The sequence below is a fragment of the Ceratotherium simum genome, chromosome 17 (assembly GCF_057802395.1).
Source record: "Ceratotherium simum simum isolate JZ-2026a chromosome 17, ASM5780239v1, whole genome shotgun sequence".
Classification (NCBI taxonomy): domain Eukaryota; kingdom Metazoa; phylum Chordata; class Mammalia; order Perissodactyla; family Rhinocerotidae; genus Ceratotherium; species Ceratotherium simum.
In genome coordinates this window covers 11,091,155-11,372,221 of record NC_141916.1, presented here as the reverse complement: position 1 = coordinate 11,372,221, position 281,067 = coordinate 11,091,155, and the positions used below count along the sequence as shown (strand labels likewise).

The 281,067-nt window shown below is 47.1% G+C and overlaps 12 protein-coding genes and 2 long non-coding RNA genes across 27 annotated transcripts; 7 read left to right on the top strand and 7 right to left on the bottom strand.

The window, feature by feature from the left end:
* The first annotated feature begins 12,763 nt into the window (after positions 1–12,763).
* On the top strand, positions 12,764–44,413 carry OS9 (OS9 endoplasmic reticulum lectin). 4 transcript variants are annotated; one of them, XM_004429332.3, is made up of 15 exons: positions 12,764–12,958; positions 13,379–13,555; positions 14,418–14,481; positions 14,612–14,688; positions 14,875–14,973; positions 39,266–39,476; positions 39,596–39,697; positions 39,907–40,007; positions 40,190–40,241; positions 40,918–41,006; positions 41,232–41,510; positions 41,792–41,981; positions 42,901–43,065; positions 43,240–43,352; positions 43,688–44,413. In XM_004429332.3, exons 1-15 carry the CDS (start codon positions 12,797–12,799, stop codon positions 43,811–43,813), a joined length of 2,007 nt encoding a protein of 668 aa, XP_004429389.1. In that variant the 5' UTR covers positions 12,764–12,796; the 3' UTR covers positions 43,814–44,413. The 4 variants fall into 4 exon arrangements, with proteins under 4 accessions (XP_004429389.1, XP_014642166.1, XP_004429391.1 ...); XM_014786680.2 differs by having other exon boundaries at positions 39,593–39,697; XM_004429334.3 differs by lacking the exon at positions 42,901–43,065.
* Positions 44,414–47,464: 3,051 nt separating this feature from the next.
* AGAP2 (ArfGAP with GTPase domain, ankyrin repeat and PH domain 2) lies at positions 47,465–64,150 on the bottom strand. Of its 2 annotated transcripts, none has more exons than XM_004429340.3 (18): positions 63,935–64,150; positions 57,388–57,446; positions 56,686–56,773; positions 56,404–56,489; positions 56,109–56,256; positions 54,963–55,097; positions 54,522–54,631; positions 53,930–54,088; positions 53,682–53,768; positions 53,243–53,347; positions 52,645–52,807; positions 52,341–52,460; positions 51,473–51,601; positions 50,141–50,289; positions 49,948–50,038; positions 49,605–49,827; positions 49,227–49,482; positions 47,465–49,076 (listed from the first exon to the last, which is right to left on the bottom strand). In XM_004429340.3, the coding sequence occupies exons 1-18, from the start codon at positions 64,092–64,094 to the stop codon at positions 48,816–48,818; spliced, it is 2,529 nt and encodes an 842-aa protein (XP_004429397.2). In that variant the 5' UTR covers positions 64,095–64,150; the 3' UTR covers positions 47,465–48,815. The 2 variants fall into 2 exon arrangements, with proteins under 2 accessions (XP_004429397.2, XP_014642164.2); XM_014786678.2 differs by lacking the exon at positions 63,935–64,150 and adding an exon at positions 59,136–60,977.
* Positions 64,151–66,777: 2,627 nt separating this feature from the next.
* Positions 66,778–69,520, top strand: TSPAN31 (tetraspanin 31). Of its 3 annotated transcripts, XM_004429341.3 has the most exons (6): positions 66,781–66,966; positions 67,483–67,650; positions 67,918–67,998; positions 68,347–68,478; positions 68,787–68,900; positions 69,004–69,520. In XM_004429341.3, exons 1-6 carry the CDS (start codon positions 66,904–66,906, stop codon positions 69,076–69,078), a joined length of 633 nt encoding a protein of 210 aa, XP_004429398.1. In that variant the 5' UTR covers positions 66,781–66,903; the 3' UTR covers positions 69,079–69,520. The 3 variants fall into 3 exon arrangements, with proteins under 3 accessions (XP_087298237.1, XP_087298238.1, XP_004429398.1); XM_087442111.1 differs by lacking the exon at positions 67,483–67,650 and having other exon boundaries at positions 66,778–66,966; XM_087442112.1 differs by lacking the exons at positions 67,483–67,650; positions 67,918–67,998 and having other exon boundaries at positions 66,778–66,966.
* Positions 69,521–69,692: 172 nt separating this feature from the next.
* Positions 69,693–72,812, bottom strand: CDK4 (cyclin dependent kinase 4). Of its 2 annotated transcripts, none has more exons than XM_087442106.1 (8): positions 72,651–72,812; positions 71,967–72,262; positions 71,670–71,805; positions 71,386–71,553; positions 71,146–71,255; positions 70,844–70,894; positions 70,353–70,488; positions 69,693–70,116 (listed from the first exon to the last, which is right to left on the bottom strand). In XM_087442106.1, the coding sequence occupies exons 1-8, from the start codon at positions 72,765–72,767 to the stop codon at positions 70,024–70,026; spliced, it is 1,107 nt and encodes a 368-aa protein (XP_087298232.1). In that variant the 5' UTR covers positions 72,768–72,812; the 3' UTR covers positions 69,693–70,023. The 2 variants fall into 2 exon arrangements, with proteins under 2 accessions (XP_087298232.1, XP_004429400.1); XM_004429343.3 differs by having other exon boundaries at positions 71,967–72,203; positions 72,651–72,811.
* Positions 72,813–75,467: 2,655 nt separating this feature from the next.
* On the top strand, positions 75,468–80,467 carry MARCHF9 (membrane associated ring-CH-type finger 9). Its single transcript, XM_004429489.2, has 4 exons — positions 75,468–76,336; positions 77,344–77,499; positions 78,192–78,384; positions 78,646–80,467. The coding sequence occupies exons 1-4, from the start codon at positions 75,980–75,982 to the stop codon at positions 78,978–78,980; spliced, it is 1,041 nt and encodes a 346-aa protein (XP_004429546.2). The 5' UTR covers positions 75,468–75,979; the 3' UTR covers positions 78,981–80,467.
* Positions 80,468–82,693: 2,226 nt separating this feature from the next.
* Positions 82,694–87,516, bottom strand: CYP27B1 (cytochrome P450 family 27 subfamily B member 1). Its single transcript, XM_004429344.3, has 9 exons — positions 87,176–87,516; positions 86,321–86,511; positions 85,623–85,825; positions 85,343–85,543; positions 85,085–85,257; positions 84,707–84,879; positions 84,423–84,501; positions 83,941–84,138; positions 82,694–83,610 (listed from the first exon to the last, which is right to left on the bottom strand). Exons 1-9 carry the CDS (start codon positions 87,368–87,370, stop codon positions 83,497–83,499), a joined length of 1,527 nt encoding a protein of 508 aa, XP_004429401.1. The 5' UTR covers positions 87,371–87,516; the 3' UTR covers positions 82,694–83,496.
* Positions 87,517–88,359: 843 nt separating this feature from the next.
* METTL1 (methyltransferase 1, tRNA methylguanosine) lies at positions 88,360–92,235 on the bottom strand. 4 transcript variants are annotated; one of them, XM_087442110.1, is made up of 7 exons: positions 92,030–92,235; positions 91,653–91,802; positions 90,769–90,932; positions 89,671–89,855; positions 89,466–89,579; positions 89,205–89,306; positions 88,360–89,041 (listed from the first exon to the last, which is right to left on the bottom strand). In XM_087442110.1, exons 1-7 carry the CDS (start codon positions 92,218–92,220, stop codon positions 88,886–88,888), a joined length of 1,062 nt encoding a protein of 353 aa, XP_087298236.1. In that variant the 5' UTR covers positions 92,221–92,235; the 3' UTR covers positions 88,360–88,885. The 4 variants fall into 4 exon arrangements, with proteins under 4 accessions (XP_087298236.1, XP_087298234.1, XP_087298235.1 ...); XM_087442108.1 differs by lacking the exon at positions 92,030–92,235 and adding an exon at positions 91,157–91,283 and having other exon boundaries at positions 91,653–91,756; XM_087442109.1 differs by lacking the exon at positions 92,030–92,235 and adding an exon at positions 91,157–91,283 and having other exon boundaries at positions 89,466–89,537; positions 91,653–91,756.
* On the top strand, positions 92,119–99,848 carry EEF1AKMT3 (EEF1A lysine methyltransferase 3). Its single transcript, XM_004429346.3, has 3 exons — positions 92,119–92,540; positions 92,656–92,767; positions 97,860–99,848. The coding sequence occupies exons 1-3, from the start codon at positions 92,364–92,366 to the stop codon at positions 98,249–98,251; spliced, it is 681 nt and encodes a 226-aa protein (XP_004429403.1). The 5' UTR covers positions 92,119–92,363; the 3' UTR covers positions 98,252–99,848.
* A 141-nt stretch (positions 99,849–99,989) lies between these two features.
* TSFM (Ts translation elongation factor, mitochondrial) lies at positions 99,990–109,202 on the top strand. The gene is made up of 6 exons (XM_087442107.1): positions 99,990–100,120; positions 100,334–100,507; positions 101,127–101,255; positions 102,526–102,648; positions 106,451–106,538; positions 108,607–109,202. The coding sequence occupies exons 1-6, from the start codon at positions 100,022–100,024 to the stop codon at positions 109,011–109,013; spliced, it is 1,020 nt and encodes a 339-aa protein (XP_087298233.1). The 5' UTR covers positions 99,990–100,021; the 3' UTR covers positions 109,014–109,202.
* A 658-nt stretch (positions 109,203–109,860) lies between these two features.
* Positions 109,861–127,690, bottom strand: AVIL (advillin). Of its 4 annotated transcripts, none has more exons than XM_087442102.1 (20): positions 127,562–127,690; positions 125,271–125,355; positions 123,843–123,917; positions 122,945–123,141; positions 121,373–121,481; positions 121,170–121,280; positions 120,674–120,858; positions 120,132–120,210; positions 119,909–120,007; positions 119,122–119,275; positions 118,920–119,020; positions 118,325–118,462; positions 118,065–118,223; positions 117,136–117,315; positions 115,544–115,689; positions 115,292–115,436; positions 113,921–114,109; positions 113,212–113,280; positions 112,204–112,320; positions 109,861–110,465 (listed from the first exon to the last, which is right to left on the bottom strand). In XM_087442102.1, exons 2-20 carry the CDS (start codon positions 125,334–125,336, stop codon positions 110,352–110,354), a joined length of 2,433 nt encoding a protein of 810 aa, XP_087298228.1. In that variant the 5' UTR covers positions 125,337–125,355; positions 127,562–127,690; the 3' UTR covers positions 109,861–110,351. The 4 variants fall into 4 exon arrangements, with proteins under 4 accessions (XP_087298228.1, XP_004429406.2, XP_087298229.1 ...); XM_004429349.3 differs by having other exon boundaries at positions 120,674–120,876; positions 127,562–127,689; XM_087442103.1 differs by lacking the exon at positions 113,212–113,280 and having other exon boundaries at positions 120,674–120,876; positions 127,562–127,689.
* An 876-nt stretch (positions 127,691–128,566) lies between these two features.
* CTDSP2 (CTD small phosphatase 2) lies at positions 128,567–151,873 on the bottom strand. The gene is made up of 8 exons (XM_004429350.3): positions 151,462–151,873; positions 137,935–138,083; positions 136,058–136,096; positions 135,527–135,628; positions 134,878–134,934; positions 132,764–132,856; positions 132,447–132,632; positions 128,567–132,244 (listed from the first exon to the last, which is right to left on the bottom strand). The coding sequence occupies exons 1-8, from the start codon at positions 151,523–151,525 to the stop codon at positions 132,119–132,121; spliced, it is 816 nt and encodes a 271-aa protein (XP_004429407.1). The 5' UTR covers positions 151,526–151,873; the 3' UTR covers positions 128,567–132,118.
* A 6,095-nt stretch (positions 151,874–157,968) lies between these two features.
* Positions 157,969–198,156, top strand: LOC147914690 (uncharacterized). Its single transcript, XR_015554921.1, has 3 exons — positions 157,969–158,226; positions 191,111–191,171; positions 194,343–198,156. It is a non-coding gene; the product is annotated as an uncharacterized LOC147914690 (long non-coding RNA).
* A 24,976-nt stretch (positions 198,157–223,132) lies between these two features.
* Positions 223,133–229,818, bottom strand: LOC106801637 (uncharacterized). The gene is made up of 3 exons (XR_001390969.2): positions 229,554–229,818; positions 229,157–229,240; positions 223,133–223,460 (listed from the first exon to the last, which is right to left on the bottom strand). It is a non-coding gene; the product is annotated as an uncharacterized LOC106801637 (long non-coding RNA).
* A 3,173-nt stretch (positions 229,819–232,991) lies between these two features.
* Positions 232,992–245,849, top strand: ATP23 (ATP23 metallopeptidase and ATP synthase assembly factor homolog). Its single transcript, XM_004429351.3, has 6 exons — positions 232,992–233,211; positions 236,030–236,075; positions 236,758–236,839; positions 240,771–240,908; positions 242,825–242,908; positions 245,394–245,849. Exons 1-6 carry the CDS (start codon positions 233,022–233,024, stop codon positions 245,595–245,597), a joined length of 744 nt encoding a protein of 247 aa, XP_004429408.1. The 5' UTR covers positions 232,992–233,021; the 3' UTR covers positions 245,598–245,849.
* The last annotated feature ends 35,218 nt before the right edge of the window (positions 245,850–281,067 follow it).

Genomic DNA, 281,067 nt, shown 5'->3' with positions numbered 1-281,067 from the left:
GTCCCTGTCCTTATAATGTCTTGGTAACAAGGTTGTGCTAGCCTCAAAAAATAAGTTCAAAAATGTTCTCACTTTTTCTATACTCTGAAGAGTGTGTAAGACTGCAATTTTTTGTTCCTTGAATGTTTGCTAGAGTTCACTTGTAAAATCATCTAGGCCTAAGTTTTCTTTGTGGGAAAATTTTAAACTGTGATCCACTTTCTTTAGTAGTTTTAGGAATACTCAAAGTTTTCTATTTCTAGTAGGATCAGTATTAGTAAATTATATTGTTTTAGGAATTTTTATATTTCATCTGATTTTCAGATTTATTGTCATAAAGTTGTTCATGATATCCTTCTATTATCTGTTTAATCTCTGGAGCATTTGTAATTAGGTTCCTGTTTTCATTCCTCGTCGGTTATTTTTGCCTCACTCTTTTATTGTTGGTCAGTCTCAGCAGAGGTTGGTCGGTTTTATCAGTCTTTTCAAAGAACCAACTTTTGGCTCTGTTGAGCTTCTCTATTGTATTTGTTTTCTATTTCACTAATTTTCACTCTATTCTTTATTTTCCTTCCTTCTACTTTTTTGGAGGGGTTTAATTTGTTGTTCTCTCTCAACTTTTTTTAATTGAGATATAATTGACATATTATATTAGTTTCAAGTGTACAACATAATGATTTGATATTCATATATATTTCAAAATGATCACAATAAGTCTAGTTAACATCCATCACCATACATAGTTAAAAAAATTTTTTGTGATGAGAACATTTAGATCTCCTCTCTTAGCAACTTTCAAATGTGCAATACAGTATTACTAACTATCTTTACCATGCTGTACATTACATCCCCAGGATTTATTTATTTTATAACTGGAATCAACCTGGCCTAATGAATGCTTAGGTCATTCATTTTCAGCTTATTTTTTTTTTATAGTACATCTCTTATAAATTTCTCATCAAGTAGTACTTTAGAGATCTCTCACAAGTTTTTATGGCTACTTTAAATTCCTTATGTAATTTTTAAATGGATAATATTTTACCATAATTCAAAACCCAGAAAGTATAAAAAGGTGTACAATGAAAATTCGCCCTCCAAGCTTATCTCCCATCTGCTCAGTTCCCATGGGTGCCCCCCTCCCCCACTCCACAGGTAACCTTGTTCTTCGTTATTCATGTGTCCTTCTAGCCTTTCTTTGTGCGTTTACAGGCAATTAGGACTAGAGATTCTTATTTCAAATTCCTTTTACTCACACCCAAATATAGGATATTAAATGCACTGTTCTGCATCTTGTTTTTACGCCCCTTAGAGAGTTTTCAATGGCACTACATAGAACGCTTCCTCCTTTGTTTTTATGGTTGCATATTATTTCATTTAGAAACGTTCCATCATTTTGTCACCATTACAGTCAAGATTAAAATTGTTTCCCCCAATCTTTTGTTATTACAAAAGATTATTACAGTATGCATATGTACATGTGTAAATATATCCACAAAAGTACAATTGCTGGGAAAAGGTATGTGTTTTAAAAAAAGTTTTATTTTGGAAAACTTAAAACATATATAAAATTAGAAATATTATAATGACTGCTGTGTATCACCTAGCTTCAACAATTATGGCCAGACCCGTTTCATTTCTCCCCTGCCCTCTTCCCTGCACTACCACCCAGTACTCACAGATTATTGTGAAGCAAATCCCAAATGCCAGGTCACTTCATCCATATGTCAACTGAAATAAAGAGTCTAGGTAAAGGTTAAATGAAGCAGTTTATTTGATAATCAAAGTGAGGAACTCGAGTCCCAGGAAAAAGTCCAACAGAGTATTCTGAGGAACTGCTCCAAGGTCTACAGATCTGAATGCAGTTTATATAGTTTTTAACAAAGCAGTGTCCATGCAGCAAAGGGCTTACACATCTAATAGTCATATACTTCAAAGATAACATAAACAAGAGCTTATTGGTTATACATCAAACAAGGCTTGGAGTGTTGGTATTATCTATGTGTGGAGGGAGGCAAGGACCAGGGTCGTGACTTTTCCTGTTGATCTCTAAGAAATGTGGCTGGGAAATGTGAGAGCGAGGTACCCTTTTTTTGTGTGTGCGTGAGGAAGATTAGCCCTGAGCTAACATCTGTCACCAATCCTCCTCTTTTTGCTGAGGAAGATTGGCCCTGAGCTGAAATCTGTGCCCATCTTCCTTATTTTATGTGGATGTCTGCCACAGCATGGTTTGATATGTGGTGCGTTAGTCTGCACTGGGGATCCGAACCCGAAAACCTTGGGCTGCCAAAGCGGAGTGCATGAACCCAACCACTATGCCCCCAGCTGGCTTCTGCGAGGTAGCCTTTATCTTTTTCTGTTGTGGATCTGTCCAGCTGGCATCTTCAGTCATGAGGTGTGGGGTTGCAAGGTCATTCTCACACAGGCTTAAGTTGGCCTGCATGGCTGCTTCACAGTACAGCTTGGATTTTTGTACTGACTTGAAGCCTATGCAGCTCGCTTGCTAGATTTTCCTGTTAGACCAGGGAACGGAGTCCCAAAAGTTTGTTCACACGTATGTGAAGTATAGCTCCCTGTTTATCTCTAAAAGATAAAGCCTCTTTTAAAAAAATAACCACATACCATATCACACTAAAAAAATTAACAATAATTCTTTAATATAATCAAATATTCAGCATTTTCAAATTTTCCTGATTATCTCATAATTTTTCAATGAGAAAATTATGGTTGGCTTGTTTGAATCACAATCCAAATAAGGCCCATATACTCCATTAGATTGTCCTGGCTCTTTATTTTTATTTTTATTTTTTTGTGAGGAGATCAGCCCTGTGTTAACATCCGCCAATCCTCCTCTTTTTTGGCTGAGGAAGACGGCCCTGGGCTAACATCCGTGCCCATCTTCCTCCACTTTATATGGGACGCCGCCACAGCATGGCTTGCCAAGCAGTGCGTCGGTGCGCGCCCGGGATCCGAACCAGCGAACCCCGGGCCGCCGCAGCGGAGCGCGCGCACCCAACCGCTTGCGCCACCAGTCCTGGCTCTTTAAACCTCCTTCAATCTGTGGATAGTCCCACCATCATTTTTTGTTTCCTTGCAGTTTATCTGTTGAAGAAACTCAACGTTTGCCCCCTTGTTTTCCATAGTCTGCCTTTGCTGGTTGCATCCCCAGGGTGTCTTTTTTTGTGTGTGTGTGTGTGAGGAAGATCGGCCCTGAGCTAACATCTGCCAATTCTCCTCTTTTTGCTGAGGAAGACTGGCTCTGGGCTAACATCCCTGCCCATCTTCCTCTACTTTATACGGGACGCCGCCACAGCATGGCTTGACAAGCGGTGCGTCGGTGAGCGCCTGGGAACCGAACCGGTGAACCCCGGGCCGCGGCAGCAGAGTGCACGCACTTAACCGCTTGCACCACCCGGCCGGGCCCCCCCAGGGTGTCTTTTAATGTGTTCCTCAGTCTCCCTGTGTTTTCTGTAAATGAGTAGTTAGATCTAGATCAGATTCTGATTTCTTTTCTTTTGTTGATCCCACAGGTTTTGCTATAACAATATTTTCGTTATCAATCAATTATAACTGTTTTCTAATTACATTATGATTTCTGCTTTGAACCATGGGGTTCACAAACAAATGACAGAGAGAACATGGATGATCACACAGGATATTATAGAATCAGGCCTGAGAGTGGTGTATATCACTTCACCCACACGTGGACAAAACTCAGTCACACAGTCCCATCTAACCCCAGCAGAGACTAGGAATGCAGTTGAGCTGTCTGATGTGGAGGAGAATGAGATGAGTTTGGTGAACACATGATATGGCCTCTACCAGTGTCTACCCTTTCAGTCACCAAATCTCTGTTTTGTTTCTACTCGCATATGTATAACACACTCTAGTCCTTGCATCAAGTTCAAGCCAAAATCTCAGAGTGGTTTGAAGTCCTCCTCCTCAGTTCCAGATGTGGCTCCTCTCTGCCTCCCCCTCCCCCCACACCCAATACATGGTAGAGCAGGTGCGGAATGGCTGCAGTGAACGCCCACACTCAGGAAAGGAAAGAATGGAAGACCAACTGCAGTCAATGGCTCTTAGTGACACTGGCATCCTGCAGGACAGGCGTAGTGAAGTTTCCTGCTGTGCCGTGGAGAATTTCTCTGATTAGACCCTGGTTCTGCTATCTGAATAAACATCGTTGTCTATTTTCTCCATGACCCATGGATCCACCTTAGGCGTAGGTGTGGGCTTGCTTATTTCCCATCCTCCATGATCACATCTCAAGTGGGCTTTGGAGAATATTTCCTCCTTGGGGCTGCACAAGTTTTGGAGCCCATTTCCTATATGTAGAAATTTGGAAGCCTTATGGTGGTTTTACACTTCAGCTGTCAAACACAGACTGTGGTTTCTTTGCAAGACGATGCTTCAAAAACTTGGAGGAAATTTTGGGAGTGATGGATCTGTTTATGCCCTTGATTGTGGTGGTGGTTACATAAGTGTATACACATGTTATACAACTCAAATGGTAAACATTAAATACGTGCAGTTTGTTGTGAGTCAATTATACCTACAAAAGATTGTAAAAACATGCATGCATACACACACACGTCCACACACAAAACAAAGAAAACCTAGCTTCCGGCCTATATACTTTGAGTCAGTTCCATTTTACTGCTACTAACCATATTCAGAGTTCTTCCCTGGTAGTAGACCTTAAGTCTGCTTTATTTCTGTGCTTCCCCATTCTCTCTCTTAATTTAAGAGAGGACACATTCTTAATCTGTTTTTTTGGTCACAACACTGGATATTAGTGAGCCTTTTTGGTCAAGGCCTTCTCAGTTTTATTTCCCACTATTTTGAGTCTTAAAATAATAGAGTTTTCTAACGCTTCAAGGCTTCATGTTTCTGGACATGTGTTCCTTTTCATATTTGCTTGCAAAAAAAAAGACCAATTCTCCCCTGAGCCCATCTCTTTTTTTGTAATGCAGCCCAAATGTTCCCGTGCATGCTGCCCATTTGATCCTTTCCAACCCCTTCCCCTGGAGCTCAGTAGCATATAGTATGATTCCCAATTATTACAGACATCATTTTACCAAGTATTTTGTCATTGCATAACATGATTCCTCACAGAGGCTTTGGTCTCTCAGCTTCACACTTACCCTTTTAGAACATCTTCTCAAATGTCAAGAAGGAATCCTTTAATTACATTTCTCAGACTTCCTAACCATCTGGGTTCGTGTTAGGTTTTGACAATGGTGGAGGGAGCGGCAGTGGGGACAGTGGTAGCGGTGGGATCCTGGGTTCCTATTCAGGCAGTTCGGTTTCAGCAGCAGCAGCAGTGGCCCAGCAACGGTGGACTCTGGGTGACACCACTTCCCCTTTTACTCCACTGGCCTTAGAGTTAGACTTCCTGCATTTACTAATCGTTGTTTACTATCTTGCCTTTCTTGCTACTCCGTCCTTTGTGACACTATTGTAAATGATTATCTGCATTAAACTTCCTCTATTTGAAATACCCAGAATTGTTTCTATTTTCTTAACAGAATAACGTTTACTGTCTTGTTTACTATTAGCACCCTCAAAAATGAAACATTTAGGTATAAATCTAACAAAATGTGACTAATATCTTCATGAGGGAAACTATAAAACTCTGATGATAGAAATCAATGAAAAATTAAATAAATGGAGAGATATTCCATGTTCATGGATAAGAAGACTCAATATTGTCAAAATGTCAGTTCTTTCCAACTTGACCTATAGATTCAACACAATCTCAATCAAAATACCGGCAAGTTTTTTTGTGGATATTGACAAAGTGATTCTAAAGTTTATATGGAGAAGCAAAAGATCCAGAATAGCCAACACAATATTAGAGGAGAACAAAATTGAAGGATTGACACTACTCGACTTCAAGACTTCCTATAGGGCCGGCCCCGTGGCTTAGCGGTTAAGTGCGCGCGCTCCATTGCTGGCGGCCTGGGTTTGGATCCTGGGCGCGCACGGACGCACCGCTTCTCCGGCCATGCTGAGGCCGTGTCCCACATACAGCAACTAGAAGGATGTGCAGCTATGACATACAACTATCTACTGGGGCTTTGGGGGAAAAATAAATAAATAAATAAAATTTAAAAAAAAAAGAAAAGAAAGAAAATGAAGGCCTATCTTTAAAAAAAAAAAAGACTTCCTATAAAGCTACAGTAATCAAAAAGTAATGTATTGGTGAAAGAATAGACAAATAGATCAATGGAATAGAACAGAAAGCCCAGAAATAGACCCCCACACCAATATAGTCAACTGACCTTTGACAAAAGAGCTAAGGCAATGCAGTGGAGAAAATATAGTCTTTTCAACAAATAGTTCTGGAACAACTGGACATCCATATGCAAAAAAAAAGAATCTAGACACAGACCTTATACCCTTCACAAACCTTGATACAAAATGGATCATAGACCCATGTGTAAAATGTAAAACTATAAAACTTAAAAAAAATAACACAGGAGAAAATCTAGATGACCTTGGATATGGCAATAATTTTTTAGATACATCAAAGACATCATCCATGACAGAAATAATTGATAAGCTGGACTTTGTTAAAATTAAAAACTTCTCCTCTGTGAAAGACTCTGTCAAGAGAATGAGAAGACATGCCACGGACCGGGAGAAAAATTTGCAAAAGACATACCTGATAAAGGAATGTTATCCAAAATATACAAGGAACTCTTAAAACTCAACAATAAGAAAAGAAACAGTCCAATTAAAAATTGGGGAAAAGACCTGAACAGACACCTCACCAAAGAAGCTATGCAGATGGTAAATGAGCATATGAAAATATTCTCCACATTATATGCCATCAGGGAGTTGCAAATTAAAACAACAGTGAGATATCACTGCACACTTATTAGAATGGCCAAAATCCAGAAAACTGACAATACCAAATGCCAACGTGGAACAACAGAAACTCTTATTCATTGCTGTTGGGAATGCAAAACGTACAGCCACTTTGGAAGACAGTTTGGCAGATTCTTACAGAACTAAACATACTCTTACCATACAATCCAGCAATCGCATTTCTTGGTATTTACTCAAGTGAATTGAAAACTTGTATGCATAGAAAAACCTGTCCATTGATGTTTATAGCAGTTTTATTCATAATTGCCAAAACCTGGAAGTAACAAAAATGTCCTTCAATAGGTGAATGGATAAATACACTGTGGTACATCCAGACAATGGGATATTATCGTGTGGTAAAAAGAAATGAGCTATCAAGCCATGAAAAGACATGTAGGAATGTCAAAAGTGCATATTACTAAGTGAAAGAAGCCAATCTGAAAAGGCTACATACTGTATGATTCCACCTATATGACACTGTGGAAAAGGCAAAACTATGGAAATAATGAAAAGATCAGTGTTTGCCAGGGGTTGGGGGGAGAAAGGGATGAATAGACAAATCACAGAGCATGTTTAGGGCAGCGAATCTGTTCTGTATGATACTATTAACGGTAAACACATGTCATTATACATTAACCAAAACTCATAGAATGTACAACACTAAGAGTGAACCCTAGTCTAAACTGTGGACTTTGGGTGATTATGATGTGTCAGTGTAGGTTCATTGATTGTAACAAATGTACCACTCTGGTGTGGGATGTTGACAGTAGAGGAGACTGTGCACGTGTGAGGACAGGGGTTATATGGGAACTCTCTGTATTTTATACTCAATTTTTCTGTGAACCTAAAACTGTTGTAAAAATTACAGTCTATTTAAAAGGAAAAAAATGAAATGTGGTTTTCAGAACACCAGCTCCAGCATCACAGTGGTATATAGAAGGGTGGGTTTGAATCTGAAAGATAGTTTGACAATCAGCACACTCTCCTTGCACACAATACAAGAAACTAGAACAATTCAACTTTATTCATCAACTTCCCGATGTGTATGTTATTATTTTGGTGTGTTTTAATTTCTATCTTAATAGTTAAACTCCAGAAGACATTAGTATCATTGTTGTTTTTTACTGTCAATAATCATGTAGGATTTTTACCTATTCTCCACTTCATTCCTTCTTACATCTCAGACCTTCCATCAAGGATCCCTGTCCTTTCATCTGAGGTACATCTTTTAGAATTTTCCTTAGTGAGAGTCTGCTGGTTGCAAACCCTCCTGGGCTCTTTTTTTTGGTCTGAAAATATTTATATTTTGCCCTTCTTACTGAAAGCTATTTTCAATGGCCATAAAATTCCCATTGGAAGTTATTGATTTCATCACATTGAGGAAATCATTTATTGTCTTCTGGCTTCCATTGCTGCCATTGAGAAGTCCGTTCTCAGTCTAACTGTGCTCCTTTGAAGGTAATCTGTTTCTCTGGCTGCTTTTAATTTAATTTTTATTGTGGTAAAATTTACATGCAGTGAAATGCACAGGTCTGGTATGTTAGAGGTCAATGAGTTATGACAAATGCATACACCATATGACCCATACTCTGGATACTTTTAAGACCTGCTGTTTTTCTTTAGTGTAACTCAGTTTCACTGTGATATGTCTATGTGTAGACTTCTTTTCATCTATTCTGCTTGAAATTTGTTGGGCCTCTTGAATCTGTGGATTTGTATCTTTCATTAGTTCTGAACAATATTGAACCATTATCTTTGCTTCATTCTCTCTTTCTCTTTCTAGAACTCCAATGATTTAGATTTCTCACTTTACTCTCCATATGTCTATTTTTTCTTTCTGAGTCCTCTCTTTGTTGCTATGTTTCATTCTGGGTAATTTCTTCCAATCTATTTTCTAGTTCATTAATCCTATCTTCAGCTAAATCTAAACTGCTCTTTGAGTTTTTAAAAGAAAATTGAAATGGAAAATTTCAAATATAATCAAAAGTAAAGTAAAATTAATCTCCATGTATTTATCATCCTGCTTCCACTATTATAAAATATGGTCAATTTTGTTTCATCTATACCCCCACCACTTCTCCCAGACTCCCACAGAGGTAGTTAAAAGCAAACGCCAGACATTATACTGTTTTGTTGGTAAATACACGAGTATGTATCTCTAAGAGATAAGGACTTATTTTTTTTTAACACAACTGTAATACCATTATTACATCCAGCAAAATTAACAATGATATCTTAATATCATATAATATCCAGTCAGTGTCCAAATTTCCCTCATTGACTCATAAAAGTCGTTTTATAGGTAGTTTAATTCAGGGTCCAAACGAGATCTGTACATTGCATTTGGCTGATATGCTCCTTAGACCTTTTCAAAGCTATAACAGTTCTCCTACCCCCATTTTTTCTTGCAATATATTTGTTGAAGAAACTGGAGCATTGGTCCTGTTTTATTTCTGATTATATTTTGATGGTATTATTTAAAATACTTCCTATTTTTCATATTTCCTGTAAACTGGTAGTTATATTTAGAGTCTTGTTTTTTTTGGCAAGAATCTTTCATTGAAAGTGCTCCATACGTTTTACCATATCCCACTGAGAAGCACATAATGTCCGGTTGTTCCTCTTTTCATGATGTTAAGTTTTATCAGGATATGCACATGGTGTCAGCTTGATTCACCTATGAGCTTCTTACGTAATGTTCTGACAGCCATTTGTGACTATTATGTAGATCAACTATTTCATTAGGGTTGTAAAATGATGACAGTATAACATTACTTCTGCACTTATTAGCTGGAATTCTTCTATGAAGAATAATTGCTTCTTAAACTATTTAGTTACTTTACCCATTCAGTTTTTAATTTAAAACTTCATATTTTTCATTTTTAGAACATCTATTTTAAAGATGTTAGATCATTTTTATATATCCCTGTTTTCTGATATACTTTCAAGTTTCTCTGTTATTTCTTTAAATGTAGCAAGCATAATTATTTTATAATCTGTGTCAGATAATTACAATATCTGAAGTCTTTTGGGCTCAGCTTCTGCTGTTGTTTTTTCTAGTTCTTATTCATGGTGTCCTATCTCCCTTGTGTTTAGTTACTTTTCATTATAAGCTGCTAACCTTCCTTGGAAAATGATTTGTGGGAGCTTTTTGGTGCCTAGGATGAAGGGACATTTTTCCAGCGTGGATTTGCATTTGCTTCTGCCAAGTGCTTGGGGCATTACACTCTCCTCCTCAGAACCACTTAAATCTAAATTTACATCTTGAATTTTTTTGTAAAGCTCCCAAATGTTGTGAAATTGGACCACAAATTTCTTAAAGGGCCTACTTATGATCACAAAGTCCCTTGCTCTGTTTGGCAATGAGGCAACCTTCCTTGCAGGTCCCTGGAGCTGTAGAGCTGGGGGCAGGTTCACTACTGGAAGATCTTCTCTCAGACTCTCCACCTCGAGTGAGCCTTCTGTTCCTTCCTTTGGAAAAGAAAAAAAAAAAAAAAAAGACAACAACAAAGCTCAATTCTGCAAGTTGGGCAAATCCCCTCCGAGCAAATGTGACTGCAGTGTTTGGAATACCTCTTTAGGTTTCTGACTTCATTTAGATTTTGGCTTGTTAATTCTTTACTGTCTTGTTGGCTTTTAAAAAGGAAGATATGTACATTTTACCCAGCATTTTCAGTTGTTTTTAGTGTGGGGATAACCAACCATATTGAAGAAAACAGAAGTCTGTTTAGCTTTCCAGCAAAACTTTTTATTTTCATTGGAATTAATGTCTCTTTTTCCCCTTAACTTTCTACGTACTTATCATCAATATACTCCTAAACTCTTCTGGTTATACAAATTTCTTCTCAATAAGTCCAAATGTATTAGAAATTCTATAAATTAGATATTCTATAAAGTGATTTCTTGAAGAAATCACTCCTAAATCCTCTGAACTGCTCTAATCTTGATGAATTGATCTCTAGTACTGCCTAACAACTGGGGAATTGCCCTCACCATTGCCCTGGGAACTTCTTTTGTTTGTCTTTTGTGCTGGATCCCTGTTTCTTGGATTCCATACCTTTCTCTTTTTTGACTTACTGATTTGTCTTGGTGTAATAAATCCTTTCCTATCTTTTTGAAAAACAATGCATGGAGTATCAATATTTTGAGAACTTGCATATCTGAAATTGTCTTTATTCTGGACTTACAATTAAATCAGTTTGGCTAAGTGTAGAATTCTAGGTTTGAAATAATTTCCTTCTAAATTTTGAAGGCATTTCTTTATAGTCTTCTACCTTACAGTGTTAATGAATTGATTAGCCTAATGCTGTTCTGCTTTTTGATCCTTGTGTGCAACTTGTTCTTTCTCTCTGGAAGCTTTTGGAATTATTTCCCTGTGTCCAGTGTTCTGATATTCTATAATGATGTGTCTTGGTGTGGGCCTGATTTGTCCTGCCGGATACTTAGAGTGCCCTTTCAATTTAGAGACTCAGTTCTTCATTTCAGGTTTTAAATAATTTCTTTCTTTTTCTTTTTTTTTTTTTTTTGGCTGGGAAAGATTCACCCTGAGCTAACATCTGTTGCCAATCTTCCTCTCTCCCCAGTGCATAGTTGTATATCCTAGTTTTAGGTCCTTCTAGTTCTTCTGTGTGAGCTGCTGCCACAGGATGGCTACTGACAGACGAGTGGTGTGGTTCTGTGACTGGAAACCAAACCCGGCTCACCAAAGTGGTGAGAGTACCGAGCTTTTAACCACTAGGCCATCAGGGCTGGCTCTTAAAGAATTTCTTTGATTATTTCTTCCTTTCTGATTCTCTCCTCTCTTTCTGGAGGTCTCATTATTCAGATGTTTGACCTTCTGGACTGAGTCTCTAATTTTTATTAATTTTCTCCTAAAGTAGAGGAATTTTGGTCTTCAAATTTATCCTTCAGTCTTTCTATTGAATTTTTATTCCTCCTATCATGGTTTAGAAATGTCTAATGATCCTTGGCTGTCTGTTTTTATTTGAGTGAGGACATTAAAAAGCTGATTGGAAAGACTGTGTGAGGGCTGGGGCATGTAGGCCAAAGGCTTAAATGTAGGATTCCTTCATCTATTTCCTTAAGACAACCCTGATGAGAGTATCTTTGGGATTCCTCTTGGGCTGATCCGATTCCCCAGAGAAGTTTTTCCAAAGGTGTAATCATGCTCTTGTATACCTTTAAGAATCAACTTCTCAGGTTTGCTAAACCAGTTACCATTCCTCCACTTGCTTTCTAGCTTCTAAAACGTTGCTGCTGTTGTCTCCTTTCCCTTTCTCTTCGTTATTACACAGCCTGAAGGATAATACGTGCGTTCGTCCGCACCCCACCCCCCACCCCCACACCAGTCTTTAACTAGAAGTCCCCATTATTTCTTTAGAATAATTTTATTGGAGGACAACTGCAGGATCCTGTAGAAAGGTTTTGACACAAATTACCAGATTGCCCTAAAGTTGTATATGTGAAAAGAGGTAATGCTTTACATAATAATTGTTTGCTTTGCAGCAAGTATTAAGTGACGTTCAGGGGTATTGCATGCCCCCACCCATCAGCCTCAATCTTCTGCTTGGCCAGGGCCGGATACAATGCAGAAAACGACTAAAAAAGTGACAGGAGATGCGCTTGACAGCTGGGCAAAGACAGAAAAACTGCTGAAAACGGCCCAGCACGTAGACCGCGCCTCTCTGGGACTGGGAGTGGGTGGGAGGGGGCCTGATCTCGTTGGTGATTGGTTCCTCTCTGGCCAATCACGCGCAGGGAGTTATTTTGCTAATAGTCATGCTCCACCTCCCCGTGGGCTATGGAGCTACGTTTACAAATAGGAATAGGGTACGTGAGAGGGACAGGACATCTAGCCAATGAGCCCTTGGGGCCTTGATGGGCGGGGTGAGGCCTCTGCCAGGTTTAGGGCGGAAGGAGTCGTCCTGGATAAGAAGGGGCACGAAAGATGGCGGCGGAAACGCTGCTGTCCAGTCTGTTGGGGCTGCTGCTCGTGGGGCTCCTGTTACCCGCAAGTCTGACGGGCGGTGTGGGGAGCCTGAACCTGGAGGAGCTGAGCGAGATGCGTTATGGGATCGAGATCCTGCCGTTGCCTGTCATGGGAGGGCAGGTGAGGAGGGTAGAGGGCCGAGGGTCTGGGACGGAAGGGGAAGGGGAAAGGGTAGAGGATGAAAGACAGCAGTGGAGTCTGCGGCGGGAGCCCCAGGAGAATCGGGAAGAGTAGGTAGGGGTTTTACGACGACTCCTGAGAATCGCAGACTGAGACCTATTCCCTTGGGGCCAGGGACTGGAGGGGTGGGGCTTCCCGCTGTCAGCTTCAGTTCCCAGTTCCTGATCGAAACACCCAGACTCCGCCCCCGTGGAGAAGTGGGAGTGCCCTGTCCCTTCACCCGCCAAAACAGCTGGAGGGCCTGTGGCTCATTCTGTCTTGACTGGGCTCTTCCCCAGGATCTGAAGAGGGATCTCGTTGTTCTCCCTGATCCCAGCCTCTCTTTGCCTCCCTGGCCCCTGACCCTCCCTTCTTTCCCAGAGCCAAGCTTCGGACGTGGTGATTGTCTCCTCTAAGTACAAACAGCGCTATGAGTGTCGCCTGCCAGCTGGAGCTATTCACTTCCAGCGTGAAAGGGAGGAGGAGGCACCTGCTTACCAAGGGCCTGGGATCCCTGAGTTGTTGAGCCCAATGAAAGACGCTCCCTGCTTGCTGAAGGTGAAAGACACTGGGGTGGATGGAATGAGGGCTTGGGAACTATCTATCTGTGTGAGAATCAGAGTGCCTGTGAATGAGGAGGCATTGGGAGCACCTGTAGGAGTTGAGAAGGCCATTGGAGGAGTAGACTTATTGTCCAGACAGGAAAGAAGCAAAGAATCCTGCAACCACTGATGACACTTTTCTGAATGTAGAGGAGGGTTAAGATAGATCTCAGAATAAGGGTTAAACCAAGTTTGAGGTGCCTAAAGAGGGTCAGTGTGGGATAGGAGGGGCACTCCCCTAGGGAAGCCTTCCTGTAAAGTCACCCCCTGCCCCATCACTCTCTGTTCAGTATCCTGTTTTATTTTCATCATGGCACTTTTTGTGATCTGAAATCATCTTATTAACTGAATCATCAGTTGATTTGTTTTTGGTCTGAGTCCCAGCACTAGCATGTAAGTCCATGAGGTCAGAGAATTTATCTTGTTCACAGCTGTGTCCCCAGTGGCTAGAACAGCACAAAGAATGTTGTAGAAGTTCAATTAATATTTGAATATTCTGTGTTTCCCTGGTCTGAGTGCTTCAAGGATACCATGATTTCTTATCTTTATGGAGGGCAAAGAAGGATTTTTTTAAAAACCTTAGAAAAGGGAGGAATAGAAAGACCACAGGTAGAAAATAGTTAGACTTTAAAGGCATCTCTCCGAGTCACAGAAGGAAAACAGCCCTTCCTCCTCACTAGATTCTAGAGAATTGAACGTGGAAGTAGAGGGAGATGAGAAGTAGATGAGAGGTTCGTGTCTTGGAGCCAGGAGAGATTCTGGTTCCAAGAAGAGACATCTGAACTCCATCCTCTGACTGTTCCTTTTTTTATCATCAGACCAAGGACTGGTGGACGTATGAATTCTGTTATGGACGCCATATCCAGCAGTACCACATGGAAGGTGACTCACGCCTACATTTTCCCTAAGCCCTCAGCAGCATGTCATGGAAGGTGACCTGCCTCCCCCATCTCCTTCCCTCCTAGTCCTCTTTGAAGGGAGTAACCCTGCTTCACTGTGGTTTCTCTTGCAGATTCAGAGATCAAAGGTGAAGTCCTCTATCTCGGCTACTACCAATCCGCCTTCGACTGGGATGATGAAACAGCAAAGGTGGCCGGAGTGGGGGATTGGGAGAGAAAGGGGTGCTGGCTGCAGGCCAAGATCCCTGACAGGAAGGGGAGGGTCAGGAGTAGCTGACATGTTTTGTGGGGCTTGATGGCCATTGGGATGAAGTGCCATTCTGCCACCTTGCTGTCTTTCTCACGCCCTGTCCCTCCTGCCTGATGTCCTCCCCAGGCCTCCAAGCAGCATCGCCTGAAACGCTACCACAGCCAGACCTATGGCAACGGGTCCAGGTGTGACCTCAATGGGAGGCCCCGGGAGGCCGAGGTTCGGGTGAGTCTTGAGAGGGGGACGTTGATGCTCCCTCAGTGACAATTCAGATTCTAAGGGAAGAAAGAGATTGGTTCTTATAGTTAAGAGCATCTCTCTCAGACCCTAAGCCCTAAATTTAAGACTCATGTTTCCAGCTGCCAGGTGGACGTCACTGCCTGGATATTCAGAGGCACTTCAAGTCAGCATTTCTCAAATCCTCCCCTCGGAACCCCCAACCATACTTACTCTTTTCTCCCTGTTTCTCCTTTCTGTCACCTAAGCTAGAAACCTGCGTGTCATTACCGATTCTTCACCTTGTCCTCCTTTCTTCATTTAATGATGCTTCAGCGAGGTGGTGCCGGTGTACGTAGTGGGCTCCGCTCCGGGGATACAGTGGTGGGCAGACATGCAGCCTCTGCCCTCATGGAATGCACAGTCTAGAGAGGAGGAGTCACAGAGATGAGTCTGGGATTACAAAATGAGGGCTGATATGAAGGAAAGGAATCTGGTTCTCTCAGAGTAAATAACAGCCTGTACTTTCTACTTTTAGATTTCTTTCACAATTTCCCTCTTCTTTCCCTTGCTTGGTACCTTCATCTCTCACCTGCATCACTGCCAGCAGCATCTTAACCATGTTCCTGATCTAGTGGTCCTTAACTGAGTTCAAGCAGGCAGATGCATGGTGGAAAAAGTTCCTCAGGTGATTCTAATGTGTATTCACAAACATACACACCTGCAGAGAACCACATGACACAAGAGTTATCCTCCTGTAATGCAGATTTGCACATGCAATTGTGTGCTGATAAATGTTGAACACCCAGATCACCAGGGTAGGGTGCGGGGGTGGAGGGGGGAGCCCTGGTTTGTACTGTATGCTGGTATCGTTGCTATAAATATCCCACCATGGCTGAATTCATGCCATCACCATGATTTCAACTGTCTTGCAACATTCCTGAAAATTTCCCAGGTGCCTCTTGTGAACTGGTGTGAGCTGGCTCTGATACCCTACTCTAAGCGCTTGTCACTTCTCTGCCCAGTCCTGAAAAACTTTTGATGATTCTGTCTTGCACAAATGATAAGATCCAGATGCTTCAGCCCAGACTAGGGTGGTAGCAGTGGAGGTGGTGGAAAGCAGTTGGATTCAGGATATATTCTGAAGGTAGAGCCAATGCAATTTGTCGATGGATTGGAGGTGGGGTGGAGTCACATATGGCTCCAAGGTTTTTAGCTTGAGCAACTGGAAGAAGGGAATTGTCATTGACTGAAGTAGGAAGGAATGGGTTTGTAGGAGGATAGTAGGTTGGTGTTGGGCATATGAAGGCCAGGATGCCTATTAGACATCCCAGTGGTGACGTCCAGTGGTAGCTGGCTCTGTGATTCTGGAGTTCAGGGATGGAGATATAAACACTCGTTGTGTTTCTGCCCCACTGGACTTTCTATCCTTTGAACCAGTGGTTCTCATTGTTCCCTCTGCCTAGAGCTGACTTCCCATAGATTTTTGAATGGCTGGCTCCATCCCCTCATTCGGATTATATATCCCTGTGACACCTCCACAGGGAGACCTAACATAGGCACGCACGCGCGCACACACACACACGCATGCACCCTTCTGCCCCATCCTGCTAAACACCTACAGTGTTTTATATTCTTCAAAGCATGTATCATTTCCTGAAATTATCTTATTTGTTAAGTTTCTCTCTCTCTGTCTCGCCCACTATAATAAGCTCCAGGAAGGCAGGGACAATGTCTGTTTTATTTTCTGCTGTATCCTCAGTGCCTGGAACAGTGCCTGGCACCCAAGTAGGTGCCCAGAAATTATTCATTGAATGAATGGAATGAATGATAAGCCAGTTCAGATGTCACTGATTTTATGTGAACTTTCTCGGCTACCCCAGAAAGTTGGTTGTGTTCTTTCAGCATTTCATATACTTACATCCACGTCCACATGTATCCGTGTCTTAGTCCGTTTGGGCTGTATAACAAAATACCACAGACCTGGTAGCTGATAAACAACAGAAATTTTTTTATACAGTTCTGGAAGCTGGAAGTTTGGGATCAGGGGGCCAGTGTGGTGGCGTTAGGGCCCCTTTCCAGGTCACAGACTTCTTGTTGTATCCTCATGTGGTGGAAGGGGCGAGGGAGGTCTGTGGTGTCTCTTTTATAAGAGCATTAATCCCATTCATGAGGGCTGTATCCTCCCGACCTAATCACCTCCCAAAGGCCCCACCTCCTAATACCATCACCTTGGGTGTTAGGATTTCAACATAACGAATTTTAGGGGGACCCAAACATTGAGACCATAGCAACCTACAAGCATCCACACACATATATAAACTATTAGAGCACTTACTTCATCGTTCGAATTATTTCTTTACTTGTTTGTACCTTCAGTAGGCCAAGAACTGAGGGCAAAGACTGCATTTTCCTCATATCCTTCGATGTATGCCCTGTGCCGAGCACTATAAGAGAAACTAGGGGTAAAACGGTGACTGAGAGACCCAGTCCTGCTCTCAGGAGAGAGACATTAAATAAACAGCCACAACATGCAGGACAAATACTCTGACGGGTAAAGTACATGTCACAGGGGAGCACACGATAAAGGAACTAACCAGGTCTAGGTAAGGGGAGGCCTGTGGAGAAAGTGACCTTTGAACTGGCCATTGAAGGAGGAAGAGTCAGTCCAGCAGCTATAGAGGAGTGGGAGAGGGAAGAGGAGGGCGTTCCAGGTGGAAGATACAGTAACTGCAAAAGGCCTGGACGCAGAGGGAATGGCCAACCCCAGGAACTGGTTGCTGTTCGCAGTGACTGGAGGGAATTGTGGGAAGGGAGTGGGAGGCAAGGCCGGACAGTTGTTAGGGGACGAGTTACAGGTCATGAAGCTCTGTCGCTATGTTGAGGAGTTTGGACTATCTGAGAAACAAGGGGGAACCAATGGTGTATTTTAAGCAGAATGATGACATATTCAATTTTGATTTTGAAGGTTCACTCTGGCTGGAGGACAGCAAATGATTGGGGGAACGGTTAGGAGGCGGCTGCAGTAATCCAGGGGAGAAAACAAGGTGGCCCAGGGATGAAGAAAAGTGAATTTTTGGAGAGATTTAGGGGGCAACATCAATACAGTAAGATTCCCAGTTTTCTGGCTTGAGCAACTGGATAGGTGGTGGTTCCCGTTACTGAGAGAGGTATAGTGGGAAGAAGAGTAGGTTTGGTGAAGGAAATGATCTTGGTTTTGAATATGATGATTTTAGTGGCTGCAGGCATCCAAGTAGAGACATCTGAGGAGGCTGTTGGATCTGTGGGTCTGGAGCTCAGGAGAGAGATCTGAACTGAACCCAGAGTGCTGGGCGTCATCAACATATTGGTTATAGTTGAAGCCACAGTATGGACGAAATCCCCCCCAAAGAAACAGTATATAGGGAGAAAAGTGAAACAGAACTTTGAGGAAGCCATCTCTGGAAGCATGGGCAGAAGGGGGCTTTGCCAAAAAGAAGGGGCCAGAAAGGAGACTAGGGTGACATGGAACCCAGGAAGGATATGTCCCAAGGAGGGACTGGTCCATGGTGTTGGCTGCATCTGAACCTTCAGGGAAGAAGAGAATTAAAAACTACTTGTGGGTGATCATGGGAATTATTATTTTAAGCAAAGCAAAGCATGCACATGGAAATAAAAATTCAGATGGTGGGCAGGGGAACCAGAGGAAAATCTGTAAGTCCTCTCCTGCCAGTCACCCGTGATCTGTCCTTTGGTCGGACTTAATGACAGAGGCCATTGGCAATCTTTGCTAGAGCAGTTTCAGCGAGGTGGTGAAGATGAGGTGGTGAGGAACGTGGTGAAGAGGCAGAAATCTTGGAAGAAGTCTGGAGATAAAGGGGAGAGAAAAGGCGAGCACGAGTGAGAGGGGCTGTGGGGTTGGGGGGTGGTACCTTGTTGTTGTTGTTTTGTGATTTAAGATGGGAGCGTGTTTAATGCTGTTGGGTGGACCTAGGAGAAAGGAGAGGTTGAGGGACAGGAGAAGGAACGAGAAGAAGCGTGGGCAGGGCTGGAGGGGGAACACAGGGAGGGCAGTTATCCCGAAGAGGGGGGCTCTCAGGTTGTAACTAGAATGGAAGCAGGTGTATTTGCTGGGGAGTCTGGAGGTTTGAGTGACAGGAAGTTGAGGGCGTACTATCTAGCTGCTTCTCATTTTTATATCCTGTTGGACCACTGAAGTTCGTTGTCCGCGTGAGTGAGTCAACCCCGCTCCAGGGCAGGCCTGGTGAAGTTCTGTCAGCCTGATGGCTCCATGGTAGCAGCAGTGTCCATAGTGTTGGATAACAGTGCAGTTTCTATGTGGTTTGGGAACAATTGATTAGCCATCTGGAATTAAATGAATTTGGATCCCTATCTCAATTCTTAGTTAAGATTTCAGAGAGATTTAAGGTCTTTTCCTTTATTTTTATTTTTTTAAAGATTTCATCTATTTATTTTTTCCCCCCAAAGCCCCAGTAGATAGTTGTATGTCATAGCTGCACATTCTTCTAGCTGCTGTACGTGGGACGCGGCCTCAGCATGGCCAGAGAAGCGGTGTGTTGGTGCGCGCCCGGGATCCGAACCCGGGCCGCCAGCAGCAGAGCGCACGCACTTAACTGCTAAGCCACGGGGCCGGCCCAAGGTCTTTTCCTTTAAATGTATAATTATGAAACATTTCAAACGTACAGAAAATAAGGTCACAGAGACCCACAAATTCACTGCCAAGTTAAACAGATATTAACATTTTGCCATATTTGCTTCAGATCTGTTTTTTTAAATAAAAGGAATAAAATGCTAATGATACAGTTAAAGCCCACCCTCTCATTTCTTCCCTCCCCTTCCTCTCCAGCAACAACCACAACCATCTCCATGCTTGCTTTGTACTTTTATTAACTGATACACATATCATAGACAATATACATTGTTTTGTGTTTTAAAAGTATACATCATTGGTATCAACTTGCTTTTTCACTAATCAGTGTTTTTGCTGTTTCTGTGGTATGACATGGAGATCTAGTTCAATGATTTTAATGGCTGCATGGTGTTCATTGTTTACTTACCCATTCCTCTATAGAGAAACAGTTGGGTTTCAACTCTAATGCTCTTTTGGTAACTGAGGTATAGTTGACATGTAACGTTATGTGAGTTTTGGGTGTACAACCTAATGATTCTGTATTTATATATATTGTGAAATGATCACCACAATAAGTCTAGTTAACATCTGTCACCATACATAGTTACAAAAAGTTTTTTTTCTTGTAATGAGGATTTTTAAGATCTACTCTCTTAGCAACTTTCAATACACAATACAGTATTATTATTATTTTTTTTTTTTTGAGGAAGATTGACCCTGAGCTAACATCTGTTGCCAATCTTCCTCTTTTTCTTTTTTTCTCCCCAAAGCCCCAGTACATAGTTGTATATCCTAGTTGTAGGTCCCTTTAGTTCTTCTATGTGGGATGCTGCCTGAGCATGGCTTGCTGAGCGGTGAGTAGGTCCGCACCAAGGATCCGAACTGGTGAGCCCCGGTTGAAGTGGAACGCAGGAACCCAACTGCTCTGCCACCAGGCCGGCCCCTGCACTACAGTATTATTAACTGTAGTCGCCATGTTGTACTCTGGACTCTAATGCTCTTACACACGCTGCTGCAATAAGGTCTCATTGTGAACGTGCACAGTTTCTCCGGGAAAATACTTGGAAGTGGAATCACTGGGTTACAAGGAATGTATGTTTTATTGGTGAATTTGGTGCACTGCCCATTTTTTCACTTTTTTTTTTTACATATAGGCATTCTTCACTTATTTTTATTATTTTTAAGTTATGGTATAATATACATAACATGAAAGTTACTATTTTAACAATTTTTTTTTACCTTTTTTTTTTGTGAGGAAGATCAGCCCTGAGCTAACATCTGCCAGTCCTTTCCCTTTTTGCTGAGGAAGACTGGCCCTGGGCTAACATCCTCGCCCATCTTCCTCCACTTTATATGAGAGGCCACCAAAGCATGGCTTGACAAGCGGTGCGTCAGTGCACACCCGGGATCCAAACGAGCGAACCCTGGGCCGCCGTGGAGCACGGGCACTTAACCACCTGTGCCACCGGGCCGGCCCCTATTTTAACAATTTTTAAGTGTGCAATTCAGGCATTAAGTACCTTAACGATGTTATATAACCATTACTACTATCTATTTCCAGAACGTTTTCATCATCCCAAGCAGAAATTCTGTACCCATTACGCAATAACTCCCCATTTCCCCCCTCCCTCCAAGCCTCTGCTGTACTTCGTGTCTCTACGAATTTGACTGTTCTAGGTACCTCATATAAGTGGAATCATACAATATTTGTCCTTTTGAGTCTAGCTTATTTCACTTAGCGTAATGTTTTCAAGGTTGATCCATGTTGTAGCATATATCAGAATTTTATTCCTTTTTATGGCATATTTCTTTTATGGAATATTTAATAATATTAAATATTATTAAACAGAGACTCTGTTTGAGTCCCTGTTTTCAGTTCTTTTGGGTATATACCTAGGAGTGGAATGTACCTTATGGTAATTCTATGTTTAGCTTTTTGAGGAACTGCCAAACTATTCTCCACAGCAGCTGCACTATTTTACATTCCCCCTAGCAATGCACAAGGATTCCAATTTCTCCACACCCTCTGCAACACTTGTTATTTTGCTTTTTCATTTTTTTAAATAATAACCATCCTAATGAGTCTGAAGTGGTATCTCATGGTGGTTTTGATTTGCATTTCCCTAGTGACTAATGATGTTGAGCACCTTTTCGTGTGCTTATTGGCCACTTGTATATCTTCTTTGGAAAAATGTCTATTCAAATCCTTTGCCCAGTTTCGAATTGGGTAATTTGTTTTTTGTTGTTGAGTTGTAGGAGTTCTTTATATATTCTGGATATTAATTGCTTATCAAATGTATGATTTGCAAATATTTTCCTCCCAATCTGTGGTTTGCTTTTTTACTCTCTTAATAGTGTTTCTGATGCACAAAAGTTTTTAATTCTGTTGAAGTCTTATTTATCTATATTTTCTTTTATTGCCTGTGCTTTTGGTGTCATACTTAAGAAATGATTGCCTATTCCAAGGTTGTGAAGATTTTCACCTATGTTTTCTTCTAAGAGTTTTGTAGTTTTAGCTCTTAAATTTAGGTCTTTGATACATTTTGAATTGATTTTTATATATGATGTAAGGTAACAACTCCATTCTTTTGCATGTAAATATCCAGTTTTTCTAGCACCACTTGTTGAAAATACTATTCTTTTCCCTTCCAATGGTCTTGGTACCCTTGTTGAAAATCAGCTGATAAATACGTGAGGGTTTATTTCTGAGCTCTCTTTTCTATTCCATTGGTCTATATATGTCTATCTTTATGCCAGTACCACATAGTTTTGATTACTGTAGCTTTGTAGCAAGTGTTGAAATTAGGAAGTGTGAGTCCTCCAACTTTGTTCTTTTTTTTAAGATTGTTCTAGCTATTTGAGGTCCCTTGAGATTCCATATGAATTTTAATATGAATTTTTCTATATCTATAAAAAGATGCCATTGGGATTTTAATAGGGATTGCATTGAGTATGCAGATCACTTTGTGTAATATTGCTGTTTTAGCAATATTAAGTTTTCCTGTCCTTGAACATGAGATATCTTTCCATTTATTTGTGTCTTCTATAATTTCTTTCAGTAATGTTTTCTCGTTTTCTGTGTATAAGTCTTTCACCTCCTTGGATAAATTTATCCTAAGTATTTACTTTTTGATGCTATTGTAAATGAAATTTTTAAAAGGTTTCCTTTTTGGATTGTTCGTTGCAAGTGTATAGAAATACAATTGATATTTGCATGTTGATTTTATATCTTGCAACTTTGCTGAATTCATTTATTAGCTCTAACAATTTTTTTGTGTGGGTTCTTTTGTATTTTCCGTGTGTAATACCATGTCATCTGTGAACAGAGAAAATTTTACTTCTTCCTTTCCAATTTCCTTTATTTCTTTTTCTTGGCTAATTGCTCTGATGAGAACTTCCAGTACTATGTTAAATAGAAGTGACAAAAGCGGGCATGCTTATCTTGTTCCTAGTATTAGGGGACAAGCTTTCAGTCTTTCACCATCGAGTATGATGTTAGCTGTGGGTTTTCATATATGGCGTTATCATGTTGAAGATATTCTCTTCTATTCCTAGTTCATCAACTGATTTTATCTTGAAAGAGCATTGAATTTTGTCAAATGCTTTTTCTACATCAACTGAGATGATCATGTGGCTTTTTTCTTTATTCTATTAATGTGGTATATCACATTGATTGATTTTTTGTATGTTGAGCCATCCTTATATTCCCAGAATAAGTCTCACATAAATCGTGATGTATATGCTTTTAATATGCTTCTGAATTTGGTTCGCTAGTATTTTGTTGAGAAATTTTGCATCTGTATTCACAAAGGATATTGGTCTGTAGTTTTCTTTTCTTGTAATATCTTTGTCTGGCTTTGGTATCAGGGTAAAGCTTGCCTTATAGAATGAGTTAGGAAGGCATTCTTTATATATTCCAGAGTTAATTCCTTTTTTTTTTTTTGTGAGGAAGATCAGCCCTGAGCTGACATCCATGCTAATCCTCCTCCTTTTGCTGAGGAAGACTGGCTCTGAGCTAACATCTATTGCCAATCCTCCTCCTTTTACCCCCAAAGCCCCAGTAGGTAGTTGTATGTCATAGTCGCACATCCTTCTAGTTGCTGTATGTGGGACGCAGCCTCAGCATGGCTGGAGAAGTGGTGCGTAGGTGCGCACCCGGGATCAGAACCTGCACCACCAGTAGCAGAGCGCGCGCACTTAACCGCTAAGCCACGGGGCTGGCCCCCGGAGTTAATTCCTTAGTCACCTACATTCTCTCTGTCAGCCCTTTTCTTTTGTTTATAGTGTCTTAAATGTACTTTTAATTAAAAGAATTTTTTAATTCCAATATGATTAAAATTTTCAATCTTTTTCTTTATAGTTTGTGCTTTTTGTATCTTTTATTAAATCATTTCTTATTCACCTATATTTTTCAAGTTTTAGAAGTTTTCTTCTCATATTTCAGGCTTTAATTCAATAAAAATTTAGTTTAATGTATGGTGTAAGCTTGGGACCTAGAAAAGCCTATTTCCATCTGGGTAACCAGTTGTCCCCACATCATTTGTTGTGTGGTCCATACTTTCCTCCCTAATTTGTAGTGCCACCTCAGTCATTTATCAAGTTCCCTACTACATGTGCATCTCTTCTTGGCTTCCCTTTTGTTTTAATAATCTGTCTGTTCCTGTGCCAATACCACATTGTTTTAATTACTATAGCTTTTTAGTAAGTCTTGGTATCTGATAGGATGCGTTTTACTTTGTTCTTCAAAACTGGGCTATTGGACAAATTCTTTGAAAAACTTTTTTGGAGATTTTAATTGGAATTACATTGAATTTTAGATTAATTTGGAAAGAATTGATATTTTATGATATTGAATTTTCATCCGCTATGAACATATTTACTTCTATTTACTTATTATCTTATATTTTAGTAAGATTTTAATGTTCTCAATGAAGCGCTTGTACATCTCACGTGAAATTAGTCCTGGATACCTTGTAGCTTTTGTTTGTATCTCGTGTGTGTATGCAAATGTTTCAAGTATAAAGGTACCTTATATTTTTTGATGCTATTGGAAATGGCATCTTTTAAAAATTAAATTTTCTGATAAGTTGTTGCTGGTGTATGGTCACATTATTGATTTTATATATTGATCTTGTATTCAGCAACTTTGCTGAACTCTCTCAATTTGTAATAGTTTGCAGATTCTCATGGATCTTCTATGTGAATAATCTTATCTGCAAAAGGGACTCTTTTGGTTTCTTCCTTTCTAATCCTTTACATTTCATTTTTCTTATATCTCCAGTGCAATAGAAGTGGTGATGGTAGACATCCTTGACTTGTTCCTGACTTTAGAGGGAGTGCTCCTGAAGTTACACTATTAACATGATGTTTTCCTGTAGTATTTTTGCAGACACCCTTTATCAGGTGAATACAGATCCATTCTACTCCTAGTTTGATCAATATTTTCATCATGGTTAGGTGTGGAATTTTAACACATGCTTATTCTATAGTGATTGAGATGGTCGTATGGTTTTTCATCTCTGTTTTTTAATATGGTGAATTAAATTAATCCATTTTCTAAGGTTTTTTACCATTGCATGTCTGGGATAATCCATGGTCATGAAGTATTCTTAATACATTGATATGTTCAGTCTGCTAATATTTTAATTGATTTTTACAGCTATTTTCATAAGTGTATTGGTCTATAATTTTGTTGTCTTGTTTTGTTGCTATCTTGTCTTGGTATCAAGTTATATTAGCTTGTAAAATGCCAGGAGAAGCATCCCTCTTTTTCTGTTCTCTGGAACCATTTGCTAAGATAGGAGTTAATCTATTCTTTAAAGGTTTGGGAGAACTCTGTAAAACTGCCTCATACCCACAATACACCATAGTAGTGGTGTATTGTGGGGATGGTTTTTACTACTGATTTAATTTATTTAATGATTATAAGATTTTTTAGGTTTACTATGTCATGAAGCATTAAAAAATTATAATTTCATAGGCCATCATTTAGTTGTCTAAATTTTTCAAATGTATTAGCATAAAATTATTGTGTTTTCTTACTTTTTCATAATGTGTTTTTGTAGATATATCCTCTTTGTAATTCCTAATACTAACTTTGCCTTTTCTCTTTTTGCTGATCTGTCTTGCCAGAGATTTGTCTATTTCGTTAATGCAAGAGCCACCTTTTGACTTTGTTTATCCTCTCTGTTGTCTCTTTACTATTTCATTAACCTCTTCATTATCTTATCTTTATTATTTCCTTCCTTCTCCTTTCTTTGTATTTATTCTGTTCTCTTTCTAACTTCTTGGATTTTTTTTCACACTTAAAAAATTCTATATTTAATTTTTTGAATAGGTATTACAGTCTCATAGCTCAAATATAAAAACGCTTAAAAAAGTATACAGAGAAAAGTCTTATTAAACATCTTTCCACTCATCAGCCTGTTCCCATACCCATAAGAAAGGTAACCATTGTTAGTTTCCTTTTATACACTCACAGATGTTTTTTAATATAGAGATTTTTTATGTGTGTGTGAGGAAGATCAGCCCTGAGCTAACATCCATGCTAATCCTCCCCTTTTTTCTTTTGCTGAGGAAGACCGGCTCTGAGCTAACATCTATTGCCAATCCTCCTCCTTTTTTTTTTCCCCAAAGCCCCAGTAGATGGTTGTACGTCATAGTTGCACATCCTTCTAGTTGCTGTATGTGGGACACCGCCTCAGCATGGCCGGACAAGCAGTGCATCGGTGCGTGCCCGGGATCCGAACCCGGACCGCCAGTAGTGGAGCACGCGCACTTAACTGCTAAGCCATGGGGCTGGCCCCCCAATACGGAGATTTTTTTAATGCAGATACAAGTGTATATCTTTGAGCTCTTCCCAAATCAGTATATAAAAAGCTTTCTCATTCTTTTTTATAGGTGCTCTTATTCTCTTATACACCTATACCATCATCTGCCTAAATAGTTCCCTGTTGATGGACATTTAGTTTATTTTTTTAAACAATAAAAAAGTGCTGCGCTCAGTAATCTTGTACCTGCAGAGTATATATAGATTAAATTCCTGGAAGTAGACTTGTGTAATTTTTATATGTCCTGCCAAGTTACCCTGTTTAGGTAAATTACTCTCCTTCCAGCAATGTCTGAGCATGCCACTTTCCCTACGGCTGTGCCAACCCAGTGTATTTTTAAACTTTTGGATTTTGCCCAATCATCAGATAGGCATCAGATAAAGAATGATTTCTCAATATGGTTTTAACTTGCATTTCTCTTAGGAAAAGATCTGTAATCTTACTCATAGTTAAGAGCCATTTTTTTTCCTTTACTCTTTTCTTTCAACCATCCAAATTCTTTGCTCATTTTCCTAATGGGTTGTTGATCTTTTTCTTCTCAATTTATAAGAGCTCTTCGTGTATTAGATTATCCCTTTGTCTGTGATAAGAGTGGTAACTATTCTTCTAAGTTCCTGTGCAGGATGATTCCCTCACTTTCTCCTTCCTGATCCATTCACCCTGAGGACTATGTTGATTGCATCCCTCAAGTGTTGATATGTGGTGTTTCCATTTTCATTATGATTTGTTCTTTGATTTAGAACTTACTTAGAATTATGCTTATTATATTTGTAAACAAATGTGTTTTATTTTCATTGTTTTTATATGATTGCTATTGATTTCTGATTTTATGCCATTTTGTGTCAATAATTCTTTTGGTGATCGTTGAGACTTTCTTTGTGGTGAACTTTAAAAAATGGTCTGATTATGCTTGAAAGCATTTGTTTTCTCTATTCAGTTCAAGACTCTAATTATGTCGGTCAAATTTTCTACTAATTTTTTGTTCAGGTGACCAAACACTTATTGAAAGGGGTGTGTTAAAATTTTCACTGTGGGGCCGGCCCCGTGGCTCAGTGGTTGGGTGCGTGCGCTCTGCTGCTGGCGGCCCGGGTTCAGATCCCGGGCGTGCACTGGCGAACCGCTTCTCCAGCCATGCTGGGGCCGTGTCCCACATACAGCAGCTGGAAGGATGTGCGGCTGTGACATACAACTATCTACTGGGCAAAAGATAGTTGGGGGAAAAAATAAATAAATAAAATTATAAAAAAAAATTTTTCACTGTGATGGTGGATTTTGCCATTTTGTTAATTTTTCCTTTCTATATTTTGAGGCTATGTTAGGTGCATATAAATCAGAATCGTGATATCTTTTTAAATTGTGTGTGTGTGTGTGTGTGTGAGGAAGATTAGCCCTGAGCTAACATCTGTTGCCAATCCTCCTCTTTTTGCTGAGGAAGATTGGCCCTGAGCTAGCATCTGTCCCCATTTTCCCCTATTTTATATGTGGGACACCTGCCATAGCATGGCTTGATAAGTGGTGTGTACGTCCGTGCCTGGGATCTGAAACTGTGAACCCAGGCCACCAAAGCAGAGCACACGAACTTAACCACTACGCCACCAGGCTGGCCTCCAGAATTGTGATATCTGTATGATAAATTATTCCTCTTATATTCCTCTTATGCCTTAATGTTATGACCATTTTTTCCTAATCACACTTAAAAAATTATTGTGAAACATATCACAATACATGAAACTGTATAAAACATACTTGTATCGTGTAAGGAATAATTTATTATTCCTTTAGGAAATACCAGTCTAATCATCTCAGGTTATGGCAGAACACTGACAGTACCTTAAAAGCTCCTCCGTGGCCCTGTACACCACATCCCTCTTATCCCTCTCTTTCCATTTACCACTGAGGCAACTACTCTCCTGACTTTATGAGGATAATTCCTTTGCTTTTCTGTAGAGCTTTACCATCTGTGTATGCATCTCATTTAATTTAGCCTTTTTCTGAACTTTATACAAATGGCATCATATTGTATGAAAACATCTCGAGTACAGGGGCTAGCAGGGTGGCGCAAGCGGTTAAGTGCGCACGCTCCGCTGCGGTGGCCCGGGGTTCGCTCGTTCGGATCCCGGGCGCGAACGAACACACCGCTCAGCAAGCCATCCTGTGGCAGCATCCCATATAAAGTGGCAGAAGATGGGCATGGATGTTAGCCCAGGGCCAGTCTTCCTCAGCAAAAAGAGGAAGGATTGGCAGATGTTAGCTCAGGGCCGATCTTCCTCACACACACACACAAAAAAACGAAAACATCTCAAGTACATACATGGAAGTCTTCTGGGACTTGTTTCTCTTGGTCAGTGTTATGTTTGTGAGAGTCATCCATGTTGCTGGCTGTGGCTGCAGTGGCTCACTTACTTGCCTCCATAGTTAGTATTCCTTTTCCTTTGTGTAGTTCATCATCCTCTGCCCATCCAAATTACCTTTCATGGACATTTGGATTGTTTCCAGTTTCTATTACCAAAAACTGCTGCTGTGAACAACATTCTGTTATGTACCTCCTAATATAATGTGCAAGAATTTCTTTAGGGAGAATTTCACCTGGGAGTACAATTGCTGGGTCATAGAATATGAAGGTGAACCCATGTCTACTTTATTTGGCAATGCAGAATATTTTCCAAAGTTTTTGTTGCCATTTACATTCTTACTGCGATGTATGAGTTCCCAACGTTCCATATACTGACCAGTATTTGATATTATCAGACTTTTAAATTTTTACTAGTTTATTGGGTGTGTAATGGTATCCCATGTTTAATTTTATTTGCATTTCACTGATTCCTAATGATTGATCATCTTTTAAAGTATTTATTGATTAATATGAAACTGAGTTAAATGAATATACTTAATTGATATCCTAATATTAAGCCAAACTTTCATTTGAAATGAAATGATTTATTGATTTGCTAATGTTCAACCAACTTTACATTCCTGAGATGAACCCGATTTTGTCATATGTACTATCCTTGACTATCCCTTTTATATCTTGCTGGATTTGGTTTGCTACTTTTTTAAAGGACCCTTGTATATATCTCCTGAGAGATAGTGACCTGTAATTTTTCCTTCTAGTATAGTCCTTATCATGTCTTGGTAACAAGGTTATGCTAGCCTCGAAAAATAAGTTCAAAAATATTCTCACTTTTTCTATACTCTGAAGAGTGTATAAGATTGCAATTTTTTATTTCTTGAACGTTTGCTAGAATTTACCTGTAAAATCCTCTTAGTCTAGGTTTTCTTTGTGGGAAGATTTTAAACTACTGATTCATTATCTTTAGTAATTTTAGGAATATTCAAAGTTTTCTATTTCTAGTTGGGTCAGTTTTAGTAAGTTATATTTTTTAGGAATTTGTCTAGTTCATGTGATTTTTTCAGATCGTCAAGTTCTTCATGATATCCTTCTATTATCTTTTTAATCTCTGAAGCATCTGTAATTAAGTTCTGTTTTCATTCCTCGTGGGTTATTTTTGTCTCACTCTTTTATTGTTGGTCAATCTCACCAGACGTTGGTCGGTTTTACTAGTCTTTTCAAAGAACCAACTTTTGGCCCTGTTGAGCTTCTCTATTGTATTTGTTTTCTATTTTATTAATTTTCACCCTAGTCTTTATTTTCCTCCCTTCTACATTTTGGGGTTTATTTTGCTGTCCTTTTTGCAACTTCTTGAAACGAATGCATAGCTCATTCTTTGTTAGCTTTTCCTCATTTATAATACTATATATATATAGTATTATATATATATAATATATAATAATAATATAAATAAATTTATCTCCATGTACTACTTTAGATATTTCTCACAAGTTTTTTATGGCTATTTTAAATTTTTTAATCTAATTTTTAAATGGATACTTTCCCATGATTTAAAACCCAGAAAGTACAGAAAGGTGTACAACAAAAATTCTCTCTCCCAAACTTATCGCCCATCTGCTCAGTTCCCATCGTGCCCTCCCCTTCCCAACCCCACAGGTAACCTTGCACTTAGTTTTACATGTGTCCTTCCAACCTTTCTTTGTGCGTTTACAAGCAATTAGGACCAGACTTTTTTTTTTTTTTTGAGTGAAGAAGATTGGCCCGGAACTAATAACTGTTGCTAATCTTCCTCTTTTTGCTTGAAGAAGATTGTCACTGAGCTAACATCTGTGCCAGTCTTCCTCTATTTTTATATGTGGGATGCCTCCACAGCATGGTTTGATGAGCAGTGTGTAGGTCCACACCCAGGATCCAAACCCACAAACCCCGGGCTGCTGAAGCGGAGCATGCGAGCTTAACCACTATGACACCGGGCTGGCCCCAGGACTAGAGATTCTTATTTCCTGTTCCCTTTTTTTTACACACCATATACAGTTTATTACACATATGTTCTGTACCTTGTTTTTATAGATCTAGACAATAATTCTTAGAGATGTTTTGATGGCGGTACATCTAGAGTTTTATTCTTTATTCTTATATCTGCAGAATATTCCATTGTACAAATGTTCCATCATTTTGTCATCATTGTTGTACTGATTAAAATAGTTTTCCCCCCCAATTTTTTGTTATTACAAAAGATTATTACATTATACATATGTACATGTGTAAATATATCTTAAAAGTATAACTGTTGGATGCAGCTTATGTATATTTAAAGATTGTCTTTTAAAAATTTTTATTATGGAAAATTAAAACATATGACATCAGAGATAATTGTCCTATGACCCCCTGTGTATCATCTGGCTTTAACAGATATGGCCAGTCTCATGTCATCTGTCCCCTGCCCATGTCCCTGCACTGCCCCCTCCACTCCCAAATTATTTGGAAGCAAATTACAGACATCATATCATTTCATCCATAAATATTTCTATATTTATCCCTGAAAGATTAGAGCTCTTTTTATTTTTATATATTTATTTTTTTGTGAGGAAGATCAACCCTGAGCTAACATCCATGCTAATCCTCCTCTTTTTGCTGAGGAAGACCCGCTCTAAGCTAACATCTATTGCCAATCCTCCTCCTTTTTTTTTTTCCCCAAAGCCCCAGTAGATAGTTTTATGTCATAGTTGCACATCCTTCTAGTTGCTGTATGTGGGACGCGGCCTCAGCGTGGCTGGAGAAGTGGTGCCTCGGTGCGCGCCTGGGATCCGAACCCAGGCCGCCAGTAGCAGAGCGCGCGCACTTAACTGCTAAGCCACAGGGCCGGCCCTAGAGCTCTTTTTAAAACATAACCACACCACAATACCATATCACACTAAAAAATTAACAGTAGTTCCTTATTATCCCCAAATATTCAATATTTTCAAGTTGCCCTGATTATCTTTTATATCTCATAATTATACAGGTTGTTTTATGGTTGTACCATTTAATTTGAGTCCTTTTAAATTTGTTGAGACTTGTTGTGTGGTCCAGCATATGCTGATTTCTGTGAATGTTTCTTTGTGCTGGAAAAGAACATGTACTCTGTGGTTAGGGACAGTGTTTCTGTATGTCTTTTAGGTCATGATTGTTCATTGTGCTGTTCAAACTTTTTGTGTTCTTACTGATTTGTCTCCTGCTATAATTATGGATTTGTCTGTTATTCCTTATTATTCTTTCAATTTATTCATTATTATTCTGTGTTGTTGCTTTATGTATCTTGGGGCTATGTATTAATTTATTCAACAAATGTTTATTAAGTGCTTCTATGTGCCAGGCATTGTTCTAGTTGCTAGAGATATTTCAGTGAGCAAAACAGACAAAAATTCCTGCTCCACTTGGGAGACAGACAATAGGAAGATAAAAAATGACATACAATTTAAATTGTTATCTTTCTCATAAATTGAACTTTTTAACATTATGAATTGACCTTTATCTTAGTAATTTTTTTACTTAAAGTCTCTTGCTTTCATTGAATTGTTTACTGTGTTTTTCCATTCTTTTACTTTTATCCTTCCTATAGTCTTATGTTTTAAATGTGTTCTCCAAACAGTATATAGTTGTATTTTTAAAAATTTTAACCCTTTATTCTATATGTAGAGCTTTGGATTTATGTCTAACATTTTATTTTATGCTTTCTTTTGTTCCACCTGTTCTGTTTCTTTTTCTCTCCTTTCTTGCTTTTATGTTGTTTCATTTTGTCTTAATCATGCCACCTTTTCTCTCATCTGAGTAGGAAGTTATGCACTTTGTTTCTTTCTTTTATTATTTTTTTTAAATAACAGCTTTATCAAGATATAATTCACATGCCATACAGTTCAGTGTGCAACTCAGTGGTTTTTAGTATATTGACAGAGTTGTACAACCATCGTCACAATCAATTTTAGAACATTGCCATCACCCTAGAAGAAATCCCTACCCTTTAGCAGTTACTCCGCATTCGACTCCCTGACCCCACTCTCTGCTCTAGACAACCTCTAATCTTTCTGTCCCTATAGAGTTGCCTATTCTAGACATTTCCTATAAATGGAATCATGCAGTGTGTGACCTTGTCTGGCTTCCTTCACTTTCCGTGTTTGCAAGGATCATCCATGTGTGGCATGTACCAGTACTTCATTACATTTTATTGCCAAATAATATTCCACATTCCATTGATCCATTCATCAGTTGGTGAACATTTGGGTTTTTTGCACTTTGGGGCTGTTATGAACAATGCTGCTTGTAACATTTGTGAGTACGTTTTTGTGTGGACATATGTTTTCATTTCTCTTGGTATATACCAAGGAGTAGAATTGCTGGATCATATGGTAATTCTCTGGTTAGCCTTTTTTTTTTTTTTTAACTATTTATTTATTTATTTGCTGAGGAAGATTCGCCCTGAGCTAACATCTGTTGCCAATCTTCCTCTTTTTTTTTTGCTTGAGGAAGATTTGCCCTGAGCTAACATCCATGCCAATCTTCCTCTATTTTTTTGTATGTGGGTCACCGCCACAGCATGGCCACCAACAAGTGGTGTTGGTCCACGCCTGGGAACTGAACCCCGGGCCGCTGAAGTGGAGCACGCTGAACTTAACCAATAGGCCACAGGGCTGGCCCCCTATGTTTAACCTTTTGAGGAACTACCAGACTTTTCCCAAAGCAGTAGCACCATCTTACATTACCACCAGTAGTATATCAGAGTTTCAATTTCTCCACATCCTTATCAACACTTGTTTTTATCTTTTTGACTATAGCCTTCCTAGTGAGTGTGAAGTGGCATCTCATTGTGGTGGTTTTTTTTTTTTTTGTGAGGAAGATCAGCTCTGAGCTAACATCCCTGCCAATCCTCCTCTTTTTGCTGAGGAAGACTGGCCCCAGGCTAACATCTGTGCCTATCTTCCTCCACTTTATATGGGACACTGCCACAGCATGGCCTGACAAGTGGTGCCTCGGTGCACGCCCGGGATCCGAACCCAGGCCACCAACAGCGGAGTGCGCGCACTTAATCACTACGCCACGGGGCAGGCTCCCTCGTTGTAGTTTTGATTTGCATTTCCCTGATGGTTAATGATGTGGAGCATATTTTCATGTGCTTATTAGCAATTTGTCTATCTTCTTTGGAAAAATGTCTATTCAGACCTTTTGCCCATTTTTGAATTGTGTTATTTGTCTTTTTATTATTGAATTGTAAACTTTATATGTTCAGGATACAAGTCCTTTATCAGATATATGATTGGCAAATATTTTCTCCCATTCTGTGGGTTGTCATTTCATGTTCTTGAGGGTGTCCTTTGCAGTACAAACGCTTTTGATTTTGATGAATTCCAATTTATCTATTTTTTCTTTTGTTACTTGTGCTTTTGATGTCATATCTAATAAACCATTGCCTCATCTAAGGCCGTGAAGACTTATACCTATGTTTCCTTCTCAGAGTTTTATAGTTTTACATTTAGGTCTTTGATCCATTTCAAGTTAACTTTTGTATATGGTAGGAAGTAGAAGTCCAACTTCATTCTTTTGCATGTAGATATCCAGTTGACCTAACATTATTTGTTGAAAAGACTATTCCCATTGAATTCTCTTGGTAACCTTGTTGAAAATCAAATGATGATAAAAATGAAGGTTAATTTCTAGACTCTCAGTGCTATTTCATTGGTCTATATATCTGTCCTCATGTGAGCATCACACTGTCTTGATTATTGTAGCTTTGTAGCAAGTTTTGAAGTATGAAAGTGCGAGAACTCCAATTTGTTCTTCTTTTTCAAGATTGTTTTGTCTTTTTGGAGTCCCTTGAATTTTCCTATGAATTTTAGGATCAGTTTGTTAATTTCTGCAAAGAAGGCAGCTGGAATTTTGATGGAGATTGCATTGAATCCCTAAAGATCAATTTGGGGAGTATTGCTGTCTTAACAATATTAAGTCTTGTAATCTATGAACTTGCATATCTTTCCATTTATTTAAGTCTTTAATTTCTTCCTTTTTTTTTTTTTTGTGAGGAAGACCAGCCCTGAGCTAACATCCAGTGCCAATCCTCCTCTTTTTGCTGAGGAAGATTGGCCCTGGGCTAACATCTGTGCCCATCTTCCTCTACTTTATATGGGACGCCGCCACAGCATGGCTTGACAAGCGGTGCCTTGGTGTGTGCCCGGGATCTGGACCTGCAAACCCCGGGCTGCCAAAGCAGAGTGTGAGCACTTAACTGCTGTGCCACCAGACCAGCCCTAAGTCTTTAATTTCTTTCAGCAATGTTTTGTAGTTTTCTATGTTTTATACTTATTTTGCTACATTATTTTATTCTTTTTGATGCTATTGCAAATGGAATTATTTTCTTAATTTTATTTTCGGATTGTTCATTACAGGCATGTAGAAATATTGATTCCTATATCCTGCAATCTTATTGAACTCATTTATTTACTTCTAATAGTTTTTTTTAGTGGATTCCTTAGGATTTTCTATATATAAGATCAGGTCATCTTGTAAATAAAGATAGTTTTACTTTTTCCAATCTAGATGTCTTTTATTTCATTTTCTTGCCTAATTGCCCTAGTCAGAACCTCCAGTACAATTTTGAATAGAAGTGGCACAAGGGCCGGCCCCGTGGCTTAGCGGTTAAGTGCTCGCACTCTGATGCTGGCGGCCCGGGTGCGCACCGACGCAACACTTCTCCGGCCATGCTGAGGCTGCGTCCCACATACAGCAACTAGAAGGATGTGCAACTATGACACACAACTATCTACTGGGGCTTTGGGGGGAAAATGAATAAATAAATAAAATTAAAAGAAGTGGCACAAGCAGACAGACATCCTTGTCTTGTTCCTGATCTTAAGGGGAAACCATGCAATTTTTCACCATTAAGTATGATGTTAACTGTGGATTTTCATAGATGCCTTTTATTAGATTGATGAAGTTACCCTCGATTCCTAGTTTGATGAATGTTTTGATCATGAAGAGATGTTGAATTTTGTCAAATGCTTTTTCTGTATCCATTGAGATGATCATGTGTCTTTTGTCCTTTATTCTATTGATAGGCTGTATTAATTACACGAATTGATTTTTTTATGTTAACTCAACCTGTACTCCTGGAATAAATCCCACTTGGTCATGGTGTGTAGTTCTTTCTATATGTTTCTGAATTCAGTTAACTAGTATTATTTGAAGATTTGGGGGTCTATATTTATAAGAGATTTTGGCCTGTGGTTTCCTTTTCTTGTGATGTCTTTGTCTGGATTTGGTATAAGAGTAATGCTGGCCTCATAGAATTGTTTGAAAGTATTCCTTGAGAAGGATTGGTATTTATTATTTTTTAAATGTATGGTAGAATTCACCAGTAGACTCTTATGGCCCAGGCTTTCCTATGTGGGTAGTTTTTTGATTACTAATTCAATCTCTTTACTTGTTATAGGTCTATTCAGATTGTCTGTTTCTTCTTGAGTCAGTTTTGGTAGTTTGCGTCTTTCTAGAAATTTGTCCATTTCATCTGTTATCTGATTTGTTGGCATATATGTGTTCATAGTATTCCTTTATGATCCTTTTTATTCCTGTAAGGTTGGTAGTAATGTCCCCTCTTTCATTCCCAATTGTACTAATTTGAGTCTTCTTTTTTTCTTGGTCAGTCTGGCTAAAGTTTTGTCACTTTTATTGATCTTTTCAAAAATCAACCTTTAGTTTCATTGGTTTTCTCTATTGCTTTTCTATTCTCTATTTCATTTGTTTCTGTTCTAATCTGTATCATTTACTTCCCTCTGCTTGCTTTAGGTTTAGTTTGCTTTTCTTTTTCTAGTTTCTTAAAATGGAAGTTTAGGATATTGATTTGAGATCTTTCTTCTTTTTTAATATTGTCTTTCCAGGTAAAAATTTTCCTCTAAGCACTGCTTTAGCTGCATCCCATAAGGTTTGATATGTTGTGTCTTTATTGTCATTCATTTCAAAGTATTTTCTAATTTTCTTGTGATTTCTTCTTTGACCTATTGGTTACTTAGGAGTGTATTGTTTAATTTCCACATATTTGTGAATTTCCCAAATGTCTTTATATTATTCATTTCTAATATCCTTCCATTGTGGTCAGAGAACATACTTTGTATGATTAAATTGTTAGTTCTTTGAACATATTTATAATGACTACTTTAAAATGTTTTTCTATGAAATCTGATATCTGTGCCATCTCACAGGCATTTTCTGTTACTTGCCTTTTTTTCCTGTGTGTGGGTCACACTTAACTGTTTCTTTGCATAACTCATGACTTTTGTTGAAAACTGAACATTTCAGGTAATATATTTTAGCAACTCTGGATACTGAATCCTGCCCTCCACCACAAGACTTGTCTTTGTTGTTTGCTTGTTTATTTCTTTAGTGACTTGTCTGGACTATTTTAGTGAAGCCTATTTCCCCTGCAGTATGAAACCTTTGATGTCACTCCTCTGAGGGCGCAGTCTTAGGCATGCACACACTCACCCTAGATGACAGTGGTTTCAGCCGGGCTCTCTTTGACTGTCTCATTTGCTCATCTGTTAAGCTGTCTGCCGCTGCTGGTATCACACCCAGCTGTTAGGCTCCGCTAATTGCTGGCTGATTGCTCTATAGTTTTTGACGTGTGGGGCATAAGTTGCTCTGTAGTCAGATCTAATTAAATTTGGGCCCCTTTACAGAGGTTGTTTTTTTTTTTTTTTTTGAAAGATTTTATTTATTTATTTTTCCCCCAAAGCCCCAGCAGATAGTTGTCTGTCACAGCTGCACATCCTTCTAGTTGCCTTATGTGGGACACGGCCCCAGCATGGCCAGAGGAGCGGTGCGTCTGTGCGCACCCGGGATCCGAACCCGGGCCGCCGGCAGCACAGCATGCGCACTTAACCGCCAAGCCACAGGGCCGGCCCTACAGAGGTTGTTTTTGATGCAAATATTTTAGGTTTGTTCTGACCTCAGGAGAGTTCTTAATTGCTGTCTCTTTCCTTGGTTCTCTCTGTTAAACTGGCTGGCCTGTGGTTTAGCTTGTTGCTCTAATGGAGCTACCAGCCTCTTCTTAACTGCTTAATCTCCATTTTTTTTAGAGTGCCCTTAGGCTTGAACTTCCCCATACTCTGTTTCATATAAAGTCAATTCTTTTAGAGAGAGCTTTGAAGAGTGCCCTTAGGCTTGAACTTCCCCATACTCTGTTTCACATCAAGTCTCTGTTCTTATGGACTGCCTCTCCCCCTGGGCAAAATCTCTAAGCCCCTGCTCTGGAGCTGGTGTCAGGGATAGTGATCCAGTTCTCTCAGAGTGACACTCTTATTTAATGAGCAGGGACCTGGGCAGGGGTGATAGCCTCTGGTCCTCTCAGTTTGCATCTCTGTTATGAAACCTCTACTCTGTTAGTGATGTGGGGTGAGGGTGATCAGGGCCCCAGTATTCTCATCCTGCTACACCTGAGGTACAGCCTCTGCCCTGTGAGTGGGGCTGGGTGGAGGAAGGGAGTCCTCAATCTCTTGACCACATTCACCAGGCATTTAGTCTCTGCAGCTTGGAACTGGGGATGGTTGAGAAATATTTGTGGCCTGCCCCTCCTGGTGAAATACTATATCCCTTGACTGGATGCTGAGGGGACAGGAAGCCCCATTTTTTTGACCACACTCACCTGGAGTGGAGCATCTGTCTAACTGAGCTGTGGGGTGGGAGTTGGGGGCATAAAGGGTGGGAACAGCTCATGGCCCAAGTGCCATCAACTTTCACTGTTCAAGATTTAGTCGATTTTCTTGAATAGATGTTTCTTAATTTGCTGTATGTCCTTAGGAAAATTTCCAGAGATTTTAAATGTTAGTGTTTTTAAAAAATTTTCTCTATGGAATTTCACTAGGGAGTGTCTGCAGAGCTCCTCTTGCTGCCATTCCAGAAGTGGGGCCTCTCTCTCTTTTACTTTTAATAGCTACTTTAGAAATTGCAGTGGTGCATACTTAATTTATCAAAGGCAAACATTAATTGATATCTTCACTCTCTCTCTGAATAATACAAGGACCTTAGAACTATTTGAAGTTTTTTTTATTGTATGCACACATACAAAGAATATATATATATATATTTCAAATACATATAAGTATATATATATATCAAATATGTCTAAGTCTCTACATCCTGTATTTATGTAAAGCAAGAATGTGGAACAGAAATCAACTGGTTACTTACAGTTGAGCTGCCTGAGCTCAATTCCTGTTTTTACCACTTACTAGCTGGTCACCCTGAGCAAATCCCTTAATTGCATCAAACCAGAGAGTTGAGATACTAATACTCTCCTCACTGGGTGTTCGTGATAATTGAATGAGCTACTGTATGTAAAGTGCCATCTACTCAATGTGTGCACAGTGTCTGACACACAATGAGTGCTTAATAAAACGCAGCTGCTGTAAGAACTAAAGGTAATTATTGGTGGTAATTACTATTTATTCACCCTCTTTGTCCTGGCAGTTCCTCTGTGATGAGGGTGCTGGCATTTCTGGGGACTACATTGATCGTGTGGATGAGCCCTTGTCCTGCTCTTACGTGCTGACCGTTCGGACTCCTCGGATCTGCCCCCACCCCCTCCTCCGGCCCCCCCCCAGTGCTGCCCCCCAGGCCATTCTCTGCCACCCTGCCCTGCAGCCTGAGGAATACATGGCCTACCTTCAGAGGCAAGCTGGTGAGTAATTAAAAGCACGAGGAGAGGAAGGAGAGACATGGGGAGGGACAGCAGAAGATAGAGCATGAAGAGCCCAGAGGAAGTTGTCCCTCTCCTGCCTGCATGCTGTTTTTCAGTAGACTCAAAGCAGTATGGAGATAAAATCCTGGAGGAGCTGCAAGACCCGGACCCTCAAATGTGGAGGGAGAGAAAGCCAGGGATGGTGCCCGCAAAGAGAGCAGGTAGGAGCTTGTTTCACCTGTTCCATGAAGCTCGTCTCCACTTCTTCCCTTCCCCTGTCTGTTGTCCTGTGCCGACTGTTGGGGGTGGGGTGGAAAAGTACTATGGGCCCCAACCCCTTAGTAAGAGAGGAGGGAAAGGTACCCCATTCTATTTGCTCCCATCTGTTTCTTCCCTCCTTTCAGATTCCTCCCTGTTCTCTGTATCCCAGGTGCAAGCCCAACCAAGGATGACACTAAGGAATCAGATTTCTGGAAGATGCTTCAGGAGTCAGAGGACCAGGCCCCAGGAGGGGAGGAGGCACAGGCTGAGGTGAGAGCCAGCTTCCTAGCCTGAACCTGGGCTTTGGGATGGAGGGCCACTTGAGCTGAAGTCATTGTGAGATGACCTACATCCAACTAGGGATGCAAGGAGATACCCAGAACCATTGCCTTAACAGTCTGGCAGGCATAAACAAGCTTGTGGACTTGACTCTGCCCTTTTCTCCTCATCAGGAGCAGGAACCAAACCTTGAGGCAGCAGATCCAGCTCCAGGCTCTCCCGATGGTGAGTGAACCCTCCACGGCTCCTTTACTGAAGGAATGTATTTTCAGGTTGGCAGGATGGGGTTGAGCTAAACACTGGGAGGCCAGCAGCAAACTCATTTTTACAGGAGTTAGTCCTCTTTGTAGACAGCAGTTCTATTCTGGGGAGGTAGCAGAACACAGTGGTTCCACTACTTGCTGACTTGGTAATCTTGGACGATTTCACTTAACATCCATTTACTCACCTATAACATGTGGGTAATAACCCCTACCTTGGAGAGTTGTCATGTTATTAAGTGAGAATGAATCAGTAGTTCACAGCAGAATGCCTGGAACTGGGTAGAGACCATTAATGGTTTCTGTTTGTGGAAGCAGGAGGACAGGATCCAGGGAAGAGGAGCCCTTGGCCCCAAAATCTCTTCTGTAGTCCTAAAAACTGGGGTGATTGCCAGAAGGGCTCAGTAGTGTGTGAAGAGCAGGGGACTTAGCAGCATGTGAGCATCCTTCTCTCTCTCACCTGTGGGTCTGCCTTAGGACAGTGCTCTCTGGAGGGGGATGCTGGCCCCTCTCCTTCCTGTCAGACAGGTGGCTCCTGGAAGCAGGAGCCATGTCCTTCCTTGGTCTCCTCAACTCCTCTCCTTAGGAAGTCAAAATAGAATTTAGGAGACAATGGGTCCATTCCTATTCTTTCATTTCAGATTTTCAGAACAACGTGCAGGTCAAAGTCATTCGGAGTCCTGCGGACTTGATTCGATTGATAGAAGAGCTGAAAGGTGGAACAAAAAAGGTATGGGCTCTGCTCAAGGGAGGGCTGGAACCTGCCTCCCTGCAGGGAGCATGTGGAGAACCACCCCCGACCTGGGCCTGGACTGGGCTCGATAGAGCTGACTCCCTTCCTTACTCCTCCTGAGTACCCCCTACCACACACAGCCACTGTTTGTCTGCCCCCCACCATGTGTCTCTACTGACACCCTAACTGTCTACCTCTTTCTCCTGGTCCCCATCCACCCAGGGGAAGCCAAGTGCCAGCCAAGAGCAACCTGCAGATGCTGCTGCAGAAGTCCCTCAAAGGGAGCCAGAGGTGAAGGAAAGGGGTGACCCAGAACATCAGAATGAGGTGGAAGAAGAGGAGGAGGACGATGAGGATGAAGATGAAGACGAGGATGAACGGCAGTTGCTGGGAGAATTTGAGAAGGAACTGGAAGGGATCCTGCTCCCGGCGGACCGAGAGCGGCTCCGTTCCGAGGTGAAGGCTGGCGTGGAGCGGGAGCTGGAGAGCATCATCCAGGAGGTGAGCACAGCGCTCAGCCCTGGCGTTTCTGCAGCAGCCTGCTCCTGGGGCGCGGGACAGGCCAAGGGGCTGCACGAGGGCGAAGGGCAGCACCTGGCACAGCTGGGGCACAGAACAGGGCACTCTGAAGCGGTAGCTGTTGACGGAGTTAAAAGGGGGGCCTGTGGGGGAGGGGGATCAGAGAGAGAGGAGTGACATTTAGCTATAAGTCTCCTGCAGAGTATGGACCACTGGCCTTCCCTCCCCAGACCCTTGACTCTCTACCCCCTTGGGCATTCCAGACAGAGAAGGAGCTGGACCCTGACGGGCTGAAGAAGGAGTCGGAGCGCGATCGGGCAATGCTGGCCCTGATGTCCACTCTCAACAAACTCATCAAGAGGCTGGAGGAAAAACAGAGTCCAGAGCTGGCAAAGAGGCACAGGAAAAGGCGGGTTGTCCCGAAAAAGCCTCCTCCCACACCCCAACCAGCAGGTGAGAGTGTCACACAGACAGGACAGATTGGCCACGGCCCTTGTCTTCATCCCTCAGCTGGCGTATCATGTTCTTTCCCTTCTGAGAGCGCTTACTTTCTTCCCTCTTTCTGGAACACTGTTTTCTCTCTCCTGCCTTCTTCCCACTGCCTCCATCCCTTTGCCTGGTTACCTCCTATTTATCCTTTTGGGAAGCAGCTTTCAAAGCATGTCTGTCTTGTGTTCTGGCTTGCCTCTGGACGTCCAGCATGTAGTGGGTGGTCAGTAGCTATTAACCAATGACTGTGAGCCTGTGCGCCGAAGACCGCACATCTGTGGAGGACGCAGCCTGTGAACCGTTAGGACTCGCGCCGGCAGAGGCCCCAGCTGGCAGAGTGTGAATAGGCAGCCCAGCTGCTCATAAGCCAATTGCGGGGACAGACTTGAAGTTACCCCTTCTCCTTGCACCTCCCTGTGTCCCTTCCACAGGGTCCTGTGGGAGCAGAAATCAGACACTCCAAAGGGAAGGTGCCAGTTTCAAACCTTCTATCCCACTATCTCTATACACATTGGAATATCTTTCAAGTATCAACCTGTGGAGTGCCAAACCACAGTTTTCCAATCTGCTTCTTAAAACGAACTTCTCTGTAGGCCCAGGTGGCCTGATGTTTGCTTTGAAGAACACAGTTGTTTTCCTGTAGGTGATGGGCCGAATTATTGGGTCGAGAGGGAAGAAGGGAGACTACAGTCAGTGGAGGGAGTGTTATCGGCTGGAATCGGGAGGGGGGCGCTAGTTTATTGTGAGCCCTGGCTCAGATATGTGTTTGAGATGGAATAACTGCCAAAGCCAGCTGATGGCTTAGGGAGAGGTGACCATCGCTGCCCCTAACCCTGGAGTCACGGCTCTGCTTTGTGTCTCCCTGTGTGTCTCCCCCTCTAAGAGGAGGATCCTGAGCACAGAGTCCGGGTCCGGGTCACCAAGCTCCGTCACAGAGGCCCCAATCAGGATCTGACTGTCCTCGAGATGAAACGGGAAAACCCACAGCTGAAACAAATCGAGGGGCTGGTGAAAGAGCTGCTGGAGAGGGAGGGACTCACGGCCGAAGGTGGGCCCTGGAGGGCGGGGCTGGCTTAAGAGCTGTTGGAAGGGCTTGCTGCCTGAAGTGGAGGGGCTGGGTCAAGGTGGACTGGACACCTCAGCTGGGGACCTGGGGGGCAGAGGACCTGCACGGAAGCTCCCACCCTCCTCTCCTCTCACTGCCCATCTCACTCCTTTCCAGGGAAAATTGAGATCAAGATTGTCCGACCAGGGACTGAAGGGACTGAGGAGGATGCGCACTGGCTGACTGATGAGGACACGAAAAACCTCAAGGAGATTTTCTTCAATATCTTGGTGAGAGGCATCCTACCACCAAGTCCTGGACCTCCAGCCCCCCACCCCCACCCCAGCACACTGTGGTGTTGAGAGCGGGGTTTAGAGTCCCACAGGCACGTCCCGGCCTTGCCACTGTCTGAGCTTGTTTCCTCATCTGTGAGAGGAGGCTGGTGGTCTTGGCTGCTGGGTGTCTGGGCACCCAGCAGGAGCCCCCGAGGAAGTGTGTGTGCCCAACCCCTGCCCTCCCCACGACCCCTGTCCTCCCCACAACCCCTGCCCTCCCCACAACCGCTGCCCTCCCCATGCTTGCCAGTGCCTGGATCCTCCCGCACTCACCCCCATCCTCCAACCAGGTGCAGGGAGCAGAAGAGGCACAGAAGGAGCGGCAACGGCAGAAAGAGCTGGAGAGCAATTACCGCCGGGTGTGGGGCTCTCGAGGCGAGGAGGGCACTGGGGACCTGGACGAGTTTGACTTCTGAGACCACTGCACCATCTGCTCGCCAAGGAGTCCAGAGTTTCCTAGACGGCCCTGCCTCCTCCCCGCCCCCTACCCCCGGGGCCCTGAAGGCAAACAGCAGAGTGGAGCCAGCTGCAGACTTCGGAGCCTCACCTTGGGGTGTGAGGGGCCTGGGGGGAGTATGCTGCTGTGACTGCTGAGAGCCGCCCTCACGGCCTCCCCTGGCCTGGGAGCTCTGCTTGCCCAGGCTTCTCCCCACCTCCCCCTCCTTTCCCTCTGGCTTCCCCTGTTACCGGTTCCTCTCCTCGCCCTCCCTGGAGAGTTGGTGACATCTTTTGAGTAGAGTAGAGCAGGGAGGGCAAGAATAGGGGCAGTTCTGCAGGCCCCCCACACCTGCCCTACTGCTGTCTCCAGTCACCTTACCCCTCCCTTGGCCTGGCCTCGGATTCCCTGCTCCTCTCCCTTCCCACACTGTTCCCTACAGTCCGCCTCCGAGTTGCCGAGGAAATGGGAGAAAGCTGCCCACCACCTCTGACACAATCCCAGTGAAAAGGGTGGCCTACAGACCCACCCACCAGGTTTCTGAACAATCAGGTTTCTAAATAAAGAACTGGACCATCAATCTTTTTTTTTCTTTTGGGTGGTAGGTGGGGTGGAGTCTCAAGTAGGGGTGAGGCTTGGTGTTCTGTTCCGGGTGGAGGGCACACTCTGATCCCGTTCTGTGCTCTCCACCTCCCAGGTGGTCTCATGGGGGCTGGTGTACAGGAAGAGCCCAGGGCAGATAAACGAGCCCACGGGCCTGGCCAGGACGGAGACACTGCAGTACTGTCGTCCCTCCTTTTCCTCCTCTGTCCAGTCTCTTCCTTCTCTTCTCCCTCTTTACATCCTGAAAGCTGAAGTGCACACCGCGGAGTTACCCCACCATGGGGATCCTCCTGCTGACCTCCGACCTCCCTCCCTGCAGCATGCCACGCATCCCACTTGCCACACACACCCCCTCCCCACCTGGCCATGCCATGTGAACATTTCCCAGAAAAGACCTCTACCTGTGGCCATGCTCAGAGAGGGCTGCCGCCCACACATGCCAGCTTCCTGGTATGCCAGCGGTGGATGAGCCTGGGTGGATGCCTCCAGCTCTTCCTCACTGCCAACTGCAGATGTGGGTCCCCTCACTTCCCCCCTTTCTCCTCTTGCTCCCCATCTCTGAGGTGTACAGCGTTCCTGCTGAAGACTCCCCACTGTCTCACAACATAGGACAGAGGGCACTGACTCACACGTCTTCAAGAGTGGAAAGTGAGGGATTCAGTTGTTGAAGGAAGTTCTATGAGACACCCTCTTCCTGCCTACTGTGGACTAGTGCTTAGTGTGCGTGTTATGCTTAGATTGTTTGATTCAGAAATATGAATGGGTAGCCATGTAAAACCCTGCTTGCCCAGATCATTTGTGTATCTTAAGAGGATGGAGGCTTCACCTGTGCAAGATCTGAGACACTGCCTCAAATGCAGCTGTAGTCAGAGTGCTGTGTTCAAATCCTCGCCCCTCCATTTACTATCAGTGGCGCCTCGAACAAGTCATTTCACTTTTCACGTGCTGTTTTCTCAGGGGTAGATTGTGGATAATTGTACTGGCCTCGTAGGGTGGGTGTTGAAGGAGATATGTGTGTGTCATGCTCTTAGCATGGTCCCTGGCCTACCTTAAGTGCTCAATAATTGTAATAAACCAGCTCCTGAGTTCTGAAGAGACTAGTCCGTACCTGGAGGCAAGAGTCTTGGAAGGAATCTCCAAAGCTGATCAGAAGCTATGGTGGAATCTAAGCAACAGTAGAATCTGTTAGAATGGGAGGGTGGGGAGAGAAGCTGGGGCAGGAGGGGTAGCTGTGATTTGATGGGGTGGAGTCCTAACATCATCAGAAAACAGTTCTGGAAACCTCGCTAGATTTAATCATTTTGTACTTTCAATAATAAGTTCCTTTTTATTTCCCTTTGGCTTTTGGTAAAACTCCCATGGAGAGGGTTGGTCTGCCCAGCTGTGCTAAGGCAAACAAGAGGAGGAGAGCAGGGTGTGTGGCAGATGGCAACCAGGAAGGGGTGGGGAGGCGGATGGCGGATGGCAGCGGGAATCCATGTGAGGACACCCCAGGTGAGCTGGGAAGTTGGCATGGATGTGAAGGGGCAGCAGCTCCCCTTCATCCCCCCAGGGGGTCCCCTTCCAGAGTCCCATTCTGCCGCAACCTGGAGGGCTTCATGTTGTGTCACTCCATCTCCCACAGGGCCAAAGACAATCCAGCAGGCTACTCAGTGTAGACATTTGCTGTGGGGCTGGTGGTTCCCTGTGGTCGTCATTCTCTCTAGGGTCCTTGTTCCCTCCTCATACTCTCTCACACTCTCGAGCTTCTGAGAAAGGGACTAAGCTTTTGCCACCAAGAAGGAAAGTGGAGATGGAGTGGAGAGTCCAGGGTCTTGGAGCTGAAAGGGGGAATGGCCAGGTCTTCCAATTGAATCTCTGCTATGTCCCCCTCTTCCTCTCACTTTGCCTTCCCAGACCACACACCTGCATCTACACCTTGCACTGCCCTGGCACCCCTGAATCCACCTTTCCCGGGTCCAGCTGCTGTGCTGGGTGGTCACCCAGCCTAGGACCCTTCAGAACCAGGGCCTCCATGTGAATGCGACCTGGGGCCATTGCTGCAACCACACCTTGTTAGCTCAATGGCATACCTGCAGCTGAATATCTGTTGTGAGGCTGAGGGCCAAAACCAACTCTATCGGAAGACGCTGGGCCATTGACTGGTTTGTCAAGGTGGCTGACAACATGTGGATGGCTGTGCCCAGCCTGCACTGGCTGCTGGCCCAACACCATCCCACCTGGCCCCTGTACCAGGTCAAATGCTTTTGGCTGCACACGAGGACTGGCAGGACCGGCTACATGCTAAGTCACAAGGCGCTGCAGCTCGTGGAGGCAGCGCTGGCCTCAGCGACCCTGCAGATGACAGGGAGGTGGGCAAATGTCTGCATCAGCTGGCCATGGAGTTTGTGGACACCAGCGACCTCTGTGGCCAGGAGATCTTCCATCTCTTCCCTCCCAGCCAGGAGAGGGACCCCTACTATAAGCTCTACTTCTGGCACCAGGTGCTCAAGGTGAGCAGGCTGGCCTGGGGCAGTCCTTCACAGCCACAGCTGGAGCCCTTTCCAGGTGCCCTCTGAACAGACATTGTTCACATTACAAATAAACAGAGGCCATGGAGGTCACCTGCCCAAGGCCACTTAGCTAAGAAGTGGAGGGCCTGGTTTCAAAATGAGATCTGACTCCAAAGTTTGTGCTCTTAACCAAAGCTACCCCATCTTCTCACCCCTCCAAGCGGCCCCCTCCCCTGTCCTCTAAGCTCCATACCCCACCTCCTTCCCAGAACAGGAGGCATTGTGGGAGTCAGTGACCTCTGCTCCCTGGGTCCCCACTGTTGCTCTGACCTGCCTGTCTCCTTCCACTGCACGAACCCAGAACTGCCGTACAGGATGGAGTATCTGACCTACCCCCTCCGTGCCCTTGGATACAGCCCTGCCACCAGCCCAGCAGGAGGCACCCTCTGCTTGCCGTCTTCCGCTTCCAGTTCCCCACCTTGACCAAGGCCTTTCCCTGACCCGCCTCTTCAAGAACAGACCAGCAGCTCACCCCCTAGACAAAATCACTTCCTCTTTAATTGCTGTTGAAGAGTCACACCATCTGCCTCGGAGGAGATGAGGGGGATATTCCCCCTTGCCTCCACCCCTCTCCCCTCCTCAGTTACCTGGTCCTTTGCAAAATATTTTAGCTGGAAAAAAAAAAAAGAGACCGGAAACCACTGACACAGATGGCCCAAGGGCTGGATTGATGAAGGGGGGCAGGGCTGGGCGAGGAAGTCCACCCCACCACCCCCTTTCTGGGGATGGAGCAGGGGGCCTGGAAACCCTCCCAGCCACCTCACATCCTCTTAGCTCTGGCTGGGAGGAATCGCGGGGTTGAGGGATGGGTCTGAAGCTGCTCCAGTGGGAGGGAGGGGCTGGACAGGAAGAATAGTGGGGGAGGGGTCCCATTGTAGGGGTGCCCCCTACCCCAGATCACCACGGGCGCTGCACAGTCACAGGTACGCAGTCACGGTCACAGACACTCACAACCCGAGAGCACCCCCACCCCACCCCACCCTCTGCCCACCCTTGGCTTCCCCTACCCTGAAAAGCCCTCCCCAAGCCCTGCCCGCCCCCACCCCCTTGTTGGGGAACAAAGCAATAAATTACAAGGCCCCTCCCCAGTCCCCTTAGGCTGCTGCTGCTCCATCACTTCTCCCTCCCAAGATAGTAGTGAGGAGGGACTCAGGCTCTTGGTTCCCCCGGCCCTTTAGCTTCCATCCATGGGTGGCTGTGGGGGGACGTCCTGATTTCCACTCCTCATGGTCCCTTTCACGGAAAGGGTTGGGGACCCCCTACCCCCATGGGCAGCAGGGGTCCTGCCCCTCGCTGCCCTTCCCCCTTCACTGGGCAGTGAGATTAGCATGGAAGGGGTAGGTCCCCCGTATTGGCCCCAAGTCCCAGGGCTAGCCCTCCCACGTACTAACCCCCACCCCCTCTGGCGTGGCGTCTCCCCAGGAGCCAGCCTGGGTATATGCTCCCGCCGTGAGATTGTCAAACACAGGCAGGACTGAGTCTTTCCCCCGCCCCTAGGGGGCGCGAGCGGGCACATCCAAGCGCCCAGGAGCAGGTACCGCGGCGGGGCGTCCCTTTCGCAAACGCCGAGCGGGTAGATCCAGAGCAATCCGAGTGTGGAAACAGCGGAGAGGGGGCGTGTTGAACTGGGGTCTCCGTGCCTCGTTGGGGAGAGGGAGGTGTGTTTGTGTCTTCCGGGAGGCGTGGGGGCTGTGCCCTCGTGGGGGTAAGAAGTGCTCCCGTGCGGTGGGGTGCAGATGGAGGGGTGAGTGGGTGCATCTGTCCAGCGGTTCACCCGGTGTGTCGTGCCCGGCCCGTGTGGGAGTGGGGTTGTCTCCCGCTGCGCAACTATACCAGCGCGACGGGGGCGTCGGCGCGGCCCACGCTGGCGGCGCTGCTCCGGCGGCGGGGGCTGGGCGTGGCGGTGATGCTGGGGGTGGTGGCCGCGCTGGGGGTGGTGGCCGCGCTGGGGGTGGTGGCCGTGCTGCCGCCCTCACCGGGGCAGCCGTGCTGAAGGAGGATGTCGGCGCACAGCTGGCTTCCAGCCTGGCGGGCGTAGAAGAGCGCGGTGCGGCCCTGCGCGTCGCGGGCGGACACGTCGGCGCCGTACTGGAGGGTGGAAACGCCGCGTTACCGCGCGCCCCGTGCCCGCCGGCCCCCCGGACGTCCAGGCCCGCTTTGGGGATGTCAGGCTCCCCCGCACCTGGCCGTTCTGAGACGGAGCCCTCCAAGACCCCTTTACCATGCCCGCTCACGTACCCACAAGAGCAGTTGCGTGATGACCACGTGGGCGAGCTCAGCTGCCAGGTGGAGTGGGGAGCGGAGCTGCGGATCCTCCACGCTGGCGTCGAGCTGCCCGTGCCGCGCATGGGCGAGAAGCAGGAGAACGGAGGCCACGTCCTGGGCCTGCACCGCGGCCCACAGCTGGCGGCCCAGCGGCTCCTCGGGAGCGCCCAGCGGCGCCAGGAACAGCAGCTGCTCGTACTTGGCGCGGATCCATGATTCACGCTCCTCCCTGCAAGACCAGGGATCAACGGGAAGGGCTCCAGGAACCCCCTACCCAGGACTTCTACCCCCTACCCAGGGGACCCTCTCCACAGCCGCACACCCTAAGTCCCCCCCTTCCCTCACACGTACCGCGAGGAGTCCCGCGTGGGTTTGGCGCGGCCCCGCGTGTCGCTCTCCCACACGCGGTTGGCCATGTCGTTGCCAATGGCCGTCAGCACCAGGGTCAGCTCCCGCGGCCAGTCGTCCAAGTCGAGCGAGCGAACGCGGGACAGGTGTGTGCCCAGGTTCCGGTGAATGCCAGAACACTCGATGCAGATGAGTGCACCCAGGTTCAAGCTGGCCCACGTGGGGTCTGGGGACGGAATGCAGAGGTCGGCTCCCCGCCGGCCGAGCAGCACGGGCACCCCAGCATTCGCCAACTCCAGCCAACCACGCTCCCTCCCATGCCCCTCCACTGCCCCCTTGCGCTCACTGGGGGCCCCGCAGTCCACGCAGACGGAGTTCCCCTTGGCATTCCGGATCGCCTGGATGGCCACGGCTTCGCTTTGGCTGTCTGTGCGTAGCTGCAAAAAGTGTGGGGGTTAGTAATGACTCTCCCTGTGAGCTCCTCTCTGGACTCCTCAAACACCCACCTCTGCTCTCCCCCTGACCCTCCGACCGATTACCTTGACCTTGCTGCTCTCACAGCATTGCAGACTGGCTAGGATCTGACTCTCGATGGCCTGGACCCAGGCGTCCCGCTCCTCAAAACTGGCTGCCTCAAAGTGCCACGTCTGACCAGTGCTGGACACGATCAGGAACTCGAAGTTTTCCTCTGGGTGCGGGATGGGATGGGATGGGGTCTTGAGGGACAGAGTTCCAACAGGGGCCACCTTCCCCAAACCCTTCCTCCCTGATGTCCATCCCAAGCCCCTGGGAGTGGGGCAGAGGGGTTGGGGAAGCAGAGGGTAGGGGAGAGCAGGAAGCCCAAGCACATGCAGGGGAAGGCAGGGGCACCCCCACCCTTCTGCACCCCAGCTGAGCGCCCCTTCCGGCTCCCCGCTTGTTACCTGCTTTATAAATATTTCTTAAACTACCAAAGGATTTTAGTTTCCACATTTTGCGCTTGGCTGGTTTCCCGAAGCGAAGGAGATAGAGATAGAAATGGAGAGCAGAACAGAGAAAGAGACCAAAAAAGAAGGAGAAAAAGAGGCAGATGGAGAGATGGAGAGAGGTAGTGACAGAGAGTGCCAGAGACAAAGCAGGACAGACAGGTGGGGAGAGAAAGCAGAACTAAAGTCAGTGGCCCCGGAGCAGAGTAGAGCAGAAGCCAAGAGCCATGAGAGTAGGCAGATCCGGAACCTGGGTCCGAACACCAGGCAGAGAGCAGGGGCACTGGGGACAGGTTATCATGACCAGTGAGGAGCTGGGTCTCTGGGAGGGGAAGGGATGGTCAGGATCTGAGCGAACATGGAGAAGGGGACAGGAGCTGGGTCACAGGCCCCGGAGGAGGGGACCCTGGAGTTCAGGAGGTGTCTTAGGGGCCTGAGGGGTCACTGGGAGCAGGAATGGGGGTCACTGTGGTCAAGGGCTGTGGGAGAGCTTGGCAATCAGGAAGTTCTTGGGAACAGAGGCTGGGTGGTCAGAGTCCAAGAGCGGAGGAGTCAATGGGGGGCACTGAGGTCAGGGGCCGAGTCACTGGGGGCCATGGGGGCTTCTGGGTGTGGGAGCTGGGATAGTAAGAGGAGTCGAAGGTGAGAACAGGAAGCTACAGACTTATGGGGGTCATTGAGAATGGGAGCTGGGGACCACCTGGGTAAAAGGCATCCACTGGGGAACAGGAGGAAGGACAGGGCTGAGGGGTCTCCATCCATTTCTTCTCTAGGTTATGTGCAAAGTGGTAATGACAGTCAAGGACTCAGCCAGGCACTCTCCCTCCTCCTGCAGGAGCTAGGCCAGGGCTCTGGAGTGGGGGTGAGGGTCCAGGGTGGGAGTGGAACTGCCCATCGGGGCCTCACCTTCAGCCTGCCCAGCCGAGCCTTCAGTCTTAGACGGTGTTGTCAATTTTTTCCTCCTCTGCTTCTTCACCATGGGAGAAGGAGGAGGTTCCCGACTCAGGGGGCTCAGGTCTCCAGATGGGGCACAGTCTTAGGGAGGGGGACATAGCTGCCTCAGCTGTCCCTCCACAGATTTCCTAACTTCTCCATAGCCTGTCTCCTCCCCTGAACTAGCTTTGGCATTTTAGGGTCCCCCTCCTCAGCTGTCCCTCTCCAGGAGGTCCCCCTTGGTCATTCCTGGAGAGGAGGGCAGATGAATGCTTTAGAGTCAGACCTGCACCTAAATACTGACTTTGCCACTTACTGGCCTTGAGACCTTGAGCAAGTCACTTAACCTTCTGAGCCGCAGTTTCTTCATCCCTACAATGGGGATAATAATCTTGACGTGACAAGGTTTTTATGAGGATCACTTGTTACAATGTTACTTGCTACCTTTAAAAAATATATGTATTTCCAAACATTCCAGACACTGATGGCTGACTGTGTGCTAGACAATGCTCTCAGTTTGTTTAAGTCTCAAAGCAACCCTCTGAGGTAGAAACTATTATGTCCACTTTACAGACGAGGAAACTGAGGCATGGAGAGGTCAAGTCACTTGCCTAAGTGGTAAGCCAGGATTCCGGTGCAGGCAATTCAGCTCTAGAACCCACTTGTCTTAACCATTATGATAAACCTGGTATGACGGAGCTTGGTGCCTGCTACCCAGTGGATGCTCACTGTGTCCACTCACACATTGATTCCAGCCTCCAAGCTTCACCCCAATTTTATTTCCCACCCGCATCCCATGTGGATCTGGAGCCCAGTGGATGCAGGGTGGGCCCTCACTGACCAGTGCTGAGGGCTCGGGCCAAATTCCGGTCTGGCTTCAGCAGGTGCTTGGATGTCTGGTCTGGTGGTGGCTGCAGGGAACTGGGGCTGGGGCTGGGGCTTGGGGTGGGAGTGGTGGCTTCTGTCAGAAGGGGAAGAAGAGAAAACCTCAGTGAGCCACTCAGTCTCTAAGCCCCATTCCTATGTGGTCCCTCTTCATCACCCACCTTGCCACTTATCCAGTCCCAGCCCCCACTTCCCTACTACCCCTCCTCTTCCCCCAGCCCTGGCCCCCGTCCTGCACCTTTGTCATGAGCCCCACTCACCAGGGCCTTCACTCATCTGGACAGTGCTCATGTCCTTGACCAGCCCATTGATGCTGGCTGAGGGGCCAAAAGCAGAGATGGCCCGCGGGGGCCGCTTGCCGGGGACTTTGACTGTTGTTCGTAGCAAGTCCATCTCCTTGCCATGGGTACTGTGGATGTAATCCTGGAGGGGTACAGGGGTTGAGAGTGTAGGGAAGGTTGGGGTCCTTGGTGGTGCTGGGAAGCAGCCAATAGTATGGGCTAGAGAGGGCTAGGGGGGCACTCTGGGAGCCAACTGGGTGGGAGGAGTTTCTAGGGGATGAGCCCGACAGATTGGCCCCGCACTGTCTCCTCCAGAAAGCATTCCCTGAATGGCAGGCCAGGCAGAGGTCCTTCTTCCATGCTCTCCCACTAGCCTGCAAGTTCCTGGGGAGGTGTATTTGCCTTTCCATCCCTGGCATGGGCACATGGGAGGTGCCTAGCACATGCGTGCTAAACTTAAGAGAACAGGACTGGAGCTTCCAAGAAATGATGTTGGTGTCTGTCAGAGACACAGACTGGTGGAGCTGGAGGGGCAGCCAAGGCCGGCCAGCGTGACCAGCCAGTCTCTGCCACTCACGTTAATGCTGGGATGGTAAAGTAGGAAGCCGTTACTGGACAAGGTCACATATTTCTTCTTCCATTCTTTGTTCAAGGAGTTGCCACTTCGCTTTAGTAGGAAGCTCTGGAGTATGGAAGGAGACATTTGGGAGAAAAGCCAGTTAAGACCAGCTACTGGCCAGCCCCAGTGGCCTAGTGGTTAAGTTCAGCACGCTCCACTTCAATGGCCTGGGTTCAGTTCCCGGACGCAGACCTACACCACTTGTCAGAGGCCATGCTGTGGTGGTGGCTCACATACAAAACAGGGAGAGATTGGCACAGATGTTAGCTCAGGGCGAATCTTCCTCAGCAAAAAAGAGGAAGATTGGCAACAGATGTTAGCTCAGGGCGAACCTTCCTCAGCTTAAAAAAAAAAAGACCAGCTACCCACAGCCTGCCCCAGCCCCTGGACCACCCACCTGTTTGATTGGGATGGCTCGCCCACTCCCTGTTGTCTCTCCCCGACTGTCCAAGCTCCGCTTCTCAGAGTCACTGCCCCGACGATTCTGGAATGGTTATTGGCATCAGTTAGAGGATGGATAGAGGGATACAGTGATGGAAGGACAGGGAGGACAGATGAAGAAGGGCCCAAGAGAGGGGTCTAGGGCCTAGGGAAGATGGGCAGGCAACAGGGGACAAGAGGATGGGGGGTCAGCACGTCCAATACCGCAAAAAGGCTAGTCCTGCGCTTGGCTGCCCGGTGCAGGGAACCTGGGGTGCTCAATCCAGTCACTGCAGCTGCCTCAGCTCGGAGCTCCCGGTGACCAACATTGGGTGAGGACGGGAGGGAAGAAGAGTAGTCACTAGTGTGGCCGCCGTTACTAGCCTGGAGGCAGATGGAGGAGTCAGCAGAACAGCCAAGATGCCCCACCCCACTAAGCTAGAGTCACATCTAGTTACGAGGAGTTCGAGACATTCCTTGATCTCGTCACCATTTATTTGTCTTATCATTAATAATAAAACTCCTCACTAGCATTGTCATAGTGCTTTCAATTTTGCAAAGGTTGACTTCACAAGTATTATGCCATACAATTTTCCTGACAACCTTGGGAGCTTTAGGTGACTTGCTCAAGGACATTGCAAATGGTGTTTCAAACCTGGTTGATTTCCAGTCCACTGCACTTTCTACAAACGGTGTCATGGCCTTTTCCATCTGCGCCCCGTGGAACCTCCTTGAGTACTCTGTACCTGTCCTTGGATCACCAGCCCCTCCTCTCATTCTCACCAGCCCCCCTGTGGACCCTGAGACCCCAACTCACCTGCCCAGCTACCGGAGTGGAAGCAGCTGAGTGGCTTGGGGAGCTGGGCAGGGACTTGCAGGCAGCCAGAAGCTGCTGCTGTTTGCGCAAGGTCACCACCTTCTGGGCCACTGAGGGGAGGGGAGGGGAAGGAGGCATGAGCTGGCAGACACCCAAGACCACCTTTGGGTGCCCAGCTTTGAGAAATTCCCAGGCGATAACACAGGCCCCAACTTCCTTGTCTCTGTGGCCACTGCACAACCTGTAGCCTTGCCAGCTCCTCCTGCCCCGAAAGACCTTGTGGCTATTCAGCAAACCTTCTCTGACCCCCCCATCCCTCCTCCCTCCCACATGGGCTGATTTCCTGTCACTCACAGAGAGAGGCCTGGATGTGCGACCCCTAAGAATATCCCAGGCCTCTAGCTCCCTGCTTCCCACGTACGCCTGCATCTCCCCACTCACCCTCCTGGAAGACCCGGTCCACGTTGAGCCCATAGGTGGCACAAGTCTCGTAGTAGCTGCAGCGCTTCATCTCGGTGCATAGAGCCCTGGCTCGAGCATCGCCCACGACCCGAGGGGAGGACGCACTGATCCTGTCTGAGGGGACAGGGAAGAGCCAGACTGGATGAGGGCCCTCCTCCACTTTCCCTGCTTTCCTTTCCCTTGGGCCAGTCCCAGTCCCTGCCCCCACTAGGGACAGGGGATGAGAGAACACTCCTCCTGTGACCAGGGACTGGGAGTGGATAAGCCTTTTTTGAGTACTGGGCCCAGTTCACGTGCCCAGCTGCAGTATGAGTAGGCTGGGTGAGCTCTGTGTGTGTCTTCAACGAATACTCCAGGGGGGAGCAGAGCTTCCTGACAAGGTCTGAAATGGCTGAGACCCATGAGGGCCAGTCACCCAGCCCTGCAAACTCGATGAACCCTGAACTGAGAGGGAGGACACGTGGCATTTGAACTAGAAAAAGGTTGAGTGTCCACGGGTAGCAGGTGGACTGCTCCTTGCAACGAGAAATGAGGAGGCAAGCGACAGGCGGAAGGAGGCACCCGCAGGACAGGAGTCCAGACAGAAAGTCCTGCCAGCCCAACACAGCTGCGCCTGTGGAAGCTTCTCCTAGCTGAGAAGTCTGAGAGCCTCTGAATCACTGCTTTGAGAACTAAAACGTTTTCTGTCCTCTAGTCTCTCCACCATCCCCTTTGTGTTTTCTCTTACCTTTAAAAGGTGTCAGCCTGACCCGGCTGTGGCAAGGGGAAGATGGAAAAGGCTTTCTCTTCACCCTAGGATCTGACATTTTCTGCATGTCCCATAGTGGTGGCATCGGGAAATGGCAGTGTGAGAATACCAGGTAGGTGACATCTCAGGAGAGGGATGGAGACTGCTACTATACCTGTCCCTTCCTCCCTAGCGAGTCCCCTTCTCTCTGCTCAGGTCTGTGGAAGTTTGTGTTTGGTTTAATGAGTCCCTTATTTGGAGACCGGGCTCCTCCCAGAGGGTTTCTGTAATCCAAGGGGCCTTTTCCACACCTCACCAAGCTCTCACCTATGTTGGGGAACACCCCGACGGTGTCTCAGGGACCCCCTGAAAGCAGTGCTTCCTCAGCTCCTCCTTACCTTGTGTCCCCACGAGTGCCAGCGCCAGGCCTCCTCGTCCCTCCCCCCGAAGGGAGCTCAGCTGCCCATGGAGACGGCTCACGGCCTGGAAACTGTTCTCATCCTCCAGGCTGAAGACCAAGATCACAGCATCTGCCCAGCCTGAGAACTTGCGGGGGGTGAGGGAGCAAGTGGAGGGTCAGACAAGTCCACTCCTCCGGATGCCACCCAGAGGGAGACCTGGGAAACCGGAGCTCTCTCCCTCGGCCAGTGCTGACCCCAGCCAGCCTGCCCACCCTATCACCACACCCCTCACCTTGGCATCAGGTGCCCCAGCTTCCTCTCGGATCAACACTAGATGAGTCTGTCCATCCACCAACATCTCTTTCTTGTGCTGTTCACCTGTCCAGAAGAGTTCAAGTGGTAGGTCAGAGGTCACAGGTCACCAAACCTCCCCATGCTTCCTGTACTTCAGCTATCGTGGCCTCTTCCTTCCCTCTGGTCTCCAGACCTGACTAGTCACTTGTCACACTGCCTAGTCATTGATCCTGGATCCCTGGCCTCAATCCTTAGCTTACTAGGGCTCCCGGGAACTCACTCTCTGTCTTCTCCAGCACCTGGTATGAACCGGTCAGGAATCGGTGGATGAGCGATGACTTCCCACTCCTGGCATCACCCAGCACACCCTGAGGACAAAATTGTGGAGCAGAGATTGTGAGAATTAAAAGGAGGCAGGATGCCTGGGTCTGGACACTCCAGAGAACTCAAAGGGACTGGCAGTGTTAAATCATCCAAGGACGGTCCTACAGGGCCAGGATGACAGTCAGTCAGGAGAGCGCATTCGAGGGGTCAGGCCGTGAGTGTGGTAAGAAATGATCCCAAGCTCGAAGTGGACCACAAGCTCAAGAATGTCAGCAACTCTATACCAGTTTTTTTGTGTGTGTTGTTTAGGAAACATACTAGATGGGGGGAGAGGGCATGTCACAGCCCCAGGCACTAGTTGGAAAGTTTTACCCAGTTCTAGGCAATAGAACATGAAGGGCCAAAGGGGAGATGCCATAATGAGGAGAAGCCTGGAAGAGGACCATGGACAAACAGGAAAAAGGAGACTAGAGAAGAAAAAGTTGTGAGGACATATCAAGCCCCAGGTCGGTGCTATGAAGGTAGAAGTTCAGGAGAACTGGAAAACTATTCCCCGTTCTCACAGAGTCGGGGAAAGGAAGAGGGGAAGGGGGGAGAGTTGAGAGTACAGTGGGTGGGAAGTCAGCCTTGGTACAGACAAGCAGACTGGTTTACCTACCAGGCGCAGTTCAGGAATGGAGCGGCTCAAAGTCCATTCCTGGCTATTGACCACAGCCTCTGTAATGGAGAAACAACCATAAGAGGGGATGCTCCAGGCTCAGGAGGACTCCCAACCCGCAGCCACCCCTCCATCTTTTGCAGCTTCTCTTAACCCCTAGGACCCTGCCTGGGCTGGAGAGTGGAGTGGAAAGGCTAGGTTTGAGAGTGGTCCCCAGTCCTCCCATCCTAGTCCTCTCCCCACAGCTGTTGCTGCCGCTCAGTGGTTGCTTAGCAACGGAGCCAGCAAGACAAAAATACTTCAGTTGGCATCTCCCTTAAAGCACATCCCAAAACGTAGGTTCCTGCCCCAGACCCGGGCACCAGGGCTCTGACAGCAGCAGGTTCTTCCCTCTGGAAGGAGAATAGAAGAGGGTGTCCTCTCCACCCGCCCAACTGATTCCCATGGCAAATCCTGGGAGAAGGGGCTGGGACATAGAAGGGAGTGGATTTTCCTCAACTCCATTTCACAAGAGAGAAACTGAGGTGAGGGATATCCCTCCCCTTTTTCAAGGTCAACGGCATGATGGCCCTGACCCCTCTCCACAGCCCAAGGAATGGAGCTTGCATTTTCCTATGCCTCCCTCTCCCTTACCCTCCCCACAAGTACCCTCCAAAAGAACTGTGGGGAAGGCCTCCATTCCCAGGCCGAGAGAAGCCACAGGCCGGGGGTGGGGGTGGGGGTACGGATGCTCCTTCCGCCAGGCCCGCCGGGTCCAGCCCCCGCGCCTGACACTGGCCGGACGTTCCCGGGGCGCCGCAGCTGCGGCGGGAACTCTGGGATCCGGAGCCATCTGCTCCCACCCGCTCCAGAGCCAAACCCCGGGGGCCGCCCCCGCTCCCAGACCCGCCTCCCCTCCGGGGAGTGTGAGCCGAACCAAGAGTCCCTCGCTTCTCTGTTCCAGAAAAAAATAAGATAAAGACACCCCCAGAAAAAGAACACTACCTTCTCCTTACCCCCTCCCAAGTCTCCGGGGGTAAGAATTGCCTTTGCTGCAGTTCCGCCCCCCTGAGTCATTCCTGGTCAGCCCCCTGGGAGTTTCGACGCTGCTCTGGGGCCAGGGTGGGCGGTGGGGGAAGTGAGGCTTCCTACCCGCCCCCTCTCACTTCGCATTCAGGTACTCAGCACGTTCCAGCCCCCACGCACTCCTGCACTGCCCAATCCGCCTTCACCGCGTGGAAAGAAACGGAGTCCCTCCCTGCTGCCCCACTGGCCTGCTCTCAGCCCGGGGGAAGACCTGTGCCTGGCGAGGAGCTGCCCGCAAGGTCACTTTCACACCACCTGCCCCAAGTACTCGGGAGAAACTGAGGCTTCCTCATCCCCTTCACCTTCAGTGTCCCTCCGGGCGGGGCAAAGCCCTGTTTCCACGCTCCCCGAGTCCAGCTGAGGCTGGAGTGGGGTCTGGGGCTTCTCTGGGTGCGATTTCCTACAGTCACTCTGACCAAGGGCATCCTTTTCCCAGACAGCTCTGAGGCTTTCTGAGTCCCTCTGAAATCAAGTCGCCTCTCATGTCGCACAACGTAGCTCCTCACCCCCCTTCAGGACCTCTAATTCTTTGCCCCAGTCCTTAGCAGAGGAGTGAGCCTGGGTCTTCCCGCCCACCCAAGAGAGAAGCTCTCCTAGTTCAGTCCTGCGGCCCGCTCGCCAACCCCACGCCGAGTACTACAGGTGCCCTTCCCTCCCTGTCTTCAGGGCCTGGTCCTACTCACTAGGGGAGGCGCGGAGCTCTGCGCCCAGCAGCTCCCTGGACCCGCTGCCAGAAGACAGGCCCGGGGGTCCGGGAGGGGGCCCGGAGCCAGGAGGCCCCCCCGTGCTCTTGGTAAAGATGCCGCTGATAAACTTGAGCATCTTGCGATCTCGAGTGGATGCTCGGCCCCCCTCCCGGCCCCGTTTTAGCCCCGGAGCTGGAGGCTCCAGAGTGATTGGAGGTGCAGCCCCAGTGGGCTGCGCGGAGGTGGCGGTGACCGCAGCGGCTGGAGCCGGGGTTGCTGGGACGGTTAGCGGAGGAGGAGAGCCGGCAGACGGTCCCGGGTGCAAGTCACTGTTGTCCAAGGTCTTACTCTTGCCTTTCCGAGGGGACAGCTTCCCTCGGGCTCCAGGCGCAGCCCCGACCCCACCAGAGGTCGTGGCTGCCGCTCCCCCTCCTCCGGCGGCGGCGGCGGCGGCGACAGAAGCTCCAGTCCCGGCGCTGCTCTTTGACCCCTTGACCCTGGGCTTGCCCTCGCTTTCGGGCCATGACAGACGGCTCCCCGCGCCCTTGCCCCCGCCGGCTTTGGCGCCACTCGTGGTCACGGTCTTGCAAGGCTTGGGAGCCGGCGGAGGAGGCGCCACCTTGAGCCTCCGGCTGCCGGTGCCGGGGTGCGGGGAGGACGAGCCGGGGACGCCGCAGCCCGCCCGGCCTTCGGGTTCCGGGCCCCCCCAGCTCGGGCTGCTGAGCAGGGGGCGCCGGGAGGAGGTGGGGGCGCCCCCGGGCTTGGGGTCGGGGCTCAGCCCCCCGGAGAGCGGGGGCCCCGGAGGGGCGGCCCAGAGGGAGAGGCGGCGGCCGGGAGCGGGGGAGACGGGGCGGGCCGGACTGGCCGGAGCCGGGGACAGGGCGGGGGGCTCGGCGCCCCCCGCGCCCGCGCTGCTGGTGCTGATCCACAGCGCATCCTGCCGGTGGAAGAGACGCTCGTGCCGCTTCTTGCCCGGCTCCTCCGCGCCTCGGGGGCTGCCAGGATCCCCGGTCTCGGCACCTCTGGTCCCGAGGGCGCCGGCTGCGGCCGCAGACGGAGAAGGCGGCGGCGGAGGCACCGACTCGAGCTTGACCAGGGTCAGTGAGATGAGGTAGGTCGTTGTCCGGCGCTGAAGCGCGCCCGCGCCCCGGCTCATGGGGCCCCGAGACCCCCGAGCTGGGGAGGGGAGGGGACTCCCCCGGACTGCCTCAGGGGGGCCCGGCCATGGGGCCGCCCTGCTCGCTGCCCGCAGCCCCCGGACCCCGCTGAGCTCCCGGCCCGGCTCCGCTGTCGCCGCCGCCTCCGCCGCCTCCGCTTGCGCCCCCCTCCCATCACACGGGGCGCCCCCTCCCCATGCTCCCCGCCCTGCGCCCCCACCCCGTTGGAGCCCCGGGACCTTGGTGCTGCTCCAGGGAGGCGCGCCGGACCGTGCACCCCGGCCTGGGTGGGGGCGCTGAGATGGGCGGGGGAGGGCGGGGAGGACAGGAGTGGGGGCAAATACAGGAGAGGGAGGAAAAGGGGGCAAAAAAGAGGGACCCGAGGCTGGGGAGAAGAAGAACCGGTGCGGGGGAGGCAGGGGCGGGGAATGGGGACTCAAAGGACAGGGGCCGCGAATGGGGGTCGGAGAGGGGGTCTTTAGGAGGGTGGGAAGCTAATGGGGCTGGTCGTGCGGGGGATTCTCTGGGGCGCGGGGAGGATGCTGGGGATGGAGATACAGGCGCCGGCGGGGGAGGAAGGAGGGAAGCCGGAGAGGGTGGGAACCCTCGGGTCTGGGGTCTGGGAGGGGAGGGGCGTGAGATCCGGGTGAAGGGTCCGGGGGGCTCGCCGGGGCTCGGCTGGGTCCGGATGCGCGCTGTGTCCGGGCGCTCCCCTCACATTGAGGAGGAGGCGGCCCCCCGCCCCCCCCCACCCTATCTCCCCCCCCACCTTCTCTCCACCAGCAAGGCTGTCTGCGAAGGCGGTGCAAAATCCAGGACTGGATTTCCCTTCCAAATCCTGGGCTGGATTTCCTGGAACTTGGACTCACCTACTCCACCAACCTAGCCCCCTCCCTTAGCAAAAGACGGGGAAGGCAACTGTTGGGTGTGGCATTTAAGCACAAGGGTAAAAATAAGTCTATGGGTGGACAGTCCGCGGCGAAAAGGGAGCAAATTCGGGGTCACTGCCAATTCTGGGGAAGCTGAAGTGGGAAAGTGGGGAGCTCTGAAATCCCAGTCCCAAGACCCGTTGTCGCCCCCAGGTACTTGCACGCATTCCTTTCTCTGTGATCCAGCCCCCTCGCCCACCCCCACACACAATTACACTGACGGGGCCACGACTTGAACCCAACTGTCCCAAAGTGAACTTGGAAAGTGTTCTCTGGGGATTCGGACAAACGCGGAACTTAGCAGGGTACAAGGAAGGGGGGCCTCCGTAGGGGAGAGATCTGGAGGCTGGAGGAGCCCAGGCCGAAAAGTGAGTCAAAGGCTCCAGCTCAAGGTGGAAGGAGAAGGAATATGTCTACAGATTGACACCCCCCCACCATCAAAATGCATCCGGTCTCCATAGCAACCGTAGCTCCAAGCGTGCCTCAGAAACAGCGGGGATAAGCAGAGAGGAGGGATCGGTGTGTATGGTGGGTGGGGGGACCCGCCAGGGGATTTGGGTTAATGGAGGCACCACTCTCACGTCTGGTTACCCACATGTGGGGTATCTGGCGCTCACGAATATAAGGAGCCCCTCAGTTGGGGCAGCGGGACCTGGCCTCTTTTTGGGTTCCCATTCAGTCTCCTGAGGTTTTTGGGATGGGGCTCTTTTAGAAGGGTGAAGAAGAGACAGAATGGAAAACTTCTGCTCTGTACCCCCCACCCCTCTAGGGACCCTGGAGTTCAAGGCTCACTGTCCTCCAGCCCAGGGAGAAGGATGAAGGGGTTAGGCCAATGGGGAACAGAGGCTGAGACCGGCGGGGGTGGGGCGGGAGTGGGGCGAGGACTGCCCGCAGCCTTGGAGACCCTCCCCGGGACTCGGGGAGTCTCAGCGTTCCCCTAATTTGGCGTCCCACCCTCCTGACGCAGCCGAGACTATAATAAGTGCTGTCGTGGGCGGCTCTTGGAGGTAGGAGCCGGCGGCGTGCTCGGCCTGGTAGGGGGTGAGGGTGGGGGGCGGTGGCAGGCTGCTGGGTGTCCTTTGTTCTCCCGAGACCTGTACCCAATCCCTCCGCGGTGCTGTCCCGAGGTCAGCAGCTTCGCCCTCCCCTGTCCCCTCCCTGCTGCGCCAGGATGACCCCATCCCCAGGACAGAAGACCCTTCAGTAGTCTTTTCTGAAAGAGGGTGAAGGAGATTTGTTGAGTCTGGCTTAATTTCCCTTCCCTCCTTTGGTGCCCTCAGTTTTTCTTTATGTTCAATGGGAACAGAATCCTGACTCTTAGGGAAAGAGTGGAACAAGTCGCTTATGAAGAGTGGAGTCTTGTCAGAGATTTCAGCCTCCACCTCCTCCCCCTCCCTCCTTCTCCAGAGCTAAGGGAGCTCCTCTACCAGGCCTAAACCTTTTTCCTCCCCACCCCTCCTTTTTTTTCCTACAGGGGCGGAGCTTGGAGTTCCTCCTTAGGAGGCCCCAGGGGCCACTCCCCCTAGGTCTGCCTTTCCAGCCACTAAGGCTGTAGGGAAGGTGTCAGCCGTACTTCTTGGCAAAGGGTGGGGGACAGAGGAGAGGGGCACTAGCCTTGGACGGGCAGTGGGGAGGGGATCAGACTGTCCCCTTAGGAACCTGAACCTAACTGTTCCTTCCCCACGTCCTGCTCTGGTGGCCTCTGCCATCAGAAAGGTCTGGCATTCTTGATGGAAAGAATGGTCTCTTGACCTCCCCCCACCCCAGGTAGGCAGTTAAGGACGGAGAGGCTGGCAGAGAGCAGGATATATGATGGAGGATGTACTTCTCCCAGACACCTTTCATGAGCAAAGAAGCCCACTTTTGTTAGCTCCTTGCCACCTCAGAGGTGAATGAGATGAGAGCAGACTGCAGATGACCTCCAGTTCCACTAGTTCTTGACTGGTGGGGCCTTGTGGACGGAGAGAAGCTGTTCCTGCCAGGGCCCCACCACAGGACTGAAGGCAGGGGTGGGCAGGAGGATGTGGCGGATGGTGTTGCCATGGCAGCACTTCCTCCCTGTGTTGTCATCACTTGCTCTAATGGCACTAAGGAGGTAGAGCGGAAGGTGTGTGGGGGGAAGACAGGAACAGGAGCACGGGGAAGAGAGGGGACGGAGAAGAGTCTTGGGGACTTCTCTGCACTTCGGCTGTGCAGAGCATGCTGTGTGAGGGTTAGTGTGTGCCTGGGAGCCTGAGATTCTCCACATGGTGGATTTCCATGTGTGTGTATGTGTTTCTCTCTACAGCTGGAGAAAAAGAGGTCACCGATCCTTCGTGGGTCCTGGGAATCAACACATTATCCAGTCCCAGAGCCTCCTCTCCCAGACTGCTTCCTGCCGAGGACTCCCCAGGCAGGGTCCAAGATGACCATATGTCTGTTACGGCCTGTCTTCCCCACGCTCCCCCACTTCTCTATTGCCAAGAAGGTCACCTCAGCAGCGACCTGTATTTTGATCCCTTGGGAGAAGGATCAGAATTGGGGAAAGAGGAGGAATGACACCTCCTATGTCTCTTTCCATCCTTTCCAAATGTATTCTTCCCCCCGAGTGCCAGCTCCATCCTGGGGACTAGGAAGTGGCTGATTGGGAAGTGATGTATGACCCGGCAAACCCATCTATACCCCTGCTGGTCCCCGAGACACCCAAGTTGGGAGCTAACCCTTCTCTTACCTCGTACGCTGTCCAGTGAGGCCTGGATGCTGTCCCGAAGGTCGGGGTCACTCACCCTCTCTGCCAGCTTCCTGAGGCGGCTAAGAGCCTGCTTGGCCACCTCATGTCGTCTGACTTCTGCTCTCACTGCAGCTACAGCCAGCTGCCTCTGGGCATGCATGTTGCCCAGACCTGTCTTGCCAGGCTAATAGCAACCTCTGGCCCTGAAGGCCATGACCCTGCAGCCCCCAAGCCCCAGAAGGCCCCCTCTGCTGTGCCCCAGAACTCCCCGCCCCTGCCCGCCCTTCCGTCTGTCGGCCTCACTTCCTGACTGGTGAGTTTCAAACCCACAGCCTGGGACAGCACTACCTCCTCACCTCCCACCCCCTCTAGCGTTGGCCCATCAGCTCTGCCAGCCAGCCCCTGCGACGACGATTCCACAGCCAGGTGGATGGAGAGACCTTAACAAGCCTCCTAGGGCTTCCTGTGGGAGGTGGCTAATTAAGATGAGTTGGTGCAGGCAGAATGTGGCAAGCCAGGTCCCAGGTGTGATCCCAAATTCTTGGTAACATACAGATTTGTGTTCAGTCTCAGACTCTCACAGGAGTCCATATACACTTGGTCTGTCACTCTTACGGCCCTGCTGGATTCCAGCTTACAGTTGTACTCACCCCCTACTCTACACGTCCACAAGTCTTGCATGCTTACATCTTGCAGTGTAACCCTCCTCAGTCAGCTACCCCACTGGAGCCACCTCCTGCTTAAAAGGGCCGAGTACAGGCCGGCCCCGTGGCTTAGCAGTTAAGCGCGTGCACTCCGCTACTGGCGGCCCGGGTTCGGATCCCGGGCGCGCGCCGAGGCACCGCTTGTCTGGCCATGCTGAGGCCACGTCCCACATAGATGTGCATAGAAAGATGTGCAACTATGACATACAACTATCTACTGGGGGGCTTTGGGGAGAAAAAGGGAAAAAAAGGAGGAGGATTGGCAATAGATGTTAGCTCAGGGCTGATCTTCCTCCAAAAAAAAAAAAAAAAGGGCCAAGTAGTTATGGGAAGAACGGGTCATGGAGGAGGACAGTAACCTATAACCAGACAAAACCACCATGCCATGTTCAATTACTTTCATAAAATAATGAACTTGTTTATAACACTTTTAATAGTTTGCAACACTTTCATATATATCATCTTTATGACAGGCCTGAGGGGTAGGATTATTACCCCTATTCTGCAGAAAAGAAAACTGAAGCCAGAGACGCCAGTAAGAGGTGAAACAAAGATATGGATCTAGGTCTTCTGATTATACTTCTGATGCCCTTTTCACTACATCACCCAACCAAGATGCCTGCCAACCAGTTAACCTTACCCCTAATACCACTGTCTTGCCTTTGATTTAGGACCTGAAAGAGAAGAGGGTGGATGAGGCACTGAAGGGCAGAATGAAAATGCAGGGGGATAAGGGGGGAAGGTGGGCAGTTTGATCTAATGGCTTTGTTTCAGGACTCAAGCCTTTCTGGCCCTGACAAATGTCTTTCTCCTGCATGTCTTCTTGATATTAATTTACAAAGGATAGGGGATTATAACTGTGTGAATATTTGTGTAGTTGGAGACAAGGGAACAGAGGTTGGGATTATCCACAGGACGCTGTAAAACAGCCTGAATGATAATCACTAACAGAGTGTTTACTCTGTGCCAGGGACTGTTCCAAGCATCCTGCAATATTAACTCATTCAATTCTCACAACCACCCAAGATGTAGGTGTATGGTTATTTATCCCCATTGTATAGATGAGGAAATAGGCCCGGAGAGCTTCAGTAACTGGCCAAAGGTTACATAGTTGGTGAGTGGCAAAGTTGAAAGCCCTAACTCTAGCAGTAAGACCATACTGCTTATGCAGTCACAGGATCTAAGCACACACAAATTTCAATCATTCTGTGGAGCTGGAGGGAGGTTTTTCATTTGTGTTCCTACCAGACTGCTTCCTTCTCTTGGGGGGAAGGAGAGATTATGCCTTTTCCCATCCCCATGAAAAGGGCGGTGTGTCAAAGCACTGATTCAATAATAAGTAAATATTGATCCACCACTGTGCCCACCCCCAGAGTGAAAATGTGGAGACTCCACCTCCTCTCATATTTATTCATATTCCAGATCCCGCCTTTTGTCATTTTTTGCAAGCCCTGGATCAGGCACGTGCTCTGAAGATGCTGAGCACACCCATGTCTGTACCTGTGGCTTTGTCACATACAGGAATGTGGCAGCCTGAGGCTGCTGTTTTTCACACTGAATTTCTAGCATATTCACACCCCATTAGGAGGAAATACTGCACAGGATACGAGTACTAGTGGACACACTTGCAAACATGTGAGGATTTGCTAGGTGTTGCTAGGTGATCCGGCGCCTCTGTGGTCAGGCTAAATGGCTCAATATTTTGCTCCTCTGGGTGTTCCGGAGTGTGACGCAATAACAACAAACAATGGCGTCATCGTGAGGTCACTGCAGGACAAGGGGAAGGGGCGGGGAAGGGCCCTCCCTCAAGGGGAGGAGCCCTTCTCCCTGCTCTCGAAGCCGCCCCTTCTGGCCCTTCACCGGAGTTTCTGCAGAGCGTCCTCCACCAGACCAGCCCTCTTCCAGCTCAAGCCACAGAAAGCTCCGCTTTCAATCCGGGGTTTTGAAGTTGAGGCTCTGGTCCCTATGAGAATCTCTAGAAGCCCTGCCCCCAGTTTTAAGTTTTATCCAATAAAGAACCTAAAGGAGGGGCCGGCAGGCGGGTCAGTGACGCAATGCAGATTGATTGGTACTCAGGGCCTCGACGTCCTGGATTAGCCTCGAGTTTCGCCAATCCAGAGGCAGGGGTGGGGCGGTGCAGGCGCAGAGGACTGGGTTTGGCTGGACTCGATTTAAAGAGACAGAAGCCGTCAGAGTCCAAGAAGACGGTCCCCAAGACCCTCCCCCCAAGACCTTGGGACCACTTGGGTCCCCAAAGCTGGGGAGATGGTTTGCGGTGGCTTTGCCTGCTCCAAGAATGCGCTCTGCGCGCTCAACGTGGTCTACATGGTAAGGTTTTGGAGGTAGGGGAAGGTCGGGGCGGAAAGGCGAGTGGGGAGAATCTCTAGGGGACTTCCGGTGGGGAGAGGGGTGTACTGGGGGTTCCGGGAAGATTCCCGGGAACTTCCGGCGACGAGGGAATTCCTGGGGACTTCCGTGGGAAGAGGGGAGACTTCCGGTGACCACAGGGTTTGTCTGGGGGTGGGGGGAATGAAATGAAGGCTGTGGGCATAAAGTCCCGTGCCTCCCTCCTGTGAGCTTCAGTTTCTCCCCAAATAGGAGTGTTAGTTGAAGCTAAGGGTTCCGTTTTTATATTCATAGACTACTATCCCTGCTACCCCTCACCCCCATCCCAGCCATTCTGACCTACGATGGGAGGAGTGACCAGGGATGCTTCTGGTCCTGACAGGACCTCGTCACACACAACTCAAGTTCTCCTGTTTTATCCAAGCCCCCCTGTATGGCCATTGGCTGTGCTGCATGCTGGAATTCTTTGAGACGTATCCTGCTCTCTGTTTCCTGTAGCTGGTAGGCTTGTTGCTCATTGGAGTGGCTGCTTGGGGTAAGGGCCTGGGTCTGGTGTCCAGCATCCACATCATCGGAGGAGTTATTGCTGTGGGAGTCTTCCTTCTCCTCATCGCGGTGGCTGGACTGGTGGGTGCTGTCAACCACCACCAAGTACTGCTATTCTTTGTATCCTGACCTGAAGTGATGGGGGCACCGGGGCTCTTGGGAGGGCTGAGACCACTAGGAAGAAGTTAGAAGGGTAACAACCTCAGGGATCTTGGGGACATGTCTCCTTGCCCTGCCCTATACCATACTCTATGAAACAAGAGCTGATGATTTTGTTTTCACCTGACATGGTTGGGTAAGTTCTATGAATAGATTAGATCAGATGGTTATCATAGGTGGAACATAAAGGAATCTAGGACTTTTTTTTCCCATAACTCTTCCGCTTAGTACATGATCATCCTTGGTCTGGTCTTCGTCTTCCAGTTTGGAATCTCTTGCTCATGCCTGGCTATTAACCGAAGCAAACAGGTAAGGGAATGCCCTTTCAAGTACTTGCTTTGTTCTGTTTCTCTCTTTAACCTCTTAACTCCCTCCTCTCAGTCTGGCCCCAGAGATCATTCTTAGGTCCACTACTTCCAGACTTTTGAGCCATTTGCTTCCTCTGGGATGTCTGGCTAATTTTCCATGGTGATGATCTAGGAGAACCTTAAGTGGATACTTATTATCGTGTCTGTATAACTGTGACACACCTTGCTTCTCAGGAACGTTTCCCTTTGCTGGAACAGGGAAATTAAGGCACTTGAACTGAGATCAGGATGTAGGGGGGTTCTTAAGGTTAGCAGCATCAAATAATTTCCCTCTGCCTATATCCTCCAGACAGATGTCATCAATGCTTCTTGGTGGGTCCTGAGCAACAAGACCCGGGATGAACTGGAAAGAAGTTTTGATTGTTGTGGCTTGTTCAACCTTACAACCCTGTATCAACAAGATTATGCTTTCTGCACTGCAGTGAGTTGGCGAGGGAGCAGGGGGATCGGTGGGTAGGAAAACTGGGGAAGGACAATGCCCAAATTGGCAGATTTAAACATTTGAATGTGACTGCCTCTCTCTAGTAGCTCTCTTGTACTGGGACTGTGTGCTGGAGGGGGGAGGGAGGATGAATACAGAGGCTAAAGAATTAGCTAAGTGGGATTTGTCTGTAGGATACCGACCCTGAACTAGTAAATGATTTCTAGAGCCATTCACCGTGGTATTGGGATGGAGCAGCTTAGCAACTCTGCAACCTCCACACACACACACACACGTTTCATCCTCAGATCTGCAAGAGCCGGAGCTCCACGTGCCAGATGTGTGGAGAAAAGTTTCTTAAGCATTCAGATGAAGCCCTGAAAATCCTGGGGGGTGTTGGACTCTTCTTTAGCTTTACAGAGGTAACATTCTCCAGTTCCTTCATATACACCCTTTCAGTATGTCTGTAAGTCTTAGCCCCAGATTCAGAATTGGTTGCTTATCTCTCTCCTTTTGTTTCTACAGATCCTGGGTGTTTGGCTAGCGATGAGATTTCGGAATCAGAAGGATCCTCGAGCCAACCCCAGTGCCTTTCTATGAGACTGTGGAGCCTTCTGATTTCTCTCCTGCTCTCTGTTCTCCCTAAGCTTTTTCTCCCTCCCTTAGGGAAAACCTAGGGTCTATAGCCCTTTTTGTTTGAGAAAGAGGAAAGGCCCTTTGCCACATCGCCTAAAGACGACTTAATAGCTGGGCTTTACGCCTTCACATGTTTTAGTGGGAGCAAGATTATAAAGAATAAAGAACTTCTCCCCTCTCTCCCCAAGTGGACAGGGGAGCCTCCTGGGAGTGCATGAGATGGGATGGGGTTGGAGTCACTCCTGGCTCTGTTGCCCCTCTTCTCCCTTCCACATCCTGGCCTGGCTCCAAGGGTGAATCGGGGACAGAGCCCGGGAGAAAGCCACCAAGAACTCCTGCTTGTAATAAGCAGGAGCCAGTTTGGGGGAGTTCAGTGAATATAAAAATAAAAGCCATTTAAACTCTATATTCAAAGAAGCAGCTTAAGTGCCTTTTCTTGTCTGCTGCCAGTCGAGGGGCTCCCCGACCATGGAGGCCCTGTGACCTGAGGAGAGGCCTTACAATTCTGCAAGGAAGTTCCATTTTCCCAGTGGTTTTCCCACATCCACAAATGGCAAAGCCAATCAGAGAAGGAAACATTCAAAAAAAAAAAAAGACCATATTTGTTTTGTTTTGTTTTTCCTGTATAAAAAAGGGTCCTGATATCAGGGTAGGGAAGGGAAGAACAAGGGACAGACCCCTCGGTATAAGAAGATAGGGGCAGGAGGAGAAGAAGCCTCAGAGGAGAGGTGGGAGGGGAATGTCATTAAGGCAGCAAAATATTCTCTGTAAAAAGTTGGGGAGACGTCTCCACAGCCTCAAAGGTGAAGGCAGAAGGGGCCTTCTCCGCGGGGGGCTCTCCACTCAAGTGTTCAGAGAAGGGCAATGACAGCTTCTCCTCTCTTGGTTCTGTTGCAGCCCCTCCACTGCTCACTCTGGGTTACCTTCTGCCTTCTGTAAATAAGAGTGCTGCAGGGCTCGGAAGGCAGAGACTCGCTTGTGTGGGTTAAAAGTCAGCATTTCCTGAAAGGGGAGGCAAAGGTCAGAAAGCCATGAGGGAAAAAGACTTCTGCTCACCCACAACAGTACCCAGGCTATTTTCTATATCCCTCTTTGTGGACGGCCATTCACAGCCAACAATGAAAATGAACCCATCCACCAACCAAGTCTCAGTAACCACTATCTATGGTTTGGGTCCCTTTTATACTGCTCCGTTTTTCACCCCAATCTCACTGGGTGCCCATGCCCAAGCCCAGTACCAGAAGCAGCTGTGCTCCAGACTCCTCCATCTCAGGCACCACTGACTGCACTGGGCGGGGCCCTCTGGGGGAAAAGGCTCCACGGGGTAGAGACACATCTCGGGGCCAGTCATCCTCTGGGGGTAGGCCGATCAGGCTATGGAGAAACAGGAGAATTCTGGTCAGGAGGGTCCTTCTCCAGCCCCCATCTCCAGGGGCACAGCCAGTTGCCATCCAGGGCTCAGCAGAAAGAGAAGGACTTGGGGGCCAGCCAGGTAGCGTAGTGGTTAAGTTCACGCACTCCACTTCGGCGGCTGGGGTTTGTGGGTTCAGATCACAGGTGCAGACCTACACACTGCTGATCAAGCCACGCTTTGGCGGGCATCCCACATACAAAAGAGCAGAAGATTGGTACAGATGTTAGCTCAGGGACAATCTTCCTCACCAAAAAAATTTAAAAAAAGAGAAGGACTAAGAATGGAAAATTCTTTTCCCCCTTGCTGGTCACTTACTCAAAGATTTTGCCTAACTGGTCAGCTTCAGAGTTTCCACAGAAGAGAGGCCTAAGGTGAGAAGAGACACAGGGTAGCAGTTATTTTTAAAGATATGGTAGTGGAATGATTAATGCTTAGTGGCTCAAAACAGATGGTATGGAGAATAAAGGCACATCAAGTTCCTAATTCAAGGACATTCAGAGCTTCTGGTTGTGGACAAGGTGGTCAGTAGCACTCAAGTGAGAGAACGGACAGGGTATGGAAGTACTTGATGAATAAGAGATTTGGGAAATTCAAGATAGGATACTCGGGTCCCATACTTTCGACGAAACATCTCTGCAAAAATACAGCCAACACTCCACATGTCCACGGGTGTTGCATACGTAGACTGCAGAAGAACTTCCGGAGCACGGTACCAGAGTGTAACAACCTAAGCGGAATAAGAAGAGCGGATGAGGGCCCTATGGGTTACCACGACGCACATGCCTTCTCAACTGCTATGGGCAATCACTTTCCTACCCCCAACCTGAACCCATTTTGGCTGCCATCTTTCTACTGACCACAGGTGTCAGTGCCATCTGGTAGCTGTAGATTCTGGCCAGGCCAAAGTCAGCCAGCTTGACTGTCCCGCCACTTGTCACAAGAATGTTCTCTGGCTTCAGGTCTCGGTGAACGATGCAGTTGGCATGAAGGAAATCTAGGCCTCTTAGGAACTGGCGCATCAGATCCTGGTTTGGAAGGGGGAGGTACAGAGGAATTGGAAACTGGCACCATACCTGAAATCACAACAGGCTCTACTACAAAGGTCCCAATCTACCTCTCAGTGTCTGCCCACCCCTCTCACCTTGATGGTCTCCACTGGCAAGCCTGGTGGGGGTGCCTTGTCCAGATACGTCCTTAGGTCTTGGTCCACATGCTCAAACACCAGGGTCACTTTGGTCTCCCGATCAGTTCGGGAGGTGGCACAGACATCCATCAGCCTGGCCAGAACAAATCGTCACTCACTGATCAATCCCCCTTGACCCAACATGGCCTCCCCTATTGCCTCAGGGTCTCCACTTCTCCGCTGACCGCCACTCCCTGCCTAAGGCTGTCTTTCCCCCTTTACCACCCACTCCCCACCCTCTACCTTCTTTCTCACCGGACAACATTGGGATGCTCAAAAGCCTCCAGCCGTCTGAGTAAGGCCACCTCACGAACTGTGCTGATGGGAAGGCCCCCTCCAGCGCCTCCTCCATTGGGGACTCTCACGCTCTTGAGGGCCACAAAGTGGCCACTGTGGGGATCACGGGCCTTGTACACCGTCCCATAGGCACCAACACCAATCTCAGCCACTGGCTCGTATCGAGGGGTAGCCATTCTCAGATCAGAGGAGACCCTAGAATCACAGAAACTGCTACCACCGAAATTCCCTTCCAGAGTTCGCATGGAATGAGCCTGCAACAACAAAGTGACTCACGCAAAAGACATCACGAAGACAGCACCGCCAGCATCCCGTCCCTTCCCCAGTCTTCCCTGAGGCCAGCCCCTCAGGTAACACAATGACTCTAACCCCAACCCCTCCTGCCACGTGAGGCCCTAGAAGAAAAAATGCCTTTTCCTTTGGGACCATCGCGTCCCGCACAGGGGATACCCCACACGACACACCCCCAGCATCAAAGATCCTACACCCCAGTCCCTAAAATTACACCTCCCTACGATCACAAAGGACCACATCACCCCCTGCCCCACTTCCCGCCCTCGAGCGACCCTTCCATAACCAGTCCGCGCAGGAAGCCGAGGAGGGCAAGAATGGTCTCCATTCCTGGGAAGCGGCCGCACTCACCTCACCCCGTGCCGGGAGCTGCGGGGGCGGCCCGTTATCGGGGCCCCGGAGCCGGTTCTTGTGGCGCCATACACTCGAGCTCGGTCCGGGGCAGCTGGACGCTACGGGCCCGACCATAGACACAGGCCGCGGGCTAGAGCGGCCCCCCGGCCCCCACCCTCACCATGTGACCAGCTGCCAAAGAGGCGCGCGGAAACTGGGGAGGCGGGGCGACTGCCGGACGTTCGGGGCACGTGACCAGCCGCTCATGCGCAAAGGGGCAGCCGGGAGCGGCTCAGACCGGGAAGGGGGCGGGAAGGGGAAGGGGGCGGAGGGGCAATGGCGGCCACGTGATCTGTTGCTATCACACGTGACCGCTTGACATTGCTCTGAGGAGCAGAGGTGTGGTTACGCGGCAGGACGTGTGACTGGCTGCCATAACCCTGGCGGGGAGTCGGGGGGAGACGAGAGAAGGTGGAGTCCAAGGCAGTGCCATGGCAACCCGGGCCACCCAGATCCCAACTCTGGGCTGCGGGCCGAGCCTGAGTGCAGCTCTAGTCTCGCTACATGTCTGTCTCTCTGCATGGCAGGGTGGGCGCGGTCGGGGGACGAGAGGTGGTGCTGTCGCCTTTCTGCTCCACCGCCATCGGAAAACATATTCTCATTTGTGTCTTTGTTTCACTCTTTCATTCAACAAATTTTTACAGAGTGCCTGCTTCCTGTGTGTATGTGGGGTTTTTGTTTGTGGGTTTTTTTGGTGTTTCGGTCACTAGCCCTTTAAAGTAATGATAAGGCTATCTGTAAAGATGTAGCCAACAGTGTGGTCCTATAAAATAGAGAGTAGACAATGCCCATCTGAGGGCAAAACTAGAATTAACGGATTGATGGAAGGCAGATTAATACAGTGATCCGACAGGAAGAGTGGCAGTCAGTGCCCTCCCGTCTTCCCAACTTCCACCCCTCCCTGGGAGTGTTAAGGCAGAGACCAGATGCCTTCTGGCAGAGAAATTATTGAAGAGCGGGAGACAGGAATACTTGAACTTTAAGGTTCTTTCCAGCACTAATATGCTATGATATATGTGTGTATGTGTGTATATATATGTGTATGATATTATATACCTCGTATATAGACGGATACATAAAGGAGCCAGCATGTGCAAGGAAGTTACCACCACTACCACCCCAGACCACTGTATTGCATGAGAATGACTTGTGCCCTTCTGGAAACCTTGTGACTCCTTTTTTGGGGTCATCGTGCTTCCCTCTTTTCCTCCACTGTAAGCTTTCTTAGCCCTTGCCCCTGCCCAGAACACGGACTTTTCTCAAATGACCTCTGCTCAGACATCCAGGTAGACAACAGGCAGGTTTCTCTGGCTTCCCTTGTCTTACTGGCTCCAACTTCTCTATCTCCCAGCCCTCTGGGGGATGGGAGTAAGGGAGGGAAGGGATCAGTGTCTCATTTGTGAGAAATTGTCTGAAACCGGAAACCATTTTCTTACTCTATTTGCCACTCCTTTCACCTTGACTTCTATTCTTTTTAAGCATATCACCAAGAATGTAAAAGTTCAGGCTTGAGACTAATATAAACCATGCTCCAAGGCAAAATGGAAGACACGTCAGTACAAATTCCCCCTCTTTGCATTCTGATAGTTGTAGCTCTGGGCCCTTGCTGACAAGGGCAGCCAGGACACTAGTAAGAAAAACCTCAAGGTCTGACCTGGCTAAGGGGTTTGTGAGGTGAGTTTCACTGGCTCTGTTGCTAGGACCGGTTGGTTTGTAAACGTTCTGGAAGGATAAGTGCCTCTGAGTATGTCAAACTTCCTTCCTGCACCAGCAGGGTCCACTTCAGCCTCACTTTCCACATAAGCCCACTACTGCTCACTATCTTTAGAATAGAAGTTATCCTCTATGTCTGGTTGGGTTCCAGCCCCTTTTTCGGATTCATTCATTCATCCATCCAAAACATTTGAATGCTTCATAAGAGCATTACTCACCTTATTCACTTTCTATTGAGAATCCTTAGTATGGGAGTCTGTCCCTGGTTCTATACCCTCCCTTCTCCTGTTAATTACTCTTTAACTAATTAATTTTTTCCCAATGTGTTTAACCCAGTGGGCTCCCCTGGAATCCCTTTTCCCTGAGGGTTGGAAAGGGGAGGAGAGGGAGGACGCAAGTGTAAGGGAGGAATAATGTGATGAGGGGGTAGAACTGGATCTCAGGGTCAAGGCCCTCATAAAAGCAAAGAGCTAAGTGTGTGTGTGTGTGTCTGTGTGTGTGTGTGTTCAGTGTAGTGTGGTGGGGCAGGAGAGTACCAGGAAAGACACTCTCATCCCTTTAGCCCTCTTGTCTCTCTTGCTCACTTACCTTCTTCACCACACTACAATTACACACTTCTGTTTCTCATACAATCCGATTCCATCCCTTACACACTCATCTCTTTTCCATGGTCCCTCACCGTGCACACTTTTCGCTCTTTTGTGTAAAAGTGTTTATTGAGTCCATCTCTGGCTCACTCACCTCCCTCACACTTCCTACCCTTGTGTAGCTCTTTCTTTGCACACTCCCGTTTTGCACAAGCCTCTCCCTCCCAGGTGCACCTGCGTCTTTGACCACGCACCTTCCATCCTCACCCTCTCACCCCCCCCATTCACACACCTATTCTCCTACCCGTGTGCACACTCCCCTTCCTCGGCCACTCCCCTCGCTCCACCCTCCCCCGGGCTCGCACATTTGCCCCCGCCCCTGGGGACACCTGCTCGTGCGGGGCAGGGCGGGGATGCGCAGCCGCGGCCACTTCTCCTCCTCTCCCCCTCCCCGCCCCTCCCTCCATCCCTCACCGGCTCCCCGGCGCCCGCCCCGCCTGCCCCGCCCGCCCGCCGCTCCGGGGGGGTCTCCGCCGCCGCCGCCGCCGCCGGAAGGAGCCGCCATTTGCCACCGCCGAGCGCACGGGCCGAGCCGAGCTGGAGCCGGAGTCGGGAGCCGGAGCGGGGCTGGGGCCAGACGGACGGCGATGGGGGGCGGCCCCGCCGCAGGAGCACCCGGGCGCGTAACCTCGGGGGCACGGCCCGCTCCGGACCCGGACCCGCGGGGCGCGGCCCCCTGAGCCCCCCTCCCCGCCCCCTGCCCCGGCCATGGCTGCCCGCCCCGCCGCCCCCGGGCCGCCAGCCCTCTCGGCCCCGCCAGCCCTGGAGCCCCGGCGGCGGCAGCAGTGAACGCGCCCGCAGGCCCGGAAGACCCCGGCCGGCTCGGCTTCCCGGCGCGCGCCCCCTTCCCGGCCTTGTCCTCTCCCTTCCCCCCGCCGCCCGACAGCCCCCCTTGCACGCCGCCCCCCGCCCCCCGGCGCCCGGACGATGCTCAAGTCTCGGCTCCGCATGTTCCTGAACGAGCTGAAGCTGCTGGTGCTGACGGGCGGGGGGCGGCCCCGGGCCGAGCCGCAGCCCCGGGGGGTCGGGGGAGGCGGCTGCGGCTGGGCGCCCTTCGCCGGCTGCTCGACCCGGGACGGCGACGGCGACGAAGAGGAGTACTACGGGTCGGAGCCGCGGGCCCGGGGCCTGGCCGGCGACAAGGAGCCGCGGGCCGGACCCCCGCCGCCGCCCGCGCCGCCGCCGCCGCCCCCGGGCGCGCTGGACGCCCTGTCGCTCAGCAGCAGCCTGGACAGCGGGCTCCGAACCCCCCAGTGCCGAATCTGCTTCCAAGGCCCGGAGCAGGTGAGGCCCGGACCCGCCGCCGGGCGGGGAGGGGTGGGGGCGCGCACCTGGGGCGCCCGGGGAGACCGCGGACAGGGGGCGGGGCCTGAGAAGGCTGGGCGGGACCCAGGACCCGGAGTGGGGATGGAATGAGGTTGGGGGGCTGGCTGGAGACTCCTAGAGCGCATGTTTGGGGTGGAGGGGGGTCAGGGGTCCTCAGGAAGGGGTGGGGCTTCCTCCTGGGAGGGCTCAAAATCCCTCTCACCGAGCAACGAGGACAGCCTTTCTCCCCCACTTGTCTGACCCCAGGGTCTCCGTAGGCTGAGGGGCCTATTGTGTCGGAGGTGGGCAGAGAGGACAGCGCTTCTGTTCGCACCTTGAAGGGCGGGGCCCAGCCGGCGCCCTTGCCTCTCTCAGTATTTCTCTCCTTCGGGCACTTAGCTTCACTTCCCATTGCGCAACTTTCATCTCCTTCCAAAGAGTATTCTTTGTTTAAATGTTATGGACGAAGTTGTCCCGGGATAGTGCCGGGCGCGGGGTGGGGGTGTCTCTGTGTCACGAGAAATTCTTCGTTAATTAAAGGGGAACACCCTCCACTCCCATTCCTAGGATTTCTCCCTCTTTTTGATACTTGGAAACTGAGGACGGTGACCCACCCCAGTCGACACCTCATCTGTGAAGTACTTTACAGTGATGGGGTTGGGGAGGAAGGCGTGGCTCCCATCCCTCCAAATCCTAAGAGGTAGACTTCCATTTGGGAAGCCTTGAAGAGCACCCTCCCCAAATTCTAGGGAAAGAGAAGAGCCCCGTCCCCCATCCCTTTCTGTTCCTCATCTCTTTGGTCAGGGAAGTTTACCTTGAGCTCCAGCTTTTTTCCGTTTTGCAGCATCCTTAGCCTCTTGCCCTGTTCTGGGTGAAAGGCCTGAGTTTTTTTTAAGGTGGAAGAATCACTCACCTGGAGAGGAGGTTTCCCTCTGTGGGGTCGGCATGGTGATAGCTGAGAGAGACCCTCCTCACTCTTCCTCCAGGGGGAGCTCCTGAGCCCCTGCCGCTGCGACGGCTCAGTGCGCTGCACGCACCAGCCCTGCCTCATTCGCTGGATCAGCGAGAGGGGCTCCTGGAGCTGTGAGCTCTGCTACTTCAAGTACCAGGTCCTGGCGATCAGCACCAAGAACCCACTGCAGGTGAGGTGCAAGGAGAGGGCTCTCAGACTGGGGCAAGGGCCTTTCAGCAGTCAGAATCAGGGACCCTCCAGGGAGCCTATTGTTCATCCATTTACTGTTTCCTCAAAGTCACCCCTCCCCACCATTACCACAGTCGCCTGTCTGTAAATCCTCCCTTTATTCACAGAGACATTTATTGGGTGCCGCTTGTATTCCAGGCACTGTTCTAGGCACTGGGACGACGAAAAAGGAGATGATGATGATGATGATGATGGTGATAGCAAACATGTAGTGTCTTCTATATGTCAAACTCTTAGTGTGTATTCACTCTTTTAATCTTCATAATAATCTTGTTATGTACCATTTATTAGCCCCATTTTAAAGATGAGGACATTGATGCACAAAGAGATTTAAAAACTTGCCCAAAGTTACTCGTCCAGTAGGTGATGGAGTTAGGATTTGGAATTCACACCTAGATGGTCTGGCTTCAGAGCACTTGCCTGACCCTGCCTCTCTAAAATGAGACAGACAAATGGTCTCAAGCAACATGAGAAGTGCCACATACTAGCTTTCATCAGGGCACAGAGGAGACAGATGTTAATCCTGCCTGAAGGGTTTCAAGAAGGCTCCTGGGGCTTCCTCCTCTTAGGGCCACCCATCACCCAGACCTCCATCTCTTTCTGTGACTTTTTGAAGCCCTTTCTCCCACACAGTGGCAGGCCATCTCCCTGACGGTCATCGAGAAGGTCCAGATTGCTGCCATAGTGCTAGGCTCTCTCTTCCTCGTCGCCAGCATCTCCTGGCTCATCTGGTCGTCACTCAGCCCTTCAGCCAAGTGGCAACGGCAGGATCTGCTCTTTCAGATCTGCTACGGCATGTACGGCTTCATGGATGTTGTCTGCATAGGTGAGGGCACCTCTCTCCCCCTTACCTGCTCAGCGTCTTCCTCCAACTCACGTACTTAACTTTCCCTGCCCATTCCCTTAGCTTCATGTCCACATTTTCTACCATTGGGAGCCTTTAGGACTATCTTGGGCCCCCTCCCTTCCCTTCTTCTCCAGGCCCTTTGCAACCCTGTCTCCTCACTCTGGAGGAATGCTTACTTAAGTGCCTCTGGCCTAGGTCTGGGCAGCAGTTGACCCTGGATTTCTTATTCCTCTTGCTCAGGCCTCATCGTCCACGAAGGCTCCTCTGTCTACCGTATCTTCAAGCGCTGGCAGGCAGTGAACCAGCAGTGGAAGGTCCTGAATTATGACAAAACCAAGGACATAGGAGGAGATGCAGGGGGAGGGACGGCAGGGAAGCCGGGCCCCAGGACCTCACGGACGGGCCCCCCCTCTGGGGCCACCAACCGCCCCCTGGCTGCCCAGCGCATGCGGACGCTCTTGCCTCAGCGCTGTGGTTATACAATCCTGCACCTCCTTGGACAGCTGCGGCCACCAGATGCCCGTTCCAGTTCCCATTCTGGCCGTGAAGTTGTGATGAGGGTCACCACAGTCTGAACTGGACTCCAGGAGCAGGGATCTTGAGTCAATGCATCGGCCAGAGATGAGCTGTCATGGCTGCTGGAGGTACCACCTGGACAAGGTGTTTGGGGCACACTGCCCCTACCACTGAGGATCTCTGTGGGCAGCCTCGAGCTGGAGACATTGTCTGGCCTCTACTGCTTGCTGGGTAGAGACACCTGGATGACCTTCCAGCCCCCACTGACAGCTCCTCACACTCATCCTGGGGCAGCCAGTGGGCAGGTGGGGAGAACAGCTCTTCTTCCCTAGAGAACCGTCCTTACCTCAGCTCCTAGGGCCTCCAGCCCCCCAGCTCCACCATGGTGACTTGGTGAAGGGGGACCAATGCCAGAAGAAAGGGGCTGTAGACCCCCCATTCCCCACCCCCATGGCCACAGGGCAGCTGGCAATAAGACTAGTATACATTGACCTCCCGTTCCCTGCATGAGGGCGGGGGGGGACTTCCCCCTGCTCCGCCCCCCATTGCATGGGGGGAGGGCATAAAGAATCATTTATATGCACGTGGAGACTCCTTTCTCATCTGGGGATTTTCTGGAGGGTTGGGAGGTGTGGGGAGGTTTGTCTGCAGAAGTTGCAAATCCCAAACGCAGCAGTGGGTTCTGAGTTGGAGGTGAACTCCTCCTCGCTGGTGAATAATTCACACTGGCTGCTAGGTGGCAGTGCTCAGAGGTATCTAAGGGGTGGACCTGCCACCTGCAAGTTGTGTGATTTTAAAAAAACCTCTCCACCGTGGTTTTCCTGCCTACCTCATAGGGTTGGAATAAGGATAAATGAGGGACAGGTTGAATGCCATTGCAAAGAAAATTAGTGATGGCATAAAAAGACTTCTAGATTAGTTGATGGTCCATTTATTTCAAATAGTAGCTGGTTAACAAATTCTAAAATGTGTTTTTCATCTGGAGTTGCACAAAGCCTTGGAAATTCGTGTTGAGTGTCATAATAGATATGGAAATTTGGAGGGAAATGCAGATGTGAAGGATGGTGGTTATCTGCAAGAATGAGAGCTCTTCCAACCCCCTGAACACTAGGGGCTAGGGGAAGCTGGAGCTATCCTTCTCGCTCTGGGGATTGTGTGGGTGCTATTAGTCCTTCCCAGGTAATGTGCTCACCCAGAGAAGTGGTGTGAAGTGAACTTGGACTCGTTTGGAGTGAAATGGACAGAATCCGCCAATGTTATGAGTCTCCAACCCCAGTTTAAACCACTCCTATGGCAGTTCAGGGCCACAGCTCTGATCCTGCTGTGCCCCAGCTGATGGCATCAACTGGAAGGTGTTGTCCTTGGAGGCAGCAGTGTAGTTATTTAGAGGAAAGGTTTGGGAAGGACTGGTTAAAATGTGGGTCAGCCTGAAGCCTGGTCCCTTTCTCCTGAGGCCTTGGGGCTGTGTATTATATGAATGATGGTGTCTTTTAAGTGAACTGTTCATCAGCAATTAAAATAATTACTTCATACATTGCTAAAGTCAGATCCAGAAGACTTTCCTATTATTGGTCCTTCTCTCAGGGAAGGTTCTGCTCTGCCTCTTCCCTGGGGAAGTTTTGGGGAAAATGCTTCTCTACTAAAGGTCACATATCCTTGCCCAGGAAATGGTCATCCCCTACCCTCTCCAAAAGGGGTCTTGGCTGCTGTCCATGGTGCTGGCACCAGACTTGCCTGGGAGAGGAGGAACCAAAGCTGGACTCAGGTTTGAGTCACCTGGAAGTGTGGAAGTGTATCACTTCCAACCTCTGAGGAGATCAAAGTGGAGAGGGGACTGAGCCTGAGCCTGCCTTTTTCAGGTGGGAAATTGTTTTGCCAGAGATAACCCTCCACATTCCCCACCTGGAAAGACAGAAGCGCCAGACTTTACTGATTTGCTATTCACAGAATAGCTTGTGGGGACCAGAAAGGAGACAGCAAATCAAAGTGACGACTAGTACCTATCCTGGCAGATAGTGTTCAGGTAGGTATGACAGAGGTGGGGTTTCCTGTGCCAAGCCTGGGCTGTCCCCCGCAATGGCCCCACATGGAAGCTTAGACATACCCAAGAACATACACACACAAACACACTATCTCCATTTCTATTCTGGGTCCTCACTCAGGCCAAGTGAGACAATACATACCTCTCCCTTTCAGCACCATTGGAGGTCTTGGTAAGGGGGTTGGGACAAGCAATCAGCGTGGTCCTCTCTCCTTCCCTTTTTCCAACTTAAAGAGATTCTTGTCCAGGAAAGGGGTCATAGGAACTGCTGCCCTCCTCAGTCCTACTTGCCCCTTGAGGAGTGTGGGTGTGCAGATTCCTCATCACTGATTCTAGGGGAAAGGGTCTGAAAGGAAGCTGGGCTTTATTCTCCCTGAAAGCTCAAATCTAAAAGTCAGGTCACAGGTTCAAGTTGAGCTTAGTGATAAGGGAGTCGGGGTGGAGACTGAGAGTACAATGGAGAAGGAGTGAGAGGTAGGGCAGGAAAGACACACAAATCTTGGTGTCTGCACAGGACCTCAGGTTATCCTGCCCCTCTGTAGATCTTACATAAATAGATCCCCCCAGAAGGCTGGTGGCTAATGGAATTTCTGTGCTCAGGGAGCCATGTCTAGGGCAGGGGGCTGAGGTGGTGGGGCGGAGGGGGAAGTGTGAAGTGAAATCTCCATCTCCATCCAGCTCATCGGGATGGAGGGGAGCAGTTCCTGAGGAAGGGGGGCAAGTCCCGACATGGGAGGGCAATCTAGGCTACAGAGGGAGCTATGGGGAGTGTGCTGAGAGATTTATTTGTATGGAAAATTAGTTAATCTGTATACACCACAAGGGGAGAACTGAGCCCAGCCTCTGGGGGGCCAGAGAGGGCTGACTCAGGGAAACGGGCTCCCTCTGCCCACCCCCCTCTTCTTGCCTTGGTGCCCCAGGGCTCTGGCCACCCCCACACTTGGCTTGCAGCCTGTGTGTCTGACTTCACTTCTCTGCCTGTATCCCTTTCTCTGAAGGAAGTTACCTTTGAGCAACTTTTTCAGAGAGGGCAGAGTGGCCATTCTAGGACACCCTTCGGTCCCTGCAGTCCAGGTTCCAAAAGCTCTTCCACTAAAGAGTCAGCCGCCTCTGGCCATCTCTGCAAATCCCCAGCTCCCCCCCCCCATTTTTATAGCCTCACCCTTGCAGTTGCTTTTCACCACCACCCCCTTAATCTCTTCCAGGGAGCCAGACTTGGCTGTTCCCACTACAGACAGAAACGTGTCTGGGTTTGTTTTATTTATTTATTTTTTTTGTGAGGAAGATCAGCCCTGAGCTAACATCCATGCTAATCCTCCTCTTTTTGCTGAGGAAGACCGGCTCTGAGCTAACATCTATTGCCAATCCTCCTCCTCTTTTTTCCCCCAAAGCCTCAGTAGATAGCTGTACGTCATAGTTGCACATCCTTCTAGTTGCTGTATGTGGGATGCGGCCTCAGCATGGCCGGAGAAGCGGTGCCTTGGTGCGCGCCCGGGATCCGAACCTGGGCCGCCAGCAGCGGAGCACGGGCACCTAACCGCCAAGCCACGGGGCCGGCCCACGTGTCTGGGTTTGTGATGCAAACCGCTCTCCCAGGTGTCTAGACCTCCCATTGTTCTGGGAGTCACTCTCAGGACCTGAGAAACCTCGGTGGGGAGTTTGAGTGAGGGTCTTGCCTCCAGGACTTGTAGGAAGGGGGAGTGGGAGAGAAGTTAAGTCAAAAGTCAAGGATGGAACATTCGATTCTTTTATTTCAAAACTATGAATATTAAAAAATTTCAATATATAAAAGGAAGGCTTGGGCAGGAACAGGCCCAAAGATGTCTCTGCCTGGGAAATAAGTGGTGGGGCAAGCCAACCTAATAGTGACCAGAGAGCCAAGGAGAGTTAAAAAAATCATAAACCAGGCAAGGGCAGACTCACCTTCCTAGGGGCAAGATGAGAAAGGAAGAGGACAGACAGAGCGTGGTAAGCTGCTCATCCCTTCTGCCACCTGGTCCAGATTCAATCTGAGAATCTGTATGGTGTCACCTAGTCAGAGATAGGCCCTGGCAGGGGATATAAAGACCAAATAAGGCCTCATCCTTCTTCTCAAAGAGCTCACATGCAAGGAGAGAGGACCAACCAGGTGCAGACCAGATGCTCGATTACTTAGCTCATGCCGTGACAAATGCTGCTTAGCCAGCAGCATCAGTGAACACTGTAGAACCCCCAAAAGGGCAGTGGTTGAATCCTTCCTCAGACCACCCAGCATTATTAGTTAAAATCTGAGTTGGCCCTGGGAGGATGCATATGATATGAAAGGAAAAGAGCTGAGCAGGCAGAGGGACCATGGTTTTCTGGGGGCCTGCTGGGTCAGGCCACGCGCATACTTCACACCTTGGTCAGGCCTGCCTCAAGCAGTTTGCTATGGTCATTCGAACCAGTTTGGTCAGACAGACAGGCCTCAGGGGGAATGCGCATCTCTTGGTCTTGTGTCTAATAAACCCCTATGATGAGAGGAAGAGCAATGATGACAGCCTCCTTCCACGGGACTATCTGTCCACAAACTGTAGGTTGATGCTCCTCTCAGGTACCAGGACAGTCCGGGTCATGGGTCTGATTGGGGCAGCACCTGGCTCAGGCTGCACCTCAAAGTGGGTCAAGATCTGGAAAGGCAGGAAGAAGGCTCTCACTGTGGAGGGGTCTACAACGGTGGGCTTGATTGGTAAAGGGCGTTATGAGTGTTGGGGGGGTCAAGGTTGGAATTGCACCTGTAGTGGGTAGAGGACTTCTTGGTTAATGAGGGGGAGGGATTATGGTCAGGAAAGAGATAGTCCAAAAACCCTCGCTCACCCTCCAGGCCTGTAATGGGGTTGCCATATTTCAGAGAATTAGGTCTACCAAGTCTCATATGTTTTCCTATGCTGTCAGAAGAGCTCACGGCTTTGAGGGTTAGGGTCTCTCCCGTTTGGGGACAGTATGTCCAGATTACTCACCTGGGCCAAAGCCATTTGCAGCTCAAGCTCTGCCAGGCGTCTCCCCATGCAGCTGCGCTTGCCAAAGCCAAAGGGAAGAGATGCAAATGCGTGTGGGGCTGGACTCTCCCCCAGCCAGCGAGCTGGACGAAAAGAATTTGGCTCTGGGAACTGGGCTGGGTCCCTTGAAGTGGCATAATGACACAGTGTGACCAGCGTCTGGTGGAGGAGGAACACAAACTTGTCAATTTGGGCCCACGAAAGCACAGAGAGCCATGGGAAGAGGATATACAGACCAGGGCAAAGGCAGGCTCTGGTTGGTGATGGGGAAGTTTTCTGGGGCTGCTTTTGGAATGATTCCCCCACTGCCTCATTACATCCTGGAGAGAGGCATTCAGGCCAAAGGGAGGGTTTGAAGGGCCTATGGGGAGTGTTTGAGAACAGGACCAGGCCCAAGATAGTGAGGGATGGCTTAGCAAAGGGGGCCCATAGGCTCTACTCACATTTTTTGGGATAATATAGTCACCCACACGAACATCTTTGTCTGGGACACGGGAATTTCCAGGTACCACGGGGTACAGTCTGGGTTGCAGGGCACAAGAGAGAAACTGCAAGGTGAGGCTGGGGGCTATAGCCTCTCTCTCATCCCCCTTCAACTTCCAAACCCATTCTTGGCCAGGAGGGGAGTACCATTTTCCTCTGCTCCCTCTCCCTGCCCCCGTCCACTATCAGCTTCCCCAGCCCTTCCCCAGCATTTTCTCCAGCTCCTCCTCTCCTGCCCCCTCACCTCAGCACTTCCTTGACGACGGCCTTCAGCAGGGGCAGCCGAGACAGAGCAGTGGCTGAGTGGTGGCCATTGGAGCCAGGACCCAGGGCAGCTGTGATCTCAGAGTGCAGGGCCACCTGGACTTCGGGGTGCCGAGAGAGTTCATATAGAGCCCAGGAGAGCGTGTTGGACACCTGAGGGGACAGGTGAGAGCATCAGAGGTGTTGAGAGTGAGGACCCAGTATAGGGGGCAGAATCTGAGGCAGTCTGGAGCCCAGAAGGTGCTAAGCCAAGCTGGCGTAGAAGGCCATCATGGATCCCCTGCAGCAGCAAAATGGCCCCTGAGACGGGAGGCTAAGGTCTGGAAGTGGGGCTCGCAACTTGAAGGGAGACCCTCACCGTGTCCACCCCGGCCAGTAGCAGCTCCGTCACGTTCCCCAGGATGGACGAGGCAGGCAGCTCTTCCCGGAGCAGGAAGTAGGTTAGGTGCGCCCCAGATCCCATGTCCTCCTCAGGCTTTTCCTGGCTCCTCACAGCTATCTCGGCCTCGCGCTGCTCCACGTGCTGCTGGGCTGCACCGGGAGAAGGTAGAGGGATGCCTCACTCCTCCAGAACAGCTTTACGTTTCCCCCGTCTCCACCTATTTCTGTGCCTTACCAAATGCAAACATCTGGTCCCAGTCCCGGCAGAGGCGGCCCCAGGGTCCGGGCACGAGGCGGTGCAGCCAGTGGGGCATCGCCATGGTCAGCAGCGTGGACACAAACACCGATCCCACCGCGTGGATGAAGGTCTCTGTGTCTGGGGGCACTTCGGCCTCCAGGCAGCCCAGGCGCGAACCCAGCAGCACGGCGGCTATGCCTGGCCGGGAGGGGGCGCTGTCAGGGGAGACCCGGGCCGGGTGCATCCTACGCCTGCCCCTAACCGTCTTGGGACTCACCTTCTAGTCCAAACTTGTAAAACTCTCCTGCCACGTCCCGAACCAGCGCGGGCGGCCCAGCGCCCCGTCCCCGCTGGCGCCGCAGTCGTCGCACAAGGTCACGGACCACGTCGTCCAGGGTCCCGGCGTAGCGGGCGGCCGCTTGAGGCCGGAGGAGGAGCGGGGCCAGGAGGCTGCGGAGCCTCTGCCATTCTTCGCCTTCCCTGCGGGGGTGCGAAGAGGGGGTGCCTCAGTGCAGATGGGGGTGCGCGGCGGCGGCCCGACCGGGCTGTCCTCGGTGGAGAGGATTGTGTCCGGCTGGGGTGGCCAGGAGAGGGATTGCGTCTGCTCCCTCCGGCTTCAGAAACCGGCCCCTGCCTGCGCCCGCTTTCCATTCCCCTTCCTCTTTACTCATTTCCTGCCCCGGAGGGGCCTGGGTTCCTGGGTAACCTGAGTCACAGAATCTTAACGTTCCATCTGGATTCTGGTACCAGAGCCCCTACCGCCGGTTCCCAGGATTCTGGCCTCAGAAGCTAAGGAGGCGGGCGGGGGGCGAGTGTGGGGCTCTACCTGAACTTGAGCGCAACAGACTAGAGTGGGAATCAGAAGGTTGGGGGAAATGGCTAACTTCCCCCTACACCTCCACACAGACTCTCCGTGCCGGCCACAGGAGAGGGACACAGCGGGACGTCTGGGCTTTGGAGCCAGAGAGGACTCACGCGGTGAGTAGTCCACAAGCTCGCTGGCGGCGGCGGCGGTGCTCGGCCCAGGGTGAGAAGCTGCAGCGCTCGGGCTGGGGCCCCTCCTGTCGTAGGAGCTGCTCGATGAGTGTAGGGGCCGCCAGGTACACCGTGCGCACCGTCCCGAAGTTGGCCAACCACACCGGCCCGAAGCGTGCAGCGCCGTGCACCTGGGGAAACCGGCGCAGCAGACACTCGGAGACCCGGGCCGGGGACTCCCAGATTGTGCCTTGTGCCAGCACCAAGGGCGTTGGCTGGGTTTTGGAAGGGGGAGCATCTACTCCTTCGCCAGCTCCCAAGCTAGTGTATGGCCTGATGCTGCAAATCTCTCCTCCTTCTCTTTCCCCCACTTCCCATTCCTAGGAAGTTTGAGTGTGATGGGCAAAACGGAGGAACGTTGCACAAAGCAGACATTTCTGACCTCTCTTTGGTCACTTGGGCCGAGCCGAGGTGGAGAAATCCCTAAAGGTTCCTCACGTGGTCTGTCCAGGGCGAGCCCCCGCCGAATGAATAGGAGCGCGTGCAGCTTTAAGCCAAACGCGCAGGGAAGGTACTGTGCGTTTTCGCCTCCCGCGCACTTGTCCTGGACCTACCCGGCCTCCAGACTTCAGCACAGCGAGAAAGCGCTTTTTGAGCGCACTCCTCTGCTGGGTGTCGGGATGGACTCCATGCCAGTAGAGCCACCGCCCCCAGTCCCAACTTGTCATTTCCATAATTCATGGGCATCCCTTCTCACCACCCCTCCCTGCTACGTTCTGCACTAGCTTGTCCTTTCTGGCGTTGTCAAAGCCAGTTTCCCCAGCATGCAGTCCCGGGAACAGCGTCCCCCTCTACCTGCAGCTCGTGTAGCCGCGACAGCCCGCCCTTGCAGAAAAGTTCGGCAAGGAAGCCGGGCGTAGAGGGGCCTGGGATGTCCGCCAAGCTCCGGGGCGCTGAGTAGGAGCCTCTGGAGCCCAGCGAGGTGCCCAGCTCGGGAGCACAGCCCATGCGATGCAACACTCTAGAGGCGAGCTTGAGGGTCTGGGTCATGGTGTGGCTCAGGGAACCCGTGCCAGAGAGCTCTTCTCCTGAGCATCTTGCCCGCTTGCCTGAGCCCCTATTTAACCCTTGGGGGAGGTAGTGGCAACGCCCCCCTCCAAACTCCTCAGCCAATCTCCTCTCCTGAGTGGTCCGTGCAGGGGATTAGCACCCAGAAACAGTAGGCGGGGCTGGGGCTGCCTTCACGGCTCCCTTGGGGCTCATGTTGCAATTACCCTCTTGGGAGGGGAGGCCTGAAGCAATTTCTCCTCCCAGGCTGATGCCCTAGTCCAGCAGCCTAAAGATCTCTTGCTGGGGAAGGCTATTTAGTGAGGCTTAGGTGACCAAGATACAGCCAGTCCCTGGTATTCCCACCACTTCCCCAGGGATCCAGGTCCCCTGGGCCCATCCTCAGGAATTCCCCATCTCAACTCCTACGGGAAAAGGCACAGCTGTAGCTGTCCCCAAGTTCTTGGCTGCACCTTCTCTGTATGTGACCACAATGTTCCTGGGCTGCCACATCTCCCCTCCCCCTGTACCGGACCCTAGGCAGATAGCGGTGGGTTAATGGGTTAAAATAGCTCTAGAAACCTTTGTTCCTTGAGGAGGGGAGGGGTCCTTTAGGTCAACAAGCCCTGTCCTTCCAGCCATGGAATTCTGGGCTTGAGGAGCAGAGATGAAGGAACCTTTTGCAAATTGAAAAAGTTCAGAGTTCTCTGGGCTCCTGGATGGACCAAGGTCTGAGTGTTCTGAATCTCCAGCTGACTCAGTCCCCTTTGGGGGGCTTCCTAGTTGGCAGCCCCTTTCTACTTTTAGCCTCGGAATCCTCCACAGTTTAGCTCTCTGCTCCTCACTCCCCCACTCCCCACCCCACCCCCATCAGGCTCTATGCCAGCCAGTCAGCTCTGAAGTTCTGGAACCGAAGGTCAACACGAAAAAGGAGAGGGTCTCCACCCCCACACCCTCCCAGGGACTCTCCAGAGACAGCCACAAAAAAGGGAGCAGATTCCCCAGGTCAGGTCTTGGCAGGGAGAGGATGGGAGGATGGGAGAAGGCACATGATACACACATCCTGAGAAAACAGCACGGGCACGTGCACTCGCATCCATCTATCCCCAGCACTGCAAAGGAAACACAAGTGGACAGGTGATTTGAGCCTAGCAGGCAGTTTAGAAGGACAGTGGAGAATGGGATTCCTCACTCCAGCTGAGGAGGAGAGATCCCAGAAGGAGAAGGGAATGCTATGGGAGGGCAAGACTCTGTACCCTTCCAAACATCCCTCCTGGTCCAAGGTCTTTTGACCTTCTCAACCAGCTTCTTTCGTTTTCCGGTGGCAGTGGGGGGCATGAAGGTGAGAGGAGTCGAGGGTAGTTGTGAACACCAGAGTTCTGCTCTGGGCAGTTCCCCAACTTCTTTGAGAGGGTCTGCTGCCTCTCAGCCCCAGTAGTCTCAGCTGGGAAAGTCCAGGGGTCCTGATCTTCTTTCTAGTCCCTGGAAGATGTGGTCCAGCTAAGGCACAGTAAGCAGTCAGTGACCAGGAGGGGTGGGACTGGGGGTCACTGCCTGGAGGGTGGGATCCTGTATTCTTCGGAAGATGGCTGGGAAATTCTTTCCTCCATTGCGTAGAACTTTCTTTCCTTCCTCGGTTGAGGTGCCCAGATGTCCCACAATGGGGTCTTCACTCTGGGAAAAAGAAAGGTCTAATCAGTCCTTGCCCACCTTTCAGACTGCCTCTGGCCCAGAGACTCCCATCCCATCCTCCTGGCACCGAGCTGCAGTCAAAGAATACAGAACCACTCTGGACAGGGCCTGCATCTTCGTCATTTCCCTCAGGCCCCCTACTTACCAGCTCCTCCAGAGGCACTCGCTCAAACAGGGGGTGTCCTTCAAAATGGGTGCACATCCAGTCGTGTAGTTCCAGCACATCTGTTATGGTGTATACCAGCCCCTGCACATGCAAAATAACCCTAGACAGGGGGCTACGTGCAACTGAGCCTCGAGATGATGGGAGGGATGGTATGAGTCCTAAATGCACCCCCACTAAATTCTTAGTGGAAGGTCCCTGAATAGGCCACTCACCCCACCCTCCCTCCCACTCCCGACTCACCCCAACTCGCAGCACGTAGGCATATTCTGCCAGCAGTGTGGGACTGATGATTCGCCACTTGTGCTTCGTCCGCTTGAAATGTGGGTCAGGGAAGAGGAAGAACATCTTTGTCAGCTGTGAGACAGACACGCACCGACAGGGTGGTGAGAGCCCGGCCTCCACGCCCCGCCTGTCTACCAGCCTACCCACCAGGGCCCCTCCCCACCTGGCCCTTGCGGAAGAAGTTAGGAAGGTGTTTCATGGCATTGCTACGGAGACAGGCGATGTTCTGGAAGCCACCTCCAGGAGCTGCTCGTAGGGCCCGAATCCGGTCTTGTACATAGTCTGAGACTTTCACCCGGATCTCCAGACCCAGAATCAGCGTGTCTGGGAACAGCGGTGACAGTTCCACTGGACACAGAAATAGGAATGGAATCATCAACTTCATAATTGCAGGACATGCAAAGGGGTCAACACAGGAAAGGAAGCCTCAGTCTGCAACTACCACAATCAGGAATGGCAAGTGTAGACAGAGAGATTCCCAAATGGACCATTCCATCCTGGAGAAGGGGGCTGGGGGAGATCCAAAAATTGTCACCAGGACTGGAAGAGGGAGGGCTTGGGAATATATGTGTATTTGCAAGTGCTTTAGAGTTTTCACACGTTGTCTCATTTAATCCTCATAACACTTTGTGTAAATTGTGAAGATGAGGAAACTGAGGGTCAGAAATGCTCAAGGTCACAGAGCTAAGAAGAGGGAGAACTGGAACTTGAACCAAGGTTTTCTGCCACCAAGCACCATGCTTCTCCTCTCTGTCCCGCTGTTACCTCCAGGGGAAGGTAACCTGAAAACAGAGAAGTGGCCTGGCATGCACGGCTGGGATGGTACAGACAATACAAGAGGAACTCGCAAAGGCGAGTGGAGCAATGAGTGCTGGTGAGGAAGGGGGGAGAGGCGTGGTGGAATCCTGAGAAAGACAGTTCAGGATCACTAGCTACAGTGACTAATCTCTGATGCTTGTGCTGACCAGCTCACTGACCCGGCACCTGGCAGGTGAAATGGCTCACGCAGGGACTGGGGCCAGGGGTGGGGCCTGACAGGACAACCCAAGTTCTAAGAGGCATTGGAGGCAGCCCCCTCCCTTCTCCAGGGCAAAGGCTACCGACTGAGAGTAGAAGGAAGGTGGAGGTTCTTCACATGATGTCACAGCACCAGTGTCTGGTCCGAAGGCGAAAGGCCAACTATGGCCCCCACCAAACCTGCTGAGGTGGCAGAACCTAGGTGTTGCCTCTCCTTGCCCCAGAGAAAGAGCCCGAGTGTTACCTAACAGGCCACCATAGCCACAGCCTATGTCTGCAAACTCCACTTGAGCCTGAGCTCTCTTTTCTTTCTTATCCTTTGGGTCATCGTGGCTCTGATTTTGAGTCAGTGGGGCGAAGAACTCTGGGTATAGCTCAGACCAGTCCATTTCCTCTGGCTTCACAGGGCTATTGGAGAGAAGATGTGAGAAGTGTGAGAAGGTTGGTCATACTGTTGCAGAAGTGGTACTAAGTGTGGGTGGGTGGATGGGTATGGGTGGGAGGTAGATGGGAGGAAGGTTTCTCGAAAATTCGGTAACCGTGGGCCCTGTGGCCTCTCGGAGACACAATGGAAACCACCGTTAACCCCCAGTGTGAATCATAGGCCCATCATGAGGCCCATGATTGCTGACCTGCCCATCTCCATTTCTAGGGGTTGATATGACTCCGGCCAGGCAGCTCTCCTTTCTGGGGCACAAGTTCCCCTTTCCCCACAGACTGGCTGCCTAAGGCCCTGGGACCTTACTTTGTCTGTGTTCTCTGTGGGAAGAGGATGGAGTAAGGCGTGGGCGGGATTGTGTATACGTTCGTACTTTTGTTAAATCCAACAAACGAAACTGAGAAATGGCAACGACATTCTGCCTCCATCACTCTAGTCTCAGTAAAAATTTCTTTCTCTTCCCAGACTTCCACCGCTACCCAGACTTCGGCCTGACCGCCACGCCCCCTCCCAACCCGCCAACTCCGCCCTCCGCTAAATCCCCGACCCCCCCCCCAGCTGACGTCACTCCGCTGATCTTCCCGGGTCTACCCCAAACCCTTCCCACCGGGCCAGCGCAATCGCTCTCCCGGGCTGCTCCGGGCTGTTCTGAGAATTCCGCCCTTCCTTTTCTCCCCCTGCTCACTCACTAGCGCAGCGTATGGTCCGCCATGGGGTTGGAGTGAGCACGTTGCCGATAGTAGCGCTTCTGGGGCTGTGGGGCCTCGGCTCCGGCCCCATCCCCAGCCTCGGCTCCCGCCATGATCCCCAATCCGGAGTTTCTCCACCGAGCCCACGTCCGAGGCCCGGGGCGCACGACGATGACGCAGTGAGTCACGTTGAGAGCAGACCCCGCCCCTTAAAGAGCCAAGGGCGAGTTGGGCAGGGCAGGGCAGGGCGGCGAGGACCGGGAGGACGGGAGGGGCCCGGCGCAGGGGGGCGCCTCCACCCCGCTAGTCTTTAACCGGGCCGGCAAGGCCAGACCCGGCGCCCAGCCTCTTTCCTTAGCTTGCTCTGCCTAGTCTGGGTTACCTTCCTGGCTGCAGGCACCTGTGCACCCCGCAGGTGAGAGGGGTCTGGGACCCCGCTTCCTACGGTAGAATTAATCATCCCCCTCTCCCCGGTCTCGGACCGGTCCGCCGGGGCTGACCCGCGTGGTCCGGCGTGAGTCCCGTCTGGTGTGCGCTGGGCACCGGAGCGGGAGGGGCAGCTCCTCATTCCACCTCCGGGAAGTCAAACTGGAGGAAGGAGGGCAAACTCGGGGAGGCGGGGCTCGGTGCCGCTGGGAGGCCGAGACGGCCGCGGCCCCCGCCCCCCACCCCGCTACAGATCCGGATCCGAGCGCTGGCCGCGGCGTCCACATGGCGGACCCGCGCCCAGATCCTGAATCGGAGCCCGAATCCGTGTTCCCGCGGGAGGTTGGGCTCTTCGCCGACTCTTATTCGGAGAAGAGCCGGTTCTGTTTCTGTGGACACGTCCTGAACATCACACAGAACTTCGGGTCCCGCCTGGGGGTGGCAGCGCGCGTGTGGGACGCGGTGAGGAGTGGGCGGCGCTGGGCGAGGGTCTGCGGGAGGTCCGGAACCCGGACTCTCCCTCTCCCATATGGAGCCATCCCCGCGACAGTCTCTTTTTCTCTCTTTTCTCTCATAGGCTCTGAGCCTGTGCAACTATTTCGAAAGTCAAAATGTGGATTTCCGAGGCAAAAAAGTGATCGAACTGGGCGCAGGGACGGGCATCGTGGGGATCTTGGCAGCGCTGCAGGGTGCGTGAGCTATGCGGCGGGAAGGGGTTGGGGGTACGGGGATGTGGAGAAATTGTCACTTTCTGGGTTCTTGGGAGAGGGGAATGGTTAGAGAGCAGCCCAGTCTCTTCTTTTTAAACAAGCATTCTTTGTGTGTGTGTCTGCCTGCCTTTGTGTGCCAGACAGCGCTGATTGGCTGTTAAGCACCCAAGGTGGTAGATTTGGGGGCAGGAAATAAAAATTGGGCAGCCTTTGGTAGGAATTTTTTTCTACATTTTTGCTCTTTGTGATTTATTTCATGGACAACGCTGTCACTTAAAATCTCCTTTGCCTTGGACGTGGACTTCTGTCAAAATGCATATATAGGGGCACCCTGTAGGGGGAGCAGCCTGCGGGTATGAAAACTCTTGAGTGCTTTATGACTTTATTATGAATATATTTTAGATTTTGATTGCGTGGGAAAAACAAGCTTATGAGTTTCTGAGAGTTGGGTGTGTTTTGTGGGAAGTGGAGTAGGAATTAGGCCCCGCAGACTTGGGGAAGGAAAAGATAAGGAAAATTTTGCTTCATTTTTGTCAAGAACCAAAAACTACAAACGAAACAGTTCTTAATTTATAATCTAACGGGCAGGCAAAACCTCACACCGAAAACACTCATTTAAAAACACCTGTGACGGGGGCTGGCCCGGTGGCATAGCGGTTAAGTGCCCACACTCTGCTGCTGGGGGCCTGGGTTCGGATCCCGGGTGCGCACCAATGCACCACTTTTCAGGCCATGCTGTGGCAGTGTCCCATATAATAGTGGAGGAAGACTGGCACAGATGTTAGCCCAGGGCCAGTCTTCCTCAACAACAACAACAACAAAAAGGATTTGCATGGACGTTAGCTCAGGGCTGATCTTCCTCACCAAAAAACAAAAACAAAACCCACTTATGATGTCATCTCCTTAGAAATGCAAATGAACATGTCCTTGTTCATAGGGACACAACTAGGTCACACTCAGGGAAGTCTTCCCAGAGGCAGGTGTTCATTCTTCTGTTCATTCAACCGACATGTATTTGGAGTCCTCAGTGTGCCAAGAATCATGCCAGGTACTGGGATACGACAATGAGTGAGGCAGATTTCCTCTCCCTGGGGAGATTATGGTCTAGTGGGGAAGAGAGGGAAGACATTCCAGCCAGAGAACTGTGGCAGGATATGTGCAGAGCCAGTGGACATGCTCTGGCCATGGTCCCCTTGACCCCCGGAATCCATCAAGGAGAGGCTCTGTCTGAGGAGGAGGTGAACAGTGTGAACACAGCGGCCTCAGAAAGAACCGAGGGAGAGTCAACAGCAGTTTTCCATGAAGGATGGTGGATGAGAGGTGGGCACTTATGCTAAAATGGGAGAAAAGGCATGTAATATGGACGGGAACACCTACTTTCACTGGCTTCCAGACTGGCTCCTCCTCCTTTGCTCCCTATTCAGCTGCCAAGCCAGAAATCTGGGTGTCATCTTGTCCCTTGCCCTCTCCAGTGATAATGAGCCAATCTTGTGGGTCATAGGTCCTTAATACTTACCCAATTGTCTCCTCTCCCCACCGTCTCTAGTTCAGGCCGTCTCTTCCCGGGATTTTCACAAATGTCTTCAAGCTTTCCTATGGGGAAGTTTGGTGTGCCCAAACTAGATCTTGTGATCTTTCCTCACCAAACCTTTTCTCCCTCAGGCTTCCCCATCTCAGTGAATCAGACCACCATCCAGCAGGTGGGGAACCTAGATATCACCTTTGACCTGTCCCTTTTTCTCACCCCTATGTCCATGATTCAAGTCCTATTGATTTTATCTCCTAGAAATCTCTTAAATCTTTTCACGTTTTTCCATCGACACTGATGGCTCCACAGTCCACGCGCCACCATCACTTGCCTGGACTACTACGTTTGCTCAAACTTGTCTTTGTGCTTCGACTCCTTGCCCAATGGCTTCTTGTTACTTTCAGAATAGAACCAACACCTTTAGTGTGGCCTCCAAGGTCCTGCCTCCCTCTCTAGCCTTCCTCTGTGCCTCCCCCATCCCTCCTACCCTCCTTATGCTACCTATTGCCCTACTGCCCTTCTGTCCATTCCTCCAGCCTATCTGGATGTTCCCTGCCTTGGAGCCATACACGGCCGGCCGTACTCTCATGTCTGAAATCCTTGTGCCCCCCAGTTAATGCATATGCATCCTGCAGTGCTCGGCCCCTGGAAGGCCTCCCTGACACTCCCACTCCCAGGCTAGCTTAGGCCCTCCTAGTATATACACAACCATGTTGACTGGTTTCATTTTAAATTTGTGTCACTACCTCAGGTGTGCCCTTAAGCGCGCTGCCTAGCAAGCCTATTACCCTCCCCTCCTCCACTCATTCTTCCGCCCTCCTAAACGTGTGTCTTACCCTCTTGCCCTTCAAACCTCCAGCTGCCAGCCCACCTATCTTCACCCTCAGCTGATGACTTTGTTTCCTGTCTCTTTCTGTCTCTTCTCTTTTCTCACAGAAAATGTCCACATGTTCCCATCACAGCGTCTGCTCACCTAACTGTCTGTATGAGCTGCCTTCTCTCCTGTTACCATGGGTGAACATGCCATGTTCTAGCTAAGGTCAAGCCCTCCACTTGTCACGAGACCCCGAACCTTCTCACCTCTTAGAGATGTTGTTCCAGCAAACGACCCCCCCAAGTCTCTCCTGTGTTATCAGTTTTTTCTTTTCTCTGGATCATTCCACATATATATGTATGTGTGTATATATAATATATATGTATAAATAAGTGTATAATTATGCTATAATTTCTCCTGTCTCAGAAGAAACTCTTGATCTACATATTCCTCCAGTTACCACCCCATTTCTCTGCTCTGCTTTACAACAAAACTCAAAAGAGTTAATACTCACTGTCTGTAGTTCCTCTCTTCCTATTCTTTCCTCAATCCATTCCAGACCCCCACCTCCACCGCCTGCTGTGGCCCCTCCACGCCATTGCTCTAGTCAAGGTTGTGAGCCTCGTCTCCAGCTCCATGTTAAGTTCAGGGGTCAGTTATGAGCCCACCTAAATTGACTTGGCAGCATGTGACACTCCCTCCTCCTCGAAACACTTCCTTTGGTTTCCAGGGCACCACTTCTGCTTTCTGCCCAGCTCATTGGCTCTCTTTTCCATTCTCCTTTGTAAGTTCCTTTTCATCTTCACAACTGAGAATCTGAGTGCCCCAGGGCTCTTCCCTTTTCTGTCTACACTCACTCCCAAGCAGTCCATCACCTCCTGGCTTTAAATGCCCTTTAAGTGCATAGGCTGATGACTCGGTAGCTCTCCCATTTCTCTCTCCAGACTTGTTTGGGTAGCCTCTTGCCTACTCCATATCTTCACGCGATTGTCCGATGAACATCTCACAGTTAAAGTGTCCAGAAACGAACTCATGATCTTCCTGTTCAATCCTGCTCCTGCAGCCTTCTTCATCTAAATGAATGGCAATCCGGTCTTCCAGGTGGTCAGGCCAAACATCTTGGAGCCATCCTCGACTTCTTTCTCTTTTTAATAGTTTATATCCCATCTGTCAGCAAATCACATTGACTCTGCCTTCAAAATTAATCAAGATCCGAACACTTCTTAGACATTGCTTCTGCCCTGGTTCAGACCACCATCATCTCTCGCCTGGGTCACTGCAGCCGCCTCCTAACTGGTCTCCTTGCTTCTGACCTTGCCCTTCTGCAGTCTTTTCTCGTCACAGCAGCCAGAGTGATCCTTTTAGAGCATAAGTCAGTTTATGCCATTCTTCCATTTAAAATTCTCCAATAGCTTCCTATCCCAGACTAAAAGCTGGTTTTCTCACAGTCTCCTTACAAGGCCCTGGTTAGGATCTGGCCCCTACTTTATCCCCCTCACTTCCTCTGCTGCAGCCATTGGCCTTCCTGCTGTTCCTCAGACCTGCCAGGCACACTCCTGCCTCAGGATCTTTGCACTTGCTAGTCCCTCATTTGGTACATTTTAGCCTGAGAGATCCACGTGGTTTGCTCCATCACTTCCTTCAGGTCTTTGTCCAAACATCATCTGCTCAGTGAGGTTTTCCCTAACCGCCCAGTTTAAAATTACATTCCTTGCCCCGCCCTTCAGGCACTTCTTATCCTTCCCTGCTTAACCGTTCACCATAGCACTTATTACCATCTGATGTACAGTGTATTTTATTTGTTTTGGGTTTTTTGTCCATTTCTTGCCACTAGACTGTAAGCCCCATGAGTAGAGGGATTCATGTCTGTCTGGTTCACTGCCATATTCTCCGCACCTGGCATATAGGCACATAACAAATATGAATGAATGAATGAATTCTTAGTACTTCCTGTGTCTATGATGGTCGTCGTGACTATGATTAAATCGTTTTGCAGTACCTAGTGTGTCTCTACCTCTATAATAAAACTCAAGGAAGGCCGAGGCTTTGTCTTGCTCACCACTGTACTCCTAGAACTTGGTAGGTGCTCAATACATATATTTATTGCATGAATGAAGCTTTCTAAGTGCTCATCTGATCATCTTCACCCTCTGCTTCTACCCTTAAAACCTATTGCCCTCACGATCAAGCCTGAATCTCCTTAGCATGTCATAATGATCTTCCTCTTTACTCTCATGTCGTGACACTTTTCTCCTCCCTTCCACATCCTCTAAGATCCAGCCTTCCTCAAATACACCATGCTCTCACCACCAGGCCTTTGTACTCTGTTCTCTATTTGGAAAGCTCCACTTGACTAACTTGTACTTGTCCTTAAGGCTGAGCCGAGGTCATGTCTCCTGGGAAGCTTTCCAGACCCGTGAAGGCTGGTCTGTGTCAGTAGGGGGTGGGGGCACAGCCCACCTCCAGCTCAGTCCTGCCCAGGCTTCTGCTGACATATGATTGTTGTGTGTTGGGCTGAGAGGTTGAAGATTAGCTCAGAGAGAATGTTGATGTTGTAGAATGTAGAGTAATGAGAACGGTGGTCGGGGAGATGGAGGTTAGGGTGACTAAAAGCCAGACTGTGGGCTTCGGGCTGTCAAGACATTGTCCTCTAGGCCCTGAGGTCTCTGGAGCCGAGACCCTGTGGCTGGTCCCTCTGACTTGCATTTTTCCTCCTTCCTCTCTCTCAGGGGGGGATGTTACCATCACTGACCTGCCCCTGGTCCTAGAGCAGATCCAGGCCAACGTCCAGGCCAATGTGCCGACTGGAGGCCGGGCCCAGGTCCGCGCCTTGTCCTGGGGGATTGACCAGCATGTCTTCCCTGGAGACTATGACCTGGTGCTGGGGGCTGATATCGTGTACCTGGAGCCCACCTTCCCACTGCTGCTGGGCACCCTCCAACACCTGTGTGGGCCCCAGGGCACCATCTATCTGGCCTCCAAGATGAGAGAGGAGCACAGGACGGAGAGCTTCTTTCAGCACCTCCTGCCCCAGCATTTCCACCTGGAGCTGGCCCAGCGGGATGAGGATGAGAATGTCAACATCTATAGGGCCAGACACAGGGAACCAAGACCTGCTTGACGTCACCCTTCTGCTCCTCTGAGCCCCTGTCCTAAGGAAGGAACTGCCATATCTTCAAAGCCATAAACAGGATCAAAAGTATGGATTTCCCTTGCCTCTCTCTTTCCTCCTTCCCTCTCTGTTTCCCCAGATATTCTTAGGGAGGCGCCTGCTTGCTAGGAATCCTAGAGCCCTCACAGCACTGGGGTAGAGCACAAAGGAAGTTCCCAGCTCCTGTTCTCAGAGGAGGAAGACAGGAGGGTATCCAGGATTTTTAGGGGTAGGGGAGGTAAATGGATGTGAGAGCAGTGGCTGCAGAGACTGTCAGTGATCCCTTCCAGTCCTGCTGTTGTCTTTTTATACAGAATGGATTTTTTTTTTACCAGATTCTAATGGAATTTTTTTAAAGGGAAAGAAATGAGCATTAAAGATCTTTCCTGCATCCAAAGAACTCAGACTTTTGCTGCGGGCCTGGGAAGAAGAAACCTCAGACCACCCACTTCTTGCTTCTTGAGATAGAGTCTGCTGGGACCATGGCTTTAACTGGGTCACGTCCTCCCAGCCCTGAACTGGGGATCGGCAGCAGAGCTCTCCTTTGGACTGTAGCTTCTCCACTCTTTTCAGAGTTGGAGCCCTAATCACTAAGTACTGGGTTCTCCTCTTCTTTGATTTTTCTTTAGGTTTCCAAGCCCTGTCAGTCCTTCCTTCTTAGTGTTTTTTGCCCTCCCCTCTTTTCCCTTCCCACTGTGGTTCCTGTGGTTGGGGCTGTCTTTACTTACTCCTTGGGCCACATATCACCTTCCTCTGGCCTCCTGGCCTCCATTCTCTCCCTTCAAGCCACACTGCAAACTCTTGTGATCTTCCAGAATCAGCTGTGATTAGGTTCTGCTGCCTATAGAAGAAAGACGCTCCTCTGGTTGGTCTCAGTCTCTCCCATGTGACCCAGATTACCCTTGACTTCATTGCCTGCTGGTGTCTACATGTGTTGCAACCTCTGGCCAAATTACAGAAGGTCTACTCTCTGTTCCCTAATCTGTACCAAGATCCTCTGACTTCTTCCTTCCTTCTTGTTGATGATTCCCTGCCTGGAAGGGCTATTTCTCCCTGTCAGAATCTTCATTACTCTCAGCCTCTTTCCTGGAAAGAGCTTTTCCTGAGCCTCCTGTTTGGATGTGATTTCCTTCTCCCTTGAGACCTTTTAACTATTTGTTCATCTTATGGGACTTACCTCGTCTTGTGTGTCATTTGTTGGCTCCCTATTTTCTCACCATTAGATTACCCTGGAGGGTAGGGCTGTGGTTTACTCCTCCCTGAGCCCCTGAAGGCTAGTACAGTTCCTGGCACGCAGTTGACGGGCAACAAATATTTTGCTCATTCAGCAAATATTTACTGGGTTTGTGGAAGGGACTCCACCCCTACCTCCTCAGGCCTCCTTGGCCAAATTTCTGAACCGCCCCCCTCCCACCTCACAAGTTTGTCATGAGTCATAAATGGATGATGAATATGAAAGGGCATTGGAAATAAAGAAACATAAAATGTTACCACATGTCTTGGACTGTTATTTTGTGACAACTTTGTCGCATGGTTGGCGTTATTTTACCTATGGGGGTAATTCCTTGTGACACTTAGTCTCAATAAGCCAAGTAGGGGAGGTGAGTGTGCCCTTCCGGCCAGCAGGTGGCGCCACGCTCGTCTGGCGCGTCCGGGGAAGAGGTTTGGCCCCGTCGCCACGCCGTCGGCCTGTGACGTCACCGGGGCGCCGGCCGACTGCGGTGTACAGCGGCCAGGGAGATGTCGCTGCTGCGAGCGCTGAGCGTCTGCCTGGTCGCGCGGCCCCGGCGCTGGCCGGGGAGGGGTCTTCGCCCCGGCACCGACCTGCCTTTCTTGCAGGTCTCCTGGGCCCCCGGGACGCACGCTTCCCTTCCTCCAACCCCCGTTCGACTCCATCCCTCCCTTGCCCCGACTTCATTGCCTCTGCGCGGTCCAGCCCCCATTCCTTGAGCTCCTGGCTCTCCTAAGGTCGCCCACCTGCCCGCGTGCTCTCCACCCCTGGGGCTTTTCGCAGCTGCCTGCTTCTCATCCCTGTCTTCTTACCCCCTCCAGGCGGAGCCCCTTTTGCTTCGGTCGCCCCAGCCATGGCACTCATTTCACGCCGGGTCCTGGCTGTCATCCTCGGCCTCCAGCAAGGAGCTGCTCATGAAGCTGCGGCGAAAAACGGGCTACTCCTTTGTAAACTGCAAGAAAGCTCTGGAGACTTGTGACGGAGATCTCAAACAGGTTGGGGTGGTGGGGAGCAGGGCCGGTACGAGGGCCCGACCTCAGTCTCTTAGGGAGGTAGCTGGGGAGCATAGAAGTCAGACCTGCTGCCGAATGACCCATAACGGCAGAGCCCTAGATAGGATTCGGACATAAGTGACAACCTCACCCTTTGAGTCTGTCTTATTTGGAAGCAGTTGACTCAGGTTCCCAGGATTCATAAACCCTATTTCATGCAAGACTGCTGGGCTGTTTCCTGGTGCTTGGAGCTGAAAGGGCTTGTATTAGTTTTGGAGTCAGATGCATCAGGACTCAAATCATGGTGCCCTCACACTAACCCTATGACCTTGGACAACATTACTTAATCTTTCCGAGTTGCGTTGTTCTTGTCTATATGATGAAAATACTACTATCTGCCCCGTAGAGTTGTTGTGAAGATGAAGCTTATCCAAAGCAGCAGGCGCAGTGTCCGGTGTTTGGCTTTAGTGGTAGGCTGCCAGTAAATGATAGATTACTTTAGTTTCTGTTATAGGATTGAGGGGAAGCAGAAAGAATTAGGGAATCTGAACATATTTTAGAGCCCCATTCAGTTTTAAATTCTGTGACTTTGTCATCTGCCGTTTTTCTTTTCAATTTCTAGGCAGAGAGCTGGCTCCATAAGCAGGCCCAGAAGGAGGGCTGGAGCAAAGCTGCCAAGCTCCATGGGAGAAAGACTAAAGAAGGGCTGATTGGGCTGCTGCAGGAAGGAAACACGTCGGTGTTAGTAGAGGTGAGTTGTCAGAATTCCTGATACCAAGAGCAGCTGTCCCTTGGGTGCAAGGCTTTGTGGTAGAGCCTTTGCATTCTTAAGAGGTGTTTGAGAACCATAAAAGGCAGTTGGGGGGCCGGCCCGGTTGCGCAGTGGTTAAGTGAACGTGCTCCCCTTCGGCGGCCCAGGGTTCGCAGGTTCGGATCCTGGGTGCACACCGATGCACCGCTTGTCAAGCCATGCTGTGGCAGCATCCCATATAAAGTAGAGGAAGATGGGCACGGATGTTAGCCCAGGGCCAATCTTTCTCAGCAAAAAGAGGAGGATTGGCATCGAATGTTAGCTCAGAGCTAGTTTTCCTCACCAAAAAAAAAAAAAAAAAAAAAAGGCAGTTGGAATGAAACCCATGTGACCACAGTTATTAGCTGTGGATTCATTTAGGTATAGAAATGCACAGGTGTGTTGATGAGAAAAGGTCTAGCAGTCTAGAATATTACTCTTAAATGTGAGTCTAGTGTAGCCATACACCTTATCATTGATTGTTTCCTGGAACAGTCAGTTTTTTTTTTTTTTTTTTTTTTTGTAAGGAGGACTAGCCCTGAGCTAACATCTGATGCCAGTCTTCCCCCTTTTTTTTTCTTGAGGAAGGTTGGCCCTGAGCGAACACCCGTGCCCATCTTCCTCTACTTTATATGGGACGCCGCCACAACATGGCTTGACAAGCGGTGCATCAGTGTGTGCCCAGGATCCGAACCTGCGAATCCTGGGCCACTGAAGCGGAGCGCGTGCACTTAACCGCTTGCGCCACCAGGCTGGCCCCGGAACAGTCAGATTTTAAAGCTAGGAATTATATTAATTAGTTGATAGATAGCTAGTAGCTGTTTTAGAGGGGGTTTAGGGACCACAATTGGTAACGACTCAGATGTGGATTTGTTTAGAGTGAGAGAAGGAGATAAGCTGACAGCAAAAGTGGTTTGGGGTTGGAGGTGATTTTGGCGTGCAGCTGCAGGCAAGTGGTGAACCGATAGTGAGTCCCTTGGAGACGTTGTGGAACCACCTTCTGAATGTGCGGGTCATTGCCAACTCACTGGCAGAGCAGGAATCACTTCACTCAGTTTCTGGCCTCAAGCTGCAAGAGGAACTGCAGCTAAAAAATTCTAGAGTCAATTATTTCTGTTTTGTTGAGTCTGTAGCTTGTTCTATCAATACCTTGGTTTATTCTCCAACTTGAAGGCACTTTTGGAAACTATCAGTAAACAGCTTATACAGCAACATCAATTTGTTCCCACAGGTAAACTGTGAGACAGATTTTGTTTCCAGAAATTTAAGATTTCAGCAGTTGGTGCAGCAAGTAGCCCTTGGAACCATGTTGCATTGTCAGAGCCTAAAGGATCAACTCTCTACGTACAGTAAAGTGAGTTTTGGGGTTGTCTCCAGCATGCTGGATTTGTCATCCCATCCATGGTCATCGTGTGTCCCGTCCTGTCCCCTCCCCACCCCCCAGCTTTTCCCTTTTTCAGACGTTCTTATGTCTCCCTCCCTTACTTCATGTCTCTACTTAAATGTGATCTCTTTGGAGAGGGATACCTTTCCTCCTGTTGCTCTATCCTCTTATTTTGTTTCATTTAAAAATTTTTTTTATAATGCTTATGTGTTACATTTTTATGTATTTATATATTATCTGTTTTCCCCAATAGAATATAAGCTTCATGAGGCAGGAAATTTGTCTTTTCACTACTGTGTCTCTGGTGAAAGAGAAGTAGGCCCAGCACTTGGTTGGGACTCATTAAGTCTGTGTTGAATGAATGAATGAATGCCATTGGGGTAGAGTCCACCCAGTCGGGCAAAGCTTTGTATTCGGTAATCTAGAATGGCCTGAGAAAAGGATTTTTAAATACACATACTGGAGAAGGCCCAATTTAGGAGAATAAGCATATTCTTGTCCATAAAAGGATCAAGGAAGGAATTACGTCAGTCTGCCTTTGATTCATCCTTATTGTCAAGGCAGAAATGAACCAGCTACTCACAACAATTTTTTGTGTGTTTTTCTCCTCCTATTTATCCTTCTCTTGAGATCTCGTGGTAAATGTTAACTATTACTAGCATTGAATAGTCATATCATACGGAAAACCGTGTGGAGATTATTTTTTAGAATTGTATTGAGTAGATGAGCTGCTTGAACTAGAAATTCTAATCTTGATTTTGCCAGTAACTCTATGTGTAGCCCTCAGCTCTTCACTTTACTTTGCTTTGCCTCTGTTTCATTATCTGTAACAAGGGACTTTGGTCCCTTTTACCTTTATTTTTTTTTTTCCTTTTTGGTCTTTAGTTTAATTTTTTTTAACTTTCATTTTGAAAAAAACTCAAACTAAACAAAAAAACAAAAATAAACTACAGTGTACTTCTATCTAGATTCACCAGTTGTTAACATTTTGCCCCATTTGCTTTATCACTTTCTCTATATGTATTATTATCATCACTATTGGTTTTTTATCCTTTTGCGAGTACGTTGCAGACATCAGGACCCTTTATCCTTCAGCATGTGTCTCCTAAAAACAAGGACATTCTCCTTTACAGTCACAGTACAGTAATCACATTCAGGAATTTTAACATCGATACAATATTTTTATTTATATAATATACAATATATATTCATATTTTGTCAACTAGCAATTTTCTTTTGATCCAGAATCCGATCCAGTATCATATGTTGCAATTAGTTGTCAGGTCTATTTAGTTTCCTTTGTTTGTTCCTCAGCCTTTCTTTGTCTTTTGTTACTTTGACATTTTTGAAGAGTACAGGACAGTTTTTTAGAATGTCCTTCAATTTGGATTTGTCTGCTGTTTCTTCAAAATTAAACTCAGAATATGGATTTTTGTAGGAATATTAAGTAAATTATCCTGTATTTTTCTCGGAACATCACTTCAGGCGGCACATGTTGGTCCCGTTATTGATGATGTTAATTTTGTTGTCTTGGTAAAGGTAGTCTCTGGCAGGTTTCTCCACTGTAAAATAACCATGTTCCTCTTCATAATTAATAAGTAATCTGTATGGGAGATTCTTTGAGACTGTGTAAACATCTAGTTCCCCAAAAAACTTTTGCCTAAAGGTTTTAGCATCCATTGATGACTTTAGTAAGGAGCAGGTATTACTATGATAGTTGCATAATGGTTATTTTTCGAACTCCTATAATTTCTTTTACATGTATTGGTTTTATTAGTTGGCATTCTACTGTAAGAAAGACACTTCTCTTCTTCTCCCTTTATTTAATGATTTACTTAGTACCAACATTGACCTGTGGGTTCTTATTTTATACACAAGGTTACAATTCATCATATAATCCGTTATTCTTTTTTTTTTTTTTGTGAGGAAGACCAGCCCTGAGCTAACATCCGATGCCAATCCTCCTCTTTTTTGCTGAGGAAGACTGGCCCTGGGCCAACATCCATGCCCATCTTTCTCCACTTTATATGGGACGCCCCCACAGCATGGCTAACAAGCAGTGTGCCAGTGCACGCCCGGGATCCATACCGGTGAACCCCAGGCCGCTGCAGCAGAGTGCGTGCACCCAACCACTTGCGCCACTGGGCCGGCCACCCGTTATTCATTTTGATGCTCAAATTAGCCCTGGATTTGGCCAGTGCAGGCTGAGCCTGTGCAGGCTGGCTCCATTGTCCTTTTGATATATCCTCATTATTTTCTGAATATTTCCTTACTTTTTGGTGTAACAAGATATTCTGGGCTTATATCATACTGTCCTTGACCCAGCCATGGAATTGGCCACTTCTCTAAGGAGTCCTGACCCTTTTTAGTGGGGGAATAGTTTTTGGAAACCAAGATCTGGGCATTAGCTATGCTTATTTCTTCTATGTCATTGCTGCTCTCCTCTTTCTGCAGACAGAGCAAGGAAGAGCGTGTGCGTGTGTGTGTTCTAATCCTGCACCACAGGGTTCTTCCTTTCCTTCCTCCATTTGGTATTTGTATCTTCCTTCTCTCATGGTGGGCACTCTGCCTCCTAGAAACTTATGTTTACTTATTTGCTCCATGTTACAATACACACTATATTGTGTCAGAGTTACTATATCTGACCACTGCAAATAACAGACCTACTAAAGTGTTCAAGATTTCTTTGATGTTCTTTTTGTCTCTACATTGAAGTTATGTGGTCAAAGGACTGTATTGCAAGTTACTTGGATTAGTTTTTTTTCCCATCTGTGAGGTTTTGTTATTCATTTCAAATACAGTTAGAGTCTTATGTTTCTATTTAGTCAATTTTTGATTTTACCCCAAATCCTTGTTAATTTATTTTTGGTATGTAAAACATTAACAAGGTTCTGAAAGTTAAACTATAATACACACACACACACACACACACACACACACTCAGGGAAGTCTTACTCCCTCTTCTCTCCTTTCTACCCCGTTCTTATCTACTCCTACAGGTAAACTTCATTGGTTTCTGGTTATCCTTTATGTCTTTTTGCAATAATAAGCATATTTATCCAAATACTTTTTTCTTACACAAATGGTGGGATAATATGTATATACTCTTTTAATTTGCTTTTATTCTCTTAATAATATATCCTGGAAATACTCCAAAGCAGCTCATAGAGATCTTTTTTTTTCTTTTTTCCAGCTTTGTGGTACTCCCTTGTGTGGCTGTGCCACAGTCTCTTCCTATGTTTGGACATCTAGGCTGTTTGCAGTATTTTACAGCTAGAAATAATTGCTCAATTAATAACTTTGTGCATGTGTGCTTTCATATTGTTGGAAGTGTATTGTTAGGGTAAATTCTAGAAATAGGATTGCAGGGTCAAACAATAAAAGTATATGTAGTTTTCTTAGCTATTGTCCAGTTCTCCTCCATTGGATTTGCACCATTTTGTATTCCTACCAACAATCTGCAGACCTTTTACCTTTAACATTTTATGATTATTTGAAAATATTGTTCCTGATTTCTAGGAAACTACATTCTAAGAAGTTAAGCCAGAGGATGGGATTGGGATGGAATTGGGGGTGGTGTGGTGATAGAATAAAATATTTATAAAAATGGAACTGTTAATCAATTTTTAACATCTTTGGCTTAATGAAAACATCATCTATTTATACGTAGTTGTCTTAAATAATTTTCTGAGAAATAGGCTGTTTTTGCCTAGTCTCTTGATAATTTGGGTAGTACAGAACTGGTTCATGTTCATTTTCTTTGTGTGCTTAGGGTTTCTTGAATTCCTCTGAGCTCTCTGAGCTTCCAGCTGGGCCTGAGACAGAAGGCTTTCTCAAGGATCAGCTGGCCTTAGCAATTGGTGAGTATTTGTAAGGATTCTGGGAACTGGAAATTAAGAACTGGGTCTCCTGGTATCTTTGGTGTTCCTCCAAATCTAGATCAAGAATTGCCACCCCATGTGCCTACAAGGGTCAGATAATGTGAATGTGAGAAGTGAGTTAGATATTGGTGAGTGGTAGGCACCCTGAAGAGCTCACAGTCTGCTGAAGGAAACCAGTACCAAGCTCTGGCCAATTGTTACCTTGGGGGAAATGGGGTCCCAGTGTCATTAGAATTTTTAAATTCCTTTAAAAGAATTTAGATTTTTATGCAAAAAAAACTCGATTTTTTTTTTTTTTTCCTGAGGAAGATTGATCTTGAGCTAATAACATCTGTCGCCATTCTTCCTCAATTCATATGTGGGTCGCTGCCACAACATGGCCGCTGACAAGTGGTGTAGGTCTGTGCCCAGGAACTAAACCTGGGTCGCCGAAGCAGAGTGTGCCAAACTTAACCACTAGGCCACAGCCAGCCTCCAAAATCTCAGTTTTTAGCTATTTCCAACTGATTAAAATTATTTTCAACACACTGCAGACATAACTGTGCTGACCAAACAAAGCATGTCTTTAGGCAGAGGTGGCCTTTTGACTTCCACTTGACTATGTTGCTATACACCATGGGGGAAATAGTACATCACCCTCTTTGTAAAGTGATCCAGGAATATTTCAGGACATCATGTTTAGGAAATTGAACTCTCTTTTTAAAAAATCTGATCCTGAATTGGTGGAGGTACATTCTTTCAGAACCCACTGGCTACAGGAATCATATCCAGATCATTATGGGGGGACTAGTTATGGGGGGTTTTGCCTTCTTCCTGCGTGTCCTTAATGGAGGAAGGGAAGTAGGGCTAGGGTTGGAGCTTGCTGGGAATTTACTGCTCATCTAATATTTCCAGTCAAAGCATCAATTCTGCTTTTATCAGGTCATCTTGAAGTATGTATTATGTTTCAGTGAGTCATGGATGAGAAACCAGGCAGACAGCCGTGTATGGGACTTATTAAGAAATTCTGGAAGAACTGGGTGTTTCAGCATTGTCAGTTTCTGGGAATTAACTATTGGGTAGATGCTTTGAGCTGTTAAACCCTTTGGTTTTTGGAGACCCCCTCTTATGATTAGCTAGAGCTGTGCCTGTTGCAGGAGTATTCACCCAGACTCCTTTGTTTATTCTCCCACCCTGCCTACCTTGTGGCCTTTTTGGACTTCTCTTAGAGGGGATAGCTTCCTCAGAGAAAGGGGAAAACTGGAATCCATTTTTGGTTCTTATAAACAATCTGAAAATGTTATCTTTTTATTTTTGATGGGAGGAAGTTGAAACTGTCAAATGACATGGTGTTTGGGATTTTTTGGGGCTTTTGGTTTTGGACTTTCTCCAGCAGTGATCAGGAGTTGTCTGTGTTGGTTTTGGTGGAATTCGGGAGGGATGGTAACTTGATGGGAAAAAAGTAGTTAATTGCTTTGGAGTCAGATTGGAGTTTGAATTGCAGCTCTGCCGTGTGTTAGCTCTGTAGCCTTGGGCGAGTTGCTTCAGCTCTCTGAGCCTCTGCACTACAGCTAATGCAGTAATGAGAGCCAGGATTTGAGTGTTCACCACGTGCCAGCTACGATAAGTGCTTTTACATATATCATCTTCTTTTTTTTCTCCCAATAACCCTGCTTTCAGGTTAAGTGGTATCATCTCCATTTTACAGATGCGGAAACCAAGGCTTGATAAATTAGTAAATGGGGTTATGTCATTAAGTCACTTGCCTAAGGTCATATGTAGCCGATAAGAGGCAGAACTGGGACCTGAGTCCAGTGTGATACCATAGCCTATGTTTTTAAATAGGCTACGTGTGGCACGTTGTTGGTGCTCCATAAAGGTATTCTCCATCCCCTGCCCCCCACACACACCTTTTCCTCTTTAAACTGAAAATGGTCTCTCTCCATCTTACAGCATATCCACAAGTGCAGAGGACTGTCTCCCAGACTTGGCCACCTCTGTGCATATTTTGGTACTACCACAGGCATCATATTCTGGAAGTGTGTTTTTTGTTTTTGCTTTTTTGTAGGGAAACTGGGAGAAAACATGAGTCTTAAACGAGCTGCATGGGTGAAGGTGCCAGCTGGGTTCTATGTTGGCTCTTACGTCCATGGAGCGATGCACAGTCCCTCGCTCCACAACCTGGTGCTGGGGAAGTATGGGGCCCTGGTCATCTGTGAGATGTCTGAGCGGAGAGCAAACCTTGAAGACCTTGGCCGCCGCCTTGGGCAGCATGTGGTAGGCATGGCCCCTCTCTCTGTTGGCTCCCTGGACGATGAGCCTGGGGGAGAGGCAGAAACCAAGATGCTGTCCCAGCCATACTTGCTGGATCCTTCCATCACATTGGGACAGTATGTGGAGCCCCAGGGGGTGTCCGTAGTAGACTTTGTACGGTTTGAATGTGGAGAAGGCGGAGAGGCAGCAGAGGCTGAATAGCTTCCAGAGACTTTTGGCCCAGGAGGAAATGTTAATTCTTGGTTGTGGACATTATTACAACAAGAAGTTATTTCCTAAGCCTCTTCAAACCCGGAATTTGTTTTTCATTTGAGTTTATAATGAAATGATAAACTTAATGGGTAAAGTTATTAAATAAAATTGTTATATAATAAAGAGAGTTGAATCTTTTCCTTGTTTGTGTAATGCTGAGTTTAGCTCTTTTGTGTCTTGCTTGTGACAAGTTTTAGAAAACAGGTGGGCCTAACAGAGGTGACTGACGGTGTCCAGGAGAACAGGCACCAGCCAGAGCTGCTGCACCCTTCAGCGTGGGTGTACCCTCGTGTCCCTCCAATTTCTAACGCATTCCAGCTTACTCCTATGACACAGAACTCTCTTGTTCTGCTTCTGCTTTGTTATGCTTTCAACTATGGCTTCTATCCTACAACTTCCCCAGTTACGTTACTTCTGCCACATGGATTCCTTTGGAATTGACTCAAACTTCAAGTTGTCTGGAAGATGTGGTTCATGTGTTGATGTCTAGCATGCTTTGAAGGCTCTCTGCAGTGGAATACACGCTGGTTCTGGCCTCATTACTGACTAACAACACATGGCCCTGTTTCTCTTTTGGATAATAGGGTGTGGATGGGTGGGGGCTGAGGTTTCCTGGACAGCTGTAGGGCATATTTTGGCATTCTTGTGCCAGAAACAGGAATTACAGTGGTCCACTTATGCAGAGAGCTCACTCAGTAGTGCCTGTTTACTTCCCCAGTGCTGACACGTTCCTCCCAGTGTAACACAGAATAGTTGCCATAACGCAAGCCCAAAATGCCGAAGAGGACTCTTCCCGTTTGCTCATGCAGGTATCTTTATTGGAAAAGTTAAAAACCTGGCACATACAGATCTGGGCATTTGGACTTTGACTTTAGGGTATATATGTGAATAACTTCAATGATTTGTGGGTTGAATAGGTTTTAGGAATACCAATCTTAAAATTTAAGACAAACTTAGGTCCTTGCCCCAATATTAAACACTTTAAACTTGGTTTTTTTGTTCTCTTAGTTTTGACTTCTCAAGATTCATGCAGTTTTAGTGCTTTTTGCTGAAGCTTTTAGCCAGAAAGCCTCAAAGATCAAAAAGTGGGTGGTTAACATTCTAGGTGTATAACAACTAAGGAATGCAGGGATGAGAAAAATGGAGAACATGCTGTGATTTGCAGATCCTATTGTATCTAAATTAAGTAGGTAGATGTTAGGCAAAAATTGGTAGATAAATTCTTTCCTGATATTGGCACTATCTGCTCTCTTCCATGGTCTTGCAATAGGCATATGCCTTCTTGTGTTAGAAAAGCCCCTTTTCTTTCTTCATTTGGAGCTGTTTCCAGCCAGGCAGAGCAGCAAATTGCCCTCTTGTGATGCCAAACACGGAAATGAAGTCCTCTTCGGAGAGGTAAGTCTACAAGATAAAACAAAGTTTCTAGTTAGAAGGAAGCCATGGCACTTGTCAATGCCAACAGAGGCGGGGAGAGTGGACCCAAGAGAGAGTCCTAGGTAGGGCCTTGAAGGGAAAGTAGAATGAATTTTTCAAAGTCTGTAATAGACTTAAATTATTCATTGGAGAGTTCTTCAGGTTGTGGAGTCCCATCTTGGCCTGTGGAAGAACTGACTGGATTCACTTCTCTCATGGTCCCACCTGGCACCAGTTTCTTACCAGAAGGACAATAAATGGATTATATATTATGAATGAATTCTAGACATCAGGTTTTGGCTGATTGGAGAGCTAAATCGAGTGATGGTTTTCCTTGCTTTATGCCCTTATCTGCCATTTTTATCCAGACATTTTCAAATGCAAGATCAAGTGGCTCTTGTTGAGAGCATAAAATTCTCCTAACATTTATGTGTTGATGTTTAATGAATATTTTCTATCCAAGTAAAATTATTGTGACGTGGCCTCTGTTTTCAAGCAAGTTGTACTCCAGATACTTAAGAGTTGGTTAGATAAAACACTGGAAAATCCAGAGACCCTTCCCAAATCAAATCCTTCAAGGGGAAAATTAATTAATTCAACAAGAATATGTTAATTCATTCAGCCATAACTTAAGGAGTGCCTACAATCTGCCAGGCACTGTTTTAGGTGTTGAAAAGCTGAGAATATGATGGTGAACAAGACAAGACAGACAAGGCCCTTGCCCGTAAGGATATTACTAGAGAGAGAGACAACGAATGGTATCAAGGGTCTGGAGGGGCTGAGGGAGGCAGTGTTAGGCCTTCCTGGGGAGGAGACACTGGAGCTGAGACCTAAATAAGAAGAAGGAGCTGGCTCTGTGATGACCTGGGAGGAGAGTGATTTTTCAGGCAGGAGAAATAGCAAATGTAAGGCTCAAAGGCTGAAATGAGCATGTTCGAGGAACAGAAGAGCAGCCACTGGCTGCAGGGTGGTAAGTGAAGAGGGTAGTGGTATGTGAGACGGAATCAGAGAGGTGGGCAAGGGCCAGATTGTGGAGGGCCTTGGAGGCCCTGGAGAGGACTTTGGATTCCTTCTACGTGCAGTGGAAAGCCAGTCGAGCTGTTTTAGATAGAACAGTGTCCTTTGTTTTATTTTATTTATTTATTTTTATTTGTTTATATTTATTTTTTTGTGAGGAAGATCAGCCCTGAGCTAACATCCATGCCAATCCTCTTTTTTTTTTTTTTTTTTTTTTGCTGAGGGAGACTGGCCCTGGGCTAACATCTGTGCCCATCTTCCTCCACTTTATACGGGACGCCACCACAGCATGGCCTGACAAGCGGTGCATCGTGCGGGCCCGGGATCCGAACCCGGGCCACCAGCAGCGGAGTGCACGCACTTAACCGCTACACCCCGGGGCCGGCCCAGTGTCCTTTGTTTTAAAAGCCCTTTGGCTGTTATGTGGGGAACAGATTGTAGGGACAGGGGTATAGTCCATGATGGCTGGACCAGACTGGCAGCAGAGAGATGGAGAGGAGTGGACAGAGGCTAGCAGATGGAGCGGTGTGGGAGATGAGAAAAAAGAATCGAGAGGGAGACCTGGGTTTCTGACTTGAGCTACTGGGTGACTCAGATGTCTATGGAGTGCCTGCGATGAGCCAGAACTGTCCTAGGCCATCTACTGAGACGGATGCTTTACTCAAGGAGGGCTCCGCTCACATCAGACACAGTTCCTTCAGCCACTCACCTCCTTTTTGGCAGGGTTCACATCCTCAGGCAGCTCCTGATTCTGATTTCTCAACAGAACTTCTATAGGGTAATATTTTAGCTCAGAATTCAGGGAGAGGGTTGCGTTCCTCATGTCCTGGGTAAGATAAGAATGTAGACACAGGGTAAAGGACCGTTCACGGTCTGCGCATTCGAAGTTCCGTGTATATGATATTTAACATTTTGGTTTATACCACTTTACCCTTTGCAATCGTCTTTTAGAACAGTGGTCCCCAAACCTGGCTGCGTGTTGGAATCATCTGGGAATCTAAAATATTCAGATTTTGGGGTCTGTCTTGGGAAAGCTGATTCAGTAAGTCTAAGGTAAATCCTATATAGTCAGTTTGGCATAAATGCTGTGCTTAAATCTCATTTAAATATTGTCAGCACATCCCTTCTCTGGGCACTTAGGATCTACATTTCCAGCCTTTAAATGACTTCAAATTGAAGTCATACTTTTGTTAAATACAGTTTAGAGATGCTACATCGCCATTAGCTTTGGAATCTTGAGTTTGTAGAGCACGAGAACAAAGCCGCCGCACGGTGCCATGCACTCATTCTGATGTCAAAGAGCTGTGGGACTCGCTTAGCCATTAAAATCAGAGTATTTCCTGAGTTTCTGTGGACTCCACTGTCAGAAACTGAGAAACATATCATTTGGGTTAGAAGCTTGTTATTTCTAAAAAATACGGCCAGTCAATTTAATCTGCCCTGAATGAGCGAGTTGCATAATTAAAACTAGTTTTTGTTTTTGTTATTTTTTTAAACAGCAAATCTCTTCTAAACTCTGGAAGGCAGTAAAATAAGAAACTTGGCTCTGACCTGCTTTTCTATTGATTAAAGCAATCTTTATATCAAAATAGACCCCTAGAGGGATACGAGAGGGACATGAGGGAGTTTCCCCCATGTGGCGCCTGTAGCATTTGCCATTTCTCTCTGACTCTGGCTGCCCACGTGACTTGCTTCTCCAAGAGCAAAGCGAGCTCACAGCAGTGATTCTCGTGATGGCAGCAGCGTCTCCCAGCTCTTCCTTTAACTGTTCATATGATTTCCCTGCCTGGAAAGAAGAGATGGAAAACACAGGATGAGGTGCTACTTATAGGGGAGGGACACCTCAGGCATTGTCTGTACTTTCGGGAAAAGTGAAAAAGCCAGGGAATCAGAAGACATTTCAGGGATAAGCAACAATGAAAGTTCCTCCCTTCTGGGTCCATGCAGGGTTGGAAGGGTTCAACATGATCTGCATTCTTTGCTGGCGCCCCTTCAATCCTTCATACAAGATAGAAGACAGAGCAGTTGACAAGGAGTCAGAAATCCTGGCTTCTTCCTACTGGTTAATTGTCACTTTGGACAAATAACTTCTCCTCTAAGCTTCCTCATCTGTAACGTGGGAAAGAGTGTTTGCCCTAGCTATCAGGATGGTTGTGCAGCTCAAAAGATAACGTGTAGATATACTTTATACGTTTTATTACTTCCACACACTGCTTATTCCCGGGACAAACTGTGAATTCTCTAGCTGGACTTAGTGCTGTGGTGGGTGGGAAAGAGAAGAAAAGTAAACAGCAGGGAGAGGAGGGGGAGTCAGGGGATGCGGTCCTGGGGATGCACTCAGCCCGAGAGTACTCCACCTTCCCACTGTGCTATTAATGCTGAGCCCCCTGGCAGGACAAATGTCTCCCCACTCTCCCTGTTCTTACGCTCCACATGTGAGAGTCCCAGGCCAAGAACCAGCCTGTGAAGATGGGAGGCTCGAACCCCTGTTTAATGATCAGGATTGGCGTGTCAGCGTCTCGGCCACTGGGGTGAGTGTGCAGGTACTCCTGGGCTGTGGCAAGGGCTCTCTCCTTCTCTGTGGCATTGGCCTCGGCCCCAATCCACAAGAACACCTGTTGTGGTAGGGATTGCGTATTTGTTAATGTGCCCACGCCAAGGACTAAGTGCCGGATCATGTGCACTGCCCTCAACAATTCACAGCCTCAGCAGAGAAAGGATTTCCCAGAATCAGCTTGACTTGTGATTTCAATTGCCACATGTATCTCCCAAATCTGCATCTCCGGTCCTGAGCTCTCTCTCTGAACTTCAGCTTCCTGAATCCAACTTCTTGCAAAACACCTCCTCTCGGCTGTCTGCAAGCACCTCACATGTAACACCCCCAAAAGTAGCTCTTCTTTTCTAAACTGCCATGTGTGTCTCCATTCTTGGTGAACGGCATCCACCCAGTCACCTAAGGCAGTAAGCTGGGAGTCATCCTAGATGCCCGCATATCCAGTGAGTCACCAAGGCTGGCCACCTTACCTCCTACGCATTGTCAAATCTGTCACCAGCCCTCCAGCCCTCCTCTGAGAGCAGGGCCCTTCACCTTGGTGACGCCACACCTAGTACAGTGACTAGCACAGAGGGGGTCCTGAGTGTGTTTGCTGAGCTGAACTGCAGACAATGGGATGTGGAGGAGGGGTTGCCTTGAAGATATCCCTTTCACACCCCTTTGTTCTCTAAAAGGCCCTTGTCTCTGGGTGTGGAGCCTGCCTGATCCTGAGAGAAAGAAGTGTATGTTGATAGGATGGCCTGATTTTCCCAAAGCAAGGTGGGAAAATTCCCAGGATGCTGTTTTTTGTTTTTTTTTTTTTGGTGAGATCACCCTTGTGCTAACATCTGCCAATCCTCCTCTTTTTTTTTTTGCTGAGGAAGACTGGCCCTGGGCTAACATCCGTGCCCATCTTCCTCCACTTTATATGGGATGCCGCCACAGCATGGCTTGACAAGCATGCATCAGTGCCCACCCGGGATCTGAACCTGTGAACCCCAGGCTGCCGCAGTGAAGCGTGCTCACTTAACCACTTGCGCCACCGGGCCGGCCCCCAGGATGCTGAGTTTTAAACAACATTTTTTCTCTCCATTCCTGGCGAAAAGCAGCCTCTTCCTTTGGTCACCACTGATGAATGTTTGATTGACTAGAGGTGGTCCAGGGCTATCCTGGGTTTATTCGGCGGTGGAGGTACTACACAAAAAATAGCCTAAACTGTGGGGATCTTTGTCATTTGTTCCAAGCTCTCTTGGCTATGTCTTACCTGGTCCCAGGTATCAAGGAGCATCACGTCACCTGGGTTCAGGTCATCCTGGGTGAAGTCTGTGATCTCAGTGACAATGAACCGGCCAGTCTTATTGGAGCATTCGAAGAGACGGGACTGGACATCCAGGATTTCCTGCTGTAGTCTGTAATACAGTCCATTTAGAGGAACTCAGCTGCTTAGAAATCCTGTGCAGTTCACAGGCATGGCAGGCAGGGGGCGCCAGGAGGAGGGGATGCTGTGATCCCGTACCTTTTATCATTGGCATACGGAGTTTTCCCTCCCAGCAGGTCCCAGAACTCAGGCGGCTCCTGGCCCTCGGCCACAGTGTTCTCGGTGCCGTCGCAGAGATGCCCGGCCAGCTCCTTCGCCATTGCCCGCTCATCCCCACTAGACCCCTGAGAGTGGGGTGAGGAGAGCACAGGTGTTAGTCACACACGGGCACATTGATGTAGGGGAAAAAAGCTTCTGAGATTAATAGCTCATTGTAGCCAGGATCAGCTACCAAGCCACAGTACCTCAGGACGGGGGGATGGATAGGTTTGTTCTAGTGCTGGGAACGTTGTGGGGGACACTGTGGTGGCAAAGAACAGGACTAGACTGAAACCTACGGTGGATGCTCACAAGAGTCACCTTTGTTTTGGCTTCAGTTGGAATTTTAGCGCCTACTTTTGATTCTATTTTTTTTGAGAGAAAAATTTAAATTTATTTTTAAAATTATATACAGGAAATTCATTCTTTTTGTCACACAGTTCTAGGAGTCTTGACGTACGTATAGAATCATGTCACCACCACCAAAGATACAAAGATACAGAACAGTTGCCTCATCCCAGCAAAAAATTCCCTCGGGCTGCCCCTTTGTAGTCAAGCCCTCCCCGAATCCTTAATCTTTGGCAACCACTAATCTGTTCTCCATCACCATGGTTTTGCCCTTTCCAGAATGTCCTAAGTGGAATCAGACACTGTGTAGCCTTTAAGTCTGGCTTCTTTCACTTAGCATAATGCATTTGAGATTCACCCTTGTTGCTGTGGGTGTCAACAGCTTGTTCCTTTGTGTTGCTGCATAGTATTCCATTGTGTGGATGTACCACTCTTTGTTTCTCCTTTCTCCAGTTGAGTTGCTTCCAGCTTTTGGTGATTACGAATAAAGGTGCTATAAACATTCGTGGACAGGTTTTTGTGTCAAGACAGTTTTTTTATTTAACATGGGTAAGTACCCAGGAGTAGGGTTGCTGGATCGTATGGTAAGCATATGTTTTATAAGAAACTGTCAAATTGCTTTCCAAAGGTTGTATTTGCATTCCCACCAGCAATGTGTGAGTGTTCCTGTTGTTTTGCATCCTTGTCTGCACTTGATATTGTCAATTATTTTTAGCCATTCTAATAAGTGTGTAGTGGTGCCTCATTGTGGTTTTCATTTGCATTTCCCTAATGACTGATGATGTTGAGCATCTTTTCCTGTTCCATTCTCTTTTGTAAAACAATTTTAGTGCTTTTTAATGAAGATGCAATCTGAATTGACAAAAATAATATTTTTAGTATTTTAGTTTTAGTTCAATTACAATCCACCAAACTGGTATGGAAACCTTGATTTACCCAGCCTCCATCCGTGTAGAAGTTTATGGACTGTCACCTGGGTATGAGTAGTACTGTCGGTGAATTTCTAAGTGGAGGCCTAATTGTGGGGAACGTTGGCAGTCCCTTTGAAGAGCCTTTAGGAAAAAGGCTCCTCTTTTTGAGGACTGTTCCAGCCTGCTCTTCAGTTCCTTTGCCCTTGCTGATGGGGGGCAGGCACAGGGCTGGCTCCCTGGCACTGGTGTGACTGCTGGGCCCAGCTATCCTACCTTGCCAAACCACAGGTAGTGCTCTGCCTGGGCCCGCAGCAGAAAGACATCATTGGAGTTTAGGGAGGAGGCGAAGGCTGGAACCTCCACTGCCTTGGTGTTTGATTTGTCATTTCCTTGAATCTGGAAGAGCCTTACTGGAGGATCAGGCTCGGCATTTCGCTTCCTGGAAGTCCCACCCTAGAGGGAAGGAGAAAAGCAAAGTCTGGTTCTAAGGAGCACCATGTGAGCAGAGCACTAGTCTAGCCGTTGTGGAGAACACTGATGTATTTGATACTGTCTTTGCCCCTGAGGAGCTTCTAGGCTATAGCGCTGGGAGAGGTTGGGGTGAGCTGGGGTTATGGTACCAATAATATTCACTTTCATTCTGAGACCTTTATTATATGCCGCTCTGTGGCTGGTGGTTTACCTACATCATTTCACTGATGCTCATAATAACTCTGTGAAGCAGGTATTATCCCACGGTAAAGATGGGGAAACTGAGGCTTAGAAACTTGGCTAATAAATGACAAGATTAGGACTTGACCACAGGCTTGTGTCATATCAAGCATGTGACATTATACATTCCTGGTAGTGCTTCAGCCAGGGCTTCACGGAAGACGTGGGGCTTGAATTTGAAGCGGCACATTTGTGGGGAGGGGCCTGATAAGGCGCATGTGAGGTCTAGTGAGGAGAGCCACCTGACTGAGTGGAGTGTGTAGGTTAGGGAGCTGGCGGGGTGGGGTGGGTAAGGCACCTGCACAGGTGATATGGGTTAGATGAGGAAAGACCCTGAACATTAATTAGGCAGTGGGATTCACTTGAGTGTCAGAGAGATTAACCCCCTTCTTGTCTGTATCCGCCCCTCCTCCCCTCCACTGTAGCCCCCTCCTGGCTTGTTAGTTCTGAGCACTCCTGCTCATGGTGTAATTTTTTCTGAGGGTTCTCACCTCAAAGATAACCAGCTTCCCTTTGAAGATGGCCATGAAGTGGCGTGGCTCCTTCCCCATGGTCACCCGAACCTGCACAGGGGCCCCGTCACGCTGCCGGTCCACCTCCACTGCCTGGTATGCCGAGGCTGCCAGCTCACCCCGTGAGGCGTGGCGGCCCTGCAGTGGGGAGAGGGGAGCGACTGGCCTCTACTACCCCGCCCCCTCAGTGGCCAGAGGAAGCACCAGGACCCAAGGCCGAGAGCCTGCCCCAGGCCTACCTGCCAGATGTACAGGATGTAATTCGGCCTCCCGCTCACCTCGTACGTGTAGAGAACCAGATAGCAGTCTCCCCCATAAAAGTAGCCATACCACTGCTGCTCCACGGGGACCAGCTCCAGGTTTTCAATTCTCCAGACCTGGGCATAGAAAGAGACACAAGTTCCCAGAGATGGGGGTCCTGTTTGAAGAGACAGGTACCTGAAGGGAACTGGGCCACGCTTAACAGCGAATCCAGACAGATAAGGCACTACCATCCACTCAGAGTGCCCCTCCCCACTGGTGGCGAGGGCTTAGCACATTTGCATGATTTGAATCCCGAGAAGAACTGGACTCTCCCTAGTCAGGTGCATCCCCATCATGGCCCAGAGATGATTTGAATGTATCTGCCAGGGGAGTTATTGATAGTACACAGGGTATCCGCCTTTCACTTCCCTGAGGAATTGTGGGAAGCCTCTGCAGACTCGACACCTCTGAGAATACTCCTGAGGTGCCAGAGGTGACAAAGGAGAGCACCTGCCCCTCCTCTCCAGCAGAACAGCCGGGAGAGCCAGTGCTGCTGCCTGCCTGCCCGGGGGTCTGAGGCACTGGGCTTACCTCAACTTTTCCGTTGCCGTCGTCGACCATTCTTTCCTGGGCAGCTACCTCTGGTTTGGCGTGCAGCAGAGTCACGTCAAATTTATCCTGGAAAACTTTAGCTGCAGAGAATGGGTTGGGAGAAGCCAAGTGAGTGAAGAGCATCCGTGCCTGCCTTTCTAGAGAGCCCCAGCAGTGAGAAGACAATCGGGTGCAATCTTACCGATTCTACCAATGCTGAATGTTTTCCCCAGGCCCACAGTCTGTTCCTTCACTGACCACTTCTGGAACAGCTGCTTGAACATGGCCGACTCAGCACCATCGTTGACGGTCTCCACATTGGTGCTGCTGGGGTAGCCCTTCATCTTGATGAAGCTCTGCAGACACCCCCACCCCCAAAAGGCAGGTCAGTCAGGGAATGCACTGGGTCCTTTGCTTGGCTGATGATTCACCCCTTTGAAGCCAGTTGGTAGGATTGCTCCCTTCTGAGACTCAGAGTCAAATTCTAACTCACTTCTGTCTAGGGACCAAGTTACCTGCCTCAAGGAAGGGACTGAGTGGAACATTTTGTCATCCAAGATCCTCTGTACTGTATTCTGTCAGCACTCAAGTACTCTGGTGACTGTAGCACATTCATTTGCCCATTTATTGCTTTGTAAGTGCGTCCTGCTTGGTTCACCCACATGGGTCTGCACGATATCATAAGCTCCCTGAGGACATGGCCATTAACCTTTATATGTGATGTCCCCTTCAATAGTAACGGCCACCTTTTATTACACAGGTGTGTGTGCCAGGTACTGTTCTGAGTGCTTAACAAATACTATTTAATCCTCACAAGAGCCCCAGGAGATGCTATTACACCTGGACTTGAATCCCAGTTTGTCTGTCTGACTTTGAAGTCCGTGTATATAACTGCGATGTTAGATGCTCAGGTGCCTACTGTGGCTCTCAGAGCACATCAGAAGTGTTACAGAACTTTCTGGACAATATTGCACAGGTGTAGCTCCTACCAGGGCTTTGGACATGGCCGTCTGTTTCTCAACCTTTGTTGCTCCTCTTCCTTTCCACACATAGATCTTGGTTCCACTTTGGTCCAGGATGTAGCAGTCCTGAAGCAGTCAGGGGTAAAAGTGGTCACTGCTGCTCAAGACCGTAGGGAAGGCCTTTCCCCAGGGTCTGCCTCTGAAGCCAGGCCTGCCTACCCCAAGCTAGGCCCACCTGAGCTCTACTTACGTCATGGTTCAGTAAGTCCTGGACCAGAGGCCTCGTTGCTACCTCTGTGACTGCCAGCTGCCCCGCTGAGTCTGAGACACTGGAGAAGGGGAGACGTTAGCCTGTGTCTGCTCTTCTACAAGCGTGTTGTAGTCAATTTGATACTGTCCTGGCTTTGTTTAGTGTGGAGTTTCTGGATAGAGGGGACTTCTTATGACAGGTGTGGCTTGCACGCAAACAGGAACGTGAGGGACTCTGTTCTCTAGATGAGACTTGGTGTCTCTCTCCTGACCATTATCCTGCCCACATCCCTGGGCAGGTATAGGCCCAAGTAAAGGAAGGGGCTCCCCAAGAGACCAGGAAGAGTTGCCACAAGAAAAGACAGTAGCTGCCTCCTTGAGTGGGGAACACTGAGTTCCTTCTAGAAGCAGCATTTGAAAAAGACTAAAAGAAAGCCACATGCCTGTACCCCCAAATGAGGAGCCAAGCAAAATGCTTGCTTTTCTAGGGGACATCCATTCCCTACGCCAGCTTCCAACCAGCAGCCAGGTTTAGCTACTCACTGGTACAGCATGATATTGGATTTCTGCTGCTGATCTATGATCTCGTCAGGGACCGCAGGCTTGATAATGGAGCGTCGGCCGAGGGTGTCCTGAAGGACCTTCATCAGCTCCGGGCTTGCCGCCTCCTTGTCTCCCTCGATCACTCCTATTTCAGCACGGCCCCCTCGCTCCCTGTCGCGGATATCCTTCGCCAGAAGCATAGCCTGTCAAAGAAGGACTCAGAAACTCTGGGCCCCCGTTCTGCCTGATGGCTTCAGCAGAAGCAGCCTGGATCCCAGACACAGGAGTTATTCTGATGCTGAGGAGCCAGGGCCAAGTCACAGACTCACATGCGTGGCCTATCTCCAAAGCAGATTCTACTCAAAGGCAGGGGTCCAGCTTGAATCTCAGGGAACAGCCAGTGAGGAAGGAAGAAGGAAAGGCCCCTGAGAGAGTGCGGGCCCCGTGACCAGGCCTGGGGCACAGGGGAGAGCACGGGGACTGGAAAGAGCCATACCTTCAGGCGCTCCCCACCATTGCTCTCTGGGCCATTCCACTGGATGATGACCTGCCCAAGGTCCAGCAAGAAGACATCACCTCGGTTAAAACTGTCCCAGCTCATTTCCACCTGCAGAAGAGAGCTGGACATTGTTCAGGAGGAATTCTTAGGTGCCAGGTGGAGAGGCCCTGGGCCCAGGACAGACAGTGGGCAGGACTTACCTCAGTGGCCCTGATGTTTCTCTTCCCCTTCACGTGGAGCAGCCGCTTCATGTCATAGGTGTTGGTCTCCACATGCTTCATCCCAGAGGCCACACCCCCCTTCTTGTAGCTGAGGGAACATCCACTCAGTTATTATTGAGCACCTGCTGTGTGCTAGGTTCCAGGGGGACAGCTGTGAATTACACAGATGCAGCCTCTGCCCAGGGAGGTGACCACAGTAAATAAGCCAGGTGAATATAGATGGCGTGTAACTGCTGTCACAGAGGTAGACTCAGTGATGGACTTTTTGACAGAGCAGTGAGGGCCAGCTTCTCCAAAGGAGTGATATTTGAGCTGAGATATTAAGAGGAATAGTAATCGACAACCAGAGGACTGGTGCTCCAGATGGAGGGGACATCAGGGATAAGTCCCCGCAGCACGGAAGAGCTGCTTGTGCTCCAGGAACTGTCTGGATATGAGTGTGACGTGGAAAGGGGCACAGTCGGGCAGCAGCAGAGGCATTAATGACACCACGGCCTTAAGACCAACCTACTCCAGGAATCAGCTCTCCTGCCCCTGGCACTCACCCCAACCCAGCCTCCATCCCAAGCGCCCCAAAGACAGCCACCCTGGAGCAGAGGGAGGGGCTTTGTCTTTGGGTTCCCTGGTGACTGCGTGTGGTGCCCTGTGCCCAGCACATCCTCAGTCAGTGGGGACTGCCGACCTGCAAGAAGCTGGCCTTGGACCAGCCTCAGAATTCTCGAGCTCGTTGGAATTCCTCATTTTGTTTTCAATCTCAAATGCAAAGTTTTGAGTTAATTAAATTCCTCGGTTCATGGAACATTATCACCATTGGCCTTTACAAGACCCCTCTCTTGTTTTAAGTATTTACGTATTCCTTGTTCTCTGCATACCCTACTCCCATTCCTCTCCCCGCCAGGCATCCATTCCAACAGTTTAACATCCATCTTTTTATCTCCATTCTGGTAAAATGTGCCCTGCTGTTTTGTGTGCATGTGTTTTTTTAAAACAGAAATTGGCATTCTGTTATGTATTTCAAGTCTATTTCCTACTGTGTTCACCAGCACCGTGTTTTAAGATCTGTCCACATGTTAGGTGTGCATCTAATCCATTGCTTCCAGCTGTGGCATAGTACTCCTTGGAGTCGTGGAGTATTTTTCCTGTCCAGTCTCCCAGTGATGGGCACTCTACATTGCCTGCAGCTTCCCAGCCCACTAATGATGCTGCTGTGAACATTCTGGTTCATGTGCCCTCATGCACTGGGGTACTTACGTGAGAAGTCCCCTGAATTATACACCCAGGAGTGGGATTTGCTGCAGTGGCCACAGACTTCTCTCTGCCATGCCAGTCCTCCCCGCCACCAGTAGGACACAAGGCTCCTGTTCCCCACAGCCTCGCCAACACCTGGCACCACTTACTCTGGAGTCTGTGCCATTCTGATAGGCAAAGTGAGAGCTCGGCTTTGATTTGCATTTCTCTTATTACTTTCTTCACGTACTTATTGGCCCTTCGGGTTTCCTCCTTGGTAAACTGCCTACCGTTTATGTCCTTGCCTGGCGCATAACTACTCACATGATGCCCTGCTTAAAGTAGCCACGGAAGGTGTCGGACTCATGGTACTGGACCTCTCGGTGCTGCACGGGGCCGCCCCCCAGGTAGTCATCCAGCTGCGTAGTGTAGATGGCCGCGCAGCTCTGCTCATCCTGGGAGGAGTCCTTCCCGATCCAGAAGTGGATGTCCTGGGAGAGGAGACTGCCCACCCTCCGGGTCTGGGAGGCAGCCGGAGAGATCAGGTCAGGGGCCAGCTCACCCACTTTGCTGCCAGCTCCTCTGGCGTGGGGAGAAGGCAGCATACAGCTGCTTGTGTCCTGTCCTTGGAGGCTCAGGGCCTCCCCACCCCCTGCAGGGCCCTGTACACACCTGCTGTGTGGCTCAAGCTGTGGCAGCCCAAATTCCTCCCCAGATTTGGGGCAAGTTGACAACTTATTGTTCTCAGAATAACTGGGGACCAGCGGGGATCTGTCCACGTCTGACTGCAGCCTCACCCTGCCGCTCCTTTGCTCCCCTGCACTGCCACAGCTGGCACAGTGCCGACCCGTCCATCTGCACCGTTCCTGTGGGATACTGTTTCCTCAACTAGAATGAGCACTTTGAGGCCAGAGATGGCCTCGTATTTATCCAGCCTTCCTCCACACCACGTTAATCCGGAGTCTGGGCCAGGGAGGGAGAATGCTGCTTGTCAGTTCAGCCTGAGGGCCCCACCCCCACCCGCTGATGCAAAATTAAAAACCCGGCCTAAGAACGGCCTTTGATAGTCAAACTGGAGGCCTGTTCTGTCTCACACTGAGGAAGAATCAAGATGGTGCCAGGGCCTGATGAGCATCATCAGCAGATCTCTCAATGGAGTCTAAGAGCTGGCTCTCAGAGAAGAAGCTCATGGGAACGGGATGGGGGTGGGGCTGGTGCTCACCGAGAGGATGACGTAGCAGTCCCCCTCGTAGAAGTTGCCATGGGCACTCAGGGGCACCAGTGCCAGCTCCATTTTCTGGAAGGACAAGGGGTGTGTATAGGCTGCATTCCCTCCTCTCCGCCCCCGTACCCCCTCCCCCCGCAACAAGCCTCCTTCTCTCTCCATCATTTGGCACAGGCGGCAGGGGAGATGTCCCCACTGATCTCACAGGGCGTGGCAGCCAGTCACAGGATCAGCGAGGCCACTCCTCTGGCTTCTGCTGAGCTCTGCCTGCATGGCCCTGGGTCTGAATCTGGGTGCCTGTTCTCGCCCCATCCTCCTCCCCACAGCCTGCTCTGCTCATCTTGCTGCACCGTGAGGAGCCTTGTGAGCCCCCTCCAGCCCTTTGCAGGGAAGAGTTGGATATAAGCTATCAGGTAAAACCCCGCCTCTGCCTCTGAGCAGCTGCACCGGCGCCCCCAACACCATTCCCCACTCTGACCACCCAGTACTGGCCCAGGTCTGAGAGCAGAACGCCAGGATTCTGTGAGGCTGTGGGGGGTGAGAGCCGGTGGTGTGCAGCGCTCCGTGACGAGTATCCCATATTTGGAGTCTGGGCCAGGGCCCTGATCTGTCACCTGCATGTGTGGCTTGTCCCAGGAGAGCCATTCACATGGCCTCAGATGTGGATTTTCATCAGTGCCTCCAAGTGAGGGAAACCTGCTCTCATACTTGCATGTATTCTATGTAAAATTTGTGTCAAATGTAAAAATGTTAACTATACCGTGGTTTTTCTAACTCTTTTAGTACCTATTAGTTTTTAGATTAACTGGGAGCCTTAAGGGCTCTGGGTTTGATGCAGCAGCCACCTAGTGGGCTCAGGACAGGGAGGTAGGTTGAGGGGAGAGGTCCTCACTCTGGCAGGTGGAGCTCCCAGGCCAGGGTGGGTCCCAGCTACAGATTGCTGGAGCTGTGAGTCAGCCAGAGGGGCTCAAGCCCTGGCAGAAGGGATGAGCCGTGCCCGGATCTGTGCAGTACCCACCCAAACCTCCCCTACCACTTTGCAAGAGCCAGCGTGTCCTGAGGAAGACAGCTTCCATTCTTCCGACAGAAGCAACCAGGAGTCTCGGGGCTCCTGGGTGGGCCTGGGCCCCACCCATCCCTTCAGGGCACTTACTGGAAGTGTGGACTGAGCAGATGGCTGGATAAAGGGCAGGCTTATTTTTGTGTGGAGGCCTGCTCTCCAGGGCTAGGAGCATTTCCTCCACCTGCTTTGAGCTCCCGGGAGGGGTCAAGGATAGGAGAACGTGCACTTTGACGCTGCCCCTCACTGTTCGCGAACCCCAGGCTGGAGACTAAGGCTAGCAGGAGGGCTGTCACCTAGCAGACTCTGCCAGACCCCGCCCCCAGGTCTGGTGGTGAGGAGGGTGTGCCTCCAGCCAAGCTCACCTCTATTCTCCAGGTGATGATCCCAGGGTCATTGCCCACAGCCCTGAAGGCGCTGCTCAGAGACATGGTGCTGGTCTTCCCGGGACTGAAACATCACAGAGCAGGCTGAGGGGATGATGCGCTCACAGTGGGCACCGTCCAGCTTTTCTCCTAAGTCACTTCCCAACCTCTCGTCAGCTGTCCCGCCGCGGCCTTGTGGTGCATCCCTGCACTATCTCAGCCATGGGGGAAATGACTTGTCCAAGTTCACATCTTGAGCCTGGTTGGCGGAGGACCCCCATGGGAGTTCTGCTTCCCACTTGCCACTTCCCTTGTTAAGAGCTCTGGCAATAGCCACGATTATTTACTGAAGGCGTAGTAAATACGCTAGGTCCTCTGTTGATTCACTTTCTGTTATCTCAGTTAATTCTCATAAGCTGAGTATATTTTCTTCATCTGATGTTGCAGGAAAACCGAGCTTCAGAGAGCTTAAATAATTTGCCCAAGGTCACGCACTAGAATGAAATCTGTATCTGACCCTAAAGCCTGTGCTTCTAATCACTCTGATGGACCACTACCCTTCCTAAACTCATCTCAATTCAGTGGCATGTAGGGAGAAAAGCTTATGTCGGAATAAATTTCCAAACTGAGTCGGAAACTTCTCCCACTCTCATTCCCTCTGACTCTTTCCAGGTCGCCTGCTTGCCAGGTCCTTTCCACAGGCAACTCTTGGACCTTCTCTCTGGGCTTTTACTTTCCAGACTTATTAAAGTAAACTATCCTAAAACTCAAATAACCCGTCTTGCTTTTGTCACATGACTAATACATTCCCTGCGCCTCACAGAAGGGAAAATAAATGGCAGGGCTGGGCTGGGACAGCTCAGGTGCCAGCAGGGAAAGGCGGCGTGGCCTGGTCTGTCTGTGGGCAGAAGCCCTCCTCGTCCCCCCACTCCCAGACCCCAAGGAGCCAGTGGTGCTGTGGCGCCCACAAGGGAGAGGGAGGAAGGAAGCGATGAAGAGAAGTCCCTGTGGATCTCTAGTCGAGGCGTGTCTAGGGTTATCAAGCACCTACACACATCCATGGCCACATGGGACTTTATGGAATTAAAATGCCTGCCCAGTTCTTGCTCTCAAGGAGCTTGCAATCTGATGATGATATGCATAACTGATGAATGCTCCTAAGAGGCACAGGAAAAAGGACGGGCTTGACGGATTTACACAGGATAAACCACCCCCAGGAAGGACTGTATGGAGATGTGCTATTTGGAGGCAGTGTGCTTGTTTGGAGGAACATGTCTGGTCCCTTCCCTTGAGCCTTGCTGGATGAAGCCAGGTTCTGAGAATATAGGCCATTCTGTAGTATGGACTTTGGCAAAAACACAAAAACCAAGCTCCCTTTGTCTCCCACTGTAGCAGGACTAAGGCAGAGCGATGACGCGGAGCAGCCAGTGTTTGAGGACTTAATTTGATCACTTGCGCTGCCCCACCCTGTGCTGCCAGGAATTGCCAGGAAATATTCGCTCAGGTTTTCTTCAGACCCTAGACTTCAGTCATTAAAGGCAAATGCCGTGACCCAAATAGGGGAAGGGGACAAGGGCAAATGAATTCATTCCTTGGAGACAGAGCAGTGTCCACCTGGTAAAAGCCAAACCAACTGGCATTAATTAGGACTGTGAGTCTCAGAGGCCAAAAGCAAGCCCATTTCCCAGCAGGGACTCCCCAGTCGGGAAGAAGCTCACTGGGCCAGGGTCCCCCAAATGCAGGAGAGGAAATGCTTGAAGAAGAGATTTCCTGCCACACTGGAACACCCAGAAAATGTGATTCCATCTGTGACATCAAAGTCCCCAAAGCTCGGTGTCTCCCTCCCTCCACCCCAAGTCCTATTATTAATTCAGCACCCTTTCAAGTGACTGCAGATACCCCTGGAGTGGGGTGCAGTTTTGAAACCCCAGGTTAAAAGCCAGTGGTCCTTAATTCTTACCGAGATACCCCTATGAATGGACCCCAAGCAGAGGAAGCTGGTTTGAACCTCTGTCTTGCCCCGTACTGTCTCTCTGCGATAGGTGAAAGGGGTCTTCTCCATCTTTCCTGGCTTTTGAAAATGTGCCCTTATCTGTTCAGTGGTCTCTAAAAAGGGCCTTGACTTCTCAGCAGGAAGTTTGCAAAACTGGTCACAATTCCTAGTTTAACCGTTTAAAAGCCTCATCCAAGAAGACAAAGCCAGGGGAATTTCAGTCTCCTCCTCCTTCCCTTTCTTCCTTGTTCAGTAGGATGGCTCTACTGACACGCACCCATACACCAATGGACCTTACCTCGTCTTCTCTCCCAGCGGTCTTCCCGGTTTTCTGGCGAGGAAGCAGCGGCAGTATTGGAGAACCACCTCAAAGCGAGAGGCTCCAGGTCCTGCTGCCTTAGCTTAGCAATGGCCGCACAGACGCTGGGTTCTATTTGCTTGTGTTTGCGTCTTAACCACACTTTCCTCATCCTGGCCAATCACGGCCGACCCAGCCCTGGGCTTGACTTATTCAAACCAGAGGGAAAGCTTTATCTGTTCCTATTCAAAACAGCAAAACAAGAGGAGCAGACTTTTAAAGGCTTCTTTTCTCTTTCAACTCCAGCTCCACACCCTGATCTAATTGATTTTTAAAAAGTGCATAGCCCATCAATAATGCAGGGAAGAGGGGTGGAGGATATGAAATTTGCCGTATTGTAGATATGGGTGCATTATGCTGAGGACAGGAAAGGAAGCAGGGGCTGGCGCTACCCACTGAGCACCTGGGATGTCCAGGCTGGCAAGCCCTCCCTGAGAAGCTTCTGGGTACTTCTCAGAGGGGAAGTCTAGCAGAGATGTCAGGAGCATGTCATTAGGTCATTCTGTTTTGCTCCCTGGGGTCATACATCAGTCCAGTCAATATTTGAGGGCCTACTATGTGTCAGGAACCATGCTGGGCTCTGCACTCAGGGCTCCTGGTTTGGGAGAATCAGGACAGGGCACAGCATAAAGACTCCAAGTCCCTTGGGGGTTCGGGTTCATCTCCAGAAGTCAATAGGACACCAACCATAAGTTTATTAAGCACCTGGATGGCAATGGAGTTGGGTCCAAACGGGGGCCAGGGAAGAGCTAATGTAGCCCGACTTCTATGACCTTGAGCAGAAGCCTGTGTGCTGAGTCTACAGCTGGTCTCCCAGCCGGAGGCAACGGCCTGCGCAGCCTGGGTGCTCAGGCTTCGTCAGGACAGGGGTTGTGAGGGATGAAGGGTGTGCCCAGTAAGTGCCCGAATGAACAGCAGGGTCAGAAGGCAGCTCCCATTCCTGGATCAGGTTTTTTAAACCCATTTTTATTAGTTAATTGTAAGTAATACAAATATTCCAAAAATATAAACAGACACGTAATGGCGTCCTACATTTCAAGTTTTTGAATACAACAAATTTATCAAACCATGAATCTGTAAGCAAGGTAGTCAGAATCCCATAGCCCAGTCACAGTGGGAAGCAGATCCCCACCCTCCAAATGGTATTGTGAAGGGGAAAGTGGCACGACGTGAACGCGTCCACCTGGGGATAACTCCAGCAAAGCGGCTCCTGGGCCCAGAGGAGGGTCTGCTCCAGGGGCAGGCCAGGCCAGACCTCTGCCTTCCCTCCTCTGCTTAATGCAAAGATTTACCAGCGTTTAAAAAAAAAAAAGACAAAACTAAACCCCCATTTTACAAAAAGTGACCGAGGGACAACAGTGGTAAATAACCAACTGAAGACCTGAAGGGGAAGAGGCTTACCTTGCACAGACACGCAGCCTGGCTGGGCACGGGAGGCAGGACAGCCTTGCCAGGGGGCGGCCCTACTGAACGAGGCCTCGGGAACAGGGTGGGGCAGCAGAATAAAATGGGATCCATTTCCCAGGGAATGACTGCCTTTAAACTTCTCATGCTTTTAGCACAAAGAAGCTTCTGGGCCACTACTAAGAGAGGTGAGTTTATAGACTTACAAAATGGTCAAAATCTTTGGGAGGCAGGAGGGAACTCAATAGAAGGTTCCAGATTAACTGAAGGCCAATTCACTCAACCTCTCTATTGTACGGGACCCGTGGGCCTGCCGAGCGTCCCCTCTACAATGTGCAGAGCAGAAACTCTTACCCGGCCCTTTCCACACTGGTCCTGTGTCCACAGCTCCCCCTATGAGAGGGACACGAACATCAGGCTTTTGATTTAGAAGCCCAATCAGAGAGACACACTGTGTCCCTGAAGAGGCACCTTAAAGAACTGAACCTGGCAGGTGGGCAGATTCCTGGCATGGCTTGAACTGGGGCTGACCAGGCCTGGTGGTCTGTTGCCTCCGGAAGACCAGTCTTAAACGGTAAAGACTGGTGGGAAGCCCTAGAACAGATCCTGGGATGAACTGGCTCTCTCCCAATCTTGCCTTCCTCCAAAATTGAGTCTGGCCTGATTCCTCCAGGGAGCGAGTTTTGCAATCATCCCTTGCTCCTAACACACTGTGAAACTCGAAACCACCAGCAAATAATGACTTCAACTGGCTCTGGTCCACATGGACGGACTCCGTGTTTAGATTTATTTGGCCGAGTTGCTTCTCTGGGGAAGGGAGGAGAGGGGAAGTGGGAATATGGCATTTCTGTTGAGGAACTGCAGGTGGGCAGGGTAGGGTTCTGCCGGGAACGAGGCCTGTGGTGCAGGGCTTCACGCAGAAGCAGCAGGGACACGGTCACCAAGCTATCTGAGCTCTGGTCACGAATCACGCTCGGAGCATTTAGACAAGCCTGATAGAAAAGGGGGTGGCACAGGCTCTTCCTTCACCTGGAAAAACATGACCCAAAGGAAGAGAGAAAGGGTCCTAGGAACTGGATCAGCTTCGAGCCTTATTGCTTAGTCAGTCAGAAAAGCTTGGCTGGGCCTAGACGGCAGAAGATTTGGCCCAGGGGCTAAGCCCTAGGGTCGGGCTTGGGAGAGAGGCCCCTCCGGAAATAGGAGGAAAGAGGCCTAGGGCAGCTCCCACTTTCCTTCAGGAGACGGTGTTCTTGGCTGGCACTGAGCCCTCCTCCCCTACCTGCAGCAGGACCCTGTGGGCACCAAGGAATGACGCTGTGGGAAATGACCACATGGGCCCTGGGGACTCTGTTCCACTTCTGTGACACCAAAGGGAAAGACCAGGCCTTCCAACCTTGGGACAAGGAGGGGAGGTGGCATCATAATGCTAGAGAAAGTGCTCGTCAGCCAGCTGCCACTCAGAACACCGAGCTGCTGCTCCCCCCTGGTTTTCTCAAAACTGGGGACGCTGAAAGATAATGGGGATGAGTCCTGAGTCCTCGCACCTGAAGCAATTTACAAATGATTTGTGACACCTGCCCCCAAGGAAAACAGAGATGGGGACAGGAAGTCCCTCCCTCCAGAGGGGCAGGGTAGAGAGGAGAAAACCCCATGCAGCCCCAGGGAGGCCAAGGCTAAGGCAGTGATGCTGAGGTGGGGCTCCCTTTCGGGGGGCCCTTTGTGCTCCCAATTACAGCAGCACTTCCCCTTTTGTTTTCCATCCTGGGGAAACTTCTGTTTTGTGACTATTTTTTAAAGCATCACTATTGAGAAACTCGGACAGCAGGAGCCACGCAGAGCGCAGGTGTGGAGGGCTCACTCCACCTGTGAGCAGGGGCGGGAGGAATGTGCGTTAGGCTGGCAAACTGATGACGAGAACACCCATTCCCCTCAGCCCAGAAGAAGCAGGAGCGCCTCTGAGGCCCTGGAGAGGAAAAGTGACAGGCAGGCAGGATGAGGGCTGGAGCAGACAGTGCTCTGCACAGGCCAGGCCCTGGGGGAAGACACGAAGCAGGCCCTGCCCAAGAAACAGGAGGGGTGGCACGGAGCGCCCTTCCCGGGCTGTGGACCAAACGTCCTGGCACCAGCACCAGCAGAGAATCCCTGAAGAGCAGACTTAGGGACACGGTCCTGAGCTCAGCTGATCTACAAGCCAAGGGGACACAGACATTTGGGGCTTTCCTCTTCCCTGTACCCCCAGAGCCTCCCACATTCATCTCAGGCCCAGGACGGCAGCTTTGTCAGAAACAAAACAGGCCCAACACTCCCAGTTTAGAAAGAGAATTTTAAAACAGAGTCAAAAGAACGGAAATCAGTTTCTCTTCCAGGGCAGGGAGAAGACCTCCTTCCCCACAGGTTCAAGACTATGGCTAGGTGGTGAGGAAGGCAGGCCGAGCGTCCAAGCCTTGGGGAGACATAGAAGGAGCTCATGCCAGGCACTCTGCTGGAGGCAAGAGCAGCCCTTGGGCCACAGAACTTGATGGCCACTGGGGCTGCCGGTTCTGGAAACAAGCTTTCATCTTCCAGAAATGTCGTCTTTCTGTCTGCAGCAGGTGGCTGGAAAAAGGTTTCAGAAAGGTGTGTGCCTGAGGCACCCAAAGGTAGCCTCTGACCCTTCCTTTCTCCTTGGCATAAGCCTCACAACACTGAGGGAAGGCCATGGGTTTGGCAACGGAGCCTTCAACAGTCTTAATCCCAAAGAGCTCAGGGGCTTTCAGGGTGACTGGAGAGGAAACAGACTAACTTGGGGAGAGTCTCGATCTTTCAGTTTCTCCCCTGTCCTGAAACACTTATATCCCAGGGCCACAGTTCAAGGCAGGACACACACACACACGCAATCTTGGGAACCCAACTCAAGGAGCAGGCCGCTCTGGGTATCATTGGTCTGGTATTGGCCACTCGGCATCTAACCTGTCCTAAAGCTCTTTCCAGTCACTTCTATTTCCAGGCCCCACTGAGTGAGATGCTCCAGCTTCCACTCCGTCAGGCTGATCGTGAAGGCACAGTGTAGGAAAGTCCCCGACTGGGATGGCTGTTGCTTGGGAGCAGGGGAGGCTAAGGGGCCCGCAGCTGCCCGAGGCTGGTGTAGACATCCTCTGCTCCGCTCAACTCCTCAAAGATTGGGATCAGGTTCAGCAACTCAGTGTCTGCCATGTCATCAAACCAAGACTGCACGGGCACCTGGGGCAGGGAAAAGGTGGCATAAATCTCCCGACCGCCAGTTCTTCCCCCCAGGGAAGGCCCAGAGCCTCCTTGTCCCAGAGCCCCCGGAGGCTGGCTGGCTCCACCTCTGGTAACGCCCACGGTTCCACCGCCCACTCCCTCGCCCTCGAGGGGTGGGGACTCCCATGCCCTGCAGTGTGGGCATGTCGGGACCACTCACTGCATTCTCCGGGTGGAAGATGTAGGAAGCAGGCGAGTTGTCCAGAATGAGGGTTTTCCTCAGGTCCCTTCCCAGGCGGCTGAGGTCCTTCACGTAGCAGCCCTGGTGGAACACACAGGACTCACGGAACAGGCGGGCCCGGAACACCCCACACCTGTCCAACAGATCCGTCACGGGGTCGGCATACTGGGAGAAGAGAAGGAGCTTTTGTTTGGAGGCAGTCCTGGCATCCTGTGGACCAGCAAGGAGTTGCTGGACCACCCCTGTGGCAGCCATACCTGCTCCCAGTTCTTTGCTCCCCTCCTGTCCCCAGGTACCTTGGCCAGGCTGGCAGTGAAGAGAACACATTCAAAGAGTTCCCCCATTCGTCGCAGGAACTCATCCACGTAAGGCCTCTTGAGCACATACACCTGAGGGAAAGCAGAAAGGCTTGTCGAAGGCATCCTTGGGAGAGTGAAGCATCGCAGCACTGGTCACGGTCACCACGTACACAGAGCAGCAAGTACATTCAGACCTTACTCTGTCCAGACGCCCGCACCTGAGCCTCTGGGACCACCTGGCTGGAAGCCTTCTCCCACAGACCAGGGCACTAGCATCCCCTTCTCATGAGGCTTCTGCTGGCTCAGTGGTCCCAACCTCGACCCAGCTCAGGAAGAAACGCATACACTCATGTCCCAGGAGCCATCTGCTTTGGGCGGTGAACCATCAGCTGCCTCCAGAAACAAGTAATCAAGAATAGGCCTCACAGATGGAAACAGCCTATCCTGGATTACTTGAATCCAGCCACAGCCTCTATGGGAGTGTCCTGTCCTTGGCTCTGGCAGGACAGTTTGTCCAGGTCACCATCAGGCAAGGTCGTGCCCTCACACAGCCTCTCTGAAATGCACCAAGGAGAAGTGACTCCTTTCCCCCTAGAGGACAGCAGTTGAGACATGCTACAGTGTCTTGCTCCAGAACCCCCACCCATCGTGTCCTCATCCCTGCCTGCTGCCCCTAACCCTCATGTCCACCTTTCACGATCTTGCATGTTTTGGCCTACAAGGTTCATTGGCTGCATGTCCCTCACGGGTCTGTCTTCTATTACTTCCCTGCCTCCAGGCTCTTTCTCTCTTGTCCAGCCTACACAGGTGCTACTGGAACCATTCCTTCAAAGCTCTTTTTATCCATGTCACTCCCTGCTAAACAAGCACATGCCTGCCAAGACTCTCCCCCCCGGAGGTGGCCTGAACTGGCCACCAGTCACAAACCCCTCCTGGCTCTGCTCTAGGCAGCCACAATTCGGCTCCCTTTCAGTTTGCCATTTCTTCAACCTGCAACAAGTTCCTGGGTATTCATCAAGCTTGGCATCTCCTCACCACTCTTTGCTGGAAACTCACCTTCTGTAGGTAGCCCCCCATCTGAGTCTCATCCCTTTGTCATTATTCACGCCTCTTCTGGTTAACCAGGAGTTTACACTGTGTATTTGCCTGTTCAGAAACATGCCTTCGTCTTTCCCTGTGGGTTTTGTACATCTCTATACCCTCAACCAGACTGTACAGTGCTGTTGGGCAGAGGCCAGGCAGTCCAAGGGCCAAGCCTGGTTCCCAGCAGGGGCTGGCACTGGGCCTGGCAGGGCCCCTCAGTTGGGAGGGGGTGGTGTCGGTGAAGAAAGCTTCAACGGACAAGGGATAGCGACGACCGCCTGTGGAAGCCTCAAACCCCTTCCCTGCAAGGAACTCTTCCATTTGACCAGGCCACGCAAACAAGCCATCTGGGCTACCAGGGCATTGTTCCTGACGGTCCTGGACTCCTGGGCCAGCTGGAGGCCTGCTGGCCAAATGTTTTGAGTAAATGGATTTTCACTATCAACACCACACGCCCTTGAACCCTGGACTGAGCAGGTTATGCAGGGCCACAGCCTGATCTTACTGAGAGTCAAGTGCCCTTTGACAGATATGCACCGAGCATTTACTGGGGCAGAATGCAGTGCAGGGACCCCAAGGGAGGGGAGCTGGAGAAAGCCTCCCAGAGGAGATGCCTGGGCTGAAGAGAAAGAAATTCCCTAGCTAGACGGAGTTGGGGGCACAGGGAGGAGAGAAAACAGCTAGTACTGGTTTCCTTGCCTACAAAAGGAAGAGACACCAACTATTCAGAATTAAAGAAAGTGTAACAAATCATGTAACAGCGCTGACCACATGGGGGGGTGATCAGGCAATGACAGCTGTTAGTAAGTAATACTATTTAATTTAAACAGCTTGGCTGCACAGAGATAAAAGGTGGCAGCTAGAAGCGAGACAGAAGCCAAATGTTTTTTTTAAGATGAGAAAGCCTTGACTGTGAAAGGTGCCAATGAAAGAAGAGAGACTGGAGGTACAGGAAGGGATCACTGACGGAACACCAGCCCTGAGGGGGCGGAGGGCCCGGGCTGGGTGCGGCCTGGCAGGTGGCTCACCTGGTGGGTGGTCCCCTCGATCTCCACAGGCACTATGAAGTCGGCGTTGTTGATGGGCTGGAAGGCAGGAAAGGTAACAAGGTCACCTTGGTGGGAAGGAGACAAGAAGCCCCACTGCACCCCAGTCCCTGCCACAGCCACTGCCAAGGCCCCTGGGCGGGATCTCAGCGACTCCAGGAAGCTCCTCCTACCATCCCACTAAGCGGTTCTCACCACAGTGCCTTGAGTGTGACATCTCCTACTGCTGTTCCCTACGCACCCCCCCCCCCCCCGATTCTACCTGAGCTGAGCGAGTTCCAGGGCCTTCTGGAGTCAACAAACATCCTGATAAAGAGGAGAGGAACAGGCTGCAGGGCTGACTCAACCCCGTTAGGCCCGCCCAGGGCACAGTCCCGGCGGCTCTCTGTGCCACAGGACTGCAGGCAGATGCAGCCTGCTGGCAGTGACTGGGGGAGCAGGGGGTCCTACTCAACCTTCTTCAGGGCGGCCTCCGGATATTGTGACGCCAGTGTGGCCAAAACGCTGGAGGCTCTCCTTCTCCTTCTGATCACTCTCCTATCATCAGCTTGAGGCCACCTCATAGCACCTGTCGTCAGGCTCACAAGACAGCCAGAGACAGGTGGGGGAAAGCCTCCTGATGTCAGGTTACCTTAAAGGAGCTATGCACAAGGGTCTCATCCAGGTCAATGACCACGCAGATCCTTCCTTGATCCTCCTCTGTCACCTCTGGGAGCAGGCAGGTCCCCGGGATCTAAAACCAGAGCCAGGCTGCTGAGATCTGCCACCAAGAAAGCCCCAACACTCCCCCAGCAGAACTCCGGGAAGAGCTGGGCTCCTCAGGGAGACAGAAGACCCCCAAGTGCAACCCAGGAGAGGCGCCGCTTGAAGGCTGAGAGAGAGAAAGAAGAGACTGAGTTGGCTCCTTGGCCTCAGCCTCCCTCTGGGCCTACGAAGTGATATGGACATGGAGATGGAGGCCAGGGCTGCTGTGGGAGGGACATCAGCTGTCCCCCCAGAATCGAATGCCCTGCACATAGCGGGCCCTCAGCAAATATGTGGAACAAATGGCTTCTCAGGGCAGGGAGATGGCCAGCCAGGAAAGGGGGGCATCACCCCACAGGGTTAGCAGGGATCACAGGGTCTTGGGCTTCTGAGCACGTACCCCGTCAGATAAACATACCTGATAAAACTGGTACTGGAGACACTGGAGCAGATCCGACTGTGGAAGAGGAGGAGATAGTGAGCCGACCCGCCGCACCTTCCCCAACCCAACCTATCTAGAGGCCACTGCTCCGCCTCAGGCCTGGAGGGTAATTTTCTCCCTAAGACCCCAGCCCCCTGGAGGGTCCTGACATGACAAAAGTGACTTAAGGGCCAGGCAGGAAAGGGGAAAGGCCAGAGCTTCCTTTCCACATTAGGCTGATGATGGATGGAGAAGACAGTGCCCCTGCTCTCGCTGCCACTGCCTCTCAGCTGGACACCGAGGACCAGGAACTCAAGCAGCGGATGCAGGGACGTAGAGGCAGAACCACAATCAAACTCCTCACCACGTGGTGTACCTCTTAGTCCTGGAACTTGGGCTTCTCCTTGAGAACGGGTGTTTTCTTTGCCCTCCTTGGGGGGATACGTGGGGGCCCTGAGCCCCTACAAAACATTAGATGAGCCAACGTGCACCCACACTGTGGGGCCTGAAACGTGAGGGCAGGTGGAGTGCAGAGATCAGAAAGGCTTCCCCTGCCTTTTGCTAATAATAAAAATATTATGGCTGTGAAAAGTAGTTAAGTGTTCTTAACGGAAACCCTGAAGAAAAATTAAAATCCTAGCACTTAGAAAAAAATGTTTTTGCTTTTTTTGTGAGGTAGATCAGCCCTGAGCTAACATCCGTTACCAATCCTCCTCTTTTTGCTGAGGAAGATTGGCCCTGGGCTAACATCCGTGCCCATCTTCCTCTACTTTACATGGGACGCCACCACAGCATGGCCTGACAGGCAGTGCGTTGGTCTGCGTCCAGGATCTGAACCCGCAAACCCTGGGCCACTGAAGCAGAACTTAACCACTACGCCACCAGGCTGGCCCCTGTTTTTGCATTTTTAAATTTAAAAAAAGAAAATGCATTTTAGTGTATTTCCTTCAAGTTTGTTTTAGCAGTCTTTTTTTCCATTATATATAATTTCGCACTCTGCTTTCTGATTTAATGTTGCAATTCAATACTTTTCCATGTTATTGTGAACTCGTTGTAAAAATGAATCGCTCAGTAACACCATCATGTTGTACTTTATTCCCCTATTGGATGCTGAAATGGTTTTTCATTGATGGACATGTCTTTGGCCTGGTTTTCAGAGAGGAAGGACAGCCAGACCTTGGTGTTTCGGAAAGAAGTACCAATGGCATTGGGGGGCAGGAGGATTTTTGGGCTGGGCTGTCCCCACCCTTGAAACACCATACAAGTCTTCTGGTCACTGTGAGGATCAAAGACACCCACACGTTTCCAAACACCTCTCACAGGCACAGGTGAGTGCTGGAAGAGGTTATCAGCAGTCTGGTAGAATTTCAGTTCCCTGGTTCCCCAAAAGTCATGTAGCTTGGAAGGTAGCTTTGCATAGTAAACAACAACAAACACAGGGTTTACAGCCAGAAAGACCTGAGCTGGAACTCTGACACCACCACTTATTAACCATTGCTCTTCAGGGGCTATGTAAACTTTCTGGGTCTCGGTTTCCACGGCTGTAACTGGGAATCCTGGGAATCTCCTCGCAGGGCTGCTATGTGGATCACATGAGACAATATATGCAAAGTGCCTTACACACTTCCTGGAACCTGGAAGGATCTGGACTGCAGGGGCCCCCAGAAACCACAGGGACATCTGGATGGCCCACCTCGCAAATGGGAAGCAAAAGAAAGAAGACGGCCCACCATGGGAAGCACAGAGGAAGGGCCTCCGCTGAGCCAGAGATCTCTGCGACCTCAGGCAAAGCATCCTTGCCCACTTGCCATGGTTGCGGGGCCCCCAGCAGCAGTCCGCTCCTTGCAGGCATCACGCCACCCTAACCCAGCTACCTTGGCAATGGTATTGGCTTCCTCCTTGTACGCAGAGAGCTCAGTGGAGGAGCTTGACTGGCCAACATGCTGGGCACGAAAACAGCAGAAAAGGGCCTTGAAGATGTTCCGTCCACGAGGCTTCTTAGGAGAGGACTTGGAGACCAGGCCTAGAGCGGAGGGAGTGACGAGGTGTTAGCTCCAGGGCGTCTCTGGGCACACGTCCCCCAGGGCCGGTATCCTTCTAGTCTGGAAGCTCCACCAGGGCACCTAGCACGCACTTGGCGAACAACCAAATACAGTCAACAGTGAAGCGTCCATGTTTATTCCAACGCCTTCTCTCTAAAGCAGACACAGCAGCAGGAATCCCCACTGTCTGTGTAGGAAATGAGCTGCAGGGGATCTGCTCTTCATCCATGGCGGAGAAGGGGCACTCAAAGATGGACGAGGTACAGAAGGCAGGTGTCCTGCCACTCAGGGAGCAGCACACACTGAAGGGACCCTCAAAATTAACTCACAAAAACAAAAATCCTCCCTGACACCAGTTCCCAGAAGATGGCCCATCCTAGACAAGAGCCACCTGCGCCTTCAAGGGGGGGGGCGGGGGGGGGGGCGGCGGCGGCACTGCAGCTCTGCTCAGGGCCAGCCTGCCTGGATGCTGGGTCAGTGGCGGCAGAACTGAGCCCAGAGGAGAAAACAGAATAGCCGCGGCCCCGGGGAAGACGTTGTGCTCTTGCTTTGCACCCTTGTCTCCTTCCCACACTCCAAGCACTTTCCTTAACACTCCCTCCCCTCAAAGATGGGAGGCCTGGCCCGATGGATCGTAAACCACATGCAGAGTAACCCCGCGAGACACACATCCAGCATGGGTGCTAGGCAGATGACCCTGCTTCTAGAGCACAGCTGCTTAGTCCGGCCTTGACGACTCAGGCTTCAGAGACACCAAGGCCTGGCCAGGCTGCCCCAGGAAGGCCACGCTGATACAGAAAGCTACGAGCATCATAGGGTCGACCAGAAACAGACTTCAGAATCTCTTCCTCAAGTTCCTTTTGCTTTTAGATGAACTGTTCTGGCAAATGTTGAGCAAGAGGAAGAAGACCAGATGGGAACTGTGGCCAGGAGGTGGCGCCGCACAACCACTGCCAGAATGGTCCTCAGCCACAGGTCTCCTCCCCGAGGCCTGGGGGGAGATGGGCCCTGGATTAAACCCACCCATTCCACTTTAATAAACACTGCAAGTGCCTCTGTCTGTGGGGAAAAAAGGCAAACAGAACGTGGCTCTAGGACAAGTTTCACGGTGCTGTTCCCTTTCGGGAGGGAAGGGGCAGGCAATGTGCTGGGGGCCACCCAGTCTCAGTCCTCAGAGCACCACCCACCGTAGTGGCCCTTTCAGAAGTGGTGATGGGAGAGCCATTTAACATCCAGTTACTGGGCTGCCCGTGCCCTGGAGAGGAGGAGAGAAAACCAAACTATCCCCCAGGACCAAGGGTGAGGAGATGGCCGCTGAGGAGCAGTCAAGTTGCCGTCAGCACGGCCCCAGGACAACCAGCTCTAACTCCCAGAGAGGCCGAGGGCTGCCTGCAGGTGCAGCGGGCGCCCCGGTTGGTGGGGCCAGAGCTCTCTCTCCCTTCCCTCCCTGAGTTAGGCTAGATCTCTTGACACTGCTAGGCCATTAGGAACCTTTTAGAAAATGACCAGGTCTCCCCAGCGATTAGCCTAAAAACCTGGATTTCACTCTCCAGCTCTTGGCCCCGGTGGAAGGACCAAGATTTCCAGGCACTAGGGATTTTGTTGTGAAGAAAGAGGCTGCGCTGGGGACCTCCCCCAAGGCCCCTGCATCAAGGAGACAAAGTTTCGAGCAGAGCCGAGCACCTACAGACAGTGGGATGAGAGGCTCCTTGGACTTGTTCCTACTCTTAAAAATCCAGGCAGAAATTGGACGGGAAGGACGGCTTCTCCACCTGCCTGTATGGCTCACATTCAACTCCAAGCCCAGGGACTCAAGCAGTCGCTGACACAAAGCCCAAGACCAAAGCTGAACCACCGCTTTTCCTTGGTTTATGGTTTCTTCACGCAGAACCACAATCAGAGGCTTAACCCGGGCACCGAGCCTTTCTTAAAAGGCCACACAGCCCGAGCCTTTCCTGAAGAGAGGCCGTCAAGAACGCACTCAGCATCTTAGTGACAGACGCTGTGAAGGCTGAGTAATCCTGAGAGGCAGGGAGGTGAAAGGGGCAGCTGGCTGGGGCCACGGAGAGGCCTCGCTGGGGCCACCACGGGAGGCCCAATAAGCAGAAGCACTTCAGCCTCAGACCGGGGCGGGAGGGGCCTCCTCAGCTTGGTTTGGACTCTGCAGGGGATGAGGGTCTTCTCAAAAACACAATGTGACCAGGCAGCCCCTGGGCCTCAGAGACCACAAACGCCCTGACCTTGGGGGCAGGCGCTCAAAGCAGAGCACAGAGCAGCGGTGCCTGGGGAGCGTACCCCAGACCCACAACAGCAAGGTCAATACTGCAGATGTCCCTCACGACCCCCTCCCCTGCTGGGGCCCCACTTCTCTCAATCCTTCTCCTGGCTGTCTGTCCTTATCTTTACAAACACTGCCCCTGAGAATCTATCAGGGCCTCTTCAGCCTCCCCTCAACATGGCTGCCTCCTGACGGGGCCTCAGCCAGGGACATTCATCAGCCTCCAGCCTTCTGCAGAGCAGCTGCTCAGGAACCTTGGCTGGCTGAGCGAATGACTCTGGGGGCATCCACAGCCTCTATCACTTCTAGAGCCAAGACCTGTGAAGGCTTCACTGGTTTACAACAGCCCAGAAGAGACAGAAACAGAAAGGACTCCTTTATGTGAGGAGGAGGTGGGCTCTGAAGGAGCTGTGCACCTGAGGCAAGCCACTTAGTCCTTCTGGGCCTCAGTGGCGTTGACTGAGCACCAATGATGTGCCAGGCCTGTGTTAAGACTTGACATCACTTCATTTAATTCTCACTACAAACCCGTTTGTAGGCACTAATACCCCATTTTACAGAAGGGAAACTGAAGCACAGAGAGATTAACTAACCAGCTGGAGATTACACAGGTAGTATCACAGCAGAGCCAGGATCTGAACCCAGATCTGCCTGAACCCACAGCCAGGGCTCTTAACCACTGCCCCCTGGGGGCCCCAAGAGCTCAGGGGCATCGTGTGCGTCCCCTCCTACAACAACTGGGAGGTTGTGGGCACTCTCTAGGTCTCTTAGAACGTCTGCTCTACTCCTGTCTAGGCTGGGCTGGTCAAGGATCAGTTTGGGGTCTGGCCTCTCTTCTTTGCTGTCCTCTTGCACAGCCCATGAAAGGTGCAAGGGGCAAAACAGTACGAGGCCCTGGAACTCCACTCCAGGACTCGCTGTACTCCCACCCCAGCCCTGAACCTGCTCTGACCAGCAGCTACCTCTGGAAGATCAAGAGGACAATGGGAGACGGGGAGAAGCTGGAGCCAGGAGCTTTGGTCCAAGACCCGCTTTGTTCAGTGGGTTTAAGGGTGAGGGAGAACACACACCAGAGTGGGATCTGAAACTGGTGTCAAAGAGCCTTTCAAAGGGTTCCTTTCAGCCAGCGCTCAGCATTGTGTCCCTGACAGCCAGGTGCAGGCACCCCTCCCCCCCACCCCTGTGTGTGATGGGTAAGGGCACTGGCCCCCTCCCCAGGAGAGGAACACCGGGCACAGGAGGATTTGCAGGCCTGTGGGCATTTCATGGCAAAGTTTCCCCATGAGGGAGGGCAGGATTCCAGTGGGCGCCATGAAGCCCATAACTGGTCACTCGCACTCCTTCCTCCTCCATGGGCTACCTGCTTTGTGGCCCCCAGCCTTCCCCTCCTGCCCAGCTGCTGACGTACATCTGCTCTCCCTGCTCTAAACATCTGGTTTGGGGCTGGACGTCAAGATGACCAGTGCAGACCTAACGGGGGAGCTTGGGCTTAAAAAGGCAGTGTGCAGCTGGTCGAGAGCAAGGAAGCCAGGCAACCCCGCCCCCAGCTCCCCGCTTCCTCCTGAGGCAGGGTACAAAGGGGAGGATACGGGAGGTGTTTCCCATCTCTGAGGCTCACCTGGGCTGGGGCACGGCTCTGCCAGTTACTGACTCAGCTACACAGCCTCCTTGAGCCTTAGTTTCCTCATCCATTAACTGGGAGAACAGCAAGACCTCACTCCTGACTGAAAGGATCAACAAACATACTGTTCGCACAGAGATGCACTGTGCAAACGAAAGCTGAATGCTGCGCTTGTTTTAGTTAATTATCTAAGGGGAGATGACCACTACTTGGCAACACTGTGGGCCTTATTCCAGGAGGCCAGCAACAGGAGGTCAGGAGCCTCACCTCCAGCATGTGGCTGAAGCTCAAGAAAAGATGAGAGAAAGGCGCCAGAGGAACTCTGATCATGAACAGGTTCCAAAAAGTCAAGACATCCCCTACACCTTCTCCCAAATCCACTACAGAAGTTGTTTTCCAGTTTGCAAACTCCCCATCTGGTATTCTGCAAATAACAGGAGAGCAGGTGAGGCTGTTCCACTCGAGATCAACAATGCCCTCTCCCTGTGTCCACCACCACTGCCCCCTCGAAGCACCAGATGGGGACACTATTCGTCTCTGCCTCTTAAGAAGCTTGTGCATGTACAGGCATCTGTACACAGACACACATAGACGAAGACTGGCTTTGCCAGGACAACACTATTTTTAACCTTCTTCTGAAGGTCAGATTCAGATATTAGCGTTGCCAACAACACAGCTTCGTGTCCCAGCAAAGGAACCCCTCGTACACCCGCCTGGGGTTTGGCAGAAGGCAAGCTCTCAGGCTATTGGATTTTAACAAGCCGTAGAAGGATGCTTTCTTGGTTTATCCCTCAAAAGTACTTCCTTCTACACCATCTCCCATCCCCCCCCAGCAAAGGATTTAGTCCAGCTATCACTATAAAATGGCCTCTCTGAGGGGCCTCCCTCCCCTTAGCTATTGGAGGAAGGAGAGTATTTGGAGCATTTCCGGCCCTTGCTGGCCAGCTGCCTGGGCCCTGCAGCCAAGACACATCTGATTGGGGCTCCCCATGGAGAGGAGTCCTCCCAGGGCCTCAGGAAGGGGCATCTGTGCCTTGGCTAAGGACTGGCCCTAAAGTGCCAGGTGGACGGAAGGGCTCTTGGACCAGCAGGTGAGTTGGCAGGGGGACAAGAGGGTGAGAGATGCCTAAACATCCCCCACACAGAAAAGACAAGAAACAACGTGGATGGTATACCAGTTTCCACAATGCCCAACTGCCGACACCGTTCTCTTTGGGTGACAAGGTGGGCAGGGCCTCACCCAGCTCAGCGCTACCTCCCAAGTACCAAAGAGCAGCTGTGAACCTGCTGGCATGGACTTTTTAAAAGTAGTTTTAGCCACACTTTGGCTCACACAGCATGTTCTACACCGGTGCTCTGCCTGTGGCCAGCACCCGGGCCATCCTACCTACACACGTGTCTCCATTAGTTCCCCCTCTCTGGGCAGGAGGGCTCCCTACATCACTCTCTCTCTTCTTTCTAAGAAAGGAGGACTTCTTTCAGTCCTGGCTCCTTAATGCCACCTGTGGGGTGGGGATCACAGGTCACTTACTACCTTGCCTCCTGCCTTTTCCCTGCCCCCTTCCGCAATCTGGTCACTGATCTCAACATAGGACCTTGACTTCAGGGACTTTCCCTTAAGAAGGACTCGGCTTTGGGAGCAGGGGATTCCTGGCAACTTCTAAAATAGGATCAAGATACTCTATCAATTTCAGAATCAGCCTTTAAAAGAGATATTGTCAAAACCCCCTCCTGGGCAGCTCTAACATACTTTATTTATTTTTTCTCCCCCAAAGCCCCAGGAGATAGCTGTATGTCATAGCTGTACATCCTTCTAGTTGCTGTATGTGGGACGCGGCCTCAGCATGGCGGAGAAGCGGTGCGTAGGTGCGCGCCCAGGATCCGAACCCGGGCCACCAGTAGCGGAGTGCGCGCACTTAACCGCTAAGCCAAGGGGCCGGCCCCTAACATACTTTAGAAACACGCTGGGGTGGGGGTGGGGTTCCCAGAAGAAGTGTCAGCAGCAGACTCAGCCTCAGCCCCAGGCCCCCAGGCCAGAGGGCTCCTGGTGGATGTCAGGAAGTGGTCTGACAGCCCAGAGCGGCAGCAGGGACAGACCTGAGACACCACCCTCATCAGGAGCCTGGCCCCACGCAGCCCCAGCTAGGGCAGAGACGGCATTGTGGGGACCAGAAACCACACTTGCCCACCTTAAGCCTCCCTCTCCCCTGAGGAGGTGCTGAGCAGCCCCCGGTGGGAGGCTAGCAGGCTGAGAGAAACCTGCCAAGCAGGACACCAACACCCTCTTTGTGGCTGCTTTAGCCCCTGCGTCGGCTCTCGCCTCGATTCCTGGAATGCTTAGATTTGGTGGAAGACCATGGAGAATCCAGCGCCTCTTCCCCCTGAGCTATGGAAGCCCGCGTTAGGTGACACACGAGAGTGAGATGGAGTAAGAGGAGCGAGGGCACAGGCCAAGGCCAGGGACCCTCAACTGTCTCTCCTCTGACCAGAGAACAGAGTGGTCATACAAGAGGCCACGGACTTGAGTTTGAACCCTGCTCTGCCACACATCAAGCGTGTGGCCTTGGGCCTCAGTTTCTGCACCTGTAAAATGGGAAGGCTAACGTTACCTATTTCATAGAGCTATGAGAACTACAAGGCGCTCAGGGTGTGTCCTGGCCCTAGTGAACGCTGAGCCAGTGTCAGCTGCTGGTATTTACGGACAAGGCGCTCTCATCCTTTATCTCAGTCTCCATCTCACGGCTCACACTGAAGGAGACCACAGAGGTTTCATCCAGAGGTCACACAGAGGGAGTAGCAGGGCCAGGCCTGGGAAATGGCTTTTTCCGGGACGCCACAAAAACCAATCACAGTCTCACACATACATACACACTCACGCTCATTAAGGTTGGCCAACCAGTTCCTTCCTTCCTTCCTCTCATGGCTGGCCTCTGCAGAAGGTCTGGAAGGAGTCTGCCAGGGAAGGACTGCCAAGAAGCCTGTCCTACCTCCCGGGACACCTCACCTGCTCCTCCACACCCCTCGGCTTCACCTGGGACAGCCAACCAGCCCGGGTGTGTCCACCTGTGAGAGCACTGAGCCAGAAGTCGGGAAAGCTGGCTCTTCCCCACGTCAGCCTCTCAAAAGCTTTGTGGTCTTGACTAAAGTACAACTTCTCTGGGGGTCAGTTTCCTCGCAGGTCAATCGAGACAGGTCCGTGGCCCCTACACTCCATGGCCCCTTACAAGGTGGCTTCCGATCACCTGAAGCTTGAACTCAAAGGCACTCTCAAGAGCGGGATGCACAGTGCAAACGCGAGGCGGTGTGGGTCACGGTGAAGGCTTGACTCCGAGCCCACGCTCCCCCGGACAAGGTGCTTTGAGTCCCTCAGCAGAGGTCTCCTTACCTGCCAGGTGGGGACAATTCCTACCTCACCAGGTCAGTGTGAGGATTAAGTGAGACACTAGATACACAATGCTAGGAACAGTGCCTGGCCCACGGTCAGTGCTCTATAAATACTGTCTGTGATCGCCACTGTCCGTTCACACTCAGCAAACTTCAGGACTCCCCTTTAGGAGTCAGAGGACCTTTAATAAACAGCAACACTGGATCCCTCCAGGGCACTCTTCCTGCTCGGGGCTAAACAGGCAGTTGGGGCCACTGCTGTGCTTACCTGGCTCTTCTCCAGGGACACCTGTCAGAATCACAGGGGGCATTTGGAACACACGCGTGCCCGGCCCACCTGCTCATGCTCAGGTTCAGAAGGACTCAGGTGGGGTCTGTATTTTTAGTAAGCATCCCAGGAGATTCTGATTTGTGCCCCTGGCTGAGGGCCAACGTCTAAAGGTTGCCAGTGGTCCTTGACTAACCCTTCCGGGACCTGAGGCTGATTCATCCGGAGTCCCCTGGGCCCCTCCCCCACCACATCTCACTGGCTCAGTGTCTGCAGGTCTCAGTAGACTTGGGCCCCAGGGTCTGCTTCTCCTTTCAAGGGCACTTACTCTATCCTATCATCCAGTCAAAAGACCCAAGCCTGCTGTCTCTTCCTGCGGGTCTCTTTCCTCTGAAGGAGAGGCCCTAGCCCCTTTCTGCTATGGAAATAGAAGGGCTGGGATCCACCAGCCTCCAGCCTGGGCGTTTTCACAGGCCTGTGTTATGCGATTTGAGCCTTCCCACGAGTCTGCCTGGCTCTCACTGGGGTTGAGGCCACGTTTGTTCCCTGAGAACAGTGCGGGTGGGACAGAGCAAATTCTACAGAATGCAAAAGCCATTCATACGTCAAGAGATAAAAGAAGGTATACAATAAAAAGAGAATAACAGCCAAGCCTGATTTGTGGGGAGGACTAGGAGTACTTGGAAGGGAAAGCAATGTCAGGAGGTCCACTCAGAGATCAGGTTCAAGGCTAACCCCTAGAATAGCTGACAAATAAAACAGGACATGCGCACCTCCTGCCTAGAGGGAGGCTGCGTGCTGGCTGGAAGACCCTCTGCAATAATAGCGCTGGTACAGGCCCTCAGACCCGAAGACTGGACACTTGGCCGGACAAAGAAACGCTGTTCTTGGTGGCCTCTGGTCCAGAGGCTTCCAGTTCTAAGGCAACTTCTCCACTTTGATTTCTACTAGTTCCTTCATAGATTTGCACGTTAATGAGATCATCTGCATCGCAGCTGAATTATTCCTCCATTTCAGGAGAGGGCGGGAATCCTGTTAGGGCCACACCCAATCCCACGTCCCCAAGACAAGTGAGTAACTTCTGTGCTTCCCAAGCTGGCCGGCCTGAGGCAGGATGAAAAGCAGTAGAGCGCTGCTTTTGTGCTTTCTCAGTGTTGTAGCCCAAAACCACAGCAGCAGGTACATGGCTTAAGAACATCTATTTCTCTTCAAAACCCCAGTGTCTTTTTTCTCTCCTTGTTACTAGAAGTCCCTAAAAGAAATCTGAATCTCACTGGGTTCATTAACTCTCAAAGCAAACGCAGACGGTAAGAGACTGCAGCACGCGGTTGTCTCAAGCCTTCGTTATATCCCTTTCTGAGAGGCCGAGCAACTGCTCCGAAGGTTTAGACTTCAGAGACTCTTCGGAGGAGGTGCATGGTGCCCTGGCCTCCTCCCCCTCCAGATGCCCAGGCGCCAGGCAGGACGGCAAAAGCCCCAAGGCACGTGCTACTTGAATTAGTGCAGCTAAAACCCAAGCCCAAGTCACACACAAAGAAGGCTGTGCAGCAAGGCGGTGCGTGAGCCTCGGAGGCTGATCCTTCCAGAAGGCCCAAGCCCCCACATCAGAGTCCCCTCTGACCCCCGGCCACCTGTCTAACAATAAAACCCACATGATTGTGTGCTGTTCGCACTGTGTCGTTGGGGGAGTGGAGGAGGAACAGAGTGGTCTGGCCATGTGAAAAGCAAGGCCATTAACATTCATCAATTACCTACTTGCACCAGGCAGCAGAGAAGTGTAGATATCAACATTCCCATTTTACAGATAAGTCACTCAGAACACTAAGGTGATCTGTCAGGTCTCTTTGGGAATAGGGAAAGCAGGGATTTGTACCCAGGCCTGAAGCAACCAATTCTGCTCCTGGAACAATCCCTTGAAGTAACAATGAACACTTTAACTGCTGCCCCTGCCTCCCCACCCCCACCCCAAGAACTAAACTTCCCAAGATGGGCATAAAAGACAATACTCCAAATTACCCAAAACAGAGCAGCAAGAAAGTTGAGGGAGAGGAAGGAATATATATTTGTATATAAATATGCATATATTTACATATCATCTTTCTCTCCCATACTGAGTCACGAACACCGCTATTAATTAATTCTCCATAGAGAGACTGGGAGCATCATTCACCTCAGCTAGAGATATGACTTCTACAGTAGTTACCATTTTAACAATGTCCATTATGATAAAGGATTGGGAAGGTCCCACAGAGAGGATGAAATGGGACCTCTCAACCACCCAATTTCTTTAAGACCCCCATAGCTGAGAAGGGAGACAGGAGACAGGAACACCACCACCTCTGCCATCTCCAGAGTTTTTCAAGGCAATTCCTAAGTTCTGCTCAGTTGAAAACTGCAAGTCCAACTCAGCAGCAGAACTGCAAACTCCCAGCCTCAGGAGGTCAGGCCTTTACAAACTTTGTTGCTGAGTTAGCAGCAATCCCTTGGCGTCCTTGGGGAGGGAGCAAACACAAGCCTAAGTCACCACACAGGCTCCTACCCCACTCCTAGATGGGGGAAACTCCAGAGGGGACACAGGGGTGAGCCTCGCAGCCACAGAGGCCACAACGCAGACTGGGCCAGGAGGGGAGAGGAGCCCGTGGGGCAGGAGGAGTCGGCTATAAACACGCCCCCCGGGACATACACAGCGCAAGCTAAGGAAGAAAGCACCGACAAGACTCCTGCTAAGCTGTTCAAGTCAAGGGCCTAGCTACAACCATAGTGAAAGGTGTGTGGGCTTTTTCATGAGAGAATGAAGCAGAATTTCTCCCTTACAGGGAGAAAGCAAGAGCCAGAAAAACTTGCCACCATCCTAATTCTTATTAGGGATGGTCAGCTACCAGAACGTGCTCAGTTCCACATGGGAGATGACAACCCAAAGCTTCCTCCTCTCCCTGGAAGGAAGGGGCATCAAGTCTCCCAGCAATCAAAAAAGGCCTTGATTTCCCCAAAGGGCCCTTAGGTGGCTGGGAGCTCTGGAAGAGGCTGCCTCCTCTCTCATTTCACGCTGGGAGCTTCAGGGTGGACCTGTTTCCTGGGCTCTCCCCCATCCAACCCCAAAGCCCAAGGCACCACCTCCCACAACAGGGCAACACCCTCAGATGGCGCTGCAAGAACTGGCCATTCTCTGGCCAGACTGGTGTTAACTTTTCTTTTTACTCTTGATATTACACACAACCCCGTCCTTGCTGTACCAGGAAGCCATCTCACCCATCTGTCTGGGAAGATGATCCAATTTGGGTCCCTTTATCATCAATGCTTTCAGCAACTTTGTTCTACTTCCCTACTCTAATTACTTTTGAGTCACCAACACAACCAGCCAGTCTTAAAGCTCCGAGAACAGAATGCTAAAGGAGAAAAAAACTTGCAATGGTAAACAACTTCACTCAAAAACCACCAGAACTAGGACCAATTTGTTTCTTTCTAGAAATTTACTTATTAATAAACTGCCTCACACTCCTTCCCCTTTTCCAAAAGGAGGCAGGACCTAGAGACAGGACACTGCGGAGAGGGGAGAGGGCAAGGAACTCCTAAAGGAGCTAATTAAAACATCTGCTCCTCACCCCCCACTTTTTTTTTTTAAGATGCAGCATTTGTTTAAAGATGCAGGAAAGTTAGCTTGCTGGTTGCTGGATGCCCAGGCAGTGCAGGAAGAAAGTATGTCGTCGCTGGAATGCAATCAAATTACATGGGGGAGAGACAGACCCATGGCTGCTGGCTTGAAAATGCAGATCCTTCAGGAATAAGTTTAAAGGACAAACCACACAAAAAAAGAAAACGAAAACCGAAACTCCAAGAAGATCCAACCAACATCAGCAACGGAACACTGTTAGGAAGCCAGCTGCTTTGCTCTCTGCTGTCATCTATTTTGTTCCGCGCCATGCACCCTGGTGGATGCAACTTCCAGCTCTGATTTGTAAGATGCCCCTTAAGCAGACCAGCTTTCCTTCCCTCCTGGGGTGGTCCCTTCACCCAGAAGGCACCCTCCTGAGCCCCTACAGGAGGAGAGGACCCGAGTGGGGAAGCACAGGGTTGTTCTCCTTTCTCACCAACACTGCCCCCTCTGGAATCCTCCCATACAAATTTCTTCACCTCCTGCTAGTTCTCGGTCCTTTCTTGGGATGAGGATGGGACCAGAGCGTTTAGCGTCAGGAGTGAAGTTATCAACACAGAAAGCCTCCCCCTTCAGCCCTTGGCACAGCTGAGCAGCCGGGGTGACGGTGCAGCCTAGGTCACCACCTGGTTAGTGATGCAGTCAGGAGAGCGGAGAATCAGGTTTTTGAAGGAGTTGGGATCTGGGCAGGCAAGGCTGTACCCCTCCTTAGAGCAGGCTTACTGAATGAAGGGCCAGACACGCTTAAAGCACACACTGCCCCCAGCCCAATTTCTTTGCCCCTAGGGAAGTGGGGGGAGCTCCTTGGGACCGTGAACCCCAAGAATAAGTGATCTGCTGACTAACATTGCCAAACAGGGGGATGTGGGACGACACCAAGGCCCCGCAGCTAGGCCCGCACCAGGCTCTAGGTTTCAGTAAGTTCAACAGCAGCACTGGCCCTTCATGCCCGGTTCTGGGGGGTCGGGGGAAGGGCCGGAACGCTCTGAATCTGGTCCCAAGAGCGTGCTCTCCCCAGCTCAGAGCCCGGTGGCCCCAGTCCGGGAAGTTCTTTAGAAAAATCGACGCTGGTCCTCACTCCCCGCGGAAATTCTTTCCGCTATTTTAGACTCATTCCTCATTCCTCAAGGCCCGAAAGGGAATGTGGGGGAGGGGGAGAGTTTCGGGGCCTCCACCGGGACCAAACTCCGCGAGCGCCCCCCGCGGGCCCCGCCTCGGCCTCCCCCGCGCGTCCCCAAACCCACCCCGGAGAGGGCCCGCGATCCCCTCGGTGTCCACCTGACCCTCGGCAGGCAGGGGCCCCGAGCCGCTGCCCACGGAGAACTCGCACTTTTCCGCTGCGCGATTCAGGAACACGCCGGGTCTGCTGCCATCCGGCGAATTATGTAACCAGGGACACGGCTCCCGGGCCAAACAAACGCGCTGTGTGCGCGCGGGGCCGCGGGGGCCGCGCCGGGAGGGGGCTCCAGCCCGCCGGGGGTCGCGCCGGTGTGCTCGGCGACAGCGGCGGGGGCGGCTTTCCCGGCGGGAGCCCCGCGCCGCCGAGGTCCGGTCCCGGCCCAGCGCAGGGCCGCGGGCCGCCAGCTCCGGCGGCCAGGGCTCGGCCCCTCCCCCACCGCGGCCGCCCCCGCCTCCGGGCGGTGAACTTGGTCCCAAGTCCCGCTGGACGCCGTCACTGCCCGCCGCCTGAGCGACCGCGGGCCCGGGGGGCCCTGGGAAGTGCTGGACACCAGTCCCGGCTCCATTCCAGCTCGAGACCCCTCTGTCCCCCTCCCCGCGGTCCTGGGGCAGCCGCGCGCCGCGGTGCGGGAAAGTGACGACCCCACCCCCCAACTCGGGAAGGGACGGACGCGGGTGGACTCGCGCTTCGAGCGCCACCCCTCCGTCTCTCTGTCCGGGGGGAAGGGGTGCAGGATGGGCTGACAGCTGCGCGATGACGCCCCTCCCCCTCGCGCGCCCGGAGCAAGGGCCCCGCGCAGCCCCCACGGGGGTCTGAGCGCGGAACGGGACGCGGGGGCGGAGGGACTAGGGGGTCCGGTCGGCATCGTCCGCTCTGAGCCCCGGGAGGTCAAGGAGCCGGGACTCGGGTTCAGGGCTCTGCTAGCCCCCTCCCCGCTCGGGGGCGACGCAAAGTTTTGGGAAGTTGCCGCCCCTACCTTGCTTGGTGAGCACCAGGGCGTCTTCCCTCCGCGCCTGGGTGATGATGGAGCCGTGTTCCATCTAACAATCCCGCGGGCCCGGGCTGGCTGGGCGGGAGGACCGGCGGGCGCGCAGGCTGGGCTGGGCTGGGCTAGGGGGCCTGGGCGGGGGCCCGCTCCGGCTCCCGAGACTCCGACTCCCACAGCCGTTCACATCCCTGCTCTCGTTCCCTCCCTGGGCCGGTAAGGGAGGCGCCCTGTACGGAGCGCGGGCGGCCCGGGCAGCGGCTCCCCCGGGTGCCCCCGGCCCCGATCCCCCGGCGGCAGCTCCGGGCTCCTCAGTTTGGGTCCAACATGGAGAATCCGGAGCGAAAACAAGAGGAGGAAATGGGACACGGGGCGGTTTCCAGGCTCCCCCCTCCCCTCCGTACTCCAGATAAACAACCCGCGGCTGCAGCGCCCACCCCCGCGCGCCTCGCGGCTCTAGACCCGGCCTCTCCACGGCCTGCCGGCGCCTCCCGCTCCGGCGCACCGTCCTAGGCCCCGGGACCCTCCACCTGTGAGCGCCCGGGGCTGCGGAACATCCGGAGCTTTGCTATTTTGTTACAGAGAAAGCGAATCCCCGAGGGGGGTGGGGTGGCGGGCGGGCAGGCTGGCGGGGGAGACTTGAAACCGCTCCGGCGCTCCGATTGGCCCGCTCGGAAAAAGGGGGCGTGGCCCCTTCTTACTATGCGGTGCGAGGACCCAACAACATTCCAGTCGCTGCGGCCACGCCCCCGGGCCACTCCCCCTAGCCCGGCTGCGGCCTCCCAGTCTCCTCGGCCACACCCCCTTCCCAACTACTTAAAAGGACACTCCAAAGCTCACGTTTCCCTACTCGGTGCTGGGGTTCCTGTCTCTGAGACTCTACTCGGGTAAGGTGGACTGGTTCCGCCCTTCGGGTAACCAGGGCAAGCCGCGAAGCCTAACCCAGGTCGGGCCAGGATGGGAGGGTGCAGGGCAGTTTTCTTCCTGCTTGGGCTTCCAATCGTAGACCCAGTGTTTCATATAGAACAGTACAACCATCGAATCTCGACAGGGATGTGTGTGTAGGTGGTCTCAGAACTCGAGAGAATCGAAGCTGGAACTGACCTTCGGACGATCTGACCCCCATCCTTCAAATGAGACATGAAGCGCAGGACTTTGCTCAAAGCCAATCACTTATTCCCATTCAGGGCTTCCCCCTTCTTCCCTTCCTTCCACCCTAACCCTGCCCACTTCGTTACCCCCATAGTCCCAGCTCAGTTTAGATGGATAGAGGTCTCTAAGGGAAGAGCTTCAGCTCTGTGGACTGTTGCTGCTCCCTCCTTGCTCTTGGGCCCCAGGCACCCTCCCCTGGCTCCTGGACTCTCATGAGCCTCCTGCTCAAGGCTGTAGGTGAAGGATGTACGTTTGTTCCCAAGAAGTGGGAGCTCCAGAAAGGCAAATTTCAGCTCAATTTCAGGTCTTTTCCAGCTACATCTGTCCACAAGTGAGTGGCTGCCTTGGGAGGAAGGGAGCTGTTCAAGGCCGGCAAGAGTGATGCAGAGTGCAATTGCACTGGGTGACTTCTGAGCTACTTCCAACCCTCACCGTCTATGATTCAATGGAACTCACCCGGCCCAGGAAGGGGCTTCCAGAAAGGTGAAGACTTCTCTGGTCCCTAGTGGGTGGAGGCAGCTAATGGCATTCTTGCTGCAGTTCCCAATGACCAACATGCACCAGGTCTCACGGGGGGTCAGGGGATAGGTAGGTCACATCTGAACTGGCCAGGTAGTATCCAACACCTGCTCCCCATGGTCCCTCCCCATGAGGACAGGTGAGGTGATGTGCGTGCCTGTGTGCCTTAACAGTGCTCATGCTTGCCTGCTCCTTCTGTTCCTACACATACAGACACAAAACCTTTTTATATAACACCATTTTAATGGAAATGCTGTTTTTCCAAAATGAAAGTAAGTGTTACAGAAGATCTGAATGATGCTTACATAACTTGAAACACTGAGTTGGTGTAGATCCTAATTCATTAACAGAAGGGCAAAGGGAGGAGTTCTCACATATTTACCTCCTGTTATTATCAGAGGATCATTAAAACAATAGGATTCTTAAGGTAAATCTTCAGTAGGTTTCCAAGGGGCTTTTTGGGGCCCTGCCCCTGCTCTCTTGCAAGGTAGTTCAGTTGCAGTGGGAGGAGGAGGGGTGCAGGCAGAGCTGAGGACTGAGGATGGAAGGGGAGCTGCTGCTGGCAGCTCTGTGGCACTGGGCAGGACACGTCACCTCTCCACGCTTCCATTTCCTCATCTATGGAGACATCCCTCCTCTGTTATGGTTTACAAAGTACTTTCACATAGATTATCTGTCTCATTTGATCTCTTACTTCTTTGAAGCTGACATAGCAGATGTGCCCGTTTTGTTGATGACGAAACAGGGTCTAGAAAGGCTAACTGACTCACCTAAAGTCTCACAGCTTGTTAAGCAGAGGAGGTAGGACTAGAAGTTGTCTTTAGACTTCAAGACTGGAACTCTTGACACTTTCCCATAGTTCCTTTCCTATCTATAGGATGGAGGAGATACTAGAAGCTAGTCACTGTCTTTTCTTGCTCAGAATTCTGACTGCATCACCTCCTCTGGAAAGTCCTCCCAGATACCCACTGTCACATGAGGACTTTATAGTCTCCTGCATACTCTCTCAGAGTGCTTAACATCATGTCTTGCAACTGTTAGTTTGCTTATTGACCTGCCAACCAGAGGATGGATTGAGACTAGGGACTGTGTTATTCATATTGGGTCTCTGTGCCCAGCACAGTGCCTGACACAGAGCAGGCAGCCTTTATATGTTTGCTGTAGGAGTCTTGACTCTATGTCTTAACCAGTGTTCTTTTGTCTGGGGGTTCAGTGACCCACAGCCAGAAACACATTTTATATTGTGAGATAACAAAAGTTTCATGGGACAATACTTATCCTTGCTCTGTGCACACACTCTGATATTTCTATTGTATTTATTGTATTCTATTTCATATTTTTAAGTGCTGGCCATGACCCTTTAAATTGATTTCACAACCCACCACTGGGTTGTGACCTATAGTTGGAACAACACTGCTTTTATCTCTTGTGGATGCCTTCTGTATGTGGGGCTCTAGCTGTCCCTGGAAGATGCAGAGGAGATGGCCCTCAAGTACCTCGTGCTCTGAGGTCCAAGAAAGGTTTATGTATAAGAAAACAGAGAGAAACTCTTCCAAGACCAGAGGCACAAGGGCACGAAGAGAGCCCAGGGCAGAGAGGTTGGGTGACGGAGGGTCTCCGAGAGGCCTGGTGAGGACCTCTGTGCCTCCAGAGACTACAAAGGCAGTGGTAGCTTTACTGGAACTGGAACCCCCGAAACAGATAGGCAGGGCCCAGACTGCATGCCAAGGGCTTCTCACAGCTCTGTCCCTAGATTACACGTCTCCACCCAGAAAGCTCTCTGGGGTCATGGTGGGCCTCTTTTCTGCAGTTAAGGGGGTAGGGGAGGCAAGTGGACATTCTAACTTCTGCATAAAACAGCCTCGTAAATAACCTCCTGCCTCCAGGCCCTGGGCCAGTTGCTGGCTGTGTGACTTTGGGTAGGCCCATTAATTAGGTTCAAGGGTGACAGCTGAAGCCAGGGCTCTCTAGGCCCAACAACTCTCCCAAGAGAAAGCTGAGGCACTCGTTCAGGTCAGCTACCTGCTCCATCCCTTTACTTCACCCGGAAGGTGGAAAGTCAGTGAGAGGCAAGTGCAAGCAGTGGGGGAGTGAGAGTGGGGCTCAAAGGAGTGGCTGTCGTCTGTCTCCCATGACTACTAGAATTGGACAGCGTATGCCTGAGCCGAGGTTTGGGGAAGGGAAACAGAGCTGGAGGAGCTTCCTCCGTGGGAGGTGCACACTTGCTCCAGAACCCTGCCCCTTTCCCCACAGAAAATAAACACAGGGTTGGGCCAAGGAGAACTTTCATGACCCTCTGATGTCACCGAACTGTTCCATTTAAAAACATTTTTTATTTTTATGACAAACAGAACACATCCATTATCTTGGTTTCTCTGATTGTTCCTGCAACATCTCAGTTCCGTTCTGTATGGTCACTGGGAAGGTGGGGTCTCGGCACCAGGGTTCTGGAGCCCTGTGTTGTCCTGTCACATGGCTCGTGTGTCCTGTCCTGGCTGCTCAGGGCAAAGTCCTGGGGGTGAGGCGCGGTGGGTTGAAGGAGGCAGTGACAGTGACTGAACAGCTGTGGGGGTGCCAGATGCTGGGGGCTGGACAGGGAGGAGGAGCGGGAGGTAGTGGAATAGCGGCTCTAGGACGCCTGGGAAACCTCGCTGGGCTTCAGATGTGGGATGCCGCGTTCTGCAAGGTGCAGGCGTGCTCGTTATCCCAGCCCTGCCACTTAGTTACTTAACCTCTTGATTTAGTTTTCTTATTAAAATGGGGATAACAGGAGTACCTACTTTATAGGGTATCGTGAGGATTAAATGAGATAGGTGAAGTGTGTAGTGCCTGACACACTGGAAGTGCATAATAAATATTACTGTCATCACCATCAGCCTTTCCTCCAAATCTGTTCCTTCTGCATCCATCATCTGCCCATTTCCGCAAGCCAGAAACCTGAGGTCACCCAAGACTCACCCTGCCCACTCATACCCACCCCCACTGCACCCTGAAGACCTGTAGCTCTTCCCCTCACAAGTCTTTCTCCGGCCTTTTCATGCTTTCCAGTCCCACTGCTGCTATCTCAGGGGAGGCTGGCAACAGGCTCCTTCCCAAAACCTCTTTCCTTCTCTAGGTCCCAAACCAAATCCATCCCCAGCTCTCCTCGAAGATGCAAATCTCATCCTGTCGATATGGAATGATTCAGCAGTTCCCCAAGACCTTCAGGAGGAGCTCAGATGCCCGGCTCCGGTTCCTGTGGGCTGACTGGCCCCATCTCCTACCCCTTCCCCACACTCACCCACGCTTCTGTCCAGAGGAACTAAGCACCTGTGATTTCTTTCTTTCTTTTTTTTGTGAGGAAGATCAGCCCTGAGCTAACATCCGTGCCAGTCCTCTTTTTGCTGAGGAAGACCGGCTCTGAGCTAACATCTATTGCCAATCCTCCTTTTTCCTCCCCAAAGCCCCAGTAGGTAGTTGTGTGTCATAGTTGCACATCCTTCTAGTTGCTGTATGTGGGACGTGGCCTCAGCATGGCTGGAGAAGTGGTGCATCGGTGCGCGCCCGGGGTCCGAACCCAGGCCACCGGTATCGAAGTGCAAGCACTTAACCGCTAAGCCACAGGGCCAGCCCAGCACCTGTGATTTCTTGACACCTGTGCCTCCATACCTTTGCACAGGCAGTTCTCTCTGCCTGGATGCCCTTTCCCTTTCTCCCTGTGGTGACTCTTCATCCTTTAAAAAACAATTCAAGTGCCACCTCGTCCTCAAATCCTCCCAGGTCCCAGTCTGACTTGGATGCATCTCTGTGCTCCTGTGTTTTCATTCTGGTTAACTTGACTGTCTCCCCTCCAGTTTAAGCTCCTTGAGGGCGGGCACTTCATTTTTTCTTCACACCCCCACTGCCCCTCACGGAGCCTGGCACACAGTAGGCTCTGCTGGAAGCCAGTCCCAGTGGGCACCTTCTTCCCTGGGCGCTGCTTATCTCCTGGGCCACTGATCAGGGAGGCTGGGAGGCAGGATGCCAGCCTCCTAGGCACTTTCTCCACCAGCCAGGACCGGGGAGTCCCAGACCCGGAGCTGAGCCTGGAGCCTGACCGGCCCCCACAGGCAGTGGAGCCTCGGACTCGGGAGTCATGTCGTATCTAACCTGGGCTTTCCAAAAAAGACAAAAGCCGACTGAGGCTTGGTGGAACCGACAGACACACCTCGCCCAGGCCTTCAGAAAGGGCGCATGGGTGGACATACCCGCCGCAGGCCAGACCCTCAACCCCCCACTCCCCATGGTCGTGTGCGAGACTGTAAGATAAGGGCAAATGGAACTACTTGGGGCGGGAGCCGACAGGCCTGGCCGGGATTCCCGCCTCCCTCGATCGTGGTTCCTCGGGAGCTCAGCCTCTCCCTCCCCCCACCGAGTCCTGGGCGGCCACGTGACCTGCGCCCCCAGCAGCCACTAATTCCTGGCTCCGGCGGCCCTTCTCCTAAATAGGGAAGCGACAGGAGCAGATCGAGTTACTCGGCCTGTATTTACAGGTTCCCTGGACGAAGCCAAACCTCCTCCTTCCCTCGCTCCTCGCGCTGGCCTGGTGGGGAAAGGAAAGAAGGGGCCCCTCCTGCGCCCCACCCCCACCCTCCAGTCGTCCCAGCCCTGGGTGCGGCCTCTCCCTCCGGCCCTCCCTCCTTCCCTCTGCCGCTCCGCCAGCCCCTCTGGGGGCACTGCTTAGGTCGCCGCATTCCAAACCCTGGGCGGCCCTTTGAGGTCACGTGGTGAGGTGGGGGTGGGGCGGCAGGACGCCCCTGACCCTGGCTGGCGACCTAGAGGCTTTCCAGGCATGCAGATTCTGTTCCCTTTTCCCGAGACCTCGCGGAGGCCAGATTCGTTTTGGCCTCCAGGGCTCCGGGAGTGATGCACGGCGGGTCTTACCCTCCAACGCCTATTGTGTGTCTGGCCCCTGCCGAGCACTCAGGCTTCTTAACTCCGGGCCTCCCTGCACCCACGTAGGGGCCGCATACCTTTCCCATTGGAAGACACTGGCCGGGAGTCACCAAGGCATGCCAGCTTGAAGGGCTCGAATCTCAGCTCTTGGCCTGCAAAATGAACAAGGAGGTGAGAAGACTGGGGAGAGCCAGTCGCTCAGTGTAGAGATCTGTCCTGGTTAGGCAGACCGAAGTCAAGAGCTAATGGTGTCCCCTCTACGTAGCCTGGGTCCCACACCTCTGAGAGCTGTACTTTGGAAACTAAGAGGGGATTGATTTCCTTCCGGGCTGGGCAGACAGACAGTCCCTAAGCTGGTGACTCCATTCTAGTGGAAACTCAGAGAGTTAGAAAGCCGACCCCAGTCACAGGAAGGGGCCTTGGCTCCTTTATGGGGTTGAGGCAGGAGTGAATAGATTGGAAGTTGAGGCACTGGCTGCAGCCAACTTGCCTGAGAAGTATGACCTTGTAGGACAGAGAGAGAGTGGACTGTAGAATGGAGATGGCAGAAGGGAGGCATATTTTGGATGGAAGGGGAGGTCTGCATTTTTGGGGAATCATTAATTCACTCATTCCAGTATTTACTGAGCCCTTATTAAATATGAGTGGTGTGTTCAACCATTTGCATGATCGTTGACGGTCTTACCATGCACCAGGCCCTTCCTGGGGCTAGAGTGAATAGGACAGGGGTCCTGCCCTCATAGAGCTGACAGTGTAGTGAGAGAGGCAGACTAGCGAGGGACACTCACGGTTCCGTGTGCTGAAAGTGACAGTGGGGAAGCACAGCTGTATGAAAGCAGGGAGAGGCACATTCGGCCCAGATTAGGTTGGGGAGGAGGATGGCTGTGGAGGAAGTGTTATCTAAACTGAGCCCTGAAGTATAAACTCTCATTAGTCAGTTGGGGTGAGAGTGGAGTAGGAAGCAATAGCCTTCCAGGTGAGGGCACAGTGCATGCAAAGTCCCAGGGGCTTGTTCTGGAAACTGACAATTCAGTAGGGCTGGTGTATAGCCCTACTGAGAGATTGCATCTGGGAGAGGAAGAGGGTTGAGCTGATGAATAATGCCCCCGGGGCGGGGATGAGGGTGGGGAGACCCCTGCTCCTTTGAGTCCACACAGGGTCCTGCAGGCATGTGTGGTGGAGGATGTGACACTTCCTTTTATAGTTGCTTTATAAAATTAATATTTATTTTTGTCAAGATAATACATACACATAGCTTAAAAATCAAATACTTCTAAAGGGCTTGTAACAAAAACAGAAATCCCCCTGGCCTTTTTCCCAATCTTCATTCTACTCCCCAGAGGCAACCACTTTCAACTCTTTTAGCTGTTTCTGCTGGTATTTCCTTTCTTATTTCTAAAGAATATAGGTGCTGCCGTTCTGGATTCACCTATTTAATTTGTTGACTTGTTGTTTCGGTAGAGAAGATGTTGGTTCTCTTACTTGCCTCTTCACCTGCCCCCAGCCCCGTTATGTTTTTATCATAATTTATGGTTAAATCTATGTTCAGTGATTATGACTTTGAAAATATTGTTTACTTTTGAGGCAAGTATTCTGGTTACATTTCCTTTTCTAATATAACTTTGTTGTATGCTCTGTCTGCATTTCCTTTCTTATACAACTTTTTTGTTTTTCCTGGAGTTAATTGCCTCATTTTTTATTTGCTTGGTTTTCTTTGAATCTCTGGTTCCGTTTTCCCACACCCTTCAACAGTTCTGTAAACGCCTTCTCAGTACAATTTTGCATATGGCCAAACCTGTCTTATAATCTTATCGGTTCTGTTTTGTTTTTCCTTGGAGACATTTGTCCTGAGGCGCTCCATCCTTCCGCTTCCCTCTGGATGTGTTGCTCTCCAGGCCTGTAGCACACATGTCACCCTTGGACTTCCCATTGCCAGTTGTTAAGAATTCTTTTGCCTTTTCCTCTTTCTGGGACCCAGTGTCTTCCTCTTTCTCGGTTTACTTGTTTGCATGAAGCACATCCTCCAGTAGCTTCCTGAGAAAGAGTGCCTGAGTGGTAACATTTCAGAAACTTTTTTGTGCCTGAAATGGCTTTATTCCACCCCTCACTCTTCATTAATAGTTTTGGCTGGGTATAGAATTTTAGGTTGAAAATCATTTTCCTTCAGAATTTTGAAGACATTGCTCCTCTGTCTCCCAGCTTCTAATTTTGCAGTTGACACGTTTCGCGCTATTTTGATTCCTGACACTTTGAATTCACCTCCCCCTGCCCCCACCACCCCCACTTTTAGGATTTTCTTTTATCCCTGATATACTGAAATGTCATAACATACTAGCAGAGGTCATTTTTCTAGGCACTTGATAGATCTTTTTAATCTAATAGTGATTTACAAAGTGTGGCCCCGGGACCAGCACCATCAGCATTACCTGTGGGAAAATTTTAGAAATGCAAATTCTGAGCTCCATCCCACATCCACTGATTCAGAAACCCTGGAGATAGTTCCCAGGAATCTGTTTTAACAAGCCCTCCAGGTATGCTGATGCATGCTAAAGTTTAAGAACCTCTGTTCTAACCATTTTTGTCCTTTAGTTCTGAGAATTTATTATCTTTGAAATTTCTGCAACTCTTATTATTTGGAATACTGGACCTCTTGGATTGATCTTCTAATATTCTTATTATTTCTCTCTTACTGACCATCTCTTCTATTTTTCTGGGAGATATCCTCAATGTTAAACCCCAATCTATTTTTCTTTTTTAAAACAAATTTTTCAAGAGGGTTTTCATGTTCCCTGTTTTTTCTTTTCTTCTCTTTTCACAGTGATTTCATGTTTTTGCTCTCTGGATGCGTGCAGTATCTTATCTTTCTGAGAATATTGATTTGAAATGTTCTTCTCCCTGTATTGTCTCTGTTTCCTCTGTTGTTTTGATGTGGATCGTGTCGGAGGCTTTCCTCTGATGTCTGGTGTTCCTTGGCTGTCTGCTCGTTTTTGGGAAGGAGGCACTAGAGAGCCAGTTGGAAGCTCTGGGTGTGGCTCATCTAGGGCAGTTCGGTGGCTGGATGGCCTCTTTCATTGGGGAGCCCCGGTTGTCAGTATCAGTGGCACAGTTTGGTTTTTCCAGAATAGGATCCTCTAGTCTAGTCTCCTGCTCGAAGGTTATAAGCCTGCCTGCGTGGAGTCCTAGACCTGGTGTAGTGGGGGAGGTGGGGAGAGGTGTGTGGCAAGCAGGCTGAGTAACACAATTCAGAATGCCGACTTCCACTCAGTTTTTGATCCCACTCCTTCTTCTCCACCCCTGTCTTCTGCAAAGTCCAGAATCTCTGTGTTTCAATATCTCCAGAATCAATCTTCCTGTTGCCTGCATGAGTGGGGAAGGGGAGACGATCAGTCACTCGATTTTGCTGGGTACGGCTGAGTTTCCTGATCATCTAATTGCTCTTTAACTAGATCTTCAAACAGGCTCCCAGTTGTCAGACCCCTGCCTTCTAGTTTGTTTGCTACTTCCAATTCCGGAGCTTTTCTGGGGTTTGGAGGGAAGAATCAGCTTGCTGCTTGTGCCTCTGGATGCTTTTGGCCTGCCCTTCCTAGGGTCTGCAGGGTCATTTCCACTCTCCCATCCACTTTCTGTTTTCTTTTTTTTTAAATGTAAGTTTTTTTTCAATTATTTTATTGAGGTCATAATGGTTTATAACATTGTATAATTTCAGGTGTACGTTATTATTTATCAGTTTCTGTATAGACTGCATTTTGCTCAACACCAATAGTCTAATTTTTATCCGTCACCATGCTTATGTGCCCCTTTACCTCTTTTGCCCATTGCCTGACCCCCTTCTCCTGTGGTAACCACTAATCTGTTCTCTTTATCCATGTGTTTGTTTATCTTCTACATATGAGTGAAATAATGCAGTGTTTGTCTTTCTCTGTCTGGCTTATTTTACTTAACGTAATACCATCAAGGTCTGTCCATGTTGTTGCAAATGGGACGATTTTGTCTTTTTTTTTTTATAGCTGCATAGTATTCCATTGTGTGTGTGTATATATATCAATCACATCATCTTTATCCATTCATCCCCTGATGGGCACTCAGGTTGCTTCCACATGTTGGCTATTGTGAATAATGCTGCAATGAACATACGTGGGCATAAATCTCTTCAGATTGTTGATTTCAAGTTCTTTGGATAAATTCCCAATACTGGGATAGCTGGATCATGTGGTATTTCTATTTTTAATTTTTTGAGAAATCTCTGTACTGTTTTCCATAGTGGCTATATCGGTTTGCATTCCCACCAGCAGTGATGAGGGTTCCCTTTTCTCCACATCCTCTCCAACATTTGTTGTTTTTTGTCTTAGTAATTATAGCCATTCTGACAGGTGTAAGGTGATATCTCGTTGTAGTTTTGATTTGCATTTCCCTATTAATTAGTGATGTTGAACATCTTTTCATGTGCCTGTTGGCCATCTGTATATCTTCTTTGGGAAAACATCTGTTCATATCCTCTGCCCATTTTTTGATCGAGTTCTTGGGTTTTTTGTTGTTAAGTTGTATGAGTTCTTTACATATTTTGGAAATTAACCCCTTGATGGATATATGATTTGCAAATATTTTCTCCCAGTTGGTGACTTGTCTTTTCATTTTGTTCATGGTTTCCTTTGCCTTGCAAAGCTTTTTGGTTTGATGGAGTCCCATTTGTTTATTTTTTCTTTTGTTTCCCTTGCCTGAGTAGACGTGGTATGCGAAAAGATGATGCTAAGACAGATGTCAAAGAGTGTACTACCTATATTTCCTTCTAGGAGTTTTATGGTTTCAGGTCTTGCATTCAAGTTTTTAATGCACTTTGAGTTAATTTTTGTGGATGATGTAAGGTAATGGTCTACTTTCATTCTTTTGCACGTGGCTGTCCAGTTTTCCCAGCATCATTTACTGAAGAGACTTTCCTTTCTCCATTGTATGTTCTTGGCTCCTTTGTCGGCGATTAGCTGTCCGTAGATGTGTGGTTTTATTTCTGGGCTTTCGATTCTATTCCGTTGATCTATGTGTCTGTTTTTGTATCAGTACCATGCAGTTTTGATTACTATAGCTTTACAGTATATTTTGAAGTCAGGGATTGTGATGCCTCCAGCTTTGTTCTTTCAGGATTGCTTTGGTCACTTTCTATTTTCATAGAGTATGGTCCGGGATTCTAAGGGTCTCCTAGTTTAGTTGAAGATGGAGTTTGGGTTTCTGTTTCTTATTCCCCTTGTTATTTGACAGGTGATTTTTGAGAGAAACAGGGGACAGAAGGGCTTTACTCCACCGCTTTGTGCCCAGAAGTCTGAGATTTCTTCTTGAGGTGGACAGAAGTGAAGTCTGTGCCAGACACTCTTGCGCCTGCTGACAAGGGGGAGTGGGTTATCAGTAGGAGGAGGGTGAGCAGGGGGAGGAAAGGAGCTTCATTTGCTTAGAAGAGCTGCTGAGGGGCTTTGATTGGGAGCCCCCAGAGAGGACAAGGACGACTGGGCCTCAGTGAGGCCGAGCTGAGGTGAGACAGTGAGAATTAGTGGTGAGCACAGCAGGAAACAGGGATGGAGGTAGTAAGCAGTGGGGAGTAACACCCAGCTCGGAGAGAGAGTGTGAGAGGGGTGGGGGGCGTTCCAGAACTAGAGCGGGGGCAGGAAGTGGCTGGCTTTGGGGCGGACCATTCTCCATGAGGCAGGAGAGGATAAGACAATATTGACAACCACTAATCAGATGTTGATTATGTTCTAGGGACTGGACCAAGTTCTTCAAAGTAGACTTAGTGAGAGTGGGGAGCCGAAAGGAGGAAGGAAAGGAGTTTGAGGTCAGAGAAAGAAAATCTGAGTCTCAGATTTGGGGGTGGGGCAGATCAGAGTGCTGATGGAGTCTTGGGTCCAGAGGTGGGAGAGCTACTCAAGTGCAGAACCACGAAGCAGCACTTCCCTGAGGAGGATGAGTGATGAGGGGGAAGAACATGACTGTGTAATTGTTCAAGTCTTCTGAAGGAAAGGAAGTGCATAGGCGAGGCCAGTCATCTAGAAGGATGGCCTCTTAGACACCAAGGAAGGATGGAGTTTTAGAAAGGGAGGGTGGTCACTTCACTTCACTTCAATATGAGCATCCATGTTGCCCACTTTCCCAGGTTACATGGCCTGGGGGTTGAGGCCATGTAAAGGCACCTGAAATATACAGCCTCTGGCTGTACACCCTAACAACTCAGCTCTCCAAAACCCACAGACTTCTCCTGGGGTCTTAGGGCTGTTTCACGTCTGCTTGTGTGTGGCCATTCTGTTCTATCTCATGGATGTGTGCTGACGTCATTCCCCCTGGCTGTGCACACTGCTCCTGCCACTCCTCAGACAGCAGCCCCAGAGCTGCATCAGCCAGAATTATGTGGTTACAGGCCACAGAAACCAACTCTAGCTAACTTAAGCAGAAAAACAATTTATTGGAAGGTTATCGGGCAGCTCATGAATTCAACAGCCACTCCATACATTTTTGCTGTGCTGGTAAGCCTTGATATTGTTTCCAAATTTACCTGGCCTGTACCCAGGGAAGGAGAGCCCTCTCAGCCACAGGAGGTGAATGTGGAGTCTAAGCAACCAATCAGGGTGCTTCCTGCCTCCTTGCCAATGATTGGTTTAGGCATAGGCACGTGATGTGACCTTGGCCAATGAGACATAAGGAGGAGCTCCCTAGGCCAGGGGTCTCCACAGAATCACAGAGAAGCTGACTGGAGCCTTGACCTTATTGGAGGTGGAATTAATCCTCTCTGCCTCTGAAAAATGATGTACTTGCTCATTGTTTAAGCTTTTAGTTGGTTTTCTGTTGCTTTCGACCAAAAGGTCCTGACACATAAATACCAGGTATCTTTTCCTGGTGGTTGGTGGGGTGAAGGAGGGGAAAATAAGCTGATGGCTAAAGGGGAGGATTAATAAGTTTTCAAAGAAGGCATTTTGGAGACACAAGAATTACCTAATAGATAAGAATTGACTGAAAATGTTAGCAAGAAGGGGAATAACTCAGGGAGAAGGGGACCACCACTCGTTAAGCAGACACTTCCTGTATACGTGCACTGTGAAAGGGGCTGGGATACAGTGATGAGGAGAAGACAGGATCCCTGCTCGCGTGGAACCTTCAGTCTGGGTCGGGTGGAGAGACACTGAGCATGTAAATAACAAAAACAGGATAAGATGATGGATGGTGATTTTAGGGGCGTGGTTAATTTTGATGCAGGTGGTCAAGAAAGTCTCCTTTGAAGAGGAGACCTAAAGAGTGGGGACGAGCCAGCCATGTGAAGAACCATGTGGAGATTCCAGAAGATGTCTCAGGGCAGCAGTTGGCTCTGTTCTGGCTGGGCGTCCAATGCCCATTCCAGAAACGGAAAGAGATGGCAGCAAAGCTTGCCTTGGAGGCTCATGTGGGCCAAGACTGACAGAGTAGCTGGAGACGTATTTTCCCAGGCCTGGCATGGACATCACCTCCCCCGTGGCAGGACAGGCTGGGACTTAGGTGACACTGACTTTCTAGAGGCTGGAAAAGTTTGAATGGAGTATTTGGAGGGAGAGCCTGTAGGTTGAAGGGAAGACACTTGGGGCCAGCAGATGACCCTCTGGTCTCTCGGTGCCCAGCTGCCTCCTGTCTCCTCTTGCCCATCCTGTCTGCAGTTCCGACCTGCTCCCCTGTTTTAACAAGTCTTATTCAGTTTGGGCTGCGATAACAGACTAGCATAGACCAGGTGGCTTACAAACAACAGAAATTTATTTTTCACAGTTATGGAAGCTGGGAAGTCCAAGATCAAGGTGCTGGCAGATTCGAAGTATCTGGTGAGGTCGTTTTCCTGGTTCATAGATGGCTGTCTTCCAGCTGTATCTTCACATGGCAGAAGGGGCAAGAGAGCTCTCTGGCATCTCTTTCATAAGGGCACTAATCCCATACATGAGGACTTCACCCTCACGACCTAATCACCTTCCAAAGGTCCCACCTTGTAATACCATCACATTGAGGTTTAGAATTCAGCGTATGAATTTCAGGGGAACACAAACATTCAGTCCATAACAAACAGCTCAACCAATCAATAAGCACTTCCAAAATGTTTACTTTTCGTGTAGCTTCTGCTGGGTGTTTGTCCGGGTAGTTACCACAATAGGAAGATGAGACCTGGCCTCAAGATGGCTTGCTGGTCAAGGATTCAGGAATACTGCATGTGGGGGCCGGCTCAGTAGCGTAGTGGTTAACTTTGCACACCCTCTGCTTTGGCCCCGGGTCCGCGGGTTCGGATCCTGGATGTGGACCTATACACCGCTCATCAAGCTGTGCTGTGGTGGCATCCCATGTATAAAATAGAGGAAGATTGGCACAGATGTTAGCTCAGGGACAATCTTCCTCACTGAAAAGAAAAAAAAGAATACTGCATCTGAAACAGAAAATAATTTACCAGCAGAAAGTCAAGGACACCCAATAGGATTATATCCCACAGGTGGCCATTACAAGCCCCTCACCGTCTACTGCATTGGTCACAACCTCCCATCCTGGCACCAACAGTCCTCCTTTTCCTTGCCCACTCCTCTCTTCTTCCCCCAGGGTTAAGGGTGGTTCTTTTTCTTACTGAGACCCCTAGATCCCTTTGGGGCTGATTCATCAAGTTGGAGCCTGACACATGATTTCTGCTCATCCTGTGCCACCTTCCTTCAGTCACCTGGGGATGTGAAGAAGGAGGAGGGAGGGAGCAGTCAGTTGGCCTGAGACTCCTTTGCCCCAAGGTGACGGTGCCACAGTGGGGCTCTTCAGGGGCCTGCCCAGCAAGAGGTCCTAGTTTTGGGGATCTGTAGATGAACAAACAAGAAAAACGCTGACTGCTTACCTTGTTGGTCTGTTGAAGAGGCAGACCACTGGCATTTTTCTTCTATTATCTCATTAAATTCACACAACAATCCTACAAGGTGGGGACTTTAATTATCCCATTTTACAGCGGAGGAAACCACGGCACAGAGATAAAGTCACGTATCATAGTCAAACAACTAGTAACTGGTCCAGCCGAGGTTTGAACCCAAGCAGCGAGACTGCAGCATCCCGGTTTGACACCACCATACACGCTGCCAAATTGGCTCATTCTAGGAATTTCCCTTCTTCTTGCCACAGCATTAAGAATTGAGCTCGAGGCCATTCTGAGTGAGGACCAGTTCCCCTCCGCCCTGTGTGAGGTGAGGGAGTTGGGATCCAAGAGAAAAGGAATTCCAGAAGAGACACTGCCATTTTGCTATTTTTCCTTAACGTTACCCAGGCAGGCGGCGCAAGTATTTGATTTGCCAAGTGTCTCTCTGTTCTGCTAATTAACACCAGAGTCAGCCCTTAGCCAGAGCCCTGCCTATAGCTGGAATCCATAACCCTGTGGCTCAGGGGCCAGTCCCCTGTGACAGCAGAAGAGGACAAAGCAAGTACTAAGCGGGGTGGAGTTTCCCCGTGATGAGGTTCCCTTGCCTCGTCTATAAAAAGCTCCCATACGACCTACCCCATTTATGGCTGAGGCCAGAGTGGCAGAGTGTGCTGAGAGAAGAATCAGGCTGAAACAGCTCCTCTTTGCCTCCCTGGATTCTCTTCCAAAATACTGTCAGCACTGCCAGTTGGAAAATATTTTTCTCCCTCTCTTTGTCTTCTTTCTTATTAAAAAAAAAAAAAAAAAAAAGCCATCTGGTGTCAGATTCACTCCTGGCACATTATAAAGGGTAGCACTAAAAATGTCCCTGAAAAACTAAAAGCAAAACCACAGCAGTGCGCACGGGATTTAATCTCGGCAGCCTAGAATTGCAGAGTTGCTGGGGGCCTCGGAGATCGAACCGTTCTTGGTACCGAGGAGGAAACTGAGGCCCGGAGGGGTTACAGCACTCTTTCAAAAGTGTTTATTGAGCTCCCACTGTGTTCAGGGCACCCTGCAGGCGCGGGAGATTAATCATGAACATAGAAGACACAAACCCCCGCCTTCCTGGAGTTTGCAGTGGGAGGTTCCTGCCTCCATCCTTGGGCCTGTCGCCACTCTTCCCAAGTGGCCTGGGGGCGGGGGCATGGGTTTGGCCGTCCCGGCCCCGCGCTGCGGCCCCGGGCGCGCGGTGTCACCTCCAGGCTGTGGCCGGCCTGGGGCCTGGGGCGGCGCCGCGTCCCGCGTGGGGCCCGCTGTTGACTTTGGGGCGAAGTTTGCGCGCCGCCCCAGCGCGGTCCCCGCCGGCCGTCGCCGTCACCGCCCGCCGCTTCCTCCGCCGCCGCTGTGGCTCCGCATTCCTCAGGGTTGAGCAACAACTTTCCCTCCGAGGGCGAGGGCGGCTGGGCCGGGGCCAGGCGGGCCGCTCGCTCTGGGCCCCTCGCGGGGCGCGGCCGGGTCGCCAGCGTGGGCCTCCTCGGGGGTGCGGCCGGGTCTCCGGTGCCTCCGGCGGCGCCCCCGCCGGTCCCTCCCCCGGGAGCCCAGGCTGGAGCGGGCGGGGCGCGGCGGGTACAGTCTGGCTGCCCCGGGATTGCCTAAGGCCGCGATGGGGACATGGGCCCGCCCCTGGCCTCGGCCATCAAGCGGGGCCAGGCTGCCCGCCCAGTCCGGCGCCCTGCACAGGGCGCGCGCGCAAAGTTTGCTTCGATGTTTTACTCCAATTCTGAGGATTCTTTGACGACGGCAAGAAGAGGGTTTGCAGTAACTACAGAAGAGAGGTCCTAACCCAGTTCTTGGTCTGAATCTAAATATTTACAGCAATCATATGAATACGAGCGCTTTCAGCCTTTAAATACACGCTCATGCCTGCTGAACTTAAGCACGTCTCTGGGACAGAGCTGGTTTCTTCCTAGTACTTTGTTTCTTGTACAAACAAGAAAGCCCAGGCACAGGCAGAAACTGAAAAGAATTCGCCCGACTCAGCGCCCTCTCTGGAACCACCTCAGGCCTCTGACCCTCTCAGGTCCAGCAGAGCCCTTCCTGGACCCTGGTGTGGCAGGGAGAGGAACCCACCCCACGTTTCAGTCCTGGGAGCTGAGTGCAGAGCCTGTAGGGTGGAGTGGGCTAGATAAGCAGAGTGAGCTCCAGACCCACTGACATATAAGCCCCAGGAAGACAGGAATTTGGTTATTTCCAGCACTGCTGTACCCCCGGCTCTGAAACAACGCTTGCCTCAGAGTAGATGCTGAGTCCATGTTTGTTGAGTGGATCAATGGGGATGGCAACGGTCTTCAGATCCTTAGAATTCAACACATATCCTCTCTTCTTGCTCCTTTACCTTCTGTTTAAACTTATGCTTTCTCTCTCTTACTGCCTCTTAAATCTTGAGCTTATGTTTTAAAGTCTTTTTTATTTTTGGTTTTGTTTTATTTTAATATATTTGGAATAATTTTAAACTTACAGAAAAGTTGCAGAGATAGCATAGAAAGTTCCCTTATACCCTTCACCCAGCTTCCCCCAAAGTTAACATCTTCCCTAACCAGGGTAATTTTGTCAAAATGAAGAAATTAACGTTGGTGCAGTACTATTAGCCAAACTACAGACTTGATTTGGATTTCACGTTTTTCCACTCGTGTCTTTTTTCTGTTCTAAGATCCAATCCAGGATATCACATTTGCATTAAGGGCTTGAAGCCTTTTAATATGTGATCCAGATCTCATTGGGGAGTCGCTCTCCTTAGCAATGAGGCAGGAGGCAGTCTCGGGCACTGGACTGAGCTCGCTGTCATGGGGGCCTAGGAAACACCTTGAGCTCTGGGGTTCCTGAGAGTGCTATTAAGGGATTCCTTCTGGGTCTGCCAGCTGGCTCTGGGAGCAGCTGTTACAAATCCAGACCTCATCGTGGCCTACACTGGGTCTCCCCTCCCTGCTCCCTTCCCCCCACCATGCACACACCTGAAAGAGGATGGACATGCTCCCGGGTGATCTGACCCAGGTCTTCATTTCCTTTGGGACCTGATTCTTCTCTGTGTCCCTCATCACCTGGCTCCCATTCCTTGATCTTCGTGAGGGGCAAACCCCCAGTCACCCCTCCCTGCTCCTTTTTTTCCGTCCTGGAATCATCTTCCAGCCTGAAACCCTCAGGGGAGCAACTTCTGTGTTGGGCTCTGTTACTTGGTCACAGCTCACTGTTGAGCTGGCCTTGGACTTGGAGATGAGTGAAGTGAGGAACAATCCATTTATTCAGTCCGCCAGGATTTATTGAGCATGGCTGGGTCACAAAGACGAACAAGTCTGATTCCTGCTCTCCAGGATCTCACTGTCTGGAGGAAGAGACAAGTAATGCTAACAAATAATTGTGTACATTGGGGGACGTGGCCTAGTGGAGATAACGTGTGTAAACAGTTGTGTGGCTGCACAGAGGGGCAGAGCCCAGCTGCCAGGACTGTGGAGGAGCAGAGGACAGCTTCTCGGATGAAGTCATGCTTGAGATGGATCTTGAAAGATGGATAGGAAGTAGTAGGTGCCCAGGAAGGGGGCAGGGAGAGGAGAGAAGAAGGGCAGTCCCAGCAGAATTGATAGCAGGTGTGAAAGTGCAGGGACGTCTGAGAGCAGGGCATTTTCGGGACTGCAGAATAGCCCAGTGTGGCTAGAGCATGAGGGTGTCTGGGAGAGGATGGGAGGGAGACGAGCTGGAAAGGTAGAGCAGTCAGCTCTTAGGTGCCATGGTGAGGAGTCTGAACTTTGTTCAGTGAGTGGAGAGGGCTACGAGCCAGTCTCCTTCTTAGAATGGTCACTCGGGAAGCTCTTGGGAGCCAGGACTGGCGGTTGGGGGCACCTGGTGGGCGGCTGCTGTGAGAACCTGGGCGAGAAGCAGTGGGGTGTGAACCAGGGTGGTGGGGTTGGGGCAGAGGGACAGACACCAGAGACACTTAGGAGGCAGGCTTGGTGACTGGGTGGTGAGGGAGGTTGGGAGGTGAGAGGAGTTAAGCGTGACTTTGGAGTTCTGGCTTGCAGGATGAAGACAGGAGAGGCTGCGGGGGGTGGGGGGGGAATGAGCTGGAGTTGTCCCCTCCACACACATATGAGCATCTTGAGTGGGGGATGGGATGGGGTGTTGCATAGCAGGCCGGCTGGGCCCCAGCTTCACTGCCCACGGGAGGACTGTCCTCGGGCAGGGAGGCAATTGTAGGGCAGGCCGACAGGGTTCTAGCTGCGGGGTATCTGACCTGGGAGACATTGGTGGGAGGGTGGAGAGTGGGGTCAGGGAGTGGGGAGGCGGGAATCTAGAGGAGATGGGGTGGGGGATGGAGAAGGAGGTGCAGTTTGGTTCAGGGAATGGAGGAGAAGGTCGCTCCAGATGTGGAGCCCAGAGCAGGATTCAGCACCCTCCTTCAATCTGAGAGCTGACTAGATGGGGACAACGAAGACCACGGGCCCTGAGAGAACACTCAGAGCTGAGGAGATGAGCAGGTGCATTAGCCACCTGTCTTTGGGCATTTCATTCCTGGGATTCTGGAAGCGGCTGGAGTTTCACTTGAAGGCTGCTCCATTTGGTTGTAGGAGGGGCAGAGGTACCTGAAAACACCTAGGTGGACAGTTGAGTAGCTAGGAAGTGGCCTGTGGTAGATTTCTAGTTGCTCCCCCTGCAGAAACCCTGATTCTTAGCTGAACACTGTCAAGAACTGTGAAGGTCTGAGATTTTGTCCTCTTTATAAGCTGACAAATTAGCCCGTGTCATAGCTGCTGGCAGCAGCTAAGACTCCTGGGCCAGAGACGAAGGGCAGTTCATTACTTACAGCAATAGCAGCAGAAGAGTATCAGCCTCAGTTCCCACAGGGCTTCACAAAGAGGGCCAGGAGGTGCCTGCACACACAGCGGGTTGCACTTCAGGAGAGGAACCCGAACTTGGAGAACCCAAATCTTTTATAAGATTCGCCCTTTGCTCTGGAGGAAGGCACTGTGTACCTTCCATGGATGTTCACTACATCCTGGAAATGATCGTCTGGAACAAAGGACAGTCAGTGCTTCACTTGCAAGATGTGTAGAAATGGAATAGAACCGTGGAGAACTGTCTGCCAGCAAACAAGTGGCCCTATATACAAACAACACATTTCCAGCCTCTCTTGCAGCTTGGTGTAACCGTCTAACTAAGTTGTGGTCTATTAAGTGTAAGCTTTTGTGTGGCAGCTTCTGGGAAATTGCAAAAAATGGCTGGCATGTGCCCTGGGCCCCTTCTTCCCATCTTCATTTTTCCTGATGGCCGGAATGTGGACATAATTTTGGAGCGTGAGCAGCCATATTGGGCCAGGAGTGGCACATAAAGAGTAAGGATGGCAGAGCCACAAGATGCAAGGGGCCTAGGTCTCTGATGGTGGTGGAACTGACAAACTAGGTCTGTTCTTATTATCTTTAGACTTCTTTACATGAGAGGAAAATAAACTCTCTTGTTCTAACGTTTTTTTTGGTACATGCAGCTGGATGTACCAACTGGATTCTAACTGGATTCTAACTCATACAGGGCTAGCCCAGAAGAGGACCAGTGGAGGGTTAAACCTGTCAGCAGGGAGAAGGGTCAGGGGCACTGCTCCCCCTTCCCACCGCCTCAGCCTCAGCAGTGACAGGGGGAGGGGACGGGGAGTCACTTCTGGCTTGTTCACCACCCACTGGTGATGCCCCATTCACAAGGGGGCCCTGGCTGGCCATGCGACCCCACAGCGTCCATTTGAAGGTGGCAAGCAACAAGCTGGCTCCATTCACAAACCCTGTCCTCCTTTGAAAACCAATCACCGTGTGGAGCGTGACTGCGTGGTGGCCAGCGCTGGCCCATCTGTCACGCCCTTTCAGAGAGCCAGGCGACGGCAGCCCGCCTGGGCCGAGCCAGCCCCTCTCCCTTTGTACCCCAGGGACACGCACTGTAAGGAGATCACAGTGGCTGCTGAATTATTCAGAGCTGCCCTGAGTGTCAGTTTTATTATAAGCATGCAGATTGCTCCAGGCTCCAAACTTCCAAACCTCCAGCAGCCCTCTCCCTCCAAGAGTTCTCATTGGCTGCCCATGCCTATGATTTCAGACTCCCCAGCCTTGATGGCCTAATTTGCCTTCCATTGGTTCCTACCTGCCGCCAGGCATGAAGGCCTCAGTGCCCTTTACCCACAGCTTCTTCAGGCCTCAGTCTTTGCTCAACACCTGTCCTCACCGCCACCCCACCACTCCTGCTTCTTCCCTGCCTCCTCCTGGCTTCACCGCCCGAGTTGGTGACTCAGACTCTCCCAAGTGCCTGCCTGTTGGGGACGTGTTAATAACAGGATCTTCCACTGTGTGGGCCTCTCCGTCTCATCTGGTCCTTTTGAGGCTTTAAGCGCTCTAGGTCTTCCTTCCCGTCCTCGTGTTCTAGCCTCAACTCATCCTCTCCCCTTCCCCACGAGTCCCAGCTTCCTGGTTCTCCCTGGAGCTGGTCTGGAGAAGCCCCCAGCTGGTGACGAGGCAGAGATGGTAATGCACATTTAAGAGTAATGAAATGCAGTGATATTTCAGGCCTGACAGACCTATTTCTGGCAGCCTTAGAATTAAAGTGTGAGCCTTTGTACTGCAGCTGCTACTAGGAGCCTTCAGAATTTTTCTAAAGATGTGAATAAAGCTTCCAGGGTTTCAGCTCAGATCACTGTGGCTATTTATCCTGCTGCTGCTTTCATTGTACCTTTTTATTTGAAATTTTAGAGCTTTTAGATGAAGGAAACGCAGCAGCAAGTGCAAAGCATACAAAATATCCCGGTTGGGGAGCATGTCCCGGTTTTTCTCTCCGATTGTCCGATTGTCCATGGCAGCTCTGGGCAGGGAGAGCTGCCTGCTCACAGGGCTTCCTAGCTCGGGGAGCGTTGCCCCCGTCTCCTCTTTGAGGGGCTCCTCCTGGATTATTGCCCCGCTGCAGCAGGGAGTGGGGCCTCCTGAGAAAGCTCTAGAAGGGGGTCTGCCGCGGAGATTCATGGGGCAGGGCGTGGGCTGGCCCTCCCTCGCCGCCTCACTGCCATGAGCCGAGTATATGTATATGCCGAGTATATGTATATGCCGTTCCTTGGTTGGGGAATATGGCAGAAAGGAGTAGATCCACTCTGGGCCAACAGTAAGAGCTTGCTCTCCAGTACTCCAGCTAGGAAAGCCATTCTGCCAATTCCTGTCTCTGCACCCAGCTCCATCCCACCACGGCCACCAGGAAGGTTGGAGCCATCCACTAGGAGAAGGCCACATAGGGCAGTGGTGCAAAGAATGGGATCTGCCGTCAGACAAACCTGGGGGTGAATCCTGGCTCTGCTGCTCTCCAACTGCAGTACCCAGGGCAAGCCGCTTACCCTTTCTGGACCTCAGTTTCCCCACCAGTAAAATGGGGCTAATGATGCATCCATCATTGAGGTCCTTGTGACGTATGTAAGGTACCTGGCACATGGGAAGTCACAATATCTGTTATTAATACCGAAGTTGTCCCAGGAGTCAGGATAGCCAGGCTTTCTTCCCGGCACTGCCATCATGTCAAGCCCCTTCCCCACCCGGGGGCAGTGGGAAGAGAAGGGGCTTTGGAGTCAGATAGAACCGCATTCCAACCCCTTCATTTTTGGGCTTTTTGAGCTTGGGCAGTTTGCTTAACCTCCCTGAGTCCCGATTTCCTTATCTGTCAAAACAGTGATAATGAGTTCTCACCTCAAAGGGTTGTGGGCAGGATTAAATGAGATAATTTTTACAAAGACCCTGCACAGTGCCTGGCATATATATAGTAGGTGCTGTGTAAATAATGGCCCCCTTCCCTTCCCTTCTCCTCTCTCTGCTTCTGTTCAGAGGAGGGAAGGTTTAGATCCAGCCACCAGCTCACAGGAAATGCAGGAGGGACAGGCATGTCAAATGGCAACAGGGGGATTCCATCCGCAAAATCCAGAATTTGGGAAATTCTCTAGGACAAATGACCCAGAATCCTCAACTAGTAAATGACAAGAGAGAGAAAGAGGGGGAACCAAATGGAATGTGTGGACTTAGTTTGGATCCTGATTCAAACAAACCAACTGGGAAAAAATGAGACCATCAGGGAAATTTTGCTATTGGCCCGGATATTTAATAACATTAATTACTGTTAATTTTTTTATTGTTAATTTTTGTGATAATGGTATTGTAGTTACGTTTTAAAAAGTCTATCTTTTAGGACATATAACAAAGAAATTACAGATTAAATGATATGGTAATTGGGATTTACTTTAAAATAATGTAGTGGATTGAAGGGGTGGGGGGGCGAAGATGAAGCAAAAATGGCTACGTGTGGATAGCAGTTGAGACTGGGTGATGGTATATGTGGGATCGTTAAACTATTTTCTCTTCTCTTGTGTATGTTTGAATATTTTCATTAAAAAAAAAAGAAAAAAGCGGCAGTGATCCTTTCTAGATGAGAAGTGTCTCTCCCATCTGTCTCTTTCTCGGCGTCCTCCCAGCCCCTCCCTTGTCTCAGTTCCTCCTTGTCGCTTGCCTGGACTCTTACAACAGCCTCCTATAGCTTCCCAGCCTTTGGTCTCACTCCCTTCCAGTCTCCCATTCTACTGCCAAAGTTATCTTCCTACAATACAAATCAGATCATGTTAGTTACCTGCTTAAAAATCTTTTGGTAGCTCCCTTTGTCAATAGTCTATTAGAATATAAAATCTTTATTATGATATTCAAAGCCCCTCACAGTCTAAACTCAGCCTTCCTGTCTGGTTCCAATCCCAGCCCGATCCTCGCCCCCTGGTGAAGCCTGGCACTGGTCACACTGGCCAGGCTTCAGGCCCCTGCGACTTCTCTTAGAGAGCCCTCTATTTGGCAGGTCCTCTTCCCTCGCCCCTAACTTCGTCTATTGAAGATCAAACTATTTTTCAAAGCTCAGTTCAAATGTCATTCTTCCTTCATGCTTTCTGGAAGTCTTTACACTGTTCACCAAATACCTCTGTCTCTCTGCCTCCTGGCATATGGTAGGATCTCACTTCCTGGCTCTCTGAGTTTGGATAGGGCCACATGACCAGTTTTAGCCAATGGGTTGTAACTGGAAGTCATACATTTCAGTTCTGGGCCAAGAATTCAATTGCTAATTCAAAACCCTCCCAAGCTCTCTCTCCCTCTTGCTCAGCAATATCCAGAATTGGCTGCTCGGTCAGGCTGGCTTCTGGCACAAGCATGAAACTATGCAGTAGAACCTCCTGTCGCCTGTGCGGGCTGTGTAGTGTGGGATAGCTAAGCCTGAGGGGTTGTTTGTTTCTTCAGCATAAAGTGGTCCATCCTGACTGATCATTCTTCCTTCTCTGATTTAGAACCAATTGTGCTGTTCTCTGTATGTTTGCATCATAGTCTTGTGTATATAATGTGTCTAGATGATACAGCCCTTCAGGTCAGGAATTCTATTTTATGGTCTTTGCATTGTGGCCCCCAGCTCTCAGCACAGTGCCCTGTAGAGCAGCGGTATGCACTGAATGCCCAGTAGTCCATAGCTGTGGTTGGTGCTGGGGGGGGGGGGGATGTGCAGGGGTTAAGAGGTGTCATCCTTGTGAGGTGCCCCCACACTCATTAGTCATGGGAATCCTGATGGTTTGGAGAGGGAGCCAGGATCTGGCCTCGTGTTCTCAATGGATGGTATGTCCAGCCCCAGGGAATGGACCATGACTTCTAAGCCAATCATAATAATCCCCTTCCCTGTGGTTATGATTAGTGTAGACATGGGCACACGGACCGGCTCTGGAGAATGAGATGTAAGGGAAAGTCTCGTTTCCTCCCTGAAAGACAGAGAGAGAGATGAGAAATGCAACTAGTCTGTTCTAGGTTAGATTTCCCTGAAAGCAGAGCCTGAGAGAGGATTCAAATGCTAATGGTTTATGTGGGAGGGGATCCCAGGGAGCAGGGGAGAGGGAGTAGAGAGAAGGGAGAAGGGAGAATGAAGCAGGAAAGGAAGACAGGCGAATAAAGGCTGTACTTCTGAGCTTGTTCCGCTGGGGCTCTGTCCTGCTGGGGACCCTCTGAAGGACGTCAGAATTGTTCCTCAAAATGGCAGGAGGCCGAGGCATTTATCCAGTGTCTTTCATTGGTTGCCAGTTGCCCCTCATTTTTCTGGAACTGGATGTTCACCGGTGACTTCCTAGTGACCAGAATCCAATGGGCACGTTTCAGTCCAATCCCTTCCCTGCTGTGTCTGTCCCCACTTCCTGCCCCTGAACTCTCTTCTCTCCTGGTTTCCAGGGCAGGTCTCCCTCCAGTGCTTCTTCGAGGCCTCTCTGGCCGTGTCTTCATGGTTTCCTTCCCAGGCTCCTTTTCCTTTTCCCACTCTGTGTGTGTCTCCTGGGTTCTATTCTTGTCTTCTTCACTTCTCCTCCCTGCTCTCACTGGGCAACCCAATTCTTGACATGGTTTCAACTGTTACTGTTGGATAACGGCTCCCAAGTCTACACCCCCAGCTCTCTCTCATGAGTTCTGTAGGCATGCATCCAGTCATCCATCCAACAAATATTTATTGAGCAGTTGAATATGCCAGGAGTTGGGATAAAGCGGTAAACAGGAACTCACCTACTAGAGTGCTAGATAATACGGAGCTAGTGGACAAAATCCAAGTCAACACATAAGTAAACCAGATAATTTTAGATAGTGATAAGTGTTATGCAGACAATAAAACAGGTCAGTATGATAGAGCTTGTGTGTGTGTGTGTGTGTGTGTGTGTGCACTATTTTAGAGTGACTGCTTGGAGGCGGTGGCATTTGAGCAGGGATCACGTAGTGGCATCTATCATTTGTGGCTGTGCAAGTGCAAAGGTCATAGAGAACTTATCAGTGTGTTTGAGGACGAGGAGGAAGGCTAGTGTGGCTGGAGCAACATCAGCACAAGATTGCGTGGTGCGAGATAAGGTCAGAAAAATAGCTGGGGCCAGGGCAGGAGGGCAAGGGGATGCCTGAATATGCTTTTGCACACATTTGAGAACAACTGGGGTAGACGGAAAAGAGATGACATGAGAAACTTCACTTAAAAGTTATTCTTAAAAAGTATTTTGGAAAGGGTAGAACACACAAAGGCATAAACTATGACCACAACCGCCCATGTGCCCACCACCCAGGTTTGACACCATCAGCTTCATTTTACCAGGGAAACCAAAAGTCGTAGCCAGGAACACAGGAGGAATACCACGGAAGTAGTGTGTCCATGAAGCACGTCAAAGAGAGAGGTCAACAGTGACAAGTGAAGGCAAAAAAGGGAGCTGGCCCAGTGGCGCAGCAGTTAAGTTTGCGTGCGCCATTGTGTCGGCCGGGGGTTCAGGTCCAGATCCCGGGTGTGGACCTACGCACTGCTCATGAAGCCATGCTGTGGCGGCATTCCATATACAAAGTAGAGGAAGGTGGGCACGGATGTTAGCTCAGGGACCATCTTCCTCACCAAAAAAAAAAAAAAAAAAAAAGGCAAAAAGGTTCTGTAGGTTGAGCAGAGGTCACATCCCTGAGGACCCCTCACAGTAAACATGTGGTTAATGTACTGACAGCTTCCCTTCGATCTGCTTCTCCTCTTGTTTCCTCTGTCAAAATGTCTTCAGGGGCCCCTGTATGGGATGAGAGCAGGGCTGAGACCTGGATGTGGGCTGTGGGCTCAGGGAGTTTAGGTGGGAGGTGGTCCCGGGAAACAGCAGTGGAGGGGAGAGGGGAGTGAGGTGGGGGAGGAGGAAAAGCCACAGAGTGTGTTCCTGAGCTGGTAACACGGTGGGCGGCTGGGGCTCATCTGGCTGGGGCCCCTGAGGAACTGAGTAGAAAGTATCTCAAATTGTCCCTCAGAAGAACGGGAGGCTGGGACATCTATTCCCCCCTCTCATCTCCCATTTCTGGAAGGTTGTGCTGGGGACATTAACCTCCCTATATTTTGGGGCTGCCCGTATGTTGGCTGAGGGAGCTCCCCAGGCTTCCCCCGAGGCAGAAAGCCAGCGATATGGCAGCTACTGAGAAGGGATGTGGTCAGTGGGTGGGGGACCCTCTGCTGCAGCTGCAGCCGGATCTGAGGTGGGCCAAGGACGTGTAGTGTGGGCACCTAAAGTTGTCTGCCGCAGCTCCGTCACCTACATGATGGAATCTAAACTCCTTATTGTCACACTAGTATCCCTCTATTACCCAGGCCTGAAACATGGGAGTCGTTCTACCTGCTTCCCTCATCACCCTCACCCTCGTTTGTCTCCGCAGCCACCCCTTAGTTCAGGTGGTCATTTCTTGAGGACCATGAGGCTGACCTCCCTATCTTTTATGGAGTGCCAGTGATACCAAACAAGTGATATAATCTGAGAAGTTCAAGGTGCTGTAAGCACAAGGAAGTACATAGAGGGGTATCTAACCCTGAACTAGGGGCTCAGGGAAAGCTTTCAGGAAGAAGTGCCATCTCAGCTGAAATCGGAGGACTGAGTAGGAACTATCAAGGCAGAGGTGGGATGAGAGAGTTTCAGACAGAGGGAAAAGCATGTATGAGAGCTCAGGAAGAGCATGGCGAATTTAAGATGCTGAAGAAAGGTCAGCTTCTTTTTTTTTTTTTTAAAGATTTTATTTTATTTATTTTTTCCCCCCAAAGCCCCAGTAGATAGTTGTATGTCACAGCTGCACATCCTTCTAGTTGCTGTATGTGGGACGCGGCCTCAGCATGGCCGGAGAAGCGGTGCATCGGTGCGCGCCCGGGATCCGAACCTGGGCCGCCGGTAGCGGAGCGCGCGCACTTAACCTCCAAGCCATGGGGCCGGTCCCAGGTCAGCTTCTTTGAAGTCTGAAGGAGGAAGAGAAAAGAGAGATTGGAGACAAAGAGGGGCCAGATCATATGGGATCCTGAGAGCCTTATTAACAAGTGTTGACTTTTTTCTAAAGGAAATGGGAAGCCTGAAGGAGTTAAAGTAGGAGAGTGAAGGGGCTGGATCTGAGTTTTAGTAAGATCACTTTGGCTTAAGTAGGGAAAAAAAATTAGTGGCTCGCACAAGATTAGAGGAGAGGAGAGCAGTGGGAGAAGACTGCAGCTGACCAGGCAGGAGAGGATGATGTGTGGACCAAGGCAGTGACAGTTGGGATGGAGAGAAATGGATGAATTGGAGAGAGGTTTAGAGGTAGACTCCAAAGTATGTGGAGGTGGGGAGTGAGAGCAAGGGAGGATCCCTTGATGAGGCCTAGGTTTCTGGCTTGGCAAAGGCGCAGTGCATCAGTTAGGATGGGTTATGTTACGCTGCAGCAACAGACAAGCTCCGCATCTCGATGGCTTAATACAACAAAGGTTTACTTCTCACTATTGCTATGTATCTATCACAGATTGTTAGGAGAGTTTCTTGTCATCAAGAACCATTGTCACAGAGGCTGCGGCTCGGTACCTGCTTCCATAATCACTTGAGGCGGGGAAAGGGGATGTGGCAGATCCCTTACGATAGCACTCAGTGTTCTTTAGCCAATCAAGTCTCGTGGCCTCACCTCACTTCAAGGGGGCAGGAAAATGCAGTCTCACCCTGTGACTGGCGGGGGATTGGGCCTGTTAGGTGAGAAGCACTAATGACACCACAGAGGGAGAAGGATAATGCCATTCACTGAGATGCGGAGATGGGTAGGACCAGGTCTGGGATCTTGCACCCCTGCAAGACATCCTCCCCTCTGTGGCCGGAATCCTTGTTCTGATACAAAAGTCTCATGTCATTCTTCTGTTCAAATTCTCTTTAGAAGTTCCCTGTCACCTGCCTGATAACTTCTTAAATCCACAGTGTGGCTAGGGGGCCTTTTGTGGCTTGACCTTGCCTACCTGTCCAGCTCCGTCTGCTGGCGCTCCCCTCTATCCCAGCCGCTCCCTCCTCCTTTGTTTTCCAGCAGGTCTTGGAATGCCCTGAAGACACCAGACTTTCTCAGCCTCCATGCCTTCATGCATGCTTTCCTCTCTGCCTGGAATGCCCTCCCTCATTCTTTGCCTCCTTATCTACCTGGAAATCTTCTACTCCTTCAAGAAGCCTTTCTAAATTTCTCCAGGCAGACTTAGGAGCACCTTCTTTTATTCCCCTGGTTAATGTCATCCCATTTCTGTTACAGTCCTAACCTCATTTTGGTAACACCGTGTAGGTGTCTGTCTCCCTTTCCACTTGGCTATGAACTCCTTGTTGGTTGCCTACCCAGCAGCCATTCCCTACCTCCTGCTTCGGTACATGGTTTCCCCTTAGAGGATTTCACCCATTCTCAGCCATGGGATTTGGGTGGGATGGACTGTTATCCCCAACTATCCCAAAGCTAACCAGAACATTGGCCACAGTGGCTGGTTCAGAGATGGGCACTTGACTCATTTCACATGAATGAGAGAATATGAGTCTCAGGACTGGGAAAGCAGTTACTAGTATGAGGATGTGAGTCTGGAATTGCCTTAGCCACTCTGTGACTGTAATGGGAGAACTTGGAGCTGCTGGAAGGCCACTGTATGAAACATGATGATGAAGCCACCAGGAAAGGCTGAGTGGGAGAGGGGGGAAACTGAGTCCTTTGTGACATTGTAGGAACTCTTGGATCAAGCTTTGTTCAAAGCCACCTCTTTCTCTGAACTTTAAAGTGATGTGAGCCAATAAATTCTTTTTATTGTTTATGCTAGTTGAGTCAGATTTTTGTTTATTCCAACTGAAAGAGTCTTAACTAGTACAGAAATTAGTACCATGAATGGGGAGTTCCAAGAGGCAGGCCCTAAAAAATGGAATTGATTCAACTAAGGAGGTAAGATGAAGGGCAGTAAGAACCTCTACATCTTGGGTGAGAAGCTGGCAGTCTAATATAGACAGTTATACAGTTTCCTATGGTGTCCTGGGATGTAGGTCACATGCCTACTGTGGTTGCAGCAGTACATTTCTTGGTAGAGAAATTTAGAGTGTTGTGTTGGGCTGGCTCCTTCTTGTTGCTGTTAGTAAGGTACTATAAAGAGGTAAACTTATGTTCAAACTAGCCATCCAAAAACAGGGAAGAAAGAAAATACAGCTTTGCTAAGAGAAGTAATTTCTGCGTATGGTAAAAAAAAAAATGGCTGACATTCTGGAAACTGGCAGGACTGGAAAACCCTAAATGCTTTGCCCCAAGGTATGTTAGTATAAGCAGAAGTAAAGATGGGGGAATGCATTGCATGAGATAAGACTGGGATATGGATTGAACCTGTTCCCTAGCCCATTCCTAAGCACCTCCTGGTTTTGACTCCCTCCAAGACAAAGGGAACCGAACCATCAAGCCCATGTAAGTGGGATACGGCCCACACACAAGGACCAGACTTGGGTGCCTCCCCAATTGTTCTAAGGTATAGTTCAAGATTAAACGTGAGCCTGGGTGTCTGGAAGAGCACTAAGGCCTATTGCTTAGGGAAAGAAATACCCATACCAGACTGCAGACTCAAAGACTGGTCTCAGCAAGATCTCTGGTTTTATATACTAGCTCATAGAATCTACCAGAAGCAAACAGACTGGAAACCTACCAAGGAGTTATCGTGCCAAAGAAACTCTAAGCCCAGATGACAAGGGCCAAGACTTTTCAAGTCCTAACATAATTCTTAGGTCCCCAAATGCAGTGAAAGAACCTTCGTAGGGATAAAACATTAAAGCAGTAATTCTTACACTTTTATGTACATAAGATGTTTTATTAAAAATATAGATTCTTGGGCTTCATCCCCAAAGAATATGATTCCTTCTGTCTGGGATTGGGCTCAGGAATATGCATTATTAATAAATGTCCCTGATGATTCACATGCAGGGGACTAGGGAACACCACTTTGGGAGACATTGCATTTAGGGAAATTATTAAATTCCTTAAGGACAGGCAGCAGGACTTCTTCTGTCCTCACAGTATCTAGCACTGTGTAGGGCACAGAGTGGGAGCTTGGTAGAGCCTTGTCTACCAGACCCGAAAAGCATGGGTTTCTAGGACCAAGGTGGATTTGGGAAGTATGCAGACTGTGATTCCAGAGATTGGTCTGCCTCTAGCCCCTGCTCCCCTGCTCCTTGATTCTGCTTGATCCTGCTTTTCACCTACTGGGGTGGCCTTGTCCAGACACTGAACTGGCAATGAATATGCCTGGGATCCTCTGTCAGTGTCCCTTGTACAGGCAGAGAGTTCTGGACACATCTGTGGGGGTGAGAAACGTGCCAAACGTCAGAGAAAGTGTTTAATAGGCTTATTCGTGTTTATTTTCTTCCCTCTACCACACCTCAGGACAGGGAGTGTTCTAAGAGTCTTAGTGAAGCACTTTTCTGGCACCTTGGGTGACTCATGTGTCTCAGTTCCACACACCCTCCATCAAAGGCTGTGGAATTGTCAAGGTCAGGATATTTAAAGCCACATTCTTGGGAGTGCTCTGGACATGGCCACCTCAGCTCAGGAAGAGGGAAGTGCCCAGAGGACAGCTGTCTGAGTTAGTGCCCACTGTTTATGGCAAGTCTACCAGCACATACCAGTTATGGGTATGGCTATATTGTTGTTTGGTTCTAGTTGGTGGTGGCCAAGTGACCACAGATTTCTCTTTATTCATTCTCCTACACATTTAGTTCAGCACTTACTGTATGCCAGACACCAGAGAGGATACAAAGGTGTGTAGAAACAACCCTACCCCAAATGAGCTCACAGACTAGGAAGCGACACAGTGGCCCTGTAGAGAGACTCATGAACAATAATCACACTCACAGGTAGGGTATCATAAGCTCACTCCAATATGGAGTGGTAGAGATGATGGTGGGGAGCAGGGAACTCTTCTGGGAGCAGGGTCCTGGGCTGAATATATAAACTTAAGTAGAAGTTACCCAGGCCAAGTTCTGGTTTCAGCTGAGATGGAAAAACAGGGATGGAATTTACTCTCCCACCTGAAGCAATGAAAAAGTTGTAGAAAATATATGGAGCAATGGTTTTGAAAATCAGACAGCACAGGACAGCAATCCTTGAGAGAGGGAAAACAAATGAGGCGAGTCCTGTGATTGTCCAGTCTACTGCCTTGTGAGTTTCCAGGAGGAACCCAGATAGAGTCCAACAGTCTCTGTGTGTTGAGGAGATAGACCAGGGAGTCCAGGGAGGCTAAGGCAGCTAGAGTTTTCAGGGAAGAGTACCAGAGAGAAGCAAGATGTAGAGAGAGGAAGGAGGAGACAGAGAAGTAAAGAGAGAGAAAGACAGAGACAGAGATATCCAGAAATCTGCAGAGGGTTTCCTCGAGTCTTTAGCTGAGTACTGGTCAGAGCATGTGTGTGAGGAAACTGCCTGAGCCCAGGGAAACAACCACCCAAAAGGGGCAGAGCAAACAATCCCTGGAGCTCACACAGGGCAAAGGATAGTTTACGTTCCCACTGGCCAGAATGGAAAACCACATACATCACAAGGCATCAGACAGAGTACTCAGAAGGTACCTCAGCAGTGCAGCAAAATTAGCTATAGACTAATGGATATTCTGGTCCCAACTAACAAAATTTAAAAGCAAGCCTCAAAAGGATAAAACTGTTTCCAAGTAACTTAACTGTGTCCCAGAACAAAGCTCAAGAGTGTTTATAGGAATAAAAAGATATTAAGCACCCAACAAGGTAAAATTCACAATGTCTGCCATCCAGTCCAAAATTACCAGGCATGCAAATAATCAGGAAAATATGACCCATAACAAAAAAAAGAAATCAGTCAACAGAAGCAGACCCAGAAATGACACAGATGTTAGGACAAGAACATTAGTAGACAAAGACATTAAAACAATTACATGGTCAAGAAAGCAAAAGAAAGATTAAGCATGTTAAATAAAGGCATGGAAGATATTAAAAAATCCAAATAAAACTTCTAGAGATGAAAAATATAATGCGAAATGAAAAATACACTGGATGGGATTAGCATCAGATTAGACACTGAGGAAGAAAAAATGAGTGAACTTGAAGATTTAGTGATAGAGACTATCCAAAATGAAAGACTGAGAAAAGAAAAAGAGAACAGAGCATCAGTGATCTGTGAGCAAAATTCTGGGGGCCTAATATATGTGTAGTTGGAGGGGAAAAGGGGGAAGGCAGAAAATGTATTTGAAGAAATAATGGCCGAATATATTCCAAATCTGATGAAAACTATAAACCCACAGATCCAAGAAGCTCAATGAACCCATAGCACAAGAAACTGAACAACTACACCAAGATACATCATAATCAAATTGCTTAAAACGAATGCTAAATGGAATATCTTAAAAGCAGGCAGAGAAAAAGAGACACTTTATGTACAAAGGAACAAAGATAAAAATGACAGAAGATTTCTTATTGAAAACAATGAAAGCCAGAAGATGGAACAACATCTTGAAAGTACCAAAAGAAAAAATTTTCACCCTAGAATTCTATACCCAACAAAAGTCTTTCAAAAATTAAGGTGAAATGAAAACTTTTTCAGACAAAATGTGACAGAATTAATTACCAGCAGATCTGCAGTATAAGAAATGTTGACAAAAGTCCTTCAAGCAGAAGGAAAATTATCCTAGATAGAAGTCGGGATGCAAAGGAGGCAACAAAGAGCACTAGAAATGCAGTGTTGCATCTAATAAATGAAGAAGGAATGATGTAACTAGAATATCACAATTTTGAACCCCCCTAATGAATGAACGGATCTAGGCAATGATCAACAATGGCTGACAACATGACAAAAAAAGAGATAAACATTATATACCTTGATGGAGGCACACTTCACCACCTATGTGAAGTACTCTTGTCAAAAAACAGAAGCAAAAAATGATAATAATAATCAAACCTGAATCTGGTCTCCAGCACTAACTAGCAATTTACAGGGTATATAAGGGACAGAGAAACATGTTAAATGACACCACTGTATTTTGATTAAAAAAAAAAAATCCAGACTTGGGAAATCCTGTAGGATAAATAACCAGATTTTTTTTAATAAAAAGAAAAATTGTGGGCTGGCCTGGTGGCGCAAGTGGTTAGGTGCGAGCGCTCCGCTGCCATGGCCTGGGGTTCGCTGGTTCGGATCCCGGGTGCGCACCGATGCACCACTTGTCAAGCCATGCTGTGGCAGCATCCCATATAAAGTGGAGGAAGATGGGCATGGATGTTAGCCCAGGGCAGTCTTCCTCAGCAAAAAGAGGAGGATTGGCAGATGTTAGCTCAGAGCTGATTTTCCTCACACACACAAAAAAAATTGCAGAGAAAGAGAGAATGGAGAGATTGACATTTACATGGAGGGGGTACTACAAACTACAGGAGACTTAAGAGACAGATCAGTTAATCACAATGTATGGACCTTGTTTAGATTCCTAATTCGAAGTAACAATGGAAAAAATTATAAGACATTCAGGGAAATGTGAACACTGACAGGTATATTAAAGAATTATCGGAGAAAAAAAGTTACCCAGGCCAGGAGAGGAGAAAGGTCAGAGCTGGGGTGGGATGGGGACAGCATGGAGGTGTGCCCTCTTCGTGAGAGGGGTGGTGGTTTGGCAGTTACAGGAGAAAAGGCTCCTGCTGAGTAAATGTCCTCCCACTTTTCCCTCCGGGCTCAGGCTGGCCGTGGGGCTCTGGTTCTGAGAAGGGAAAATGCAGAATATTGACCCCCCAGAAGCAGTGGAGACTGCTTCTGTTGACCTCTTCTGGCCTCCCTGGTGTAGGGGACCTCGGGGAAGAAATCTTGTTGAGGGCTTTCAAGGCCACCCTCAGCAACAGGGGACAAGGACTCAGCAGTTTGGGTGAGACAGAGGCTTCAAGCACTTTAACCTCATCCCACCCTCCCAGCTCTGCCCTGGGGGTAGAAGACCAGGAAGGAGGAGAGACCTAGCATGAAGAAGAGGAAGGAAAGGGGCAAGGAGAGACAGAGAAGAGAAGAGGGGAGGAGAGGAAGAGAACCAACCTCAGTATGCACTCAGGGGCTTCAAAGGACCAGTTGACTTTGGCTCTAACCCTGAGGTGGAATGCTCCCTCCTGCCCTGAGCTGCCTGCAGTTCAGTTCAGAGGCAGAGCTGCACGGCAGGAGGGATAAAGAGGACGCTTCAGCCATGGAGATTAAGGAGTTTGCTCAGGGTCAACAAGCAAGCTGAATGATGAAATGGCGGAAGGACAAGCCAGAGGACCTGACCCTGGTTATCCATGGTGGCCCAGGGTCCCTCACATACGTCATGGTGCCTTTGTCCTGTGGTTTCTTGCTGCACCAAGAGCCCAGTGAGAAGTAACAGGAAGCTTATTAGCTAACATCACCGAGTGCTCACCATGCCAGGCTCTAGTCTATGTGCTTTACTTACTAACTCATTTCATTTTCTCAACAACCATTTGAGGAAGATACTGTTATTAAACCCATGAAATAGATGAAGTAACTGAGCCCAGAGAGGTTAAGTAACTTACTTAAGGTCACACAGATACTCAGTGGCCCAGCTGTAACTGAACCTAGAAAAAATGTAGTTCCACAGCTCGTGTTCTTCACAACTACCACGAACAGGAGTGGTGACCTGGGTCCAGCCGAGTGACCTTTGCCCACTCCCCAGATGGAGCTTTGTAAGGCTCCTCCTTTCTCCCCAGAGCAGCTGGGGCCCAGGGCTGGAATGGAGGCTTCCCAGTGCTCTGGAAGAGACCTTGGAGCCACACTGGAAAAGCCACCCTGAGCATGAAACGCTGTGAGGGCCCCCAGGCTGGCGAAGGGTTTGCCAAAAACAACAGCGTGCCTGCCCTAAACTGTTTGCAGCTGCACAGCCTGGACTCAAGGTTGCTTGTTCACGATCCTTATCAGCTCTCCTATAAGGAGAGAACTCCGCGAATCGTGCGCGTTCCAGTCCCAGGATATGATGAGGGAAGCGCGGGGCGGGGGTGGCCGTGTGCGCGCGCGCGCGAAGCCCAGCCCAGCCCCCGGTGGGCCGCTGGGTCCCCTCCCCAGGTTCTGGCAGAACACCCTTGAACAACTTATCCTGAAATAGCATAAGAACTTCTTTCCCCTTTTTTCCAGGCTTTTGGATGAAATTATATTTTACAAATGACTCATTATTATATTTATAGCTTCTCTCCAAATGATTCAAATTGTGGTTTGTCGCCTCCCTGTCTCTCAGCTCCCCCCAGCTCGACAGGAAGAAGCGCTGTTGACTGTACGGCCAGGTGTGGCTGCGCGGGGCCGGCGGCCCTGTAATTACGTCTGCTGAGCCTGACAGACACCCCGGCAGTTAGTCATGTGCAGCCTGTTCCAGCACGTTCTTGGGAGACAGCATCCGACATGAACACGCTAGGGAGCTGCTCCTGCAGGCAGTGCATGCGTGTGGTGGGGGAGAGCGGGGACAGGGGCAGCACGGGAGGCTGTGACAGAGGGTGCCTTTGTGAGAAGCGGGAGGGCCTGTAGGGGGTAATAGTCCTCCCCTGTCCCCCACCCCGGCCTCCACGGAGGAGTTGGGGGGGTGGCCAGTGGAGGAGGAGGTGGTGGCTCAGACATTTCAGGCTGTGCTGAGGTCTGGCTATTGGCTCTTCACGCTGTCCTGTGAGGAACCACTCCGGCTCTTTCAGGAACGTGGGGGTTCCTGAGTTCCCTCCCCCTCCAGGGAGCTCCCAGCCGGAGTGACTGCTCAGGTCCCCCAGCCCTGCCCTCCTGCCCCAACTCCTCCGGGAGGTATGGTCAGGTTGGCGTGAGAGCTGCCTGCTCTTGAACAGGCCGCCTTTGAGAGGATGGCGGGATGAGGCCCCATCTGCAGGAACAGTTTCTTCCTCCAGGTGCCCATGGGGTCAAAGTCCCCTTGGTCAGCCTTGCCTGGTTACTAAGAAAGTTAAAAACCCACAGAATGGGAAAGAAGGACACTTTGGAACTCCTAGCGACATTCTCAGAGCCTCACAACAAACCTCTGCCCCTGGGGTCGGGTGACCCGCAGACGCCTCTGGCTGGCTCTGGGGCCGCAGCAAGGACAGGCCACCCGGGGTGCCCGGAGTGCCCAAGGCCCAGAGGAGGGAAGGGAAACAGGCCACCCTGAAGGGAGCCAGCTTCTTGGGAAATCTCTGCATACCCCTTCCTGTGCCTTAGGGAAGAATTGGCTGCTTTATGTTACGGATTCTGCAGCTGAGGTGCCGTGGCTGTGGGAGAGCCTGGGCCTGATGAGGTCGAGAGCCTGAAGTTGTCCGTGGTCCAAGCCTTGGGCCCTGGTTGTGTCCCTAGATTGCCTGCCTGGGTTCCTTTGGGTCTGCTTCCATTTTCCCTTCTTGGCACTGCCTGAGTGAGTGGGAAGGGGACTCGGGAGGAGGTGATGTGGGAATGGGTGTGGATGAGCATAACGTAATTATTGGTGAAATCAGTACGAAGCCCTACCCAGATGACTTCCATCTGGGCTGAGCTGGGTCCCTGGGAGGTCTGTGAGACAGTCCTGAGGTGTGGCCAGGGCTGGAGACTTGGAGTCTTGGGACCTCGCCTTTTGGGGTGTTCAAGGAGGTGGGGAAGGGCCACTGACAAGTCTCCCCTCCAAGGGAAGGGAAGCTGAGAGAAGCAGCAGAAAGGGTCATGTGAGGTAGAGCTGGCCAAAGGGAGGAAGGGGAAGGGCCAGGTGTGGACTCACCTGGGCCCTGAGTGACCTGAACTTCCTCCTTAGGCCTGAGGGAAAGAGGGACTCTCACTGGAGAGGAGTACCACCTCCTGCCTCCTCTGGAGCCAGAGCCAGGGCTGGCCGCCTTCTGACAGTGGCGAAATCAGCTGTTGGTCAGCCTGAGGGGCAGCCAACACAGCCAGCTGAAGCTGCGGACCACCTTCTTGATGGGATTTGTGGTCCTGTAGCCACCCTACTTGTGCTGGCACCTTTTCACCAGTCTTTCGACAGTCACGTCAACGTTTTCGAGTGATCTGAACATTATTGGAAGGTGCCATTTTTGAATTCGTGCTCACAGGACACAGCTCTTCTCTCTGGCTTCTCCTGTCTTCCCTTCCCTGACTATGCTCCTGCTTGGAACCTCATCACCGAAGCAGTGTGATGGGCCTCCTGTGGGCAAAGCCAGATCCTGGCTCTGAATAAAAGCTAATCACAACGAAAATAAGTGTCTCAGTGAAATGGGGTTTTCGTGGCAGACACCAAACTGTGAAGGTCTTTGCTTCATTCCACCTTGGATGAGGGTGACGCCTTAGGGATGTTGACTGAAGATCAAAATATTAATTTTGGGTTGTATTTACTGAGCTATTTGCTGTCTACCTCCTTATTTTCAGGTTGCAACTCCTTATGTTTGCGATGTTTTTAGTTTGACAAAGTGAAATAAGACATGATGAAACCAGCTTGCACACACTTCTCCAAGTGTGTTCACATCCATTATCTCACTTGGGGCTGGCTATTATCTTCTCCTTTTTCTTTCTAAGGATATTGAGATAGAGAGATTAAATAACTTCCTCAAGAGTGCACAGCTAGTTAATGACTGAACTAGGTGCAGAACCAAGGTCTGAAGGTCCCTGTTTCAGGGGCAACTCCTCTGTGGTTCTTCTGTTTTCCATCAATTTGGAAAGGGAGAATACGCCTACAGCAATGTGGGTGGGGTTGGCAGAGAGATGACTGACCACCAAGTCTGAGAGCCGGCGAGGATGCTCTCCTTAGCTGGGGACTCCATGACAGGTGTTCACAGAGCTCTGGGATCCAAGGTGGCAAAGGAAAAAGCCCCCATTTGTTGAATTAACTGCAAGTCTTTCTTGGGGTCAGTGAATGTTGCTGGCATTACTTTTTTTATTGTGGTAAAATATATACAACATAAAATTTACTGTTTTAACCTTTTTTAAATTGTGTATATATATATACACACACACATATATATATATATTTTCTTTTTCGGTGAGGAAGATCAGCCCTGAGCTAACATCTGTGCCAATCCTCCTCTTTTTGCTGAGGAAGATTGGCCCTGGGCTAACATCCGTGCCCATCTTCCTCTACTTTATATGGGATGCTGCCACAGCATGGCTTGACAAGCGGTGCGTTGGTCCGTGCCAAGGATCCGAACCTGCGAACCCCGGGCTGCCGCGGCAGAGTGCGTGAACTTAACCGTTACGCCACTGGGCCGGCCCTGTTTTAACCATTTTTAAGTGTACAGTTCCATGGCACTGAGTACATTCACACTGGTGTGCAACCATCGCCACCCATCTTCAAAAGCCTTTTCATCTGTCCACACTGAAACTCTGTACCCATTAAACGCTAACTCCCTGTTCTCGCCTCTCCTAGCCCCTGGAAACCACTGGTCCACCTTCTGTCTCTAGGAATCTGACTACTCTCGGGGCCTCCTGTAAGTGGAATCATACATATTTGTCCTTTTGTCTGTCTTATGCTGACTTATTTTTAATTGGATCATCACTTTCAACTACAACAGAGGTGTTGATTAGCAGTTCTCCATGCCATAGAGGAGTTAGAAAAAAGAACAGGAGCACTTTAGGGTGGATTCCTTGACTGTCAGGGTTACCAGATGTAAGGGGGTGGTGGTGGGGGATGACAGGAAGAAAGTGTTACATAGAAACAAAAGGCTGTGCTTTATCATTCCAGGGGTGGGGCGTCCTCTGTTTTGAGGCTTATGTTGTGATGAAACCTGATGGAGAAGGCGCTCTGGGGAACAGGGGGACCCTCTGGGCATGCTGAAGGCAAGACAAATTGTTCTGCAAGAGAAATCTGCAGGAACTTAGAGTTTGGATAGAGGGGTCTCGGGGAGAAGAGAGGCTGGAGAAGATAGTATAAGTTGGGATTTAGGAAATAGTGGGAAATTTCCGAGGTGGGGAATGTATGATGCATTTTGAGGAGCATAATGTCTATTAGGAGATTCTCACGTGCTCACTGTGATTCTCCTCCATTACCCCAAATTTGAGTGAAAGTCCAACTGTGTGAGTTGGAGGGGGGACTGCAGGGACAGAGCAGCCCGAGCACGACAGGCCCTGGGCGAGGACTGCAGCCTCAGGAGGTGAGACACAGATGGAGGTGGGAGGTGGAAACACAGGAAATCAGAGCTGGAGGTCACCAGAGGAAGCAGAACCCCCTGGGGAATCCTGGGCACAGAGATGGTGGTGGGGGCAAGACATGAAACGGACTGTGAGATTGGGGGGACACAATGATGGAGTCCCCACAGTTGGTGGAATGGGGCTCACATCTTCTTGAATATTAGGGGCAGGCATTCCAGGTAGACAGCCTAGAGGAAGGAATGGATGTGGATCTTCTCTTCTTGGAGATCATGTGGCAAAATCTAGACAGGGCGCAAGCCTGGGTAATTTAGGAAGCAGAGGTTCTGAGGTCCCCTCAGTTCAGCTTACTGCCTCCAGCATTTCCATATTCACAGGGAAGAGGACTGTTTTTTGAGAGATGGAGATGGAGCTAGAACCAAAGCCAAGCCCAGAACATGTCTTGAGCTTTCAAAACAACATTCTCTTTAAAATTGCCCGAAAGCAGAGATCTGGGGCTGTGACGGTCTCTGATGGAGATAGATGCTTTTGGGACCCCCGGACACAGCAGGAGCCCAATGAGAGGGTCCGCCTGCTCCCGCCCAGAGACCCCAGAGGAGCCTGGCACGGAAAGCGAGCTTCGTGTTACTGGGAATGCTTGGCGAGTCTCTGATCAGGTCCTGGGCTGAGTGTGGGCTGGGGTTGGAGCCCTGCCCGGAATGACTGATGCATCCTGCGATCTCAGGACCAGCCTGCGTGGTGGCGGTGAGGCCGGCTGAGGACATTTCCCTCTGGCCCTCTCCAGCCTTGGCCTAGAGAACCAAGGCTCAGGGCTCATCTGGCTGGACCCCATTTTTGTCCCAGCTGAGTCTCTCGTTGTCAGTTGGGTCCTGGGGAAAAGGGCCTGGCTTGGCTCACACTTGAGGAGGTTTGCCAAATACGTTAGTTGCCACCAAAAGTTTATAAGCTTGAGCTTATAAACTTGAGGGGTTCAGGATGCCGTGGGGCCTGAGCTGGCCCAAGAATGTGCTGTTCAGAAGTTTTAGAAGTTCCCTGCCAGTTGGGAGGGAGGAATGTCTCTGCAGAATCAGAGGCGAGCCTGTCCTGGGGCCAGGCCAGCTTTCCCTCTGGCAGGCCCCTCTGCTCTGGGGGAGCTGTGTGTTCCCTTCTACTCAGCAGCTTGGGAAAGACCAGAGGCCCTTTCAGGGAAAGGAGAGAGAGGGAAACAGGCCTGAAGATCCTGCAGGGAAAGCCAAATTCTGAGCTTCAGCTGCATTTTCTGCTCTGTTATGAGCATGTGGCGCATTCTAAAAGGTGGTTTGGCAGAACTGGGGAGCCTCAGAGCTTTGGTGCGTGGAGATCTTCAAGACCAGCGAGTGCAGCCCCCTCATTTTGCTGGAAGGCTAATTTGAAACAGAATGGAATTTGGCAGGGGCTAGGGCGCCTTTTTTCTTCCAAGGCCGCTTTCTGAAAGAGACAGTGTCCGAGATAAGCTGATTTCACTCATTCACTCATTGCACTCCTTCGTGCATTTAAAAAAACCCTCAGAGGTCCAGATCTGGCTTCTCTGAAAGTAACCAAGTTTGTGGCTTCCAGAGTGTTTTTACTTTGCAGCCATCATTTCTGTTTGTTCCTTTAAAATGTTTGTTCACCACAGGCTTATTGCTAGGTCTCCCTTTGCGCATTATCAGGCTGTGCTTGTGAATGGCCGAGGGAAGCCAGAAATAGGACAACACAGGAAAAGACTGGAACAAGGCAGGGGCTGGTGCGGTCTAGGAGGGTCGGACGGTGGAGGCTGACAGGCCTGTGGTTAAGAGTGGACGGCTGAGCACCCTCACTGCAGAGTGTTACAGAACAGCTGTGGGGGGGGGGGGCTGCAGGGCTCAGGCCCCCCTGTGGAAGTGGGTGAACCGCCTTAGGAAGATGGTAGCTGGAATCACCAGGGAGGGCTCTGAAATGGGTGGGCCCCCGGCACAGGAACCTTAGGAAAGAGGAGACCTGGATGGGGGCAGCTAGGCATATCAGAGAACCAGTGAAGAAAGAGAGACAGCCAGTGGCACAGAGTGAAGTGGGGCCTGAACTAAATTATAAGTTTTAGGAGGGGCCCAGGAGGCTGCCAACTTTGATCTCATTTTCTGGACAAGCCCTTGCGTTACTGCTTCTACCCACCACCCAACCACCAGAGAGCTATCGCCTTCTGATAGGAGAGGTCTTGGCCGACATGTGAGACGTATGCAGCTGGAACTGGGGGCAGCACATGCTGGGTGTGGGCTGGCGAGGGGACATATGGACGCTGGTGGAGGAGAGGAAAGTCTTTCCCAGGCTCCTGTCCTGGGAGGCAGAGTAGGGGAGCAGAAAGTCAGGGCTCAGGGCAGGGGCCCCTCAGTCCCCACTCCCTACCTGCTGCCCAGCTCAGGGCCAGGCATACATAAGGAGCTCACTAAATAACTGAATGAATTAAGTTGGTATCTATCTGAATGCATGGAGTGCTATTCTCTTGAATCCCTATGTTAACTTGTATTTTTCTTCTTCAGGATTTAAAGAATAATCAAGACTACTTGCCTAACTTGAGCTTCCCCCTTCAGGAAGGATCTTCGTACTGCTGGTGTGACAGAGGGCATTGAGGCACTGTTCTGGAAACTATCTCAGCATCAAGACCCCCCCTCTGGGAAGACGGGGGACTGGAGGAGGGCCAGAATGACCTCTCAGGGCCCAGCTGGCTCTGTGGGATGCAGAGGGTGGACTTCAAGCTCTGCTGGCCACGCTGGAGGTCATGGAAGATGATGTGTTAGCAACTTGGTTAATTGCATCATGGTTTTCCCCTGTGACAGCACTGGGCCTATGCCTTAGCATCCCCAGCAGATGACCAAGGGAGGGGACTAAAATGGAATGAAAACCTTCTCTGTGACAAGGTTTAACCCCTGGAATTGGTTACTCTGAGAAGCCATGGGCTTCCTTCCTTGGGCAGTTTCACAGCCCATCACTGTGGCTTCTGGGAATGACATGGCACTGAGAACTCTTACCTCTCCTCCCAGCTCCTCTCCCTGAGAAAGCCCCCAGCTTCTCCCAGGCTTGGTGTTGGAAGGGATTGTTCATCCTCTCCCACTGGAAGCACTTCCTGGAAGGGCTTGGTATATTCCTCCAGAGACAGGAGGATGGCCTCTCCAAGTCTTGCCCACTCCACAGTTCCTGCATCTCAGGAGGACCTGAGGGTTTCCTTCCTCCAGAAGCTGTCAGAGTTGACTCCGCGTGGGTGTGGGCTCCTCGCAGCTACACCACCCTCCCTCTAATATTTAAAAGACCTGTGCTGGTTCTTAGGGCTCTGAACCATGTATTTATTTTCCTTGGGTCTGTCTGAAAAGGCCACATGGGTTTTTTCCTCAAAGCTAGGTCCCCTGGGCTAAACACAGCCGCCTCTCAGCTCTAGAAATGGCTGATTTTCATCACGTCCACCAAATTATTTCTGAAATTGCTCTCCCCCTTGCTGGGTGTTCTGGGACACAGAAGCCAGTCTGTGGGGGCCCCTGGCTTTTCTTCCTCGCTCAGAAGTTGGGGGAAAGCCTCCGTCTCTCCATTGCACACTTTCTCCCGAAGGGGGCAGGCCGACCCGGTCCAGGGGAGGGGATGATCTGCAGCCCGCGGGGGCAGCGGCGACCCCGGGTTTTGTGCGACCCACCCCGGGGGCAGCGGACGGCGGGGGCGGGGCCTCCCACCCTCCTAAAGGTAGCCCACCCGAGACTGTTGTGGGGCACACTCTGCCGCGCCCCGGGGCGAAGGCCGCCCTCCCGGGCCCCCGGGGCCGCAGGAATGGGGCGCAGGGCGGGAGGCCCCCCTGTCCTGCCGCGCTCGGCCCGCCGGCCCCGCTTTGTGAATGGAGGCTCGGGCTCCCCCGCCCCGCCCGTCCCCTCCTGTCCCCGCCGGCCGGGGCCCCTCTGGGATGGGCTGGAGGCGACGCGGGGAGGGGGCCGGAGAGGAGGGAGCGTTCCTGCAAATCACATGATTTTCCCGCTTATATAAATCACAGCTTGTTTTTCTCAACCGGCTGCAGACTTAAAGGTGCAGTGTCTTCTTTCTCTCCCCAGGGCAGGGGTGTCCCGGGCTGGAGGTGGCTTCACCTATGAGGGTGCCAGGGTTCAGGGTTTTTAGGGAGCCTCCCTCCCCCAGGGATGTTTCCTTTTAGCTGGAGACTAGGGAAGGCCATGGAAATAGCATCACCAAATGAGCAGGCGGAGCTGGGCTGGGATGTCTGTCCGAGACCTCCCTGGAGACCAGCGACCCTGAGAGCCGCTGATGTCCCTGACGCCTGTGAGGGAACTGAGCTGAGGGGTTAGGATGGAATTGGCCTGAGGGAGACCTGTGGTGGCCAAAATCAGGCTTCCAGCGCTCATGCTTATTATTCTGACCAGCCTTATTTGTTTGAGGCCAACATATGTGGGAAGAAAAAGGAAATCAGCACATGTATTAAGCACCTACGGTCTACGTTTTAGGCACTGTAGGGAGAAACTAAGACCTAGTAGACAGTCTTCCCCTTCAAGTGGTGTATGCTGTCAGGGGTGATGAGACGCGGACTGGGGGGAAATTAAACAGCATTAGTCTGTGTCAATGCCCGTTCCGGGCTGCAGAGAAGAGTGACAAGGCAGCGTGTAATGACTGCCCGATGCACAGTACAGCTAACGAGCCCTGCCTGCTTTGCAGGGAGGGCTCGGGGGCCTGCCTGAGAAGTGGCAGGAGGGAGGAGGCGACAGCCAGCTGTGGGATCTGGGGGCCACAAGTGGGTAGGGGTGCTGTGCAGTGAGCAGTCCTGTTGCTTAACTGAGGAACCGGGGAGTGGAGGAGTGGGGCGCAAGGCTGGAAGGCCCGGGGCCCAGATGCGGGCGCCGAGTGACGGGCTGTGTGGACGGATCTGAGGAAGGCAGGGTGTGATCCTGTGAAGGCGCGTGCCGGGCCGGGCCGGCCATGGGGTGAGGCATCTGGCAGCATTAACTGGAGGCGCTGAGGGAGACCCGCTGGAGGCTTCTGCAGAAACCAGGCAGACATAAGGCTCACAGTGCTAGGATGTGAAGAGAAAACGCAGAAATGAGAAGTGAAAGGTAAGAGATATTTTGAAGAAAGACTCGAGATAATTGAGTGACTGTGTGTACCGCGAAGGGAAGAAATGACCAGCAGGTGATGGTGATTTTGAGCTTTGGGCTGGGAGAAGAAGATGAGCTTCCCCCAGTGGAGGGGTGTGTGAGTGGCAGGTGAGGGGCTCCTCTGAGACTGTTTCTAAAGACAGTGGGATCTTGACTGGGAACTGTCCAGGGGGCTGGAAATCAGGGCAGAGGATCCGCACAGAGGAAATAACCCAGAGGATGGAAGAGATACCTCAGACCTTCAGGGAGACAACAGAGAGGGAGAAAGAGGAACAGGGCCAGAGGCCCCCCGTTAGGCTGTGGAGGGAATATGCACCCTGGAAGCAGCCAGCCTGGGTGAGTAGTGTCTCAGCCTGACCTTGGCTAAGTTGTTTATTCTCTCTGAACCTTAGTTTTCTGATCTGTAAAATGGGATAACAACACCTGTATCATTTCTGTGTGGCTTCAGGGAAACATATGAAGCATCTTGCACGCTGCACAATGCTTGGCACACAGAAAGTGCTTAATACAAGAGTCCTCCTCTCCACCCTTCCCTTCCCCACCCCCCCATCTCCTGTAAGTGGCAGGCACTTGAACAGTTTCTGCCTTTTAAAATTGTAACTGAGGGCTGGCCCCGTGACCTAGTGGTTAAGTTTGGTGCGCTCTGCTTCGGTGGCCCTTGTGGGCGTGGACCTATGACACGGCTCATCGGAGCCCATGCTGTGGCAGCGACCCACATACAAAAGAGAGGGAGATTGGCACAGATGTAGCTCAGGGTGAATCTTCCTCAAGCAAAAACAGGAAGATTGGCAACAGATATTAGCTCAGGGTGAATCTTCTTCAGCAAAAAAATTAAAAAATAAAAAAATAAATTATAACTGAGCTGTTATTGCTTTTCTTCTTCTTACCCACCCCTTCTCCTCTTCATCTCCTTCTTCTTCTCCTTCTAGAAGAAACACACGGTCTTGTTTGCATGACTAATTATTTGAACCGGATATGCCCTCCATTATACAGGAAGGAAATAATAAATTTGTTTCCCCAGCGCCTCTTAGCTGAGATGGCTATGACCTCATTTGATGCTTCCAGCAGCCCTGCAAGGTCGGGAGGGCAGGTGTTAGTCTGCCATTTTTTCCCTCTACAGCTGAAGAAATGGAAGAATGTTGTAAAAAGTTTTATGATTGTGTTCGAGAACCACACGTCTATCAGGACCCCCTAGTTCAAAGATTTCCAAACTTACTTTTAGCACGTTATTTTTGGAAATAAATTTTATTTGACTACTCAGTAGTCAAACTAGACACAGGCAGCAGTTTGGTGTCGGTGGAGAGGGGCGGTTCTGAGTCTCAATTGCTCGGCTGCTCCCACTCCCAGCCCCCAGGCCAGGCTGGGAAATGGGCTTTGCTTCTGGGGTGACCCAGCACCCTCTGTCTTTACACTTTGCTTCTTTCTCTTCCTTTTCAGCCACAACTTCCTGCCTTTGAAGGCCAGGCTGGAGCCCAAGAAGGCTTTGCAGCCCCCTGGGTGTGCTCACTGTGTGAGCCAAGTGTTGTCTTTGGCAATGATGCCAACAGCCCGGCTCTGCCTGGGTTTCAGCTGCATGGAGTGTGAACCAGCTGAGCAGGACCAGCACTGCCCCAGGGCAGGCGGCCAGGTGTGCTGTCTCTGGTCAGACGCGATGAATAGCAAAGCCTGATGTCACCAGGGCCCGGGAACCACCCTGGCTGGGGGAGGCTGGTCTGCTCTGCTCACGTGCTCGGGGCCTTATTTCCTCTTTGAATGTCTTTCTTGAAAAACAAACTCTTTGAGGTGAAAAAACAGTTTATGGTTTTTCAAACAATGATTTGAAATAAAGCAAATATTGGTAACAGGCTCTGCAGATAGTAATGTAAAGCTGTGAAAGAGCCACAAATAATGTACTCTAACTGCAGTACTAGTTATCATCCTGTACAAAGCAGCCACCTTTAGGATTCATTTCTTTAAGTGGTATCAATTCCCCAAAGAGAGAAGCATAAAAAAATGATTAAAAGAATTTCATATGATTTTTGCTTTTAAAATAAAATCTTGGTAAACCAGCATCCTAATCTTATGCTGTTATGTATTTTTTCCACTGATTTATCTATTTATTTGCCTTATAAAGGTAATACACACTAATAGTAAAAACAGAAATGCAAATCATTCTGCAGGGTGTAAAATGAAAAGTAGAAGTCCCCTCTCATAAGCCATTCTCATTCCCCTGAGATGATCCAAGTTAATGGTTTCTTGTGACCCAGAAATTTTCTGTTATATATGTGTGTGTGTATATACATCTAATCTAAGATTTTTCCACAAATGGTCTAGTCCTATGATTTTTTTTTTCCACTTAAATATAGATCTTGATGTACAGGTCTAGCTCATTCTTTTTTTTTTTTTTTTTTTATTGTGAGGAAGATCGGCCCTGAGCTAACATCCCTTGCCAATCTTCCTCTTTCTGCTGAGGAAGGTTAGCCCCGAGCTAACATCTGTGCCCATCTTCCTCTATGTTGTAGATGGGACGCTGCCACAGCATGGCTTGATGAGCAGTGTGTAGGTCTGCGACCGGGATCCGAACCCATGAACCCCGGGCTGCGAAGCGGAGCGTGTGAGCTTAACCACCACGCCACCAGACCGGGCCCCAACTCATTCTTTTTAATGATTGTCTATCTCTGGTGTTTCATTGAATATTCTATATAATATTCCCATATTTAGGTTGTTTCCCCTTATAAAGTGCTATAATAAGCATCTTTGTATATATTTTTGCATGCTTGTGCATATGCTAATATATATGTAAGATAAATTCCTAGTAGTGGAATTAGGTGAAAGTATGTGTACACACATTTTAAAAAATTTTATTCTGAGCTACTTAAGACATAAAGAATAAAAATAGCTTGAAAAACAACATGGTCAACACAGGCAAATGCTCCTTTGCACCACCCTATTTGTCACCCCTCCCATTCCACCCAGAGGATGCCAGGACCCTGAATTTGGTTTGTATTTATGGTTCCCTGCAATGCTTTGAATGTTTTCACATTTTACATAAATGGTACTTCACTGTATGTATTCTTCTGAGACTTGCATTTTTTCTTCAATATTATATTTCTGAGATTCATCCACGTTAATACCATTTTTGAGCTAATTTCTTTTCAGTACTGAAAAACTTTAAATTATATGAATATATCACAACTAACGTGTCCATTTTCTGGTTAATGGACGTTCCAGTTGTATCAGGCTTTTTCTGTTGCAAGCAATGCTGCTGTGTACGTTCTTGTGTGTATCTCTTGGTCATACACAGTGTGGGGATTTCTCTAGGGTATTTGCCTGGGAGGGAACGGCTGGTTCACAGACTCTGGGGATCCTCAGTGACATTAGGAATTGTTTTCCCAGGTGGCTTTACGCCCTTACCTGCAGTCAGTTACTCCACATCCTTGTCCAACTTGGTATTGTCCTACCTTTTAATTTTTACGAATTTCATTGCTGTGAAATGCTTGTTGTGGTTTTCATTTCCATTTCTCTGGAATGGAAGTGAGGTTGGGCGTCTTTTCACGTATTTTGTGGCCATGCATGTTTCCTCTTATGTGAATTGCCTTTGCCCATTTTTTCTGTTGGAGTGTTTGTCTTTTTCTTATAAATTTATAGAATTTCATTTTATATTGTGCTTACTGGTCTGTTATGGGTTAAATAATATCTTTTCCCAATCTGTTGATTATCTTTTCGCTTTTTAAATGGGTGACTTTTGATGAACAGAAGTTGATTTAATGTAGTTGAGTTTTGTACTTAAATTTTCAATATTGTTCATTGCCTAGCTTACACCTAGCGTATACGAGTGCCTGTTTCTTCACACTCCTGACAACACTGGGCATTATCAGTTTTAATTTTTGTTAATCTGATAGGTGAAAAACAGTATGTCATGGTTTTGATTTGTCTTAGTTATGAGTAAGCCTGAGCATATTTTCACAGGGTTACTAGCTTTTTGCATTCTTTTTCTGTTTTTAGTGTTCGTTTTTCTATTGGGTAGTTTGCTTTTCCTTAATTGATTTTCCTAGTTGATTTGTAAAGGTTTCTGAATGTTGAAGAAATTTGCCTCTGTTCTGCCGTGTGTGGCTGTATGTGGTGTGTACACGCCTTGACTGCAGCCCAGTGACGGTGGGATTATGGAAACCTTAGCCTCTGTAACAGTCACCCTCTTTAGCCCCTGAACATTTGGCCATATTGAGCAATAAAGTAAAAAGCTGTAATTGGAGACTTTGTAGGGGCAGCAGGGGAACCAGCGCAGTTCTGTGTAAGCAGGGACAACTGAGGTGGAGAGAGTGTGTGTGCACGGTGGGTGTCCATCTGATGTTGAAGCGGATATAAAAGTGGAGACTGGAGAGAGAGTCTGAGCTGGGGCCATGGTGCCAGGGCCTGCGTTCTTATTTCTTAAGACGAATGTTACTAATGCTTGGATAAGTGAGTCTGAGGTGTCTTAGGTGGCTTGGCTACTCTTGGCTGGTGGTGAGAGTAGGGCAAGTGAATAGTACTGAGGGTCCAGTCTGTGCCGGGCACATAGCCCTGAGGGGAGGCGTTATTAGGTGGGAAATGGAAGCTCAAGGAAGCTGACTCTTTCCAGGTCACACAGCTGTAGATGGCCAAGTTGGGCCTCAGCCTGGGCCTAGCTCACTCCCCAGCCCAGCTCTCAGCAGTGTATTAATGGTTCTACTGAGATCAGGCTCAATTAGGAGGACTTGGCTTTCATAGAGAGATTTGTCAGGAGAACCTCTAACAAGAGAGTAAAATTAGGACATATTTTAAATAGATTGCCATCTCAACAGTGAAATTTCACATTTTTATGTTTTAATGTTAGTAATTGGCTTAAGTAGTCCTTCCAGGAGAACACAGGTAAATGAACAGTAATTATAATTGGACTCTATTGAAAAAGAGCAATAGTCTTAACAGTCCCGTTCACTCCTAAAAGGGTGTTCAACAGAAACCAGCTGGGATTCCATCTACTCCCCCTCTTGCATTTGGTAGAATTTGGATGACCCTGAACTTTCTGTTCATTTATTTTTTCATTCAACAACTGTTTCCTAAATGCCCACTTTGTGCCATTTTGCCAAGAGCTGAGACAGTGGTGAACAGGACACAGGTCCTGCCCTCACGGAGCCTACAGTCTAGTTGAGAGGCCAATTAGTAAACAAACAAACAAATGAAGTACTTAACGACTGTCATTTTGTGGCGATTTTAATCGCCGACATTTTGTGGGCGATTGGGTACTAACATTTATTTTTCGGTTAAAAATACCTCCTATGATCAGCCTCCCTATGAACAGTTTTCTCTTAGCACAGGAGAAATAGCACCAGTCTATGAAGGTGAGAAGCAGGACATGAGTTCTTTCTTCTGGGGACTACAAAATTAAAATAGTGACGAGGCTCCCCAGACAGCCTCTCCTGCTCAGATCCCATGAATGAGGGTCCCAGCACCCCTAGTGCAGGCTTTTCATACTATCTGGGTGTGAATCATGACTTTTAATGGAAATTTCTCATTTGAGGTAAATACTACCACTCATCTTTCATGGGAGGACCTGAAACATTTTAGGAGAATATAAATTCCAGGGGCCTGTCCAGAACTAACATGAAAAATCTCTCTTCTGAGTTTGCTGCCCTTTAAGATAAAAGCAGCTTCCTCTGAGCCACCAGGGCCAGGCGGCGGGCTTTCCAGAATCTAATTCGATGATTCTATGATCGTGGTTGGGATCCACCACCCACCTCCCAGGACATTTTGGGTACCTTCAGTTAGTGTGTTTTGCTTTTAGTTATGTATGTTTTTTTCTTAACCCAAACACCATTAACACATTTAAAAAAATTAACAGGAATTCTTTGGACTCAAATCCTCAGTCCACATGCAAATTTCTGGTCCTTGAAGAGGGCCTCTCTTTCTAACGCATCTTTTAGAAGTTCTCAGTGTGGCTCCTCTTTCTTCCTACATTTCTTCTTCCTAAGCAAAGTAACATACAGCTCTAGACAAGTTCCAGGTATTTGGTCACCTGGGGGAGAGATTTCACTTTTCAGAAAGAGAGAATAAAGGAAAATTGATTCGGAAGTCCACCTGATCTAAATTAAATCCTTGCCTCCATAAACTGGGGTTTGGGGTCCCTCTGGTGGCCGGAAGGCTTTTAACACAAACCGGGTCTTCCTGTTGTCCTCTCGTGGCAAGAGGTGGTATGACACCCTAGGAATCCCTTCCCTGCCTCGTTTGGTATTACAGAAATAAAGATATAGATCAGGAAGGAAGTGAGTTAATTGTTAACGTTTATTTAATACCCATAAAGCAGATGAGGCTCAGAGATGGGCCAGGAGAGTACCGACACGGGCGTGGCATCTGCAGTTGCTGCCTACTACCCGCAGGGTATTTAAGAAAACCCTAAATATGAAAATCCAAGTTTACAAGTTTGTGTGGAGTGGTGTGTAGATATATGACATATTCTCAACTATTATATTTTGATCTTTATCCTGTGCCTAAATCACAGAATTTTCAAGCTGGAAAAGATTTTAGAAATTAGTCAACAAAATTTTACTGAATTTTTACTATTAGCCTCTGTATTAAGTGCTGTTAGGGACCTAAAATGGATTAGACACAGGAAAGCCCTGCCCTCAAGGATTAAAAGCGTAGAGGAAAAGACAGACCAATAAACAAGTAAATGCCCTGTAGTGTGACAGGTGCAGTAACAGCGGCAGAGCATGCATGCTGGGAGGACAGAGACGCAGAATGGCCACCTCCACCTGGAGGTCACTGAAAGCGTGAAAGAGAGGAAGGTAGCTGCTGATCTGTGTCTTGCAGAATAGGGAGTTTCCCAGGAGGCTGGGTGAGGGTGGAGAGAGGAGGGGGAGGCCCCGGCAGTTAGCAGGCACAGGCAGGGAGGCGGGACGTTGCGTTGGGCTTTCAGGCACTGCAAATGTGGCTGTGGCGTATGGTGTGAGGTGCGTAGTAGATGCTCCATAAATCCTTGCTGAATGAATGAATGAATGATGATGATGGTGGGAGTGGTAAGAGAGGAGGCTGAAGAGGTTATGTTGGGGGCAGGTCACGGCACTAAGGAATTTGAACATTATGCTGGAAGAGGTGAGGGAGGGTGGGGTGGAGGGCCATCGAAGGGTTTCAGCAGCACAATTACAGGATCAGATTTATGTTCTAAAAATATTTTGGGTAGCAGTGAGAAGGAGGCAGGGAACTCATTAACAGGCTGCTCTAATAATTCAGTGAAAGATGATGAAGGCCTAAGACAGTGCAAATGGGAACATTGAGTACTATCTATTAGTTTTGTTTTTTTATTTTTTCCAGTTTTCTTGAAATATAATTGACATATAACTTTGTATTAGTTTAAGGTGTACAACATAATGATTTGATATTTGTTTATATTGCGAAATGATTACCACAGTAAGTTTAGTTAACATCCATCACGTCAGATAGTTAGTTTTTTTTCTTGTGATGAGCACTTTTTAAGATCTACTCTCTTAGCAACTTTCAAATGAACAATACAGTATTGTTAACTATAGTCACCACGCTGTACATTACGTCCCCAGAACTTGTTTATCTTATAAACGGAAGTTTGTACCTTGAGACCACCATCTATACTGATGAAGATAATTATTCCCAATACCTTTTTACATTTCATTATTTCTCTAAAAAACAAGGACGCTATGAAGAACTATGTAGGGCAGATTTCCTTTACAAAGGAGACAGTAGTTTCCCTCTGTAATGCAGCCTCCTTCCCTGGTTGTCTATAAACTTAACAATAGAACAGTCCCCCTTGGGCCGGCCCCGTGGCTTAGCAGTTAAGTGCTCGCGCTCCGCTACTGGTGGCCCAGGTTTGGATCCCGGGTGCGCACCGCCGCACCGCTTCTCCGGCCATGCTGAGGCCACGTCCCACATACAGCAACTAGAAGGATGTGCAACTATGACATACAACTATCTACTGGGGCTTTGGAGAAAAAAAAGGAGGAGGATTGGCAATAGATGTTGGCTCAGAGCCGGTCTTCCTCAGCAAAAAGAGGAGGATTAGCACGGATGTTAGCTCAGGGCTGATCTTCCTCACACACACACACACACACACACACAAGTAGACAGTCCCTCGATGTTCTCCAGGAGACTTTGTGCAGAGCTGGGGCTGAAGGTCTGGCACAAGAGGTGAGTCTCCTGGAAGGGAGAAGGGTGAATAGTGGTCCCTAAGATAAAACCAAGTGAATGAGCTTGATTGCTGATGACAAAAAGAAAAAAAGAGGACGCAGGTGAGCCCAAGTATTTAATAAGCCTTGGACAGAGCTTAATTTCCATTCACAGAAATTTAGTGACAAATTTTCTTATGTGATTTAATAAATCTTGCAAATCTTTTTTTTTTGCTTTAAGGGTATTAGGGAAGGGTTATTGCTCATCAGTCTTTTTTTTTTTTTTTTGGTGAGGAAGATCGGCCCTGAGCTAACATCTGTTGCCAATCCTCCTCTTTTTGCTCGAGGAAGACTGTCCCTGAGCTAACATCTGTGCCAATCTTCCTCTATTTTGTATGTGGGACACTGCCACAGCATGGCTTGATGAGCGGTACATAGGTCTGAGCACAGGATCCGGGTCTGCAAACCCCAGGCCGCCAAAGCAGAGCACGTGAACTTAACCACTACACCACCGGGCTAGCCCCCTGCTTATCAGTCTTTAACACTTTAGAGTGACTTATTTTATTAGATCCCTTCCAGACAGTAACTGTAGAACTTTATTTTTTTAAAGAGGAGGAAAGGTAGAGAGACGGAGGTCACAGCCTGGCCTGAGGAGCAGGAGGAGTGGGTGCTGCTGCATGTTAAGTATACTGAGCCTGTAAGTGGGGGGGTTGGGTTGTACTTCACTAATTAGTAACTAAAGAAGACTGAGGAAGCTGTTGAGGACAAACATTGCCTCCATACGTTTTGCTGTGGACACCTTGCACAGGGGCTGGTCACCAGCCTCACCTTCTCTGTGCTTGGAACGGAGCAAGTGGCACAACGTGGGTGGAAAAGTGTGGTACGTATGGCCCCTCAAAGATGCCACGCCCTAATCCCTGGCATCTGTGAATGTTAAATTATGTGGTAAAAGGGACTTTGCAGAGGGAATTAAGGTTGTAAGCCTTAAAATAGGGAGATTATCTTGGATTATCCAGATGGGCCTAATGTAATCACATGAGCATTTAAAAGTGGAAGAGAAAGGCCGGAAAATGAGTCGAGAGATGAGGCTGCAGGAGAGGCAGGAGAGACTTGAAGCACAAGAAGGATTCAAACCCTAGCTCTGAGGATGGAAAAGGGGGCCATGAGCCAAGGAATGTGGGCAGCCTCTAGAAGCGGGGAGCAGTGCTCAGCTGACAGCCAGCAAGGAAACGGGGACCTCAGTCCTACAACTGCAAGGAACTGAATTCTGCCCACAGCCTGAGTGAGCAAAGAAACGGATCCCCTGGAGCCTCCAGAAAGGAAAGCAGCCCTGCCCACACCTGGGTTTTTGCCTGGTGAGTCCATGTCAGACTTCTGACCCACAGAACTGTAAGATAATAAATTAGTTTTTAGTCACTAAAATCATGGTAATTTGTTACTGCAGCAACAGAAAACTAATACAGAAGGTAGGGTACTACCTAATTTCTATGTCAGTGGTCCTTCACTTTTTGAGGGTCTTGGGCCCTTTTGAGAATCTGATGAAAGTCATGGATCTTCTATCTAGAAGAATCATATACACACAAAACTGAATACAGTTTCGAGAGGTTTGTGAACCCACCAAAGCACATCTTGTGGATTCAGGTTGAAAACATTTGCAGATGGTAATGTTCAGAGGAGACAAGCAAAGTAAAAGGAGCTTCCTAGTGACGGCCGTGCTGTCTCCACCAGAGGCTGTCGCAGTGCCCAGGAGAGCACTTAGTTAATTCAGTGATCTAATTCAGTTTTAATGAAATGAATTTCCTAGATACTGAAGCTGAAAGGCAGCCATCTCAGCCTGATCTTTTACTGCTGGGCTCCTTGGAACGAGGCCACACTGTTGAGTATGACAGTCAGTCTCCATCAGATAGCTGCTGATATCTACTGATTTGAGGGTCACTCCAAAAAATTAAAATGTAAAAATCACTAAGAGTCGGGTATTGATTTTATTCCCCAGAGAATATGCACAGGAAAAAAACCTCCATAGATATTATTCTTTAGTAAACTAAATTTACTAAACTAAAGTTAGTGACAGTACTGTTTCAGACATTACTAATGTTATACAGACTTCCTATTTGTTTAGAGCAGTCCTGTCCAGTAGAAATAGAATGTGAGCCACTCAGGTAATTCTAATAGCCACATTAAAAAAAGTAAAAAGAAAAGATGAAATTAATTTTAATAATATATTTTACTCAATCTAATATATCTAAAATATTATCATTTCAACATGTAATCAATATAAAAATATTAATGAGATATAGTTCATTCCTTTTTTTCAAATTAAGTCTCCAAAATCCAGTGTGTACTTTATACTTATAGCGCATCTCAATTAGGACTAGCCATGTTTCAAGTGCTTAGTAGCCACACCTGGCTGGTGGTGACCACATTAGACAGTACAGGTTTAGAGATTAATGAAGCATTGAAATTGAATTTTTGAGGCACAAGCTTTATGAAATAACACACATATATACAAACATACGTATATATGAAAAGAGCCTCGGAGGCGGAAGTACTTATTATGTAGAGGAATGATTGTCACTTGCTGCTCCCTTTGATCATGTACACAATGACAACATTGGCAATAATGTGTAAAGGAAGAAACAAATGAAAATCTAAAGATTATGTTTTCAGCAGATTTTAATTTAATCTGGCTGACATAACGAAATCTTATGCGACCTTCTCTGCATGTAATAGGCCTTTAATATACATCTATTTTAATGTTTGCTTTTTATTTTATTAAAAATAGACTTTTTTATTTTATTTTATTTTATTTTATTTTTTTTGTGAGGAAGATCAGCCCTGAGATAAAATCCATGCCAATCCTCCTCTTTTTGCTGAGGAAGACCGGCTCTGAGCCAACATCTATTGCCAATCCTCCTCCTCTTTCTCCCCAAAGCCCCAGTAGATAGTTGCATGTCATAGTTGTACATCTTTCTAGTTTCTGTATGTGGGATGCTGCCTCAGCATGGCTGGAGAAGCGGTGCATCAGTGCACACCCAGGATCCAAACCCGGGCCGCCAGTAGCAGAGTGCACGTACTCAACTGCCAAGCCACAGGGCCGACCCCCAAAAATAGACTTTTAGTATTGGAAAAGACCTTTATTTATTTATTTTTTCCCCAAAGCCCCAGTAGATAGTTGTATGTCATAGTTGCACATCCTTCTAGTTGCTGTATGTGGGACGTGGCCTCAGCATGGCTGGAGAAGTGGTGCCTCGGTGCGCGCCCGGGATCCGAACCTAGGCCGCCAGCAGCGAAGCACGCGCACTTAACCGCTAAGCCACGGGGCCGGCCTGGAAAAGACCTTTAAAATCATTTACTTTTTAAAGTGAGGAAGCCCAGATTAGAAGATGGATAGGAAATAAAGAATAAAGAATCAAAACCACATGGTACTGGCAGAAAAACAGACACACAGATCAATGGAACAGAATTGAAAGCCCAGAAATAGAACCTCACATCTACGGACAGCTAATCTTCAATGAAGGAGTCAAGAACATACAATGGAGAAAGGAAAGTCTCTTTGATAAATGATGTTGGGGAAACTGGTCAGCCACATGCAAAAGAATGAAAGTAGATCATTATCCTACACCATACACACAAATTAACTCAAAACGGATTAAAAACTTGAATGTAAGAACTGAAACCATAAAATTCCTAGAAGAAAATATAGGCAATAAACTCTTTGACATCAGTGTTAGCAGTATCTTTTCGAATACCATGTCTACTCAGGCAAGGGAAACAAAAGAAAAAATAAACAAATGGGACTACACCAGACCAAAAAGCTTCTGCAAGGCAAAGGAAACCATGAACAAAATGAAAACACAACCCACCAACTGGGAGAAAATATTTTCAAATCATATATCCAACAAGCGGTTAATTTCCAAAATATATAAAGAACTCATACAACTCAACAAGAAAAAAACCAAGAACCCGATCAAAAAATGGGCAGAGGATATGAACAGACATTTTTCCAAAGAAGATATACAGATGGCCAACAGGCACATGAAAAGATGTTCAACATCACTAATTATTAGGGAAATGCAAATCAAAACTACAATGAGATATCACCTTACACCTGTCAGAATGGCTATAATTACCAAGACAGAAAACAACAAATGTTGGAGAGGATGTGGAGAAAAGGGAACCCTCATACACTGCTGGTGGGAATGCAAACTGGTACAGCCATTATGGAAAACAGTATGGAGATTTCTCAAAAAATTAAAAATAGAAATACCATACAATCCAGTTATCCCACTACTGGATATTTATCCAAAGAATATGAAGTCAACAATTCAAAGAGATTTATGCACCCCATGTTCATCACCACATTATTCACAATAGCCAAGACGTGGAAGCACCCCAAGTGCTCATCAACAGATGAATGGAAAAAGAAGATGTGGTATATATATACAACGGAATACTACTCAGCCATAAAAAAGACAAAAAATGTTGTGCCATTTGCGACAACGTCGATGGAGCTTGAGGGTATTATGCTAAGTGAAATAAGCCAGATGGAGAAAGACAAACACCATATTATTTTACTCATATGTGGAACAAACACATGGATAAGGAGAAAAGATTAGGGGTTACCAGAGGCGAAGGGGGTGGGGGAGGGTGAAAGGGCTAAATGGGCACATATATATGGTGATGGATAAAAACCAGACTATTGGTGGTGAACAGGATGCAGTCTATACTATATCATAAACCGATATATAATAATATACACCTGAAATTTACACAATGTTATAAGCCAATATAATCTCAATAAAATAATTAAAAAAAAAAAAGAATAACGATACTTTTCTGGCCTTCTTCACATGGGGCTTTTTCATAGAAAGCTGAAGTTCTTTCTCTCCTTCTTTCATTACCACTAACACTACCAGTGTTACATTAGGCTACTAATGTGTCAGACACTAAAACCATCATTGTTAATCTGACAATTCTACAAAGTAGATCTTATTATCCCCATTTACAGATGAGGAAACTGAGACCTTGAGGGACTATTATAATGTGTCCAAGGTCATAAAGCTCATTAATGCAGAGACTTTTTTAGTCCAAAGCCTGCGCTGTTTCCAATATGCCATGTAGCCTGTCAGGCCAGGGAAGGAAAGGACCACAATAGCCTTGTTAAAATACTAGTGGACGATTGGTGAAGTGGTGAAGTACTCATGGATGATTGATGGAGTACTAGTGGACGATTGGTGAAATACTTGTGGATGATTGATGAAGTACTCATGGATAATTGATGGAGTACTGGTGGATGATTGATGAAGTTCTAGTGGATGATTTCTGGAGTGCTAGTGGATACTGGTGAAGTACTCATGGATGATTGATGGAGTAGTAGTGGATGTTTGGTGAAGTGGCCAAGGGAAGGAGGGGTGAAGGGTAAGAGAAAAGAGCAAAGGAAAGACAGTAGAAATGTGGCATCAGTGGGGAAAGGTGTCAGATGCAGTGTTGGAGTTAGCAGAGTGATTTCCTCCACCTTTCATAGATCAAGGGCTTGGAGGCCCTTCCTTCACAGACAGCCAGACAAGTGGCTCTGAGGAGGTGGAAGAGGAAGACCTTCGTGAGTTGCTTGACTTTAAAGAGGAGCTGTGCCTGAGGCTGCTGACACCATCTTTGCCCGCTGACAGATGTGCTTTTTCCTGCCTGGGATTCTGAGGACAGTAAGGACAAAGTCAGGCTTAAAGGCATGAGCCCTCTATCCACTATTCACTCAACGTCCTTGAGCTTCTGGGGATTTCAGCGTGCATTTAGTCAGACCCAAGAAACATCGGATGTCTGCTGTCTTCTCCTTGGGTATAACTCTTGGTGATGTTTAGTTTCAAACCCATAGGTTTAGCATTTCCTTGTTTCTTTGTGCCAAAGCTTCCAAAAGTGGAAAATTATTTTGTACAGGATGAAAATATGGGAGTGAAACCAAGATAAAGTTTGCAGGGAAGATAAACACAAAACGTAGTCTTTGAGACAATGATAATGGCAGAGGTGTGTGGGTATAAATTTGAGCGGTTATCATCAGGGCATGATATTTCTGCTGTAGCCTGCTGCTGGGTGGCAGCCAGACTGACTACAAGTTTTGGGCATGCACCATGCCTTTTCCCAGGTTCTTAACCTTAACCACATTGTTCCAAAGCATAGCTGCCAAGGAAAAAAAAAGAAAAAGCAAAATCCAAATAGAAAATCCACAAAATGAAAACAATGGATGCAAGGGGTGCTTATAGTTCTACAGACTTCCACCTAAAATTCTTTTGAGAAAAGCATCAATTTTAGATATATAGATGGACATGAATGATGGTTATGGTGGTTGTATTTTGTTTAAAAAATGAGCATCACTGGTGGTTTAAAAAACATTGTGAACTCTGTTGGCTAAGGCTGTGGAAAAATAGGCATTCTCATCGGTTGCTGGGATGAATGCAAAATGGTATGGTCCCTGGAGAAGGGAATTTGGCAATATCTAAGGAAACTACATATGAATTTACCCTTTGCCTCAATTCTGTAGGAATTTATCTTGACGAAACATCCTAACAATACAAGACTACACACGTATAAGGTTACACCGTGAAGTATACTTGCAGTTGCAAAATGTTGACGACAACCTGAATATGTACACACAGGAGACAGACTGAATATACATAGGAGAAGAGTACCACGCAACTTTTATGGAGTGATTTTCAGGTTTTACTGCTTAGTGAAAAAAGCAAAGAGCAAAAAAGAATATATAGTACGCTACCTTTTGGGTAAGAAATAAGGGGAAATAATATACCTGTAGCTGCTCATTTTTTACAAAAAGATGCATTGGAAGAATAAAGCAGAAACTAATGAAATTTACCTATGGGGGAGGGTGGGAACAGAATGGAAGGGATACAGGGAGAGAATGACACTTCTCTGGGTAAGCATTTGTGTGTGCTTTGGCTTTTGTAACCGTGTTAATGTTTTACATATTTATAAAATAGAGGTAATTCAACAAGTTTGGAGAAGAAACCCTAAAACTGAATACAAACAGAAACAAGGAAACTGAACTGTACATCAAATGGATAATCACATAGAATTAAAAAAAAAAAAAAAAGATCTTATCTAAGAAATGTTTGAACATACTACCTTGACTATCCTCAGTCTAAACACAGAGAACTGCAACGGAAATCTTGAACTCCACTTAATGGGTTTATTGCTGTTAGTGGTACAGGGGTAGCAATTCTGAAACTATTTTGTCTACATTGTAGTATTGAGCAATAAGTAACCATTCTGACATTGTGGGGAGCCAGAGTGGTCACTTTTAGGGAGGGGAGGTACAGATGTGGAATGGGGAAAGGCAAGGAGAACCCTGTGGGGCTGGATTGGTAAAAACTCATGTTTTCTTTCTTTCTTTCTTTTCTTTCTCTCTTTCTCTCTCATCTACCTACCTTCCTTCCTTCCTCCCTCCCTCCCTTCCTTCCTCCCTCCCTCCCTCCCTTTCTTTCTTTTCCTCCATCCCTCCCTCCCTTCCTTCCTCTCTCTCTCTTTCTCTCTCTCTCTTATTTAAAAAGTATTTCCTAGCTCTGTGTGCTAAAAGAGTGTGTAGCAGTGAAGAGATCTGTTTCTCAAATCTTGGTTTCTAAAAACCGTTCCCTTCTAAAAGGAACCAGGGCATCTTGAGGCATTGACTGTTTCTGTGGCTTGGCCAGGGGACATGCAACATGAGCCTGGGACACTTGCTGTGCCAGGAAGTATAGAAGCCAGCTGATGGGCTTCTCCTGGCCAAACCTGGGATAATTTGAGCATTAGAATGAGTAGTGACGTTAATGGATTATATCCCATTGAATAAAAAAGAATCCACGAGTTCATACTGACACTGAAAACAAACAAGCAAGCAAATGGCAGAGAGGGCAGGGAGAAGGAAGACTCTTTACGGTAGAATACCCAGTAATAAATATAGAAGGAATGGAAAAGCACCATTTATGCAATTAGCATAGTAATAACTTAGTTAGGCAAAAATCATCAGTGGATGCTAAAAGTTTGTTCTAGAAAATTTGTAGGGGAACAGGATGTTTACATAGTCTTCAAGTATGTTCCCACAGTTATTTATGAAATGCAAAGAGAAAAACAGAGGACAAATCTAGTGGAAACCACTTTAACTAAGTGATCCAAGTCAACAACATCATCACAAAGGATACAAACTGACCTCAGGTGTCTCCTGACATGCTGGACATAGATTGCTCACATAGTGTTTCTGCCAAAAATACATAATCTGAACTGACTTGTGAGGAAACAATGGGAACAAAACAATGGTCCTGCACTCTTCAAAAATGCCACTGTCATGAAAGACAAAGAAAGGCTGAGGAACGGTTCCAGATTAAAAGAGATTAAAGAGACATAATAACTACATGAAATATGTGATTCTGGGTTGGGAAAAAAAAGGTTGCTATAAAGGAGAATACTGGGAAAATTAGTGAAATTTGAGTATGGACTGTATATTAGATAATAGCATTGTCTAAATGTTAAATTTCCCAATTTTTATAATGCTTTATGTTCAAGTAAGAGAATGCCATCGTTCTCAGGAGACACATGCTGAAGTGCTTAGGAGAGAGGGTCATAATCTCTGAAACTAAGTCTCAAATGGTTGAGCAAAATCAAAATAAAACAAAAACCTATCAATTTCCATATGGAATGTAATAGCTTCCTGAAAATATGGAACATACTTCAGAAATTTCTATGGAGTTTTTAGGCCTGATTCCACATTTCCCCATCAAATGGATTTTCTTTGGCTCCTTCTTTAGTTTGTTATAGGGGTCACTAGAAGGGTAAAGGGCAGTATATGGTGTTTATTATGCTTTTTAGGCTAAAGGTGACAAGGTCCATATCTTTCTCTAAGGAAGCAGGATATTTTCCAAGGTACTAACTTTTCCAAATTGCTCTTCCAATAGTCAGATTCATTTGGTTTCAAGAAATAGGGAGACACTTGAGCTAAAGTGTCTCCCTATTATAATTGCAACAAAGGGGATTAAATTTCCTGGCATGCTGCAAATAGGAGACATTGGAATTAGGCCTCAGAGAGACTAGAGCTGAAGAGCAGCTGTAGATTTAAGCAGAAATGTGTGGGCCTTCCCTCCATGCGTGGCATCAATGTGATTAAGTGACACCGTGCACTTTCCTGTGTCCAGCTGGTCAGCCTAGGGATTGAGTCAGGAATGTGCTTTTATCAGTCTGAGGCTCTTGGCTGAAGGTAATAGAAAACCCAATTCAAAGCTGATAAACATTTATTATCTTATATAACAATAGTCTGGCGCTAGGGCATGTCCTCAGTGACCTCAACAGGGACCCAGGCTCCTTCTATCTTTCTGTTCTGTCATCCTCAGCATGTTGGCTTTTCCTCTGAGGTTGGCTTCTTTCATGATTCTGAGTTGGCTGCCACAGCTTCAGGGGTTGACAATACTGGGAGACGGAAAATGAACTGTCCCTATCCTGTGTTCCTTTTTAAGAGCAGGAAAAACTTTCCCAGAAGGCCTCTACAAGACTTCCCTCTGGCATCTCATTGGCAGAGTTGGCAAGAGAAATAGCAGTTGTCATGATTGACTTAAATGAATCAGGATTCATCCTCATAGGCTGAGGAGGGGGTGCTCAGCCTGTCACATGCATTTGGACACAGATACCTAAGCAAGTTTTTCCATTAGACTAGAAGAAGGGAGAAGAGTGACTGACACTGGATATAGTGCCACACCCCCTGGCTCAATCAGTGATGGTGATGGTAGGTAGTTATATGTTCCAGTAAACGGTCCTTTACGGAAAGAAAATCTATGCACAAAAGAAGTTCCATTAGAAGAATATAAGAGCTGGCAGGCAATTATTGGCATCTCTAACACATTAATATTTGCCACATCTATTAACCAGTGATGAAAGTAATTATCTGATGGATAAATTATTTTATTTCAAAATAAATAATAACTTTTTATTAAATTGTACAAATATCTAATCCTTGTGAAAAATTTAAACCATAAACTAAGAAAACAATTGCAGTTGTAAAGAGGAATGAGGAGTCTCTTTATTTACTACAATGGAGTGTCTTCAGATCTACTGATAAATTAAAAAAGCAAGGAGGAATTTGAAATTAAGAAAACAATTCCCTTTACAGTAGCATCAAAAAGAATAAAATACTTACGAATAAATTTAACAAAAGAAGTACAAAACTTGTACTCTGAAAACTACAAAATATTGTTAAAAGAAACTAAAGAAGACATAAATAATTGGAAAGACATCCAATATTCATGGGTTGGAAGACTTAATATTACTAAGAAGGCCATACTTCCCAAATTGACCTGCAGATTCAATGCAATCCCTATCAAAATGCTAGTTGGCTTTTTTCCAGAAATTGACAATTCATATAGAAATGCAAGGGATCAAGAACAGCTAAACAATCTTGAAAAAGAACAAAATTGGAAGACTCACATTTCCTGAGTTCAAACTTACTATGAATTTATAGTAATCAAAACAGTGTGGTACTGGTATAATAATATATTAGACATATAGATCAATGGAATAAAATTGAGTGTCCAGAAATAAATTATTACATTTATGGTCAACTGATTTTCAACAAGGGTGTCAACACAATTAAATCAGGGAAAGAACAGAGTAGTCTTTCAACAAGTGGCGCTAAGACAACTGAATATTCACATGCAAAGAATGAATTTAGACCCCTACCTCATGCCAGAGACAAAAATTAACTCATAATATGAATCATAGACCTAAATGTAAGAATTAAAACTATAAAACTCTTAGAATAAAACATCAGAGTGAATGTTTGTGACCTTGGGTTAGGCAAAGCCTTCTTAGACATGATGCCAAAAGCAAAGCAACAAAAGAACAAGTAGATAAATAAAAGTGCATCAAAAAAAGCCCCCCAAAAGCAAAACTTTTGTGCTTCAAAGGACACTGTCAAGAAAATGAAAACAACAGAATGGGAGAGAATATTTGCAAATCACATATTGATAAAGGAGTTGTATCCAGAATAAAGAACTCTTATAACAACAATAGAAAGACAAATAACCCAACTGATAAACAGGTGAAGGATTTTAAGCAGATATTTCTCCAAAGGAGATATACAAGTGGCCAATAAGCACATGAAAAGATTCTCCACATCATTAGCAATAGGGAAATGCAAATCAAAACCACAATGAGACATCACTTCACTCACACTAAGATGGCTATAGTCAAAAAGACAGACAACAACAAGTAGTGGCAAGAATGTGGAACCCATATCGCTGTGGGAATGTAAAATGGCGCAGCTGCTTTGGAAAACAGTTTGGCAGTTCCTCTGAATGTTAAACATGGAGTTAACACACGACCCAGCAATTCCACCCAAGTGAAATGAAAACATACACAACAACTTGTACACAAATGTTCATAGGAGCATTATTCACAATAGCCAAAAAGTGGAAACAACTTAAATGTCCATCAACTGATGAATGGATAAATAACATGTGGTATACCCGTATAATAGAATATATTCATCAATAAAAAGGAATGGAGTACCAATACACATACAACATGGATGAACCTTGAAAATGTTACGGTAAATGAAAAAGGTCAGCTGCAAAGACCACATATTAATTTGTTACTGCCCAAGGCGGGTGTGTGTGTGGGGTCGTCTGCCTGCTGCAAGACATGCCAATAGTCAAGAGGCAAGGAGGTAGGAGAGAAAGGACTTTATTACAGCTTGCTAGCAAGGAGGAAGTTGGCCAACTCATCTGAAAGATCCATCTTACAGAACGAAGACTACAGGCCGGTTATATAGGGGGCTGGTCTCCGTGTGGGGGAGGCATCTGGTCTCCAGGTGGGGGCATCCATCTGATCTTAGTTCCTGATAGTCTTTTGTTTTACTGGATATGCATCAGAGACCAGAGCAATGCCCTACACTCTGATATTTCAGTTGTCATTGATGATGGCTATCAGCATAGACTCTTCGCCCAGGGGTATGACCCCTGGCATTCCTAAGGAACTCAAAAGAACAAAGTTATCAACTTATAGCAGCTGGGAGGGGCCATAAAATCCACAGAGCTTGTCTGGGTTAGTTAATCAGAGGTCATTCAAAGTTACAATATGGTTTCTACAATATGGCTTCCCTTACGTCAACCTTATGTTGAGCTGGCACCCGTATGATTCCATTTATATCAAATATTCAGAATAAGCAAATCTATAGAGATAGAAAGTAGATTAGTGGTTGCCCAGGGTAGGGAGGATGGGGGACTCAAAAGGGGTAACTAAGGCATGCAGGGTATCTTTTTGGGGTAATTAAAATGTTCTAAAATTGTGATGATAGTTGCATAACTTTGTGAATATACTAAAAATCATTAAATTGTACACTTTAAATGAGTGAATTGAGTGCATAGTATGCTACCATTAACTTTAAAAGGAAGAATGGAAATATATATATTTTATATAAATATATATAATTGCTTATAAAAAATAGAAGGATAAACAATAAAAATGATGGTTATTTATATGGTAAGGGAGGGATCAGCACAGACAGGACAGGGGAAGAAGCTAGATTTTTCTCTAATAGAGAAAGTTTTGTAGACTTGCCTTTAGAACCATATAAATATTATATATAGTTATAAAACAAAGTTAAATTTAAAAATGCAGTCCCTAAAAGTTGAAATCAAAATTAAACAAATTAACCTAACTATGTATTGAATTGGTGGCATAACCACACACGAGGAACCTTTCCGAATGACTTACAGACACAGTAATTGACTATACATTCCTATTGGAAGATAGCCTAATAACAAAAAGAGGTACAAAAATGGCCTCCCCCCTCCAAACAACAACAAAAAAACCCAAAACTGTTTTCAGTAATCATATTGTGGTGGTAGTGCCAAGATCATTATTCTGAGGCTGTTGTTTGTAAATGGTGGGATAAAGCAAATGAGTAATTATGGTGGATTTTAGGTATGGGGAAAGGAGATACAGATGTAAGACTGATGAGGGCACTCGATTTTGAATTGGACATCAATATAAATTCATGTTGTGTTACATCTTTAAAACAACACATTTCCTAGCTCTGCCCACTGCAAAGGTGTAGAAACAATGAACTACCCAGTAGCAATAAACACCCTTACCAGACTGTGGCCTCAAAAACACCATTTCTCACTAAAAAAGAACCATTCTTGGAGAAATGGCTGATTCCACGTCTGGGGCAGGAAACGCTGAAGATGAGTCTGGAACATCCTTCATTAAGAAGGCAAGGAAGCCATCAAAGTCTTAGAAGTAGTAGATAATAACAACAACAAACAAACACATAGAGACAGAGATTGGATTGGTGGTTACCAGAGGGGAAGAGAGGAGGGAGAAGGGCGAAAGGGATAATTAGGCACATGTGTGTGGTGATGGATTGTAATTAGTATTTGGGTGGTGAACATGAGAACATGATGTAATCTATGCAGAAATAGAAGTATAATGATGTATGCCTGAAATTTATACAATGTTATAAACCAATGTTACCATAATAAACAACAACAACAACAACAAAAAGACTTAGAGAATTGTGTCAAAGAACTCAGGAGCTAATCTGAAGAGATTCCCACTGGCTAGAGATAGAAGAGTTTGAGCATCAATAAGTATGATAACTGAAATGGATTAAAGACATCAAATATATTTAAGTTCATGAGTCTATAAAGATACTAAAAAAAGCCTCCCACTGGCAATCTTTGATGGACGTGAGAGAACCAAGTCATTATTTTGAAAATTGGTAAATAAAGAGAAAGAATTAAGCATTAATCCTGCCTTTCCTGTTGTATTTCAGGGAAACCAAATAGATGTTGAAGGAAAGTTTCTCTTTATAGAGGCATTTCAGCAAATAAACAAATGATAGAATTAGAATAACACCATTTAATAAACCCTAATAAATTAATGTGTCTAGGTAATGATAATCAATAGCTGCTAAGGGCACAAAAAGAGAGACAACCACAAATTAATAAGATTGCCAACAATGCATGTTGGAGAGGATGTGGAGCACCTGGAACTCTCATATATTGTGGCTGGAAATGTAAAATGGTACAACCACTTTGAAGAACTGTTTGATGGTCTCTTTTAAACAATCATTTCCACGCCTAAGTATTTACCCAGAAGAAATGAAAGTGCCCCTAAGACGACGTGAACAAGAATGTTCATAGCAGCCTTATTCGTAATAGCCCCAAACTGGAAACAATCCTAATATCCATAAAGAGGAGAATGGATAAATTATGGTATATTCCCATAATGGAATACTACGCAGCAATAAAAAAGGATGAACTAGTGTACTGATACATGCAACAACACAGATAAATTGAGAAAATATTACATTAAGTTAAAGAAAGTAGACACAAAAGAGTACACGCTGTACGGTTCCATTTATGTGGAGTCAAAGAACAGGCAAGACTCTCCATGGTGATGGAAGTAAGAAGGTGGTTGGCTCTGTGGGTGGAGGGGAACTGACTAGAGACTCATGGGAGGACTTTCTGGGGTGATGGAAATATTCTACATCTTGTTTTGGGAGTAAGCTACATGGCTGTGCACAATTGTTAAAACTATCTAAACCAAACTGTTAAGATTTGTGCATTTTACTTTATCTTAATTATAACCCCATTACAAAGAAAGACAACCAGATTTTATGTGCCTCCTGATGGGTGTCTGCAACACTCAGTTATAAAATATTCTTTCCCAAAACGTGGAACTTGAATCTGATCAAGCTTCTAGATCTAAGTATCAATTTACAGGAAATAGAGGAAACAAAGAAACCTATTTAATGACATCTCCGGGACATGATCAGCAAAACTCAGACTGTGGGGAACTTTATGGCAGTACAGTCCTTAGACCCAGGCAAGGAGCCCTGCTCTGGCCCTCTGCTAGCTGTGCCCCTCCAGATGGGCTGAGAAGTACACGGGACCCAGGGGACATGCCCACCTAGAGTTGACGCCTCCTCTTCCAGACCATGTCCTGGCTCCCTAGAACCTGAACGTCCCAGTCTGTACAACCCATGCCTGCTTTCAGGGCCTGCATGGGCCTATTCTCTGGTTCATCATCCCAAGGCTGGACTGTGTAGCTAGGGATGGCTGCCTACAGAGGGCGTAGATTGAGCTTGGACATGTGGGCTGGGGTATCCTTGAGAAGGGGATGGAGCCAGGGGTGGGAAGAGAAGGGGACAGCCTGTGGCCCAAGTGCCAGCTCTCCTGTGCAAGCACAATCCAGTGAGGAATTCTAAGAAGTCTGGGAATTCTAAATTCTAATTTAGCCATCTAGGTCGTTAAGGGGGTTTATTTGTTAAGGCAGGAGTACAGAACATATGTAACTGTTAGCTGGAGGTATAGCATTCAAATATTTAGATATATGGTATTTGGTGCTCCATTTGTGCTATTGTCCCAGGTCTGTAAATGTTAGGGTCGGGCCTACTCTCAAAACCCCTAAGCTCAAACAACGCAGTTACTTCCTCAAATAAATTGCAAGGAAAAAAAGAGGGAGGGAGAGAGAATCTATAGATTAGGAAATATATGAATGAATTGTAATGTATGGACCTCAATCTAACTATAAACAATGTATAAGACAAAAATTTGAACACTGATTAGATATAATTGATTTTATGAAGAAATTGTTAGAAGTTTTTTAGGTATGATAATGGCATTATGTTTTAAAAGCATCCTTATCTTTTAGAGGTACATATTAAACTATTTACAGATAAAATATCTTGGATTCGCTTCAAAAATTGGAGTGGGAGAGGGAGTGGACGCAAGATTGGGTGTGAGTTGAAGCTGAGTGAGGTACACAGGAGTTCATATTAGTCTCTCACTTTTGCACAAATGGATGAAAATAAAAATATTTTCATATGCTTATTAGCCATTTGTAGTCTGTGTGTGTGTTATTTGCTTATGTTCTTTCCCAGGTTTGTCTATTAGGGTGCTGGACCTTTTTATTTATTTATTAAAATAATTTTATTTATTTTTTTCCCCCAAAGCCCCAGTAGATAGTTGTATGTCATAGCTGCACATCCTTCTAGTTGCTGTACGTGGGACGCGGCCTCAGCGTGGCGGGAGAAGCGGTGCGTCGGTGCGTGCCTGGGATCTGAACCCGGGCTGCCAGCAGCAGAGCGCGCGCACTTAACCGCTAAGCCACGGGGCCGGCCCTGGACCTTTTTATTGACACGTAAGAGCTCTTTGTATATTAATAACATATACCTTTTGTTATATATGTTGCAAATATTTTCTCTTGTTCTTGCTTCAACTTCAATTATGGTGTGTGGGTGTGCAGGAGGAGTGGGTGTTTTCCTTCCCTCCACAGAGTAATTTTTAAGCCAGCCCTGATGGTCTAGTAGTTATGATCCGGCACTCTCACTGTCGCAGCCTGGGTTCGTTTCCCATTCAGGGAACCACACCACCTGTCTGTCAGTGTCATATTGTGGTGGCTGCCTGTTGCTGTGATGCTAAAAGCTATGCCACCGGGATTTCAAATACTGCAGGGTCACCCATCAGGGACAGGTTTTAGCAGAGCTGCCAGGATAAGACAGACTAGGCCACCCACTTCTGAAAAAACTGGCTATGAAAACCCTGTGAATAGCAGTGGAGCACCGTCTGACAGAGCGCCAGAAGGGGAGAGGATGGGGCAAAAGCACCAGGCAGGGTTCCGCTCTGCTGGCCACAGGGTTGCTAGGAGTTGGAATCGACTCCACGGCACTAAAAAAAAAAGTAATTTTTAATTTTATGTAGTTTAACCTAAACTTTAATAGTTTTAGGCTTTGGAGTCATGTTTAAAAGTCCTTTCTCATCACAAGACTATGAAACTATTCACTCCAATATTCATTTATTCTTACAGCTTATCTTTTAGTATAATGCTGTTGCAAAAATGTACACATATGATACTTGACATAAAATTGAATATTTCTTGTAATTTTAACCCCAAAGAGAAACACAACATTTTATATATATATATATATTTTATATACAATAGATACTTTATATATTATATATAATATATACGTACTTTTTGCTTTTTTAAAACTTCACACATGTTGGGCATCCTCTTTTTCAATATACATACATCTACCTCATTCTTTTTAACAGTTGCATGGTACCGAATTGTATAAATGAGTTTTTCTCAGTCTTTTTGCCATTATTGTCCCCCTAAGAAGCCTTTTTTGACATTTTTTTCTTAATCATCCTCCCCATGAAATTTCAATACCACACATAAACTATGAATCTGTTTATGTACTTTATGCATATTTGCCCTTTATACATAAAAAATAAGTTTTTTTCTATCCCCCCACAAGAACCAATTCTCACCTCCTTGGCTGTGAAATTGCCCCTTTGAGAATGGATGGTACAGACACTCCCTCTTCAATTACTCCGCGTGTGTATGCTGTATTTGATATTCCAGTGCTACATTATCCATGTTTATCTTTATACATATATTTTGTGATTCTATAGGCTAAATTTCTAGAATTGAAAAGCTATGTCAAAAGATATATTTAAAAACTTAGCAGATATTGTTAAATATTGTATCAATTATATGCCAACCAATATATATTGAGAATCTGTCTTCAATTTTTACATTTAAGTCATAAATCCATTTGGAATTTATTCTGGGATGATGAATAAGGTAAAGACCTAATTATTTTTCTCCTTCAAATCTAGCTCATTGTCCTTAAATACTTTATTGAATTAATCTTTTCTTGACTTACCATATATTAAATATGGTAAATATTCATATATATATACACACACTCAGGCTTTGAATTCTGTTCCATGACTATTTATTCCTACTCTATTACCACCTTATGTTTATTATTCTTGCTTTATAATATATTTTAATATTTAATATCTGATTATACAATTCCCTTTTATGAATTCTCCCCCTATTTTCTTGGTATTTTAATGTTTTTTTCCTCTCAGTGAATTTTGAAGTAATTTTGCTTAGTTCCAAAACAAGCAAACAACAACAAAAAAAGCTCTTAAAATACTATTGGGATTAAGATTGGGATTGTACTAAATTTGTGGATTAATTTAGTGAGAACAGTAGAATACATTATAGAGTACATTATAGAGTAACAAATTTAAAACAAGGCATAGAAGAAACAATGTTGATTTAATGATGTATTAGGATGCATTAGGATATTTTGAGTAGTAAATGACAAAAATCCAGAAAAAACCCAAGTTTAGCATAAAAGAGAGTTTATTGGCTCATTTAACTGGGAAGTCCAGTGGTAAAGCTAGTCTTTAGGCCTGTCTGGATTCCTGGGCTCAAATACTGTCATCAGGACTTGGTTTCTGTCTTCCAGGTTGGCTTCTTTGGCTTCAATTTTAGACAAGCCTCCATGTGGCAGCAAAGAGGACTGTCTGCTCCATGCCTATATGGTCTTTAGCACCTGCAACATCAGAGGAAGAGAGTCTTTTTCCTTATAGTACCAGCAGAAGTACCAATGATGGTTGTCATTGGCCAGATCTGGATCAAGTGTAGGAGTGGGGGGTGGGAATCAGCCCCATTTGAACCACACAAGCTACAGTTGGGGAGAAAAGGTTTCCTGAAAGGAAGGCATGTGGAGTAACCAAAAATGCAGGAGTTGTGTACTGTAATACCCATTTACGTATAAAAAGAGGATTTTAAAGAAGCATCAAGAAATACTACCAACTTGAAGTTCTAATACTATTTTTCAGCATATCAAAAGTTACTTTGGGGCCATAAGGGTGAAAAGAAACTAGGTAACTGAGTAGGAAAATATGTTGAGAGAGTAAAAAAATATTATCTTCGTTATTGAATAATATTTGTTAGAATTGTAATGCTGATTCTTGACAAATGACTCTTCTCTCCTTTCTTGATCTCATTATTATTTAGATGCTCCGAAATCTTGCTTCATAAATTGATACTTTTGTGCAACTGAATCCTCTCCTTCTCTTTTTTCCCCGCTCCTAAGGAACTCCATCCCTACCTCCCAAAACAAATCAAAAGCCTCTTAATTCTACTGGTCTTTTAAGCTCCCCTCCTTATATTCATTGGTCAATTATAAAGAAATTGTTTAGTTGAAAGTTATCAATGATTTCCCTAATCGCCAAATCCAATGGCCTTAGATCCTTCTTCTTGATGGCCTGCTGCCTCTGTACTATTTGACAATACTGACTGACCTTTCTTTCTTGAAATGTGGATTCCTAGATCCCATGAAATTCTCTCTCCTGGTGCTTCTCTTAGCTTGCTTGCTTTTTTTTTCTTTTGAGGAAGATTGGCCCTGCGCTAACATCTGTTGCCAATCTTCCTCTTTTTCCTCCCCGAAGCCCTGGTACATAGTTGTGTGTCATAGTTGTAGAGTTGTAGCTCTTCTATGTGGGACACTGCCTCAGCATGGCTTGATGAGTAGTGAGCAGGTCTGTGCCCAGGATCTGAACCAGCGAACCCCAGGTGCCGAAGCAGAACGAGCGAACTTAACCGCTAGGCCACCAGCCAGGCACTTCTCTTAGCTTTCAGACTTCTTCCTTGTTTACTTTGTTGGTTCTTCTTCCTCACCTTCTTTACATGTGGGGAGTCTCAAGGTTCTGGTTTCAAACTGTTTCTCTATTCACTATCTTGGCAGTCTCAAATGCTTCCTTACTTTCAAAAGAAAGGTATGCACCTTCTATTTAGCTGCTTCTGATCAGTTCCTCCCAACAGCTGCATGAACCAATCTTCTGAAAAATTTTTTTCTCTTCTGAATCCCATGGTGCCTTTTTCTTTTTCTTTATTTTTTTTTCAAATGGCACTACTTTCAAACTTGGATTAGTTATTTATGTACAAGGCCTGTCTTACCTTCTGGCCTACAAGTTTCCCTAAGAACACTTTCTAATTCAACCCTGCATCTCCTATACTGTGAAGCACAGCGTCTTGTATTAATTCATTCGTTTATTCAACCTACATTAAGCACCTACCATGCACTGTGCTAGGTGCTGGATAAGTGGTGAAGAAACAAATGTGGTTTCTGCCCTCATAGGATTTATAGTCTCACAAGATAACAAATATATACTGTGATATATGTTTAATAAAACTTTGAGAGAATGAATCTTACATCTTTAACTCCTCTCTCATCTTCTTTCCCCAAACTTCTGTCCTCCAATTCCTGCACCCTTTCCCTTGACAATCCCACAGATTTTTCAAACTCAATGGCTGAATCTGATTCATGTGCTGTGGACACCTATGATTGAAAAGTTTGTCCTGTGTACAAAATGGTCAAGTGCCTTCTCTCTCCAAACCTTCGGCTGATTTTAGTATTTATATTAAGGTTACCATCTCCTCCTCATTACCCAGGGGAAATCTCGGTATTCTCTTTGATTTCTTCCTCTTTCTTCATATTTAATTATTTTCAAACACTTGTTCTTGTTTAGGCCCTTTTATCTATAGCAGGGCTTGAAAATTAGTGACCCATGAACTATATTTAGCCAGCAGAGATGTTTTGTTTGTTCTGTAAAATATTCTTAAAAATATGGCATTCTTGTTTCTCTTGAAAAACCAGAAAATCTGGCAACACTGGGTCCTCATTCTTGCAAGAATTCGCTGGAGTTCTAGATGGGACATCTAAAGTACCACTCTAATCTCTATCACTCATTTTTCTTACATCTAGTCCATCCCTCATTTATGAAACCTTCTTAATCCTTAGTTTGGACATTTGAGTTTGCAGTCTCTGGCCTACATGATCACAGAATGTTAGTGCTAGAAGGGAATTAAGTCGTCATCTTGTCTCACAGTCTCCTTCCACCTCTTCTCTCTATCCTCTAAGAGATGGAGAAGTTGAGGCCCAAAGAACTTACACTACCTGACCAATTTTATACAGCTAATGTGTAACAGGATTCTATTATATGTCATTAGACCTCTTCCTCACCTTGGTGGGTAAATCCCTAATCTAGAACAGTGTCCCTCAAATTCCCCACCTGGGGCCCTCACCTAGAATTTCAGGTTTGAGGTCTCTGTGCTTAAAACTCTTGCTTTATCAGGCCCTGAGGCCTGAGACCTTTATCAGGTAAACCATGTCCTAAATGAGGCCACTTTCCTGTGGGGTTCTAGAAGATTATGATTCTCAAAAATCTGTCACCCCCCAGTCTTTCTAGCCTTATTCTCTAGTGCTTACCTGCATATGTTTCATAATCCCAGGTGTGTGTGTGTGTGTGTGTGTGTGTGATCTCCAAAACATATACTATGCTCTCTAACCTTTTTGATACTGTTTAGTGCTAGTCTCTCCACATAGATTATGCTTTCCCAATGCCTGCCTGACATAACTTTTTCCATTCTTTAAAGTCTACTTGAATGCTATCTCTTCTATCAAGTATAGTAGTTAAGAAGGTGGTTTGTGTGGGACAGACTTGGTTTGAAATTCTGGCTCTGTCCTTTACCAGCCATGTGACCTTGGACAATTTAGCTAATCTCTGTAAGCCTCAGTTTCCTCATCTGTAAAAGGGGAATAACATCCCCTCTTACAGATGGGTTGACCATGATCTCGCTGGTTGAAAGTAATTCTATGTAATATAGAAATCTCATCTCACCTTTTGCCTCAAATACTGTCTTGATTTATAGTTATTCATATTAGTTATTCTAGTATTCACCATACTAATTATTCAGCGTACTAGTTATTCATCACATATTATAAATATGCTATTATATATTATAGTTATTTTTTCACAATAGATGAGGGCAGGTACTTTGTCTTACATGTGTTTATATTTCTCACAGTACTTAATAAGAGCTTGTAATTAATGAGTTAATGAATATGAGTATAACCTTTCTGAGATAGTCCCAAATTCTATAAAAATAGAATAAATACAATGGTAAAGCTGAATCTCATATTATTCCCTTATGAGGACCTTGGGAGAAATTTTTATCAGGCTTCTATACCAAAACTATACTTCTCTTAAGCAAGTTAAAAAAATCTCATAGAACATGTGAAACTTATAACTATGTTTTCCCTTTGCTTTACTTGCTAGGAACTTCAGAACCTAATTTGTGGTGGCACCTTTCTAGCAATTACACAGGACTGTTTGGCATGAACTTTTTTTTTTTTAAAGATACTTTATTTTTTATTTTATTTTATTTTTTTTTTGTGAGGAAGATCAGCCCTGAGCTAACATCCGTGCTAATCCTCCTCTTTTATGCCGAGGAAGACTGGCTCTGAGCTAACATCTATTGGCATGAACTTTTTTAGGTATTAACCTACCTCTGCCTTTATTTTGTTTTCCAATTACCTTTTGCCTCTGTTTTCTCTTCCAATCATTTTCTCCTATTATATTGTATATCTCTTTCTGAGCACACTCAACCTTTTGTGAAAGAGGTGGGGCATCACTAAATAATATGCATCTATAAAATACACTTTTAAAAATAGTTCTGAAAGCTTGTCAAAGCATCTTCTTTTTTTTTTTAAATAGGGTATTTTTTTTTTTTGAGGAATATTGGCCCTGTGCTAACATCTGTTGCCAATCTTCCTCTTTTTTCTCCCCAAAGCCCCAGTACATAGTTGTGTGTCATAGCCGTAGAGTTGTAGCTCTTTTACGTGGGACACCACCTCAGCATGGCTTGATGAGCAGTGTGTAGGTCCGCGCCCAGGATCCAAACCAGCAAACCCTGGGCCGCTGAGGCAGAACACGTGAACTTAACCACTACGCCACTGGGCCAGCCCCAGCATCTTATTTCTTTTGATCTGATACTTCAGAGAGCCATCATCTACTTCAAGGACGTGAGGAGAACACTTCTCCAACTTCCCATCCCACTTATAAACTTATTCACCTCTTTAAAAGGGCAACATTTTATTTGTCCTTACAAAATATATTTATCATTTAGAATACAGAGAAGAGCAGAATAGATGAAAACAAAAAATCCCTATGTTGTAAGAATCTACATACTGCTGCTTTCATAACTCACTTTTCTCTCTTAACAATGTAATTTATATCTTTCCTTATCATTAAATAGTCTTCTACATCATCCTTTTTAATTGTTCTAAGCATCCCACTGATTGTGTATCAAGGTAAGTGAGGTCAATCTGACTGCAACTCCACATTCCCTTTCTAGAAAATATGAGATGCTCTTCAACTAATGAGCAAACTTCTCTTATCTGCAACCATGTTATCTATGTCTAAGAAGTATGGGTGTAATATATATTTAACCTATCTACTGGTGGACAAGCTGAAATGAACCCTACTCAGCTTTATATATGTGCAGTTTTGATTATTTCCTTTTGAGCACTTCCTAGAAGTATACTTGTTAAGTCAAAGTATATACACGTTATGGATTTTTTAACTTTTTTTTGGTGAGGAAGATTAGCCCTCAGCTAACATCTGTTGCCAATCCTCTTTTTTGTTGAGGAAGACTGGCCCTGAGCTAACATCCGTGCCCATCTTCCTCTACTTTATATGTGGGACACCTGCCACAGCATGGCCTGATGAGTGGTGAGTAGGTCTGCACTGGGATCTGAACCTATGAACCCCAGGTCACCAAAGTGGAGCACACGCACCTAACCACTACGCCACCAGGCCAGACTCACATTTTAAGAATTTTGATACATAAAATGCCCACTGGAGGGGGGAGACGTACTAGTTTCTAGTCCCACCTTCAATGTCTGTTTCACTGAACCCTTGCCCAATAGGTATCTTATTTCTTTTTAATCTTTCCCAATTTAATATGCATTTAATATGCCATTTATATTTATTACTAACGTAGCTGAACATACCTATTTATTGGCCATTTTTATATATATTTTTTGATATACTTTTGTTACTCCTTTGCCAATTTGTAATAGTTTTTAAATGATTAACATCCATACCTACCTTGACATCCTCTTTCCCGGTTCTGCCTCCTACCTAAGCTAATTTATGTACTTGATCTATGGATCTCCTTTTCTCCTACTTCTTTAGGGATTCATTCACTTATCCTCTTTCTTGGCAGTATCTTTAACCTCTGACTCCCAGTTTCTTTTCTTATACTAATAAGCATCACCAAATCTTTAACCTCTGACTCCCAGTTTTTTTTCTTATACTAATAAGCATCACTAAGTCTCTTCTCCTTAAAGAATAACCCCAGCTTTTTTCTTTCACTTGCCATTCTCCTCTGGCTGCTGACCTTTCTCTTCTCCTTTACAGCCAAACTTCTTGAAAGAATTGTCTTCACATGCTGCATCCACGTCTTCTCTGTCTCTTCAACTCACTACAAACAGATTTACATTAAGGTCTTCAATGCCTTCTTTGTTGCTAAGGTTTTAATAACACAATTATATCATATATATACATATGTGTGAGAAGGCAGGATACAAAATAATGTTTCCCAAATAAACTCAACTATGTAAAAAATATTTATGCAGAGAAAAAAACTGATAGGTAATACTTGAAAATATTAAATTACTTCTGGTAGTTGGATGACCGGTAAATTCTTTTTTGTTTTTAAAATTTTCCACAATTTTAAAATAATTTACTTTGAAATTGGAACACATTACAACGTAAATTAGAAATTCTGAACTTACATTATCTAACACGAGGCAGAAAGCTAGAGAAGTGACAGTGAGAGGGTACTGGGCCACACTTCATTTCACCGAAAGGCTCAAAGAACAAGACGGCCTGACCCAGATCCCCCGGGCAGGCGCTCCCGCGGGGCACTACTGGATAACCTCCTGATAGGACAGTCTGCTCTGAAAAGGGCCCTCTTGCCCCTTACGCTCATCCCAAATGACCTCTGAGCATCTCAGCCTTTCCACCTAAGCTCTCCAGACCGCGGATAACCGGCAACTGCCGCCGGTTGCCCTGGTAACAGCGAGCGGACGCCCAACCCCGCCTCCGTAACTCTTCCCAGAATGCCGCGCGCCGTCTCCTAGTCACTTCCGGGTTCGGAGGGCTGACTCCTCCCGGAAGTAAATGTCCGTCAGTCGCCTGGCCATTCCTACCTTGTGGGGTTAGTGGGCTGTGTGGTGTGTTCCTGCGGAGGGCAGTGGGGGCTGTTGTGTTCTCTCCCAACGTTCACAATGACTGGAAAGCAGGGAAGGCTATAATCTCACTGAGCTTTTGCTATCCTGGGATAGATGGGTTAGACGTTAGTTATTAAAAAGCTGAAAGGTGGAAAGCGCTTTAAAATTATATGCAACTTCATTTTTTGCTGTGATATATTTAAACAACTCACTTCCTATAAGAAAATTCTTTTTGCTTTAGAAAATGAAGGCAAATACAAAACAAAACAAAAAACCCAAATCCCCCTCACCAGAAACTACCCCTGTGAACACTTTGGAGCAGTGTTCCAATTCCTTTCTAAGCCTATAATAAATAAAATTTTAAAATGGTGTCATGTCGTATATGCTGTTTTGTAACTTAAAAAAACTTCTAGGAACATATTTCTTTTAAAAAAGACACTTCAACAACACGGTTGCATGTATGCCGTTGTACCTGTTTTTTTTTTTGTTTTTGTGAGGAAGATCAGCCCTGAGCTAACATCCATGCTAATCCTCCTCTTTTTGCTGAGGAAGACTGGCTCTGAGCTAACATCTATTGCCAATTCTCCTTTTTTTTTCCCCCAAAGCCCTAGTAGATAGTTGTACCTCATAGTTGCACATCCTTCTAGTTGCTGTATGTGGGATGCGGCCTCAGCACCGCCAGAGAAGCGATGCATGGGTGCGCGCTGGGGTTCCAGGCCCCGGCTGCCAGTAGCAGAGCTCTAGCGCTTAACCGCTAAGCCATGGGGCTGGCCCCCCATTGTACCTCTTGTTGAGCATTTGAACAGTTTCCATCCTTTTGCTCTTAATTAGTGCTGCAACAGAGAAATGAAAATCCTTATAGCTAAATCTTTGCCCATGCTCTCATTTCTTTGTGGTAATTATTTATTTTTTTTAACTTAGTCATTTATATTTGCACTTCCTCTCTCTCCCTAATGCCTTCCCATTTCACCCCTATGTCTTTATACTGTAAGTGGGTGAAGTTACACATATGGCATCCAAAGCCTACTCAAGTTTTTAAAGTTTATTTTTCTGATTATAAAGGTACTACGTGCTTATTGTAGAACATTAGGAGAATTCAGAAGAATATAATAAAAGTATTCCAATGCCTAGACAACTATTGATCATATTTTGGAATAAATGTTTTCTAGGTTTCTCTCTGTTGCCTGCAGAATGAATATTGAAAATATATTTGCTAATTTGGTAGGGAAAAATGGCAGCTTTTAATTTGCATTGCTTTACTTTTTCATGTAGCTGAATAACATCAAATATTATTTCAAATGTTTACAGGCTATGGTCCATTTCAGGCCTCAGCCTCCCTATTTAGCCTCCTTGAGTATTCCAGACTAATCACATTAACTTGCAATGGTCTAGTTTTCCATATATGTGTGTTTAGTTCCCTAACTAGATTGAAAGCTGGTTGTGTGATCCTGGATAAATTATTCAATTTTGCCAAGCCCACTTTCCTTATCTGCAAAATAGTGATAATAATACTTACTTTGCAGGGTTGTGGTGGCGATTAGAAATAATGTATCCAAGGCGAGCCCAATAAAAAGTGGCTTTTTTTTTTTTTACTTATAGCATTAGTAGTCTATGTATTTCAGAGGTGTTCATATTTTTATAATATTTCAGAGTGAATAATCCTAGCATCCCACCCAATTTAAATATTTATTGAACATCTGTGACATGTAAGCTACTGTTCATAATCCTTAAGGCCTCTTGAGCCTGTATTATTTAGATGTGTTTTTTATATAAACCATATGCTCCTCTTCAACCTCAGCAATTCTCTTATTATTCTGTTTCTGCCTGGCCCATCATAGTAGGTGCTGAATAAATGTGTGAGCTGAACTGAGTAATTCAGTGGGAAAAGAGAAACACAAGTTAGTTAAAACCTGTCAGGCTGTGATGAAAGCCGTAACAGGGACAAAGTACTTTGTGCCTTGGGAGATTAGGAAAGACTAATTTTGATTGAGGCATCTGGGAATGCCTTGTGGAGTGGGTAGATTTGATCAAGACCCGGATCATAAGGACTGAGGAAAAGGGGCTAAAAGATGGAAGTTCGAGTTAAGGCTCGGAGGTAGAAGTAAACAGGATGTGTTTTCTTATTAGAGAGTTATTTGGGGTGGCGAGAGAGTAGGGTGGGCGAATAGGCTCAGATGAGGTAGAAAAAAAGTAGTTGGATCCTATGTTTTGAAGATTTTGATGTGACCAGTCATAATTGTAGCTTTCAAACGTTTCTGAAAAACACTGCTTTCAATATAGCTTGGGGCACCAGGAGAGAGGTAGGCCGGAGGCTGCAAACAGCCTGCTGAATGACAAGGCAGGAAGTGGGAGGACGGCAGAGAGCTTCAGAGGGAAAAGGGGACTTAGTTGCCAGTATTGGCTAGGAGGTGAGGATGGCGTTAAACGAGGAGGCGGGCTGCAGAACGACGCTTATGAGGACCGGACAACAACGCTGCGGAGCAGCGGCGACGCCGACGGCAGACTGACGCAGCCAGCCGGCGAGGGCACGTGTCAACCCAAGCTCCACCGCCCAGCTCGCGCCCCGCCCAGCGCACCCTCGGCCCATCTCCTCGCCCGTCTCGCCCCGCCCATCTCGCGCCCCGCCCATCTCCCCCCGCCCAGCTCGCGCCCCGCCCATCTCCCCGCCCAGCTCCCGCCCCTGCCCAGCGCGCCCCGCCCATCTCCCCGCCCATCTCTCCCAGCCCAGCTCGCGCCCCGCCCAGCGCGCCCCGCCCAGCGCGCCCCCTGCCCTGCTCGCCCCGCCCAGCCCCGCGCCCGTGGCCCCGCCCCGCGCCTCTCGCCCAACTCAGCGTCCCCCTCCGGGCTTCGAGCCCCCTCCGGCCCAACGCCCTCGGCCCCGCCCAGCGGCCCTCGCCCCTGCCGGCTTCCCGCCCCCAGCGGAGGGAGGGCCTGGGCGGTCGGGTTGGCGGGGGCGGGGTTCTCCTTCCGTGCCTGAGCCCCAGCAGCCTGAGGCGGGAGGGAGCGACGGCGGCAGGGCAGGCGGGCGGCATGGCAGGAGCTGGGGACGCGCGCGGGCCGGGCCCCGCGGCCGGGGAGCCGCCGCCGCAGCAGCGCGGCGCGTGCCAGGTCTTCCCCGAGCGGCCGGCCCAGGGGAAGCCCCCGCAGGAGGGGTTCCTCTCCGGCTTCTTCACCAACGACCAGAAGTGCCCGCTCATGCTCCTGAAGACGCTGGAGACAAGTAGGGGCCGTGGCCCGGAGGCCGGGGTCGGCGGGGCGGTGTCACACCCGGCGGGCAGGGCCGGGCCGGGGCGCCCCTCTCCAGGGGGCTCCGGGGTCAGCCCCGGGGGCGGCGGGGGCCGGCTTCCCGCCTCTCAGCGCAGAGGCTAGATGGGCCTCCTGGGGGCGGGAGTGGGGGTCTGGGCCTCAGTTTCCCCATCAGGAGGCGCTGAGACCCTTTTCAGCACTATGCTTGTGGAATGCAGGAGGAGCGGCCTAGGAGTGTGCCATTTCCGTCACACTCACAGGTCTGACAGATCCTCCGATTTCATATGTAAATTATACAGCAATATGGGGACTTCGAGTCCGGGTGGCGCAGAGTTTTAAAGAGCCGCGTTCGTTAAGGCATACTTAAACTGCCGGCAGTGCAAAAACAATTTTGCAAACTACTTTTCCTTGGAAGGGTTCTTAACCTTCGTACGTCGATGGGCCTCAGTGTAGAAACCCCTGAAGCGGACTGCGAAATCGTGTGTGTCTGCACCTAAGTGCATTTTTCTGGGGAGAGAGTTCATAGCTTCATCATATTCTCAAAGAGGCCCACGGCCCCCAAAGGGTTAAGCACCAATGCTGTGGGTGAAATAGGGACACAACTACCCACTGACCAATTTCTCTCTAGTCCCAGGACGTTGCACTAGAGGAGATTTCTTAGCTCCTTTACACTGACATCGAGTTCCTAAGTTTACTTCAGATACATTTAGAAAATCAGAATCTTCAACAGACTTGTCCCAAAGCAAGGTTACTCTTTCAGAGCTGGCCAGTCACGGTTCACAAGTCACAAGCACCCCCGGATTTTCCAACCTTGTTGGGGTTACCTGCATATAGGGAGTGGGGAGGTGGGAGGAGGAGGGGGCCTCAGGGAATGATGGCATTGTTATTTCCTCTGCAAATGTGTATTGAATGCCTCCTGGGTTCTGGTGTGGGGAAATACAAAGATGAGTAGGGACCCTGCCTTTAAGATATTTCAAAGTGGAACGCAGTGAAAGGAACATGGGCTGTGGAGTTAGACATGGGGTCAAATTCCGGTCCCTCTCCTTATTAGGTGTGGAAGAGTGATTTAACTCCCTGATCTCCTCTATCCTTATCTGCCAAAAAAAAAAAAAAAAAAAAAGGAGAGGGAGGGATAAAAATACCTCTTTTAGAGTTGTTGTGAGGAGTGGATTTTATGAATGTGAAGTGCCAGCATGTCAGGAGCTGAATAAAGGGGAGCTGTTCTTACTGCAGAAGAGACAGACAGCGGAGGAGGAGTTGAGATAGGATGTGGGGAGGGCGCGGAATATGAGCCCTGGTGGAATTAACATGCCTCAACCTTCCAAGGGGAGGGTGGCTGGCAGAAGCTGTTGGTGGTATTAAAGCATCAACCTGTAGCTTTAACATCCTGTCCCTGGGGCAGGGGTGATGGGAGAAACCAGGCCTCACGGGAGACCTTTGTTACCTTTTTCTACAAAGCAAATCTGTTCTAAGTCTTGCAGGTCCTTTGTGAAGTACCAAACCACTGTGCTTCCTGCATATATATATATATATATATTTTTTTTTTAGTAAGAAGACTATAGACTTTTGAATCTCTTAGTTCTCTTAGTTGCTTGAATAATAATGCACTTCATATGGTGCCTGACACCTGATATATACTAAATAATGCTTATAATAGCTTTACTGTTAACACTCTTAAGAGGCGCAGGTTAGTAAAGCAGTAACCTATAACTCTCATCCTTCACTACTTTTCTTTTACTCACCTCTTTTTGCTTTCAACACTTTAAAAAAACACACACCCTTGATTTCTTTTCTTTTTCCATGTTTTTCTTATGTCATATAATTTGCTGTGCATTATTCTCTCAGACAAGACGCCTGTGTGACAAGTTGATATTGGAGGCCTTTAGGATGGTTGTACTTTCCTGTTATCGTCACTGGCTCGTAGACTCTTAGCAGTGGGAGGGCCCTCGGGAGTTGTCTGGGCCTGTCGACCCCCATGCAGGAAAACCTCTGTGCCGTTGCTGATCAGAGTTTATAGACCTCTGCTGGAACGGGTTACCTGTTCTTTGAGGCTACTCATCTGTTGTATCGACAGCTTTAATTCTTGGAAAAATCCTTTCTTGTACTAAGTTGAAATCTGCCCCATGTAACTTCTACCCTTTGGTCCTTGTTTGGCCCTCTGAACAAATATTGACTGAATCTGTTCCCACATGGCACCCCTTCAAATACTTGAAACTACCGTGGTCCTAGTTTTCTTTTTCCTTTCCAAATCCGCAAATCCTTTCTTGCTTCTTACTGAACAGAGTCCTGTACTATTCTAGTCGCCTTCCCCCATGGAAGCGCTTCAGTTGGCAGTCCTGTTTAGAGTGTGGTCTCAGAATAGGACACTCTGTTACCAGTGAGGTCTGACCAGGACAGATGGCAGTGGGGCTACTGACTGCCTTCCTCTAATCTGGATACTGTGCTGCTGCTCATTTCTATGTATGTGGCCCCAAATTCCCTCAGTCTTTTGGTATGTGCTTTTATACGAGTTTGATCGTTTAACTAAAAATGGCCTATAAAAGCGTATTTGATATTATCTAAGATGTTTGGCAGTACCCATCTTGGCATTTGTATCACTATTTCATTTCATTAAAGATTTGCTTTTATGTTAATTTAAGCTTGTTTTTTCATATCTATTTTTACCAATTTTAAGATAGCATTACTTCATTAAGATTTGTGCATTACTTTTTGATAATATACTGCTATTTGGATAATTTAATTGGTGCCAGTTTTTCCTATTAGCATACATAATTGAATCAATATCTTTTTAGATCCGTACGTCAAACTTCTACTTGATGCCATGAAGCACTCGGGTTGGTAAGTACATCTTTTTGAAGTGCTCCTCTATATGCTGGCTGCTAAAAACAAAAAACCAGAAAACTGGAACAACTTCAGATTTTCACTTCTTGCCACAAAGCCTTTTCCATACGGTGGATGGTGGTGATGGTTGCTTCTCTCCAGGGGGGCCTGGTTCTCCTTGGACGTCTTCTGCCCTAACTCTAAGTCTCTGGCTCTACCGTTCACCTCAGGTATTTAGTAAAGACAACACTCAAATCTTTCTTATAAGTAATTACCAAACCTGGCTTTTCCGCTACACCAGCCTCAGCATTCTCCTTAATGGGGAAGAAATCTCCGCTTGTTGTGTAGGAGCCTTCTAGGTGTTGTTTAATTTTGAGGGGATTAGAGGAGGTGACTTGAGCTCGACTTCTTAACATTCTGGCCTAGAGGTGGGAACTCCAGCATATTTCCAATATGTTCTTCATCAGTCGACCAAATGCTTTATGGAATCCTGTTCTAGAATTCGAACTAGGATAGATTTTGCAGACAGTTTCCTTATTTTACAGGTGAGAAAGCTGAGTCCCGAAGGTGTTTAAGTTGCTTTCCCGGGTTTCATCTGTGTTAGTGGTGGAGGGATTTATGATACGGGTCGCCTGTTTCCCCTGCACCACACACATACTGCTCCTGGACATTGTCTCTTTAATCCCCTCTTGCCTTTTAGTGCTGTTAACAAAGACAGACACTTTTCTTGTGAAGATTGTAATGGGAACGTCAGCGGAGGTTTTGATGCTTCGACATCTCAGGTGGGCCCGTTTTTGCTGAGTTATTTTCTTTCCTCCAGTTCTCTCTCCTGATGTTTGCTGAGCACCTTCCACATGCTGGGCGTTCTGTTTGTAGACTTTGTGTAGGATTCAAAAATGAACTAGTCATGGTCCTGACTCTTAAGGGGCTTGCGCTCTCAGAGGGGACACAAGAGGTCAACACGGACAATGATAAAATAGGTGAGTGTGGTTACCACAATGGGACAGTGATGTGATCGACTGAAAGAGGCCAACAGGTTCAGCTAGAGGATACAAAGCCTCTTCAGAGGCAACGAAGACAAAGACTGTCACCCAAAGCAGGGGTGGCATGAGCGGAGGTGGCAGGTTGGGAAAGCACAAGGTGTATTTGGGGAATGGCGTGTTATCTGGTTTAGCTGGAGGGCAGGAATGTGTGGGGAATAAGGGGAAGTAGGATGGAAAGAAAGACAAGCCGTGTGGTGGGAGGCTCTGGGTGCAACGCTGAAGAGTTTCACCTTTACGTGGTGAAAAGTGATATACCTTTCACAATTGTTGATTAGGGGAGTGAGTTTTCTCACCTGTAAACTATGGTTAATGATTGTATCTATCTCGTAGAATGGTTATGAGAATTAAATGAGATACCTCTTGTAAAGTGCTTATCACAGTAAGTGTAGTAAGCATTCAATAAATGTGATTAGTTTTAAGTCATTGGCGGGTTTTGACAGCGTCTTGGAGGTGGTAGATGGATTATATCAGGTGATGAGGGTAGATAAAGGTGTTATAAGTAACTATTTCATCTTGAATGTATGACTCACATTTAACTACACTTAATTGTTTCCTGGGGAATTTTGTATGTATTTTGGTTGTTTATAGCTGTTGCACATTAATCATGGGAAAGAGCAGTATAGCACAGGGGTGAGGGCTCTGGGTTTTGGAGTCAGGTAGATTGCAGTTCAAATCCCACTCCCCTGCTTATTAGCTGTGGGGCTTGGGCAAGTCATTTGCCTTTTTCTCAGTTTCCTTGTTTGTAAATTGACAATCACAATACCTCTGGCTCTCAGAATGGGTCTTGGTAAGTTCATTTCCCCACCAGAGTTAAATGGAGTGGACATTTTGAACCCCCATCTTACTTCTCAGCAGTGTTGAACTCAGTTGAGTACTCTCTCCTTTTATTTTTTTAAGTTAAAATTTGTATTGTGACGTATCTCATTTATCCATAAAAGTGAAAAACCTACATGTACACTTTTGGCCATGATAGTAAAATGAATACCTGTGTAACTGCCACACAGATTTGAGAAATAGATCGTTGCCAGGACTTCAGAAGCCTGTGCCCCTTCAGTGCCCTCCTTGGATCGCGTTCTCTCTCCCTTCCTTATTCCGACTTTGTGATAATCATTCTCTGCTTTTCTGAAAGGTTTTTCCATCTATGTGTACAGTCCAGTAATGTGTTATTTAGTTACCTACTTTTTTTTTTTTTTTTGTGAGGAAGATCAGCCCCGAGCTAACATCCATGCTAATCCTCCTCTTTTTGCTGAGGAAGACCAGCCCTGAGCTAACATCTATTGCCAATCCTCCTCCTTTTTTTTTTTTCTTCCCCCCAAAGCCCCAGTAGATAGTTGTATGTCATAGTTGCACATCCTTCTAGTTGCTGTATGTGGGACGCGGCCTCAGCATGGCTGGAGAAGTGGTGCGTCAGTGCGCGCCCGGGATCCGAACCCGGGCTGCCAGTAGCGGAGCGCGCACTTAACCGCTAAGCCACCGGGCTGGCCCTAGTTACCTACTTTTAAGCTTTGTAATACTTTGAGTTATATGTGATACATACTTGGTAGTTCTATGAAATCATACCGTATATAGTCTTCTGTAACAGTTCTTTTGTTTAACATTGTGAGATTCGTCCATGTTGTGTACACCTCTGGTTTATTTCGTTTCAATGTTGTATAGTATTCCATTGTGTGTCTATACTGCACTATCTAATGTTGATTGTTTCCAACTTTGTTATTATGAACAACGCTGCTGTGAATGTTTTTCACCTTTTCTTCTGGTGCACATGTGCAAAAGTTACTCCAAGGAGTGGAATTGCCGGGTCACATAGTCGGCATATGCTTGACTTTTGCAGGTAATGCCAACACTCGCGTCCCATGGTTTCCAGTACACAACTCTCTTCTGGTTGCTCCTTTGCTAGCTCATCTTCCTCTACCAGCCCTTAAAAGTTGAACTCCCTTAATCCTCGGTGTTAGAGCCCTTCTTTTCTTACTCTATTCTCTGCCAAGGGGATCTCATTTATATTCCTAGGTCAGAGCTCTCTTTTGACCTCCACATCCATATACCCAAGTGTTCACTTGACACCTGCACTTACAGGCACCTCAGAGCTGACATGTCCAAGTCCAAATGATGATTTATGCCATCCCTCATCCCAACCCAACCTGGTCTTTTAGTTTTGCATATCACAGTGAAAGTTATCCTATTACCATCCATCCTATTACCCATGCCAGAAATTTAGGGATCATCCTTGATCTCTCTGATTCCCTTCCTATATTCTATCCATCACCAAATTTTGTCCAGTTTACCTGCTAAATACCTTTTTAAGCTCCCACTGTTCTAGCTCAGACACCATTATCTCTTGCCTAGAATACTTCATTAGCCTTCAACTGATCTCTCTGCATCCAGTTTTGCTCATCTTCTGCTTATTTTTTCTACTATAGTCAAAGGATACAAACAAAACAAAAGCACCCCTCTTTCATTACTCCCTTTCAGCGACTTCCCTTTGTTCTCAGGATAAAGAGTGATTGGCCGCTGTGACCTCACCAGCCTTATCTCATGCCTACCACCTCCAGCTCTGTGCTGCAGCAGTATAGGTCTGCTTTCAGCTTCTCAAACATGCTCTTCCTTCAGCCTCCGCCTGCTGTCTGCATAGATGTGTTCTCTGTCTGGAATGCTCCCTTCCCCTCTCCTCAGATTTAACTCCTATTCATCCATTAGATCCCAGTTTAAACATTCCTTCTGCAGAGGAGCCTTTCCCAACCTCCAGACCAGGTCAGGCTTTCTCATTGAGTGGACTCATGGCAACCTGTCTGCTTCTTCGTGACAACTGTCGTTGCATGTATTTAAACATTTTGGTAAATATTTGGTTAATTTCTATCTCCATTAGTAAATTTCAAATCTACTGATAGGTCTCAATAAATATTAGTTGGATAAATGAATGTTGAATGAATGTATATAAAATATCTGGCACCTATCCCAGTGTCTGGCACATAGTAAGTACACAGTAAATGGTAACTGTTATTATGAGGATCCTTCATGTCTTTATTATTCTTATAGGGTCCTGCTCAGTGTGCTGTTGGCTTTTTGCACTTCTTTCTGAAGGTCTTGCTGAGGATTTTTCCTGGCAGTTCTAGTAGAATGGGACAGTGGTGGTCATTCATTGTTGATTCATTGCTCATTCAGAAACTTGATATGAAGCATTTTACTTATATTCTCATTTAATTCTCACAATTCTATGAGGTAGGTACTCTAATTATCTCCTTTTTATAGTTGAGGAAACTAGGCACAGAGAGGTTAAAAAACTTGCCCAAGGTCACTGAGTTAGTAAAGACTGGGGCTGGAATTTGAATCTGTCTGCTTCATTCCAAAGCCCATCTCTTACTATAATGCTGTGGAGGCCAAGACAGACTGGTACTGTCAGCCCAGTGGGGCTGGCATGTGAATAAATGTCCTTAAGCCTAGTGCTGTTGTAGTCCAGAAAGAGAAGGGAGAAGTCGGTCACTGGGGAGGGCTTCCTGGAGCACATGTGGTTAGGACTGGGCCTCAACGGATGGGTAGGTGTGGGGTCGCTGGAGAAGCGTGGGGGGAGGCGTTCTGAGCAGGTGAGCCCCTCCTGTGAGAGAGAAGACGGAACCTATGAAATGAGAGTAGATTTGAGAAATAACCAAACTTCTCTTATTTTGGTGTCTCCTAGATTGTTTTGTGCCAGAATAATATCAGTAATCAGGCCCACATGAGCAGAGTGGTCACCCACGAGCTCATTCATGCATTTGACCATTGCCGTGCTCATGTCAACTGGTTCACCAATGTCAGACATCTGGCCTGCTCAGAGGTGAGTTTATTGTGGAAGATACTTTTTCCCCCAGAACACTCTGTGTTTGAACATTTTATTCAAGTACAATTTATTTAAACATATTCCTTTTTTTACTGTCATAGTTCCATGTTAGTCTTGAATTTCCATTTTTAACTATCGATTACAATGAGACATTTTAAGTATCTTTTTAGAATTGTCTTAAATATAACCTTTAAATCCTAGTAAGAGTGATGACTGACTTTAATTATAATAATAAACTATTTTTTGTGTGGAATAAACTATATAATATAAAAATAATAGTAGTTAACATTTACTGAGGGCTGTGTGCTAAACACTGTTCTGTGTGTGGATTCTTATTTAGTCTTCACAACCACCCATGAGGTAGCTACTGTCATCCCTGTCTTGTACATGTGGAGAGTGAAGCACTGATTTAGATCGCATGATTAGGAAGAGGCAGAGTCAGGATTACAGTCAGAGTTCTTAACTGGTTTGCTCTGCTGCCTGCTGTAGGTGAAGCTCCTTGTTTGTTCCAGAGTAAAACATTTAGTCTCAAAAATACAACATAAAAAGATATTTGTTGAGCACTTTGGGTTGCTCTCAGAAGTACACGTGTATATTTGCTCCTAGAGAGACATATGTATTTCATGCTTGCATTTCATTAATTGAAGAGTGCAATGTGCTGAGAAGTTAAGAAAACTAATATAAATTTCAAGCTTATACTTTATAACTTAGGTTATTTTCTCTTTCCCTTGAAATTAATAAGCGGCCCCACTGCATCTAATTATAACTCATATTGTTTGGATAGTAGACTGAAACCTGAGTTTTTAAATAGGTCTCTCTCAGGTGTTATGAGAATTAATGCCTGCTAGCTAGTTAAAGTGTGTTAAGTGCCTGAGCTCCTCAGAGGAATGAGGCCATGTTATTGTAGAAATAACAAGAAATGGGCCATTCTGATGGTAATGAATTAGCAAAAATGTGGTTAGGTTGACTGTAGAATCTATATGGGTAGTTCCATCTATGAAAGCTGCTTTTTACCTTAAAAATATAGTAAATTAGAAAATGTGTCCAGTGGTTACCAGAGGGGAGAGAGAGGAGGGCGAAAGGGGTGACTGGGCACATGTGTGTGGTGATGGATGATAATTAGTCTTTGGGGGTGAACATGATGTAATCTACACAGAAATCGAAATATAATGATGTACACCTGAAATTTATGTGATGTCATAAATCAATGTTACCCCAATTAAAAAAAAAAGAAAGAAAATGTGTCCTAACCTCAGGCTGTCAAGCTCATAGCATGACCAGTTTGGAATGTTCTTGATTCTTTGTGCTTTGTACCACTTAGTTTTTCATAGGACACTTGAGGCCCTGGAGGAAGGCGTGAACTTACATGGGTTCAAGAGAAGGTGCAAGAGAGTTTCAGTGATTTGGGCTGGGGTGGGGGGTTCATATGCTCGTAGTGTGTTGGATACTGGTGTTTTCAGTTTTAAGCTCACATTGAAATTCAGTTTGTAGATCTTTGGAAGAATGCTTTCTTGAAGTCCTTTTGGTAGTTTCTAGAACTGTTTGTATCTTGTGGAGACATGGGCTTTAACTCTAAGGTCCAACTCTCTGACTTTCGGTTCCAAAAGAAATTGGTTCTGTTGGTTAGGCTACAGTGTGAAGTTTGGAACATCTGCTGTGGTAGGCAATTGACCCTCCGCTGGTGTATTTGGCACTGTCTCGCTTAGCTCTTGTATATCGGCTCTTTTTCTGAACTGAAGAACTTCCTGAGTCAGTAGAGTTTAAAAAATTCTTTAAAAAAGCCTTACAGGCACTCTTTCTCAGAAAAACATGCTACCTTTATATTCTTTTACAGTTTTTAAAAGTCGGCTGATTTAAAGGTGTAGAGCATGAGCTCTTACTTTCTCTTTGTTTGCCTTCTGTCTTTATGTTAGGTTCGAGCTGCCAACCTTAGTGGAGACTGCTCACTCGTAAATGAAATATTCAGGTTACACTTTGGATTAAAACAACACCATCAGGTAAAAACTAACATATGAAATCACTTACCTTCAAGTGCTGAGTGGAAACAATGAATGAAGAAATGAGAAATACAGTTAGTATTTGAAATTTGAAAGAACTACTTATATGAGAAGAATACAAAAATGTATACCATTTAAGCCAAATAGATGGACTCTAGTTCTGCTTTGTAATTATGGGCAAACTGTATGACTAAGTGAATGATTCTAATAGTGAAAAGAGCTCTGATCTCGCTCTGGGGATAATTTTGGATGGGGGTGCATAGGGAATAGAAGTGAAATCACAGCCTGTCTAACTTTATCCTAGCAGTCCTGGACTTGTATTTTGAAACTACCACAATATTCTCAAGACAAAAAAGTAACACCTTTCAGAAGAGAGGCTGCATTGCGGCCCAGTTATGCTGTGTATTAGCACACCTTTAAGGGATGTGTGATGTGATAGCTAAGCTGTGGATTGGCACAGACTTGATTATGATGAACTGAGCTGAGAGAGATTTTGTAAACAAAACAAAAGATGTGACTATACATGAGATCATCCTGCTAGAAAGCGTTTAAGATCCACGATAGATGGACATGGGTAGAGGAGGTATAGAACTGGTGGACTGATAGTGAATGGGAGCAGTTCTGCCCACAGCAGCCAAGGGGCTCTGTGTGCACACTTAGGAGAAAGGCTGGTCAGAGATTTTCTATGGGAAGAGCTTGCTGGGCCAGATTGTGAGGTACAGGGGCATCAGGACAGCAGTTTCAACCAGATACCGTGAGAGTAGGCTTGGAAAAATACAGGAAGGCCCCTGGTTCTCCAGAGAAGAGAGTCACTCAGCTCTGGAGTGGAGGGTGGAAAGTCACAGTGAACTCCTAAGAGAAACTGTGAACTCAGGGAATGGTAGCCAGAAGACAAGCCTGCTGCCTGGAAAGGTGATTACTCGGATCAGCTGTTAGGCTTTCAGCCTGTGACAAGTCAGCTTAGTGATACGCCACTTACTTGGCTTGTGCTGCATGTCTTCTGCGCCCTGCAGTCCCTGCTTCTCGGTAAATCAGCTCAGGCTGCATTTGAGTGGGCTGTGCGTTCTGGCTCTGGTGGAGAGGGTGGAAGTAGGGCGCACGTCAACACACCCAGAGAAGAGGACACTGTGGTGAAGGCACGTGACCCGGGGCCCAGAGTCTTTGAGAGAGAAGTCTCTCCTCTTCTTACCGGGGGTAGCAGCAGCAGAAAACGAATACAGCCAGCAACAGGACGGAAGATATGTGGAGGTAGTGGGAGTTTGGTTGAGGGAGAGGAGTCTTAGAGAATGGAGTCCCTGCTTCTGCCCAGCCAGTACCCAAGAAATGTAAACATCAGTTATGGTAACTGGTTGGAAAATTGCACAAGTTATTTGAACTGAAATTTATTACCTCTGGAAAGGAATCAGTCTGAATTGTGGTCTATACTTGTGTTTCTCAACCCCGTGGGAGACAGATTTTACCACTGTTGTGTTTCCCTGGAGGAGAGAAATTTCCTTTATTTCTGGCAATTGCTGTCATGGCTCCTCATGGTCTTTCCTCTCCTTCTTATTTCTTCATGCCTGGGGTTTGTTTTTAAAATCAGTGTTTGATGTAGTTTAGGTTGAGAAGCACTCATTTTTATTCCAATATTAGTGAGCATCACCAGCTCGGGCATGCTGACCGGGCCGAAGTAACACTGGATGGAACACGCAGAGAAAATCAGTGATCGTCAGGACGCACAGCCATCAGAACCAGTGTTTGTTTATTTTTCAGGAAAAGGTTAAAAGCTATTCTTTTGGGTTTTAATTTGGGCCTCGGGAGAAATAAATGAATTAAAAGCTCTCCAAGAATTGGAATGGCAGACCTTATGTTTCTTAAAATATTTAGAGTACTGAGAGATTCTAGTCTATTACTACATAACATTAGGTAAATTATTTTCTTAGGTAGAGAACTTTAGTACCCATGCAAAGAACTCTCAGGAAAAAAAGTTGTTTGATTTTGTTTCTTCCCTGAAAAATTAAGACTCTTCCAAATTTTGTGTGTGTATATGTGTAGTTTGCCCCCAGGGGAGAGTGCCCTTCTTGAAGGAAAAGTTATCTAGCATTGGTCAACTGAAAAGTTAAGGAAGAAAGACGCAGAAGTAAAGTATATTTAAATTTTGTTAAAAATTCAACCAGAACCTTATTTATAGACATTTTTTGTGATTTTGCAAATTGGGAGTTATTGTTTGGCAGACATTGCCTAGAACTTCAGAGAATGACATCTGCTTATATTATGGGAAAAGATGAGAAAATGGAGTAGGTCTTACTTATACCTAAATAATTTTAGATTGAGCTAAACATGTTTCATAATTTAAGAGTTATGTTTCTTCTTTGGCATGACAGAAATTAGTAAAATAATATGGGAGGACATTAATTTTCATTGTGGTTCAGACATTATATAAAATATTATTTCGTGATTAAATTTTCATATAAAATTAAAGCCACATACTTTTCTTTCTCCTCAGACTTGTGTGCGAGACAGAGCCATTCTTTCTATCCTGGCCGTTAGGAATATCAGCAAAGAAGTAGCTCAAAAGGCTGTTGATGAAGTTTTTGAATCTTGTTTCAATGACCATGAACCTTTTGGAAGGATCCCACATAACAAGACTTATGCAAGATATGCTCATAGAGACTTTCAAAACCGTGATCGGTATTACTCAAATATATGAAGACAATGACATTTTATATTACAGAGCTTCAGTGATCATGAGGAAAATATGGTTCTCGAGTGCACAAACGTATAAAACATAAATGATCAAGTAAATACAGATAAAACACAGAAGATGCTGGTTCTAGCATATGATCAGAAAAAGTAACCGTGGCAAAAAATGAAACTGCCTTAAACTCCAAGGCAAGAGTCATATCTTTATAGCTAACCATTTGGCACATAAGGCAAATAAATTACATTTTTGTATTTTCTACTTTGTACTTGTGTTTTTTATTTTTTATTATTGTGATTTGTTTTTATTACATGTGATTATTTAAAAATTTGATTATGAAACCTGTGAAGTGTGCCCTTATATGATGTTATAGGTGACCACTGTTTGTATTTACATTGAATATAAAGAAAAAATGTCCCCATCTCATTCTAACATTTACTGAGTTGTCGTCATGATCAAAACGTGCAAAGAATGAAAGCTGGGGATAGTTCATTCAACGATCAGTGCTGCCCCTTTCCCTGCTCTCCTTTCAGCAGACAAGCAGACAAAATCAACACCTTTTCATGGTAAAACACTCAACAAACTGGGAATCGAAGGAAACTACCTCCACACAATAAAAGCATGTATGAAAAACATAACAAACATCAATGGTGGAAGACTGAACACTTTTCCTTTGTGATCAGGAGCAAGGCAAGGATGCCTGCTTTTGCCCTCTAGTCAACATATTATTAGAAGTCCTAGCCAGGGCAATGGGCGAGAAAAAGAAATAGAAGGCATCCAAGTTGGAAAGGAAGAAATAAATTTATCTCTGCAGATGATAGGGTCTTAAATGTAGAAAACCCTCAAGATTCCACAAACAGCTGTTAGAAGTAATAGACAAATTCAGTGAAGTAGCAGGATACAAAGTCAACACACAAAAATCAGCAGTATTTCTGTACACGAAAAATGAACACTGAAAAGGAAATTAAAAAAGTAATTCCATTTACAATAGGATCAAAAAGAATAAAATACTTAGGAATTAACTTACACAAGCAGGTGAAAGGCTGGTACAATGAAAATTTACAAATTATTGCTGAAAGATATTAAAGAAGACATAAATAAATGGAAATACATTCCATGTTCATGGATTGGAAGACTTAATATTAAGATGTCAATGCTACCCAAAGTGATCTACAGCTTCAGTGCAATCCCTATCAAAATCCCAATAATGCTTTTGGCAGAAACAGAAAAACCCATTTTAAAATTCATATGGAGGCGCTGGCCCCGTGGCTTAGCGGTTAAGTGCGTGCGCTCCGCTGCTGGCGGCCCGGGTTCGGATCCCGGGAGCACACTGACGCACCGCTTCTCTGGCCATGCTGAGGCCGCGTCCACATACAGCAACTAGAAGGATGTGCAACTATGACGTACATCTGTCTACTGGGGCTTTGGGGGAAAAATAAAATTAAAAAAAAAATTCATATGGAGTCTCAAAGGACCCTGAATAGCCAAAACAATCTTGAAAAAAGGAAAAAACAACAAAACCCCCCCCAAAGCTGGACAACTTATAGACCAATAGATTAGAATAGGGAGCCCAGAAAATAAACCCTCACATATATGGTCAAAGGATTTTTAACAAGGGTGCCAAGACTGTTCAAAGGGGAAAAGATAGTTTTTTCAAAAGATGATGCTGAGAAAGCTGGATATCCACATACAAACTAATGAAGTTGGGCCTTTACCTAACACCATATACGAAAATGAACTAAAATTGGATTAAAGACACAGAAAGCAAGAACCATAAAATGTTTTTAATTGGTAAATTAGACTTCATTCAGAATTAAAGAAAAATTAAAAATTGAAAAATATTAAGAAAATGAATAGGCAAACTACCGACTGGAGGATATATTCATTTATCTGACAAAGAACTCATGTGAAAATATAAAGACTTTCTATAACTCAGTAATAAAAAGATGAACAACCTAATTGAAAAATAGGCAAAACACTTGAACAGATGCTTTACAAAGGAAGATACATAATTGGTCAATAAACGCATGAAAAATGTTTGACATCATTAGTCATCAAAGAAATGAGAATTAAAACCACGATGAGAAACCACTACACACCCACCAGAAAAGCAAAAACGTAGTGGACTGCTGACAATATTTGTTAGGATGCGAAGCAGACAGAACTCTCATACACGACTGGTAGAAATGTAAACCTGTACAAACTCTTTGGACAAAGTTTTGGCAGTTTCATATAAAGTTAAACACACCTGTCCTTTGACTCTGCTATTCCATGCTAGGTATACTTATGTTGGGGAAGAGGGAGAATCCCCCTCCACCCTTTCCCTTAAAGTTCTTGTGGCTGGCCAAATAATTAAAAGACAGGTTAGCAGGAGAAAATAATACCAAGTTTAATAACATGTATACATGGGAGAAACCAGGGAAACTGAGTTTCTCAACACAATAGCAGAGATTCTCATCTTAAATACTATCTTCAGCTAAAGACAAAGGAGGATGTTGGGGGTGGGTGGTGTTTTGGGATTTCAGAGGGGAAGAAGACAACTTACATGAAGAGGGAAATGTAAATGTTTGTCAGACAGTGCTTTGCAGGGCCACCTATAGAGAATGTGACCAGAGAGACAGAAATCACAGTAATCAAGAGTATGTAGATTTAAGCCCTTTTCTTCAGTACTGATTAAGAGTTCCAGAGACAAGTCCATCCCTGCCTTCTTCCCAACACACAGAGGGGATACCTTTACAGAGGGAGATTTCCCTTATAAATGTTTGTCTGGCAACTCCTAGCAGGGCCACCTAGAGAATGTGGCCAGGAAGAGACAGAATTTTTGATAAGAGGGGCCCGTTGGTGCCTTTCCTATTGTAACATCTATTTTACATTATATTGCAGCCATCATATGATAGTAACTACTTCCTGGAACAGGTCTTCTATGTTAAATTCTTTAGGCAGTTAGTGGGGGAGGTCAAATATCTGTTAGAGAAAACAATCAAGGTAAAGAAAGATATTTCAGGGTGGCCAAATCTTGATCTCCTACACTTAAAATAAATAAAAACAGATCCACAAAAAGACTTGTACAAGAATGGTCATAACAGCCTTTTATATTTATAGTACCTAAAAACTGGAAACAACCAAATGTCTAACAACAGGAGAATGAATAAACAAATTGTGATAGATTCTTACCATGGAACACTTCTCAGCAATAAAAGGGAATGAATTACTGATACACACAATAAGATCAATGAAGCTCGCAGACATTACGCTAATTAAAAGAAGCTTAAGATAAAAAGTACATATTTGATGATTCCGTGTATATGAAATTATAGAACAGGCAAAACTAATCTATGCTAAAAAAAATCAGAACATGGTTGCCTGGAGGGTGGGGGAGAGGACAAAGAATTGACTGGGAAGAGAGAGAAGGAACTTTCTGCGTTGATGGAAATGTTCAATATCTTCATTCAGCTCTGGCTTACACAGATGTATCCGTTGTTGAAGCTGTACAGTTAATATTTGGGCCTCTCAACATATATAAAATTTACCTTAAAAATAATTTAATGGCAGGTGGAGACTAGGTGGAGGTATAGATTAAACAGGATGGCAGAATGTTGAAATTGTCCAAACTGATTGATGGGTGCAAGGATATTTGTTACACTATTCTGTTTACTTTGTAAATGTTTGAAATTTTCCACAATAAAGTTTTTTTTAACTGGGGGAAATGAGTTAAAGATTAATATGCCTTGAATTCTAAATTCTATCATCTGTTTTTTTTTTTTTAAACTAAAATCTTATGAGAACTGGTATAACCACACAGTCTTTGCTAGGCAGAAAATTGAGTGCTAAACGATTAGAAAACTTTCATTTTGTTCATTTCTGCCCTTGGGAGAGAGAAGGAAGGGCAGACTGAAGAATGAAACAGGACAATCTTAGTCTGCAGCAATCAGACCATGCTATTTCAACAATTCAACTTCTTCTTCTCCAGGGGATAGAGATATACAGCCAAGATATTACCAAACCTAGTTATTTGTTAATTAAACTCACTTCAGAGCAATACCCTGAGTGCATAATTAATTAAATGGTAATTTATGTTGACGATAATGTTGTGCTTGAATTTTTAAACTTTTTTCTGAATTTAAAATATTTGAGAAGCAGTAGCCAAGCATTCTGCTAATAACCTGCATTTTTCTCACATTATTTTCTTTCTTCTTTCTCTTCCCTGCTGATTTCTACTTCTCACTTTTACAATGCAAGTGTTAGAGTCCCCAAGAGCAGAATTTAGTTCTACAGAAATTACCAGGTAGAATATCTGGGATGTTATACAGACAAGATTGTTCATTCAACAGGTACCAACGCTAAATTAAAAGGAAACAAAAATCACGTGACATCCTAAGGGGCAAGTGGCAGCTTCTCTGTGTGCTAACTGCATTCATGCTCCTCACATCCAAGGTGGTAAAATAAGAGGAGAAAACACTCAAACTGGGCTAAGAAAACTCCCCTAACATAACGCTTCTTTTTTCTGAAAATTAATAAGTCACAGAGTCCCAGAGCAAAGGCTAAATCTATATGTGCCCTCCAAACCTGGCTCCATAGGGTCAAAGCCAGATATGTCTGGAGGGGACCAGGCAGGCCACTGGAACAGCCATTTATTAATAGGAGGCCCTGAGGAGCCTCCAGGTGGGTGGTCTCAGGGCTCACTGAGGGAACCACAGCTACCTCTCCTTCTCCCAGCCACTGCATGAGGAGGAGAATCAGCTCAGGGGAAAAATAGACGTTGCATTCATCAATAAATATTTTTCAAGCACTCTCTATTACATGCTGAGGTGGGCACTTGGGATACTGCAGTGACCAGCACAGACTGGATCTTTGTCATCGTGGGGAACAGCTGCACCAAGGACGAAGACCGGTGGAGTGATTTGGGGATATAGAACATGGCACCAACCTAGAGGAAGTGACACTTCAACTGAGACCTGAAGTATGAGGAGGAGGTAGCAGGTCAATGGGGAAAGAGACTTCCAGAGAAAGAGGAGAGGAGATCCTCTTGGTGAAGGCTTTGGAATGAGGCCAGGGTCGGGGGAGAAGGGCTATGGAGAGGGACAATGTTGAACAAACTACCTTGATCCCAAGGAAACTTGTATCCAGTTCCCAGGGAGAGGAGAAGCTATGTGACCTGAGTGTCAAATCAGAAAGGAAAATTTAGTGGGAAAGAATGAAATATTCTGTAAATGGTATAGAGAAAACTGGAGACATCTGGAAAAATTAAGTTAAATCCTTAACTCTACAAAATAAATCCCAGAGATATCAAAGATGTTAATGGACAGAAAATCCATAAAAATACCAGAACAGAGCCAGCCCTTACGGCCTACTGGTTAAAGCTTGGCGCACTCTGCTTCAGCAGCCCGGGTTCCCTTACAGGTCGTAGAACCACACCACTCAGCTGTCAGTTGCCATGCTGTGGCAGCGGCTCACATAGAACTAGAAGGTCTTACACCTAGAGTATACAACTATGCACTGGGGCTTTGAGGAGAAGAAAAAAAAATACCAGAACATAGACTGTTTTTTTTTAATAATCTTAGGATGGGAAAGCCTAAAGTAACACAAAAATCACGAAACCATAAAAGATGATATTGATATACTTAATGGCATTTTTTAAATCTTCAAAAAAAGTTAAATAAAAGACAAACAATATTTTCAACAGTGTGTCATGACAGAGTTGATGTTATTCATAATAAAGTGATGACTATAAATTTTTTACATCTTCAAAAAAAAAAACAGCTCAACAGAAAAATACGTGGATGACATGAACAGAAAATACGAATGGGGGCTGGCCTGGTGGTGTAGTGGTTAATTTTGCCCGCTCAGCTTCGGTGGCCCCAGGTTTGTAGGCCCAGATCCCGGGCGCGGACCTATGCACTGCTCATCAAGCCATGCAGTGGCAGGCATCTCACATAAAGTAGACAAAGAAGGGCACAGATATTAGCTCAGGGCCAATCTTCCTCAGCAAAAAGAGGAGGATAGGCAATAGATGTTAGCTCAGGGCTAATCTTCCTCACACACACAAAAATACAAATGGATACCTCTTAAGCATAAGACTTGTGTGACCTTACTCATAATAAGAGATGTGTGAACTATGACATACAGTTTTCACCTATGAAATTTACAGGGGACAAAAATATACACTGTCATACATTGTTAGTAAGGGCGTAATTGACTATAACCTCTAGAGAGAGTAATTTGACAGGTGTTATTTAAATACACATGCTCTTGGCATGGAAAGCTCTCCATGATATATTGTTAAGTGAAAACATCAGGGCATTGAACAGGAAAAGGAGGAGAGAGGCAGAATATATATATGTTATAAGTGAATAGCATATCCCTGGAAATAAATACAATGAGCTATAAATAGAAGTCTCCACCAGGGAAGGTGAGTTGGGTATTGGAGAGAGAGGAAGGGTTCCTATTCACTATGTAGACTTTTAAACCTTTTGAATTTTGTACATGTGCATGTATTATCTAAAAAAATTAATTACATACACATTCACTTATTGTTATTCTTCATAATTTTTTTCCAACCATGTCAATATAACTAATGAGTCTTTGTTCTAAGTATGAGAAAATAGTTGCAATGTTAACCTAGATGTTAAATATGTGATGAATTTATTTTCATCAGTTTCGTTTCACTTTTCAAGCTATGGTCCCAAGCACACCTTTTTTTTAGCTGTCTATCATAAAGTCCCCATTTTAATTGGATTCTCTTTCAGGAGTCTTACTGCTGGCACCAGCTGTCTGTGACAATGAGGAGTCCCAAATACCCATTTCCAAAGCTACAGTGCACGTTAGTTTCCCCAACTCTTAAAAGTACTTAGTACAAACCTTGTTTGTTTCTTTGTTTTTCTTGTGCTACCATATACATAAAATTTACCATCTTAATCATTTTAAGTGTGCAGTTCGGTGGTAAGCACAGTCACATTGTTGTGCAACCATCACCACCCTCCGTCTCCAGAACTACTCTCCTCTTGCAAAACTGAAATGCTATACTCGGTAAACAATAACTCTCCCATCTCTACTCCCTGACCCCACCCCAGCAACCAACGTGCTGCTTTCTGTCTCTATGATTTTGATCCCTCTAAGTGCCTCAGAAGTTCATGTGAGGATGAAATTAGTTTATCCAGTGTGGTATACACTAGACATATATGGTTATTGAGTATTGAAATGTGGCTAGTGTGACTGAGGAATGGTATTTTAAATTTTATTTAATTTTAATTAATTTAAGGTTGTTAGCCACAGGTGACTAGTAGCTACTTTATTGAACATCATGAATCTAGAGCTTGGAGGAGACACCAGGCCATAACTACAGATGGGATTATCACCTTATCGGTGATAGTTGAAGCCATAAGAATAAAAGGCGATAAATAAAATGGGAAGGGAAGAGGGCCCAGGATTAGAAAAGGGGGAATACTAGCATTTAAGGTTTTGTCAGAGAAAGAAGAGATGGAGAAAATGTGGTCAAAGAAACCAAAAGAAGGAGTAGTACTCTACAAGAAAAACAGAAGACAGTTCCAAGAGAAGGAGTGGTTGCCAGTGTTACAAACCATTGACTGATTCATTAAAATGAGAACTGAAAATGTAGTTGACCATACCTGTGTGCTCCAGGTAGGTCTTGTAACCTGGAAAGTGTTGGGGTGGGGAGCTTGGCTATCGAGTGGAACTTGAGGCATCGTTTGTAACTTGTCTGCCTTCTCTGGTGACTGCAGGCAAAAGACCTTCTAAGGGCATTGACTTTGAGGTAAAATATGTGTGCTTGAAGAAGAAATATTTTAATACCAAGTCTCATGCCTAATTCTGGAGAGATTTTAAACACAACACTGTATGCACTGCTTTCTACAACAAATCCCCACAGAGCCTTGTTAGAAGGCATTGGAAGATTATGGTGGCTGTTTCCATATTAAAATGTTAATCTATGAGTCAAAATGATGGTGTTTAACCTGAAGGATCAAATAGTTTCATTTAATTGTATTAACCAAATTGACTTTAAACCAGCAGAATTATTTGCAGTGCTTAAGAAGTCATTCTGCTCCACCCAAGCGAGGTAAATGGGTCACTTTGGGATTGCCACTGGCATTTTCCTTTGTGACAAAACGTTGGGAACCAAGTCACTTGTCCCAAAGAGACTCTCTCAGCAAAGGTTCATCAAACCTGTCTTGATTAATTTTTCAAAAGCACATGAGGAGATTTACCAATTATACTTTCAAGGGTTGATCTGATCAGCTTCACATGGCTGCACAATCTGCATTTTGTTGCTTTAAGCTCCAACGGACTAAAATGGTTAAAAAAGGTCTGATGGAAATGAACTATGAGCTAAATTCTAATATGATCTAAACTTGTGTGCTTTAAATTACCGCTTATTTGAGATGCTGCATATAAAATGATCTAATGCAAATTCTCATACCATTTCTGAAAAGTCAGGGAGCAAATGTTAAGTCCTTTTGGCCAGTGAGGGATACTGTGACAGAAAAGAGTAAGATAACTCAGCTGATGCAGTAACCCACCACAGAACCATTAAGATAGGTTTTTCTTTCCCCTCCCTCTCCCCTTCGTTTCTCTGGCAGTTACCATCACAGTAACGCGGTCGTAAGTAATCTGCACTTTCAGGTCACACAGACATCATGGAATTCCATATTGAAACAAACGGCTTCTCCTAAAATCTTGCTCCTCAAAGCATGGTCCTTGGTCCAGCAGTAACTGTGTAACTGAAAACTAGTTAGAAAAGCCCAGATTCTACTCAATCAATCTGCACTGATTCACATGCCCATCAAGGGCAAGAAGCACTCCCCGAAGGGACTCGGTCTCAGGACAGTGGTGTCCCAGGACAGTGGTTTGCCCCCCTGGCTGCATATTAAAATCGCCTCTGCTGCTTGCAAGCCTTAAGGTTACTTGGGACCTGACCTCAGCGATTCCGATTTAGTTGGTCTGCAGGTGGGGCCTGGGTATCCTTGAGTTTTAAAACTTCTACAGGTGATTCTACTGTGCAGGCTTGAGACTCACTGCCCTCGAGTCATGTTGCGTCTAAGTGCCCTTATTTTCAAATTACCATTCTGAAAACAAAGCAAAATGAAACCTTGTGTATGTTTTATATAATATCTTTGTTGCTGCATAAAAGAAGTCTAGGAATTCAGGATTTCTCTCATTCAATCCATCCATTAAATAACTTTTCTTTTAAGAACAAATGTTTTTAATCTCATGCCTAGCTGACACTGCTAATTCAATCTTCTGCTTTAAGCTTTTACATGTTAAAACCTATTCAGTGCCTCACAAAATTGAGGGAAGAAATAGAAAACAGAAAAAGAGATGTTTTGCTTTTATTCATTATTATGGTGGGATAAATGCTGAATATCACCCGAGAAAAGAATTCAATTATCAAATTCAGAGCACATTTGGAAATAGGTAAGGACTCCAGAAAAAATACAGGAAACCCAGTTAAATTTGAATTTCAGATAAACAATGGATACTTTTTTACTCAATAATTTAGTATTTATTAGTATAAGTATGTCCCATGCAAGTACATGGGACATATTTTTATTTGCTAAATCTGGCAACCCTCAGAAATAAGCCATGTAAAATGAGTAGTAGATTATATCTATACTTAATAAAAATTGGAACCTATACGTTATGCTAGCAGGATACCTACCCAAATCTCCTTTTATGGAAATATTTTACAATTTAAAGAGCACTCCATGATTACAGTTCAATAGGAAATCTCTGTTTTTGGCCAAGACACATCTTTGAGGTGAGAATTAAAACACAAAAGACAATACTTTTAAACAATTCAGTGCATTCTAGTTACGATTCTATTAATAATTTTTACTAATTTACGTGTAAAAAAATTGAACCAAAATGAAACACTGCATGTTCTTAAAAGGAGAGAAAAAAAAAGGTTAAAGCAGGACTAAACAATCTGAGTGGTTGGAGAATCTTGCCAGCAGAGGGCGCTAACGTATCACCGATGAATTTTGAATCACAAAAGGCTCATTTTTGCAAGGCTTTGTGCAACTTAGATTTTATTTAAATATTTATTTTAGTCACCTTTGCCATGCAGTGTTGCTAAAACCGATTAGAAACTAAATGCAGTTCTAGTGTAGTGCTCAGCACTTGCATTGACCTAATGATGTATTTCTTTTGCCCAAGATCCTCAGCTAAGAAATATACTTTAGCTGGTGTTGGCAATTGGAAGCACTGTGCTTCCGGTGTCGGCTTGAATGCTTGGGTCTTTGCAAGTGTGTGTGAGTGTGTGAGTGATCACTGGTCTAATGAAGAAAGGGAGTGGTGAGTGGAAGTTTATCAAGGGAAGGAAGTAAAAATCCCCATTGGCATGGCAGATGGCCACTGCTGGCCTGGCCTGACTCTTGAACCAGAGAATGGAGTGTCACGTGCTGCAATTCTGTCCTCAAATGTACACACCTCACAGGTGTGTGTAGGCCTAGTTAAATTCAGAACAGTTTCATTTTCCCCACAGTCCTGCCTATATGGACAGAGAAGGAGCATTCACTGTAGGCCTGCTTTGCGCTAGGCTCGCTCTTTTACGTATCTGACTTCATTTCAATCTCAAGACAACCCTGTAAAGTAGGTGTTATTATCATCTGTTTACAGATAAAAAACAAACAACTGAGGATGAGAGAAAGGACACGTTTCCATGGACACTATTTTTGCATACAGTGGGCACTTATTATTTGTCTATGCAGCATTTCCCAGATTTATTCTGAAAGACACTGGTGCCCTTCCAGGTTTTATAAATTTTCCTTGTTAAACAATTTTGGGAAATGTTACAAACTTTAACCCTCTTTTAGAATTTCTCAATGAACAAAAATGTTCTAAAGTTGCTTAAGAAATTCTGTGGCGGTGAGATGTGTTTAACTTGGTACGATTCAGGTTTCTCAATCTTAATTGACTAAGGAGCCCTTCTCCTTCCATTTTTAGTAGAGCAACCATCAATATTGCAAGACATGTACCTTTTTGGGAACATGTTTTGAGAAACATGGGTCTAATGCGCAAATGTATGGAATATATTTCATGGTAGGAATTAAGATGACTCAGTTCATTATTATTATCATTAAAAAACATGTATTTGGCATCTTTTGTTTGTAGGGCATAGGCTGGGACCCAGAGATGTGACCCAGACCTTGTTGTAGAGGACTTTACAGTTTTGATGAGGAGGCAAAAATGCCTTTAGTTTGAATAGGAATGTAACTTTAACGTCTGTGATCTTATTTCTCCAACGTTTAGAGTAGGATGTTGATAATGGATAACAGAGTTTCCAATGACTTCTTAAGGCCACATTCTGTTTTGTTCCCCCCGTGAATAGTTACAATTTTCTTCCATCAATTTAGTATGGCTCAGATGTTTGGAGGATGAGAAATTTGAAGGTTTGATTACGAGTAAATCCTAGCTAGAAGTCATTAAGAATCATACATCTTTGACACACCCTGGGAAAACAGATGTTCTCCTTTTCACACTCAAGTGCACACACACACACACACACACTCAATTTCATCTCAACAGTGCATCCCATCCTCATGTCATTTGTTAGATGAACAAAAGCAAATGAAGGATGTGGATGTCTGTATCAGGGGATAGGTCAAAGGATTTGGAGTTTAAAGAATAAAAAATTTCAGGTGTTTTTCAGTAATTTTGATGGCTGGCGAGTTATCACTAAGCCAGAAATCTCTAGCCTTTCTTCTCCAGAGATGTGATATTTTACATTATTTTGGCACCTTTTCCCTAAGAACCTTTTAAAACCTTATTGGGCAATGTAGCGAACTACCAGTAGGGAAAATGAAATTAATTCGTAGTTGCATCATTAACGAGGAGTTGGAAATGAAATATTCAGTTGTGATTAGATACGCAAATGGAAATGTACAAATGATGAAAAATAATCCAGATAATTCAATCTTGAAATGTATTTTCCTGAGGTTTTCAGATACCTATAGCAAAAAAAAGATTTTTCCTCTTGAATCACCTTATTCAAGCCAGCCCCATTACTTCTTCCGTGTGTACCTTTGAAGTAGGGCTCCGCGTGGAAAGGCTCTGGGTATACAGCCATGCTTTTGGGAGCGTCATGGCTTGTGTCCCCATCTAATCAAATTCATCTTCTTGGAGAGAACAGATGAGAGGTTTTATCTTTGCCTTTATGTATCTTAGCAGACTTCTCATCCTATTAAACCACCAGGCCTTATTTATTCAGGTCACAAATAACTGAACAGTGTAGAAATAATAGGATACTGATGGCTAATTGTGTTTGTCCACATCATGACTATAAATAAGTTACCTGAGACAACTTTTCAGAAGGCAATTTCAGTATAATGGTTTTAACCAAAATCCGATGAAAAGAAGTCATTTTTTTTCCACATAATGCAGTCATGATTAAGAATGATTATTTTCTCTTTACATTAATGACACCTAATCCTTAATCCTCCTTATGAGATTTGCTTTAATATCTAAAAATAAGGGACATTTCTGAAAATGTATTTGCAGTGGACCTAACAAACTCACTAGGAATTGCAGAGGATGTCCATGTGGGAATTTTCCTTATGAAATCAGAAGTGGCTCATGACATTACTTTGGATAGTTCCCTAGGGGAACAAGACACATATCTGACAATATAAATGGGATAATTTATGTCTTGGTCCAAACTGGCACCGTTATCAGGCTTTCTGCCTTGGTGTCTCTTCGTTTTGTATAAGTACTCTGTGGGGTTCTGGAAGAAACAGCCAATTCATCATTTAAACTCTGTTTTCTACATTAAGAAATTGAGAATGCAAAACAGAAGGAGCTGAGCCCGAGAGTTATTGGTTGTAATCTCTTCCAGAGCCACTAACAGGTCACCCATCTAATGTAAACTTGTTAGGGCAACTTGGGCAAACCGGGACTCTGTAATCACTGGTGTATAACAAGATCAAGGGTTGTGACACCTGTAACTGCAGCTGTGGCATAAAACCATCACTATATTCAGTTAGCCAAAAACCTTTCTTCAATACTTATATTCATTTCTTCAACAAATATCTATTGAGCACCTATGAGGTACCAGGCATCATCTGGGCACCAGAATACTGGTGAACACGATGGATGAAGTTATAGCTCTCTATGAGCTTACTTTCCAGGGGGAATAAAGACAATGAAAAAGTTAACAGAGAGTCTATAAAGAACAGAGAGTCTATAAAGAACATGAAAGAGGATAATGTGGTTGAGAGTGAAGGGTGTGGGTAAGAAAAGGCTTCTCTGAGAGTGTTGTTTGAGGAGATGGAGTCATTTATGAGAAGGTGAGGGAGAAGAGCATTTCGAACATTGGAAACAGCAAGTGCAAAGGCCCTGAGGCAGAAGCAAACTTGGCATATTGAAGGCACTGGAAGGAGTGCTTGTAGCTGGAGCCAGTGAACAAGGGAGAGAGAATGGAAGATGAAGAAGCAGAGGCAGGCAGGGATTGGGCTGTGTGGGACCTCATAAGGCCCTGTGAGGAGTTTGGATTTTATTTTACGTGTAGTCAGAAGCTGTTGAAGAGTTAAAAAAAATCACTCTAGCTGCTGTGAGGAGAACAACTGTGGGGGCAAGAGTGGAGGCGGGAAGACAATTTGGGCTATTTCAGAAAAGTCCAGGGCCTTGGACTAAAGTGGAAATACTGGAAATGGAGAGAAGTGGTTGACGCCAAAATATACTTTGGAGAGAGAAACAGTAGGATATGTTAGATAGATTAGAAGTGGGGATTGAGGGAAAGAGGTATTTGTCCTAAGCAATTACTGAGATGGGAAAGAAGAGTTGCAGGGGTTGGAAATCAAGGGTTAGATTTGAATGTGGTTAGTTTCAGATGCTTTCTGGACACCAAACCACTGATATCAGATAAGTCAGAGCTGGAGACTTAAATTTGGGCATCATTTGCATATAGATGGCATCTGAAGACCAGGGACTGGACCACTTGATCTTGGGAGAGAGTATAGACCCAAGAGAAGATGGTCCAGAACTGCATCCTATGTCACACCAGTGCAGAGGGCGGGAAGGAGAGGAGGAGCCAGGAAAGGAGAGGGGGAAGAAGAAATAGCCAGCATGGCAGGGCAGAAAGCTGGAACGCTGTGGTGTTGTGGAAACCAGATTAAAAAGCGCTTTAGGGAGGAAGTGTCAACTGCTGCTGAGAGAGAAAGTAATATGAGAACAGAGAAATGGTCATTAGATTTGTCCCTTAAAGATTATGGGTGACCTTGAGAAGAGTGAGGTCTCTGACCAGGATGACAAGGAGGTTGAGACTCCATCTTCGTCTTCATAGAACTGACGTGTAGTCACAGACACAAAACTAGTCCTAAGCGGTACTTTGTTTTGTGGCTACACTTAACTTCCCAGGGTACCCGTGTGACCGTGGAAACCCAGAATTATCCTGTGGATATTGTTATCTCTAGATTTATGGGTGCCTAGGGGTTGGGTGGTCTAAACTTTCACCTTAGGTCTTCCACGATGAGCAGACAGATGTCTGTATTTGCACAAACGTTTCCTGGGATGGAAGTTCATCTTATAAGAGAGTCCCTTCTGTGGTTGGATGGCGTTGGTCTCTTTGAGAGCATGGAGCTTTCTCATGCTAGGATGTTATTAATGTATGTCTATCCGTCGTCTATACGTGCTATTCCCCCCTACCTTTTTTTTTTGGTGAGGAAGATTAGCACTGAGCTAACATCTGTTGCCAATCTTCCTCTTTTTGCTGAGGAAGATTGGCCCTGGGCTAACATCTGTACCCATCTCCCTCTACTTTATATGTGGGATGCCTGCCACGTCATGGCTTGATAAGCGGTGCGTGGGTCTGCCCCGGGGGTCTGAACCTGCCAACCCTGGGCCACCGAAGTGGAGCGCCAAACTCAACCACTACGCCACTGGGCCAGCCCCCTATTTCCCCTTTTCTCCTCCTATTGTGTGTGTGTGTGTGTGTGGGGGGGTGGTGTGGGGAGTGGAAAGAACATGAGCTTCTGAGTTAGACGGATAAAGTTTCCTATCCTTGGCTCTGGCACCTGGTAACTGTTCAATTTGGGCGAGTTATTTTACTTTTTGGGTATCAGTCTCTTGATCAGTAAAATGGGGACAACACCACATATTTCCCAGGGCTGTTACAGGGGTCGAATGAGATGATCTGTAACACTCACCACGTGCCTGGTAAATGGCAGGCGTGCAGTCAATGTTCACGACTCTCCGCTTCCTTAGCTCCGTGGGGAGACCAGCTCTTGGCTTGGCTGGGGCTTCCTCTGGGAAGCTCTCCTTGACTCTCCCCACCCCTCCCAACCACACTCAGTCAAGTTTTCTTCCTCTTTTTTCCTTTGCGTGTATCTTTGTCATACCATTTGGCACGTAGCCTTGTGACTGATTACTTTATTTCTCCACAGCTAGACTGTAAACCCTCAGAGACTGGGAAGTGTTTCATTTTTGTGGAGCTAAAATAGCACAGCGGTTAAGGGCTGGGCTTGAAGCCAAATTGCTGGGGTTTGAATCCTAGCTCTATCCAGGTCAACTCAATGGTCTTGGGCAATTTACTTAATCTCTCCGTACCTTGATTCTTTATTTGAGGACTGGATATAATCCTAGGACTGATATACTTGGGTGAGGATTAAATGAAATAGGTTTGGTAAAGTTCTTGAGGCATTGCCTGGCACATAGTCAGCACTCCATAAATGTCTGCTATTTCAGGATGGTCTTCAAAGCCCTGCGGTGCCTGGTCTGGGGATGGGTGACCTAAAGGAGCTAGTGTGTCAAATGACTGACCAAAGTGACCAAAGAGAGCGTAGATCACTCCCTGGACGAGTAAGTATGTCACAGATAATAACATTATTTAGATGATCTTTTAAAAAATAAAATCTCAGAAGTTACACACAAAAACATTCTTACTGTAAAAATTTCAAATAATATGGAATTATATCAAGTAAGAAGAAAAAGTCCCCATTCATACTCCTTCTCCTCCCCTCTTCCTCACCTCCCCATCTTATTTTCTGCATTTATAGTTTACTCTTGGTGGCTCAGGCGTGTACCCTCATGCCCACAGGTTGAAAAACAAAATCTACTGCCCATTCACCACAATGTCAAGATTAATTAAGCAATTAGGATAATTAGAAATTAATTCTAAGTTAAGTTAGAAACTTATTACTAACCACTCATTTTAAAAATAATTGCTTTATGTCTGAATTAAACCTTTTGCTTCCTCTTTAAGATGAGACATGTGCAGAGGCTGCCCTTGAAGGAGTGTTCAGAGACGATGGGAAGAGGTGCCTTGTTCAAACACACTCTCCCACTGCTCTGTCCTATGCTATTTTCTTATTAGAGCTGAATGTCTTTGAGTTAAGCTGTTACTGCCAGAAGCCCCTGTGAAGCTGCAAGTAGGCACAGCTCCTGGACAATGCAGCCTACCCTGGGGGAGGCCCTGAGAATCCCGGGGGGCTGTGTCCAGTTGGAGTTTGCCCTTTGGCTCATCCTGCTCAAGGAGTCAGAGACCCAGCTCTGACTTGGAAGCTTTAGCTCTTTTGGTTCCTACTCCTTGTTTTTGTCATGCTCTGGTTGTTCAGTCAAAATCCCTCTCTTCAGACTCCTTTTATATTTTGAAAAAACACTAGGAGGAGCTCTTTGGATGAGCTGAGATGATAGCCATCCTTTGATAATAAATTTTTATTTCTAAGGCACTGTGCATAGACCTAGAGGCACTTTACTGTGGTAGGTTTTTAAAAATCTCTTTTAAAAAATAAATAGAAAGGGACACATGAATTTTTATCAAATCATCGATCTAAGAACAAAGCCCATGGTAAAAGAATGTTGCCCCATATTTTCTCATAATGCTTTATTGCTAACATTTTCTTATTATCCTGAAAACTAGTTACTTCTCTTCTGATTTTATGATAATATAAAATTATTGGTTGGAACATTATTATAGCTGTTTTAGATTTGAAGATTTGTTTTGGGACTGAAGTCACATCCTTTGAGAAAAAATGATTGTGTATTTATAGATGTTGCTGATTTCCTAACTAAATCTTTTAATTTTTATATACTTTTATTTGCATAAGTGTTCAAATCGTCAACAAGTCAAAGCTTAGTGCTGAAGTGTGATTGTATTTAGGACAATAAATTTCATATTGATGATTTGGGGATCCCATCTACTTGATCATAATAAGTAGTTGAAAGCTGGTTGACATTGTTATAATGATTCTCTCTCTCCTCTGTGGCCAGTATTTCATGTGGAAGTTAGCTGCTATTAAACTCCACCCCTATGAGCACCCCTATCTTTTCAAATGTTTATAATGTTTTGATAAAATAAAAAGCCGTTCTCACAAAGAGGTCTAACTGGAAAAGAATTTCATCTGTTCAGTTATGTATCAATGAACAAATATTTGTTAAGAACTGGGCACCACACTACATGCTGGTGAGATATGAAATCACAGCTGTCTCAGCTCAGGTTCACCCCAGAAGCAGAGCTTGGCAAGGGCTTGCTGGTAGGGAGTGTTATTTTGGGAAGTAAACAGGAGTGGGAACTGGAAATAATGAAATAGAGAAGGAAGCGAAGTGTTACTGAGCTGGCTTACCACTGTGGGCAGCTAGGAGTCAGTCCCACGGGGGACACTCTGAGAAGCTGTGTAGGATGCCCTTCAGAACTGCCCACGTGAGATATGGAAGTGGGCAGTTTTCAATCTTTTGAATAAAGATTGTTTTTGAGGGTCTTAACTCCCTTCATTTCCAAGTTTATGCAGGAATCAGAACGGCTGAGTGACCCCCCAGCAGAAGCAGAGAACCCCCAAAAGGAAGCAAGAGGTACTGGTGCAGCTGAGAGAATGCACTGTCAGTTTTCACCTGCTGGTTGCCATGCCCAAGGCTGGACTAAAAAGTAGGCCAGAAGGATGTGAGACAAGGCAGAAGAGGAGTGTGTTCAGAAAGCCCATGTGTTCATAGACTTTATTGTCTAGTGGTAGACTCAGACAGTAGGCAACTATAAACAACGCAATGTGATAAGTGCTAAGAAAAAAGAGAGAGTTTATCAGCTAGAACTGTGTTGGGCTACATATAACAGAAACTCAACAGTACTGGTTTAACCCAATGCAAGTTTATTTTTCTCATACAACAAGAAGTCCAGAGGAAGGAAGTCCAGGGCTGGTGGAAATGCTCAAGGAAGTTGCACAGTTCCAGCTCCATCCACCTTCCTGCTCTTCTATCCTTAGTGTCTGGCTTTCATCCTCGTAGACTCAAGATGGTTGTCCTCTTCTGGGTGCTCTGACCATGTTCCAGGCAGGAGGACAGGAAAAGGGTAAATGGCAGGGACATGTGCCAGCTAAGTCCATCTGTTTTTATTAGGAAAACCATAGCTCTCTGGAAGACCCACCCGGTAGAATTCTACGTACATATCATTGACCAAAGTAGGTCATGTGATCACTCCTGGCTCAAGGGAGTCTGTGGTGATGAGTAGTTTTAACTGGACACATTGTACACTGAACAGAATTGAGTTGTGTTAGTAAGGAGAGAGGAGAAAGGATATTGAGTAGGCAACTTACAGTTTCTGCCTCAGAAGTCCAGAGTGCTATGGGACCATGAAGGAGGGACCCCAAACCTGGACTGGAGTGGCGAGAGGGTGGTCAAAGAAGGTCCTTGAAGATGACTCTTGAACTGGGTCTTGAAAGATGAGTTAGAATTAGCCAAATAGAGAATATGTGAGGTTGTGTTGGTGTACAGGGGCAGGAGGCAGGGAAGGGGATGAGTGGAAGGACAATCTAGACATTATGTAGAAGAACATGGAATATGAAAGATTATGAGCACTTAAGAAGAGTTTCAGGGAGATACAACATGGCTAGAGAGTTGAATGCAGATGAGTGGTGGTGAGGGACAATTCTGAGGCAGTTGTTCTAGGTCCAGGCTAGACTGCACAGGGCCTTGTAGGCCATAATAAAGAATTCAGATTTTATATGGAAGGTTATGGGAAGTTGTTGAAGCATTTTAAGCAAGCAGGTAATGTGACAAAATCTGTATTTAAAAAAAATCAATCTGAAAAATTTTTGGAGAATGGATTGGACAAGGCTGGCAATAATTAAATACTTGCTGTAATCCAAGGTAAAAATGGCATGGACTTGAACTCACAAGGATGGAGGGAAGGGGATAGATTCAAGAAATGTTCTGGAGACAGAATTGGTAGGACTTGGTGGACAACTGTGTGATTCGATTTCTCCAATCCAGCAACACAGAAGAGGAGTAGATTTTGAGGGTAAGATGATGAATGGACGTGCTGAGGTGGAGGCTGCTATGGGACAGTCAAGAGGTGATGTCTAGTAGGTAATGAGAATGTTGGAACTGTCATTTTTGCAAGAGATTTGAGCTGGAATCATAGATTGGAGGTCATTGGCGTAGATGAGGAAATTGAAGCCTTGGGCATGGGTGAGGTCCTTCAAACGGAGTGAGTATAAGAAAGAACATGGAGGGCAGAATCCTAGGGAACACTAACACTTAGAAGATGAAGAGAAGGAGATGACCCCATAACGGAGACAGAGAAGGAGGGTGAGAGAGACACAAGTAACTCCAGGAAAGAGTGATGTACTGAAAGACAGGGAGGAGAGAGATTCAGTGTATGGTGTGGTGGTGAACAATATGAGCTTCAGAGTCAGACCCCATTTCCAGTCCACGTTCTACTTATTACTAATTGTGTAATCCAAAGCAAATTTACTCAGCTTCTCTATGCCTTGCGTGTTTCCTCATTTTGAAAATGGGGATCATAATAGTAACCACAGCATTGTTTTGAGGATTAAATGAGATGATGTATAAAAAGTGCTTGAGACTGCAGCTGGCACAAAGTTCTTGAAGAATATTAGCTATGATATTAATATGATATTGGAAGTGTCTTCTCAAGAGTGTCAGAAGATTAAGATAGATCAGAAGAGTGATGCTGAAAAAATGTTGGAAAACATCCATTGGACTATGATTCAAGGAGGTCATTGGGAACTTTGATGAGCGTCAATGACATACTGGAGGCAGAAGCCAGAATGTGGGGGGAGGGACTTGAGGGGGTAAACGGATTGTGAAGAGGTAGATGATGAGAAGTATATGGGAGTGTATTATACTATTCCTCTACTTTTCTGGATGTTTGAAAATTTCATAATAAAAAAATTAAAAAGGGTCCAAATAAAGACCTTTAATTATAAAAACTATTTTACTTTTCCTCCAAAATATTCAATACATGATAGAAATAGCAGAATCCCTTGGTGAGTAGGAGGACTCAGGCTTTGCCTGATGGAGAGAAGTTGGCCATAGCCCAAGTAGGATGATTTCCAGAATTATGATGTTCTCAAAGGGAAACTCAATTGTTTGTATCTATCAAGTAAACTCAGAGTACTACGTATGTTATCAACCCCCACATCAGCGTGGGCTTTGGAGTCAGACGGCTATATTCAAGTCCTGGCTCCACCACATGCAAACTGTGAGATCTTGGGTGACTATTTAACCACTCTGAGCCTCAGTTTTATAAATTTATAAAATAAGGATAATAGCGCCTACCTCACACGGTTGTTATGAGGAATACATAAGCTAATATACATAAGGTGCTTAGAACAGTGTTGGGGACATCCTAAGTGCTCAGAAATGTATTTCTTTCTATATATAGTTCTATCTATCTAACCTAACATTTTTCCACTTAAAAAATCTTATATTGAGTAATTTTTTTCCCTAAGGGGATTCAGAAGTTGTGTTATCTTTCTTGCTAATGACCGTCTCAGGACTGTGGCCAGAATAACAGTGATGTCATGATGAAGTGATAAACTTCACCTAACTGAGACGATGGCTGCTGTGTTAGTCAGGATAGGCTGTACTATGCTGCAGTAACATATTAGCCCCCCCAGTCTTGATGGCCCAACCCAAGCTTTCTTTCTTGCTCAAGCTGCTCGTCCAGTTTGAGTGGGCAGGTGGTGGGGCATGGAGTGTGGGGTAGGGTGGCGGTGGAGCTCTGCCCCATGTGGTCACTCAGGGACCGGCCTGACAGCAGCTCTGCTGTCTGGAATGTTTCTATCCCAGCAGGGCAAGAGAGAGACTGGAGAGAGGCTGAAGAATTGTACAGGGTCTTGTCACTGCCTCAGCCTACAAGTGACACAAGTCACTTCTCACATTTTATTGGCCAGAACCAGTCACATGGCCCCTTCTAACTGAAAGAGGCTGCAATGTCCAGTGAGAAAAATAAATCTGTATGTGGCTGAGGATGGGCAATGTCTATCGAAGCACATAAATGTGTAGGCTGCTGGAGTTGCTGCTCTTAGGTGGAGGGGCTGATGTGAGGGATCATGGTTTCATTCTCAGAAACAAGAGAAGTCACTGAGACTTCTGGGTAATAGTTAAGTGTACCTGAATGTGTCTGGCCCTTGGACAATGAGGTATACTAGAGTAAAAACCCAATTTCACCGTCTACAGAAGCCCAAAGCCTCACAGAGATGGTTGAGAATGGACTGTGCATACCAAATAGACTCACTAGAGCATGAGCAGCAGAAAATCGGACCACCCCATCTTCAATCACGGACCACAGGAAGAGTTCTGTGCCCAAATCTAGGGCACTGAGGCATCGCTTTTTTGGTTAGTAACTTGTCCTTTACCATAACATTTGGCTTCAGTTGGCAAACAATAACTCTGAACAATAATAAATCAATTGGAGTCAGCTCTCCAGTAGTTTAGATTATAAGATTTAAATGTAGGCAAATGATAATTTATTCATTTATGCCTGTCTAACTGCTAAAAAATGGAAATATACCCTTTCTTGTAAATGGAAAATAGCAACCAAAGTGCCCTTGGAAAGAAGCAGGTCTTCCCCTCCCAAGAGGTCACTTTAAAATAGGACTTGAACTATATTAGCTACGGATATTCACATCAAAAGTCTTTTTAAGAGAAAAAATTTTAAAGTTAAAAATATTATTAAAAAATGAACAAGGAATGAAAGAAGTCTGATCAGGGTGGATTGTGTTAATAGAAAGCATTTGGATAATTTCATTACATAATTGAGGCAAGAATTCTAGTGGTGTGGGATCTTCAGAGGCAATGTCCATTTAAGCAGGATTCCCTGTTCTTCTTTGATGACATAAATCTTTTATTTTTGCTGTTAGAGAATGACAGTAAAGACTACATACCTTGCCTGGTAGGAAACCCTACCAGAGTGATGGTTTGAGGCCTCTCTGAGAAGATATTTCGCTTGGCCAAACTCCTCAGTGGGCCAATAAATGATGATGACACATTCATCCAATTTTTTTCTTTTAAATTACTTCAAGAGAAAGTAGGACTCTCAAGAGAGGATGCCAAGGTGGTCATAGACCATTTACTCCTGAAATGACTATAAACCCAATTTCTCTCTTTCCTCACTTTTAAACACATGAATTTGGAAACCATCTATTCTAGATGAAAATCTGAAGCTGATCCCATGCAAAAATGGGCTGTCACCCCACCTGACTGCATTTTATGTTTTTACCAGAGCTTTTCTTTTCCATGCGGCTGGCAGAAAGAATAAATTTAACTGAGGCTTAATGTTTGTGAATTATCCATTTTAGTATTCTTGTAGACCTAAAAATGTAACCTCAACAACCGTGTGGGCTGCAGACACATGGGCCAGGAGGGTGGACCTTGGGTCCTATCTGGCAGAAACATTGGACATTTGAGGGAGAAGATTAAGGTTCTGATCTGATGGGCAGGAATGACCCCAGAGGCAAGGAAAATTTGAAGTGGGGACGAATTTTATAGGTGGCCAGTTCATCTGTGGATTATTTCTAGCTCTAATGACTTTTGCTTCTCTTGTAGCTGAGGTCTAGAATGAATACTCTGAAAATGAGGACTCCGCTATGTCATGATATATTTGCTCATATTCCATTCCAAAGAAGTCATTCGGCCGTTCTCTAAGTACACTCCACCCGGAAAGATGGTGGGGGGGTGGGAAGGAGTATTTCTGAGCAATAATCTAAACGAGCACTGAAGGCCACAAGCGAGGCACATAGAAGACACCCCTCCACTCTCTCTGCAGAGCAGAAGGCTAATAGAGGCACATCTTGGGGGAGGGAGTAGGGGTGGAGAAAGCCATTTAGGGGCCCTGTGTGGCCTGGCTGTTCTGTTGAGCTGGGTCTCCACACTACATTTTGCAGTCGTAAACAGCACTTAGAACACCAAAACTTTTTAGTCCATGTGATATATATGAATATGCTAAGGCATTTATTGAGTCCCAAGCATGGGCCAAGCATTGGGCTAAGTGATTTTCCTGCTTATTTCGGAGGTTGAAAAACTTCTTCTGTTAAGGGCCAGGCAGTAAATATTTTAGGCTTTGCAGCCCATAAGGTCTCTGTGCAACCACTCCTCTCTGCTATTGTAGTGTGAAAGACGCCATAGACAAGGCGAAAACGAACGAGGGTAGCTGTGCTCCAATATCACTTTATTTATACACTCTGACGTTTGAATTTTACATAATTTTCACACGTCATGAAATATTACTATTCTGTTGATTTTTTAAAAACGATTAAAAAATATAAAATCCATTCTTATGTTGTGGGCTGTAAAAAATTGGCGGTGGGTCAGATTTGGCTCCTGGTCCATAGTTTGTGGATCCCTGCTTTATCTCATTAAATCTTCACAGTAAACCTCATGAGATAGTTATAGCATCCCATGTTATAGACGAACATTGCAGAAGTTTAGTATTTCTGCTGGTCTCTGGCAATCAGATAACACATCAAGAAGTTAGTGTGATTTTTTTGCTTTTGACTAAAGAAATGTTCATAATGTAGAACTATACAGTTTTCAATGTTTTCTGAGTATATTGTAAATATCATCTATACCACAGAAAGAAAATATATTTATTGTATTTTTCATGATTTTAAGCACATTGTTGATGCTTAAATTATTTGATTATGACATATAACAAATAATTTATTTTAGACTTCTCTTCCATTTAATGATTTTTTTTGGGCTAATGTTATATTGTACTGATTTCTCCTGAATACCCTTTGAGGATAGAGAAGCGTGGTTTTGAGTGATGGCAAGGGAAATCTGTATGGGGGAAAAAACCTTGCAGTTAATTGAGAGATGGCTAAATGTAGACAAATATGAACGCATGTGCATGCACACACCACACACACACATTCTCTCTCTCCAGAGAAAGAATTCCCTTCCTGAACTTGGCAAAACCTGGAAAGGATATAAAAGGAGGTTTTCTCTCTTTCACATACTCAATGTGGTGCATTACTGATGCCTCGGTGAATTTAAATAAAACAACTGGACTTATAAGAATTCATACATATTTCCAGCATATTACGTTTTACACTATAACAAAATTTCTTTAAAGTATAGATTTTTTGGTTAAATGGGTTTAGATAGAATATGAGCCAAATAATGTTCCTTGAAACAGTCTGCATACAATAAATATCGGATCTGTCAGAGATATTAGTTTTAGCTGCCAGGGTTCTATATTTAAAAATTTGACTTGACAACAAAAAAATGAACAACCGGATCAAAAAATGGGCAGAGGATATGAACAGACATTTTTGCAAAGAAGATATACAGATGGCCAACAGGCACATGAAAAGATGTTCAACATCACTAATTATTAGGGAAATGCAAATCAAAACTACAATGAGAAATCACCTCACTGTCAGAATGGCAATAATTAACAAGACAAGAAATAGCAATGTTGGAGAGGATGTGGAGAAATGGGAACACTGATACACGGCTGGTGGGAGTGCAAACTGGCGCAGCCACTATGGAAAACAGTATGGAGATTCCTCAAAAAATTAGAAATACCGGATGATCCAGCTATCCCATGACTGAATATTTATCCAAAGAACATGAAATCAACAATTCAAAGAGATTTATGCATCCCTATGTTCACTGCAGCATTATTCACAATAGTCAAGATGTGGAAGCAACCCAAGTGCCCATCAACTGATGAATGGATAAAGAAAATGTGGTATATATATACAGTGGAATACTACTCAGCCATAAAAAAGACAAAATTGTGCCACTTGCGACAACATGGATGGACCTTGAGGATATCATACTAAGTGAAATAAGTCAGACAGAGAAAGACAAATACCATATGATTTCATTTAAATGTGGAAGATAAACAAACTCATGGATAAGAGAACAGATTAGAGGTTACCAGAGGAGAAGGGGTTGGGGGGAGGGTGAAAGGGATAAAGGGGCACACATGTATGGTGATGGATAAAAACTAAACTATTGATGGTGAACGTGATGCAGTCTATACAGAAACTGTAATAATAAGTACTCCTGAAATTTATACAATGTTATAAGCCAATATGACATCAATAAAATAACTAAAAATTGAAACTTCTAATTTAAATAATAGGCAATTAAAAAATTTCAGAATGGGGGGCCGGCCCCGTGGTGTAGCGGTTAAGTGTGCGTGCTCTGCTGCTGGCAGCCCGGGTTCGGATCCCGGCTGCGCACGGAGGCACCGCTTGTCAAGCCATGCTGTGGCGGCGTCCCATATAAAGTAGAGGAAGATGGGCATGGATGTTAGCCCAGGGCCAGTCTTCCTCAGCAAAAAGAGGAGGATTGGCATGGATGTTAGCTCAGGGCTGATCTTCCTCACTAAAATAAAATAAAATAAAATAAAATAAAATAAAATAAAATAAAATAAAATAAAATAAAATAAAATACTTGATCGAATATGATCACAAATCACTGTGAAATGATGCTTAGTTATCTATTTAACCACAGAGACAATTAAAGACTTAAAAAAAAATTTCAGAATGCATCCATTGCATACGACCAAGGCGTTTAGACCAAAAGGGCCATATACAAGGACTGAAGAACCTCATGTGCTAATGAACAACATAGCCACTGTTTGTGTGTTTAAAAAAATCTGAATTGCCCAGATTGGCTGTGTCTAATTGCATATCACAATATCAGTGGGTAATTATGCTCTGCATGAAAAAAAAATTGTTCCAAGTCAAAATGTCATCTTGCTGTCAAATAATCCCACAGATTACTATAAACAGAGCTAAAGAAATTGTGCTGTGACTGAGATGTGACGTGAATCCTGCTTGTTACCCAAGACATGACTTCCGTTGTACTTATCTACCCATCACAGTAGCTTCCTTCTGCCGTCTCCTGCTTCCCTGCTGCCACACACACAACTCATTAACATTCAGTCAATACAGTACCATTTGTACAGTTAACCTCTGAGCAAAGTGAGGTTGTTACTTCATTATGATGGATTCTGTAATAACACAACCACTTGCATCAGGGATTAATATTTCTCTTTTCTTCGTTTATGGTTAAATTAGTAATTAGTCTAACACCTGGGTTCTGTTATATGCTTGTTTGTCTGATCTTGTGTTGAGAATTCACTTGGCTTAGAGGAAACTTCAGAACGCTCTTGCCAAGGAAGAACTGCACTCCTCTCTGGCTACATCTACTTCAAAAAGCAGAAGAAATACTTGGCATCAGGTCTGGTCTGAATATGAAAAACATTGGTGACGTGAAATGAACCAAAGGAACATAGGGTCTAGAGAGTCCATTGCAGTTTTTGGAAATTGAGATTAGATTAAACTAGATGAAAGCAATGCGAAATTTGAGTCTGCGTTCATTCTGGTGTTTGTAACTGAAGTGCACAGACCTCAGGTTTGAGCCCTATTTTCACAGTCCTTTAGTGTAGCATCTCATTCCATTTGGTAAACCGTCGTCAACGGTTGCATTCTACGTAAAGAAGTGGTTCATTTCCCCATAAGTAGTTATTTGAACGTTAAGTTGAAAATAGAACTATTATAGCAAGACACTTTTAAGAGGAAAGGGAATTTCACTTTTAAAAGCCATATCTCATTAAAAAGAATAGCGAAAGTCAGGGAGAGGCAGCTATGGGGGAGCTAATGTTTCTGAGAATCTCTATTAACCTTCGGTGTCTGAGCCCATTACTGTTTTTCTTGCAACAACTGTGAAATATTGTTTAGAAATTCTGCAGTAATTAGTGGAACACTTTGCAAAGCTTTATTTTATGTTTTTGTGGCTGTCTTTGGAATTAAAGTTTGAATTAACTTGGCATGCTTATAATTTTAACCATGGGCAGTTGAATGAAATCCCTAACAGCAGAGCAGTGAAATTCACAGATCCAGGTCATCTTTTAAAATAGGTACTTTCTCTGGGGCAAGTACTCTACTAGGTGCTCCAGATAGTCTTCTTAAACTCTGCAAGGTGGGTGTTATTGTCCCAATTAGAGATGAAGAAACTGAAGCTTATAGAAATTAAGTGGTCTGCTTAAGGCTGCACACCCAGAAAGGGATGGCGTCGGAATTTAAAACCAGGTCTGCCCAACAGAGAGCGGATGCTCTTTCCACCATGAGATATCTTACTGGGCTGTTCATTTATAGTACGTCTGAGTAGAAGAGGACAACAATTGTGTGCTTACCTCAGAAAGAAAAAACAAAAACAAATACTAATAGGCAAGAATTTACAATTAAAAAAACTTATTTTATTGAGGTCACATGGGTTTATAACATTGTGTAAATTTCAAGTAAACATCATTATATTTTGGCTTCTGTATAGACTGCATTGTGTTCACCACCAAAAGTCTAGTTTCCATCTGTTACCATATATACGTGCCCTTTACCCCTTTTGCCCTCCCCCACCCAAAAATTTGAAGTGAGTAAAACCAATTGAATTTATGATTACATAGAACAGCATGCACCCAGACCTACACAGGGCATTATTTAACAAAGAGACTCTTCAGTGCCCTAAATAGATATTCAGGTATTTTCTAAGCATAGAACTTTCAGAATGGATAGGCTATACTTTATTTTTCAGAAGCTGGAGCTTCACACAAAGGCATGGTTTGGGAATTTTTTGGGTGGGAGGGTACCTTGCATTAAAAGTAGCAACACTTAGAAAAGTATAATATTACAATTCATCAACAGTTTATGATGTGAATATTGGATCCAAATAAGAAAAGCTGGGGTGCAAGTTATCAATTTATTGCCTCTGGTCTTCAAGTCCATACATCATTGCCTGCTCATGAAAATGGAATAGGGCCCTTGAAATAGTTCTCCTTTGCCAGGTGGCATGATGTTAAGTCTTGTCAGTAGAGGGCGCTCGAGGGATACTGGAGGAGAAAGAGTTTTTTTTTTTTGTCCTGGTTCCAGTGTGCTCTCTTGGCAGGCTCCTCCTGCCCTGTGTGTGATTTCCACCTTACAGACTGGTACTGCAGAGGACAACTTTCTTTGGCTCTCATTTCCTGCAGTGTGTGGCTTCTCCAGCATCTGGTTCCTTTAGGGAATGGCTCCTGAGTGCATGGCAACCAACAGGATCCAGCAGCTTCCTCTGGGACCCCCTTGTGCAGCTTTGCAGCAAGTTCTAAGGCATGGCACCCCCCTATGAATGCCTTTCTCTGGCACCCCAGAGGGTGGATTTCCAGCAAGTTCCAACAGTAATGGCACCTCAGCAACTACTCTCTTTCCAGTGAGCTATGACTGTGCTCTCTCTGACGAGGTATGGATCTCAGCCCCAGGAGAAGGGGAGCTCTTCCTTGACACTCTATCTCAGCTCTAGGAGTAGCAGCTGCTCCTTATATCTGCAGCTCTTATATTCTTGAGAGTTTTCTTTACTTCTTGTTAGCTCATGCCTCATTACTCTAATCTGTTGTAGTTAAACCTTCCCTGTTAAAAGTACTGTGTGGTTTCTGTCTCCCAGTTGGACACTGACTGACACAGCTGAGTAGCAATGTTCTGGGAGTCAGACAATGCCTAGATATTGCAGAAATCTTTAGGCACCTACGAAGTATACAGATAGGCTTTGAGAGCTAGGGGGAAAGAATGTCTTGATTTTTGATAGATTTTGGAACAGAAAGATGATTCAAGGAAAGAAGGAATTCTTAGGTGGGGGCGTTAATTCTCTGCAGTGTGGTTTCCCCATCTCACTTAGAGAGAAGCCAAAGGTTTCACAGTGGGCTACAAGGCCTGACATGACCAGGCCACCCTCTTACCTGTGACCTCACCTCCAACTCCTCTGCCATCGCTCACTCCACTGGCTCCAGCCACACTAGCCTCTTCATGGCCCTTGAACACCCCAGGTACACACCTGCCTCAATGCCTTGTACCTACTGTTCCTTCTTCCTGGAATACCTTTCTCTAGATCCCTGCCTGAGTTACTTCCTCTCTCCCTACAAGTCTTTGTTCCATGTCACCTCAGTGAGGCCCTCCCCGACTACTCTCTTTCAATTTGCAACTTGACCCGGCACTCCCCATCCCCCATCACCCTCCCCTTATTTACTTTTGTCCATAGCACTTGTCACCTTCTAAGACACTACATAATTTACTTATGTGTTTTGTCTATTGTTTGTCTCCCTCTGACTAAAATATAAGTTCCATGAGGCAGAAATTAAAAATTTTTTTTTCAGTGTAGTATCCTCAGTTTCTAGAAAGTGCCTAAATATTTGTGGATGAATGAATGAATGAACCCCTTATATTATTAGGCTAAATATGATTCAAACTTATATACTTTAGCTATAATTTTTAGTCATGTATCTTTTTTTCCTGTGTGTGACCGTGTTACGGACAACGTTTTTAGTGGCTTCTACTCGAATGAGAGATTCCTGTGATTGACTTACTTTTAAGTGGTATTTTGCCCATGTTTTAAAATTAATGATTTTGGTGGACATTCGTTATTTTTGCCTTCCATCAGCAATCCCCCTTATTAACAGCACCCCAGTTTTGCTTTCATGGGACTGTCAGTCAGTGACATGATGACTCCTGACCCAGGCCAGGGGCTGGAAGGCATTTACGTTCTTGAGAAGAGGGACAGAGAGACCTCCGATGGCCGGCACTGCTGACCCCTGCCGGACTACCCTCGTGACCACTCCCCAGGCCCTGCTTCGGTTTTTCTCTGGGGTTGCTCTTGTTCCCGCCCTTCCTGAGGCTCTTTATTCCACATTTTGTTCCATTCTGTGAGTTACACTCTCTTCTTCCCATACATCCTTTTGCTCCTTAAACTAGCCAGGTGATTTCTATTTCTTGCAACCAAATAATCTTAACTTATTTTTAACTGAAAAAAATAATTCACTTTGTCATTAGAGGAGAATCTGTGTCTTATACAGATTGAATACAATGTGCCTGGATCAGTTAGTCTGTAGAATGTATGCTTTTTAAGATGCTGAATATTTAACATAAAAATGACAACGTTTGGTAGTGTATTTTAATCCTGATAGACTAAAGTCATTTAGGCAAATCAAATCCAGATCTAGAAACGATGTAACCTTGCTCGCGTTATATTACATACAACATATTATGTTTTGGGTGCCTCTTCTAGATTTCTTGTCAACATCGGTGGTTTTAGAATGGGTGATCGATATACTTAGATACTGGCAAAGGAGGGCTTAGTTATAGAGGAATCAGAGATCTGCAGTGAATTTATGCAACAAAATGGCATGTGACAGACTGTTTTGCTACACAGAGAGCATCTTCATTCTATAATAACTAGAATAAATTTTGAAGAATAATGGAGAAGTGCTCCACATACCTCATTGCCAAAACAATAGCAAACTATTTGCTGACATAATGAGAAGGTTGAAAAGTCTGTTGGTGATGAGGTTAAGAAAGTTGGCACATTTTTCAATTCCCATGAACTCAAGACATCATAATAATAAATATTGTAAATCCTTGTTAAAATGTCACAAAATCTGGAAAATAATACCTGATACCTATAAAAAACAAAGTAGAGTATTAGGAAAAGACATTCTTGATATTAGAGGTGTTTTCAGATCAAATAGCTTACTTTTTCCCTGAAAAATTGATAAAGATATTCAGCTGATAGTATATATAAAATAAACTTTTGGTGGGTTAGCTTCTGTTTTAATAACAATATTTTTTTAAAAAGCCCAGGACTATACAAAAATGTGTGTGTGCTAGTCATTTGTTTTGAGTTAAGTAACAGATCTAATGAGCATTTCAAAAAAGGTTGTTTCATTTGAGTTTTTAAATTTCTCTGCTGTAGCAATGTATCATACTCTATCTAAAACAATTGATATTTCCTGACAGGGAGTGCTTTTCTTGTCTGCCACTTTGGGAATCAGATGAAAAAAAAACTTTTTTACTATGCAAAATTTCAAACATACGGGAGAGTACACAGAGAGAGACTAGTGTGGCGTGCATTAGAACTGGAAGGGTTGTTATAGCACGGATTTCTGGGATCCACCCCCAGAGTTTCTGATTCAATAAGTCTTAGGTGGGGCCTGAAATTTGCGTTTCTAACAAGTTTCCAGGTGCTGCTAACTCTGGTGGTCCAGGGACCACATTTTGAGAACCACTGGTGTAATGAACTCCCATGTACCCGTCCTCAGCTGATTATCAACTCATCACCAACCCTGTTTCCTTTATACTGCTCACTCACATTCCTCTCCTCTCCAATGGAAGGTTTAGAAGCAAATTCCATCCATCATATACTTTCATCTATAAGCTCTTCTGAGTGTTTCTCTAAAACAGAGGTTGGAAAAGTCCATCCAGTTGTCTGTTTTTGTAAGTAACATTTTATTGGAACACAGCCACAGCCATTTGTTATGTGTTGTTTATGGCTGCATTCAGGCTACAATGACACGGTTGAGTATGCAACAGACTGTAGACCCACAAAGCCTAAAACATTTACTATCTCATCTTTTATGGAAAAGCTCTGCTGACCTAAAGATTTAACATAAATGTCTTAATATCATCAAACATCTAGCAATATTCAGATTTCCTTGATTGTCTCATGATTTTTTTTAACTGTTGGTCTGTTCAAATTAGGATTCAAATCAGGTCCACGCATTGCATTAGTTGATACATCTTTTATGACTCTTTTAATCTATAGATTCCTTCTCCTTTATTATTATTTTTTCAATGATTTATTTGTTGAAGAAAGTGGATTATTTGTTCTGTAGACTTTCCCACATTTTGAATTTTGCTGATGTATCCTAAGGGTGTCCTTTGTTTCCTGTAAGTCCCTTTTATTTTCTGTGATAGTTAAATTAAGAGGCTTGATCAGATTCAGGGTGACTTTTTGACAAGAATACTTCATAGGTGCTGTTGGGGACTTCCAAATGCGTCACATCTTTTTGTGATGTTAGGGTTGATCGGTGGGTTTAGCTGTTACCCATCTATTCCACACCAGCTGCTTTTCCATCTGATTGTTCCAGCAGCCGTTGATGCTCGTTGTCTATATCAATAGTCTCCACCTTGGCTGCTCATTAGAATCACCTGGGGAGACTTGACCCCTCCCCCATCTAGGTGCTGCCAGCCCTGGTGGTCTAGTGGTTAAGATTCCATGCTCTTGCCACCGCAGCCTGGGTTCGTTTCCTGGTCAGACAACCACCACACCCATCTGTCATCTGTCGGTTGTCATACTGTGGAAGCGGCATGTTGCTGTGATGCTGAAAGCTAGGACGCTGGTATTACAAATACCAGCAGTGTCACCCACGGTGGACAGGTTTTGGTGGAGCTTCTGGATCAAGACAGGTTAGGAAGAGGGACCTGTTTACCCACTTCAGAAAAAATTGGCCATGAAAACCCCATGAATAGCAGCAGAGCATTGTCTGAGACAGCGTGGGAAGATGAGAGGAGGGCGCATCCGCCCGGCTGTACACAGGGCCACTAGGAGTGAGAATCGACTCAATGGCACTAACATCTCAGTGCTAGGCCACACCCAGGTGAATCAAATCAAAATCTCTGGGGGTAGGATCTAGTCATCATCGGTGTGTTTAAAGCTCCCCTGGGTGATTCCCACGTGCAGTAAAGCTTGAGAATTGCTGGCCTAAACCTTTTATTTCATTAGGGATTGCCAAGTGGTGATATTTTACCATTCTTACTACTTTTTAGCTGGGATTATCTTTCTTTGTTTTTTTCCTTCAGCTTTATTGAGATTTAATTGACATATAATGTTTTGTAAGTTTATGGTGTACAATGTGATGGTTTGATATAAATATATATTGTGAAATGATTACCAGAATAAGGTTAAATACATCCATCACCTCACATAGCTACCTTTTTTTTTTTTTTGTGATGAGAACTTTTAAGATTTACTCTCTTAGAGACTTTCAAGTATACAACACAGTATTAACTATCGTCACCATAAGTCCCCAGAACGTTTTCATCTTAGAACTGGAAGTTTGTACCCTGTGAACCATCTCCACCCGTTCCCCTGGCCCCTGGCAAACACCAATCTACAGCTGGCTCTGCATATCCAAGAGTTCCGCATCCTCAGATTCAACCAACCGCAGATGGAAAGGCCTGCGATGGTTGCGTCTGTACTGAACATGTGTGGACTTTTTTTTCTTGTCGTTATTCCCTAAACAATGCAGTGTAACAACTAGTTACATAGCATTTACATTGCATTAGGTATTATAAGTAATCTAGAGATGACTTAAAGTATATGGGATGATATGCGGATCATCCCATATGTTATATGTAAATACTACCATTTTATATAAGGGACTTGATCATCCTTGGATTTTGGTATCCCCGGGGGTCCTTGAACCAATCCCCCATGGATATCGAGGAACAAGTGTACTCTGTTTCTAGGAGTTTGGTGTTTTTTAGGTTCTACATATAAGGGAGATCAGACAGTATGTGTCTTTCTCTGTCTGGCTTATTTCACTTAGCATAATGCTCTCAAGTTTCATCCATGTCATCACAAATGGCAAGATATCCTTTTTTTATGGCTGAATAATATTCCAGTGTGTGTATCACATTTTCTTCCCCCTCCAGCTTTATTGAGGTAAATTAACAAATTAAATTGTAAGATATTTGAAGTGTACAACATGATGATTTTATATACGTATACACTGTGAAAGGATTCTCCCCATCAAGTTGATTAACACATCCATCACCTCACCATATTTACTTTTTTTTCTTGATGAGAACGTTTAAGTTCTACTCTGCTACAAATTTCAGTGCTATAGCACAGAGTTACCGACTATAGCCACCATGTTATTTATTAGATCCTCAGACTTTATTCATCCTATAACTGAAAGCTTGTCCCTTTTACCAACCTCTCCCTATTTCTCTCACCACCCAGCCCCTGGCAACCACTTTTCTACTCTCTGTTTCTAAGTTTTACTTTTTTTTTTTTTTTTTTAGATTTTACATGTAAGTGATATCATGCAGTTTTTGTCTTTCTCTGTCTGGTTTATTTAACTTAGCATAATGCCCTTCTGGTTCATCCATGTTGTTGCAAATGACAGGATTTCCTTCTTTTTTTTAAGGCTGAATAATCTGCGTTGTGCATATATACCATATTTTCCTTATCCATTCATCCGTTGATGGACACTTAGGTTGTTTCCATGTCTTGGCTGTTGTAAATAATGCTTAGAAATGAACATGGGAATACAGATGTCTCTTCAAAATAATGATTTCATTTGCTTTGGATAAATACCCAGAAGTTGGGGTATATATTGCTGGGTCATATGGAAGTTCTATTTTTAATTTTTTGAGGAAACTCCATACTATTTTCCACAGTGGCTGTACCAATTTACATTCTCACCAACAGTGCACAAGGGTTCCCTTTTCTCCATATCCTCACCAACACTTGTTATCTCTTGTTTTTTTGAGAATAGACATCCTAAGAGGGGTGAGGTGATATATCTCATCGTGGTTTTGATTGCATTTCCCTGATGATTAGTGATGTTGAGCACCTTTTCATGTACCTGTTGGCCATTTGTATATCTTTGGAAAAATGTCTGTTCAGGTCTTTTGCCCATTTTTGTCAGATTATTATCATTATTTTTTGCTATTGAATTGTAGGAGTTTCTTATATATTTTGGATATTAACCCTTTATCAGATATATGGTTTGCAAATATTTTCTCCCATTCCATAGGTTGTCTTTTCATTTTGTTGATTGTTTCTTTTTCTGTGCAGAGCTCTCTAGTTTGATATAATCCCACGTATTTATTTTTGCTTTAGTTGCTTGTGCTTATGGTGTCAAATCCAAAAAATCATTGCCAAGACTGATGTCAAGGAGCTTACCTCCTATGTTTTCATGTAGGAGTTTTATGGTTTCAGGTCTTACATTTAAGTCTTTAATCCATTCTGAGTTAATTTTTGTGAGTGTAAGATAGGGATCCAATTTTATTCTTTTGCATGTGGATATCCAGTTTTCCCAACACTGGGATTTTCTTATTAAGAACTTTCTCCCAGCAGCTATTTGGCTACTCTGAGGTGCAATTCATATAGGGGAGGCAGAATAAATGCTTTATTTTTTTTCTTTACCAATTTTCAGAATAATGAGTTTTGGGGACCATAATTTTGGCAGTAATTGTCAGGTGAGGGTCCACGTACTCCATGCGACACCACCTGGAAATTCTTTGGTTTGGACCTTATGATGACACTCGTATTGTCATGGGTGTAAATGAGGTCGCATAAATTCATCTTCACGTCCTGATGATTCTTTGCACCATCTCCATTTCTGTCGTACTCAGTCCCCCTGCAGATTCTCTCCCTCCATTTATTCCCGAAGTCTCTTGGTGGTGTCTCC

Bases quoted from the DNA above. Each gene is read 5' to 3' on its own strand.
- OS9 (XM_014786680.2), top strand. From the start codon at position 12,797: ATGGCGGCGGAAACGCTGCTGTCCAGTCTGTTGGGGCTGCTGCTCGTG. The intron at 12,959-13,378 runs GTGAGGAGGGTA...CTTCTTTCCCAG, and splicing joins TGCCTGTCATGGGAGGGCAG to AGCCAAGCTTCGGACGTGGT. The intron at 39,477-39,592 runs GTGAGTAATTAA...GCTGTTTTTCAG, and splicing joins CTACCTTCAGAGGCAAGCTG to TAGACTCAAAGCAGTATGGA.
- AGAP2 (XM_014786678.2), bottom strand. From the start codon at position 60,294: ATGAGCCGGGGCGCGGGCGCGCTTCAGCGCCGGACAACGACCTACCTC. The intron at 56,490-56,685 runs GTGAGTTCCCGG...TCTTCTGGACAG, and splicing joins GGTGCTGGAGAAGACAGAGA to GTGAACAGCACAAGAAAGAG. The intron at 51,602-52,340 runs GTCAGTGAGGGC...CCCCTCCCTAAG, and splicing joins GGCCCGAGCCCTCAGCACTG to ACTGTGCCCCATCTGGAGAC.
- TSPAN31 (XM_004429341.3), top strand. From the start codon at position 66,904: ATGGTTTGCGGTGGCTTTGCCTGCTCCAAGAATGCGCTCTGCGCGCTC. The intron at 66,967-67,482 runs GTAAGGTTTTGG...TGTTTCCTGTAG, and splicing joins CGCTCAACGTGGTCTACATG to CTGGTAGGCTTGTTGCTCAT. The intron at 68,479-68,786 runs GTGAGTTGGCGA...TTTCATCCTCAG, and splicing joins ATTATGCTTTCTGCACTGCA to ATCTGCAAGAGCCGGAGCTC.
- CDK4 (XM_087442106.1), bottom strand. From the start codon at position 72,767: ATGGTCGGGCCCGTAGCGTCCAGCTGCCCCGGACCGAGCTCGAGTGTA. The intron at 72,263-72,650 runs GTGAGTGCGGCC...TTGTTGTTGCAG, and splicing joins AGCTCCCGGCACGGGGTGAG to GCTCATTCCATGCGAACTCT. The intron at 70,895-71,145 runs GTATGGGACCCG...TTCTCACCTTAG, and splicing joins GCAGAGATGTTTCGTCGAAA to GCCTCTCTTCTGTGGAAACT.
- MARCHF9 (XM_004429489.2), top strand. From the start codon at position 75,980: ATGCTCAAGTCTCGGCTCCGCATGTTCCTGAACGAGCTGAAGCTGCTG. The intron at 77,500-78,191 runs GTGAGGTGCAAG...TCTCCCACACAG, and splicing joins GCACCAAGAACCCACTGCAG to TGGCAGGCCATCTCCCTGAC. The intron at 78,385-78,645 runs GTGAGGGCACCT...CCTCTTGCTCAG, and splicing joins CATGGATGTTGTCTGCATAG to GCCTCATCGTCCACGAAGGC.
- CYP27B1 (XM_004429344.3), bottom strand. From the start codon at position 87,370: ATGACCCAGACCCTCAAGCTCGCCTCTAGAGTGTTGCATCGCATGGGC. The intron at 85,544-85,622 runs GTGAGTCCCAAG...CCTCCCGGCCAG, and splicing joins TTACAAGTTTGGACTAGAAG to GCATAGCCGCCGTGCTGCTG. The intron at 84,502-84,706 runs GTGAGGGGGCAG...CCTGCAACCCAG, and splicing joins GTCGTCAAGGAAGTGCTGAG to ACTGTACCCCGTGGTACCTG.
- METTL1 (XM_087442110.1), bottom strand. From the start codon at position 92,220: ATGAGGAGCTGCCCCTCCCGCTCCGGTGCCCAGCGCACACCAGACGGG. The intron at 91,803-92,029 runs CCAGACTAGGCA...CCCCGGGCCTCG, and splicing joins CCTGCAGCCAGGAAGGTAAC to GACGTGGGCTCGGTGGAGAA. The intron at 89,856-90,768 runs GTAACACTCGGG...TTCTGTGTCCAG, and splicing joins TGGCTATGGTGGCCTGTTAG to TGGAACTGTCACCGCTGTTC.
- EEF1AKMT3 (XM_004429346.3), top strand. From the start codon at position 92,364: ATGGCGGACCCGCGCCCAGATCCTGAATCGGAGCCCGAATCCGTGTTC. The intron at 92,541-92,655 runs GTGAGGAGTGGG...TTTCTCTCATAG, and splicing joins CAGCGCGCGTGTGGGACGCG to GCTCTGAGCCTGTGCAACTA. The intron at 92,768-97,859 runs GTGCGTGAGCTA...CCTCTCTCTCAG, and splicing joins GATCTTGGCAGCGCTGCAGG to GGGGGGATGTTACCATCACT.
- TSFM (XM_087442107.1), top strand. From the start codon at position 100,022: ATGTCGCTGCTGCGAGCGCTGAGCGTCTGCCTGGTCGCGCGGCCCCGG. The intron at 100,508-101,126 runs GTTGGGGTGGTG...TTCAATTTCTAG, and splicing joins GTGACGGAGATCTCAAACAG to GCAGAGAGCTGGCTCCATAA. The intron at 101,256-102,525 runs GTGAGTTGTCAG...TTGTTCCCACAG, and splicing joins ACACGTCGGTGTTAGTAGAG to GTAAACTGTGAGACAGATTT.
- AVIL (XM_004429349.3), bottom strand. From the start codon at position 125,336: ATGTCTCTGAGCAGCGCCTTCAGGGCTGTGGGCAATGACCCTGGGATC. The intron at 123,918-125,270 runs GTGAGCTTGGCT...TTGTCCTTCCAG, and splicing joins TCATCACCTGGAGAATAGAG to AAAATGGAGCTGGCACTGGT. The intron at 119,021-119,121 runs GTAAGATTGCAC...CATTCTCTGCAG, and splicing joins ATTCAGCATTGGTAGAATCG to CTAAAGTTTTCCAGGATAAA.
- CTDSP2 (XM_004429350.3), bottom strand. From the start codon at position 151,525: ATGGAACACGGCTCCATCATCACCCAGGCGCGGAGGGAAGACGCCCTG. The intron at 134,935-135,526 runs GTAACCTGACAT...CCTGCCTTCCAG, and splicing joins TTGTGCATAGCTCCTTTAAG to CCCATCAACAACGCCGACTT. The intron at 132,857-134,877 runs GTGAGCCACCTG...GCTTTCCCTCAG, and splicing joins TCGAGGGGACCACCCACCAG to GTGTATGTGCTCAAGAGGCC.
- ATP23 (XM_004429351.3), top strand. From the start codon at position 233,022: ATGGCAGGAGCTGGGGACGCGCGCGGGCCGGGCCCCGCGGCCGGGGAG. The intron at 240,909-242,824 runs GTGAGTTTATTG...TCTTTATGTTAG, and splicing joins GACATCTGGCCTGCTCAGAG to GTTCGAGCTGCCAACCTTAG. The intron at 242,909-245,393 runs GTAAAAACTAAC...CTTTCTCCTCAG, and splicing joins GATTAAAACAACACCATCAG to ACTTGTGTGCGAGACAGAGC.